General features: G+C 40.0%; 2 protein-coding genes across 2 annotated transcripts; one reads left to right on the top strand and one right to left on the bottom strand.

Annotated features, from left to right (window-relative positions):
• Positions 1 to 40686: 40686 nt before the first annotated feature.
• On the top strand, positions 40687 to 60628 carry LOC139733975 (nischarin-like). The gene is made up of 13 exons (XM_071644786.1): positions 40687 to 40907; positions 45014 to 45277; positions 45903 to 46047; positions 47371 to 47438; positions 48377 to 48472; positions 49336 to 49431; positions 51427 to 51570; positions 53369 to 53623; positions 54284 to 54451; positions 55138 to 55218; positions 56658 to 56742; positions 57697 to 57865; positions 58326 to 60628. The coding sequence occupies exons 1-13, from the start codon at positions 40827 to 40829 to the stop codon at positions 60409 to 60411; spliced, it is 3738 nt and encodes a 1245-aa protein (XP_071500887.1). The 5' UTR covers positions 40687 to 40826; the 3' UTR covers positions 60412 to 60628.
• A 12309-nt stretch (positions 60629 to 72937) lies between these two features.
• Positions 72938 to 279598, bottom strand: LOC139734050 (A disintegrin and metalloproteinase with thrombospondin motifs 9-like). Its single transcript, XM_071644866.1, has 38 exons — positions 279294 to 279598; positions 277983 to 278338; positions 268798 to 268963; positions 215072 to 215162; positions 211803 to 211977; positions 208065 to 208148; positions 206197 to 206321; positions 175065 to 175105; positions 161863 to 161968; positions 146064 to 146216; positions 139965 to 140103; positions 127046 to 127153; positions 125616 to 125822; positions 124801 to 124915; positions 121779 to 121915; positions 120452 to 120569; positions 119247 to 119342; positions 118573 to 118739; positions 117467 to 117599; positions 116228 to 116348; positions 115422 to 115629; positions 114264 to 114428; positions 113360 to 113524; positions 112503 to 112823; positions 111359 to 111523; positions 110173 to 110391; positions 108530 to 108688; positions 107237 to 107413; positions 86143 to 86307; positions 82542 to 82709; positions 81759 to 81953; positions 81119 to 81307; positions 80211 to 80349; positions 76650 to 76836; positions 75912 to 76048; positions 75218 to 75414; positions 74574 to 74677; positions 72938 to 73793 (listed from the first exon to the last, which is right to left on the bottom strand). Exons 1-37 carry the CDS (start codon positions 279385 to 279387, stop codon positions 74579 to 74581), a joined length of 5787 nt encoding a protein of 1928 aa, XP_071500967.1. The 5' UTR covers positions 279388 to 279598; the 3' UTR covers positions 72938 to 73793; positions 74574 to 74578.
• Positions 279599 to 288358: the final 8760 nt, after the last annotated feature.

Raw genomic sequence — 288358 nt, 5'->3', positions numbered from 1 at the left:
CCAAAAAGAGTTTATCAAAATAAGTATATTTTACATTCTTATCCGTGTATTCGTGGACATTCTTTGCTACTTCTTTTATTCACCCTTCGTAAAAAGTTTTTAAAAAATCGTATGCGTCGTGAATAGACCCTTTGAACCGTGGAGGTGCATGATGAATCACTATTACTTTTCAACCAGCACCTTCATGGCCGGAACAATTTTGCAGAAATATCTACAGTGCACGTAGGCCTATATAGGCCTACAATGTATACAGCAGTAGCAGCAACAACAACAAGAACAACAAGTTGTGTGCGCTTCTAAGCAGAAGCCTCATGGGAAGTAGACTTTGGTGCAATGTAGTAGGCGTAGCTTTGATTTCAGTGACGAGGTAATCGGATTGCGTGCTGTGATTGGCGTCACAACGGGTTAGAAAGGCGACACATAAGAACAAAAAAAAAGTCTGGATATATACAGTAATCATGTAAATACCTCTGTTACTTGATTTCGATACTTTCAAGGAACCACTCGGACACCATTTGAATGTGCAATTTTTAAAATTAAAATTCATCTTTGGGCACGTATTCCTTTTCCCATGTGCTTGTAAGATTGGACGTTTTATGGTTTTGTGAGGAAAAATAAATGGTATATTTTCTCAAATAACTGCACAATTTCAGAAGCTCGTGTTATTCAAAACTTTTGTGAATGCGTCTAAGTTTACGATGTACGTAAGGTACGTGTGACTTATTTCAGCTTTCCGAATGGCTGAGTACCATAATATCCATCCCGAAAATGAATCACCTTCATTAACAGCGCTACCTCATGAACTTTTACAATGAATCACTGATTTACACCGTTGGAAAATAGTATTTTATGCTGGTTTTCTTAGTTTTTGACATTTTCCATGTTTTCTGATCTATTAAAAAACGAATGATAGATTTTGGGATGAGACTGTAATGAAAGAAATTGATGAAATTACAGCCCGCAGTAATTTGCCCACCTTATCACATATACATTGGAGATTATGTGCAATATAAAACCCTTTGAATATGAGATACAAGATTGGCTTATACAAAAGGAATTATCAAGATGTTTGAATGCGTGAGCGACGGCGTAAGCTTTTGATCGACTATTTGTATTTCGGCTTTGTCTTCCTATTTCTTCGTTCCATCAAGAAAAAGAAAAGTACTTCAATGATATTGATAGGGAATTGGTGACACGAGTAATGGGGATGTGATATTTTCCAGGTCAATATGAGTGTTCTATTCAGAGAATGCTCTTATATTTCAATTCGCAGGAAATGCATCAAACTACAAAGATCTTCACTAAATAGAAAGGGATCCAATGCCTCAAGTAAGTAATGATTATGAGAAATCTCCTAAACATGTAGAAAAAAGAAAACATCTGAAGTGTTATTGAGAATGTATAATAAGAGGGATTATTCGGAATGAACTCATCCCATTTCTCCCTTCCTCTCTCTCTCTCTCTCTCTCTCTCTCTCTCTGCATCCTTCGTGTGTATGTGCGTGCATCTGTGTGTGTGTGTGTGTGTGTGTGTGTGTGCGTGCGTGTGTGTGTGTTTGTGTTTGTTAATCTGATTATTATAATGAACGTCAATATGACTGTTTCATAACCTTATAGATGACACACGACAAGCTCATCCCTTGGACTCGGGGAAGGAGAGACTTATGCAATCTTGCTGTCTTTCTCTCAGGTGCCCACTTTCTTTTTGTTGGAGCTGCGTGCAACGCATCTACTGCTCATTGTACTTCCGCCGACATAAGATCATAGGGGGCGCTGTGGCATAGTGGATACGACTCCGTGACCTGACTCCCAATCTGAGGACCTGTTGTCGAGTTCGATTTCCGCCCAGTGCTTACTTCCTTGGACAAGATGTTTTTACCCACCGCGTCCCTCTTGATCCAGGTGTATAAATGGGTACCTGGCAACGGTGGGGTAATGATAATGGCAGGGCCCTCTGGTAGAGCAGTGGCAACACTGAAGAGGCTACCGTGGATGAATAAGACATTATCTTTATTATCATTATTATTATTATTATTACTATTATTATTATTATTATTATTGTTATTATTATTATTATTATTATTATTAGTAGTAGTAGTAGTATCATCATCATCACTATTTTATCATTAGTGATTGTGTAACGCAGAAAGCTAAGATTTCCACGAAGATGGGAATGTCTGGTCACTGGATGTGCTCTAATGGACCATCGGATAGTTGTGGAGGTTTCAAAATGAAGGCAACTTGCCATGTGTTTGACAACTTTGTCGTCATCGCGTGTTTGTCGACGTAGTTTGATAGGCTTTGATTGCAGAGCACCTGGTGCCGACACCTGTTGCTTTACCGAAGTGTCTTTACGAATATTGGCTAAGAGCCATACGCAGCTTACGCCCCTTAAAGGGGACCATAAGACGAAGAAAGGCTTTTTTGTTCACCTTTTCTATATATATTGCTTATATAAAATATGTATATAAAATACATGCAGTTGAAATATAACGATTTCTGTATAGAGAAAACTAAGAAATTATTAACGACGTTAAAGCAAATTCATTCACCTTGTTCGTTTCAATGATATGTGTACTACGTTAAAAGGTTATTGATTCTAACTTTCATGTGATGATAATACAAAGTCGAAGTACAGTAGGCAAAGACCTGCTGCCATCCACGCGAGGTTAGAGACTACGTGAATGCAGGGAGCATTGATATTAAGCCCTACATCCACTTACATCCATCGCAGTGAATGATGTACCGTTACAGCGCATTGGCCGGCAAGATATTTCACGAATCATGTTGTCATCTTGTTAAATAATGTTGGGAATCTTTTAGGTAATTACTGTTGTGATATTTACGTGGTTAAGAGTGGTGTATCTGTCATGATGTAGCAAAAACTAAGTCCTTGTGGCGCGATACCCTTTAAACAATGTAGGATAAGCATTCCCAACCACAACAGGTGCTCGCGGGAAACATTCAGACCCATCAGGCCTTGAAAAATAAATACATGCATTAACAGCAGTTCACTTCTGATCATCGGACTTATTTCACTCCTGTCATGAGATGTAGTTCATTTTTTCGTCTTGTTTGTCACAGTCTAGAGACAATTTAGTGTAACTGCTAAGAGTTGGTTCAGTATCTCCCTTTTCGTACATGTCTGATGACGGTCTTCAACATAATTATAATCTCTGGAACGAAAGTGCGCACGTACAGAAACGATGTATAAACTCCAAACACGTTCGCAATATTTATTCAGAGTATCAACTTATTGTGAACCTAGAATGTCATTTCTTTTAAGACAATGACTTCTAAAATAATTGCCAGTGACAAGATATGCGTCTTAATCTTGACAAATGAATTACAAAAGTTGAAAAACCTTCATTCTTTGCTTTCGTTAATCCGAACATTTGTGGCGTTATTCCGAAGATTCGTTAATCCGAGAATGAAATAGGGTTCGTTATTCCGAAGGTTCGTTTATCCGAAAATGAAATAGGGTTCGTTATTCCGAAGGTTCGTTAATCCGAAAATGAAATAGGGTTCGCCATGCCGAAGGTTCGTTGATCCGAAATGAAATAGGATCCGTAACGAACTTTAGGAATAACGAGCTTTGTTTCATTTTCGGATTAACGAACCTTCGGAATAACGTACCTCATTTCATTTTCGGATTGATGAACCTTCGGAATAACAAACCTTATCACATTTTCGGATTAACGACCCTTCGGAATAACGAACCTTCGGAATAACGAACCTTCGGAATAAAGAACTGTTACCCGCCATCAATGATTGGATTAATAACGCATATCGATTATAATGGAGAACGTATTCTTACCGCACCTTTTGTGGAACACCCAAAATGCTGGTCAGTCGTGACCTGCTGTCCGTGCTGACAGAATTTATTAACAGCACAGATTATGTGGGATTAATATTTCTTTTAATTTCTTTTTTGTTAATACATGTATTATGATCAGCTTTACAGGAAGCAATTAACGCTTGTAACCATGAGAGCGATGACCTTAAATAGGTCCCATCCGAACGAAGTGGTTGTTATTTAGGGATGAATATTTATGCTATTGTTCTTGCCTAGATATGTGTAAACACACATTCAAAATCACATTTATTTTATTTTTTTTGTTTTTCCTTGATATTAATTGATTTCATTCAAATCATTCATAAATCAACCCATTCTGGGTGTAACATGAACAAAAATCAGTACAAATGCAATTCAAAACACAAACAAATCCATTTGTCAATTTATACTGCAAATAATCTCTCTTCAACATAAATAACTCGATTATAAGTCAACCCTACTAACAATTTCTTTACTAGAAAGTTTTGACAATTACCAAACCTATATCCCTTGAATATATTGAATCGTGTAACTCCTTCTCACTTACAAGGGCATATACATAAAAAAATCCAAATACATTATACAAATCTAGAATGAAATCATTAGGAAGAAGAAAGAAAAAAGACCAACCATTCCCCTCCCAACCGAAAACAAATCTACATCTATCCTAACTATTAAATCCTACCAATATATATCATGTATATACCATTAACTACCCTTCTTCAAATCACATCCCCATCCCCCACCAACCCCCGATTAACTAAAACCTAAACCACCCCACACCCACATTCACCAACCCACACACAAACACATACACACCCACATAGATACACACATACACACTCACACACACACACACACACATACACACACACACTTTGGAACCTCTAATGATGAAGAAACATGATATAATTTAGATAAAGCGTATGTTTTAAGCAAATATATTTTTCCCACTGCAGTTAAATCTCTTTGTCGCCACCATCCCAAGAGTCTTTTAATTTTATTCAATATCTCTTTATGATCAAATTCTTCTCTGACCTTGATATCCAATGCAAAATACACCCCTAAAATCTTTATTTCAGTTACAACATTTCCCATGGGTAACCTTTCAGATCCTCCCTTTTCCTTCCCTGTCCTCATTACCTTTGTTTTATGAATATTTACCTTTAAACCACTTAATTCATAAAAATCCATAAAGATTTCCTGTACTCTGGTAATTGATGACATATGTCTAACAAATAGGATCATGTCATCAGCATATATAAAACTTGCCGAACCTCAAAATTATCAAACTGAATTCCTCTAATCCCATTGTCCCTTCTCACCGCCTGTGCCAAAATGTCCATTACCAATAAAAACAAATATGGTGAAAGTGGGTCGCCTTGCCTCACCCCTCGCTTTATATCAAAATAGCCCGTCGAAACACCTCCGTTTATAACACAACTACTAATTCCATTATACATAATTTTTACCCAAGAGCAAAACGACTCACCAAACCCAAATTTATACATACACAATAATCACAATACCCCACGCGCATGGACACGCACATCCATTCCTATCTAAGATTAATGGTATACTGTCACATGTACATTCTCTTTAGGTCCTACTTTACCTTTAAAAATTCAATCGTTCAAATTTATGAAATAATTCTTCAGTCGACATATTTTCATCGCACCTGACTGACAAATTGCCCTACATCGACGAAAATAAGAATTAGAACCAACATTTAATAATCGGGCGGAAGCTGGTGCCCGGGCTCGGTGGTCTAGTGGAGAAGACGCCTGTCCGGAGATCAGGAGGTCGTTGGTTAGAATCGTACTCGAGTACGTACACCTACGATTTTTTTGTTTTAATCATGGCTACTACTAAAACACTGATCAATTCAGTGCTTATTTACGTCGATGTAGGGCAATTTGTAAACCAGTTGTAAAGAATCAATCGTCTTTTCTTCTCTTATCTTCAAAGGGCTATTGGCCTATGCAACCCATCACGAAGATGATCTTGTGTGGGAAGGTAGGTGGGCCACTTCACCGGGTTAGCACCTTGCTCTTTGCGATGAACGAATGAATGAAGTGAGGTCCTTCACGTGTTTGGGTTATGACTCTCTCACACGCGGGACCTCCATTTGAATAATGTCCTTTCCGAGGAGCAGTATTTTTTGCCTCTTAGTAGAGGGGACCGTATGATCACACACAACATTTTGTCAACTATATATATATACAGGACTTGGGAATCGAACCCGGGTCCTTTGGATCGGGAGGCAGACGCGCTACCGACTGAGCCAAACTACAGTATTTTAATTTGTTCTTAGGCCACCATCCTATAGTCAAGCTCTGCTTATGATCATGATGATACTAGTAGCAGTCTCCTGCATATTTCCCCTTTTTTTCAGTACATGCTTTTGTTCTGCCAACATACAGTGAATCGTGATGTTGCATAAAATATAAAAAGGTTCTTCCAATGACAAGAATTATGAATCATACAGAGAATTGCTTTATAAGTATTTTTTCACATTAAAGGGATAGTTTTGGTAAAGATGGGGATTCAAGTTTTAACTCTAAGCCACCTATATGAAATATTACAGAGCATTCACATCTAATAGGAATTCGAAGTTGGTTTTTTTTTTAATGAAAAATCGGTTTTGAATTGGCTGAGATATATAAAAACATAGAGGTCCTAATTCATTCATTTAATTTGTTTCATTCTTTCTTTTTTCAGCAAACATAACACGAAATGAATCAGAAGATATAACATAGGCATGTACTCGACTTTACATGGTAGGTAATGGTGAACAGATTAAAGAAATATACATGCATACCCCCAATATACAAGTTTATGTCTGGAGAAAAAAAAAAGAATTGAGAGGTCCACTGAAAAGCATGCTTGTAAATTGTGAACCACTCAAAGGTGGGATTTATTTTTTATTAGGACCACTTTGTTTTAAAACCTAAATTCCCATCTCAACCAAAACTATACTACCCCTTTAATCGGTGTGTCATTTCATTGATATATATGTTCACGTTTTCCGAGAAAAAAAAATTGAAAAAGAAATAAACAAACAGTAAAATAGACCGCTACAGCTAGTAGACCACAGTCGAATCATGCAGTACTGCACATTTTCATAATGTTAATTATGGCCGGACGTAGAGTGACCTTTCAAGTGTTTCCGATCTTGCCTGGCCCAATTATAGTGGTCCTTGACTTCAAAGCTATATGTGTATGTACATGTATTCACACTTACATATTTTCACATTCACAACCACGTGGAATATGCCTATCTATTCCATTGTATCAATTTTGGTCAATGTCGACATGTGGTGCGTGTATTACGCAAACCAGACCCCGCTTGCGCCTTTTGAGCCTTGAACTTTAATTCTATTATCAGCACTCAAATGATGTATTTTTCATTCATGTAAACGATTGGTTAACGCGTTTCAGAAAAAAAAATCGCGAGATAATGTGATATAGATGATAATAAAAAGAATGCTACAATATAAGGGACATGTCACCTTCATATACATGTTGACTGAGTGAATACAGCAACATTAGTGGAACACATCAGTGAAAGTTTAAGGTAAATCAGACAATCCGTTCAAAAGTTCTGAACTTTTAAACTTTCTGCACAGTCATACCTGGATGAGAAAACTCCGGCAGCTTATGGTGTCACATGCGTAGAACGATATGAGGGAAAGCATTAAGAAATTTACAAAAAATTTCATTTCTTTAAAGAAAGTACACTATTATGTAACATTACAAGCTGATATTAGTCTTCGCATCTACGTATATAGCGATTGCGGCACCGAAACTTTAAAAAACTAGAGATTGTAATTTGTCATCACTGACAAATTAAGGTGATCCGATTTTTTTTTAATCAATGATTCAAGTCCTGATCGCAATAGGCATGACCATGACAGGTTTCATCTGTGTTCAGAGACATTGGCCGTGTGATGTTTGGATTCTCATTTAGAAAAGGTCGTCATATCTGCCATCTTTGGTACCAAATCTGTATACACTATAACGAAGATACAGCAACAAGTACATATGACCTTTGACCCCACTTTGCACAACCTAGATGGCATCTGAGCAAAAAATGGTTATTTTGTGACATGATTCTTGTAACATGATCTTTGCGTGTGCAAAATATGGGAAAGATAAGACATGTATTCACCAAGATACAGGATGAAACATATGTGACCTTTGACCCTAATTTACATACCCAAGATATTGTCCGATCAAGTAGTTGTTATTTTATGAAATAATGTACGTGACATGAGCTAAACATGTGCAAAATATGGGGGTGATAGGGGCTGTTTTTCTTGAGTTATTGCAAAGAAAGTTGCAGAAACATAGAAATATCTCAATACATCGAAGATAAGCTTAATTTCAACCAAGTATTTTAACATGATCCCGACATCATATGAAAAAACAAAGGGCACGTAACGATAGCGCAAAGTCTAAGTTACAACATATTAAAATCTGAGAAAAATTCACCGAAGGGTAATTGAGCTAGTGCTCGATAAAGACAATCATGTCAATTTTCACATCTAGAAAAATTCCCTCCCATAGAGATAACACGTCATAACGAAGAAACAGAAAGAAGTACATATGACCTTTTGACCCCACTTTGCACAGACAAGATGACATCTGAGCAAAGAGTGGTTATTTTGTGAAATGATTCTTGTAACATGATCTTTGCGTGTGCAAAATATGGGAGAGATAGGACATGTATTCACTTAGATACAGGATGAACCATTTATGACCTTTGACCCTAATTTACATACCGAAGATTGTGTCCGATCAAGTAATTGTTATTTTATGAAATGATGTACGTAACATGAACTAAACATGTGCGAAATATTGGGTAGATAGGGCTTGTTTTTCTTGAGTTATTGCAAAGAAAGTTGCAAAAGGAAATTAATATGAAAATACATCGAAGATAAGCTTTAATTTCAACCAAGTTTTTGGACGTGATTCCGACACCGTATGAAAAAATGAAGGGCACATTAACGATAGCCCAAAGTCTCAGCTACAACATATCGAAATCTGGGAGAAATTCACCGAAGCATAAGTGAGCTAGTGCTCGAAAAAGATAGTCATGTCAATTTTCACTTCCAGAAAAACTGCTCTCCCATAGAGATAACACGTAAACTGGTCAAATTTTACAAGGATGCTTTCAATCCATTTTTACGAGGTGATGCCGTCATCCAATCAAAAATGTGTTATAACAATTATGACAGAGCATTTAATAAGCTACAACATACTGAAAACTGGGTGAAAATTGGCAAAGGATAAGCGAGATACGCTCGAGTGAACTTGAAATTTGATGGTGTCATTTTGAAAATTTACTTTTTTTACTTTATTAAGAAATTGGATATCTTTTAATCATTTTTTCAGTATCGCCAACCCATGAAATGATATGTACAACTCATCAGCTTTCAAAATATGTAAAGAAAATGGGAGGTCACCGTCCATCCTGACGAGTAAAATCGGATTTAAAATTGGCGGTTTTTTGGCATTGTTGCATTGTATATCGCCATTGACGCGCGCGCGGAATTTCAACTTTGACGGGCCCGTATGACGTCATATTGAGTCGGATTGACTTGAAACTTGGAAGAAATATTCCTTGACATTTCAGGCATATGATAAATGTGGAAAAACGGGAAATTTCTATTCCATATGACTTGTGCGTGCGTATATGTGCGCGCGCGTACGCGTCCGCCCAATTTTTTCAATTTTTCAAAAAATGCTCTAAATGGTCTGAAACGTGTGCAAAAAGATTTTGAGCTCAATTGGAGCATACAAATATTTCAACGCGCGCGTACGCGCACGTTTTAATAATAAATATTAATTTTGATAATATGAGTAAAATGTGCTTGACTTGAGATATATGTGACGTAAATTTCATTGAAAATGTCCATTCCATTAATGAGATATGAATGAAAATGTGTTTTCATATAATGACGTCATAGTGACGTCACGGTCGACTGATCACTATGATTTTACTTGCGCTGTCGTCTTTGCGACATGATACATATATGGTGTAAGTTTGACATTGAGAGGCAATGCACTTTCTGAGCTAACCTCTGCACAACTTTTGAGGAGAAATAAAGAAAGAAACAAAGAAAGAAGAAAGATTCAGTACAGATACAGAAGGTGATCCGAGAGGATACTCGGATCACCTAATCATAACTTTTGAACGGATTGTCCGATTTTCCTCAAACGTTCATTGATGTGTTCTGTTCTGTTGATATTGCTGCATTCTCTTAATTTACATGTACATATGACGGTGAACTTGCCTGTTGTATCATCTCCTCGCTTCTTTCGAAAACCATGAAAATGGCAATGGTGAAGTCAGATCATATAATCAAGATACTAGCTGTTAAGAGTCTACATTAGATGTGTAATCAGTGTGTGCGCCTATTATATGTGACAGTTTATGGATGCACACTTGTTGTGGATCTTCTTCGTACAAGCTGACGCGTTTTGTTCAATTCGGCGTGGACCGAAGCACATTTCTCCTTTCAACCTGTGATTCACTGGCATTTGCTTACTTTAGCTTGTGGAGTTTGAGGGAGAGGAGACTGGATAGAGAATAGGTCCTGTATAAGAAATCATTTCCCTCGAATCAGTTTAACAATGAAGTATCACTTTTAAGGAGGCAGCATCATGGGCAATGCACATCGCAATATACAATGTATCTGCTCTGAAAACAGTAACTATACCATATAGGACGTAAATAATTCTAGAGTGACCTGGCGAGAGAAATAATCCAATTTCAATTTCTTAATTCACTTAAGCATAAACTTAACTAGTTTTTCTGAAGTCATAATTTTAGCGATTTCTTCTATCCTCCTGGACTTTCTTCGTGCATACTTTGTATTCCTCTCGTTGTATCTGACTTGTGCTTTGCTCGGGTGATCACGCCACTCTCTAAAAGTTTTGTGTTGCCGACATTCTTTTCTTTTTCTTTTTATATTCTTCAACGTTGATATTTCCGTACTTCATGAATTGTCATTCCTTTCAATTGTAAGTATCAAGTAATATCTCATATCAGCACCTGGGAATCTACCTTACAAGCAGCTCTTCTATGTATAGATTCCTCATATTTCACATGTTTAATTGCCCTAACTGCTGTATTTGACAATTCACCAATGCATTTTTTTTGGTTATGTTATGGCTTACTTTTAGAAACATGGAATGCGGAACAATAGAAAAACCACACACAAACAACCAATATCAAATACATGTACTCTTCAAAGTCAAACAACAGAACAGTGATCGTGTCTATACCAAGGAGGTACTATGGGCGACTCCTTGTTATACGATGTAAGATACATGCACGATCTTATACTCTCTGAATCCATCTGGTCACTTTTTGATTAACCAGTAATGAGGTGTCTTCTGTTACCGGCTTACACATTGTTGTTAACTCTCACATCTACGATTGATTCGGTGTGGTTTGTTAATTAGTTAGTTAGTTAGTTAGTTAGTTAGTTTTGTTTGTTTGTTTGTTTGTTTATCTATTTGTTTATTCTCCATCTGAGAAGATGGCTGAATAGCCCATATTCAGCTACAATAAGCTGGTCTTCCATGGGGCCCAGTTGGATGTGAGGCGGGACCATACTAAATGAATGAAGCGGGAAGTTTTGCATGCAAGAGTTGTGACTCTCTCACACACGGGACCTCCATTTTATGTCCTATCCGAGGGACAGATTGTTTTGCCTCTTGCCAAATGGGACGATTGTACACTGCTCAGTTCAGTCTCTGGTATCGAACCCGGGTCTCTTGGGTCGCAGACACGCTACCAAATGAGCCAACTCACCGCCGTAAGTGTGGAGTGATAATGACTTCATTCTCCTTCTCCTGTTTACCAGCTTACTGAGTCAATATCCGGTTTCTTATACTTCTGCGTGAAGTAAGTTTCTGTTTCGTAAAGATCTTGGAAAAAAAAATATCTACGACACAATGCATTTCCATTGTTGATAAATTGATGTACATGTAGTAGGAAATAGCTCAAATTACATTTTCTCCGGTCTGCGGAAGCCACGGCCTCGCGAATTCTGCTTATTCTTTACGGGGAAACAGCAATAAGGAAGGAAAGCATCTGTTGAGAAGGATAAATGCTTGAGTTATTCACACTGACAAGAATGGATTTAGGTCATCACATCTATCGAGAATACATGTAAATGCGATATCTGTCGACACTCCTTGCGTTGCCGTTTTGGTGTCATCGTCATCCGCACTGACTCACCGACGGTAGTCATAATCCGGGCCGTGCTTCAGAATGACGAAAACATCCGAAATTGCAGTTAAGCTCCAAAACGGCAAAAAGCTCAAAGGAAGTATCCTGCTATTGCGATAGAACATCCTTGCGCATGTCTAACCAGGTCAAACTAAAACTAAGCATGCATCCAATGGACCAACAGGCCTAACCTTCAAGCATTTCTTTGAAACTTTGTCTGAAATGCGGTTATAGCTTAGCATTAGAGAGGTATAATACTATTTTTTTTTGTGATAGCTGAAGAGTATCGTTTTTCAAATCTCTGTATACGAGAAAAAATGCAGTCATACATAAATAAGCCTACCAGTGCTCAAGGATTATTTTGAGGTTTACATAGAATTCTAAAAAGATACAGTGTACTGTATCCTGTTTACATGTTAGGAATTTCCTTGTATCGTGTAGTAAGCAGGTCAAAGGCCTTTGAGTAGGTCGGACCATATCCTGTTCAAAAAAATCAATGCAAAACAGAAGTCAACATTTAAGAAAGAAAAATGATAGCTTGTCCTTGAAATATAAAGCATTTCTGCTGGCACTCTAGGAAAAGAGAGTTGAATTCGGCAAACAGAAATTGCCTTCAATTAATAACAAAACAAAAACGTATCTATTACAACAGAACACGAAAAAGAAGGAGAGGCTATCATTACACAGGGCAAGCACAGGGTTTAGAAGGGGGGGGGGCTCCACTTTTGCTCATGCACGTGTTTCACCGTCAACTCACGGCAATTACTCATATCCACCCAGAAACAGCGGTTAAAACGTATACAGAAGGCAACAGAGGGTTGTATCTTTTCCCCATGATGCTAGTACTCTGAACCCCGGAATTACAAAGAGCTTTGGCAATCAGTCCCATCGCGAGGCGTTCGGACTAAACTGTGACTGAACTCACGTACTAGGGAAAACCTGAGAGATTCGTTGTAACCGATGCGCGCTCATCCCTCGCCTATGACTGCAGTGATTATGATCGGAACCCATCGGATCACAAGGTCGACATAAATAGAGTCTTCCGAGGGGCCGACTGCAGCTTCGTCAGGATACCACACAAGTCGTGATCCTCTCGCCATTTTCTGTTTATTAAAGAAAAAAAAAGGAAAAGAAGAAGTCAAATTCCGTGAGCTTAAAATCGAGCGGCTCTGCGGCTGGCATTCAGTCCGACTTTGAGGATTTAATAGACGATTTATAAATTCTGTGGCCTCTGGGTCTCGTCCAGCGGTGAGTACAATGGTACTGTCATACTGTAGTATTGCACTGGTATGCATGTTGGGTATCGCGGAGTTTCAAAGTATATCAAATTCGTTGTATCCTATAATAGGTCCCTGATCTAATTAACAGGCAGCCACAGTCAATTGGTACTCGTTGTTTTGGAACTATACCTACGGAGCCAATAGACCTCTCACTGGTATCTGTTCCATCCATGCTTCACGTTGGGGTATATTGCCATGTAATTCCGCAAAACATTCTGAAGTCCACATTCTATTCTCTTTTATGTCTTTTGTTATATCAATGTCTTTAAGTCACAAATTGGATTCTCTCAACCTCACCCTGCAGTCGCGCCTTAATGAGTGCAAATCTAATTAGCGATACTTATGATTCACGCATATCGCATGCTAGTTTACTGTGCTGCTAATTGACGGATTTTTCGGTTTGACTTCAATAAATTTCATTTGATTCTAAAAATGTGTTGAGATAAACTTAGCACGTGTCAATGCTAGGACACAAACCTAATTATGATTTAACCGGCTGGTTGTCAATGATTGTCATAATGATAACTATTAAAATCATCGGCGGCAATCGGTTGATGTGAATGACTGTGAACCTTTAAGGTATTAAGGTCATTCTGTTCACTCTCTCTCTCTCCCCCTCTTTCTCAGATCAGCAAATACCCACAATGATACATAAATGCTTGCCGTAAATATGTCTTATTTCGTTTAGCGATAGTCAGAATACGCAAACATTCGGTTTATTTTCTGCTCTGGTCGCCAAATATGATATCTAGCAGATGACATTTTGATGACAATCAGCGTATATTATGATGAGGATTGGCATTTGATATATGCGGCGCTATCATATCCACTGGAAATGTTTGATTGCGATCAGTTTAACGTGAGAAGAGGCGGTCAGTCTGTGGCTAATGACTCTTTGTCTTGGGATTAGATTGATAACGATCTCTGAAAGAGATTAATCGTGAATAGAGTTAAAGGTGAAGTGAGTATTCGAAAGACAGTTTCGCGTCTGTTGTAAAAATCTTGTCATTCAAGGCGGAAGATCACATAGGAGGCAGCTATGAAAATGATATAATTTTGCTACCGACTAGAAGAGCCGTCAGATCGAGTTACATCTTATTATGATAGACTACTAATGCTGGTGCTTTTACTTTATTATCATGTCTTTCTTCTTTCTGTTTTTTTTTTTTTTTTGGGGGGGGGGGATGATACTATTTGTTACAACATCAACCATCAATAACGTCCTGGTAGAAATCTTAATAGTCCGTCAATGGCGTACTAAACACCAATATTGAATATAAAATGGATCAGGCAAAGCATGTTAAGGGATACATTGTACCATCACATTATTCAGATCACCTTAGATATAGCAGCAATTAATTTCAGTACCTAATGAAATTGCCAAGTGAAACACACACTCACAAGCGCACAAACGCACATATATACACACACAGACAGAAAACACACACTAAGTACATACACGCACACACACGCGCGCGCGCACATACACACATGGATGCTTGCGGAGACTGACCACAGGCGCCGATTTTTTTCCCCACACGATGATGTGATGAGGTAATTATAGTTGATAACCGATAAATGCCAGATTTTGCTACTGGAAGAAAAGAAGACACATACGAGAGGCCATTGCCACTGCCAATCTGAACTTTGGGCCACATTAAAAGTGGAAACGAGCGTGGGTGAACTTCCTGTTCTTATCATGTGAAAGAGAGAAAAAGACTATCGACTTTGCTCATCTTCCTGTATAGGCCTACGGACTTTAAAAAGGTGACAAGGGGAATTCACCAACTGGTCAAGAGGACGCTGATAACAGTAGTCGTCTGAACGTAACTACTAGTTACGTTCAGACGACAAGCCTTAACCTCGAGGTTAGGAAACCTCGAGGTTAAGCTTGTAGTTAGGGACCGTGTAGACGCACTCGTAGTTAGCTAACCTCGAGGTTAGCTCGATGTTAAGAGCCACGAGATATCTCATGGTTAGCGCTCTAACCACGAGCCGCGGGGGGTCCCACTTGTAGTTAAGCACCGTGTGGACACAAAAATCAACGTACTCAAAGGGGTAGGTTAAGATTTGTCGTGTGGACACACGTCGTAGTTAGGGGGCAAGAGCTTAACCTCGAGGTTTCCTAACGTCGAGGTTAGGGCCTGTCGTCTGAAACCAGAGCAGCAAACATTTCATTAAGGTCTAAGAAAAAAAAAATCAGCATAACATGATTATGCAAATAGTAACATCGGTTGCAGTCACGCATGCATGCAAATCAGACAGCACGCTGTCGACATTGATTCATAAATCTGTCACTTGATAATATACATGAAATATACAAATGTATTTTAGTCAATAACTCAACGAATATAGATCCTCTCCTTTATGTCATTAGTGCCAAATCATTACAACCTCTTCAACAGTAATGATGTGAGAAGGCCATACTCGTTTCATAAATTCGTGCAAAAAGAGGTAATCTGGTGAAGATTTGAATGCAGCCCATGCAAACGGGCGCCACGTGAGGCTGTTACGTCACCATACCTCACGTCTAATTTGCATTGATGACTAAGACCGGCACCACCGCTCATGGAAAACTTGTGAGTTGTGAAATCCCGTAACTACTTTAGTTTCTTCGAGTGAAGCCTATCTACATTACTCACCAGTTTGTTTGATTTTACTCTCTTTATCGCAGTAAACTCAGTTGAGTATAAACTGCATTTGCATTTTGATAGATCTCCTTTTGCCAGAAATAATACCCTTCCGCTGCAACAACAACAACAAACACCGTGGGTGCCATGAATATTAACGAGCTAGACAGCATGAGTTATCGTTTTTTTTTTTAAATCTCTTTAATGCTGAGATAAACAATAATCGCTTGCCATGTGTTTTTTTTATTGTGGGCAGCTTTTTTGTCTGTTATTGTTATTGAGAAATTCGGGCCAATGACGACTTTTTCAGTCTATCATTATTTTCGTTTTATTTAGTGTATTGTTTGCTGTGTAATGGGTTTTATTACGTTGGCGTCCTTGCGTAGATTCAAATTTCCTTTCAATGCGGAAATGGTAGCAGAAAACCGCAATATACTGACATTGTTTTTATTTCGGGACTGCATCCGCCATTAAGCGAGATGTTTTCACTGATATGAAAAGCTTGTTTACTACCGAGGGCTTATTCCTTGTTGGTTTTTACAAAGACTAAATTAAATCTTCAACTTAAACTTAGAGTAAAATTTATTTGAATCAATAAACTATTTTAGTCGTTGTTATTGCTGACATAGGGGTATGCTGCATCTTGTACCTTTATGAAAATTGTAATATCACTTATGGTGTCTATCTTAGAATGGACATTATTATAGTGAAAGGACAAGTTCACCTTCATAGACATGTGGGTTGAGTGAATGCAGCCATATTAATAGAACACATCAGTGAGAGTTTGAGCGAAATCGGACAATCCGTTAAAAAGTTATGAATTTTTGAAATTTCTGTTCAGTCACAGCTGGATGAAAAGACTACTATAGCTTTTGATGTCACATGAGTACAACGATATAAAGAAAGAATAAAGAAAATTCAACATATTTCCATTTTTCTCGCATAACAAAAGAACACTCGACTTCTCTCTTTCAAAAGGCAGGGGGAATAATATTACCCTTAACATAGTACGTCAGTAGCAAGTCGAAGAAATGTGCACTTTATTCAAAAAGTAAAGTTTTGTGAAATTCTCTTTTTATTTTCCTTATAGTTGTACACATGTGACATCATACACTGTAGTAGTCTTCTTTTCCAGCAGTGACTGCGCAGATACTTAAAATATTCGTAACTTTTGAACGGATTGTCCAATTTTCCTCAAACTTTCACTGATGTGTGCTACTAATATTGCTGTATTATCTCAATCCTTGTGTATATGAAGGTGGACTTGTCCTTGAAGTAGTCTTCTTTCAAGGGCTACATGCTGTCGAAGTCGTTGGAGGGAGTGGTTTGTCTTATTACATGCAAAACATGCATATGCCACATTTGCAGAAAGAAAAACAAAAAGGTTTTGTCCTTCAGTATGGTATATAGACTACTTTGGGGCAAATCCCCGTTATAAGCCTAGATCTTTTGACCTTTTGAGTTGAACAAATATCGGATATTTTCAATGCTATTGGTTAAAGCAATTCTCAGTTGATATACTAGCCAAAACACTACTTAACAGTTGTGATGCTTATTTACATGTAAAAACACAAAGACACTCACACATACACACACACACATCTGAAAAGCTTGGGGCAATTTGATGTATTTCAAAGTCACTATATGTATAATACTGTCTAAAGATCTGAATATGGTATGAGGACTCAGAAATGATAAAGATATTGAAGAGATTAGCAAAATATTGAAAACAATATCCGAGCAATTATAGTCTCTTTTGTGGAACTTCGATTAAATACCTTGTTAAAGGAATATCAGTCTCGATGTTCGTTATTCGTTGTCATTATAATGTTGTATACTCTCTCTCTCTCTCTCTCTCTCTGTGTGTGTTCGTCCCTCGTTCTCGAGGATGACCAATGACATCAATTGGCTCGATGGGTTCGGAGGTGGCTGATGAGGCCAATCTGGGCAAGAAAGCCTCTCCCACAGGTAGGGCAGAAGTGGGTAGGGGCTATTTACACTGTTGGGGTTGGCTGCTCTAGCTTTTCGCATCTGGCGTTTGTGCTCTGCCTGCTTGACGCGCTGCTCCTCTGCTCTACGGGCCCTTTATACAGCAATAGCGTGGCGCCAGGAAGGGCGATCTGCGGCAAGTGTTTCCCAGGACTCGGTGTTGATGGAGAAGTCTTTTAGGTAGAACTTCATTTGATGTTCTTTGATGTTCGTTATTCGTTGTCATTATATATACTCTCTCTCTATAACATATAGAGAGGCACTGTATATATCATATAAAGTGTGTGTGTGTGTGTGTGTGTGTGTGTGTGCGTGTGTGCAGTGTGCATACTCTGTGCCAAAGATATTGACATCATCTCATTAATAGATTTTAAGATATCAAGTCGCTTAAAATATGAAAGTACATGTAGTTGCTTTCAGGTTAGCCAGTGGTAATGATAATACTTGCTGCGCCATTTAAATTCACATATTATAAGCACAGTAGAGCTTATTTGTGTTTGACTTCAGTGGGATAGAGGGGAGTTAGAAGATATGTGTGTGTGTGTGTGTGTAAAACAATGTATCCAATCTCATGTGTATCATTATACCCTTGAGAGAACTCAGATACTGAACGACTGTTTGGGGTTGATGCACTTTTCATTCCGTCTGTCAGTAGTCTTCCTTACAGCTGTGTGCAAGATGCAGACACGCAAGTCTCAAGGGGGGCCACGTCATCACCCTCCATGCACGTCAAAGACCTGAAGTGAATCAACAATTTCAAATATGAACAAAAGATCCTGCTGATTGTCTCGTCTGGTGTCGAGGAAACGAGAGATTAGTATACAAGATCACATTCACCCTTCTGAAGTTACTGACGTATTGTTATACGCAGTTCACAGAAAAAAAAATGATGAAAACAAAAATCACATGAACATCATACACTGAACATTTTCCCTCTCTTTTCCTCCGTGTACCGAAACACCATCCCTGTAATATTTGTCTTCTTTAACAATAGCGTACAACTTTCTTATTGTGCTTTCTTGGGAAGGGGGGGGGGGTGGTTGTCAAGACATAACCAAGCACTGACGATGACGTCATGTGGATATGCTATCATAGTTTCAACTAAATTATCTTCTTTAATTATCACTTGCGTTCATTTTATGTATTTAGGACCTAGGTCTACATACGCCTAATAATGTATATCATATGATACTGATGATAAAAACAAAAATAACAGTGAAAATGGTAATGAATTCTTGTAATACTTGTATATCGATACAATTATACACGTTACATACAGGTGCTCAAAGAGTAGCGCCATAGATTGCATGTAGTGGCCTTATAGGTCTCTTGCACTTTAAACAACGTTAAATAACATCAGCAGTTTAGTGATGGAACATGCTATACAGATCACTTCTATTCATTTCCACCTCTGAAGGTCGCTTGGAGTTCACAGACTGATTCACTTAAGTTTTATCCTTGTCCCTGATTCATAGGTGTATATAATAAAACGCTACAATTACCTGCTAATGCTATAAGTACGTTTATACCCAATGTACGACTGCTGTTTAAAGCTCTCTAGATCTCGGAAATCGCTCTCAAAATAATATGATGGTAATCATAATCATAATGCAAACAACAATAACAATTGTGATCATTTCCTACATGAAATATCGCATAATGCTAATGTTGCAAGGTAAGAATTAATTTTCACGAATTCACATTCTACAATGCCAAAAATCTGAAAGACTATATTGCTTCCCAGAAAGCAAGGGACAAACTGCAGGCGTCATCTTTTTTCATTATTTTGAATGCTATTGCTATTCAAGGAACTGCATTGCAGAGGCTTTGGTTTTATTTAGCACAGGTCACAAGAAAACTAGAAAAATAAACCCCGAATGAATCAGTACCAGCTTAAATCATACATTTTAATTTCATCACTCCCCCAAATGCAGGAAAGCTCTAAGATTTGAGCTTGTCACACAGCTTCGGAAATGAGAGATCCCGTTTTCGCATAGCGCAGTCAGCGTGTACGGTAGCTGTGTGAGTTATAGCCCGATAATCGTCGCAAATGACGCGACACAATCCTGTTTTAAAAGCTCTTTTATAAATTTCGGAAATCGCGCTCCATGTAAGAGCACAGTAGTCATCGTCTGCTCATGCGCAGATTATTAACTCGAGCTGCTTTGTTGACGTTATTGAAGATGAGTCAAAGGTTGCTCCTGGTTTCCGGAAGCTTGAAGTTATTGAAATATGGATTAGTATGACTCTGCACTTTGGTTTTCTGAGCACTGAAAACATCCTGAATGAGGAATCTTCTTCCTAACATCGTGTTCTTGAAGGCCCAAGGGTTGTCAGCTGTTCACTTCTCCTATCACCTCTAATGATCTGGCACGTACCTCATAGTGACTGGTCTTTCTTTTTGACGCATCCATTGTCAGGGGTGACGTCAACATACGGTGCATCTGAGACAGAAAATACAACAAGAAATTGTAGACTTTCGAAATAAACGTTCGAGAGAGGTAAGCGCGCCAGTAACCACGCGCCAAAGAAGCCTTCAAGCAAGGCCTGAGGATGCTGAGTTTTTGTTGAAGAGACCACGTAGCCCGGCGACGCACTACCGGCAGTACCTAGAACTAGGCCATAAACTTAATGCCCTTATTATTTGTTATCTCAAAGTCTTTAAAAAAAAACAAAACAAAGGAAAACAAATATGGACCACATAAACTAATGTTAATCAAATTCATGCTTGATTCGCAGCTCCATTTCCTGTAGTCTGCCAATGCATCTCTCAACGTCCTGATCACAAACCCAATGTTAGCTAAAAAAAGATCAACAGACATCGTTTTCTTTCAGAATAAGCTTTATTCACCTCATCGCATAGTAAGTTAAATGCTCTCCCGAAATGGGATAGGTCACATAATGATATCATTGTCGAAATCAGTGCATCCCATAGGTTGATTGATAGCTTCGCTGTGGCTTTGATCACGGAAGTCATACCCGGACAAATATCATCGTACGAAAGCCTTGCATCAGCCGGAACCCTTCCCTTTTCCTTTAGTGTTCTCCAGGGTGAAATTCAATACCCTATAACGCTAAAGATTCGAAATGGCGTCGTGTCAGAAACTCATGTGTAAAATCGTAAACACGATATGCAGAAAATGATAGCGTCTGACTTTTTGAGCCCACCCACTTATTTTGCAGGAAATAATTGAGACCCTCTTTATTTATTAGGTGATACGCTATCAGCGTATCACCTATTGTGATTGTCAAAATCTCTCTTTATTTTTAGGTGATACGCTATCAGCGTATCACCTATTGTGATTGTCAAAATCTCTCTTTATTTTTTTTTATTCTTCTTTCTTTCTGGACAATTTTGTGTCGTCAATATCTCAAGAATGACATAACGAAATAACATGACATTTTCAGTCAACATGTCTCATGACAAAATCTAGCCACAATAAGGTTTTCATGACAGTAACATATCTATGACGTCATCTAGGCGCCATTTTGTGATTTTCGGACCTTGTCACATGATCGATCATAACTTCATAACTAGATGTCATTTCTGTATCATTTTCGGTGGACATGAAGTTCAGGTCACGCTCTATCTTACTTTTTAACGCTAGTTACACAGGTCATCATTACGCGCGCGTAAGCGCGCGTCAAAATTTTAAAAGGCTCAAAACGACTTCCCAATGGGAAATCTCGAAGTTTCAGACAATTTTAAGCGTTTCAAACATTTTCTCGCGTGCGCGTCCGTCCGCGCAATTCCGCGCGCAGAGCCCGTAAGCAACATGAAAATGCAATTTTTTTGACTGATTTGGATTCCTGATACTTTGAGTAACAATATCCATTGATTTCCGATCGATTTCGACCTATAACAAAGGAATGCACTGGCGTCAAAGTTGAAATTCCACGTGCGCGTCTTTCTGCAAATATAGTGAAAAAACATGTCTTTGTTTATTTCGCCATGGCTCTTTAAATCGTCCGTTGACCCTATATTTCTATTGCATATTACAAAAGTATATGAATTGTAAATAACATTCCTGGTATCAATATTGCCAGGAAAACGCGATGACGTCATCATATCGTCATTTTAGATGAAAAAAGTGGAATTGATTTTTTTGAGGTACTGTTTCTGACATTCATTTGCTCGTATCTCTGTTGTTTAAGCTCAATATTATCCCAAATTCAGATATGTTGCAGTTTGAACATTTGCCTTTCAAGTCCATGTGATGGTTTTGAAATATGATGACGTCATCACACTAGAAATTGTGATTAAAGGTAAAGACTCAAAATCAGACAAGTTTACGTGTTATGTCTATGGGAGGTGATTTTTTTTTTAAACCATGCATTGACTTGACAACGTTTAAGCACCTTTACCTCATCTGATTTTGCTCCATTTCCTCTGAAACATAAATATGTTGTAGTTTAGACAATAAGCTTTAGTAATCATGCATTTTATGTTTTCAAATCTCCTCATCAGGTTGACAATTTTGCAATTTAAAACTGAAAATGAGAATGCAATCTGTACGGAACGATTCCCAATTTTTCTTTGCAACTGTATATTGATCGAATCCACGCTGCCACTTGTGAGAAATTGAATAGCGCCATCACAAGTCGACACTGTCACAATAGTATTTACATTTAAGTTTTGCACTCGATCTTCAGGACAGCAATGTGGCATAATCTGTTAGCGCGCTGGTTCTTCATAACGCCATACCGGAAGGCGAGAGGTTCGACCCCCGCAGGACTTTTATCCGTTCTTTCTTCTTTTTTTTCTCTCTTTTTTTTTCGGCAGTTCAGCTTTACTCCGATGTCATTTATCGTATTATTTTATCAAGTGTACGTAACCCGTGAACACGGCTGCTCTATTTCCCTTGCTTTGTATTGGAGTTTGGAGATTGGGTTTGCTTCAATAATTTTGTCACACTTAATGTTGTAAATTGCCCCTTGTTACAGTGTCCCGCTTGCCACGATTCGTTTTCTCTTTCCTTTTCTCTTCATTTGTTCTTGTTATACTGTAGCAGGATATTTAGGAACGTGTTCGTTTACATAACTAACATGAATGGGAACTGAATTAATTAACTCTAGTCCAGGTGCATGGCGTCTCGCTTATCTCTTTGGAATTCCAGGTTATTGTTTGACCAAATAACGGAGTTAAAGACAGGCAGGGAAGGAAGTGACTTGATATTGCTTCATAATGAGGAATTTCGGGCAACACCTTTCCAAGTGTAGTGATTATGACGGGGTTCTCTGTCGTTTATTTTCGTCATGGCTGTTTCACTAGTTAGCCATAGGTGATATTATGTTGCTGGCATCTGGGAGAATAGAACAGATCAGTACCAAACTGGAATAGCCCTATAAGCAATGTGGTAAGCGTTCAATTTTTTGCATCATCTTTCTTCTTTAAAGTCAATCACTACTGATCGAAATACGCAATATAATATGACACGTTCCACTGGTAGTTTAGGCAAAGGGAGTTAATGCATGATGCAATGATAAATGTGCTACCATTGATTTTAGAGACGTCATTGTGGTGTGGTACTGGTGATGGTAAGGGAACCATAGATTGCTTTTAAAGTAATGAGACAATCATTGGACCTTTGCATCAAGACCGTATTCCCATCTAGAATATAATGCATGTTCGTGCGGCGTTTTTTTTTTTAATCCTGACGTGGACATTTTTTTTTCTTGTTTTTAATTTAAGAATGTTATATCTAAATTTGTTTCTTTCCCCTAACATTTGTTTTTTGTTGAATATAGAGTTAGACGTTCCGTGATCGAGTAGAAGAGCAGCGATTTAGTTACAGTTTCAATGCATCTTGTTTACCATCTTCTCTGACATTAAATTGATGGTTTTTATATTTGACATTGTCTGTCTATTTGCCAGTTTATGCTCATAAACCACTGCTATAACAACTAATACATTTGCTTCACCTGTCACACGCAATGACATGGATTGCAGTTGTGCATGCAGTTTTCCTTTTGCCACCTCTCGTTTTTCTCTCCCCTTTTCCCTCACTTTGGTTTTGTTATACTGCAGATGGGAATGATTACAATAGCATAACCCAACTTAAAGTAGGAATGAGAACTGAATAAATTAACTCTGGGCCAGGTGTATATAGCGTCTCGCTCATCTCTTTGAAATTTCAGGTTGCCATTGTTCGACCAACGGAGTTGAAGACAGGCTTTATGTTGCTATAGAGGTATCTCGCGCCACATGAATGGAATGCATACGCTGTTTAGTATTAGTAATACACTTTTTCATGCCCATCCCTGCCAATAAAAGTGTGTTTGACGGGGTTCTGTGTCATTCTGCCTACGAGAAAGCAAAGTTTTATTTTCGCCATGGCTGTTTCTCTATGCGTAGCCGTGGGTGATGGGTGTTGTTGGCATCTGGGCAGTAAAGAACCGAGTATCATGCTATAATACCCCCCCCCCCCGTTAGGTTCTAAGCGTTCAATACGGTGATATATCTTTCTTCTTTATTATATCGATCACTGCTGATGGAATTACAGAATTATGTTATGACACGTTTCACTCAAAGCTTAAAAAACAAAGTTTATGCACGATACAAGTAATGGTGCATGAGTCCTATAGGCCATTGATTTTAGATGAAAAATTATGATATGCCTAAAGTAGTGGTGTCATTGATTAGGAATTAATGACACGATTAAGCACTCCTTCCACTTCTAACTGTCCCCTTTGAATGTGTGTCGATCACGTGAGATCGTCATAAATTATCATTCACGTATAAGCTTACGTTCAAAGTGTACTCTTAGTTGGAGGAGACCTATAGTTACATGGTTAAAGGTGATGTTTTGCCCTTTTCTCTTTAATTGAGGTATCACTTTCGTCCAGGATAAATCACATTCTCATGTAAACAGACTCACTTGCTCTATATCCCCTGTTTTGTATCGGAGGCTTCATTGGTTTTACTGCTGGTAAATCTCACAGGCTTGTATATAGTTGTAAGAGCTCTCTGAACTGATCATTGTGATAGCAAGATTAGAGGGAGTCATATTGGTTATGTAAATAATGGTCAAAGGTCATGTTTTAAAAGGCCACTGTTAAAGCCAGGATGGTTATAAACACTTAATTGTCATGTTTTATTTGTACGTGCCGAGGATCACTTGGACCCCGTTTACAGTGCGAGGCTCGGCCGCGTTCGGTGTAAACGCGCAAAAGGCCAAATGCGGGGCCAAAATTGGCCTCGCATTAGGCCACGCTCTGGAGGTGGTCTCGGCCGCGGCCGAGCCGCGGTCGCGCCCGGCCTTTTTCTCAGTGTAAGCGCAAACTGGGCTAAATGCGCGGCCAATTTTAGTCTGGCTTCCAAACCCTCGCCTGTACTATTTCGCTATTCAGGATATTAACTACTTCAACGTCGAAAACTAGTATAGTTTAAGGTGGTTTTGTCCTGCAAAGGATTTTCTCCTTCGACAAAGGCCTTTGCCCGAACGGCGACTTCGTCGCCACGGAATTCAGTTGGCAAAGGATCTGAAAACCAGACAATACCAAATTGCGTTTGTTTAAAAGGGTAGAGCGCCACTACGACAAAATATTGAAAGGTTCGAATCAAAAGCGCGGCCGAGCCCGGCAGTGTAAACGGACTAAATTGCGGGGCTCGGCCTCGCAATTGAGGTTGTCCTTGATTGCAGCTCGGCCGCGGCTCGGCCCAGCCCCGCACCGTAAACGGGGTCTAAGTTTATGCACTGTAAGTACTCAAAAAGTCCGTAAATCGACTTAGTCGCACACGCACAGAATTTCCACTTAGTTTGTGTGACAGAAAAACAAATGTGATCTGAATAATGTAGGCCCAAAAAAGTTCAACTAAGTATCTCATTAGAACTTCAAGGTTCTGTATTACATTCTTTTCTTTGTCGATCACGGATGACCGACATCTGATGACCCCAAGCGTATCACCTAACTCGTCTTCAGTGTGACGAGTTTCACATCTCGTTTTTTATTCTTCTTTCTTTCTGGACAATTTTGTGTCGTCAATATCTCAACAATGACATTACGGAATGACATGAAATTTTCAGTCAACATGTCTCATAACAATATCTAGCCACAATAAGGTTTTCATGACAGTAACATATCTATGACGTCATCTAGGCGCCATTTTGTGATTTTCGGACCTTGTCACATGATCGATCATAACTTCATAACTAGATGTCATTTCTGCATCATTTTCGGTGGACATAAAGTTCAGGTCACGCTCTATCTTACTTTTTAACGCTAGTTACCCAGGTCTTCATTACGCGCGCCTACGCGCGCGTCAAAATTTTAAAAGGCTCAAAACGACTTCCCAATGGGAAATCTCGAAGTTTCAGACAATTTTAAGCGTTTCAAACATTTTCTCGCGTGCGCGTCCGTCCGCGCAATTTCACGCGCAGAGGGCGTAACCAACATGAAAATGCAATTTTTTTGACTGATTTGGATTCCTGATACTTTGAGTAACAATATCCACTGATTTCCGATCGATGTTGACCTATAACAAAGGAATGCACTGGCGTCAAAGTTGAAATTCCGCGCGCGCGTCTTTCTGCAAATATAGTGAAAAAACATGTCTTTGTTTATTTCGCCATAGCTCTTTAAATCGTCCGTTGACCCGATATTTCTATTGCATATTACAAAAGCATATGAATTGTAAATAACATTCCTAGTATCAATATTGCCAGGAAAACGCGATGAAGTGATCATATCGTCATTTTGAATAAAAAAAGTGGAATTGATTTTTTTGAGGTACTGTTTCTGACATTCATTTGCTCGTATCTCTGTTGTTTAAGCTCAATATTATCCCAAATTCACATATGTTGTCCTTTAAACATTTGCCTTTCAAGTCCATGTCATGGTTTTGAAATTTGATGACGTCATCATACTTTAAATTGTGATTAAAAGTAAAGATGCAAAATCGGACAAGTTTACGTGTTATGTCTATGGGAGGTGATTTTTTTTAAAAGCATGCATTGACTTAACAACGTTTAAGCACCTTTATCTCAGCTGATTTTGCTTCATTTCCTCTGAAACTTTAGTATGTTGTAGCTGAGACAATAAGCTGCAGTAATCATGCATTTTATTCTTTGAAATCTCCTCATCAGATTGACAATTTTGCAGTTTAAAACTGAAAATGAAAATGGAATGTGGACAAAACGATTCCTCATGTATCTTTCATATACATAAGTTTACGTTCCCCATATTTTCTCGTCGAGACGTATGGCCGAGTGGTTAAAGGCGCCGTCTCAGAGACGTGAGGTTGCGGGTTCGAACCCCACAAGATCACGAAACAATTTTTTTTTATTTTACTTTTTTTTCTTCAATTTGTATTATATATTCGTCCATGTAGAAATCACGTTCGTATATAAACGCACCTATACACACACACAGACACACACACACGCCATATCCCTCTTTTTTGTGTGTTGGAGACCACATTGCTTCGACTGCAGCAACATTTTGCAGGTTGACTTTGTCAAACCGATCATAGTATGTAATGACGACGACTGAGGTGTTGTACTTTGAACAATTGTCTTTCAAGACGATGTCATTGTTTTGTAATTTGATGACGTCATTACACTGAAAATTGTGATTAAAGGCAAGGTATCAAAACCAGCCGATTATAGGTTTTATGTCTGCGGGACGTATTTTTCCCAAGTTGCCAGAAATGGCATAGCGACCTCAGTCGTTACATGGCCGCTTTTCCGTCTAGCAATGCAATAGATGTTCACACGGCCACGTTAGTTGAGTGGGCATTGACTTTCCCCCTGTTATATCTATACATTGTTTTTTTTTTTTTGTCTTACCATTTCCGTGGATGACCCGTGGCCGAGTGGTTACAGAAACGGTTTCGCATGCACGCTCAATATAACTTCAAGGTGCCTATATCACATTCTTTTCTTTGTCGATCACAGATGACTGTCATCTGATGACCACAAGCGTATCACCTAACTCGTCCTCAATGTGACGAGTTTTCATGTCTCGTCTTTTTTTGGGGGGGCTTGCTTGTCAGCCGATTTTGGAAGAGAAGTGGCAGCTGGGACTGTGAAGACCTTTGTTTTTTATGTTTTTTTTTATTCTTTGTTTCGTTCTTGTTTTTGTTCTTGTTCTTGTTCTAGTTGAGTTTTTTCTTTTTTCATTTTTTGCTTGTCAGTCGATTTCGGTACAGATATGCATGGCAAACGCAATGCCGGCCCCGGAAAATGCCGTCGGTTACAATCGGTGACAGACAAAACGCGTTTTCGAATGGATGTCATCAAGCCACAGCAGTCTATTCCGCTAGAATATAAAATGGAAACGCAATTAAAAGTCAGCAATTTTCACTTCAAACGGCGTCATTAGATATAATATGGCTTATCATCGACTGTGAGGGGACACGATACTGCCACGAGGGGTTGAGTAATAACCGTGCATGTGCCTTGACTGCCGCCTTGGGGACTACTGAGTTCCCCTATATACTAGAAATTCAGTATCATACAGGATATCTATATATTTTCATACACTGCTGTCAAGCAGTGAGTCGGAACTGCAAATTACTCAGCATGACTCATTTTGTAAGCGGCCAACCCCTGTGGGAAAGAAATATGGAGCTAAAAGTAAGGGTGACCTCTAAGTGGAATGGGTATAGATTTCAAACTGTTTTCACTTCGCCAACACAATGGTTTCTCATTATCTTGCACATTTTGTGTCCGCGATTTGAGTCGTTATATCATAATCATACAGTGTAATTGCTTGTACAAAGTGGAACGTTTCCATTGGCAAATCCAGAAATTCCATTAAAAAAAGGGGGGCGCAAAGCAAAGGAGCGACTTCCGGGTTTCATCAACTGACAGGCCAAGAAAATTGAAAAATAAATTTAAAAAAAAAGAAAAGGAAAAGGAAAAAGCTTTAGCGCAATGTCCCCCTATATTGTGCGATTTCACTCATACTTTCATCTACAAAGAAAAATTGATAATAAAGCTAGGCACCCGGTGCGCTTTCATTTTTTTTCTTTTCTTCTTTTATTTCTTTTTTTCAAGCCACATGGTTTCCAAACTATGCTCGAAGGTGTAGGCCTCACCATGTTTCTCACTGCGAACGAAATCAGTGTTTATAACTATCCTTATTCTTATTGACTTGCACAATTGTTTACTATGTTCATTATCATTATTATTTCTCTCCTGATTAGCCAATAATAGGCTGTACAAACTTCACCTCCTTTTGTTCTTTGTTATTCGTAAAATGGTAAGGCAGTAAAATGCATAATTTCAAATGAAATCCAGTATTTTGGGGGCCATATATTGATCATTCAAGAATATTTAAAAACAAATTAAGTAAAATGATGCAAGGTGTCGTTGTGAAACAGTAATATTTCCTGACAGTTCTCGTCTTGATTAGAACGAAGACAATCCTATTGAACTGCTAATTTCTCTGTGTAATTAATGGATGAAACTCTGTTCTGACATGTGAAATACCGTTGCAACTGTAATATTGGCATTGCAGTATCAAGGTTCGTCATTATCATTTTCACTTAATTTTTTTTTGCATACCTGCATATAATGTATTTTCATATTATATTTTCTCATTCTTGTGCTCATTAGATGGTGTGCTGCTTATCATAAAAGAACATGGATATCTCCATCCAATACCGTGTAAAGGATTGTGAATTTGACCCTTTCCCTGACTGTTTAACAAGAGTTGCTGGAGTGGAGATTTTCTTAACAAAATCTCCTTTCATTTCCGCATTCATACAGCTATGCTGTGTAAGACGTATTCGCTTGCTTGCCTGGTTCTCTTGGCTTGTCTGCTCCTGACAGTTCGTGCAGATGACAGCGAAGAGGAAAACGACGAGAGTGAAGAGGATGAAGATGTATCTCAGCCAGGTAGGTGCAAGATGCCATCCCACTTTCTATTTTACCATGGTTACCGGGAGATGGTTGTGGTATTGCGGCTTTGGAGAAAGGATGTTAGAGTTTTATGGCATAGTGGGCAGGAGATGGTTGAGGTATTACGGATTTGAGAGAGGATATCTAATGAGTTTTGTGCCGTGAATGCAGACGAGCAGAAAACTTGGTACAGAATTAGCTTCATCCTTACTCTCGTATCAAGTCCATTCTTTCTGGAGCATTTACGAGACTCTCTGCATCTCCCGCTCTTTACCGGTCTACATGCTATCATGAAACCGCGAATTTCATACCAGCAGTGTTAAGCGTAGAGGACAAGCGTCTCAGCCAGATATGGTGCATGATAGCATCCCACCTGACCACTTTCTGTGTTACCATGGCTACCGGGAGGCGCTACCGGGAGATGGTTGAGGTACAATGTATTACGCATTTGGAGAAAGGATGATAGTGTCAGAAGTTTTTAAGGAGTGAATACAGACAAGCAGAAAAACTGGTCCCAAATTAGCTTCATCCTCGCTATCGTATATATCAAGTCCATTCTTCATAAACCATCTCTTTATACCTCCCTCGCTCTTTCTCGGTCTCAAGTAAGGGATCTCTCCAAGTAATGCTAGCTGTCCTGGAACCGGGCGTGTTATAGAAGGACCAGCAGTGTTGAGCGTAGAGGACAAGAGGGAAACAAGAAGGAAACATTGTGGTGTTCTCTTATCTTTCTTCTTTGAATAAAAATGTTGCTGACGTACACGTTACGAAGATACAAGCATATAGTCGTAATGCCGCTCAGTCTCTCCCTCTCTTTCCAATTAAGTCAGCAGCTTTATGAAATTATACATCTTACAAATTATGATAAAAGGATTAGTATTTTTGATTGGCTACGATATATATAGGTAAGCAACGAGATTTAGCGGCATGGCTGCTTCATAGAGCAGGGGATCTCGTGGGCCGCAGTCCCCTACTGAATTTCAAAGTGTGCATTTTTTTTTTCATCAGAGGAAAACTAAACATTTTATAAGAATAAAACAGAAATGGAATAAATGATATCCCAAATCATTAAAAAAAATTATACCGCAATGTTGATCAAGAAAGGCAAAATTGCGAGATTATTGCTTGAAGAGGAGCATGGGAGTATAGTACCTTTGCTCCTATTTCACAAAATGTCCTCCATTCATGCGTAAGGATTTTGTTTACACCAAGGAGGTTTATGCACAACTCAGTCGTCGATAGCACAGACGGTGCATTTATACCATTGCGTGATGGGCGAAAGGGTGGTTGACCTAATTGTTCAAACCAATTAATATTGTCTGCAGGAATCATTGTAAAGAAGCAGAGGGTAATCGAGTGTCCCAGATGAGTTCGTATCAACTTTGTGGACCAAGTTATTGGGCCTCACCAGGGCAAAATGCACTAGCCCGAGATCCATCATTTTGTCATACCAAAGACACTTAATACACTTCCTGGGAAATCTATCAAAAAATATAAGTCACCGAGCCTGGTATGAACTCGTTAGCTTTTGTTGATAAGGTTGACAAATTTGTAGATGTTATTCAATTATCATTTTCATCATTTTGATAACACTTTCGACTACGGAGACTATTATTTGAACTTAATTGTGAGACCTGACGCGCGCCATTATATACCCTAACATCTGTCGTGGGCTGAATTCAATTCATCATGGCGATTAGATTGGTTTTCATTCCACTCAAGGTAGCTTCTTACCAAATTAAATAACATGAAAGAAAGAAAAAAGAGGAGGTATGATGTCAGAATATATACAACAATGTTCATATATATATGAAATATGTATGAAATGAGGTTCTCCAGGGAGGTTCGTTAATCCAAAGGTCCATAAATTCGAAAATGAAATATAAGGTTCATAATTTCTAAGATTCGTTCATAATTATACGCACCTTCATTTCATTTTCGGTTCAACGAACTTTCACAGGATGACGACCATCACCAATGTGAAAGTAGCAAACATGTTTCCACACCTATGATATCGAGCCAAACCGCTACGTCCTTTTACCAGGACCTACCAGATTGCCCTCTTGCGAAAGAGCAACAACCCTGTGAGACATCAATATTGGCACGGTGAAAACTTCTCACACATAATAATTATAATTGCTGTATGTAGACATCAATACAGACAAACATAAACACGCGCATGCGTGGGCCTACACAAACACGAGCACCCGGAACACACACACACACGCACACCCACTCACCAAGCCAATACTCACCAAGCCAAAAGGGCATCCTACTCTTCAAAATAATTAGACTAGCCATGAAAAAAAAAAGAAGAAATATAGATCATAATCGCCGCAATCATGCGCAGTACTGAGTAATGCCGTATATGCCTGGAACTTCCTTGCTCTCTACAACTGCCATAGATGCTCGTTAATAATACAATGTAGTTTTACTGCTGTTCATAGGTCTTTTGCTCTTCAGCATTCACTGGTGTAAACATCTCAATACTCCACTACCATTAATTCTATGGAGAAAAACAAACCTGCTCGGTCTGGGTGCTGTTTATTATGTGAATATTTATTTCAGCCATACCTGGGGGCTTCAGTATGCCATTATAATTGGTTTCAGTATGCCATTAATTGGTTTATGCCCTGACATAGCAATGCACTTGAGTCAATCCATAACCCATGGAATAATTTCATCTTCTTATGTTGGAAGCCAACCCCCTCCTCCTCCCTCCTCCCTCCTCCCCCCCCCCCCCCCTTACAGCCGACACATAAAGTCACAGTCATTTAAAAAAAGAATAGATCCATAGTACCTTTGCTCGTCGGCAATGGGTGCCTTTGTATACAGTATATTTCGTCACTCAAACAAAAATTAAAGGAATCAGCTATTGATATGATTATGACGTGCTTCATCACTCAATTCATTACTGGCAATCTTTATCATTGTGAAACTCCCCCCACCCTTTCCAACGAAAAAGCACCAAAGACACAGCGTATATAAAATTTTCTATGATGTACCGAACAACAGTTGATAGATCACTGATGATAGTGAGTCAAGAGATGGCGGTAGAGCGTAACAATGTTCGTTGTTCGAGATTTAGTCAGTGTCAATTCAGTGTCCACTGTTATAGTGCAAAAAGAAATTTACATACACTCACACTCTTTTAATTTACTCTTCTATAGCTCTGTTCTTGTAAAAAAAAGTAAAAAGGCACATAATATGTTCATATTCAAATGATTGCGGATGAGCAAAGAGGGAAGGTTTATTCATTTTCACTCTTTCTTCTTCTTTTTTTTTTGCACGCGGATATATTTTCAAACCGATTTTAACGACACAAAAAAAACTATCTCGTTTGCAACATATAGATTCTTTCATCATGTTCGTGAATATTGCTTTTCTATCTATGATCTTATGCAATAATCTACTAAAAAAACATATACATGAATTCACTTCTTGAAACTTAATCTTAACTCTTCCCCCAACAGAATACAAAGTAGCGAATGTGGACACAAAATAGAAATGCTTCACATGGCAAGCAGCCAATCAGATTACAAAGATTCTGAAAAACGATTTTGATCACTGGATGAGCACTTATCTGTAAATTGATTTGGGTTACTTCTAAGTCTTCCACTTTTGGCAATATAGACAATATTATGCATAGACTGCGTTCTGGTTAATCACAGCATCATTGCAAAGATGTAAACCGGGTAGCAGTACTTCTACCCCCCCCCCTTCACCGAACAACCAATTTGAAGTAGAATTAAGAAGAAAAATTATAATTGATATTAGCGAGGCAGCAAAGCAAGCTAAATGCTGAAAACAATACTGCTTAAATAGTTGAAAAGCTCAAATGAAAAATCATGATATTTTTCTATTATGTACTTTATTGTTGGAGAGAAAAAAAAAACATATAAAAATGTTTGCACCACACCCACCATAAAAGTATAAGTGTTTCAACACAGCTTGTCACTGCTCCCTTTGTAACTTTCTCACAGCCCAGAAGAACTGCATCAGATATTGCCGGACCCCGTCACAACAATCCATGGTGTGTGGGACAAACGGCATAACGTTCTGGTCGGCTTGCCATCTGAGGAGATACGCCTGCAATGCGGGCTTAAACGTGAGGATGGCTTACCGGGGGCCCTGCCGGATTCAGCCAAGACCAAGAACGACAAGAAGTAAGACATTCTTATTGCTGGAAATCAGCCTGACGATAGATTGGTGCTATTTTCTCATGATCTAACTTCCAAAAACTATGATATTTTGATAATGATTTAGCACCATGGACTATTTACCAAGACACCCTTCGCGTCCTCTCCAGCTCCAGTGTCTGCATTGTTCACTCAGAGGGCGCTGATACTATCACCCCACCCCCCCCCATTGCCTGTTATACATTAAATGACCAATATCTGATGCTAACAAACTTTTTGTTTTACGCGACATATCTGCGGAGAATCCTGCGCATCTATTGGCCAAACAAGATTTCCAACCGCATCCTCCTCTTACAGTGTTACACTCAGGACCAGGGGGTGTTTCATCAATTTAGTCAGCGCTGACAAGTCGTCTGTCACTGACAATTTCAGCGATATCCTTGATTTTGATTGGCTAAGAAGCTCTGGTCACTGACTGTTACTATGGTGATTGTCGGAGACTGACAACTTGTCAGGGCTGACAACTTTGATGAAACGGTGTCCTGTTCATTTTCACTCTTTTTGGAGTGACCTCAGGGATCACTCCAAAATCTTCTAGTGATCCCTGAGGTCACTCCAAAATGAGTGAAAATGAACATTTTCACTTGAAATTCACTCCAATTTCACTCTAAATTCACTCTTTTTTTTGTATTCACTCCTTCAAGAGTGAATATTTTCACTTGATTTTTTTTAGAGAGTACACACACACAAATTATCATCATCATCATCAGCAGCAATAGAAGACAGAAATTCGCCATTGACGAGTAGACCTATGCTCAGAAATAGCTAAACAACATGCAGAGCTTACTTGACAATTATTTTCAACTGATTAGACAACGTCACTTTTTTATTGTCACTTTACCCAAGGTGGTGCAAGAAAGAGTACAACTCATGGTCATTCTAATCTCTGACCCTGATGATTTATTTATCCGTTATGTGTTTCATAATTTCAGGGCCGGTAACAACACGACCTCCTCCCACAACCACACGGAGAACGACACAAGCGCCGCCGACGACGAGGTTACGCAGTATGACAGCAACACAGCCGCCAATGACCAATCGCCCAATAACAGTTCGACCAGTGATTACCAACCCACCAGCAACGGAGCCCGCTACTTCCGGTCCCGAGTCGACGACACCGCTGCCCTGCCCAACTACCTGCGAACTCATCCTCGATCCCGTCTGCACGACGGTGGGAACGTACCAGAGCGAGTGCGCGTTCAACTCGGTGCGATGTCGGAATATCATATCGCAAGAGGAGATGATCCTTTACAGGGGCTACTGCATGGACAGTACAACTTCAGGACCGTGATCGGATATCACATTACCCGCAGTTTGACGCCCGGTGCTATTATTTATCAAAATGTATTGACCGATTCGGGTTCGTTGAGGGCAGCAGACATTTTACGGCACAGGGCGCAGCCATAGTGGGTGTATCGGTGTGTATCAGCCGACCCCCCCTGCTCTCCCCCACCCCCGGGCAACATGTTTATCACGCACTTGTATCAAAGGTTCGCGCACTAGCAAGCATTCGCGCACTCAGTACGAGACGCCCGTTGGCTAAAGCAGTTTTTCATTCTGCGCGCGTGCTAATGTAGGGAGAGGGGTGGGGGAGTGCGGAGGGGGGGGGGGTCGGATGATACACCCAGTATGGCTGCGCCTATGCTAAAAATACACATAGCGCGTCACAGAATCGGTCAATAGGAATACTCTTAGGACTGTCATGACCAATCGCTGGTAATGGATTTATATACACCTGGCAATTCTTCGATACAAAGACTCGTTAACAAAATGAAGCCAACACTAACAGTGGTTTATACCACTTGATGATGCACAGGACAGAGTGGATCGGTGAAAATTGGATGCGGAATTTAATTTTGAAATAGACTGTTTCCAAAGTTAAATGAGAGCATTCAATTCTCATTGATCCAAGAATTAGGCCTGTGCGTCATTTGTTTTATAAAATGGGCCCGTGAATTCATGAAATTCAACCATTTTCCCAACATGCGTCCGGTACGCCTAATGTTCAAGGCTTGAGCAATGCGTTCGGATTTTTTTCCTGACGCATCGCTCAGCATGGATCAGTAAAAATCAATTCATGATAATTGACCAATTAGATTGCAGGGATTCTAAAGCTCATTCTATAATTCTTGTCTAAGCAAACTTAGAGGATTGCCCTCATAGACAGCTTCTTAAATGTAGAATTTACGCGGCAAGCAGTGGACACAGTTTTAGTAAGAAAATTGCATTGAATTGAGTTCATTCTTTTTCATTAAGCTATAAAATAGTTGATATTTTGCAATCACGCTGCATCTATATGGTAATGATAGAGTACATTATGTTGAACATAGAGTTTTAATGTTCGTGTAGCGTGTATGAACCAATGGAAACATTTGCAGACGCTATCTAGAGTGTTGTCATGTTTATCTCATTCATCTGGACTAAGTATCATCTCTAAATTTGATTTTCATGCATTAAATCGTTGATAGAACGTTCATTCTTTTTATGTCATTGCCACGTTATTCCGTGTGATATCACTCTATTTCTTCTTTCTTCCTCCATGTGTGTTACAATGAATTTTCAATTTGTCACAATTGACTCGTTTCTTTTCGCCTTAATCATGTGTTATAAAAATAAACGTAATTTTCAAGTCATGGGATGTGATAAGGAATAAATTTCTGCAGACTATATATACAAACTTATCTTGTTCTTTTTTTTTCTTAATCTATAAAGATGTTAGCATGGTATGCCATTATGCGGTAACCAACTGATCGGTGTTGGTGTAAATAGGAAGGTAAGATACCAAGTAGTGTGTTTAGAGTTTAGCATTCACGACAGGTATACAAGGAGTACGGCATATTATAAAGACAAGAGAGAAGTCACAAACTGGACATGTAATGAGAAAACAATCCACGCAAATAATAATGATTCCCTTCAATAATTAGATTAATTCCTTTTTTATTTCCATTTCGAAACAATATACATGGATATCACAAGAATGAAACAATGATATATTTCTTTTTATTTATACTATTATATTATGATCAGTAGGAATATCAATACAACATCCATCGGATTTGAATATTATCATTATCAAACTAATCTAGTTAATATCCAGTTAGTTTTTATTACAGGTGATTCGACGAAGAACAGTGAAATATCAGTACCCAAAAGCTCCTAAAGCCGGGCCTCTGGGTCTCCCGACTCCCCTCCTCTCCCTCTCTCCATCTCCCATGTGTACCTTCGCTTCCTCCCTCTGTCTGCATATCTGTTGGTCTGTCCGTCTGTCCCTTTCTCTCTGGAAAGCCCTGCGCCGTGTGTTATAGCTGTTTTGCTATTTTACCTCTGGTGCTGAAGAAATAAAGAAGGACTGGAAACATGTCCCCAATCTGTCTATTTCCTGCTTCAGTTCATTTAAATGGTGGAGTGATGAATCATACACCCTACGATGCAGCACGCGAGTGCAGGAACTCAAATCAAGTAGCCTACACTGTATACACAGTCGCACACACCCCACGTTTCCTTACGATGCCACAATAGACTCGCCATGATTATTACTATAGGTGTTACAAAAAATATTTCCCACTTTTGATCATTTATAGTTCAAAAACTATACATCAGATAACACTTACATTGATATGAGCAATAACTGAATAGTGTACAATTTTGTTGGAGGTAATTTGAAAATGAAAGCATGATTCAGTTTCGTTAAATTCAACATTAATTTTTCAGTTAGGTTTCAGATTTTGCTCTATATTTTCAACCTTCTGTACAAAACTTCAACTTTGCACAGGGGGTTATTGGTGTGTATAGGAGTGTGTTGTTGATACCCAGACAATGGTCCTGGACAATGGCCATGTGGAATTCGAATGCTCTATTACATATTCATGTTCATATTCATGAGGAATTCCACTATCACAGATAGTCTTTATACATTCTGAAATGCGGTGTATGCAGGCACATGGAAACATGTACTCACTTTTTTCATGTGCATGATGCATTTCATCCTGTGTCATGAATTCAGACTAGCAGTGCTCAGGGCAATCCACATAAATAATTAATAAAGCATTCATGTGCCTTGCAGTAGAGCTCTGAACAGGTGGTAGCTACGTCCATTGTTCAGGGTCATTGTAAGCACACACTCACATACACACCATTGGTTCCTGTGTAAAGTTCAAGTTTTGTACAGAGGGTTAAAATTTGCTCAAAATCTGGAACCTAACATTTAAATAAATCATTGATTTCATGAAACTAGTATAGGCTTTCATAATACTTGTATACTCAAATCACCTCCAACTAAATTGTACACTATTCAGCTATTACTCATATCAATGACAGTTTTATCTGATATTAGTTTTTGAACTACTAAGAATCAAAAGTTGGAAACATTTTTTTATAACACCTTACAGCTTGTGGATAAACCCATTGCAAGGTAACACACATAACAGCATACAAAAAAACATATATATGCAACGTAGGCCCTTTACGATATTTGAGTTTGAAATGATAATCGTATACACGTTATAATCTATGGATTCTGACTATAGTTTGTACCTGCACGACTATAAAGCACAAAGTATGCCCAACAATAAGTTTTCTGTACATAGACATCACACGATCGGTTAGTGCACACAATTTTATTGAATCGACAAGACAACGTGAACCAGATTCTGGTGTAAGTCGCTGGCCTGTCTAGCTCTATACATCACAGGCCATATAGATAAGGAGCAAAGACAATACAGTATGACAAATGTTCATATCTTCAGTAGAGAATGTTAGTAATACAAGCACAAGAGCAATATTGTAAAATCTAAAATAACATAGGTATATATATATATATATATATATATATATATATATATATATATATATGTATATTATATACATACATACATATATTTCCAGTGTTACATGATTATCAATCGCGGGAATGGGATAGCCTACATCTATATGTGAATGTGTATATCTAAACACGATTGTAAATACCTGCTATTTGGATGAAACAAAGTGTGCAAGATTGAAAATGACCATTATTAGGACATTCATTCCACTATGAATAATCAAATAACCAGACTTAGAAGACTTTCATCAAGACATCAAACAGATTACGCAATTAAGTTATACAGAATATAAAAGGGCCCCTTGCGGAGCGGGTTGGTAATGCATTTTTGGCCAATGAAGCATGAGCTTATTCAACTCAAATTTTGGGCGTCCTGTACTAAGCAAAACTAAAATATGAATAAACGTATGCATAATTGGCCAAAAATGCATTACCAGTTTGTTTCTTCATTTCTTCGTGGAGCCAATACGTGAAATCTCATCATGTTATATATGTATATGTATATGTATATGTATATGTATATGTATATGTATATGTGTATGTATATGAATATGTATATGTATATGTATATATATATATATATATATATATATATGTATGAAAAGTTTGTTCAAAAAAAGTCCATTTTGAAGATTTTGAAGTACGGTATTGTCATAAAGTACAAGATAATACTTTTTAAATGATATATTGATCACTACATAATTATAAAGGTACATTTTTGAAGTTATGGTCAAAAGAAGCAAAAATTTTCTTACTATTCTCTTTATTTTTCTTGACCTTTAATCGCAAATAGGCTATCTCCATTTGGCAAATATGGACTTATTGGTTTTTTGCGAACAAAATCTTCATATATATATATATATATATATATATATTATGATATTCCCAGGGGCCACACAGCGCTTCCATTTCTGTGGAATCATTCGCTCCATTTCTGATTTTATTCCTCAAAGGGTAGCGTATATAGGTCTTCTCTTTAATACTTGAATAATCATTATCCCCACTATCTTATGGTAAATGAAATGATATGTATAGGCTAAAAGTGTATGCTATGTAGTTCTATGCGGTATTGGAGATATTATTGAATTCCTTTTTAATCTCAGATTTAGCCATCAGAGTCGTCTTTCAACCTATCTCTTTAGATAGACAAAATTACTTCCAATTAGGCCTTCAAACACACAAACACACGCACATACAAAATTTCAACACGTTATCACATATCAGAGGCATGCACTGATATAGGATGTAGATGTTCTGAAGTAACTGGTATCACTACTTTCTACAAAGTGCATATCTTATAAGGTTCCGATCGAGTTGCACTCTTGAATTTGTAAAAGAAATTGCATACTCCCACTGAACCTTTTGATTTTTCATTTAGTTATTCCGTTTTGTATTGGAAGGGTAGCTCTTTTGACCAGCTCGATCGTGCCTTCGAAATAACAAACATAACAAAAATCATGGGTTTGTTGCGTTTTGTGATAAATTCATCATCATCATCATCATCACCACCATCATCATCATCATCATCGTCATCATCGTCATCATCGTCATCATCATCATCATCATCATCGTCATCATCGTCATCATCGTCATCATCGTCATCATCATCATCATCATCATCATCATCATCATCATCATCGTCATCATCATCATCATTTTGTTTTTCTTGACGAGCTAAAACTAAGTGTGACGAATTTGAGGATACCGTAGCAGGTCAGGTGGTGGTTCTTCTGCTTACATTCGATTCCTGTGGGTAGGACTTGTACTGTGGGAGCTGCCGTAGGCGTAGCTGTGCATAACCAGTGTTGGCTAAATGATGACGGTGTTATGTTGCGGCGACCACCAAGGCGAAGTTCCAGTTCTATCATGTCTTTTTCTGACAAAACTGGCTGACGACGGCCTATTTATGCGCTTGATGAATATTTTATAACTTTGTGCTTATCAAGTATATGTTTTGCGTGAGTTAGAAAAAAGCCAAGCAGCGATGAATTCATTCGATGAGCAGGTTTCCTCACCAAAGAGGGAAGTACGTATCGTGTCCACAGCGGAGGTCGAGAAACACACAGTGAGTAAATTTACACAGTAGAAGAAGTCAGAGTTAGAAATACGTGACTGACTGAGCTGAGCGAGTCTGTCGTGGTGAAGCATTATCATCTTAAATTGGCGTAAATTTACGTGCTAGTAGTAATGACAGTGGCAAAGGGGCTAGACCGTAATTTCTGTTGACACCTGGCATGGCTGGGCTTGTGTTGTTGTGAGTTGTGAGTTGTGTATTTTCAACGTGTGAGCAGTACCCAGTAGGCCTAGCCTGACCAGACACTGTGCTGCGCACAGGGTCTGACATGTGTTAGTGTTTCAACGTTGTAAACGACCGTCACTATTGACGGCAAAATCACATAAAATACCTTTTATTTTGTATGATTTTAAGAGTAATATAATTTGCAACACTTACCTACAGCGTATTTTCCTGATGGTTGAGTTGAATTCGGCGTTTTGTTGGTATCCAGACCTTATTGTTGAATTTTTCGGAGTAGATCGTGCGGTGGCATCTTTTCCTTCGAGAGCTTCACAAAAGCAACAAACTACTACGCATGCGCATTCAGAAGTGGTTGCTTTTTACGTACGCCCGTGCGCCCGTGCGTTTCATGTGTTACGTAAAGCTTGTAGTAGATCCGCGCGTGCTGCACCGGCAATGATTTGAACTTTTTTAGTCGGGGTCATCCGACTATCTCATCACTTCCGCCCCGACTACCTACGTTGTAGTATACGAGAGTGAATGCCATTCATATAACACGCAGATGAGGAGTGAAGCAGTAAGGACGTTTACAGACCTGATTTCAGCCATAGATTTCGGTAAGTTTTAGACGTAATTAAACAAAAAATCGCATACCGGTTATTGAATGATGGTCATAGATTACGATAATTCCTTATATTTTAGTTTTCCACGATTAATAAAGATATTCATGAAGGAAACAGTGAACGATAACAACGTCCGCGAAGGAAAAGAGGTGCAGCGCTGTCGCCAGCGCTGCGTGTAGTTACCAGTAGGCCTAGAGTCTATGTATGGTTGGACCTACTACTCATCGACCGCCTAATGTTTATTTGCTTGATAAGAATATTTAATACTGAAATTCACGTAAAAGACTTAACCTACGTGATTGAGAAAATCCAGCTCTATTAAATGCCGTTGACAGTTCCCTTTTCAATTCGAAGTTTCAGTGCAAAAATATCGCCGACCAACTTGCGTGGCCTCGTTTCAGCTCCCCATGAAACGCCCGTTATTAGGATCGACCGCTGTTTTTGCATTGACAATGCACGCAAACCGGGTTGTATTGAACACCGTGTTGTACGAAGCTTTTTAGAAACTTCCATAGACATTACATTACGATTCGGTGAAAATATTCGGCAAATATTGATTCGAAATTTTGTCCTTGATTAAAACCATTAATGAACAGTGAATTTTCGCGTTTTCCCACACCATCCTCATCAACATTCAAAGCCAATCCATTTTTATGTGCTTTGCGCGCAGTGAAGTGCGTATTAAGCGTTCAGTGCGCCAATGAATACACGGTCGGTTTAAAAGATGGTGGTCGATGTAGGGCTATCATACTGTATCTTGGTATGATGGTGCATAGTCATAGTTAGTACAGCCAAGCAAAACTGGTTTGCATTACAGTGAAGAGCTCCCTAGTTAAATCAAGGAGGTTTTATACATGGAGTTCCAACTGGCTGTAATTTATTCAAACAGTTGTCAGATTTCTATTGATGTACAAAAGAATTCCACTGGTGCACTTGTGCCTTTGATGATCGATGTTCAACGCCGCCGTCTTGCTGAGCAATCTGAAGATTCATTTTGAACGTTATCATAATGTTGGCCATATTTTGCTTATCCATTTATTAAATGAAATGAAATTTCACTTAATGATAGAGCATGTAAAACAAAAGTCAATTCTGTTCAGAAATTTGCACAAAAGAGTAAATCAGAGCTGTATTATGTGAAAATGTTTAAAATTGTACCATCCTGGAAAGCTGGTTTTATCACTTTTCGACTTAATTTCCCCAAATGAAACTAACATGTAATAATCTTCAAGTATAATTCTTTATTGATAGATATATCAGATTAGTGCCCGCGCATGCCCAGTCGAGTAATTTTCATTTTCATTTCAGCATTTTTTCCTCAATTTCTGTTTGCGCATCCTTATGCAATGAGACACGAGTCAATTGTCTTCGTATCGGCGCGGCAGATCCTGTTTGGCACATGCTTCAAATATTTTTGAGCGGCGGCTTCGAACATAGATCAAAGGGAATAACTCTGTTGTTACTCCATCTCTTCAACCTCCTTGGTTAAACACTATCCATGCTAACAACTGCGGTCTGTTTACAACTGATTTTTACAACTTACAAGGCAAGGAAGGGGGAATGCCCTGGGGTTAGCAGCTCCCCTGTCATCATTACTCCTACTTGGTCATGTTAATGTAAATTTAGTGGTTAGTTTAAAAATTAATTTACTTTGATAATTGTAGCCCCTTCCGGCTTCCCTAACTGTTTTCAGCACCACCAAACTAATTTACTCCAGATTTGCCGACTATGGTATTGGTATGGTTAATGGAAGCTTGAGGTTAAATTATAATAAAATGCTAAATCTTCCAATTTTGACAGGGTGGGAGGCTCCCTCTGCTCTGAGAAGAAATCCAGGAGACGCTGCCACACTGCATAGATCTAGAATCTAGCAGTACCAAGTAGTAGGAGTGGTAGTGGGTCTACTTCAATCTCTTGGGTTCTTGCAAAGAAGGTTTGCTTGCAGAAAGAAATTTTGTTGAGTAGATTCTACTAGATCTAACGTCAATTACCATTAAGTCGCCACTACCTAAAGTTGGGGGGGGGGGGACAAAACCATTGTTAATGCGAGATTTTTTTTTTTTTAAATTTCGAATGGATTTTAGGTGGCAGATTAACAAAGTTTGTAAATTTATGCATCCTAAATTGAAGTGTGTGTATAGCAGGTAACACATGCGCTAATGTGGTGCGCTATTGGCGGCGAACTAAATCAGTGGCTATCATTAGTTTGCCAACCCGGGAGTGCATAGGAAATATACACAGGTAAATACGGTCATTGACATTAGTTTTAGGCCTAGAGTAGTATCTATGTGTGGAGACCTGACCACATGAGAATTAGGTCATTGCTATCACGGTATAGACATGTCACTTCACAAATGTTCGGTGCTTCTCATCAGAGCCTATTCAGCAACTGGATGAGGGTTTGTGGTGTGGCGCTTCAGACAGTGGATGCCATTTGTGCTTTGCGCTCTTTGAAATGTATATATACAGGTGCTCATCGTAACGTTAACTGTAACGTTACCGGGTTGGTACGTGAAAAGATTGTCTGGCGTGTAGTTGTAGCGCAACCTCCTTTCTTTCTTTCTTTTTTTCATAAAGTAGAGGTTCTACATCCCTCTGAGTAGAACGTAGGGCATATTCGCACAGTCTAGTCTACAGAAAGTACAATCAAGATTAAATAGCTCGTTATTACTGGTCAAAATATTAAATAGTACCAAAAAAAAAAAAGGTTTTCCCGGCCAATTTTATTGTTTTGTCATTCAATTTCATATGATAAGAGAGCATTTGAATATGCTCATGAATGCAGCATGTAGTGAAGCATCATCGTTCAGAATTGTTTATCTTTGTGCAAATTAACTGATGTGGAAACCGATCTGGCAATTGCGCATTCCAATTCATTGAATGTGTGTATATTTTTGGTAATGGTTATTCATCTCATCTCCACCTGATCGTAAGGCTTATGCCAGCCCTTTCTGAATATTCAAATTCTTAAATGGGCAAACACCGTCATTATACACTGTAGGAACATTCAGATTTAATCTGTAAGATGTCCATGAGAAGGACATTATTCATACTGTTTAATTGAATGTTGAAAATATATTTACGTGGATCATACAAGATGATGAAAAATTGATATGTAAAGCGGAGATTATAAACACAATATGATTAAAGTACAAATTAAAGATTACAAAAACAATGTGATGATTATGATGAAAAGATAGATTTATATTAAAGATCAGATAAAATACTGAGCAAAAGAAAGATAAACAGATAAAGATATTATTAGTTTAAACCTGGGAAGAAACAGCCATCATTTTGTTGATCTTCCACCAGGTATACACCATTCAGGTGTCTGTGGAGGACTGTCAGTGGACGGTCCAGCATCGCTACAGCGAGTTCCATGAGCTGCACGAGACCCTGGTGAGCCAGGGGAAAGTTGAAAGGTCGTTGCTGCCCCCAAAGCGGCTGATTGGTAACCTTTCGAAGAGCTTCGTGGAGAAGCGGCAGCGAGACCTCGAGACGTATCTGGCCAAGGTCCTCCAGTCCAACCATATCATGCCTAAGCCACTCATGCTCTTCCTGGAGTTTGATATCTACGTAAGTGTCATCTGCCTGGAAATCGATCAGATCAATGAAAAAAAAAGGAAACATTCTGGGGATAGCAAACTTGCAATATGGTACCCAAAAAGTGTTCCATACAATCAAATTAAAGCAATAATACAGCATCGTATGTGGTGTATACAGGCAGTCTACGTACAGTAATTCTGATGTTGTTTGTGGAGTTTCTTGAAACTACAAAGATTGAAACAACTACAATTGATCAAAGATTGGGAGAAACTTGATATGCACTGAGATTTTAATTTGTACACTGTTATATTTAATTCAGAATTTCTTTCAGCCAGATTGAAGAGTCCTTGCATTTTATGGAGCTGATATAAATCTTGGCAGTTCTTGAATTCTTTACTTACATTGACATATCATATTTGCTGTCGCTGGTTGACGGTGATGATACAAACCATTAAAAATTTGCTCTGCATGATATTGTAACAGACAAACATATTCTGTATTGCATGATAAACTCTTTCACCGGTGGATTGATAAAGTGATAAGTTAGTGATACCACGAAACAAGTTTTGCATGATATGGTTGATTACACAGTGCTTGGCAATCATATGTCTGTATATACCAATACATGGATTTCTGCTTGATGTGTAATTTGTAGGACATCAATGGAGTATCACAAGCCCTGGCTGCTGAGCTCTTCGCAAAGGGAGACCTGATTCTGGCCAGTCAGGATGTGTGTGAAATGACTCCCATGCAGCTCTTTGCCATCACAGAGCGCCTCAAGATGCCTCTGCCTACATGTGGTGAGTCGGATCCTGAGTCAGGCGTGGGGCTTTGTGTGGTCAAGGGGAGTGGTGTTGGTGGTGTTGATGTTGGTGTTGGTGTTGGTGTTGGTTTCTGTGTCAGTGATGGTGTTGGTGATGGTGGTGATGTTGGTGGCGGTGGTGGTAGTCGTAGTGATGGTGGTTGCAGTGTTGATGATGATGTCGGTGATGGTGGTGATGTTGATGGTGATGGTGGTGGTCGGAAATGTGGTAGTGGTTGCGGTGTTGGTGGATGGTAGTGGTACAGTTGTGGTGATGTTGACATGGTGGTGATGTTGTTGCTGTGGTGATGGCAGTTTTGATGGCTGTTGTTGTCATTGTCATAGTCATCATAATTAGCACACATCTATTGTCGACCTTACTTACAAGCAACACCCACTCATCTTCAATAAATGCATGACTTCAGGGATACACTATCCCCTTGTCATGTCAATAATTAAAGAGCTGGTCAGTTATTTTGTCTGCAACATTTGCTTGAAAACACTCTTCCTGTTAATAGGCACTATTCTTGGTCATAGTTTGGTTATTTTGTGTTCTTCAATTCAGCTGGTGTTTGATAAGAGTTTTAAGATTGCCAGGCTAAGTAGAACTTTAATCAGAGTAATACTTTGAAGTTTGAACATTTGAATGGTGAGAATACTTACCGGTACACATTTATTCTATCTTTACTTGGTTGATACATGTACATACTGGCAATGACATGAAGCATACTTTTGGGCTGATCCTAAAAAAAAAAAAATATATATATATATATATATATATATATATATATATATATCTGTAACTCGCGCTGCAGCAGAGCATTCTCAAAGGATTGCAGAAGTCAGGCGTGTTAGCTACGATGTAGTACTGGTAGTAATTAATCTAAATAAGCCAGTTTGTAATTAGCTCATGTATACATTGGTACAAATGACCTTTCTTTTTTCTCAGTTGGTTAGGCACTTCACTCGTTTTCAAAGCGGTACAATGTATAAGCTTGCCCGATGTAACAATTTACGGATTTCATGTTGAAATAAAGAATGAATCTGCGTTTAGACCAGGTGACCAGAATAGTCCCTCAGTTGACATTTTAGCAGGCATCCATTTCATTTTTGTGTTGAATACAATAACAACCCTTTTCTTTTGATATTGCCAAATTTTAGGCTTGCTGTCAGGTGGATGTTTTGGCAGGTACCATTGAAATAAGGATATTACATGCATAATCATAATCATGATCATAATCATAATCATGCATAATTACATGCAAAGTGGAATTACAAACTCGTCTAATGGGTTAGCTGTGACCACTCTTCTTTATTCTAGATTCTGATGATGCCCATAGCGACATTGGACACATTATGGACTTCATGTCTAGACTTAAGTATCTTCGGGTATGTATAATGCTTTCTGTCTGTCTACACTGTGTCATCCACAGGTGTGACAGTGTTTCTAGACCAACCATTTTTGCAGATTTCAAAGCCTCTCATATTTGATTCCTGATGTGTTTTAGTAATTTGTCAAACTGGTGCACATTCTTTGCCAACAATTCTGGCTTATATGGGAGATGAGAATGAACTGTGCACTTTGCTGTCTATGTTCTGTGTGATGAGTGAATGTCAAGTGGTAATAGAGGAAATTGGGCCATCATTCTGTGATATTGACAACGGAAGAATGTGAGCTAGAAAGTTTTGAAACTAATGCATGGGCTTGATGTGACGATTCTGCAGAAAAAAAAAAGACAAGAATTGAAAACAATGGATTTCATAGGTAAACATTGGGAGAATTAAACTGTTTCCTAAGTGTACCAAGGTAATGATAAAAAGAGAGGTTAATTGCCTCCTACGCTGCCAACTGGCAATTTGTTATATTTAGATGTTGAATTAATCATACTCATAAGATACTATTAATAAATCTCATTGTTTTACTTCTAAGGCTAAAATGATGGTACCATATGAGTCATGTGGCATTGGAACAAAAGACTTTGGTTACTATGCTAGTTGTGAATCATTTCCCATCACTCAGGAAATACCTAGGGTACACATGCCATGGTAAGGTCATTTTGTACAAATTTCCTTGTCTTCATGTTCATGTCCCATTTTCTCTTCTTTTTTTTTTTCTAAAAAAGAAAAAGAAAACTCTGATCCCACAATTCTTTTCTCCGTGGATATTTGTGTAGGTTTCCCCCCCCCCCCCCCCCCCCCCCCCGCTTTATAATGTAGTCCTAGGGTATGTGTGAATCAGTACAGGGCCTTTCACTGGTCCATTTTACTTTATCATCTCTTCAGCGATTTCTGTTTGATTCCACTTGCTATTTTTTGACCCCTTGCAGATTGTAGGATCTACTGCCAGGCTTGGTTCCAGCTCCAGAAAAGTAGATGAACTGCCCTATGACCTTTCCTACTTCAAAGCAATCAAACACCTACAGGTACTTCAGTTTCAAGAAAACTTTGCTAACCTTTCTTTAGCAAAAAAAAGAAAAAAAAAGAAAAAAGAGAGAAAAAAAAAGGAAAGATTAATGATCAGTGATAACTACCGGAAGCTGCAGTGCTTAAATTTTATCAGTTGTCCCGTCTGTGTAAATATGTCATGTTTCTGACGTATTCAGGAAGCTTGGTTTTGTTTTTTGTTTTTGTTTTTCACTGAAGATGACATTAGGGAAATATTTTGCAAAGATGCAAAATATTTTAAGTTTGTTTCATCTGTTGACTATCATTGTTGGTATCAGACATTAGCAAGTGGCCAGAGGCATGTATCCAATGCACATTTTAGTTGCCTTCATATAAAGCACTGCCAAAGGATAAATAATGGTCAACAGAAATGATAGCAAATGGACACATGGAAATGATTATGACATGTTAAAAAGAAAATGCAAGACTTGTCGGCAAAATGTTCAGAAAGTCAGTAGGTACTACAGTGTGGTATGTTGCCTTGTTAGATGATTTCTGAATGATTTATGTGATTGTACAATCCTCCTACACTTCCAAGTATTTGTTTCATTTTCTCTTATCTGCAGCTGTTGAATCACTGCATTTGTTTTTTTCAACTCACTAGTCACTTGAGTTTTATTTTCCTGTAGTATAATAAATTCACAGTGGCTATTAGATTTATGGCTACTCGAGACTGATACTATATCTTTGTGGCTTCGTGATTCATGATTAGGTTTTAGAAATTTAAGTCTAAGTTATACATTGAGAACTTGCCATGTTGCTGGCCAAATACACATAGGACTATATTTCACAGTGAAAGTAACGTATGAAACTAACTTGAATGTGCTTTATCTCTTTGTAGATTGATGTCTGTAATGCGAAGCTCATCGCTGGCATAGAGGAAGTGAAACGGCACATTACTTTTCTGGCTGTGAACCGAACACTGTCATCTTTACAAGTGAGTTCTTGCCTGCATTCTGTATTCCTTAAAGTGCAGTGTCTGCTACTGGCATGCATTTGAAAAAAAGGAAACTTCACTCCATGTTTAAGTTACCAAAAACAGTCAAGTCTAAGGCTGCGTTTGAGCGCTCAAAGGCAAACCAAAGCGAACCGATCTAAAGCTACATTCTATTTGTAAATGAGTATCGTATCATACACATGCCAGATTTGAAGCATGCGAACGTTCTGCAGAGAAAGCGTACCTCATGAGTTATTTTATTAAGGGCGTCAGATGTTTTGTAACAACAGGGTCATGTACACAACTGGTGCACTTACACTGCTTACAGGTGTCCCTAACAAAGAAAATTGACTCTTTGCATCATGACGTATAAATGCATGTCATGATCGTTCTTCTCATGCCAGCTTCTGGTATGGTTATGGTATACTGATTGGAGCACATTGGAAAGTGGTCCACTTTTTGCTCGGTATAGTACGGTAAGGTACACTTCTGACACGTTCCAGCGCTCCTGTGGTGCAGGTATATTACAGAATAGTAGGCTTTAGAAGAGCACTTGAACACACCTAGACAAACAAATCAATGAAAGTTTGATTGAAACCAGACAAAGAAGTTGAAGAAAGTTGTGGAGTTTTCAACTTTGAATATAATTAAATTCCTGCAAAATCCTGAAAGGGACTCTGTGATGTTTCCTGGTTAGATGCAGCATTGACATATTACCTTACAGCTCTCCCTCAGGTAACGAATAATACACATCACTAAGGGCATTGATAAGAATTTCTCACACAAGGTACCTTTGGAACAGTCTCAGATACTCGAGGCGATAGCGTAGGGCATTTGAACTGCTTTGGAGGTACCGAGTGTGGGTAATGCCAGAACAAAATGATGTGTCATACTTATTTTATGAAATGATGAAGCAGATCATCAAAAGAATTTCAAGATGTATGTGTTAAAAATCCCACGGCAGCCATTTTTACGAGTGAAGTATTAATGACATTTTGCCTGGTCACCATCACAATGTGAAAGTGCCAATAGCCTATCATTATACTTTCAGTAGTAACGACCGGTCATAAGCAAAATTATGTGATAGGCAATATAAATGCCTAGTCACATACACACTCTCAGCCAGCTCAACCAATCATGTGATGAGGATCTGCTTCATCATTTTATAATGAATAATACTGTTAGTTAAAAATTGAAACAGAAGTATCAGTAATTCAGTTACTAAAGCTCCCACTTTAAAAACAAAAGTCACTGCTGTTCACAGTAACTTGGATGTAAAGATGATATTTTTCTTTTGGTTTGAATTTCTTTGAAGACCAGGAAATTGTGCAGATAAACTTGTAAAAAGTTAAGACTATTTACCCCATCTCATTTGCTTAAGTGTGTTGTGACCAAAAACGTTTGTTCTGCCTGAAACATTTTAGAACTAGAAACTCCATAACTTTTCCTTTTATTTTATTTTATTTTTTTTTGTTGGTCTGATTATGTCGAAACTGTAATTGTTATGAATAAACACTTGAACCTTCATAGGTATTGCTTGCTCCTCAAACATGTCTGCCCTCGTTTATCCCCTGCATGAAGACGTCACCCAACAAGTCCTTGGAGATTTTTGCTGCCAAAACCATCTTCTTGTCATTATATCACCTTTGATACAACCCTGACTTTCACACAAAACCAAAATGAAATTTGCGAAAGTTTACAACTATGAGAGAGAAACAGGAACTCCTTCCTCATTGAATACATTGCCAATGCGAGAATCAATTATAGATGATGCAGTTATGATGCTTTTAGAAATTTTGCGCCTGAAACAGAGGATTGGCTATTAACAATAAAAGGCTATATTTTAAATTGAAAGAGAATTTTCAGCCCCACCTTTATGAAACACTATCATTGAGTGATAGGAATAGTGAATATTGCGCCAAAACCGTGGAAAATGTGGTCTCTGAGATGTGAAGGGTTAATGGAGCATTATTGCTGTCTCATGTCCCTCATCAGGATATTCTTCTCCCGAATGCTGGTCAGTGGGAGGCCCTGGCTGGAGCCAGCGGTCAAGACCTCATGAAGGTGGTGCCGCCCTGGAGTGCAGTGAAGCAGGCTGATTTCAGCCACAACAGCTTGACCAGTATTGACCATTCAGTGGTAAGCATATCCTTCCAATTAGTATGCATTTTAATAGTAGTTACAATCAAATTTTAAAAAAAGAAAAGAGAAAGATATCCAAGCCATGTAGAATGGCTGTCTAATTTTGGTGGAAAAAAATCACAGAACGTAGAAGAAATTGATCTAGCTGTAAGGACACATACAGCAGCAAAATAATCTGCACTTGCAAAGACATGTACCCTTACTGTTGCACATTCCCTGTCTTCAACTCTCACCTCACCCCCTACCTCTACCCCTTTCTCATTTGCCCTCTTCACACTCCCTTTGTCCTCTGTGCCCCCCCCCCCCATATTGTATGTCAATATCCCATACATTGTATCTCACCCTAGGCATTTGAGGGAGGGAGGGATGGTCTTATCACAGAAACCCCACTCTATGTGACAAATGACAATCTTACAACAAAGTACAGTTGAACCTCTCATCTCCGGCCTCCCTTTATCCGGATCTCTCTATTATACGGACGCAATCTCGCCGTGATTTTTTTTTCAAAATAATTACGGGAGGAAAGGGGTATTCCCAACTCCTTGAGAACTCCTACACAAACACACATGAATTACAGATTACTTCCAACATGATTAACATACATTACATCAAATTTCCTTCCAAATTGCTTACCTTCAGACATTTTAACATCCCCAAACATCCCCAAATCAATCGAAGAACATGGACAGATTATGCGCTCGAGTCCTCTCATATCGCATTGCCACATATAGGTCCATACACAGCCGTCGATATGACTAGATAGACATGCATTTTGAAGCGTAGTTTTGTCGACTCAGACTGTTTATTTTCATGATCTACTTGATACATTTCTTAATAATTATTTAGGTAAATCATTCCAAGAATTTATAAAAAGAAAATGATTTCATTCTTGCAAACACGAACCTCTATTTTGGGGTCTGTTACTGAGTGTAACAATGAAAAGGTTGCAGTATACACATTACTACATGTGGTACTACAATGGGCTACATCAGTACATGTGTATGTACATTGTATATGTACATGTATAAAGCATTGAGTCTCCCGTATCCGGCCAAATCCCTTATCCGGATGAACCCCGGTCCCGACTTGTCCGGATACGAGAGGTTCAACTGTACTGTAATTGTTAAAGGCACACGGTCCCTGTGGTGTAGTCAAATGCATATGCGGGCGCACGGCGCAAGTTTCCCATAGAGACCTACCCCATCGACTCCTCTTTAGCGCTTATGCTGTGACCCATTTCCCCGAGTCCGAAGAAGTCCGATCCACTGTAGTCAGTGGTCCAATCACAGTTCGGCTCATGATTCGGCTGAGGGGGATGACAGCTTTAGCAAACTTCTTTTGTGATGTCATAATAAGAAGCACATATGCACGCACCCTGGCATTACTACAGACTGCACGATGCGCAGAGAAGACAACGAAGGCAACGTTACTTAGCAACACCTACGCGCTTTACTCTTGATGACAGCTCAACTTCGGCAATCTTCGTATCAGTGCTAACGGTGATCGGCAGTATCATCAACGGCGCCCTCTACTCTACCGGGACTATGTGCCTTTAATGCATCACAGATTATAAAAGATATGTAATCCTTACGTAGCGACAGTTAGTTTCAGAACAGATGTATGTGCCAATTGATGAAGAAAGACACACATCAGTGGTGCAGGTTGAGATATACAATCCTCTTGATTGGCTGTACGTCTGTGCATTTCATACTATCCCTCTACATCTATTTTCTCTTTTGTCGGATTAATGGCCGCCGTCTCCTTGCTGATCCTCACTCCAACTCTTTCCCCGCAGTGCTTGCTGCCGTACGTACAGCAGCTGAACCTGAGTCACAACCAGCTGAGGGTGGTGGACCATCTCCAGCACCTCCCCGCCATGACCCACCTCAACCTGTCCTACAACCAGCTCTCCTCCCTGGAGAACCTCAACACCCGGCTGGGCAACGTCCACACCTTGCTCCTGACCAAAAATGACCTGTCCAGCCTGCAGGGCCTCTCCAAGCTCTACTCGCTGGTCAAGCTGGACATCCGGTCAAACATAATCGAGCACGTGAGTTTTAGATCGATTATAAGGTTTTAATTGGCAACTTATGATGTTAGGATGTGCCCATATCATATGTACACACTTTAGTTGATGTCCATTGATGAAACAGATTGTTGTAGATTGGTTAGGAAGTGTTTGGATGCAATGTTATGATATGAGAAAAAATAATGATAGGAGAATAGGTAGTGATAGGCAAAAAGGTAACGAAAGGAGAAAAGGTAATGACATTCAATCGAGAGTGTAAAGTAAATATTCGGTACATCTTATCTTTACCTATTTCCTTCATCTTCATGCTCAAAACACATGAGCACACAACCATGCATTTCAAGCTCAACACAATTTCTGAATTACATGTGAATCTTGTGAAAGAGGAGATGGGATATTCATTCTCAAGGATCAAGGCCTTTATAAATGTGTCGTCCATAGAGCTGTCTTGTAATTGCAGCCTCTGTTTGAGCGAGAGAGAGAGAAATGTTGGAGTAGTGCTCAGAAGGATAGATAATGAAATAACTTGAGAGCGAGAAAACCCTTTCACTTTTATGTATCACTGGCAATGTAGCCAACTCCCATAAGGTACATTTTCAGAGTTGCTGAGGACTTGGAGGACAGAAAGCCCACTGACACTACTCCCCTGTTGTCCCCTGGCTTCTTCCTGTTGATTCACAGGTGGTGGAGATCCAGCATGTCTGCAACCTGCCCTGTCTGGAACAGCTCCTCCTCAGCGAGAACCCTGTCACCAACGTGGTGGACTACCGTACCAAGGTCCTAGAGCTCTTTGAGGATCGCTTCATGGAACTCAGTCTAGACGGGCACAAGCCGTCTGAGAAGGAGAAAGTAGGTTTCATTCCCCCACCCCCCACCCCTAAAAAAAGAGAGAAATATTTGCAAGATGTAATCTGTTCTTCTTTTTTTTTATAGTTTCAGAGAGGCAAAACTGTCATGCTTAGTAGTTGTTTAATTATGCAGTGGCAGACATGGGAAGATAAACTCTCTTTCTAAATCCTCCTTAGATGTATTAATGATATAGATAAGTTTTATTGATACAGCGACTCTAGTATTGTCAATGACACATATCCATATGTTGGAAAGAATATGACTTTGAATATTCTCAAAGAAATTTTAAGTTTATACACAAAGGATGAATGTTATGCATCTTTCTTGCCTGCCAACTGTTCTGATCCAGTAGGAAGATTCCTTATTTTCCACTACCAGAGCAGCAGCTGTAAGTCAGAATTTTGCTTGTACTTTATGGGACCATCTGTTCATGCTAAAGGCATTGAAAAGTTATGAAATTCCTGTCTTTACGTATTTTACTCCCATTTTGTCTGATTTGGTGAACTTTAATGTCAGCGGAAATGGTCTTGCTTTGTGTCCTACACCCAAGTATGACACTATGATCCCTGCTGAATAGTTACATAAAGCAGTGCTATATTACTTACACTTAATATTTGAGGCAGGCTGCTTTCAGAAGTTTGTCATTATTACGTTTTTGTTATGAATTGCTACCTCCACGCATGCAGGACACTGTCAACATTCTGAAGGCAATCAAGAAATCCAAAGACTACCGCCCCTTCGTGGGCTCAAAGCACAACTCTCCCAAGGTTTGTACATCAGTTGATCATCCAATACTTCTCCCTGTCCACTGGTACATATCTCTTCTATCTCCAGTCTAGTTTTGTGCAGGCAGAATCTGCAACATTTTACCACAGAGCTAAGTGTGTTTTTTAGACATGCACAAGAGATGTTGCTTTTTAGTGGCATATATTGCAAATGTATTGTTCTCTTTAATTTGATATTTACATTTTGCATATCAAGATAGGATATGATTCAACTTACAGGGATACTATACTTTGTAAACAGCCGTGACTCTAGCAAGCATTGCATGATTCTAAAATGATTTTGTAGTGAAAATATTGACTAACCTGAAGATCAATTTACGTTGAGTGAACCTCCCCACCCCCCCCCCCAAAAAAAAAAAATCATTATCAGTTTCAATATTGCACTAAATCACAAATGAGACTTGGTAGAGCAGTATGTCTCAGTTTCTTACCTGTTGTCATGTATTTGATAGCTGTTGATGCGAGAGTCTTAATTTATAAGACTTTTCTCTTTTTTATTTTGTTTTTGTGTAGGATGTTCATGCAGATCTGAAAAAGGAATGCTACGAATTTCTTGATATACAGTACCACATTATTTGTGTATAATGCATTTCCTTTTGTTGTGCACTTCACAACATTATCTTCATTTCAGTGTGCATCACATCATCGAGGTTTGGAAAAAGTTGTAGACAGATCTCGCCTTCCTAGTTACAATTACTCTCATCAAAATTTCTTGTAACACGATTCCATCACATTTCTTCCGTGCACTTGCTCACTAAAGATCAAGCCAATTCAGAATACTGCACTCTTCTGTTGATCACTTCTTTCTGAGTTCTGTAACTATTTGGTACTTGTAACTTACCCAAACGCTGTCCGGAAAAGAAAAAGAGATGCATTTTTCAGACAGCAATGCACAAAAAGCCACAAGCACAATGAAGATCAAAGATATTCTGCATGATCTCACATGTATCTTTCTAAGCATCAGCTGCAAGTTAGCACATTGTATGCTGTAAGCAAATTCAAGGGAATGTTATGTCTTCTACTTCCATTTGAATTTCTTACAGCCCAGAGGAACAAAATCAAGTCACAGAGGCATGGATGCATCATGCTTCCAAATTTGAGAAATATTGCCTTGAAATGAGTGAGAAAGAAGTGAACTAGGTAGTGTAGGCCTACATGTCTGGGCCTAGCTGGGTCTATATTGTTACATTTCAGAAATCAGTGACATTCTTGTCATGGTACACTTCTACTTTGAGATATAACTGCTCAACTGTGCACTTTAGCAGGTAAACAGCATTTTCTAACATTTGCAAACAATGTTGGTCTCCTTTGATATCAGTTATGCTTTTATTTCACCACCAAAGAATGCACATTTTCCAACAGATTTTCATTTTCTTTTGTTTTGTATTTTGTTTGTTTTGTTTGCTTGGTGCATCCCACAGAAAGTAGTCCACGAGGCAGCGATAGCAGACCCTAGTTCATCCAAGAAAGGCTCTAATATTTCCTCCTTACCTGCTAAGCTCACAGGTGACTTCCAATGTCCAGCTAGTAGAAAAACATTAGGCACTTCACATCAGATTTTTCTCAAGATTTCACTCTGATCTGTACAGACAAGGAAATGCTCGCCTTGCAGATGCATATAAACCCAATTTTTTTACGTGACAAATTTCATTTTGGAAAATGATTTCCAAAAGCCATATTCCTGTTTGTAGTTGAAATAGACAAATAATGACAGAAATCATAACTGGGATGGAACCATTGAGTTTCAATGACTCTACTCAACTGCACATGCCTAAACATTGTGAACATTTAGAATTGATTTTGTGTATTGACAGCACATATGTGATGAGTGTATTCCATTACTTTTAGCAGTATGTTGCCAAAATGTGTATCGAATATATGCTGCTGTCTTTTAACTTTCATATCATAAAACTCAAATACATGTCACTGATACATGAGAGTGCAAGTGCCAAAGCATTGCAATCACAATACTGGTGATTTACAAATTGGCAACTTGTGATATCAGAAATACTCAGACATTTGATTGTAAGTTTGAGTTTATTTTTCAATTTCTATTGCTTGGGCTGTTTATTTCTAGCAATGTATTGAACAGTAAAATCCTGTAGTCTTAATTTATTCCCGTTCACATGGATGTCAAAAAATACAATACAATTGGAAGTTGTGTCCAATGCAGTTTTCTCTGATGTCAAAATATTTTCTTGTACTTTGTCTTGTTATAGTCAAGGCTTTCTTGTGTAAATGTATTGAGATGTTTTCTGTTGTTTGACCAACCAAAGGCTGCAAACATTATGGGTTTACAGTGTAACAAACAAATTTTGTTTCCCTCTGATGAAATACCTGCAAATATAGCTTAGGCAAAGGTAGGATAACCATAACATTGCCTTGTGTAGTATTAGAAGGTGTCTTTCTATGTCCAGTGATATAACTGTCCGTGCTGTGTGCTGTGTGCATGTTTCCCAGGAGACGACCCAGAGTTCAAGGCCAAGGTAGAGTCGCTACGGCAACAGGGGGGCAAGGCGTGGCTCAGCATCTTCAACGAGATGTCTGACCCCAGCGGGAGTGATGTTGACAGCGTCGCGGAAAAGAAGATGGGACAGGAGGGCAGAGGGAAAAAAGACAAATCAAAAAGGTATTAAGCAGTATATATGAGTTTACATTACTCTCTACAACCATTGTTTCCAGTCATAGAAATGAGTGTCACATATCTGTTGGCTTTCTGTGGTTTGTTTTTAAAGTCTCTTCAAAGTGCTTATACAGTGTAGGGCATGGAAATTATTTAGATGGTTCTTTTTTTTTCAGATTTGTTGAAGGACAATTGCAAAAATTTGTAGCATTCCAAAATTTTTATTCTATATGCATAAAATATTCATACTCTCAGCTGCTCTTACTGTTTATGATAAAGGTAGTCTTTAGCTCAAATTGTGTGTATTCTGCATGTAATGTGCTGTTTTTTACATTGGATTCAATAGAAATGTATAGCTTTTCCAAAGTGGATTTATATCAGTCAGAGTGATGTATCTTTTATGATCTCTACAATGTGAGGTTCAAGCTTTAAGAAGTGAAAGATCAAATTTACAAATTTATTTCAGAGCACGATCAAGGTCACGGTCACCCAAGCCCAAGTCTGGGCCGCCCCCGGACCAGCCACGCCCACTCCAGCAGGTCAAGTTGAGTCCCAAGGCCTTTGCATACCACATCCTGGACGAGGTGAGCCGCCACAACCAGGCTGGCATCACATCCATCCCCAACGTCTTCTCCCAGCTCACCGTTTACTTCCAGGGCCCCAAACTCTTCACGTACGGCCCCAGGCACGAGGCCGCCGGCATGCCCCCTCCCGCCGTCAACGGTCCCACCCTGGAGAAGTACCTGAATCTGATGACGGCCCAGGAGCAGGAGGAGTTGGTTGGGGTTATCAGGGGGGTGAAAAGTGGCTCGGTCAAACTTGCTAGTAAGTCCCCCTCAGAGACGGAAGTTACGGAGGTCTTGAGTCATGTTTTGGCACTGCTAGGATGGACCGACAGGATAGAAAAACCAGCAGAAATGTCAGAAGATTCAAACGTTGAATCCAAAGTCGATCAGAGTGAGTCAAACCTAGACATCAATAATTCCCAGGGTAGTACAGTTGAGGATCCTAAGGAGCAGGCATCTGAAACTGTAGACAGCAGTGAGTTACAGGACACTAGTGTGGATACAGTTGCAGAGCAGCTGGAGCACACAGACATTTCAGTTAAGGTCAGTGAGGAAAAGGAGAGTGCTGAGGAGACTGAAGATTTAGATTCATCTCAAACAGATACCACAGTACTAGATATTCCAAGTGTTGAGTTTGGCCATGAGATAACTGCACCTATCATCAAACCTCAAGTGCAGACACACAGACTCCCAGAGTATGAGGAGTCAGTTATGGATCATTTGTCATCTTGCATCCAGAGAAAAGAGCTGGTGATGAGCCCTTCCATGCAGTGCTTAGCTGTTATGTCTGCCAGAGAACTTGTCAAGTACTTCCATGAGAATGTCACGCAGATAGGACTTACTGCCGAATATCTGCTCCACGTACTCTGGACGAACGTGATCACGTATGCGTGTCCAACAGAGGAAGTGATTTCTTGCGTGATGCTCAGTACGAGGGCGCTGTATGTCTTGTCCGATAAGAATGTGAAGTTCCACCGCGAAGCATGGAAAACCCACCGGCGCATGTGCAGTGACTCGGCCGTCAACAAGTCCCGGCTGAGGTCGGGCAGACTCGAAGAGGCTCCCCATGCCAGTGGAGTGATCCTTAATGCCACGGAATCCATGGAAAACAGGGTGCGCTGCCAGCATGTGATGCTGCTCTCAGACTTGGAAGAGGTCGTGGTGGGCCTGTTTGACCAGAAGATCCGACTCACTGGCCAGTCGGCCGAGAACACCATGACCTTGATCACTAGAAGCTTCAAAGAGACGCACAACTTCCAGCAGCAATTGATGCTGGCCCTGCCATGCCCAGTCAGTCCCCGGGAGGCAGACCAGAGGCCGGGGTCACCCATTGATCTCTACCAGGAGGCCATGAAGGCGAGGCAGGAAGCCGTCATCACGGAATACCGGCATCCTGGTGGTGTCAAGTTCACCTATGCAAATGAGGAAACAATCAATGACCTTACTTATCTGGTGGTGGAGAAGGTGAAGAGTCTCACCCACAATGTCCACGATGTTCATCTCTTGATGTACATGCTGCTCCATCAGATTGGGGATGTCATCAACAACAGTGATTATGAACCCCCTGTGATCGAGACTACACCTCGTTACCCGAGATCCCTCATCCTGACCAATACTCACGCTGCCCTGTGCGTGGAGGACCATGTGTGCTATCCCATTCCAAACTTCTCCAAGCTCCTCCCGGATAGCCAGCAGTACTCCGTCAGCGACGTCCAGCCGATCTTCAATCTCAAAAGGCTGGTGGTGAGTGACTTCTCGTCCTGCGACATCACCCTGATCTTTGAGGTCATCAACGTGGAGGTCGACATCAGCCGGGAGTACTTCACGTCCGATGACCTGCAGGGAGGTGAGAGGCACCACACACCGGACGTTGTGTGGACATTGATGCTTCCCTCTCTGGAAGACAGAGAGAGGTTAATGAAGATGTTGTGTGGGCAATGGAGAGACATGCATAATAAAGAACTCTCAATCCAGGTCAGTGCATAACCAATGACAGTTGTCGTCCATCAGCCAAATGAAAAATTTGCAGGGGGACAGTTAAGAGGTAATATGTTGCGTTGTAACCAACTTTTAAAAAAAAAAGTTTAGCACCGTGGAAAAAACTAATTTCAGAGAAAATAAGATTCTATCAAAATATCATGATGCTCAATATAGATAAAAAAGTACTTGAGAAATATTTTTTGTCCCATGTCAAATGATGCCACTGATAAGTTTCATGGTAGTAGGGTGTGAAGTATGCCCTATCTATTTGGAATTAGTAATTTGACTCTTTGAAAGAAAACATCACCATAGTGCACTAATTTCGAAAAGCTGTAGTCTGGGAGGTAAGACCCCACAGGTGGGGCTCATTTGCTCATCCGATTTGTGGTAACTGGTGTTGCAGGCACAGCCTTATTTTCATTTAGTATGGGTGCCTTCACTCCTGCACTGAGCAAATGATGTGCATAGTGGTTCACTGCGTATACCATATAACAATGTCTGACCACTTAATAGTCATGGGCTACACTTGAAATCGGGCATTGGTTTTTAGTACAGGGGAAACTCGGTATAACGAACACTGCTATAACGAGATATCGGTTATAACGAGGACATTTTCTCGGTCCCAAATTTCCTTCCACACAAGTCTATGTAAAATGCTACTCTTATAGCGAGATCGGCTATAACGAAATAACTGCTATAACGAGATAAATTTTGTGACTTCCAAACAAAGAAAAACATAGTAAATCAAACCTGCTATAGCGAGGTAAAGCAAGATGCCTTCGGTAAAGCTTTACTTCGCCTGTGCTATCATCTTCCGAGATTGTAAAGCTTGATGCGCCAAAAACTGTCTTGTATACACATAATCATTTTCTTCAATGCACTCAAGCTAGCACTGCTTGTTGTACGTGTGAAGTGTGTGTGTGCACGCACACTGATACATGCAGAAAATGTGGTGGGACGGCCATATGTATACATGACATCATCATGATGTTTGGCAGGTGTGAGGCAATCTGATGCTGTGATTGGCCTTCTACTTAGGGAATTCCCCGTCTTCACACACACGCAGTCATAATGTACATACAGAATGTGTCACATACACACACAGCATTGTGCAGATCATATTCAAGCTTTCCACACAACACACACCCATACGATAACCATGCACATACCAATCCACAGACGATCTTGATACAATCGCAAGCTATATAAATTTACAAATTCAAACATCTACAATTAATAAGAAACACATTCTTGATATTGGATTTCCTTGGCAAAAACATCTTCTTACCCATCCCATAAAGGTGAGTAATTCCCTCACACACAATATCAAGTTTTCAGTATTGATTGAAATATGATGGGTAGTCCCACATGTGCACATTAATGTCATTATTTTATGCCTTCTTTTATGCCTACTGATATAACGAGATATCGGCTATAACGAGGAAAATGACTCGGTCCCGACCATCTCGTTATATCGAGTTTCCACTGTACTACATAGATGCTTGCAATGTGATGCTCGGGTCGAAGTGTCTCCCCTGTGATGAACAGGTCAAATTTTAGAGTTGCCAATCCTCTTTGATTCTGCAGGACGCTTCTTGATCTAAAACTTCTAATATCTTTCGTGTTTGGAGAAGAAGAATATAAAAATCTCTGTGATTCAGGAATTATATCTTGCCCACTGAGGTGTATGCACCACACGCAAGTATCTCTCTGGTAGCTCTTTGGAATTTCGAACCTCGTTGATATTGATGAGTGAATGCTGGCAGCACTGTGATCGGCCAGTTCTTCTGATGTGCCAAATCTTCAATCAATGGAAGGGAATTCTGTCGCTGGTCTGGCCAGCAGTTTGTACAACTCGCCAACCATCTTCTGCTGGCCAAGCAGTGATGGGAAACCACCATGGAATAAACATGCTGCATCTTACCATGTAAACCGCCATGGTAGTGAGTTTCCAGAGCCCTGACGTGACCATGCCATCTAGATTTGTCCATGAATGCAGCGTAAAGGAGTTAAAACAGGGCGTCATACACAGCCATGAAGCCAGCAACTCACACTCTCAAAAGTAATTCCTGTGATTCGCCTCATCAGGTTCCTACTGCCACTAGTATCACAGCCTTTAAGGTTGATCAGGTGAAGTTAAAAAAAAAAGGGGAGGGGGGAACAAAACAGCAGACAGGTCCATGTTTGAAGGCATGTTTATAAATGCATGTCTTTATCTGTTTGTATGTGTTTGTATGTTTGTATGTATGAGAATGTGCAATTTGAAATATCAACACCTGTAGGCTGTACCCAGCCTTTAATGCCAAATCTAGTCAGCCCCACTTCTTTGATATGCAAAGATTTCAGTTTGGCAAGTGAATACGCACTTTGTTATTCCCTGGATCTGCCACAGTACATACATTTGTAGGCTTGTTGAACAAAGATTTTAGTCATCTCTTCAGAGGGAACTCCTGATTTATAGTAAATAATTTTGGGGTAACATGTATGTCACTCACCTGTTGCTGTTCGGAGTCGACTGTCAATACTCATTTTGTTGATTGAGAGGCAAAACTATGAAATTTCACATAGTTTCATGCAGAGTTAAAAGTCCCTTGACATGAATTCGAAAAATGATGATGTGTATTTTGATACTGGCTATTTCTATTTCCGTTTATAGCAAAATAAAATATTTAAACAATTTGTATATTTCATCAGATTGAGTAAGATCTATAGTTTACAGAAGGAATATATATTATTTTGTACAATCTATCAAGAGTATAAAGGATATCACATTGACATAATACAGTGTATCAACAAAACAGCTTGCCATTTGCAGATGTACAATTTATGCAATTTTATAAGACCATGCTTTGTATAGGTACTACTTTTTATAATGTGACACATTCAACCTCAAACAAATGGTTCCCCAGTTTGTCAAGTACTTGGCTGAATAGAATCTGAGTGCAAGTCCCCACCCATACTCAGAATGATTAATGTTTTACGTACATTTCATTGACGCTTTCAAATTATTTTCTGTCATTCTGGTGGATTCACTTGTATTGTATGTGGGAGCAGGGTATATACCACGTTGTGTATGTTATCTTTATGCCAAATATACAGCATAATGTATAGTAAATGTTGAATAGCCAGAACTGAATAGCCAGAAGGACTAGTAAAAACATGAATCTTCATCAGTCTTGAAGAACTGCAGCCAGTCAAAAATATTTTTAAAGCAATTCGAGAGATTCTAGGGAATGGATGGATAAAAAGCTTGTGGTGTTTGTGATTTCATCTGTGTGTAATAGTGCAGTGAATCGTATCAATTCTTACATGCTGAAAGAGGTTTGGGCATTACTTTGAGCTTGAAATCTACAATTGTTAAAATTGTATTTCCAAAGACTGGTATGACTATCAAAACTTGGTCAAAGGCAAATACAAATGTTAGGGCTTAATGACTTGAATAAGTATATCTGGTTGTTACTATAAGGCATTTTGAAAACTTGTGGAAAATAGATTATGACAGTGCAATCAAACATATATTTTATATGACAGGTAAAAATGTAACACATGTACCCTTCCATGAAGATAATTTTACCTTTGTCAATATTTCTGTATTGTTTTGTACTCTTACGCTTTTATATTCGGAGATGTAGTTTTGACGGAGGAGTATTGTTTTTTTAAAGGCGATGTAAATTTAGTTTTATATGTGTCAATGGCAATTGTGTAATCACACCTAAATATTCTATTCAAATATTACAGATGAATAAAAGAAATAAAGACAGACTCTGAAACTGAAATCTCACAAACTTTCTATTCGTGTCTTCAGTCACATCATTTCTTGGTACATGTATGGCATGCAGTCTTAAGAAATTTGATCTTGCATATGTTGATGATGACATCATGGTTCAAAAAACTGTAAGCACTTCTCATTTTGCCAGGGACCTTTTAATATTATTACAAGGATTATAACAACAGGGACTTTTCTGTGCTTGTTCAGATTGGCAACAAATTAGAAATCAATTTAGAAATGCTTTTATGGCTGAGTGTTGGGTTCTCAGAAAATGCAGTCTTAGATGACAAGTGGCAACTAATATATTATTTGTGTTTACGAATTCAAGAAAGTGTTATGGGTCATCCCAGATAAAGGGAAAGAAGGTTTGCTTTGATAAATACATGTTACAATGAGGGATTTTATGTTTCCTGAAATTTCTCATTATGAAAGCTAGCGTCGCAAGAATATGACAATGTATAGATCAATGTTGTTTTCTGAATTGCCACGAAGGTATTGCAGTGGACTTTCATAATAAGAAGTCCTCAGGACCGGCACTGGGGAGAACACTTTGTAAAGAACATTGACACACACACACACACACACACACCATATGAAAATTATCTTGCAAGTCCGAAAAACTATATCCACCATGTGGCTTTTCTTTTACAAGCAGAGATTGCATTTACAAGTCTACTGATACTGAATTCTATTGGCCAAAGCGAGTGTTATTGCATTCATTCTGGGTTTTTTATTCCTCCAAACCAGCTAGATTCTCTGAAATTGAATATCCATATTTAAACTGCACTGGGTCTTTTGCATAGTGTCCGTTACAACGGTGACTTGGATGTCACTCACATTGTAGAGACATGACATCAAATTATGTTCCTTATGCTATGTACATGTATCATGTATAGTGGCATTTATTTTTAACTGGAATGTTTATACATTGTATGTGAATAAAATGTGTGTGTGTGTGGGGGGGGGGGGGGGGCAAGATGGCAGTTTCATTGAAAGTACAGTGGAACCTCATCACAGAGAAGTCTCATTCATAACAATGTAGTGAGAAACCTGATTTAACAAGGTAATTGTCATAGTTTTAAGGTCCTAGGAATAACAAGTGTATCAAGAGTTTGTTATGTGTAGATTTAAAGATAACAGTTTCGTGAACCACCAGTGCATGTCACAGTAGACTGGGACATATTAGTTGGTCAATTTCTTACACACAGCAGAAATATCCCTGTGTGGAAAAAAAAAAAAAAAATTATACCAGTCTGTCGAACACATCTTCACAATAAACTTTGACAAACCATAACTCTTGAAAAAGAGAAATCACACCAGTGAAGCATCACAAGGAGCTCTTTAAAATATTTTTTTTTTCACATATTTTTATTGAAACTCCTTTTTCCTCCTCCTCCTTTTAAATATGTCAATTCATTTTTTGCAGTGAATTGTACAAAATAATAATAACATACACTTTTGTACCTCCCATGTGGGAGAAACACATACATAAACATGAATAATACAGAGAAGTCGTACAAAAATGGTACCACTCTTGGTTTTGCTGGTTTTTTAGTCATTCTTATGCAGCATGTGTGTCTCAATGGGCAGTGATCGGTTTTGCTTGTGTGCTTCAGTTTTTGTCAATGCCCTGGCATGTGAGAACTTAACAGGTCCATAAATAGGTTAGAAATTCATTTGGTCATGAACATTATTGAAGTCGTACATTGACACAGCATGGGCCACAGCATCAATTTCAGAGACAGAATGAAGAGATCTATGACTTTTCACACACGCTTCAGAGAAATGCAAATTTGTGGCCGCACTTTTCACTTTGTACAATTTGTACTCTCTACAGCAAATGAAAACCAAACTGCAGAGCATTTCTTTTCAAGCTTGGTGTATAATACCACAAACATTGCATAGACTGATAAAGGAATTCATTGCATGTACATACATGTAGTGTGCAAGTTTGTGCAGGACTATATTAAAAGCAAATGAAAAATTTCCTACGAAGCAACATAAAATGAATACACAGAAGATAATGGGTATCATTGATACAAAACTTGTACGCGATTCTTCCCCATTGTTAAATGTAGAGCCACAATAGTTTTATTGCTTTGCATGGAAAGTAGGCCTATTACAACTTGTTTTCAATCTGGTGTTAGTGAAACTGCCTAAATATCAATCCACTCCATTGATTCCCATTCCACTGATTCCCATTCCACTTTTTTTTTTCTCACAATATCATCTTATATCAAGAAAAAAAAATACATTATAAGATTATTCAAAAAGGAATGTCTTTGCCTCATGACAATCAGATCACATTATCCCATTTTGAGAAGACATTTCCAAGAATTGTACACTTAATAACTTGCAGCCATGACATTGGTATTTTGCCCTTTGTCTGCAATAGTGAATGCAACTTTTTCTTGCTGCTTGTAATCAATGTATCGTAGTGCTCTAAAATATGAGAATAAGATCTGGAAAGAATCAAATGGCTTTAAAAACAGATTATCTGATAGACTTGTGATATGGAGTTGTATAGAATGCCAATGCTAACAAGCAACCTGTCCGACAATTATTCCTCCTGAAGTTAAACTGCAGATTTTGTGCAATGGCTTCTTATACATTTTTAGTCCTGCCATGCCCTGTAATACCATCTTATACCCTGCCTTTTGCGAATGAGCTTGCTCACTCAGAGGTATTAGTCATCTGTCCAGTGGAGTTACTTCAGAGCTCACACAACTATTCACCGATGATAAGTTGAAGACAAGACAATAATCACAGTTACCATAGCAACAACTAAAAAATGATGCATTTCAAACAGAGCAACATCAGTTATGTGCGAACTTCCTGTGACTAAATTGCCACAGTGTCGTCAATATCCAGTGGCACTTGAGAAAGTGGAAGTTCTTGTGTTGTGTGCAAGAGCACTTCTTTCATAGCAAAGCAAAATACTCTTCCCCTAAACTGTGCCCTTTTAATATAAATTTTCTACTTCCAACTATCTTGTCTCTGTAAGCATCAGCAATCTGAAAATATACCAGGCCCAAGATATTTAGATGGAGAATGGAATGAAATTCAATGTATGGAAACCAACAAGTATAAGAGAAAACAAACTGGGGGAGAAAATAAAAAATCTTTCAGACCTGGAATACAGCTGGCTGCTGCACTGGCAAATTTGTCAGACATGCACTGCATAATTATACAGTTTCATTTTTAAATATTTGCATGCATATGCAATTTGTTCCACAATACAGAAATATAAAGAGTAATAACTTCTATAAATCAAACATTGCTGCTTCATCTAATGCATACCTACTAGTACGGAGCACCTGATATGGTGTATGGTATTTCTTATTTCTAACATCATCCGAACCTACCGCCCTCGAAACAAATCAGATCGTGACTGCATCTTGGTCAAAAACAAATAAAAAACAAAATACTTGGAAAGCATAGTCATCTTAAAATATAAAGTTAAGAGAAACATTTAAAGGAATAACTTTTTTTTTATAATGACATTGGTCAAATTCTTGGTAATGTCCTATAATTCAAACCTAAAAATCACATATCAAGCACTGTACATCTCATTGACTGAAATAAACCATAAATTCAGCGCCCTACATACAGCACCATCAAAAATCAAAATAAGAGAACAATCATCTAAATAATTAGTCATAGAGCTGGAATAGCACAGAATGGCGATGTGAAAACTTTGGGTCACTTTTCAAAAAAAAAAACACAAACAAACAAACAAACAATATTGATTGGTTTATGAGGGAAATAATCATACTTCTCCCCACTCATTAATGTCTGATTGATAAAGAGTTGTATCATCAGTTTACACAACATACTGCCATATTATCTGGGGGAAAAAAATACAACAACCCAGGAAATACAATTATATGAGCAAGAAAAAGAGTTCTGCTTTCCCTCTGCAGGTGATGCTCATGGCACATGCACTTTTTCTGAATATCAAAAGGTGCATTCATGAAGTGTAGAAAATTGTTGGAATTATCACTGATACGATTTTTGCTTGAAAGCCTCTAGCAATGCCACAGCAAAAAACTGTTGTGTCATAAACAGTCTGTTTTCTGAGGGACAGTGATGTTCTACAGCTGCTGAAAAAGTCTTTTAAAAGAGTGAGAGGTTCTGTGGACAAAATGTCACCACATGAGAGCCAGAAGGGCTTTATCGCAATTTCCTCTCCATCATTGTGGTGCCAATTTGAATTTTTTTTTTTAAATTTTCAGTAAAATGTTAATAATTACAACCACAAGGGTGCTATTTTACCCTTTATTTGAAACAATGGACATAAATCTACCAACTTTTGATTAAATGAACTTTTTATTTCATGAAAATTGTTTCGTTTTTATTTACGCTCCAATCTTTAAACAGCTGACCATGTGATGTTGAGACCCCCCCCCCCCCCCCCCCCGTAACAATAATAAAACATTCATGCTGTTATATTCCTTACAATCTTACAATACTTGGGCAGTGTGCACATTACCCAAAATGCTAACAACGAATCAACTGCTAACATCCTGTGATTTAATGACAAAATAATTTCATGATAGCCATTTACTTTATATTTTCTGTACAATCTTTAAAAAACATGACATATATTTGATTCAGCTGAAAAAATACAAACTTCATATCATTGACACACTTTACTATGTAGGTGTCCTAACATTATTTTCACAATTTCTTTTCTTTTCTTTTCTTTTTTCATTTTCAAAGGGTCAGGGAAACTTTCAATAATGTCACACGAACTCGGAGTTGACTGTACTATAGCTCAATGTTTCTACAAAAGTGCAATACAAATCATATTGCTAAAAAGTATACATAAATATCACATCTACAAGCATAAAGGAAATTTTCATCCTTTTGTTTTGAGGACGGTTGCAATGCTACTATGCTTCTACAAAACATTTTCTGCCCATGTTTGAGCCTGCCTGCCTGTCTTAAACTTCGTCAAAATCGAAGTTTCTACAGCTTTGCTACCTGGCTGGCTCTGTGAACGTCGTTTCACATTGTGAGGTTGAATCGGAAATGCATCGAGAGATGGAACCATAAGAGAGGTGCAGTCATATGATGTAAAAGTGTAAAGATTGCATAGTTCTAGAAATACTGTTTTCAGAAGATTCATCATAATATACACATACATATTATATACACATGTCATGCTATTTAAAATGCGAGTGAATGTGAGGTGTGAGAGAATATGCACAGATTCGCATCAACTTTTTAATGCAGCACCAGTTTGTCACTACCTCCAACTACACAATACTCCTGCAAGAATTTCAAAAGATCCTGCGCTAGCACTGGTCAAATGGGTCTGATCTATGAAAATCCCATGCAGAAAACTAGGAACTCAAATACTACCTCTCTGCACAAAAGAAATCTAAATCAGCATCGACTTTTATTTTTTGACATCCTCCAGAAACAAGAGATTTTGCAAAACGTAGTCATTTGGTCACAGGCAAAGTGTCTTACCATTTACTGCTAGGTAATACATTCATGTAAAAGAGCACATTAAGAACACATCTTCAAACAGACAAAATAATCTAAGAACACATCTTCAAACAAACAAAATAATCTACGGAAAAGAAAGAAAGGAGAAAGAAAGACCCACAAACACTTCTCAATTCACTGGCTGACGACTCATGGTGTGCGATGTACGAGTCTTGGAGTAAGAAATGAACCAATCTAATGGATGCATGATAACAGAATGTGGTCATTGATCAGCTAGCAGATTTCTCCCTGACTTAAAACTCTGGTATACCAACAGATAATGGCAAGATAGATCTGGAATCTTCTCTTGTTTTATCATTTCCAGAAATTGGGGTCTGTGTCTGGCCTGGACACTACCCACATCCAAAAGGGCAATAAAGGAAGGAATTGAAGGGTGCTACTCAAGGTAATATTGCTGCATTTTCAGAAGTAGGTTGAAGCATAACATGCAAATAAATATAAGATTCATGTTATACATCAACTGCAGTAGACCTCTTTCCTAAAAATTACACTAATGACATCTAGTTCAAACAATATTAACTTTTACTGAATCCCTTTTAGATAAAGAAATACTGGAACAAAAACTTTAGAATTTAATAATATGCTAAAAAATTCAAGACATTTCTACAAGAATGTAATAGCTGTATAGAAGATAAGATATTGAAATATAATACAAAAAGAAAAACAAAAAACAAATAATAATTCCAGGATACAGTAAATAAAACATGCAGGCACATTTGACAAAGACATGTCTGGGTCACTCTGTAATACATTCTTGACTGTTGCCTTGGAGGCTTAAGAATTATACTTAACCACAATTTGAAGGCATTTATTCAGCTATTACCAGATATGCTTTTTAACTATCCCATCATGAACTTTACTTTTTCGCACAACTGCCGCAATTGAAGCAATTGAAAAAAAATTTCCTTCAGAATAAATGACTTCAAACAAACAAACACAAGGGCTGAAGTCATTAAGGAAATGACCTCCTACAAGTTTCCCAAAACATGACGCACAGTGAAATGATGCGAAAAAAGGTTAAGAAAAAGTGCATTTCAACATTGTTTACCTAGCAGCACTAACCCTGTTTTCCTATTAAAAAACAGACAATGAAATGTCTACGCTGATTCATGTAGCCCTCTCTGTAGAACTTAAATATACAATACAGTGACAGAGCTAGGAACAACACACAATTCAAGTGATATCTCAGCATTAAGCCTGTTTGACATTCACTTTCAACAACAGCAAGTTGAAATAAAAGTCTTGATGAAACTGCTGTACATCTGAAAATAAATCGCAGTGTAACACCACAGCTCTGTTGCAGATCAAAACAAGAGCCCGACTCTATTGTTACTACCTGACAGTATCTTGAATATGATTAGCACCATGGGTCTAGCAGAACAATACAGTGTCAATACACTCATATGGGCCACGAGGACAGCGAGAGAAGTAAAACCTTTACAAAGAACTTTACTTTACGGAATGACAAAACAACACACACACACGCACATACACACACACACATACAGAGAAACAAACACAGAGCACAACAGACAGCTGTGTCACTGGAAAACTTGACAAGATTTAGGCAAGACAGCATATTTTGTATTTACTACCCTGCTGGAGGAGAGTTTTACTCGTAACACTGAGAGAGAGAGGTACTCTACACACACCTGTATACACACCTACCTCCACTGTGAATCGCATGGGGGCGGAGTGGGGGACGGTGTGTGGAGAAAACTATGCATCATATCCTGAAATGTAGCTGGAAGAGTCTGAGCAAAGTTTGTGCATTGGGAAGATTGATGTATGCTTGCTCACACACACAACTTGTCTGCAGTGAGCTCAGAACACTTATCGTGAAACACTGAACTGATGAGCCAATCACAAAGAAGGAAACATGGATGAAGAAGATACAGACTATTAAAAAAAACACACAAGAAGGAGGTCCATGCAGATTCTTTATCCGCAGGCAGTTATGAAGAGCCCTGAGTAGAAAGATACGAAGTCACATGACCGCTGCAGCATGTGTGAACAGTGTGCATGTAAACTGTACAGAATGTCACACACTGCTCCCATACAGAAAACTCTACCATCATTACTCCTTATCGGTCCATGTAGTAGGTTGTTCAATTTTGCTCATTGAACTTCTAAGTATTTATCTCTATAATTATGTGTACTTTGATGGAATACGTTTTAATTGCAGCTTTCATTCCCTAGCTGGTTATGTGGTATATGTACTTGTAGATGGGGTAAGAGGGAATATCTATGGTTCATATGAATCTTATTTGTGTCACATGCAAAGAGACGATGAATTAAAAATCACGTTTTGATAATCATACTTGCAAAAGTAAGATTACTTATCAACTTCCTCTCATTTTTTTTTTCCTTCTTTGTGGTGTCCAAATGCATAGCCACCCTTTTAATAGAGTGAGATATACATGTAGCCTTCATTATCATTATCATCACGGTAATTATCATCGTTATTATCATTATCATCTTCACTCTGATTACAATAGTCACTATCATTATTGCTTTTATCATCACATAAGTATTTTCAATATTATTATTTTCATAATCACCATCAATGTCATTATCTTCATTATCATAACTTCCATTATCTTTAGGATTTTATTACTATTATTTGTTTTAAAAAACCTGATTTTTATCAATAATCAAGATTTTAATTGATTTTGTTACCTTTGTACCTATGATATATCCATGTATCGTGGTAAGAATTGCTGGAGGGACTAGGAAAGATCTCTTTGAGATATATAGCATACAGAGTAAAAATATTGAGGTATACATTTACCATGCTCAGTTCTCTGTAAAAGGTGTATCAAACTTGTAAATCAACTACTCTGGAAAAAAAACGACAACACAACAACGACAACAACTGGTCTCCTGGTTGAAGTCGAGTGGATCACTCGACTTTTGGATCTCCAGCACGAGCAGTTCGTACTTTGTATATTCAACATCCCACTCACTGACACAATAAATATGTTATCACTCCACGAGTGGAGAAAGCACCATTCAGCAGTATAATTGTATCAAATGCCTGATGTGAACACATCAAATGCAGCTTGCAGTACATCACACATTAGTAAAAATTCACATTTATCACATCACTATTGGTCAATACATCACTACAAAATCTACGTATAAAAACTACCGTTTCGGCATAACCTATGGCCATTGATCCTGCCATTGGCGGCTGAAGTCACTCTGACGGACTGTGTGTGAGATAAAAATTACAAGTCCTGTCTTCCTTTTGTATAAAAACAGAGAACTTGACATTGAAATATAATTGCTACTTGTCTGCACAAGAAACAAGATTTACTGTTAGAATACATGAAAGATTTGTCAACCAAATGCCAAGTACACACGCTTCATATATTCTTGGCAGTGTGAAGTGCCATGACATATTTTGCTGAATCGAATTGAATCCACGTCAAAATTAACGCTCATGATTATGATTGTAAGCTACTTTTTCCTACGTTTTTGAACAGTTCTTTTTTTTTGTATCACAGCATAATTTTTAGAAACAATAAGATATTGAGTTTCACAAGATGTTCACTGAAGACAGCGTATTGTCTCACTGAGATTGCAGCATTTCTTCGTCCGTTTGGAGTTGAGGGGGTACTACGAGAGACTCCAGGGGAGAACACTATGTCCAAGTTTGTGCCTCACGTGTTCACTTCTGACGATACATGTCATGAGTCCAGACGCCCTCGAGTTTCCGGGATGATCAGAGCACATCTCCGTCTCGGCATGACCGTCAAAACGGGTCCAGGCGCTACCATCTAGCCCGGCCAGGTCCTGGGCCTACAATGCGCTCTCGGACTCTACGCAAATACACCACATCTGGTCTTGGGACAGTTGTAAGGTCCAGGTCCCATCACAAATCACCAATTCCTTTCAGTCCCCATGTCTCTCATGAGAGTCTGTCCAAGGTTGTCTAGCTGTCTCCCTCCCACAAAATACATCTCTTAACAATTGTCTCTCACAGCGAAGTGAAGGATATAAAATATAAATTATCTCTCGTTTACTATGGTACAACTTGTGATAAATAATAAAAATGATATTTACAACATTTACAGCATTTGGAATATCTTACAGGTCCCTGTGGAGGTAAGAGGGGAAGAAAAGGAAGACAAAAAGAAAGAGAAAATGATCAATGGAGCTCATTAACAGACTGTAATACAAAATATGACACATGAAATGTGAGTGCTCATGAATGTTTAGAAACAACAGATACAGGCCCCTCTTATAATATAAAATTTTGATTAATTGCACGAGTAGTACAAATAATAAGTCAATAATGAATCATGTATTGTGTATAATTGAACGTTAGTCTTTACACAACAAAACATCCTAGCTGTATTTTACGGAATGTACCACAAGTCAATCCATGACTGGGACATAACAGCCAATCAAAATCATAATGCACATGCTGTTCAATGGTAAGTTTTCAGATGATTAACATATTCATTCATAAACCAATGTGGTGTTATGGGTTCTAGGGAATGAAAATCACATTTTGTCACAAGAATGTATTTGGGGATGAATTTCTCATTCACAACATTTTTTCCTACCAACTGCCGACTGGACATTCAGAACTATTTGGGGGAAAGTCTGATCACAAGATAATTGACTGAGAGACAGACTAGCAGACAAACATAATGAAACATCCAGACAGAAAGTGGGCAGGGACAGGATTTATAACAAAAAAATACCCACTAGTTTGGGGTATGAGGGGAGAGGAGGGGATGGAGGAGGATGAAAGGAGGAGGAGAGAGGAGTTGCCATGGTTACTCTGTGGTGGAGGGGATAGGGGAAGTAGAGTGTGGGGAGTATGAAATCAAATTAATTGGCTGAATTCAATCTCCACCTACTGTCTCACCTGAGTCATGAATGGAATGTTAAAGGTAATAATCTTCCTTGCCCCCTGTCCGGGAAACATTTTCCGCAATAGCCGCCACAGATGCCACTAACTCTGTGATTTAACTGTGAACAAAACGCCGAGAGAGGTCATGTATTAAATAAAGAGTTAACATTGCAAAGTTTCACATCAAAGTAGAAAAAAAAAACAGACAAACAAATGTTGTGATTACCAATCTCCAACTTCCAGATGTGATACCATACTTTATGATGTGTTACATCACTCTCACGCCATTTATATTTCTGGTGCCACAAAAATGATTCCTACCAATGCTGGCTGCCTTTGTCAGAGAGTACTGTGCAAATAAACATGCTTGATAGACCAGAAATTTAAAACTATATGTCAATGCATTAGCAATTGAAACCTGTATCACTAAAATCATGTTTAAATAAAGTGCTGAAATCTTTCTGACAAGTGGTCAGATTTTAATAATGAGTTTTGCAGGGTAAAATTGAGGATTCTCAAGATGACAGGCACTCATGATTTTTTTGTTTTGTTTATGCAGCTGCAGTTTGTTTTTTTACTTAATCATAATGGCAAAATCATACTGAGACTATGCTGAATTTTAACGAAACTTGCTAATGACATGAAGGAGAACTACTCACTGGATCTCTTAATATTCTTCGTGACACCGAGTGGCCCTCGGTGGCCCAGTCTAAGTCTGCCGCCACCAAGAGGCCGGTGCCATTCAGGCTGAGGTGAAACCGTCCCTGAGGACAGCTGACTGCGCTGTAGCAGTCCCCAGCCGTGGCATACGGGATGAAATGGCCGAGATGGACCCGCGAGAAAGTTGCGTCATCAGCTGGACAGAAATGACGGGGAACAAAATTTTTCAAAAATCACAATCAAAATGGTGTTCCTTCTCATCTGTATTTGTCAAAATATAAGAAATGTACAGATTCAACAGATCATTATAATGTGTTGACTGTTCTCTCTACACTGGAGACTAATTTCTGTTCACATGTATTCACTGTTCACACAATTACATAGGTGTACAAAAGACAGTTTTGGAAAGCCCCTTCTAGCGAAAAAGGTGATGATCACTGAGGTCACACTCACAACATTTTCAAATGTAAAAAAAACAAAAACACCCCCCCCCAAAAAAAAAAAACCAAAACAAAACAAAACAAAAACAAAAACAAAAACAAACCAGCATCCCTGATCTATACATTCAGGCGATCAGCTATACACTCAAATTTGGCCAGTCAGGAAAAATGAAAACAAAATAATAGCACATGCCAAAACACAGATGCTCACAAGAAAATAATTTTAGCAATAATAAACAAAACTGGCACTTACTTATGACTTCTAATGATGTCACGTTCAGCCTAACTTTGCTGAATGAGGTAAGACCGGGTTGGCGGTGTCCATACTCTGTACACTCACAGTTGTCATCGCGGGCCCCGTGATTGGGGCACTGGGTGGGATTCAACAGCCTGGATGGGGGAAAAAATAATTAAAAGTCTACCATCAGTATCAGTTCTTAACCTGTCGAGTTAAAACAAGGAGTTAAAGCATAATGATGATAGGGCAGCCAAAGTTTGCCAAAACAAAACAAAACAAAACAAAACAAAACAAAACAAAACAAAAAAAAATTAACTACTGCATACTATGAAAAGGAAAACATATCTTACAGGTTAAAAAAAAAAGGTGGAGTTTGGTTTGAACATGGAGAAATGGTCCAGCTAAAAAAACAGGGATGCTAATATTCACACATCCAAACAAGCAAGGCTCAAAAGAGCTACCACAGAAATATGTGTGTGTTATATGCATCTCAATAAGGTTTGGATGCTCAATGTTTGTATTGGTAAATTATTGTGGCTACAGTCTTCGGCAATTAAAGTTTTCATAAGCACGGTTTCAATTTTGCTACTTTGCACAATTTAGAATAATTATGAATTCACATTATCAACCATTAAAAATAAACTTTAATTGGTATCTCCACAAATGTTTCAACATCACCAAACATCAACAGGCTACAGAACTTACATATCCCCATAATAAGGGAATTTTTGAATGAAAAAAACATTTTCCTACCTCTTGGGATAAATTTCTGAATAATTTTCTGCCTCTCCGGCAGGCAGGGTGAGGTATTCTGCAGGGGCACTGCTGGCCATCCCATGGCAATAGATGGTGAGCAACCTCCCCTGTATCAACATGGTATAGTCCCCATCTTCATGCACGTCTTGTGTCACCTGCAGGTCTCTGCAACTGGTTGGTGGGCCTGGATGAGGTGAGAAATGATGTGTGTTTAGTGGAGGGACTCAAATGATCATTAAAATACATTTAAAAAGAAAAAGAAATGTATCCTGTAAAACAGAGGCCCCTGAACCCTGTAACATTTGCCTATGTATGAAGTCAAACATGACTGGGGTTGAAGCTAATAAGAATGCAGTGATAGGCATTCAAGATAGTTCTTTATTCTAGATTTTGATTCGAAGCAAACACTTTTACACAACAAAGTCAGGCCTTTACATATTTCAAAGATGCAACAATATATTTCAGTCTTATTGTAAAGGAAAGAAACATAATGAATGATATGGATTAAAAAAGAAACCTCAAGGATTCTTTTCAATATTCACACAGCCCAAAAGGGACAAAATGAATATTACATGGTAGAAACACACCATGACATGAATTCATTTCAAGCCACTCTCTATCAAAGCGAAAGTACAAAATATAACACTACCATCTCATCAAAGAGTCATGTAAATTGACATTCAATAGTTATCCAAGTCAGTGCCAGCAGAAGCTTCTCTTATCCTTATGGCAGAATGACTTTCCAGTATGCTGCCTCTTAAAAAGTGTTAAAAAAACCCTGTGTAATGACCCCAAATAACCCCCAATAAATCTTGCTCTATGTAAAGACAATGTTTCTCCTATGAAATGGTGGCTGAAACAATACTGCTTCTATGAAATCCGACCTGTCGGCATCATTCAAGCGCCTCCTGTCGGTATGAATGATCCCTAATTGTTTCACATCTCAATGGAGCCGGCTCTCTGATGCCAGAAATGGTCACCCTGTGCCTACAGCAGCTCTCTGATGCCCTGAACCACACGAATGCAGTGACATCTAACACTCGCTCATTCACACAATAATGATGACTTTAAAAGCAGACATGAGTGAGAAGGGAAGAATCACATAACACAGTTCTGGGTTGGGGGGGGGGGGGTTTCCTGGGGGGGGGGGGTGAGCTCCTTTGAAGAGGAGCAGGGAGAGGGTTAGGGATTGGGGAGGGCTTTGTGAAATTGGGAAGAGGGTGAGGGGAGGGGATGTTTTTGCCACCAGCAGTTTGTTCGTCTGTCTGTTCGCAAAATAACTCAAAAAGTCGTGATTGGATTTGGATGAAATTTACAGGAAAACTTGATAATGACACAAGGAACGGATTACTAAAATTTCATAGTGACCTGGGAATTCTAATGGATTTTTGAAGAAATTTAGTATCTTTTGGCAAACAGGGTCAATGATCTAGGAAGTTCAAGCTGTGCGTATTTGAGGTTTGGATATATTTGGAGGTAAACACTTGAAAGGTCTCTTTATCATTGGGAAATTGGGTGATTTTCAACATGCATGTACAAGTGGAAATGTGCTGCTTGGTAGAGGTCTGCGCTCTCCGAGTGCTTTTCTAGTTCTACAAAGATGTCATTACTGCACAGAAATGCGATATCAACCTAACCCTGTGGACACAACCACAGTGCTAATAGGAGAGGAAAATGGTGGACTGGCCAACTTGAGAGTCACAGGAGGTGAACCTTGCCACAACAAACATGGTAATTATGTGTGCCAACTACCATTTGGAGGAGGAAGAAGAGGAAGCCAGGGGATCCACTGGAGTAAAGGGTGCATGGGATTTGCAAACTTTTACCATGCAATACCAGCAATATCTGCTGAGAGAAGAAGGGGGGGGGGGGGGGGTGGGTAGAGGGGAGGAAAAAAAATCAGCAAAGTACAGAGAATGAAATCTCGGGGGACCAAGAAGGAGGGGAATGATTTAGGGCTTGCTGGCAGGAGGAAAAGCAAATCCCCCCAGGGGTAGCTGGTTAACCCTGGAGCACTGGAGCAACAGTTCCCTTTACCCTCACGTGACCCCAGAGTGCACTCCGGCTAGTGTGGGAATCAGGTTTGCATTTCACACATAGTCTGAAGGAAAATTGTCCCCAGGGGAGGCCCGAGTTAAGGGGCCACTTTCAAATTGCACATTATTCCACTTTTCTCTACAAATAGCTTTCCTACACTTTTTTTTTTCTAACCCTTTCCAAGTGACATACCCTCGAGCTACTGCATGTCACTCATGGATTATGCTCAGTCGCAGATTCGAAAATATTTTCCTTTTCTTTTTGTATGTTATCAGATAAGAAACTGTTCTAGATCTACTGTAAATGTTTCATTAACATTTGCTTCGAATCTAACATCCATAAAACATAACAGTTGCTGGATTCTAGGGTATGGTCCTGATAGTCAATGATAAAGAATACATCCACAACAAAAACAGACAAAGTTTGTGCAAGATTTTACCCTGATTATGATGCACTATTCACAGATCACAAACTTGAGGAACATTTCAGTGGCACAAGAACCGACAAACCTCAAGGTCATTCAGACTCATGGTTTGCAATAATTTGTTGGAGAGCAAGAACTTTCCTTACACCCTATGCATACAAACTTAGCAAAACGATAGATAGGATATCAAGTTCTTGTGAGAACATATCACGCTCGCCGCAGCGGGCTGGAAGAGATATTGCCATTTAGCCTGGGGCGTAAGAGCGTAATGACGCTGTCACACTCTCATTCCCATTCTGTGACCTATAATGTCTCTCTTCATTACACCAACAGCTATGAGTGGGACCACTCGTGGCATTATGCAAGTCTATACACATGTACAGCCACACAATCCCGCACTCGTAGAACGAATCATTGTAGCTATGCAATCACAAACAAATTATACAATCACACACTCACAAAACATACACAAAATCACACTCACAAAACATGTACAATCACACACTAAAAAAAAACAACCCACATACTCACAAAACATATGAAGATTTTTATCGCAAAATAAGCTAAGCACCATTTTTAAACATTTCAAAGTAAGTCCATCATCAGATAGAGCAAGATTAAACCTTTCCAGTGATACCTCATTTGTTACACAACAAGGAAAATAATCTTGAAGTTATGATTAAAAATATCCTGTATTTTCTTATTATTTTCTCCTTTTTTATGCAGCTTTAATCACAAATATCTCAACTTGACAAGAATGAATTTAGCTTGTTTTGCGATAAAACTTCATATATAGGTCCTACATGTACATCACACACTCACAAACACACAATATCACACACACACATATCGCATACAATCACACACTCACAAAACACACATTCGCAAAAATCACAAAATATCTACATTCACACATTCACAAAAACACATACCGTACACTATAGCTCTTCAACAACCTCACACTTGCAACATTCATACAAATTACACATTCTCAAACACATACTACTCCTCAAGACAGCTCTGTATTATAGTGCAGGCTAGTAAGAGATGGGCAAAAATGCAATTTCTCCTGAGCTGTAACAGTAGGAAATACTCACATGGGCGTTGGTTACAGGTCCTCTCTGACATGGGCTTGATAGCTGGGTGTCCACAGAATCGGTCAGGCATGACCTTACCATGGCGGGCCTGGCACTCCACCCTGCGTCCCTGCACACCATCACCACAGGTCTTGGAGCACTGGTGGACATTGGACGGATGAAGAGATGGTCATCATCGTCTAAGATTTACATTCAACTTGATTATAATTTCTCAAATGGAACATGATAAAAATGAACTGCATCTTGAGTGCACACAGCACCACTGACAGCCAATTTATTCTCTGTATCTCCCCATCCCATCCCATATCCCACCACCATATTGGGAGGGGGTGGAGGGAGGGATAAAGAATTAAAGGTTCCCTGATATACATTGGCATACAGCAGATATTCAACTTGTGGTTTAGGAACTGACCCAGTGTCTGCATAATTAATGGCACACCAGGTGATGATATGAAGAGTTTGATCCACAAAACGACTTAACTCCATTCTCATTAAAGTTGAGATATTTGCGAGTAAAACTGCTTAGAAAACCAAGAAAATAATAAGAAAATATGGGATACTTGCAATCATATAACTTCAAGAATATTCTGTGTTATGTAACAAGTGAAGCATCAAACTCTTAATTTCTATTCCATCTTACAACCATGACAGCCTTCTATTGCTTGATTACTAACTTACAGAAATACAACTTTAACATTCCACAGCTGACCTTTCACAATCAAATCATATCTCTAGTAGATTGAAAATGAGAAATTAACGGCAGGACTTATGCAAGACGCATAATAATGGTGAGATGGAAGGTCTCATGCAATGACATGATAATGTATTAAATGCCAGGGGGCTGGAAAATGGAGAAAGGAGGGGCAGAAAGATGAAAGGGGAGGGGGGGGGGGGTAGGGGTATCTCACCTCATTCCATGGGCCTGTATTCCAGTGGACATTGCCCACACACGGTCCCATGTTGCAGCGCCTGGTGTCCGGCGGCCTGGAGACCTGCCGACAGGCTCTGGGGTCGGCCGGGATCCGCCAGCCGTCCGCACTCAGACTTTGGCAGGTGACCTCGCGAGTCTGCTCACCCGCTCCGCAGGTTCTCGTGCACTGGGATCACGAAGGGAGGATCAAAGCATGTGGGCTTTACACACCATTGTGAAATGTGGGACACATGAGCTATTGTTTCTGGATTATTCTGGCCAAAGGGTCATAATGTTCTAAACTGAAGTGAAGAGTGAGTATATTGTAAAAGATTCTCTAAACACTGCTGGGCAGAATACTTGATGCATAATGTGGGATGGTGTTTAGTTTGGAGTGGTGTAGTGAGGCATTTTCTAGTGAGATGTGATGTGGTGAGGTGTTGTGTTTGGTGTGGTATAGTGTGGTATTGATTAGTGAGATGTGCTTGTAGTGTGGGAAAGGTGTTGTGTTTAGTGTGGTGTTGTATTTAGTGTGGTGTAGTGTGGTGTGGTGTAGTAATGTTCGCTGTGAAGTGGTGAATGCTGGTGTCTTTTCTTTAATTGGCAGTGGTAATTATGATGGTAGAAAAAGGCTTTACCTCTGCCCATGTGCCTTCCACCCAGAATGCCCTCTTGTCGAAGATTGGCTGAGGACAAGGGTCCGGGCTGCACTTCTTGGTGGTGCTGGGGCGGGCCCTGGTCTGCCTGCAGTACTCGTCGCTGACCTCCGCACCCCGGTTGTCACGGCACCAGACCTCTCGCTGCTTGACCCCGCCCCCGCAAGACTCCGAGCACTGCAAGACACCAGGCACGCAGAGAATGTGATACAAAGTTCACCAAGAGCTCAGGATGCAAGCGATATCTATTTCAGCTATTCATGAACCCTACTTCCAGGTGATGTTTCCACAACAATAAAAATTTGTTCCAATGTCTGATGGTACATGTATGTTTCACACAAAGACCATTACAATATGTCAAATTCTATGCAGCAAAACATTTCCATGCACATCAACTAAGATCTTTACAGACACGTATGATTATTTAAAGCATTTGCATACCAACAGAGGAATATGTTTTCTAAAAGGCATATTTGTGTTCAAGAGAACTACTTCCATTATAGTTGCCGTAATGAATTGTATGTGAATATGTAGCATCAAACTCAGCACAAAGCTCTACCTTGAAGCAAATACACTCCCAACACATGGCAATACTACTATATAGTTGAAAAACCATGACAATTGCTTATCAGTTACCACAGAAACAAGAAATCATTCCCAAACAAGGCACATCTTCCCAAGGAGTGGGACAAGACTGTGATAAAACTACAAAATTTGACCAAGATGCAACCAGGGAGGACTGGGTGAGACGGGTGAGAAACTGACCTGACTCCAACGCCCCTTCTTCCATCGGTAGGTGGGGCAAGAGGGGCGCCGACACCGCTTGCTTCTCCGCGGCTTCTTCTCCGCACACAGGTTCTCATTGACCACGGTCCCCTCGCTGACGCACAGGACATCTCGCTCCTGGGTGCCCCGCCCACATGTCACCGAGCACTGCAGCAAAGTGGGGGAAAAAAAGGATGACCTTGATTTGACAAGAACCTATAGTGTATCTTACCCTTCATTTGCATATTTCTGCCTCTCATTCTTTATAATCTGCAATAATAAGACTACAAAAACAGTGACATGTCTCACATAGGCATAGATGTAGGGCTTACAAATGAAAATTCATAATAAACTAATCATAAACATTAGATATCACACAGTGGCACTTATGAATAGTAATTGATATGGCTTAAAAGTGACCAAAAAAAATCAGTACAGGCACATGAGCACAGCAAGATGAAGATGCAGCGAAAAATCATGACATTCTCCTTTTTTCATTGTAGTGCAATCAGAAAAATCAGACTCTATTCCTGCACTTTGCAAAGGTAGATAAATAGGTAGATGGATGGAGGGAGAGAAAGAGAGGGGAAAGAGAACAACAGATGGAGAGGAAGGAGAGATTGAGAAGAACACAGACCGAGTGCTGATGGAGAATGAATGGTTTTGTTTGGACATTCATGACATGTTTGGGGGCTATTAGGGGGGCTCCATCACTGGTGTACTCCATCTCATCCCGCCATCACCATCTACCACTCCGGTGGGAGGGCGCATCTTCCTACTCCCATGATAAACAGAATGACCTCTGACCCCTGGAGGGAATGCTGCAATCAGCTATCTTGTCATCACGGCCTAGCCCTGTGGGACACTGCTAGATGGGGAGGCAGGCCTCCATCATTTATCAAAAGGAAGAAAAAAAGTCAGATAAAAACAGAATGTCATCTTTGAATAGCAGCGGGATGGGTCCGTTCAAGAATCGAGTGCCCACAGATTCATCTCGATCACAGCAAGCTGATTCGGAATGACGCTCCCAGCCAAGATGAATCTCGCATCACTAGAAAGGGGCATCCATCTCTGTATTTAAATGAATCATGGTCTTAACAGAAGGGGGCAGTCTTCACAAGAGATGCTTCCATTAGTCCCCGCCCCTTGGTGTGAGACATCAGCAACATCCCTTGACCTCAGTCAAACATGAACTTCAGCACTGGGTGATACACGTACTCCGTTCAGAGTTTTTCAGCATGTATCATCCACATCCTGATCCAAACAACAACGGCAAATAGCTGTCATATCTAGGTGGCTTCAATACGCACGATTACAGCAGTTCATATTACTTCATTATGGTGATAAAATGCTTCGTAAATAATCTTTTATGACCTATTGTATATGAGCTCTTAAAAGAATCATAATTACTATTTGTACACAAATACAACTTAGCGAAGACAGAAACAATGATGTGATAAACCATTGTGTTTAAACAAAGCACTGCAGATGAAAACGAGGACAACCGACCGAAAAGCACCACATACAATGAACTGCAGTTATCAAGTATAAAGCTACAATTGCAAATGATTTCATTGATGGGACAAGGAGGAAAATTAAAAAAAAAACACTGCCAAAGGCATTTTCAGAAGAAATGAGGTTACCCTCTCAGTATGATATGAAGGAGGTCACATAACAGCTTCGGGTGAGAATCTTGCTAGTAATTCTCCATTCCCTCTCACTCTCTCTCCGTTTCCTGCGATCTGTGATGAGAACACACACACACACACGCTCTCTACTTGGGCCATGGTGTTACCATGGAAACCTAATTCAGCATCCCTTGGTGTCCTCCAGCCCCCCTGCCTGCATCCTGTAGGACATCATTACTGCTGCAGGAGCCTCATGCCCCTCCTCTTTCTTATCCAATCAAGCCGTGGAATTTCCAAGCATCCAAAAGTCATTTAAGTGGAAGCTTGTTGCTCCTCTATAAGGTTTGGTCCCGAGTGGGATAGACATGGCTAGGGTTTTGTCAGACTCCGACACATATTTCAAGTAATTATGTTCTTTGCAAAAGTGGCACAAATTGTGTGAGAGGAGCAGACTTAGTACTATTTTTGTCCAGAACGATCATTATATGAAAAACTTGAGGAATTTTAAAGTTTTTTTTGTTATAAAAGTGATGTTGAGTGCAACCAAATAATCGGCAGACCGGTTAGTGTCATCGACTCTCGACTCTCAGCTCTCCCTTTGGTGCATGCATAAAATTACACGCCAAGAAGTCACGTTTCTGGTCAATAACTACTGCTCCTTCCTCCATCCCCCCCCCCCTCATGCTTTTAGGACTGCAAACATTCAAACATCAAAGTTGGACAGATTCCAAGAAGATATGTGCATTTCAATGCCCCCCCCCCCCCCCCCAAAAAAAAAAAAAAAAAAAAAAAATCATTCTAGATCAGGGAGGTCTTCACATTTTGTTGTGAGGACTCGAAAAAAAAAAAAATCTCTTTTCTTCTTTTTTTTTTTCAGGGAAACTCCTGCAGAATTCATGTGAAACCTAGAAATTGGCATAACTCTCTTTTTCTCTTTTCTTCAGGTATAATGTTAATGGAATCTCAACCATTACATACTTGTTTGGGGTTGATTTTCACTCCACTTATAGAACCCAATTTAAGTAAGGTGTGGAATTTAATTGTAACTCTGTTACACATTTCTAAGGACATGACCCATATTATTTCACCTTTACACCAATCTCGTAATAAAAAATCTTTGGCCTTTGAACCCCCCCCCCCCCCCCCCATTATTTCACAGACTAGACAAAGCCGGGTAGGAAAAGTCTTCTCCAAGGTTTTGTTTCTACAGAAGCTCAAGAATGTTCAAACAAACAAACAAAGTGGGAAGAACATCTCCATGTCCATTGTTTCTTTAATCACACCAAAGTTACATCAGATCAGAGGTATGCGATTTGTGATTTTACAGGCTTCATTATTTTGGGTGAGCTCTCATGAAGGAATTAAATCCTATTGTGTTACTGACCATGAAACAGAAACATGTTGAAAGACCTAGCTTCTTCTTTTTTTTTGGCGGGGGGGGGGGGGGATATGGAAGGGGCGGCGGAAGGTCACACATGACAAGTCATGTTCTGGAGCTACACATGTCACGTACTGTCATCTCTGAGACTGAAAACTAGGACAAATTCTTGCGAGTGCCTTCTGAGGTTCTCTTGTTGGAAAGGGCTCAATCTGCCCTAGTTGTTTCATGCAATATGGACATGGTTGAACAAGTACAGAGAATTTCGAGAGACACTAATGGATATTGCAACAGATTGACAAATTGCCCTACATTGATGCAAATGTAGGGCACTTTGTCAATCAGTTGCAAGAAAAACAACTCAAGGCAAGAATTTCATTAAGTTGAATAAATAATAATGGATATATTTTGTAGCTTATCTAACTCTTTCTCTCCCCCTTCCTCACCCCATTCTTTTCTCTCTCTCTCTCACACTAGCTCTGGTCCTCTTGACATTTAACCCATTAGTTCTAAGATACTGTAATTCCCCACAGACTTCACACACGTCATGCCCGGCTCCAGTAAGCGATAGGTTAAACTTTTAGTAAATATTCACCTCTGCCCAATCTCCCATCTTCCACTCGGCGCAGGCCTGTCTCCGGCATCGCCGCTCTGAGGGAGGCTTCCTCACCGTGCACTCGGCATCCGTTGCCAGGCTACCATCCTCGTAGCGACAGACGACCAGGCGAGTCTTCACTCCAAACCCACATGTCGCTGAGCACTGCATAAAAAAAAAACAAGTATCACAGACATCACAAAATCTGTTGTATTTGTATATCAACCTAGCTGAGACATCACAACATGTACTTGTGGTGCAGCAAAGTAACAACTACCGGTACATAAAATGGATAAGAAACAAAATCAAGGAATTACTGTAGTCAGTGCCATGAAACAAAGATAGATTATATAAGAAAAGCTTTATTAAACATAAAAACAAGGGAAACAATGTCAGCATCAACAATCAACTCTTTATTACAGTCTGCACAAGTTTACACGGCGCTACAGAGTGACCGAAATACACAAGCGAGGGCTCTTTCCTCGTACTCTACTCGGGTCATCTCTGATGCATATTACATCTGTAAACAGGAGCTGATTGCTATCAAAGCCTTTGGAGTTGAGGTCAAGGTAGATTCAAGACTACAAGAAAAGAAAACCACTCTCACAACTTGGTATAGGATTCTTAGAATTCTGCATTACAGCCACTATGTTAAGGCAAAGTAGATTATAGGACCCCTGCTTCACAACAGCGAGCACTGTACAGACTGCACCCACAGTTCACCCCGGGGGAAAAAATCCTGTAAACTTACACACTGTAGTAACATTATGTGACTTTTATGTTGTAATAAAATCATCCCCTTTCATAAAGAATCTAATCCAGTTACATGCCTCATATGTTTTCTGAGACATAGCGAGGTATTGTCGTTTCATAGCTTTACAGAAACATAGATGTTTGGCAAATTTTGCCAGAGAAGACAGACAAGCATAGAGATCTGGTAGATAAAGCGGAGTGGAATCCCTTGAGGAACCCTAGCCTGGGGTTTGGACAGACGACAAGGAGGAGAGAAGAAAATTTATTTCATGATCATATCATCTGACACATTTTTGACCCCAATCGCTGACACCCTCAACACATAAAATCCCCTCATGTTTATGAACACTGAGTGTCTATGGGCATAACCTCCACTTGCATGTACATGGAAGAGAGATGGATCGAGCCGGACCCCAGGGGCGCAAATGATAGCCCCTTTCTAATCAGAAATTCCAAAGCCGTTACTGCGAGCTGTTTATTTTCAGTCCATAAACCATCTCTTGACTTGGAAAACAAACACAGATGTATCTAGTGTCTGTCCAGAGCCGCAGCGGCCAAAGCACCAAAACTCCCCAGCCCCAGCATCGTCATGGAAGATGACTGACATCGGGGTATTGAGAAGCTGAAGAGATGGTCACTATGACAACAACTGGTATGGAAAGAAACATGTTTGGTCTAAAAGGCCATGATCTGCATGAAACATGTCCATATTTTTTCCCTCTGTGTAGTTAAGATTTTGGCCTGGGAAGATCTCTTCCAACAAAATTTTCTTCAGTTTTTTTTTTCTCTCTCTTGTTATTGTTCAGCAGGGGGACAAGTGTGGTTGCTTGTTTTTGTTTTTGATTTATTTCTTTTTTACTCCAGATGGAAGAGCAGTATAAAGGGCAGATGTGAGGCAGGGGACTACATATGTTTTCTCATGCAAAAATGCTGCCATCAGTAGGAAATCTTTATATAAGATGAAAGAATAGAGTTTGTACAAGTATGCATCTATCTGACATTAAAGGATGCTCTTGAAGAAATCATGAAAAATGACCTCATCTCTAAAGTTGCATCCTCTGCCTCCTACCTTCTCCCCTTCCTCACAAAAAAAAGTTTTTATTTGTTCTACCATATTCCTTAGTTAACTACCCCCAATGGCAGCCTACCAGCAGTTTCCATGACAACAGGTACATGTATATGAGAATCGTTCATCATTTCAGTAGTTGCCATGGCAACTGCAATCATCACAACTTTCAATGCTTCCACACTTTTTTTTTACTGAAGTGGATGCAAAATTTGATATGGCAATCCAAATCATTTTGGAACTGCCCTCTTTACATGAACATCGCCAAAGAAATGAGGAAGGATGGGATAGGTGATGCAGAGTACCTGTCATAACACTTCATCATCCCTGTTTCTACCAACACATAGTTCATAGGTCACTGCATCATAAAAAATTGTTGTAAATTCACTCTATAGAGAATAGACAGGATTCTTTGGCTTTAAGCTTTCAACACACCCTTGAGACCTTATCACATGCGGAGCACTCACTCTCATACACATACTCTCCTTTATGCCAGAGACAAGAGGCTGACGTGGTATCTCATATCCACTTCTGCTGGTCTTAAAAAAAAAAAGATTTTGATTAAGGGGATGGTTATCTTTATTCAAATGAACCATATTTGAACATGAAGTCAAGCAACTCAGATGATACATCTGGGAACAAGAAACAATTATGAGATGATGATGTAAAGCAAATGGGATGTGCTTGCTTCGTGCAGGATACCAAATAGAAGACAAAGGATGACTAGAAAGATGGAGGAGGGGGTTTGGGAGGAGGTATTAGGAGGACGGCACTGGGGGCATGTTCAAGACTGTGATGTGAATCGATGCTGCAGATGTCTGTGAGCCGCCATGGCGACTTGGGTATCACTGTAGGATCAGAAGGCATTCTTCTGAGATCTAGGCAGGGGATCCTGAACTCCACCAGCCTCCCTAATACCACTTGGCTTAGGGGGGGGGGGGGGGGGGAAGGGGTTAGCTTTGTCTGCTATTCCTTCAACATAACAAGGCATGCACTGACTACTTGGTGTGTGCAACAATCTACTGCAGCCGCATGAAAGTCTGAAGAAAGCATATTCAACACCCTCAATAGCCTCCTGAGAGTGTTTGGGATTGTACCAAACAAACAAACAAACAAACAAACAAACAAATAAACAAACAAACAGAAGGCCAACATCTGGTGGTAAGAGGGAAGTAAGAGAACAATACACATTGCCCCACTTAGCCATACAGTGTATGCCCATAACTTCCATAACTTCACAAAATCACTCCAAATGTATTTTCCTTCCCACCTGGGTAGCACAAATTTGGGATATTCCATTCAACCCTCTATTAAAGAGGGTTTACAAATCACCACTACAGTATACTTGGAGATACCGGTATTACAGTTCTGTGGAGAAATGCTGATGCCAGTGGAAAATGCCAAGTGTGTGGTAGCATAACTGTTACTATGGCAACAGGTGATACCACCATTTCTCCTCCCCCTCCCCTCAGTCATACCGGCTGCCAGACAGCAGCAGGTGACTGGAGGAAACAGCGGCTGCGGCCCACAACCATGGTGAAGGTGAGGTCACCCGTTCCCATGGCAATGCATCTGATTGGGTCTGGCCCCAAGTTCAGTGGCATGTCTGCCAACATCAGCGCCGAGCAGACATTGGATAATGAAGACGGCATGGGTTAAGTAACCCGAGAAATCCCAACATATGGTTCTGTTGCTTTCTCAGTAATCCTACCACAACATAAGAAAACACAACATGTAAATACCGGTGCATACACCCGGAACTGGTGGGCACACGTTGACAGAAGATGTCCCATATTCCAAGACCCAAAAAAAGTCAAACAAAACAAGATGTCTAAACATACTTTTAAAAAGAGAGCAAGTTGCTGCATCTCCCACGATGCCTTATAGCAGTGTTTGAAGTGTCTGTATACCGAAAGAGAAGCCAGGTGGTATTCAAATGGTCCAGTAAAAAGTTAGTCTGAAAAGAAAGGGTAACATTTTACAGACACAACAGCAAAAAAATGATCAATACTGGATTAAAATAAGGAAGTTATGAACTTCTTCAGATTTGCTAATTTTTGTAAAACAGTTCTCTGAGTGATTGAGGATGTCATCACTTCAAAATTTCCTGTTGATCGTGAACAAAACACCAGCTGACCAAATTTTTATCATTCTGCTCTGAAAGTATAAAACATAATGAAATTCCTGGCTAAATAACTTTAACATAAATGTAGATGACCAGTCAGATAATATGGGTATTAGGAGTTCTACTTCTTCCATCTTATAATCTCTCTGGTTCATAAAGTCTATTTTGACCCTTAGCAATGATATTTGCTTACAAGCACTCTTATGGAAAGAAATAACGAAGGTTCAAGGAAATAGCCTTCTATGTTTCACCTGTGCTTTTAACCCATTGAAGACTCGTATTGAGTATACTCTGGCAGGTGTCTATGGGAAATGCGTGTTGCCGCAAAATAAGTCCATCCTCAACAGGTTAATGCTACATTGCTGAATACTGTCAAAAACATGATTTATATTCGCGGCATGAAATTTTCGCGAATTTGGAGCCGACAGCCTTTTTTGTGGCATGAAATTTTCGCGAATTGCCACTGGCGTTCAATGCATGTAGTGTAGACAAAAACTTTCGCGTGCATTTTAATTTCGCGAATTTCGGCGCTCGCGAAATTCGCGAAATTAAAATGCACATGAAAATTCCTCGTTTTACAGTACACTGTTCCCAATAAATCCTTCTCCTGTATTCCTTTTAGAAAGTCTGAATGTCGCAGACTAACTAACGAGACCACAGCATCTCATGATTAATGTCTGTTACTATCAAATTCTTGTCATAAAATCTTTCTGAATGTCTATGATCTACTATGTAGCCACAATGTAAACTGCATCTTGGGATTGGACAAGCAAGATTCTTTAAAGGGATGGTATAGTTTTGGTCGAGATGGGGATTCAAGCTTTAACTCTTTGTGAAATAATTAGAAACCACTTACAGTGTATATGACATATTAAAGAGCATATGATTTTAAGAGGAATTATAAATTCATTTGATGGAAATTAGTTTTGAAATGGCTGAGATATCTAAAAACAAAGCAAAACAAAGTGGTCCTAATCAAGGGTAGGACCCACATTTTATTAAGACCTCTTTGTTTTTGGATATCTCAGCTGTTACAAAATGAATTTTCTTCAAATAAACTTTGAATTCCTCTTAAAATTGTATACTCTATAATATTTCATATTTCAAATCACATCAAAGAGGTTTCTAATCATCTCACAAAGAGTTAAAAACCTGAATCCCCATCTCAATCAAAACTATACCATCCCTTTAAACTCCTCGCTGTAAAAAACTCAGCCTGTGGATCGGATGAGAGGAGAAATGTTTAAGAAGCCAACTTTCAACACTCTCTGGTTTCGTGGGCCTCAAGCCTCCTGAGAAAAGGACTGTGTACACAAGGAGAGTGCTAAATCTGTCAAGTTGTGCATCAGGGAATCAGGTTTTGACACAAATCTTGCTCCAGGGGCCCTATTGCTTATCAATTCTGCACCTAAATCATATAAATCTCACCAAAAAAAAAAATGTAGGCAGCACACAATGTGGAACATGTCAATGCCATATTGTGACTCTTCTCAAAATGAAGTAAACAAAATACAACGAAAACATCAAAACTTCTGCAGCTTTGACTAGTATTTCAATTAAAAAGTTTCCAAGTGGTCAGAGAGCCCATGTTCATATTTTCTTGGATATTCAGAGTCATTGAATTGCCATCAAATTTCCACTGTTTACTTAATAGCATTTCACTCTGTCAAATCATCTGTAGAAGGGGAGATTTATGGAGTGACCATGAAGTTCTTGTCTTTAAAGAGGAAAGAGAGACAGAGAGGGCTGTTTGTAACAGGGTGTTCAGATGCAAGAAAAAAAAATTATACTAGAACGGTATAGCTATACCAAAACAGTAAAGCTATACCAGGGAGGTGTTAGAAAAGGAGAGACAACTCCTGCTCTCCTTTGAAGTCATGCGTGGCACCGCCGAGAAGTTATGCGTTCAACTACAGGTGGAAATCAGGTGCTTTGACAAAAAGGAGCATCAATAATCGGGGCTTGCGCTCTCACATCTAGAAATACTTGCCCCTACTGCATTTCGCTCTCTCTCTCTTTCAATGTGATGGCAACAATGAATTTGTGTACTTTGAATTGGAGCAGCGAATCAAAATGCAGTGTAAAACTGACAATTTTAACAGCAAATAGTTTAAAAGCACGCTGGTGCACGCTTCAGCGGAGTACTTTATTTGAAAGATCAAAATATCCCTGATTAAAGGATAGAAAACTAACATGCGGAAATGTGCGCATTATAGAAAAATATTAGGTTTTTAAGATGGCCTAATTTTCATTTCATTTCAATTTGCGCATTACGAAGAAACTAAAAATACATGTTTATAATATTGAATTCTTTCCTAAACTACTCTTAATCAATTCGAGTATTTCATTCAAAATTTTACGGGGAAATAAAGCTTGTCATTCAACGAAAGGTGAAATGCGTTCTTCGTCTCCGAACTTCGCCTTGCAACTAGAGCGGTACAGAGCATGACTTCAAAGCAAATAGTGGAATGCTAGACATCCCATTGTAACGCTTTGAACCAAAACATGTGTTTGCATGAATTACGAAGAGTTGTCTCTCCTTTTCTAACACCTCCCTGGCTATACAATGAATTCATACATCTGAACGCTAATGAAACGACGTATAACGAAACGAGGGTCAGAGCATCGTTTCGAACTAGAACTCGATAACAAATCAGCACTCCATCGTGTCCATTGTGCGTCTGAATGTATGGCGACCATTGAACAATATAACTGGGCGGGGCTTAATGGGAGCGCGTACAAAAGGTGACCCCATAGCTGTCACTCACGACCATGACAGCATGCGCAGAGGGAAACTGCACATCTATACGTTTTCCAGAATGGTCGAGATTAGCGTCTGAACGGTCTGTCGGTGATACAATGATTCTTTATACATCGTTTCTTTATCGAGTTTTGGCATAAACTGGCTTGCGTCTGAACAGGGGGTAAGACATATGCTGGTACAGTGACACAGCTTTGCAAAAAACCAATTTTACCAATGGTGTGTAGGAAGGAGGTAGAGGGTAGAATTAATGACTGGGGACCTGTCAATGATTCATGCCCTTGGAAAAAAAAAAGACCAGAAAAAAAATTAGCTATAATGAACAGGTTGATGAATATGCAGAAACATATACATTTCTTAAACATAAACACACATGTAAATGTACACACGTATACGCATTTATATATGATAAATCAATAGATAGGAAAATAAGAACCATTACAATGGAATCTATAATTGTAGAGGGTCTGGGATAAAAGCAACTTTATCCAGCGATAACTTCAACAACCAGTTATTGCTTCACAAGGTAGTTTTCAATGGTATCTACAGAAAATTACCATGTGCATCATCTGCAGGTATAAATAATATGTGGGCGAGTATAAGGACGGGGGTGGGGCAGTGGATTGTAAGAGACAGATAGACAGACTGACAGAATGTGACACACAGACAGACAAGCACACATGGTAGTATGGACAGAAATACAGTGAGGCCCAAATGGGAGACGTGGATGGACAGGTGCAAGGAATGAGAGAGGGAGGGGCAAAGATGCAGACACAGAGATACAGACGAACAGACACACATGGATGTAGGATTCAACAGGAAACATAGAAACATATACATAAGAATATATCAATGGATAAATGAATATATAACTAGATAGATAGATAGATAGATAGATAGATAGATAGATAGATAGACAGATAGATAGATAGATAAACAGATAGACAGATAGATAGATAGATTGATAAACAGATAGACAGATAGATACAGTTGAACCTCTCGTATCCGGACAAGTCGGGACCGGGGCTCATCTGGATAAGGGATTTGGCCGGATACGGGAGACTCAATGCTTTATACATGTACATATACATACACATGTACTGATGTAGCCCATTGTAGTACCACATGTAGTAATGTGTATACTGCAACCTTTTCATTGTTACATTTGGGGATGTTTGGGGATGTTAAAATGTCTGAAGGTAAGCAATTTGGAAGGAAATTTGATGTAATGCATGTTAATCATGTTGGAAGCAATATGTAATTCATGTGTGTTTGTGTAGGAGTTCTCAAGGAGTTGGGAATCCCCCTTTCCTCCCATAATTATTTAAAAAAAAATCACGGCGAGATTGCGTCCGTATAATAGAGAGATCCGGATAAAGGGAGGCCGGATAAGAGAGGTTCAACTGTAAATAGATAGATAAACAGATAGATAGAAAGAAAGAAGACAAATGAACAGACATCCTGCGAGAAAGACACGATAGATGGACAGATGACCAGATTGATAGATACAATGCAAGTAGGATGGTGAGAGATAAACTACACATATAGACACATATTCACACAGAAAAAAAAAGAGATTGATATGATAGACCGAGAACGGGAATGAAACAGATGGACAGGTGCATAACAGACAAGAGAGAAACATAGAATATTGACAAGAGTCAGATGGAGAATGCTTGGGAGAGAGATAGCATAGCAGAGTTGGAGGTGAAGTCGTCTTTTGACACGGGGAATGGATGGGAGAGGAATTGAGTGAGACTGGAGTGGAATGCTTGCTTCAATATCTGGGGCAATTGTCCCGGGAGATAAATCTTCCCTCCAAAACTGCAGACAGCTAAACTTCACATCCAATGCACGCCTGATGCCGACGAGATACTCCGCACACCACACACAAACGTGTCTTCACCAAGTTTCAAACGTATCTACCTTCACCCATTGAAGTTGTGGTTAACATGCTCGGAATGGGGGGGGGGAGGAATGTTTCTATCACCCACAGAGACATTGAAAAGTGTAAAAACCAACAACAACAACACCTCCCAAGGAAAAACAAAAGAAAAAGAAAACATGCACAAACACACACAAAACAGGCATGCTGTCAATTTTTACACTTCACCGAGTTATACAGAAGCTGATGCTTGAAACAATTATTCTGAAGCATCCTACAAGAAGTAAAGGTAACAGAAATATGCACCTAGAGGAAAAGTCTCGTGACTTCATTACAAAATTGCCATTTTGGATGTATTTTGTTGCTTAAGATAGCGTAGCCATGGGGAGTTTGAAAAGACTGAAACTTTTCACAGAACTAGAAGATGCTCGAAGTATAAATCAAGTCTGGCCACACAGAAGTGGTTGGCATGGAAACTGCATCCCTATTTCAGACCACGCCCTCCTGTTCAAGGCATGCACCTCTTTCTCAGCCACACTATTGCTCAATGTCAGGGTGAAACATTGGAAACCTTCCCCTTTCACAGTAACAAGGAGCCACAAACACATTACCCTCCAAAATGAAAGAACTAAAATGAATAAAAATGAAATTCTGAAGTTGGCAGAACTCACAGTATCTGTCCATTTCAGATTTTTTTGTTTTAAAAAGACATGATTTCAATCCCAGTAAATGATCATACAAGTGCACCAAAACTAATTCTTGAAGACCATTACAATGCTCAGGACTACAAAAAATCATTATCAATGATCACTGATTCAATATCAACTAAAGAAAAAAAAGAAGAAAAGAACTCGTCTAAAGTTGCACAATGCTGAATCTGAGAGACACTGCTGATTGGCTAGTATTGCTTCCGGTATATCAAAAAAAAAAAAAAAAAAAAAGTCATTTGATACATTTCTGTGAAATTCTGTACCAAACACGACCCCCTCTTCCATGAAATTCTGGAATGTGAGAAGCGATCTTGGGATTCCGATGTGAACAGGGGTGGGGGTGGGGTAATGTCCTGAGTTTCCCACTCATCCTGAGTGCAAATACCGGGCAGACACAAATCAGACAAACGTTGTGATGTCTGGGAATACAAACCATAAATACACAGGGCAAAACGTGATGAGAGCTGCCTCTAATCACAGCCTGTCTCTTTTCACCCTCCCATCTAAAGACATTTGTCTGTCCCCACCCCCTTTAATTTTTTTTTTCTTGAAATCCAGTCCCGTAATGTCTCAGCAAACTTACATGTGCCTGATTGATAACTGACTTATCTGCACACGCTGTAAGACAATATTAACAAATGCTGGCAGTGCCGCTTTCAACGTTCTTGCTTGATCAAGTTTTACAGCAGCACCCTAGCGCAATGTATGGCTGTAATTTAAAAGAATATTTAAGCTTGAGGAAACAAATGAGGAAAATATTGTAGAGTTTCACTGCAACAGATTAAAAGAAAAATTATAGGTTCTATACAATACAAGCTACTGGGAAGGACCAGGCGCATGAATCAATCGAAAACCAAGATGGACGTCAGTTAAATTTCAGTGCATCAAAACTTTTACACAGGCTTCAGTAATGCCAAGTATCTGTCTGGTTTTTATTAGACAGCTTCTCAATTGTGCTTGTGACCACGAGTCACAATGAAATACAAATTTGGTCTCTTGAACTTTTAAGAAGTTGTAATTATGGTCAAAATCAGTTTCCTTTTCAATATCCTTCTTTTTTAAAGGGTATTCTATGGTCGTTTTACTTCATTGACATATCTTAATTGATAAGATGTTACTCCAATCTCAAGACTTCTTGAGTCTTCCATCTTAACCCACTGAGGATGGAGTCATTTTTCGATAGAATAACACGCATTTCCCATTCACCCCAGCTCGAGAATACTGGCGATTAGTCTATGACGGGGTTAAACATGGCATGCGTCATCAACTGGCACCCTATTCAAGTATGCAATTCAACCAGATTCTTATTCTTTCTATTATCTGAAGGACATCTTGGTGATTTTTTCCCCTTGTATCTTTCTTCCTAATTCATACTTTGTCATGTGACATGTTGCTCTGATCCTAACCTTTGACATAAAATCTGCTGGGACAGCAACTCTTGTAGAGCTTTGAATTATACCAGTAACGCTATAAAAGTATCGTGTAAATATCATCATATTTTCCATTCTGTTGCCTTAGGAGCAATTTGACCACTACTTTTTTATCAAATTTCTCCTGCAAACATGAATCACATTGGCAGCTGTCAGAGTGTGCATGCATGGTTTTTGGTTTCACTATGAAGTGACTAGCAAATGCCCCTTCTGACCACCTGAGTGCGAAAATAGAAAGGGCTCGTCACACCTGTTTTTACCCAACTCATAATTTCTATATGTTGTACCATGGAGGATGAATCTCCCTTGCTTGTATCAACTTATAGGGGAGGGGGATACTGCTAACTAAAACAGAGAGAAAGGGGCAGGGAGAATGATTTTAACATAACTTTAGTGAATTCCTATCCAAACTGAAGGAACAATTTCTTCATCGCAGACATCATGCGATCAATGCCCGACTGCCCCTGTCATGTTTGTCTACACTGCCTCTCTCTGACTAGCATGCTTTGATTCTGAGAACCGGTGAACCCATGTGGGTCAAGCTGTCTGCAAAGATGGCCTTTCATTGGGTTCTCTATCGACTTGGACAGGTTTTCACCCGGCCTTTGGAGAGGTCATCTGAAACGACTCGGAACTCGTCAAAGAAATTACCAGCAAGTGGGTTGGACCCTGCATCGGGAATGGTGCAATCTCATATGAGATTAATACAGAGCTACGACATACAGGGACATTTTTTTTATTGTATCAGTAAATGCACATTCATTTAATTCTAATTGAGCTGGCCAAATATATCTTGATGGAGGAACCTTAACTTAATTACAGAGAAAAAAACATCAACATACAGATGCATTTCTCTAGGCTTGATGAAATCACACCATTCAAGGAACGTCTCGAAACATTCCAGGGCAAGAAAAGGACACAAACGGAGGAAGTGTCATACTACGACTGCAGCCGCCCCCAGGCTAGGGCAGGAGCAGAGATGGACTTACCTAAGCAGGCCTCTATATAGGTCCCATCCCATGCTTGTCAAGACATTTTCTGCCATTCAAAGCTGTCTGTCTGATGGTTAGCCTTAATAGGAATCAAGAAAAGTGCGACGGCGATGGACTTAGCCTCACTTTTAAGGTTTGCGCCGAGCTTTTCATCTACGATAGGAGGGTGCTCAGAAAATTGGGTTTCTCCACATGTTCTTCCTAGTTTTCTATTTTCCCTCGTGTGGAACCATGTGTAGGGAGGAAAAGGTATTCTCAGAATAAAACTGAATGAAAAAAAAATTGTCATTAGCATGCATGCATAGTGAATTAGGAGGGTTGAGCCGACTGGTACTGTTGACCAATGATCGACACTGTCTACCCATTGCGATGGCAACCCAGATGACTTGCCCCCAAAGTGGGTGGAGACCTGGGTGGATGCCGACCAATGATTAATTACCATGTAATCTGATAATGCTCTCATTTGCATAGTTCAAAGGTCATCAATTTTGAATTTTAAAAAAGTGGACAGGCTGTGCAGCCCCTGAGCCCGCCAGAGCGGGAGGAGCCACACACGACAGATGCTGTGATTTGACAGTAGGGTTGTTCACGTCATGCCGTCTGCTAGCCACTCAGCCAAGCTAAGGGCTTTGGGGGGGGGGGGGGGAGTGGCTGGTTGTACCCTCGCCACGGTTCCAGGCAAGCCATCAATCAGAGACCATGTCGGTTCCCCCCAGGACCCCCTGGGACGGGGCTCTGATTACAAAAACTACAAGGGCCCCCATGGCTGCGGCAAACTGATCGACTCACTTACTACCCCGCACCACCACAAACGTCTCTCTCCCTTTACAGCCCTGAACTTGCCGCTGGCTTTGGCCTGTGCCGACCAGGGTCTTTTCAAGGGCTACAGCACAGCTGGACTCTTGCCATAACTTTTTCTTTTTCTTTTTGTTTGCTTGGTTGTTTTTGCTCTTGTCTTTTTCTATTCAAACAATATGTGGCTACCTCACACTTGCTGGCACAACATTTATACTGGCCAAGGTTCATGAGTTAGTCTTACAAGACAGAATCTGGCAGCAATTTTGTAATATATCAGGATTGTACAATACAAGAAGTTAGGATCACATCTATGAGGGAGCTCTGCTAAGAAAACTACTTTTGCAAGATGCCTTTGTAGCAAATCCCCCACCACTGCCAATTGCCATTGTCATGATTATACAACATATAGCTTGAGATAAGACTACACAACCAATTCCAACTTATACCAACAGACTCAAGACTGCTCTACTCATTTGCCACAGTATCTACAATAATATCATATCACCATTGCCATTGTTTCAGGATATATACACAGTCTGGTGGAATACATGTCATATTTCTAGTCTGAAAACCTCGAATTACAAGCCACTGTCTTTCATAACATACAAAATATCTTCAGCTCCTATCATGGTGCATAATAATTGTCTCATAATGCCTTCATATCTCCTCAAATAAATAACAACAATTAAAAAGCTTAAGTCTATGTATTTACATCTGTACACCACTAGTTCATAACAAATGGAAGCACAATACCAATGTACATAATCTATCGATGCATAAGTGCAACATACAGTGTGGCACAAGTATAATACAAATGAGGAAATTCAAGTTAAATGCAGCCACCAAAACATCTCTACTGTCTCTACAGTGGCATTATAATGATAAAAACAACATTGTGGTATTACACACAAAAAAAAATCTGATAAATATATTCTTCATAGCATATTAATCATTCTAGTTAGTGAGAGCACAAATTCTTTTCTGCTACTGCTATCAGAATTAGGGTCAAAATCAGGGTCAAAAGTATAGGGCATATATCTAAGACATTGCATTTTCACTACCTGTGTACATAAACCTATGAATTGATCACTATCATCATAGTATGCATTGATCAGAACATAATTACTATTCAAGTTCAACCATGATTTTTTTTCACACTGGAGGATAATCAATGAGAAATGTATTACAAAAAGGCACCAACAAGGCTTTACCTACATTGTGTGTGCTGCTTTTGCTGTATGTCTTCAATATAAATCACACAGTTCTCTCAGTTTTCTTCCCAAGTCCACTATTAATCGGGAGAAGAAAGAATGCAGACTCTATCCTCGAAATGCTAACAGGGAAAGTTTGGCGAAACTATTCCACAAAATAATTTTGTATTATTCAATTTCTTGTGTCAGTTCTCATAGATCGTTAACACAAAGCGTCGCCCATTTCAGGCAAGCCTTAGTAATTTATTGGCCTTAGAAATTTTGACCAAGTACCAGCACATCTAGTGAGCAGGAATCCATACTAACTAGTGTCATTGGCACTCCGCTGAGTCCGGTAATATTTCTGGGGCATTTCTCTGAGCTTGCACAATATGTCACATTGTGCATTTCACCTTATTTCTCTGTCCACTTCGACCCATATATCCAAGCTGCCTTGGTAAGATTAATTTCTGATTTGTAAGTCAAGAAACTAACCCATGCCTACTGGAAAACTATAAATAACAGTCTAGCCTTTCTAAAGGCCCGGAAAATACAATCCCGCTAAGTTCCTACTCCTAATCAGTCACAATATTTCCCTCTCTGCAGTTCAGTGAACCCTGATGTCAAAAAGAAGAAGAAGAAGAAAAAAATAAGACTAGCCTTTTATGTATGTGTGTTTGTGCACAAGTAAGCTTTTCCATGTGGTCAACAAGATCTTATCAGTGGATAGCAATCACACACCTCATCAGGCATATATCACATTTCATTGAAGTCTATGTTCCTAGTTTGACGATAAGAAATGAAACCAAATGTAAATCAGATTTTCTTTCATCTTCTTTCAAGGCTTCAATCATCACCAAGACACCTCGACAAGATTCTAATTTTCATGGTTCAAAATGATCACAGACTGGGACAAGATTCTTTAGTGTTGTGACACTCATGACAAACAAATTTCCATTTTTGTAGCAATAAGCTCATAATTTCTTCTCTTCTTTAAAAAAAATACAACAACAAAACTCTCAAATGATGATTTGCACATTTTGGGTAGGTTCAAGTTGATTTAGCCAGTGAAATTTAAGTCTGGATTGGCATACATTTGATGCTGTTCCATCACTAAGTCATTGCTGGGTGCATTGTGTATCTTGGTAACCATGGCTACCATAGTCTGCTGCAATTTAAGCCTTTAGGACACAGGGAACCTCATTCCATTGATACATTCACCACATACTTCTGGAGGAGTTGGATTTCTTCCGTGCCTTCTCATCTTACCGCCATCATCAATGATGCGAGATACAGACATTGAGCTGACGTCATACAAGGTTTTAGTTTTGTTTTGTTTGTTTGGGCTTTTTTTTTTTTGGGGGGGGGGAGCAGAATTTAGGAGTGAAAAAGATGAACTCTGATTCGACCAGTGGCAATCACCAATAACAAGGCCCTCCCTTTACAAGAGTAGTGCATATTAACACAAATTTATATATCACCAATTTATGGAAGAACAAGGAATGATCCATATTGAGGGCTTTTTCAGACTTCAAAAGATTTTGAATAGTCCACTCTTGTCAGTAAGTACAAGGGAATATGCATGCTGCTAGTATACAAGGCTCTTAAATTCCCTTCCCCCCCCCCGCCATTTTTTTTTTTTTATTTTCTTTGCACAGTTTTCTTCCCCCTTTAGAATAACTCCAGTAAGCTCTTTCCACACCTGTAACTGAGAACTTTTAGCTGTAGTCTTTGTGTGTGTGTTTTTCCTTTTATGTGGGGGGGGGGGGGGAGGGTGGGATTGGCAGTGGTATGTCACTTTAAAAGTTCATATGATTCAAAAACTACATCTACTGAGGAGGCAAAAGTAATTGGACAGTATATCATTATTGAAGGGGTAAATGCATTCTACATTGGCTAACTTAAATATGCCTGTTTTTAAGAAACTATCAGTAAGTACTAAAACAATAATATACATTCTTAATTGTCCTAGAAAATTTGATCCAACATTACAACTCCAAGCAAAGTATTTACAAGTAAAAGAGTGAATAAATCATCTACCAAATTGATTGCAACTCCTAATCCCACATAGTGACCACATATACAAACATTTGTACTGAGCAGCGCAAACTGTGAACCGACATTCAAAGCTATCAAAATATCCAAAGGTAGGAAATTCATGCGCTGTATTATACTGGAGACTCATTTATGCTTTATCCCGCTTGGATTTACAATATTTTGAAAGAGGTGGGGGTGAACTGTTGCAAATTAACAAACTTCCTCTACTAATAAAGGGTGAGTGCAGAAAATCCAGCACACTGTTAAACAAGGAGGGTATATAAAGGTGGACTTATACACTAGTATATAACAGGTTTGATAATACTGGTACCTGTGTGAGTGAAATATTGCTCTCAAATGAGAATACACTAATACTGGTCTGGTCCTTGCATAGATTGGAGGTTTAAAAAATCTAAGATATAAAATGCATATGAATATGATCACTCTACTCTTCCTTTGATATTGTTCTATCTAAAATATGGTAAAAACATGACATACTGTAACTCTGAATACATAATTAATCTTGAATACTTATTTCAAGGTAATAAATGTCTCACCTCGTGAATACAGTCTACTCTCTCTTTTGGTCAAAGTTCATACATTTAATAACATCAATGCTCCTGTAAAAACCTGCTCTCTACCTCCATTCTCTTTCTTGAAACTACATCTCACAAAAAACAACAACATCATTTGGTAAACACTCTGACTTTTACAGTATACTTTACAACATGCTTATAGATTATCTATCATCTCTCTCCCTCTTTTTTTTTTTTTTTTGCAATATAATTTATTTAAGATGTTAGCCACTTAGCATGCAAATTTACCACAATGGCACCTCCACTAACAAGAGTGATTTCCTATTGTATGCTTGTAGGTATATTTCATGGGCAGCAATGTTGTAACATGTTAGCACCACAAAGTCTCATCTAAACATGCAGAGAATTTCACTCTAACTTCACTAAACTGTCAAAACTGCTGCCAACAGAAGAAAATTCTGAAAAAAAAAAAAAATCTGTGACTATTAATTTGTAATGTGCCTATATAATTCATGTTTCATTTCCATTCTGATACTCAAAAGCCAATTACATTCAATATAACATCCAGCATCTGCAACTAAAACACAGACATATTGGCTGGGATAGCATGCACTCGTCATTTGTGGTCAATAGATGGCGCTATTCCTCTTCAGTCCCATCAAAACACTGCAGGACACAGTGTGGTAAAGAAACCTATTTGCAAACCTCTAGGATTCTAAGCATACCATCATTGCTACAAAACAAACAGAACTGGTTATTAAAAAAAGAGAAAATCAGTCCATTAATTTGAAAAAAAAATGCCTTTACCTAGTTTACATAGTTTTTATATTGTCATCCATTCAATTCACAAGCACTAGGCATACAATATGAATGTATTCCATTGTACTTCATCGTTTGTCCTGGTGTGCAATATAGTAGATATGACTATGAGAGAGGTAGAAATCTTCAGTGAACATACAGTTATTCCATGCAGCATAAGCACTTAAAGAAGATGATTGACCAAGAAAGATGAATACATTGTACATAACTTAAAACTTACATTCTCACACACACGCATAATGCAACAGAACTAAGACTCACAGTGAAGTTCCGTTCGACCAAGCAAGAATTTTCTCATCAGCCTGTTGACTGCCTAGTCATTCAAATTGTCAGAAACATTTTCTCAAACACATGTCCTTACCATGTTTCGATATCTACGAAAACAGAACTTTGCCCAACACACCTTCCATTACTTGTCAAAATTCAACCCTCTACGGACAGAACTACGATACATGTCATGATAACGGATAAATAAGAATTGTCTTCAGCTTCGAGATAGTAGTCCATTCACCTTCACGAACCACTCAGCCAACAGTGTACAACGATGCTTGTGTAAAACCCTCCTGTGCTGTTGGAAGTATAAGCCAGTTCGGGGTTCCACTTTGAGCATGAGCAGAAAAAGGTCACCTGTACCAGCAGAGCATGTTGGTTGTTAAATTCACTGAGATAAGCATCTGCAATGTAATGATTATTCAAGTGATCCTTATAAGTGGTGCTTGCCAGCACATCCACCTGACAGCAAAAGCGGTATTTAACACTATCAACAGAAAAAGATTGTTAATACATAATGTACATTCATTGCAAACTAATGAAATGGATGCTTTCCAGAGTGCTAATTATTGCGGATCAGTCTGGTCACCTGTTCTTCACAACTTCATCCTTTGTTTGAACCTGACTGCATGATGAATTCCATAAATTGTTACATTGGGCAAGCTTATGCCTTCTGTCGCTTGAAACTAATGGAGTGCCTGGCAAACTGAGAAAGAATAAAGGTCATGTGTACCCATGTGCCCATGAGCTAACCCCGAACTGGCTTATTTTCAAGTCAAGATATACTTCTAGTTGAAAAAAAGAAGAAGGAAAAACAAGTATGCTTGTTTAAAGTGAGACTAGCAAAAAGTGCTCAGAACCCAAGTTTTATCCAAAAATGACCTGAATATCGAATAGCCAATGCATACTTGTGCCTTCTTTCTTCCAACACTACAAAGGTATTTTTCATATCACATGCTTTGGCATCTTTACCTTGATACAACAGGAAGAGCATAGTTTCAAACTCAAACCATAACCACTACACCAATGCCTGCGACTTTCTCGTGAGTGATTTGAAAGCACACTACTCGTAAAAGGTCTGAGTGGGTTTGAAAGTGCCTTGAACACACATACACAGTGAAGTTTTTATGTTTCACAACAAGGCTGCATTTCGCAGTTGTCTAAATACAGGAGGTACGAAGTTGATGATGTCGAGCTATTCATGCTATTTTCTTTTGCACATTGCACTTTTCACAAAGAGAAACACATACAAGTCTGGTAAAGATGACTCTCATCTCTTTCATTTTTCTGTATTCCCCTCTGGTTGAACATGGAAACTTGATTTGAAGAGAATCACGCAAAGGCCTACACAAATTGTGCATGGCCATTTCTAGTCAATGACAATGCAGCCTAGAGAATTTCACCTGACCAAGAAAAAAAAAAAGATGCTTGGTGGTGTAAACAGAATGAAAATTGAGCAAAGTGTGAGGTGTGAAGAATGTCAGCATAGTGAATCTAGTGTATCATGAGGTATCAAAATGAGACGGTTCCTGAAAGATTCAGTCAAATGCACACAAATGAAATATCACTTAAAACATTACATTGAAGCAAAAGTGCTCAAGAATAGTGCTGAAAAACATCAAGCTTGCTCTGGCGGTCACCTCCAAACCATTTTGGAGGAAAAATGCAGAAGCATGCATTGACAGAAATGACCTGTTTCCACGGTGACATGCGACATCTGATTACAGTAAGCTAAACAGCAGAGAAGACAACGTCCATTCAATAGACAAATATCAGGTAACTGAGTGTAAAGTCATGTGACAGCCATTCATAGCATCTGAGGTATTGTCAGTACAACCACATCAGTGCATCATAAGAACATATGGAACATATCACGAATATACTCTGGTAAATTCTTGTTCGGTTTTACCAAATTGAGATACAGTGAATAGGTTAACAATAACACAAAATGTCGACGGTGTGCACCTTTGCAACCGAATCTCAACGGCTAAATTATTGGTGGTAGCATCACTTGAAGCAGTGTCTCTTTCATCTCTGAAAGTTGCCATGGAAACCATTCTCTCCCACATCCACGTTGCATCCCATGAGACGAAGACGCACTCGAGCCTCCTGGTAGTTGTTGCATTGACTGAACAGTAAAGAGATCAGTAATGTTCTCCTCCTGCGGACGGCATTTAAGATTGTGCATTATATTGTGTCTGTTTAGATGTCTCCTCTGTCGGAGCAAGAACAGCATGCGATGTAACTTCCTTGTCTTTGTCGAAGATACACATCCAGAACAATATTGCCAGTTGCTGCAAAAAGAGAAGCACTATATCCAGTAGGAGGTGGTTGTACACATGCATGATGTGCATGGTATTCCTGTTCAAAGCTGTCGAAAGTGTTGCTTTGAAGTAATTGGCTCATTTCCCATAGACGTATGCAATCCTACAGCGCACTATCCCTCAATGCTGCCTTGATATCAATGAATTCTTTGTGCACATCCTCTGTGTTCTGTTCGTCATGCTCACAAAAGATCACAATAATGTACTTCCTACGTTTCTGTCATCTGCCTAGCTTCCACGATGCAGTCGGGTGCCGGGTTGTTGATCTCTGGTCGTTTCATCACCACTTTTTGTCTGTATATCTACATCCCTTGTCTACAAATGGGGAACTCCGGAGTAGTTGATCCACTCTTCCGCATCATGGCAGCCATGTGCAATCAATGATACCTAGATCTCTGGAAGGGAAAATTGCATCTTTAGCACACCAGCAGTACAGTGGATACATGTTACGAAAAGGTCCTTGTTGATGGGACTGGTAAATCTTGTTTAAAGTATTTTGTTATTAAAGTCACCAGCACAATAGGAATTTATGTCACTGGGAATAAAGTCAATTGTTCTGTCTATCAGATATCTTTAAGAGCAAGTTTGCACTGTACTACTCAATTAGCAACTGCACATCTTTGATACAAACAAACACACAAATCCACATACAGACACACCCTAACACACACGCACAACAACAACAACAACAACAAATCCTCGATGACTAAATTGCACGCTAGTGTAACATCTGGATAAAAACAGTATTAAAAAAAAAGAAGAAAATCCAAATCTTTATCATGCATGGACTTTTTTGCTGTGATTGAAAATATACTGAAGCTGCACAATAGAAATAAATCTATGTGACAAAGACATTTTTATTTATGAATGTCCATTGTATGTCGGTGTACAAGAAGGAAAAAACTGGAAATTAGCCTACAAAAACCTTGCTTGACACTCTTCTGACTCTTAAATGGCTACAAACCTTAATCATTATCTGTCACAGAGACATCCTTTGAGAGGCCAGTTTCAAAGTAAACATTAAGTAAATAAAAACTGAAGAACTTTCAAATAACTCTTTGGCTGTCTTTCATTGTCTTGTTATCTTTTTGTGTTCCAAATAATAAAGAGAAAATCAATACTCTACGTTTAAAAAAAAAGAGAAAATTTCATAACCTATTTTACATGAAGTTAAGCCCCCCTATTTTGTTCCTTAATGCTAAACCTCAACCTAAAGAAGAGCAAACAAGCAACAAAAAAGTGTCAACCTTTGAAGGACAGATGTCACAGCTACATACACATAAGCACACAGCACAGTGCAAGGAAAAAGACCACCTCCACAAAGAATAAAATGAGATATGAGAGAAAGAAAAATGAAGATAGGGTGAGAGCAAAAAATGAATACAAGTCTCATTTTACCGTTGACCATTCTCCTTTCATCCAGAAGGTTGGCCTGGGGCATGCCCTCTCGTTGCACCCCGTGGTGTCTGCCGGCTTGGCGTTGATGTCACAGCTGCTATCCGATAACGTCACCCCGTTTCGCTGCCTGCACTTTACCACCCGCGACTTGGTCCCACCTCCGCACGACACAGAGCACTGTCCAGCAAGATAAGACACGATAAAAACATAAGGACAGATGTAAGTCAACGGTGCCCTGATCAGTTTGTCTCCTGGATTTCAAGATTTAATGGAATGACGCCATACCCTATTATGACATCACACACATCTTTTAACTCGATGCTTACAGCAACTAGATATTTCCTGTGTAAACTCGATTGGAATTACTTTATCTAAGAGGCAAAGCATTAATCAACACGGCTGATTACTTCTGCGTCTACTCCTTATCAGAGCTCGGCATACTTGGTGAGCCAGATTTGTTTGATGGGGGGCTGCTATCTTAGAACTGGAGTACAGTAGTGCAATCCCAGAGTCTGAACCCAACACCAATGTCACCCAAAGTCAGTTCAAACTTGTCCTGTTCAAGAGGTCTCTGCAGAGCTGTGGAATAGACTACCTGATCAATCTTGGAGATGGCAGGAATGGGTTGCCTGAGTCAAGTCACTGTTGGAAACGGAACTATTTGGATAATGGATAATGACCAGTGACAACATGCCCATTCATGACTTCTGTCTGCGCCCCTTTGAATTCATAGTAATTGTTAGTTGTAGAAGTCACTGTACTTTCCTTCAACAACAGAGCACATCGACAAGTACCGTATACAATTTTTTCATTCATTATTTTAAAAATCATCACAATTTTCATCATCATAATGATATCACTACTATGATCATTACTCTACTGAACAACATCATCATAATCTTTATCCACATTCAAAACGCTGTCAAGGAAGTAGCCATTGTGAACTTGGGGTGATTGCAAAATTACATATTATTGTTACTACATCATGAAGAAGTTGCAGCAACCTAAAAGAGTTGCAAATGGAAGTAATGAAATCATATAAAATCGAATGAAATATTTGAAATTGTAAAAAAAAACATGAGACAACAGCAACAACAAAAAAGCTCAGATACAGAAAGTACACATGTACGGGTACATTCCATCAAAACTGAAGTCAATTTTGGTACAGTGCTTCCTTCCATGCCAACTCGATCATCCCAGATTTTTTTTTCCAGTCTTCTCTCTTCCCTAGGGGAAAGTTCTGGGACATGTAGCTATCCAGAAGTTGGTGTTAGATTGTGATGGTATACTCACTTGGCCCCACTCCCCGTAGTCCCACGACGGGCACGGAGACAGGTCGCACGGCTCCGTGTTGGCAGGCCTGGAGGTCCTCCCGCAGGACGGCGTGGAAGAGTGGTCGTCATGGCATTCCACCCTCCTCCGCCTCACCCCTTGTCCGCATGTTGCGCTGCACTGTGGATTGGCAGAGAATTGGGAGAGGAGAATCGTCACCATGACTGGACGATTTTTTTCAAATTCTTGCATTTCAGACGTAAATTCTTCTCATTCATCCAGTCAAAGTACAAAATCGATAATTAGTTGAATAAAAAAAAAAACAACTGAAATTAAAGGGACTGTACAGTACTGGTTGAGGTGGGGATTCATGTTTTGAACATTCCTAAGTGAGATAATGAGAAACCTCTTATGAAATATGAAAGAGCATGTAATTTTAAGAAGGATTCAACGTTTATTTGATGAAAATTGGTTTTCAAATGGCTGAGATATCCAAAAAAGTAATAATAATAAAAGGCGACAGGCCACGCCTTTTATTAGGATCTCTTTGTTTCACCTTGTATTGGGATATCTCAGCCATTTCAAAAGAAATTTTCATCAAATAAATTTTTGATACCCCTCAGAATTGCATGCTCTTTGACATCTCATAGAGTGGTTTCTGAATATCTCGCAAAACGTTAAAAGCTAAATCATCACCTCAACCAGAACTGTACACAACCTTTAAACTCCTTTGTTGCGACATTTCACCATTATCAGTTGGCTTCTTAAGGGAGAATGACGCTCCAGTTGATGGAACAGCCCTTATTATATTTTTCACTCTTTCAACACCAAGGAGGTGATCATACTGGATAGAGAATCCAAATGGTTTGAAAGGGGCGTTAAGGAAGCCATCTGGTAACGAGTGGAAAGACCCGCATTCAACAAGAAAGGAGGCCTCTGCTTCAATTTGTCAGACACGTGGGACCAGGCCATTCGCAAGATTCTAAGCCATCTTTTGCACGCTGGACAAGGTCCAGTGCGCTCTAGCTTTGCACAATTTCGCACTATACATAGGCCATCCAATCAACAGAAGCTTCATTCACCCGAAGAAGCCAATTGATAATTGGCAAAACGTCGCACCGAGTGAGTTTAATTCCAGATTTTTTATTCAATTAACTATCGATGTTGCACTTCACTTTGCAATATGGCAGTCATTGCAAAATTATTGGATAATTGATAAAATGATATCGAGTCTTTCATTTGCAAACTGGCAAAGCATATCCTTTTTTTGCACAGAGTGAGAATGTTTTCTGAAATTTAACATTCAAATTAATATTTTTGTCTGAAAAAAAGAAAATGTTAATAATTTAGAGACAAGAAATCTAAATAATGATAACGACAAAGATAATCCAAGTGCTCTTCATTCTTGTGAAGCAGTGTGCTTCACCCGCTGAAGACTAGTCCCGAGTATTCTTGGGCTGGGGTGAATGGGATATGCATATTATAGGAAAATTAGTCTGTCTTGAACGGGTTAATACAAGAGTGCTCTAGTACATGTACACACACACACTGACCACACATATTACTAATTGCTAATAGACTCGAAATGCTCATTATACAAGATGTGGGAGACACATACTGAAAAACAAGTGCAAATCATTCTCCTCACAACAATCTATACTTACAGGGCTCCAACTCCCGGTGCGCCAGTAGCCAGTGTTCAAACGATTACTCTGATCTATATAGCCAGTGCGTCCTCTTGGTGGACATCTTTCGGTGTTGCATGTGTGCTCTATGCTCGGTTTCAAATTGGAGTCGCACTCCGCATTAGAAGTCAGGGTGTCATCAGGGTAGATGCATGCCACGTATCTTGTTGTCACACCCCCTCCACACGTGACAGGGCACTGTCAGTTGGAACACAAAATAAACGCTTATAGTTATGATATATACGCCCTATCAAGATTTCGAATTCATGTTCAGTGTAAGATTTGCCTTAAATACATTATGACACACACACAAAAATATATATATATTTCTTATCTTTATTCACACTGCTGGCTTCTATACATTTGTTCATGCACTTATTCTTTCAAGCAAAGAAAATGGATTCAGGCAGAATATGGGATATTGATACAAACAAACTTGCAAGAATTGCTTGACTTCTAATCATAAAGACAACACAGTCATGTATTTCACAGATACCAGGTTATTGACAAGGACGATTACTTTTACATAATTGAAGGAAAATATGTTTCATGGCATATTGGCTTCTGCAAGACATCTAATGAATATTCCACATTTGACCCATACTATTTCTGAAGTGGATACTACTAAGAATCAAATAGAAATTATTTGAAATACACCTGTATAAGCATGCATTCTTTATCTAGAGAAGCACTTTAAGAGCACAGACCTCCACCAAATGGCTCATTTCTACCATTGATCATGATCTCTCAATGAGATCAGGGTTTTTCACTCGTACACACAATGCATGCTGAAAATCGCCTGATTTCCCAATATAGAAGCCTTTTATGTCATCAGCTTCCAGCTGCATGGCACCTCGCCTGAGCAGAGCACGTACTTTAGTCTGCCAAAATATCGAAATACTTCCAGAAATCCATAAAAATTCCTGGATCAATACCAAATTTCAAAAGTCTTTTCCTTGTGTCATTCTCAACCTTTCCTGTAAGTTTCATCCAAATCTGTTCACAACTTTTTGAGTTATTTTGCACACAGACAAACAAACAAACTAACAAACAAATGCCGATGAAAACTTACATGTAATCTCATTCCTTGGTGGAAGTAATAAACAAGTTTTAGAAAGGCAAGATAATGAATCAAATCTATAATAATAAAAAAAAAAAAGCCCACCTCTCTCCAGTCTCCTGTTCTCCAATGTGGGCATGCCTTTCGCTCGCACATTTCAATGGACGGAGGTCGAAGGTCGGGGTCACAGTCTGTCATGTTGATGTACTCGTTCTCATCACGGCAACTCACGTATCTCTCTCGAGTGCCAAGGCCACATGTAGTAGAACACTAAAGGGTTGAACAAAGAGAAAATTTACATCTTTAAAACAAAATGTCGCTTGTTTTTTTCACTATCTGACTAAATTTCTAGTGACCCATGACGTACGAGAGGAACTGTTGCAGTCTGTTCTACTCTGAATGTTCGCATTCAAGAAACTCGTCCGTATCTTGATTGTAAATAGTTTTCACATTTGTTGTCTCAGAAGCTTCGAGAACAGTACCTCAAAGATTCTCAGTTTAGTTTATCAGAGCTGTAAAGGGCTGTAAAATTCCAACTTGAGTGATTTTAACAACAACAACAACAAAAAAAAAAAAGTTTTATCCTTCTTTTGGTGAAACATTACTTTAGTTTTATACACATCAAACACAAATGCCCATTTTGTGAGATGTATCCACATGCTTGGATTTCTTCATCACAATGTAAAGCAGAATCTTTGACATTATTTAATACCAATGTCGTTTTTAACCTCCTATGGAGAAGGTGTCGCGGTTCAGTGGATAAGACAGCAGACTGCAAATCTAAGGTCCCTGATTCAAGTCCCCTTGCTGCGGTGGTTGTGCCCCCAGGCAAGGCACTTTACCCACATTTCCTAGTCCTTTCGAGGGGACTTAAAACTGTCGGTCCCCTAATTGCGTGTTTTCAAGGATTCAACGCTTTCTTTATATCAGCCATAAAAACAAGTCCTAATACAGAATACAAACATAGAAGTTTCAGGACGCAAGTTCACTGTCGTCATGAGGCATCGTACCATACATAGGGCTCAATATCGGTGGTGCATCAGTGGGTGGTCCAGTGCCCCGGGGCCCCCACTAAAAATTGATGCCAAGATTCAATACTGACTGTAATGTTTCCCTATACTTCAGGGCATTTCTAATACATTTCTCTTTCAAACTACGAAAATTTCTGATTTACAGATTTTAGAGGCCCAATGGGCCACACAAACGAAAGAGTAGGCCTAGTGTTGAGCCCTGCAAACATGATACTCACTGTTGTCCATGCCCCTGTCCTCCATTGACTGGTGTATATTCTCTTCTGCGTCTGAGGGGCGACGGTATTCCTCAGAATAATCTGGGCAATCTGGGACCTCTCGTCACTGCTGGGGAGCGGCCTGGTGGTCGTGGGGGCCATGGTGGTGGTGGTTGTAGGAGGGGGCGTGGTGGTGGGTTCCGGACACGCCTCCCTCTCACACACCTGCTGGTCGATCGGCTTCGATCCGGCGCTGCATTCTTCATCGCCAAGGGACAGGCCATTGTACTCCCGACACTGCACAGCACGAAGCTGGTAGCCAATGCCACATGTGACTGAGCACTGTATCAGATGAAGAGAATTGCAGATTATCAAGTTAGATCATATTACTTTTAAACTTTGTTTCTCCAAATGTGACAACCCCATTATCAAGAATGTATGAGAATTACCCATGCAACCTCTAAAAATACACTTTCTCCTGTTTTTCCCCACAAATAAAACTAAAGCTGTATCATCATCAGTTGAAAGAGACCCAACAGACAAGGACTTATCACACTTGTGAATGAAAGCTAGCTGCTTCATTGTACAGATATGTTACTTCATTGCACAGATATGTTACTTCATTGCCTTATAGTACATTGTATATTCTACTCTCCTCAATATTGATTTCCTAAATCACTGAATATGATACCATTTGCTGGTTTTTAGTGTGTTTTTTTTTTCTTTTCATTAAGCTACATTGGTATTGCACATGGGACAGCAATCGTGATACATGAAATACATGAAATAATTTCATACATACAATGCCTGCAATTTAAAAAAAACAGCCAGGAAGCTACATTACACACGTATGAAGGGTTAAAATGACTCTGTCATACCTGACTCCACTGCCCAGTGGCCCAGTAGGGGCAGTTCTGGAGTGCACAGGGGCGTGTCACCCCTGGCTGGGTGGATGCATCACACACGGCCCTGTCCACTTGCTCATCGCCTTGGTAACAGAAGATAACACGGTGCTCCTGTCCCTCACCACACGTCACAGAGCACTACATGATGGGAAAAAAAAATGCAATTTTCTGTTGCTGTTGGCTCCAAATTCCAAACATATCCAGGAATATATGCAGCCTATATCTTTTCTGATGGTGAATTCATGGGATTAGAGGACACATGATAATATGAGAGCTCTGCTATTTCACTGCAGTACATCTCAAGAAAATGCACGTCAGTGAATACACATCAGTAGTTAACATTATCATCAGCTCACTATAGAGATAGAAGATGAAATTATATTCACCATCAAAATCAGTACAAACAATTGCTATTTGAGATTGTACAAAAGCCCCATCACAGAACTCATGTGTTTGTTTTCTTGTGACAGTTCACAGAATTTAATGGTCCATCATACACTGTATCTACACTGTAGACAGTTAGAGGGAATAACTCTCAGGCAGAGAGATAGATACATACATGGATCCCTTAGTCAATTAGCATGATACTGTGGATAGATGGATGAATGGAAAAATGTGTGGACAGACTGAGAGACTGATGGACAGATCTGATTACAATGAATTTTCTAGAGATGGACAGATGGACAGACACACAGATAAACAGACAGCCTTCATTGATTACAAGACTGGAACTGTGGATGAATAGAAGGTAGAGTCTCAGTGGATAAGGACTTGGAAGGAGAGAAAATAGGTGAGAGAAACAGAAATAGGCGAGAGAGAAAAAAAAGAGAGAGGCAAGGGAGAAGGAATGTGAAGGCAAAGGTATCAGGTGACTTACTGCACTCCAATCCGAAGTCTTCCACTCTGGACACGGCTGGTCATTGCAAGCCTCCTCTACATGACGGAGCGACTGGTCACAGTACTGGTCAGCGACCACATAGCCTTGTCCGTACCGACAGGTGCTGCTTCGGGATCGAAAACCACCGTTGCATGAAACAGAACACTGTGGGCAAAAGAATGGTATGTCAGTAAAAGATTTTGTAGAAGAACAAATTTTAACAAGTTTATGCCAAAAGAAAAAGAAATGGTAGCATACTTTCGAACTTCTTGAACCTCACTTGGTTTACACTATATTATGCCCTTCATGGAGTTACAATGTATTACTTATCCTACATCCATCAGGTCATCTTTACATTGTTGTGACATAATACGTATGACAAGAATTTCAAACCTCTCACTAGCTCTTCTGACTGTGGACCTGTAGTAGACCTGTAGACCTGTGAATGCTTGTTCTGGGCCAATGGAAATATTGTATAGAGAGTACCAAACCTCATGAATGTGGAAATCATATATTTATCCACTGTAGTGAAAGCCATCAAGAAATATCCCCCATAGAAATGATTTAGGTGAAGATGATGATAGGTATGATCACAGGTGTTCAAAAGAATATGAAACAGACAAAACTAGAAATGCACTCCGAGAGCGCAGACCTCCGCCAAGCAGTTACTTTCCATCGATGATCTTGCTCTTCCATATGGAGATCAGTGATTTCCACCCACTGAAAAATTGCCCGATTTTCCCAATATAGAAGCCTTTGTTACGTCATAAACCCTCAGACGTGCGGCGCGCCTCGCCCAGCAGAAACTAGGGCACGCACTTTAGTGCGCGCATGCAAACCTCAAATACGCCCAGCCTGAACTCCCAAGTTCATTGACCCTACCTGCCAAAATATCAAAATTCCTTCATAAATTCCCCCAAAATTCTCGGATCACTACCAAAAGTTTATCGTTTGGTACTTGTGTCATTCTAAACCTTTCCTGCAAGTTTCATCCCAATCCGTTAACTGCTTTTAGAGTTATTTTGCGCACGGACAAATGAACGAACGAACGAACAAACCAACGGTAACGAAAACATAACCTCCTCCCTTGGCGGAGGTAAAAAGAATATGAAACAGACAATATGAACAAACAAACAAACAAACACAAGATTTGTTCACCTGGGACCAGTCAGAGTATACCCAGCGATAGTTCCTGCACTCCACCTCACACCCCACTGTCTCCGCCGGCCGCTGCTTGGAGTAGCAGTAGTGGTCACTGATGCGGACATACTCCCCCCTCTTCTTCCTCTTCATACACTGAAAAGACCGTTGCTGGTACCCCTGACCACACGTCACTGAGCACTCTGACATCCGGTTGATCTGCCACCTGAAAATGATATCATATTTTGATGCAAAGCTCACAAAAAATTTAACCCGTCGAGGACAGACACTAGATAGGCACCTGCCAAAGTATTCTCAAGACTCATCGTCAACGGGTTAAGGGGGGGGGGGGGAGGGGGTCTTCTTTGCATGGTATAGGCTACACATTGGTCTGACGAGAAAACCATATACCCTATGTCATTATGACACACTGAATTTGAAATGACGGGATATAATTTCCATCTCTGTCCAACATTTATACTCATTTCATTTTTTTTAAATTCTGCAGTTACATACATACTGTATATTTGAACCAGAATAAGGTTCATCCTTGGTAGTTTGAAGTGGCAAATATCAGTGACCTCAGGGTTATTGCGACTGTGTATGTAAACTACCAAGAGGTCACAACCTAGGTCACGCATAATTCTGTTTCTAACATTGGCTAAACTGAGCACAAAACATGTGCTGCCACCACACAACGAATACCAATTATTATGTAAGTACTGGGGATCAGAGGCTTGTCAGACACGTATGTGTTACTGGCATACCGTACACTCAGGTGTGTCAGGTTTGCATCAAATCTCAGACATGGAGGGAATACTCACGCCACTTCGCAGCGGGTGTTACAGGGCTCCCTCACGGGGTCGGGCCTTGGTTCGGTGCACAGCCTGTCGTCCACTGGCAGACTGTTGGCATCCACGCAGCGGATGGCGCGCTGCTTGTAACCTGACAGTGGTGAATAGCAACGCACAGGAAAAAGACGATAACATTGACTTGCATTGGCGGCATAATGCATACCATGTCACGAGGATTTGACTCTCATTTGCACGATTACTAGGGTGAGAGGGGTCTACTGGAGGAAACAATTTTGTGTGATGTTAGTTTGAATATGGAGACCTAAATACAAGTTACCGGTACTGCACGAAGAACTGCAACTTGTGGTTACAATGCAACAACAAAAATGTATAACTTTAACCTCTTTTTTCTTTAACTCAACTTGAAGACACCTTAAAAGAAACACAAACTGAAATTCAAGAACTGCATTCGTGACTAAACCTGTTAACATCAAACACTGTGCACAATTTGCATTGATGTTTGACACATACAGCTGAAATATTCTGAATGCCAAGTGCAAGCTAAAGTGTGATATGGCAGAAATTGAGGTTTGCACGAATGACATAAAACAGTGTACATATGATAGAGTTCATTCCATAATTTGCATTCGTAGCATTTGTTTGTCTCCATACTGCCTAACACATCGAAGACACCTCTTATGTTCCCGCAAAGTTTTGAATAGACTGTAACATAACATTGCAACAATAATCTTTTCCACAGATGGGTGGGTAAATTTTGTACTAGTTTTGTATTTTGCACACCAGAGGTATAATTTGTCTACAGAAATCATGCAATCTTAAAATGACAATCATACCATCTTTCCCACCAATCTTTGATATCTTTGTTTTTTCAATTTTGCCCAGCCAATGCTTTACAAAACATATTGTGAGAGTTTCCTTGAATGATGAGTATAATTACTTGATGCACTACACATTCTGATTCAGTGATGAGTACATAAATTGTACTACAGGCAACTGCAATACTTCACAGTTTTGGAAACCGATCAATTTCATACTCTACAACACCGGTGCAATCACAAGAATGTGCTATTGGTTTCTTTACTTTGTTTCATTAATTTTACTGACACATGAATTCATACTATTATTTGTCAAGTATTCAGTCAGTGAAAGTGAAAAATGTGAATTTTATCTCGCTAGATCAGGTGCCAGAAATTTCTCACAGAAACAGTAAATACTGTTTGTTAAACATAAACACAGCGGGAATCTTACCGTCGCAGTCACTGTCGCAGGCACCCCAGGGCCCTGTGACATCCCAGGTGGTTACTGCAGCTGGAGGGGGCTCCCTGGGTACGTTGAAAGAATAGGTGACGTTGGGAGGATACAACCTCCCAACGGATAGGATCTAATGGGAACATGGAGGGTGAAAATAGGAAAGGAAGGCAAAGATGAGTACAATGAAACCCGACAGAAACCAATTGCAATTTGGAAAATTAAACACGCATCCATGGTCTCTTTAACTCTGTATTTAGCCTATCATTTGAAGTAAAATAGGATATCAAATTGAATTTCAGTATTCAACAAACAGACTACAGATGAAAAAGACAAAAAAAAAAACCTCAAGAAATACAACTGTACAAGGGAGCAAATATCTATGAGAACAAGAAGGGGAGCTAAAGGATCTGTTTTGGGCTATCTTTGAAAAGTGGAAAATCTCTACTAGAATTAGAAAGTGGCTAACAAAATCAGATACTGTAAAACAAGGAATGTTCACATGCATTTTAATTTCGCGAGTGCCGCGAGTGCCAAGATTCGCGAAATTAAAAGGCACGCGAAAGTTCTTGTCTACACTATATGTATTGAATGCCAGTGGCGTTTCGAGAAAATTTCATGCCGCAAAAAAAGGCCTTCAGCTCCAATTCGCGAAAAATTCATGCCGCGAATATATCATGTTTTACAGTATCCTATGAAGGTCTCTCATGCTTAAGACTGACTAAAGTGGCTTTAACCCTGCACACAACTACAAGATAAGAACACTTTAAAAAAAAAAACATTTCTTGGCCATATGAATGATTGTTTACAACATACTGTCTTCAACAATGTTACAAACATTGTATGGCAAGACATTCTGGGTCAAAAGAATGATTGCTTGCCATAATATGCTGCCTTCAAACAGCATCTGACAAAACGTTCTATTTACATTCTTTGAAAGCTAAACTTAGCATTATACATGATGTACCTTAAAAGATGAAAAGGAATGTGTTTTGCAAAACAAGAATTCATTTACACTGAGGACTGATCTGTACAGCACATAAGCATTTGCTGTGACTAGTTTTTATGTCAGTAAAACATGACGACCATGACAGAGCTAGACTTACATATAGGTTTACTGCCCTGGGCAGTCTATCCTCTCCAATGATGGACTCCACCGTGGTGTTTGAGCCACTATACTCCAACACACTCTTGTTGATGTAGATCTCCTTGGAATACATACTGACCACAAAGTTGCCATTTAGGATGAATTCGTTGGCGTCGTTGGACAAAGCTGCGAGAGAAATTGACCGATTCACATATATACATAAGAGTAGGGACAGGAAATAAACAAGGCACAGACAGCTAGAAGACATAAAGACGATAAATCTTGTTGATGCATATTTAAAATGGAACACAAAATCTTTGCAATAAAAATAATGGGGATACAGGGGTATGGATGTGGCTTTCAATCACTCCACATCACTTGCAAGGCTAAAGCTTCCTACTAGAAGTTTCAAGAGAAAAATGCAATGTATGTACTTTCTACTTACACCTAAGGTTTTTCTTTTCTATATCTTTACAGAGGAAACATAGTCTTGCAGCCATGAATACCAAAGAACATTAAGAGATAGAATTAATAATGAAAGTAAGGATATGAAAATTTGCACAGGAAGATTTTGGCTTGTTTTTAAAAGTTTAGCGATCAAGCAGCTACCAAAAAAAAAAAAAGTTCCTTAACATATCTTTAATGTCACTTGCAGGGAAGTTTCTCTGTGTTCCTTCAGATCTTCTCACTCACCAAGATAATTGTCGTCGTCCACCTTGCCATTGTATGAGTACTGTCTAATGTTAATCTTATTTGCACCTGCAGGTATGGTTACAATCAGTGTGTATCCTGTTGATAGAGAGAGAACATAAAATCATTTAAGAAATGCAAAATGAATGTCTTTAAAGGTGGCATGGCATGAAAGGCAGATAATCTAAATTGTCGGTGCTGGGAAATGCAGAAAAACTTTCAACTTTCATGCTTGATATTGCACAGATACCATCTTTAGAATTTCATGAATAAAAATCAATTTAGTGATATCTATAAAATTGTTTGTACACAAGAAATGTTCCCTTTAAATTCCATTCAATCTCCAGTCTTCAGGAAATAAATGTAATTTGATCCAAGATTACCTCAAAAAGGCAAATATACAAATGCCCCAAGAAGAGAAGTAATTCATACTTTTAAAAACAGCATATCAAACTTATGAAGGAATGTTTTCTTGGATTTCAAAGATGCCACAAATTGTTCTATAGGGGCAATTTAGACAAACAGCTCGGTTTTATGTGCAATTAAGGTAAGGGACGTTCATCATCAGGGAGTATGTGCATCATGGTGAACATTTGCACCAACAAATCAGTGGGTGTTATGACAACATTCCTATAATTCTTCACATTTTTGATAAGCCCCATTAACGTTTCAGGACTTTTGCGCTTTTATTAGTATGGACTCCATAATCTGTCTTAATGTGTTCCCCCCATTCAATAGCTACCTCCCCTTAAAGGAAAACAAGTATTGTATGAGAAAAGGGAAAAAATGCACTCTTTCAGTGTTACAGACCCTGATGAGTGCAAGCAACCCATTCAGCTGTTGTGACCAACTGCCCACAGTGGATTCTTGATTTTTGTTTTTTTTGTGGGACTAGTTTTGTTTGTTAGTGTTTTTGTTTTTGGTTCTTGCTATGTCCCATATATGGCCATTACATAACAAACTTTCCTTTAATTACCCCTCTCAACAATATGTGTATTTGTCACACAGAACAAAACTGGCAGATGTGCAAAAAATAGGGAAGATTTTTTTCTTTTGCTTGCTTTACTTCTTCAATAGCTTTGCATTGTTAAAAGGAATACAATTTGAAAAGTCTGTACAGACTTGTTAGTAAAAATTGTCCCTTTTTTACCTTGATTTACTTTAGTTACATTACATAAGTTAGAAAAAAATGACAGAGAAATGGTTACCGTGACGAGCCTGGTTGTAGGTGTTTTTCTCCTTCCGACACGAGGTGTTATCGCCGCCACACACCCCACACTCATCTTTCTTTGTGTTGGAGCTCAGTATATGGTCACACCCAGCTTGCTGGAATCAAAGGGATGGTAGAGCAGTGATTGCAACAGTAATGGCAAAATCTGATACGTGTTCAAATACCACAGGGATATATCAACTTCTCACAAAAGGATACACCGTTGCAACAATCACATCGGGGAAGTTTGCCCATCTACAACTTTAATATGTCACTGTCTTTTCTTTGCATCAGGCAGATTTGATTGCATTTACATCTTTTTCTCCTTTTGGTCGCTATGGAAGATACATGTATGAAATGATTATGATTGACCAAAACGAGGACAAACAACTTGAATTCAATCTGAGACTTGCATGATGCACTCAAGGAATAATGATATTCTACACAGATTTTAAAAAGAAAAACAGTTTTTTATGAGAGCATATACCAACAGAAATGCTCCAAGTCTTCGTCTGCAAATTTAATCAATGTTGTTACTTGTAATACACGTAACTCCTTGTAAACAACCAAATATGGGCATTGACAGTTGAACTACAAGGAGGAACCAAATGCTTGCACCCACATACCCTGACTAGACAAATATAAACTTGATTGGAAGGTGTAGGCACATTAAGGTTGTTTCAGGCCGTTATTATTCACCTCAAGATTTATATGATACAAGCTTGTTTACATTGTGGTATATGCACTGGGCGAGTGGGAGAATTTTTGCTACACGCCCCTCACATGCCTGAATGCACCTCTACCTCAATAATGTTCTTTCTCTTCATATATAGCTGAGAAAAAAAAATCCCCTTCACCACTGCCCCCCCCCCCCCCCCCCCCCCCCCCACCAAATAAAAGGGCAGACATTTTAGTCTTGGACCCTTTGCACACTAAATTCTTTGTACACATTATGGAACACTCTGCCATCCCACATCTGTGATATCTGGTCTTTAATCACATTCAAATCTGCACTTAAGACACATTTATTTAGTTACGCTTTTGATACTTGGTAATTTTCAGGTGTAGTGATATAATTTTGTCTGTCAATGTTGTTTGTTTTTGTTTGCTGTTTTTTTTCTAAAGAGTGCTTTAAAATGTTATATAGAGCACTACAAATTATAGATAAATGTTATTATTGTTATCATTACAACTTGAATTTGCTTTGTTGCTTCAGAAGGACAAGCACAATGCTATTCTGCTCGCCTTAATGAGACATTTCACCAGTAAATATCATTTGGCAGGAAACAAACAATATACAACTCCTTTTTTTTTCCCCCACTCACTCTGCACTGTCCTTGCACACAAATATCATCCGTGTCTGGTCCACACTTTGTTCCATCCACAACCTTGCGACTCATCTCGTAGTAGGCGTTAGAACCAGCCACCCTGCAGTACAACTTACATCGGTCCTGCACTTGGACTGAGGAAAAAAACAAACAAAAAAACAAAAAAACAAACATAAAATATATGTAAACAACATTAGAGTCAACACCAGAGGGCAGTCTTTACTTCCTGTCATTTCATCTCACATGGAGTGAAAGTTCCAGCTGCTCAAATCGACACCATGTATTTTGAATCAAGAGTGAAATAATAACATACCTCATGTGCAAAGCACAAGTATAACCTCATAATGAAGACTAGTTCTGATAAAGTCAATAGGTTTTAGCATCCATGTGCAAATAAAAGCAAATACTGTAATGAACTGACATGTGTGTGGATGATATGCTTTACTCATGGTTGAGGGAAGAACAGGTTTGGTTTTGACTTGGATATAGCTCTGTTGTTGTTGTTGTTGTTGTGGTTGCCTATTGCACAAATTTCTCTCTCTGCCAAGGTCATGGCTTATAATGGGGATGCCATCACCTGCCAAACACAGGACTAATTCCTCAAAACACTTGTTCCCTGGCTGCAAGGTTACGCCCACCCATATACCGGGCTGTAAACAATCCGGCTAGCCAGCCATATTTGACTGTAAACAATCGCTAGCCAGCCCACGTTAGATTGGCCTACTTTCCGAGGGAGACCTCTGCCACCGTTGTGGCCCGCTACACGCACCACACCTGTCACACCAGTCTGGAAGTGGTAGGCGTCAACGGTCCACTTCACACCGGCTCTTTAAGCCCCACACCTCAGGAATAGTAACATCAAGAAGATTTATATACATGTATGCCCACAAGAAGGGCAGTAGGGATGCTAATAAACTCTACACGAAGCCCCCTGAGATTTTTTTTTTATTTCATTTTTTTTTGAACTCGCAACTAAAAAGGTAGAGCTCTGTCGTTTTCATTTTGCTTCTTTGTTTATTCTGGTCAGTCACAAGTTGTCCTCCATAACAGCATGGTGTAATCATCCCTAGATACATAAGCGTGGAAAGACACCAAGGGCAGAAAGATAGAAAGCAAAGATATTATATTAATACTGAATCATGGAGCTCACTGGTAGGTATTGTGATAACTCTCACCCCCCCTCTCTCAATTCTTCCCTTAATCTCTCCCTAGAAGTAGATTCAAATCTTGCAAATGGTCTCTTTAACACCCCCTTCCCACACTCTTACTAACGTTTAAGTTTTGTCATTGCACATACAAGTGAGAAGGAAAAAAAATGAGACTTGTGACCTACAATGTGTGTTTATGTCATTGCCACAATTCCTCTAGGGACTTCAAAGGTTAATACTCAGAAGGAAATAAAAGTCACTCAAATGTTTGAAACCGTTGATACCAAAGGGCAACATTGGATTTTCTCCACTCAAAACAGGAAATTGGCATTCATGCATGTGCAATTTAGGCTAAGCCGTATCACGGCAAACATACGCAATGTAACAAGATTGACGCAGTGTTGGCACAGGCTGACAAGACTCTGGAAATCATTCCTCACGAACTTGACACAAACATTAATGTCTGGTAACTCATAACTGTCTCCAGATATAGTATCTATAGTAAAGGGGATCACTTGTCTCAAGCCTTTGGCTTTCTTTGTGAACTCCCCGACACATTTTACTCTGTATACATTTCCATTTTTATGATTATCAATAAAGTGAATTGAATTGAATAGTCACTCAAAAGAAAAAAGAGTACTTGTACAATATGGTTGTATTTCTCATTAGAAGTCTTGTGGCTACATTCTTAATCAAATGCGGACAGATTCATTGGCTTGGCACAAATTGCGTCACATCTGTTCTGATCAGCTTACAGAATCTACATTTTTGGGGTCAGCAGAAGGCTCTCCCAGCACCAATTCTTGGGTATGTATCATACATACATCCCCATGATGTATCAAACCATCTCCAAGAAGCTTTGTTAACACCTCAAAAATCATGCCACAAAGACACACAGGAGACAGCACTGGTGTGAAAGTACCCTCAAGACTAGAAACCCATTTGTCGTCTGCACTCCGCAAATACCTCCCCGGGGAGTGTTCCGGAGTAAATTCGGCTGACAAAATGCAGCCTGAATCTTTGCGCAGAAATATCCGCAGTCTTTAATACTGCCCCTTTTATTCTTGTGGATTTATTCTGTTCTCTCTCTTCTGCTGCTCACGCTGTTTTGTTGGTACTCTTAAACACATCTCTTGTCCTCTCTTTTTTTTTTGGGGGGGGGGGGCTTAAGCACACACGTCTCTTTTTAAAAATCACATTATGTTATAGATGTCAACAGTAGTGAAGTAAGTTGCATTTTAGACTGGGCCACGCTCTGGGGCGAGCGGAAGGATTTAATTCTCTAAAATGTGATTGCAGTTTTCATCCCCGTGGAAACTCGCTCTGCTTCATGGTTTGGCTGTGAGAGATGCTTATCTCAGCAGGTCACAGTGATCTTAACATAACAAAGAGAGAGGGAGACAAGAGGGAGAAAAAGAGATGTACTCTGCATCCGGTGTCCAGATATTTAACAGATTTGTGAATCAAATGGGGTTGTATGAGTTAATCAAGATATATACTGACTTATGTTTTGCTATGCAAAGGCATTTGAAAATAAAAATAAAATGAAGATACAGTTGTATATGACTTCACTATAATATGAAGCATAGGTATTCCACTGAAAAAACTATGTTTCAGCCCCCCCCCCCAAAAAAAGGTAAAAATGGTTGCATCTGGAAAATTGCATACCCTTGCAGAAGCACAGTGGAGCTCATGAATAAGCCACCGAGTATTCTCCTGATTTGGGGCAAATGCACGGTGGGATAGCTTCAACTTCATCCACTTCTGAGAGGGCTTAGAGAAATACTCCTGATGACATCATTTGATATCTATTTCTCATTGTGGGCAAAAAGACCTTAAAGGCTACTTTTTCTTAAATACTGGCCACACACCTCCAGCGTACTTGGGCACGAATCGGGTGTTTGGAGATATGCCTCGGATAAACTGTGTCCGCTGGGACTCGGCACACTGCTTCTCCCGAAAGTCCAGTGACCCCTCCGGACAGGGCTGATGGGGGGAAGAAAAAAATCAGTGAAAGTTAGGAATGTCCCTCTGGCACGGAGTTACTAGCCTCTTAATTTCAAGTCACCATGGGGTTGGGGTGGGGGGGGGGGGGTGTCTAAAAATGAGACAGGATTTGTTTACACATCCAATGCCACTTCATGTCATGTTGCAAATTTATCAGTACAAAAAAAAAAATATATATATATATACAAAAATTCCAAGGTCACAATGTCATACTCTGCTGCAAACATAAAGAGAAAAGAAGAAGATTTATAAGGAGTGTCTTCACAAACTGCTTCTGAAATTCAATTTGTTGTTGAAATGACTCCTTTAACTAATGAATGAATACATGATTACTAATTTTGAAAGTTACTCTTCATTAAACAAGAATTTAGAAAATGTTTTTCACATACATGGTTCCAAAATTCAGAGCCTTTATCCATTAAAATCAATTCACTGAACAAGGCAAAAAAATTTTCTCTGACTTTTTAAAAATCTCAAACAATCTTGACCTTACTCTGCACTGGGACAAATTGTATTGTGTTAATTCAGCCATGGACTATCTAAAACTCACAGAGTCAAGACTCAGATAGTGTGATTAAGGTTTATCTGCACCACGAAAAACCGACTCTAGTTATCTGCCTACCAGGGGTGCTCTTGGGGTGCAATGCTCCAGGGGTGTGGTCCCTGAGCCTCCACTCACCTGTGTGTTGCATGATTTGAAGCGCAGCCGCCGCCCGATGCAGTACTTGCCCCCATTCTCTGGGGTGGGGTTGTCGCACAGCCGCTGGGCCTCCTTGACCCCGCCCCCACAGGTCCGGGAGCACTCCCCGTACTCGCCCCACTTGCCCCACTCTCCATCCACCACCTCCATTCGGTTCCTCGGCCGGCACTCGCCCCGAAAACACCACTGGATTTTTTTTTTTCAAGACAAAAAAGGAGACATGGGAATCTACACATGTATCACACATGGTACCTGCATTCCCGACCAATTGCATTTGGTGAACACTGAAAAAAAAGGAATAAATGGCAACTTCTTAACCTATTACTTCCAAATAAAGGCACTTAGAGCTGAACAGATACTACAAGTGGCACATTCATTTCCCTCCTGTTCTTTTCAGGATTGGCATGTCAACTCATTGAGCAGAGAATAACAGCCAAGACTCCTGTCTTTATCATGAACAAATCAATTGACTGTGGGACAATGTTCTTCCCTCTACTGACTGAAAGTGCAGGTGTACTTTTGGAGGCTAAATCTGCGCCATGAGATGACCACATTTCTCTTATCGCAAACTACATCACGTAGATCTTGTGAAGCAGCTAGCTACGACACTTGGGACAGCCACCACTTGAAAGTTCTTGATTTTTATCCTGCGCATCGTAGGAATGAATGTCAGTGACCTGAATGAACCAAGCAAACTCTACGCTGATCATAAAACTGATGAATTATCTCAAACAGATGATTCATTTCCACTATTTACATCTGTTTTTTCTTCTCTCTTCTGCCATCACTTTCAACTAGTCTTTGAAAGTATCAGAGGATAGGTAAATACTAGATTCAGTGCCGCAAGTCGGGTCTTATGAAAACATGCGTAAATCAAGAAGAGAAGACCCAAAGGGATAGTATACAATCTTCCAGACAAGATAGAAGAAAAGAGGAGATAACCTAATCATCCCCATAATGTTGGGTGGGAGACTACGATTCACTCACAGAAAGTGACTGGATCAGTGCACATTGTCCTCCCTTGATCCAACTCTCAAAATGCTTCCTAAATATTGAAAAGAAGAAAATCTTTCCCTCTCCACTGCAGCGTGGAGACTGCTATGTACTTTAAAAGATTCATTGGCATATCTATTACCCTGGGGGCGATGGTTTTAACATACTAGCCCCCCAAACACTTCTAACATACTGATCCAACCTCTCTCTGCACTTTGTCAAATTGCTCATGCGCGACAGGAGAGCATTGTTTCCCCAATTGTCATGAGGGACTTAGAAATACTCTGAGCAGTAATAGCCCCCAAGCCAAATAGTTTTTCCATCGCATGCGCTACATTAAAGGCAGATTCCTCGCAAAGCCTGGCCACCGATGGAAGATGCATGTCTGCTAAAAGTTGATTGCCATGGCAACTCACACTGTGGCTGTCGCACGGCGTTCCATCGGCCCATGGCATGTGTTGAGTGCGGCATCCTGTCTGACTGCCTTTAGATGAGCCCGTGCACCATAACCTTTTGCAGGATTTCTACGATAAGAAAGAAAGAAGAACAAGAACAAAAAGAATGAAGAAACAAAACATGCAAAAAAAAGAAAACTAGAAATGTCGCTATGGCGACTGGTATGCCTCCACCATAATGCATGATTCTCCTAATAGGTCTATAGTACATGTGGACAATGTGTGATTACATTTTCACAAAATTGGCAAAATATTAAAATGACATGTTTGTCACAAATGTATTGAATGTTTACCTTCCTTGACCTATGTTTAATTGGATGAATAGGAGAGCATGTATTTGGGGATTTAAGAACTTTAACTTGACTTTGACCATTTCATATAAAGTTTATGCACTGAGTAATTTTCAAGGTATGGAGAAAAAGCGCAATTTCTGTATTGAACAGTAAATTGTTATCATTTTCATCTGGCCTTTGATTTATAAGAGAAGCACTGTCAGGCAGAACATACATAAATTCAGCATGTACTAAGTTTCAAGATAACTTGAGCCACTTCCGAGATATGGAGAAAAAAGTAAGTTCAGCACTTTCACTTGATCTTTGACCCTTGACCTTCTTGGCAAAAAAAAAAAAATCCCAGAGAATCTCTATTGGGTTAGACATGCATACATCAAGTTTAAAAAAAAAAAAAATATCCTGCTGGCATTGCATAAATATAAGAAAAATAGTAAGATTTTGAAGTATTGCCCTTGACCTTTGACCCCTGACCTTTGACCCCATGAACCCTAAATTCCCTAGATAACCAATGCCAGTCAGTAGATGCATATACACTATGTTCCATGAAGATACCTTGAACAATTTCCAAGATACAGAGAAAAAAGTGAAATTTTAACATTTTACTTGACCTTTTGACCTTTGACCTTTTGACCTCATGACCCCAAACTTTCACCAGAGAATCTTAATTGGGTAGTACATGTATACACTAAGTTTCAAGAAAATATCTTCTGGCATTGCATAGATATGGGGGAAATAGTAAAATTTTAAGCATTTGACCTTGACCTTTTGACCTTTGACCTTAAGCATGTGCACCCAAAAGTTGATAGGCACAACTTCACCCCCTAATACACATACATGCCAAGTTTCATTAGGATACCTCAAAAGGTTTTGGTAGTTACCCTGTCCACAAAATTCATTACGGACGGACGGAAGGACGGACGGACGGACGGAAGGACGGACGGACGGACGGAAGGACGGACGGACGGACGGACGGACGGACGGACAACCCGAAAACATAATGCCTCCGGCACCACTTCGTGGCGGAGGCATAAGAAAACATAATGCCTCCGGCACCACTTCGTGGCGGAGGCATAAAAAAGAAGTGTAATCCCGGTGGTAACCATTCCCCTCTTATCAATTGTGGAAAGATACATGCTGGTCCCGAGAGTTTGTTGAGTTCTAAATCATGACACATTTTACTGACACAGTTTTTACTTTTCTAATTATTTCTCCCCATTTGTTATGAAGCAAAAAGATAATATCAGTTGCCATAATATACTGTGAGTGATGACCGTTCACTTTTCCCTATCATCATAACAGCTCCACCCCAAGCCAAAATGTCCATGACTACGAAACTGAACTCATAAAATCACGATAAATTTGAGAATTTGTACGACCTTCACACAACTGACATTCTGACTTCAACAACAAGAGAAAAAAATGTCTAGCTGGTTGGCACAACACAGAAGAAGAAACAGTGCTGAATCATAGTGAGTTTGAGTCTAATTCACTATGCTGGATGCGTTCTCGGGTCTCACATTGTTTCGGTTGCCCTTGACTGATACTTATCAAACCCCGTGAATTATGGGGCTGCCGAGTGCAATAATCACTCCTACACCCCTCCAATTGCGGCCAATTTGGGGTGAAATTGTCCAGTTTTGTCTCCACCCAATCACGGGGAGGAGAGCCACCATCATTACTGTCATCTCCGGTTTTGGGATCTCAGACTTGATGCAAGCCACATCTCAAAACCTGGAGCAAACCACCTCTCCTCTTTCTTCTTCTTTTCCTCCTCCTCCTCAGCCTCCTCCCTCTCTACCTTTCCCTTGTCTGCCTGAGAGAAAACTTCTCATGGAGGGGGTACTGCAGGGCCAGAGTTCTGCCTCTCCTGCCGCTGGGCATAGCTTGTGATTAATGAAGCGTTTGCTTTGCTGTAATTTGGAAACCCCAGCTAGATGCCGGAGATTGCGAGTGTCAAAAGGTCATTGACCTTAAGCCAATCAGTTCCCTGTTGGATTGTGGGTAGGTCATGCCGGGGTCAGCTAATCACCGGCAAGCCGCACTCCCCTTGAGACAGTGGAATGGTGTATCTTGTTTCTCAACAGTCTTGTTACTTTTTGCCACTAGAATACAGCCTAATGACTGCCTGTTTGAAGAAGTTTCGATAGACTCTAAATTCTCGCAGTGATCAAATTTGGAGTTTTCATATGGCAGTAAAATTCACACTGAGATAAAGAAAGACGTCAGAAATCACAATCAATCAAAATTCCTCACTTCTGACTAGTGAAGTTTTTCTTTTCTTTAAAAGTCAGAAACAGGCATAAGTTCATCATGTTGGTTTATACCATTGCTTTCATTCTAAGAGAAAAATTGTTTGTTTGTTTGTTTGTTTTTCCTAAGCTAGTAAGTCTATAACAATCATATGGCAGAAGAATCTCTTCAAATAAAGGATACTTTACCAATGGCACTAATCATACTGGATATTTCAAATGTATGTACTATCTAAATTCAGTGTAAATGTTAATCTTGAGATCATCAAAATGAAACAAACCATGGGGAAGTCATAACTAGAACATATTCAGCAGACTAAAATAAGTGTCAACAGCTATATGACGTTTGAGGAAAACATCCAGTCAATATCTTACAGAAATGGGCACAAAGTGATACCTGTACTCAATACTCTCAAATTTGTGATTCTTGATGCCTGAGTATTTGGCCTATTGCTTGTGCACCAACAAAACACACAACTTTAAAGGCATTATTTACAATTTGCAGAAGAAACAAAAACCCAGCTTTAGTGCTTCAAAGTAGTTCTTAAATGTGTATTAGGAATAGAAACAACCAATGTAAAAATGTTAATCAGTATAATCAACGTTAAATATTGTTAAATATCCAAAATGTAAACAATGGTTATAATAAAATTGTTTCTCAAATAAACCATCTACAGTTAAGATTTATTTAGAAAAGATAGTGATATCTCCTTATATTCCTAGGTTTTATTGCAATTTTTTTTTATATGGTAGGATGTTTTGTGATACAACTGACCTACACATAGTATGCATCAAATGTGATAACTCAAACATTCTTGAAATCACTGCTACCAATGGTAAACACATCTTTAAGACATCCCAAAGCAATTGCACACTCATGACAAGATGTAGGCCTATGTTTACAAGAGACTTTGCTGGCTTTCTACAATTTTGCTTTTCCGCAGGAAGAAAGATAAAAATGCTGATCAGAAAACCGGCAATCGTTCTGCCAACTCTTCCCAGAGGCAGCATCAGTAACATGAATGTAGTGACATGAATGAGTCTTGTCGTGTCCTCAATTTCCATCAAGCGGGAAAAGCTGGGAGGAGGAGGCGGCTGTAACAGCCAATCAGACACCTGGCCTGGTGATGAATGCATCTCCATCAGAAAGACTCAACCTCGGGGTATGGTTTCCATGGGAACCGCAAAATGATGGATAAGCATCTCAACCGACTGAGTGGCAGGTTTGGAGTGGGAACAAGGCAGACCGTACAGGAAGACGATGATCCCGCAAATGTAAACCGACTGCAGAGGTATTGTTGACTTTGTCACCGACATACCGTAAGTCAGTTTCTGAGAAAGGGGACATTTTGTGGTCATGTTCTCTCAACACAATAAGCTGATAGGAACATCTATCAAAAGCATTCAACCTCAACTGTATGCATACAAAAGCTGGCACATAAGAATATCAACAATTCCAAATGATCATACTGAACAAACCTCAGTCTGGTCAAAATATCTGTCTCCTGCATCCTCTTCACAGCAGAAAGTATCATATCACTTTTACAGAAATGTGGTTTAAGTTACATTTGAGAACTTACGGGCAATAGTAATTAAAATACTAGAATGTTTATTCAAACGAACTAACAAATATCAGGCGAAGTGAATAGCATACTATAAAACACAATATTTTCGCGGCATGAAATTTTCGCGAATTGGAGCCGATGGCCTTTTTCGCGGCATGATATTTTTGCGTGTTGCCTCTAACGTCCAATGCATATAGTGCAGACAAGAACTTTTGCGTGCATTTTAATTTCGCAAATCTTGGCTCACGCGAAATTCGCAAAATTAAAATGCACGCGAACATTCCTCATTTTACAGTTCACCCTTTGCATGTTATGTGAACAGTCATCAATGGGTAGCCTGCCTTTAACCCTTTAACCTTTTAACCCAACAATATTGTACACAGTGTCCAAAAATGACTGGCGTAGATAGGGTTAAAGGGAAAATCCCTTCTGTGTTCAAGTCGACTTTAAAGAGGAGTGAAGTCACAGAGGAAAGCAAAAATTATATCAAAATCTTGAAATGATGAATTCATGATAACAAATTTTTACTCTAAATCCAGGCAACATTAGGATGCAGTCACACACAGTGAGACCACAAGTGTCATCCCATCACTCCAGGTTTGAAGTCTTGTACACAAACGTCTACAAGACAAGCTCTTTTTTTCTCTCTCTGAGGCAGGTTATCTCTCCATCTCTCTCACAGATTTCTAGCCTGCGATAGGGCAAGGTTACTTATTTTCTCTCTGGGTGTGGGATGGACCAGATCTCATTCCCCCCCCCCCCCCCCCGTCATTTAAAAGCCATCCATCACTGGCTGAATAGTGCCCCTCCCCTGCCGTCGCCCGGCAACCAATGTATCACCAGTCCCACCATCACACGGGGATGGCATCTCTGCCCATCCTTGGAGGAGATTCAACTACATCAATCACTCTCCTTCCCCTCACCTCAAAAATTCTGCAGACAAGAATTCAAGAATGATGTATTTGGTTTGTTTGTTTGTTTGTTTGTTTGTTTGCAGGTTTGCTTGTGTATTTGTTTCTGATAGCTTGTTGCTCTTTTCTAATGGCTACACTTCTCATAGTCAAACAAAATTTACAAATACAGTACGACAGCTCTTCTTTCACGCAGATGCTTTGAACTTTAAAGGGAAATGTGCTCCATATACAAGTTGACTGCATACAGAGAGTAATGTTGCATAAACATGTTTGTGAAGTGAACACTTCATCAACATCTGACTGCAAAAATAAGATAGATAGGGAAGATTTAAAATGTTTTTGGTTTTATGAAACAGTGACAATTGGTCACAATATGCAAATCAGTTGAGTTGATGATGCCTGTACCTCACAGCTTACTAATTGATATGTACAGAAATTAAAAAAAAAAGAATATGTCAAACACCCATCATCAATGATTTTTTTTATGCAACTTTAACTTAGAAAACATTTCATCGGAGCAATTCAGCTATCACTTGTAATTGGCCTGGAAGCCTTTACTCTTGTTACCTACTCATCACACTGTAATACAGTCTTGGCAAGGTGTAGATGAAAATCTTCAACCTTGACTTCAGAACTTGAGAACTGACCTTTAATGGACTTCAATGAATGAACTGAATATTTCTGTAGTTATATACAGTTATTCCATATCAAATCATAGTCCTCCAGGATTTTCCAGAATTCATTTCATGGCTGCTGCAAGGTGCCCTCTACTTTTTCAAAATTGTGCAACAACAACAACAACAAAAGATTAAAAAACAGGTAGCATTTTCAGATATACATCAAAAATTAGGAGCTAAGAGAATGGCCATCAGTCTAATATTCTACTAAAGTCACATTCTAATTATCTCCAGGTGGCTTTATGATTTTGTCTTTTTGAATTGTGCAGCAAATTCTCAGATGGGTTCTGAGATAAACTTCATGCTGGAAAGGTGCGAGTCCCTGTCTCAAGCGCTGTTCCTTAACCCTCCAGGCACTGACTTGGGTAATTGCTCCAAAACCAACAATGCCACTCCTTAATTCAAAGCGCACTATCAAAGAAGAAACGCCTCCCTGCTGGAGGCTTGTTTCAACAAGCCTGGGATTAAAGTTTATCATCAAACACTTCCTGAACATGTTGTTGAACTGAGGGTTTATCCCTTCCCTCCCCCCCCCCCCTTAAAAAAAAAACTGACTAGACTAAAAGTGAAAAACTAGAATTAATCTTGTGAATGAAGCCTTAGTTTTCATTTCTTGTGAAGGAATGCACGGCTTAAGAACAAGGGATGCCCTTAACATGACTTCCAAGAAGCATCCCCGAGGGAAGTCAAAAAAAAAAAGAAGAACTCTCTTTCCATCTGTTGCTTCCTCTTTCCACAGTCTCCTCACCTTGCTCGTTCCTTCGGCATTTCTGCGTTTCTAGCGGAGAGGGCAAAGACCCCTTCCCTAGTCCACACGGGGCTTTGATGCTAACCCAATTCTACCACTTAAGTCAATATTTGGATGCATGCAGAACCTGTCCTCATCCCTTTTCCTGCAGATTTTTCTGTTGTGTCATTCATTCTCCGGGCACTGAAACACTTCCACACATTGTGCATGCCGGCTCCGACTGAATCCACATTGGCGGGGGAAATGGCTGGGGATTTGGCCGTTTATCTGGGCAGACTCATTCCTAGGCTTTTCTCAGCAAAGTAATGAAAGCATATTTTTTTCTTATTATGTGTCTTGGGACTTGCTCACCTTTCCAGCAGTCTGTCTGAAAATCATGCTCAAACCATCTCTCCAACAGCTCTCAGCAGTAAAAATGTTGTCTGCAACCAATCACGAGCACAGATTTTACACATACCAACAATGCCATACCCCATCTCTTTTCTTCATTTGTCGTCTTCGTCCCACTAAAAGACAAAACATATACCTTGCTATACATCTTTGCTCATGTCTAATCCCCTGTTCATTTGTTTTTCTTTAAATCTATTTCTCTTTTGTGGGATCATAGTATCAAACAACAAACATCTCCCCCAACAAAAAAGCAAAATAAAACAATATTACCTGAAGGGGTATTTGAGGAATAATCTGAAAATTTATCAGAATATGTGACATTGACAAAAGATTCTGAATAACGCAGAGATTGAGAGAAGAAGAACATGTTTGATTGATGGAGTGAAGGAAGGGGGGATAAAAGGAAGAGGATGAGAAAGAAGAGAGATAGAGAGATGGGTGGCAATAGGGTTTGGAAGAGAAAGATGGACAAGATTCCTCTACCGCATCGATAAATTACCGTCGATGTTGGGTGCTAAACAAATGTTTCTGACCACGTGGGGAATGTTTGGCTAGCACCATGGCAAGTTTGGGGGCACCGGCAGGAGACACAATAAAAATGTGATATTGTCTGATCTGCCTCCTCAACAGTTGTCTCCCGTTCACACATGGCTGTGTGTTTTACAAGCTACGTGGCCCCCCTGTGTGGGGGGTACTGTAAGATGACAAATTAAAAGAGGTGGCCTTTCCCCCTCTGCTGTCAGTGAAGATATTATTCAAACTTAAAGCACTTATTGTCTTTCTCTATTGTGTCTCCACTATCCCTCATCCTTCCCCTGTGACACATTGCCCACTTCAGAGTAGACCTCCCCATATGATCGTATGATCCATTATCTCAATTTGTCGTGAAAAAGCAATTTATTTTTCTTAAATCCACATCCTTTTGACTTTCTGAACCTCCCTCCCCCATCCCCCACCCAAGGTTACCCCAATTCCTCAAGTCGTCATGCATCTTAAGCTCTGCTGCACTGCTCAGCGATTCTGACTCATTCAATGAGACATTTCACCTTTTTTTTTGCACAATTCCTCCCTTTCACATTACAAATCCAAATGTAGAGATTTTCTGATGGAATGCATTGAACAACTTTTATTGTGCTAAGATCACAATGTGGTGGAGGGTCTAGAAAAAGATACCACAAAAAGAAAGAGACAGCTCTCATTCAGTGTACCACAGACATATCGAATACTGGTAATTGAATCCAACAGGCCTACACAGAGAGATGGTTAAGAAGACTGTTAAAGTCTAACTACTGTAAAACATGATATATTCACGGCATGAAATATTCACGAATTGGAGCGGATGGCCCTATTCGTGGCATGAAATTTTCGCGAAATGCCACTGGCGTTCAATGTATACAGTGTAGACAAGAACTTTCGCGTACATTTCAATTTCGTAAAGCTTGGAGCTCGCGAAATTCATAGAATTAAAATGCACGCGAACGTTCCTCGTTTTACAGTATGCTAATATGAACAAATAAAAAACAACAAAGATAACAGCAGGAACAGAGATATCTCTTTTACAAAGATTGAAAAAGAAAGAGTTAAGATATACCAAAAAAAAAAAAAAGTCGTCACCATCCTACTTGGGCATTAGGACATGAGTATTTATTACAGACTGATTTATTGAGTGTGTGGTTCTGGAATCTGAGGGTGTGTAGCTACTTGAGCTTGAACTACAATGCGTAAGGTGGAGCTCTGTATCAATGGCCTTATGACATCACTATCTTGGAAACTTTAAGAACGTTTGATGTCATTCAAAAATTAATCATACCTGTGCAATTCTCTCACACGGTGAAAATTCCCTGAATTCTATGCTTACCAATCCACAATTCCTGTTAGCCGTTTCCCCCGCAAACACCTTTCCTTCTTCATTCTTAACCTTTTAATGTATCACTTTGCATATGCCCCAGTGTTCAAATTCTTTTCCCCCCTTCCTCCCTACTCCAAGGCCATAAAACCATTTGATGGATGTATCTGCCTTATAACACACATGATAACAGTGATTTACGGCCAGACTCTTGACATGAATGTTTCAAACAAACCATGCATTCTTTTTGTGCTTGCCTTCGCCTCTTGCCCCAGCTTTGTTTAAACAGTTCGTCAGTCATTGGATTCCACTTGTGCAAATTGATAGTTTTGACATTCTCTAATTGGCCAAACACAGTAGAGACGGGGTTTATTCACTGGCTCCAGCAGTAACAGTAAGTCAAATGTTCAAGTTCAACAAGTTAAAGGGACATACCACCCCTTTTGCACGCAAACACAGACAATTCACTTCGTACGTAACTATGCTGATTGTCACAAGTTTAGAAATAATTGTCAGCAGACGATGCACAAACATAACGTTTGGTGTGCACGTAGGACCTACACTGTATGTGTCTTCTTTGAGGGATATATTTCCTATTTTCACGTAATGCAATGTGTTCATCATCGTATCGATGTGAGCGCATTTCTACGGCTTGCAAAACAGAATACTGCAAAAGCTGTTATTTTCACGTGATTTTAATTCCTGCGAATTTCACGAATCACCGTTGAGGCACGAATTTAACAACACACGAAAATATCTGATGCCTCAGCGAATGAACGAACAGGCATTAGTGCACTTTATGATAGTCTCGGTGTAAAATCATGGAGACAACATCTCACGAAAATGTCTGTGACCTCTTCTCAATCGCGAATATGTCTGTATGCGAAAATAACAGCTCTTACAGTATTGCCTACTGTGTCTCATCAAAGAACCAGCAGTCAAAGACAATCCCTGATGCATGAGTGCACAAAAGTGCTTTGAACTTCTCATTCTGTATGCGGACTTGCTCTGCAAACTGGCTAATCTGAAACAAAATAAAGGACAGAAATACATGTACAGTACATGTTAAATCATCAGCTTTCGATTATCCCCCCTAAATGCTGTCACTGGCAAAGGATGGAACAATGGACCAAATGGACTACAGCTGCAAGTGCAAACAAGCAAAATAAATCTCATAGTGCCCTTCTCTCTCTCTTCCCCGTGACTGACAGTGCACTACGAGTGCACCGAGCAGGTGCCGAAACAAGGTTGCCCCAGTGTGAGTCACTCTGTGACAGGGTCTTGTGGCCAAAGACTAATCCTCCTCTAATCCTGGTGTGGCTGGTACACTTGCCTCTCCTGAGACAACTCGAAGGGAATCTCACTCTTTGATCTGCAATTTCTATCTTTACTTCTCTAATGAAAAACAAAACAATACAAAACAAAACAAAACAAAACAAACTAAAGTAAAACAGACCGAAAGAAATTAATTGGACGCAACTCAGGTCAAACGTTGATATGGAGAATATCGACTGTAGTCAAGACTACCTCATCTGTACCATTCACAGTTCATGGGGTGCAAATCTAACGAGCAGGAACCAGCATCTTCTGTAGTAATGATTTTCATTTGTACACCTCCTTGATCTCCCGCAGCTTAGAAGGGATTCCAGAGTGTGTGCTTAAATACAGAATGGGAAAAGACGTGTGTGAAATCTCCTCGTGAGTGTCACTTTGACTGAATAAAGTGCTCCTATCAGTCTACCCAACACAAAAATAATATGCACATTTATCTGATCTTGGGGTGAAGAAAAGAGGGCTCCAGAATTGATTCACAACACATTGGTATCTGACGAGTCTTGAATGACGTGTCAAATACTGGCTCACATCGTATCGCTCATAGACAGACATATCCCGCTGAAATGGGACTGCAGCAATGAAAAATGATCAGCACTGATCAATGTTTATTCTGTGACTCACAACAAAACGCTTTCTTTGCTCTCGTGTTTGTTTGCTTAGTTTTGTTTGTGTGTTTACTTTTTCATCCCTATTTCATTCATAGTACCTCCTAGAGCTGAATGCCACTGGCAACTCTGTTCACCTTCCCTATCAAGTCCCGCAATCAGCCATAAATGTCCCACTGTGCTGCAAATGAATGATTACATGTAGGTAGGTAGGATGAGAAGTTATTATGATTTTTGTTACCCCCCCAAAAAAAAAAAAAGAAAATGTCCCCCTCATCATCCTACTTTACTCCCAGTATTCTTCCTTTAACCCCCAGCCGAGCTAACAGTGGGTCACCACTCACTGAGCTTGTATTTATTTTGCCTTCTGACGCTAGATTCACTGGATGCTTGCTGGCCGTGCTGGAACTCTGCCGGAATGAACGCCGACTGCCATAAATCTCCACAATCAGGCTCTGAACTCTGCCAGCGGGGACTGAGGGAGTCCTCTGCACCCCTCCCCGACCTCCTCCCATCCCTCTCACCGTGAATGTCAGGTGGTCAAAAAGAGGTGAAGCCAATGAAAGTGGGCGAACGTCAGAGAGATGCCTTCTTGGGCGACACTGGTAGACTCACTGCACACTGCATCTCTGGTAGAACAGTACTCCTTCCTTACTTGTACACAAGGGATCCTCTTCTTAACCCCTCCTCTCAAGCTACCCATTACCAGAAGTAGAATGTGAGGGCTAGATCACATCATCCCTCTCCCCTTTTCCTGGCTCCCATTTTAATAATCTACATTTCGTATCACAATTCAAATATCATGTTACAGAATGCAAGTGTTGAAACTGACTTCATCACCACATGAAATGCGGTACACTTATGCATATTTACAATAGTGCACAATGAGCAGCTGAGTACATGTTACCAACAATGTGAATATCCGAGAGTGTGCTGCACCTCCTTTAAAGGACAAGTTCACCTTCATAGACATGTGGGTTGAGTGAATGCAGCAATAGTAGAACACATCAGTGAGAGTTTGAGCAAAATCGGACAATCCGTTCAAAAGTTATGAATTTTTTAAGTTTCTGCTCAGCCATGGCTGGATGAAAAGACTACTATGGTTTGTGATGTCACATGAGTACAACGATATAAAGAAAGAATAAAGAAAATTCGACATATTTCCATTTTTCTCACATAACAAAAGAACACTTGACTTCTCTCTTTCAGAAGGCAGGGGGAATAATATTACCCTTAACATAAGTCAGTAGCAAGTCGAAGAAATGTGCATTTTATTCAAAAAGTAAAGTTTTGTGAAATTCTCTTTTTATTTTCCTTATATAGTTGTACGCATGTGACATCATACACTGTAGTAGTCTTCTCTTCCAGCAGTGACTGCGCAGATACTTAAAATATTCATAACTTTTGAACGGATTGTCCAATTTTCCTCAAACTTTCACTGATGTGTTCTACTAATACTACTGCATTCTCTCAATCCTGATGTATATGAAGGTGGACTTGTCCTTTAACATCATGAACTTTCCAACTGTGCATTATTTGTTTTATAAACTAGATCTATGAACTGTTTTGTAATACAATGGAGTTGCTCATCATTTAGCAGTGCAGTAGACAACCGTTTGAATCAAAGCAATTGTTTGGGTAAGTGTAACGCGCACAGTGATTGGTACTCCGCCACAGGTAACACACATTTTTGATGAACATGTTTTAGACTGACTCCCTTTCAATAGCGAGAAAATAAAAAGAGCTCTTTCTTTTTCTCTTTTCTTTTTTCAGCATTTCTGATTGGCTACATTTTTAACCCAACTCATGACCACAAATGACATTTCAAGCCACAGCTGAGTCACAATCTCCATAGCCTATCAATCAAATATGCAACTCTTATTACACATACACGCAAGAGGATGTATGTATAAGGTGCTCACCATGGCAGAGGTGAATACAAAGTCAAGTACAATGTACGTCTCAAACTTTTTAATCAATTGTGTGTTAGAGATTTAAACTGCTGAGTTTTCACAGGAGTGCCTGGCATCAGGCAGAACTTGATCAAAAAACACACTGGGACCGCAAATCGGTCACTGTCAGACCTGATTTACGGAAGGGACTCAAGTTTCCTTTTAAAAAGAAAAAAAAGAAAGGAAACTTACATTTCTGAGCACATTTACAAATGGGTTTTCTTGTCAATGTGAAACCTTTCAATGTCATATCTTCACTTCAGCTCACTGAATGTCACGGTAACACCATTCAGATCCACAACTCACCCTGTAGGAGCACACAGTTGAACCCTGGCCAAAGACGAGGTCACACTGCTTGCTAATATTGTACACTTCACCAGGCTGGAAGCTGGGAAGTGGGCGGGGATCCGTTGGCCTGTCCAATAGGCATTCAGCATTGTTTAGGCTGCAGAGAGAGACAGCAAGGAAGATATATATATATATTTTTTAATGAATGAACAAATGAAAGAATGAATGAATGAATGAATGAATGAATGAATGGAAGCAAGCTCTGGTGAATTCAAGCTGATTTAGACATACACTTACAGTGTAGGCCTACATCTTCAGATAGTAGCACACGTATTATTGCCATCCTTGTTTCCAATATTGAAGCATGTCCATAAAATGCTAAAAATTCTCATCATCTCTTGCTACTGCATCAGCAAATTTCAACTGATGGTACAAAAAAAGCATTTGTATAGATTATATGTCATGTTCAGATAGCCATAAATATTTGTTCTCAAATGGTGCTATAAAGCTCAAGTAAACATCATTAAAATGAATGGAATTGAACAAAATAAGATCAAACCTAATTAATCGAAACTAAACTAAATAAAACAAAGTACTAAATAAACAAAAATTAAATATAATAAAACAAAACACAATAAAACAAAATGAAATAACATAAAATAACATACAATAAAAATTATAACTACATAAAATAGAAAACTTATCTGCATATTCAAATAACATCACATCCCTACAAAGCAGTGACATTATTCCCCTGGAGTGTTTTCTTTGAGAGAGGTTAGTCAGACCCCCCCCCCTTTTTTTCACACCCATCTCATCCAGACACAGCGTCATCTTGGAGAAAAGAGGTCACTATCAGTCACAAAGACCTAGATCTCTGGTGAAATCAGCCCCTAAAGCTGATTCCTATCTTCAAAACAACGCAAATCAGATTAAGAAGATGTGGGGGGGGGGAACAACTTAATGGAAGAGCCAGAGGAAAGTAAAATCTCACATGAACATTAAACAAGGGGCTTACATAATGTATCATCTAGACTTGAATATGCAATTAATGCACGCTCCTTGTGCACATTCATAAATTCCTGGGACCCACGGGACATGAGAAAAAAAAGTTCAATGCAAATCGGATTTCCTGCAACATCGGCCACTTGCCTGCCATTAATGGGCTCGCACACTCCCGAACAGGGTTTACTACAATGGACCCCTGTGCTCCCGTATGCCTTGACTGATGGCCTACTATGTTCTGGCAGGGTCACAGAGCTCTGGTGGGAACAATTACTCACAATGGGGGCAGCCTCCAAACAAATTGACTTTGTATTTGAAATTAACAAGGGCACAGGAGTCCCAGGGCGATTAACATTGCCAACAGATAAATGCATTCGCTGAGTTATGTGAGACATGAATCAACGATTTGATGTTCTCCCGTCAGTCAGACTGACAAAGATCGGATTTGTTCTGCTGTTGTTTTGAGAACACCTATGCTTTGTGCTAGCTTTTAATCACCCCAAACAACAGACAATTGTTTAATTTCATATTTGTTTTAATCACACGGCTGCTTGGAGTCTCTCAGTGATTCACTAAAATTGGCATATTTACATCTAAAATTGCACATGTATCATGGTGCAATTAGAGTTACATCTCCTTTTTTCTCTTGTTCTCCCCTTTCTCTCTCTCTCAAAAAAAGGGGAGGGGTTAGACATAAGAAAGGAACTTTAAACAGATGTAAAAGAAAAATGCCCCATCATTGGACTCCACACAATTATGCAATGTTAGACAGTCTAGCTAGCAAGCTTGTTTTCAATGCACCGATAAGAAGGTCTTACAAGCAGATGCGGGTGTTACACCATCCGCACATTCTATTCGTGAGGTGGGCAATTCTCTTAGTCCCATTCGATGGATAGTCAATGTCATGTCAAATAGTTTGAACATCACCTGTGACATGCGATCCTCTTCTCAGCTGCATCGGATAGAGCTGAATGTTGTGATTGCTATCAAACAGACGATGTGGAAGACACAATTTCTCCCCCTCCCCCTCCCTAAAAAAAAACAACACACACACACACACACACACACACACACACACACACGCACAGAAAAACTTCCCTCAATACACAATATGAACACAGCCACCATTCTATGTGGACAAGGCAGGATCAGGCAGGAGATCAACGTACAATCTCACCTCCTAAACTCCCCGTGTCTAGCTGTCTGCCCACCCATATAGACCAGTCAGAAATGAATTTCTGGTTTTGATTTTCAAGCCAGGGGTGAAGAATGTAAGAGAGATTCTTCCTATTCAGTCTTCTAGGCCCCTAGGGATGGCAAGTACTAGAAAACATGTTTGGTTACCTCGGCCTGCCACTTAACTCTTACACTACCAGAAGGAGTAACACACACAGTTCTCTGCCTACAATATGCATTTACAAACCCCTCTCCTTCCAACTAACAGTTGAATTCTTGCATATTGTGAAAAAAACAACAACATTCTGCTTAGATTGATTTCAAAGATTATATATCTTTGCTCCATGCCATTACAACCTAAATAAATACTGGGGAACACTACTGAGAGAGAATCAAATAAAAACAACAACAACAAAATGCATTCGAACTCACTGTGAGATCATACAAATGACTACATAGCAATTATTTGGTAAACTCTGGAGAATAGGGCAATTCCTGGCACCAACTACAGCATAAAAAATAAGATTGAAAAGTATGTTTGCAAGGCATAAGCAGGGACGAACGAGTGTCAGGCTGCACAGCTAATGGTACAAATTGGAGCAGGTAGAATGAAGGGTAATGTGATGGGGAGTACAGGCTTACACTGAGGCCGCTGGTTTGTGGGCAAGACAAAGTCAAGAGTTGTGGTACCTTCTTTCACTAAGCACACGTCAAGGTCACTGTCACATTCTTGGCTAGAACTGGGTCATTGATGGAGAGATTGGGCCTATGGGAGGGAAACGCTACAATGCCCATCACTATGTTTATGGCTACAAAAATTGACTCCAGTAACCGGCAGACATTGTGTCACAATATCCTCCACAGATTGGTCTTATATTTCAAGGAAGGTTGGGCCAAAAGAGGGAAAGAAGGCAGAAAGAAAGGGAAAAAAGATGGAGACATAGATGATGCAGCAAGGGTGCAACCTCGTGCAACGCTCTTTTTTTTTTACGGTGAAGCAACCCTTGCCAACCAATACCAGTGTCCTTTAGAGTCAAAATACCCGACACTAGATGTAAGGATGTGGGGAAAACAAGCTGGGCTTGTAGTATCCATAAGTGATTCAAAAATTACAGTGTGTCTTGTTGGTTGCCACAGCGTAATTTGAACCATAAGTTGTATGGGCGTAGAATACAGTACAGAGGGGCAAAGGGATACAGGGGGGGGGGGGGGAGGGGTTGGGGGGACAAGATTTATCCATGCTATTGTTATCGTCAAACACCAGGCGACACAATTTCATGTCTGCTGGAAGTTTCCATTTCTCTATCTTTCTCTTTCTATTTCTGCCCTCTATCTTCTGCACACTTCCACACCAGTCTCCGGGGTGAATCTCCTTCGATGACATGAAACATAAGCCGGTGGGATCCATTCAAATTTTCACCAGCAAAACATTAGACGGTGGGGTGACGCACCAGTGGATTTTACAACTCGGTGTTTCCGCTCACGCTCGGTGCTAATCATCACAGAGCGAGTGCCTAGGAGTAAATCTAATACGCACTGAAAATGAAGCAGAAACAAAACAAGCTAGCACTCCTCCGCAGAACTTCACCAGAGATAATAAAACGATAGTAGATCCTGTGAGACATAATCACTCATCTCTTTTGTTTTTCTCTGCTCTCTGTCAAACCAAACCACATGTGAGTCAGAAAACAGGTGAGTGGGAGAAATCTCTTTGAAATCACATCCTTCCCCTTCTATTCTCCATCCGGCCCCCATCCATTTATATCAATGCACTGGTCTATGCAGGCACGTCAAGCCCCCAACATTTTTAAATGCATGTGAAAATCTGTCAATTACGAAAATCTCTCACAAGAGTGTCTGCAGATTCCCACATACACATGTAAAGCCTATGTATATTCATATCTTACGTATCTCATATATCTCATATATACATACACAGACACAGTACGCATATATGTCTTTCCATCTATTTAATGTTATTGTGTGTATATCTGCATTTGTATATACTCATGATATAATACATATATAAATGTATATACAAATATCAAAATATATATATATATCAAATATATATATATATATATATACATATACGTATGTATGTATGTATACAAATACAAACATACATGCACATAAACATGAGATAAATGGAAAGATATACACTGAAGTGGGCAAAACACATGCAAGGTCTTGCCCACTATTTGATGAAAACTTGCTTCAAGTAGCCTCCATCAATGCTAGGAAATGATTTTCCTCTCATCAGGTAGCGCTTGTTTCATCGTCACGGCCCGCAGCTCGGGCTAACTGCCACGGTGGGGGCGAGCTCAGAAGCAGTTGCGAGACCTTCTGAAAAGGTCTAGCCGCACTTGGATTGCTTTTCAACCAACAATCAACATTACCCCGAGTAGCACTAATAGTGACAATGAGTGTTTGACTTGGCCTGGTGCCATAGACAACACACACGAGTAACACCTACTTCATATTTCCTCTTTTTCTCTCCTCTGCTCTCTCTATCTATATATATATTCCTCTCTTCCTCTTTCTTATCCTCTTTCCATATATTTCTTCTTCTTTTCTGTCTATCTATCTCTCCTACTTTGTTTCTCTCTATGCCATTCTATTCTTTTCATGTCTATTTTCTTTCCTCTTCTTTTCTGCTTCAGCATGAAAAACTTTGTTCAACATTACGAGAGCAGGCACAGTTTGTCGAGGGATTACAACCGAACCCCAGGCATGCCCCAGTGCCTATCCATAATTCTATTTGCTGAAAGCAGCTGGCATGAAAAATAGGAATATATGGGTTACGTTGTATTCACACCGGATGGGAATAATCATGCCCTCATTGGTCATCAAAGACTCAAATTTGTTCGCCATCAAACTGTTATACAAATATTATTGTCTGTAGGCGGAGAAAGCAATATCCCCATATAAGTTGCACTGCTCTGAAGCTTGGCAACAAAAAGTATAACTAGTAATGGTTGTTACCAAAGGTATTAAGCTCCATGAGGGCACATCTTTTTTCTTTTTCTTTTTGCCATGGAACACAAATCATTAAGACTATTTTTCCCCAGACTATTTTTTCTCCCACACCACATACTAAATTTGTTCTTGCCATGATACTATGTCAGGTTTTGACATTGTTTCCAGTGGAATTAATGTACCATCAGAAGATCTACTGAAAACAGAGTCGGCAAACTTTACAGTAAGAAGTAGGGCAAGAACTGAATATATCCTATACAGTGAGCATTGTCTATCTACTCTTATCTGTCCTTATAGAATTGCCAAACTAAAAGGGGAGGAAAGCTCTGAAATATATCCCCACAATATTTTGTAGAGATGTAAGAGACAAACAGGTAGATAAATAACCCACAAAACAAAAACAAAAAAGGATAAATGAAAAACTGACTAACTCGATATATGAGTGAGTAAATTGATTAATGTAAAGCAAGAAATACGCATGTTACTAATCTAATGTAAATATCAATAATGAATTCTTGCATATCTAAACTAGGGAAAAGGCAAATTACATTGTAAGCTAACTATGCAGATATATAGCTAGATATCTGTATAGATGTACCGGTATATAAATGGACAAACATTGCCCACATACCATTGCACATTGCCATACATTCCTTTTCAGAGCATATCACAAAAGTCAAGATACAGTGACTGTCAACATATGGGTCTGAAACAGGCTCGTGACATAAACCTGTTTTGAAATTTGAGCTCAATCTCAATTCAACCATGGAAGGCCTGCACTTGTTACTTCGCCAAAGCTAAAAGTCAACATATCCTTTTTATAAATTTCTGCTGTTTGCATGAGATCACTGGATGTCGGCCAGGAAAAACATCCTACCCGAAGAAAACGATTACACACAAATTGCGTTACAGGTTACAAACACTGGGCTATTTGTGTCACAGAGAACGTCATCTTACTCCAAGAATTCCGTGAGCTGGTTGCGACTGCACTTGGACCACTGCCACGGCGTAGTGTAGTAGTTGAGGGTCGGCGCCATCACGGCATAATTTCTTGCACGCGTGTCTTCAAAATCTTGGCATTTAAAGTTGCTATCATGCAGCATGTTGAATCTGAGGACGGGGAAGAAGGAAAATGAAAAAGTTGTGAGAAATCAGAATGATTTGAACATCACAAATGAAGGTTATCAAATGTAACTAAGCAGTGTTATTAAGGTTTGTTTGTCTGTTTGTTCATTTCCATCTGAGAAGATGGCTGGATAGCCCATATTCAGCTACGTTAAGCTGGTCTTCCATGGGGTCCAGTTGGATGTGAGGTGGGACCACTTCACCGGGTTAAACATCCTGCTCTTTGTGATGAATGAATGAAGCGGGATCTTTTATGTGCATGAGTTGTTACTCTCTCATACACGGGACCTCCATTTTATGTCCTATCCGAGGGACAGAGTGTTTTGTCTCTTGCTAGATGGAACGGTATGCTTACACACAACATTGCTCAGTCCAGACTCGGGTTTGAACCCGAGCCGAGTAATCGTGAGGCAGACGCACTACCAACTGAGCCAACTCACCCTTTCACTCACTCATTGTTTCATGTTTCATAAAACAATGTGAGAATACATATATGGCTTGGAACATGAAGTGTTGGAGAAATACAAATGTAAGTGAGGACATCCCTAAGACATGTTGACATCTTTATACATCCAAACTAAATCCAACTTTGAGATTACCACTATGCAAATCCACTCTCAACACTGTTAGCTTGATGGGATTATGGATGCCTAATTAGTGGTTCATGACTGCTACTGTTGGTGAAAAGTCAAAGAACTCTGGTAAGGGGAGACCCCAGAGTGGGAATCACATGGTAACATATTATTAATGTGGACAGCTCTTCTCTCCCACGTTACGAGACCAGCGTCACTGAAACATCTTGGTGCAATTCTTGCCCCCCTCAACGATCCCCCACCCCTCTTTTCACCCCATTGATCTCATCTTTCATTAGGCAGATTCCCCTTACCATTGCATCGCCAGCGATCTGCTCTGTGCAGTCTGAGTCAGCATGGAGCTAATGCTGTTCGGTGTCGCCTAACATGAAATCTGATCTGAACAACCTCCTCGTAATGAATGATTAAGATGTAGTTATGGGGGGCAAGAAAGAAACGGCCTCAGTTTCTTTCATCTTGGGAAGACAATGTCACTTTCATGACTCCATCCTGGCTTTCCCTTTTTCCATTTTAACAGGAAAACAATCACATTTAAAGGGATAGTACAGTATTGGTGGAGATGAAAATTTGGCTTTTAGATTTTTGCAAGATACCAAGAAAACACTTATGATATAGTGCAGAGCATACCATTTTTAATAAGAGGAATTCAAAGTTTATTTGATGGAATTTGATGGAATGACTGAAACATCCAAAAACAAAGTAAAACAAAGCAATCGTGATAAAGTGTGGGTCCCACACTTTATTAGAATTACTCTATTTTGGATATCTCAACCATTTCAAAACCAATTTTCATCAAATAAATGTTGAATTCCTCGTAGAATTACATGCTCTTTCATATTTTATTAGAGGTTTCTCATTATCTCACCAAAAAATGTTAGAAACCTGAAATTAGGTCTCAACCAAAACTATACAATCCCTTTAATGTCCTTTTTTGTGTGTTTTAATCACACTTTGCCCATAGTCTGACTGTAGCATATGTTACCTATAAAGTTAGGCACAGTTTCTAGAACTTCTGCAAAAGGTAACTTCCGCGACTTTTCCATTACTTGTCACTAGTAAGATTTTTGAAGATCATGACCTTTTTTTTTCCAGTGGTGTCATATAAACTTGGGAGTGCAGAATTAAAAAAAAATATAAAGACTATATGATTCATGTGAAAATATGCAAACTTAACATTTGAGAATGAAACTGAACAAAAATCAGGGTTCATGATATTTTTTAAATGTTTCTCTTTCCATGATTTTTCTGTATCAGGTAAAAATGTTATTAAAGTTCCATGGTTTTTCAATGTTTTCCACAGGTACACTGTTTTATACTAGTGGGAATGTAGCAAAAAGAAGATTGCATTACTACATAAGACATAACAGAATTAACAAATTCTAACGGCAGAAATAAACGAAGAGATGAGCCATGCAGTCTACCAAACAAAATATTAACCCTACCCCATCTAAAAAAAATAATAATAATAATAATCCAATGAAAATACCACTCTTCATCCAAATAGCTGATGCGTATCACATGGTGTAGTAAAGAAATATGTCAATTTGGACTCACAGAAACTTGCAGCACTAAATTACCACATATATCATGGAAGTCTGTCTAACTCTACACTTTTTAACTCTCAATGTATGAATCCTTCTGGTGGCGTTAATTTTTTAAATCCTGTTTAAGGTATGATAACAAATGTTATCGGGAAGGAAGGGGGGCAAAAACTGTCACAGATAGAGAATAACTGCCACTTTAGTACATACATTCCAAGGCAAAACAAAAAACAAAAAAAAAAAACCCAAAAAAACTGGCAAGTAGAAATGACAAGTGGTTTCAACATGGCTGTAGTTATTTTCTGTTTTAGCAGTTGCTGAGTGCTGGTAAAGTCTAAACAAACAACAAACGCTCATCAGTCTGACTCTAGATGCACTCTCCCTATCAAAACTGTCCGGGAGGATTCAGAAGTTTCAAAAGTCAGATATTTACGAGGCCAACAAACCCATTAACAGCCCCGGAGTCTGGACTTAACAGCCAGTTAGGTCCTGTACAAAATAGGCATGCACTTGACCTAGGGTGATTGAAACCAAATTTACTGGCACATGATACCAATACCATTCTCTGGTTTGGGCTTTTATTCTACACTTCCCTCCTCCATAGTGTCAACTCAGGCATTCAGGGCAGCATGCCTGCTGTTGCTCAATTAAACCTGTGACTTCCAAATATTTAGGTGTAGCAGATTAGCACAGATATATGTGACCTGCTGACTCAAACATACATACAGTAGCTTAGCACTAGCAGCAACATTGCACCTGCTAATTGTACAATTTATAGTTTACTTCCTTTCCACGAAACAACAACACACACTCTCAAGAAAAGAAGAATCCAACTAAGAAGTGTAATAATTCAAATCCTATTCCTGAATGAAAGACAATAATGACCACTTATGCACAGGAAGTCATTTACTGGACACAGCAAATATTTCACGAGGTTTTGATTTTTGCAAATTTCACGAGTAAAGTGCTATTTGCAAATTTAAAATCACACAAAAATGTTAACTCTGATCCCAACATGACTGTGACATGCATGCATACATTTCTCCATTCAGTACTGTACTCCACAATCGTGAATTTAAAGACGATATAAAGTTTTGGTACCTCAAAAGTTTCCCTGAGTTTCCTTGTCTTAGTTTGTGTTTCAGGTTAAAGATTTACTTTTAATAGTAATCATGCAATAATGGTTTCATACAATACGTGTATATTGATTGTCGCGGTACCGCGTAGAGTCAAACTAACGGCTCGTTCAAATTTTTCAGAGCCCGCTCTGCTCTGGTACGAAACTATTATTGCATGATTACTAAGACATGAGAGCACTTTGGGGCGAGTAAGTCTCACAGTGTTAGTTATATGAAAGGGACTTTAACCTGAAACACAAACTAAGACAAGGAAACTCAGGGGAACTTTTGAGGTACCAAAACTTTATATTATCTTTAACCACTCACGAAACTGCTAGGAAGTCTCAATTTGCAATAAAAAAAGATAGACTTGCAAAATATACGGTGTATATACAATATGCATGACTCCCCCATCTGGGAGTGGCCATACCCTTGTTCTGCATAAGGAAGAATTAGAGAAGTCTTTTAACTTCAGCTCTCTGCATGTGGATGGTAACAACAATCGCTACCATCTCTTCTTATTGGTCTCTTCCACTCTGTATTTGACCTGACTGGAGCCCAAGGTTATACCAACATGATCCTGACTACATCTCTCACTCATGGTCAATCAAAACATTGCTATTTTGGCAACAAAGGAAAAAAAAGTTGACAAACAGCATAAATATTGAAAGGAGATACTTGTGTGTTTTGCCATCCCCGCCACCCCTCCCCTTCTCCAGGAGCCGGAACGTGTCCAACGCCCCGTCAGGAGCACATTTTCGGCACATATATCTATCGAAGCTGTCCCCGTTGTAACTGTAGAACGGACCCATTGACTTTCCTGTGTTTTCATGTTTAAATTGGGTTGCCATAGCAACCACACATATCTGAAAAGGTCACAATTATCAACTGCAACTGTATTTGAAGAAGACAGAAACAAAGAATGGGTCTGCAGATATCTTTCTCTTTTGTTCATCGTATCTAGCTTCAGTACAGAGCTGAGCCACAGGGAACCAGGGTTGACTTTATGGGGGAGGGGGAGGGGGTGGAGAGGAGGAAAGGAAACAGCTCTTTTGTCGTACAAAAATAAGTTTTTACAGGATGTCAGAGACATCATTCATTTCCTCCCATTACCATCTTAACAGAATTTTGAATGCTTTCTCAAAGCCTCCCATAAAGGGTGAAATTCAAATAAAAACAAAGTAGAGGCACTTCCTACGACATTTAATTTTGGTTCTCTGAGAATGGATGGCACCATCAAGTTACAATCTGGTGCCGCAATTTTCTCGAGCCGAAATCTGCTAAGACCTGTAGCCAAAGTCAGGCCTGAATGACTTACAGACGAGTGAAGGGGTGGGGGGGGGGGGGGGGGGGGGAGGAGAGGGGAGGGAAGAACCAGCGAGATAGAGAGCTATGGGGTGATAATTGAAGTCACTTACACCCATAAATTGATGCCACATTTTCAGGATTTCTTCGTTACAGAATAGTTTCAGGATGACGTTTGCGACACTTGGGTGTCCCGCTCCTCACCTCTCCGCGCTCTCGCTCGCCAGCCAATCTCCGAGTGGCGAGAGAGCTTCAAAAATACAATTACCCATACAAAGTGATAATACCTGGGGTTGTGAGCAAGGCGGGAAAAAAAGTTTTTTTCAAAATCCTCATACACGGACAATTTTTTCTTGATCAAGTCTCTGAGTAAAAGAGTCTTAAGCTAGGTTAGATGCATGTGGATGTCATCTTCAAGATAAGAACCAGCAAGTTGTTTCTTAAGTCATATAAAGGCTTTTACAGAAGTTTTGCTTTACTAATCTGTAATACTTTCTACTCTGTATACAGCAGTAGTCTATGTCAAGGGACAAAGACACTTCTCATATAAAATGTTGATGTCTTTAAAAAAATCAAATATATTGACCTAGTTAGTATTTGAAAGATTATTCTCTATATAACATGACTACCATGTCTGTGCAACATCTCATAACTCTGATGCCTAGATCTTGGGTGGATTCACTACTGTTACATTGACGAAATTCTGTGTGGTACAAATAAAACTGCAGACTGCAAAATATGGCCCCAGTCAATGTTCTTCAACACTGTTCCCAAACACAGAGGGTTGGAAATTTGAATACTGCACTATCCCCCTCCCCCAACATACACACACATACATACACATACACATACACATACACACACACACACATACATACACACACACACACACACACACACACACACACACACACACACACACACACACACACACACACCAATAGCAAAATATATATCGAAGAATGAATATTGTTGCACTCCATCAAGATAATGATCATATTTATTTTTTCCAAACGCATTTCTTTCAATAGTAAAGCTAGGGATGGAATGTTCCATTGTCAGTAAAACGGTAGCTCCAATATCAAATGCACAGAGGCTGAAAAGCACAGTTGCCTATTCAGAGATAGCAATCACAAAAGGGTGGTGGTGGGGGGGGGGGTTCTTTCTACAAGACCAAACATTCTCCAAGATGACTGACGGCAATTTGTGACCCAAATTTGTCGCGCAGATTACCACGCAAGATTACATTCACATAAATGATATTAGTAGAATGTTTCATTTGTCATTAACAGAGCAAACAACAGGGTCATAAATCTGGGGTGATAAGCAAGGTTTTGATCAAAACTGCTATACACTGATTGCTTCACGGATATGGAATGACATTGACAAAGGATATCTACATGCATCTTTGTATGGTAAAAGAAATATAGCAATGTACCACTAATTTCTGAACATTGCTTGAAAGCCTGTTACTTACAGTATGGCCATGAATATCCAAATGCTTTCTCATTTAGACCTAAAAGGAACATCCTGATCCCTACTACCCTCTAACGGAAAACCAAAGACAAAAATGAGCAAAAAAACAACAACAATGGAACAAAAGGAAAGACTAGTGCAGGGTAGAGGCCAACAGGTGAAACGATTCAGGATATGATATTCTGTAATAAGTTTGATACTTGACAGCAGCTAAAACAGTCCCCGGTAAGCATTTTTCAAAGAGTCTCATAATGTCATTAGCACTGACAATCAGAAGCAGAGGGCTAGAGACCCAAGGGAAATGACCCTCTCCCCTCCCCCCTCCCCCTCCCCCCTCCCCCAGAGAGCCAAAGCCAAGTGTGTAGGTGTGAGGACCTTTTGAAATCAGTGACTGGTAATTCATGACTGATTAATGAAGATTAATGCATATATAGATACCATTCCTACCAAATGATTCAGCCACAAAATACCATTTTTAGTCACTTTGACAAATGAAATCGCTCAATTTGCCCCATCAGCCATCATCACAAAACATCTATGCATGAGCATCTTCAGATTGCACTCTGCTGACTGTTTGTGATTTTACTACCAAATGCTAATAGCAAAACATGGCAATTCATAGGTGTAAGGAAATCTTGACCCTCTCGCTGGGTCTTGGCACTTGCCAGTGGTTTGATTAGTCATGCATGATGACCCTCTGCTTGCTCCACTTGCAATCAATACAGAGGTATGTAGGGCCTTTGACAGAGGGTAATAAAAGAATGACCCCCATGAAGAGGAGACCAAGAGGTGACCAAGAGGTGATCAAGAAGTAACCAAGATGTGACCAAGATGTGACCAAGATGTGACCAAGATGTGACCAAGATGAGACCAAGCATCTCTGGCTGTGCAAACTCTCTCCAATGACTCCCCTACCTTTTCCCCATTTCATTTCATCCCCCCCCCCCTTTCATCAGCCAACTGCGATGTCTATGATGCACTAGACCAAGAACCGGGTCAGGCAAAGGTCGTGTGTTGGACAGGATGAAGGGGATGGGGGTGATGTATCCCATCATGCCCCTAATTCCTTATGTTCCCATGAAATAAACAGTTCGACCACCGAAGTCAGAGGTCACTGCCCGCAAAACTGACGGCAAATAACAAATGACAAAGAAGAAACAACACATATATGCTCCCAAAGTATAGTATCGATTTGATTAAAAAAAAAATAATAATAACCTTCCTCTGTGCCTCCAGGTTTCTTTGGAGCAAAAAGAGGGGAACATAGCTGCTGCTAAGGGTTTATTCATATTCTTGAGAACGGGCATCTTTTTGGTGATTTGAAAAATTGAAAAGAAATCTGTTATTTACATAAATGATTTATCTGATTCTTACTCATTTATGGCAGGTCTTGGGAAAAAGTAAGCTAATAACACTTTCAGCGACAAGAGAAATTGTACGATATGTCAGAATTTTCAAAGTTGCTGCAAATTCAAATTTTCATACAATCCTGAACCATACATTTTATCCTTAGATAATATACATATGTATATCATGGCAAAACTTAGAATAGGCCTGAATACAGAATCAGACATAAAATGAAAAATGCAGGAGGCAAAATGAATTAAAATCTATTGCTCTGCTCACTTTTATTTTCTAATCTAAATCCATGTTACCACTGATTACAAAAATAAATATGTATTATCACAGACTTGACTTGAGGCAGACTTAATATGTTTTCCAAATCAAAATATCTGTAGTCTCCTCTTTTAAGCATTGAGTAAAAAAAGAAAAAAGTCCTGCATCCCCATTGAACCTAGTAAGTTTAAAATTAGATAATTTCTCATTTTTTCTTTGACAAATATGAGGGGGGACACCTAAGTGATCTCGGGAGAATGGAACGGATTCCCTCTGGGACACAGTGTTTGCAAAACATCTCATTTGCATTCTTTTCCTGTTGTCAGTGACAACACGAAGAGGAAACAATGGTGGTAACCGAGGGCTTCCTGAATGCCGCGGCCGGCCAGACTGTCGAGGGACAGAAGGTGTGCGGTGTGTGCTCCACACAGGGTCTAGACACGGCGACCCTGGGAGTTGCAGGAGGACACTGCTGGCTGGCCCGTCGGCCGGGGACTCTCCACTTCCCACTCCCATAATTCTTTACTTCCAGACCGATTACGGCTCAATTGTCATAACTTGTCTCATCAGTCAAACACGTCAAATCTGACAAGATATAATATTAATGCAACTCCTCATATTCACTGTTTTTGTCCATTGAACTTTGAGAGGCTCAGTATGTTTCGGAGACAAAAAGTAAGGAAACCTAACATGTTCTCTACCTTCTAGCAGTTTTATGCATTCAAACCATTTGGGAGTTTATACCATGCTACAAGGTGCATGACCCTTGTGTGACCTAAGACTGCAGCTCAAGTGAATTCGGAAATTTAACACAGTTGGTTTGAAAAAAAGAAAGAATTTCCAAGAAATCACATGAATAGACTGCATTTCATGACTCTCAGGTTCCACTTTTCCCAGAGCTAGGATATATAGTGCAACTCAGTGAAGGAAAAGGGCAAGGAGCTGTTCACAGCATCAAGGTATTAAATTAATCTATTACATTGACCCGCTGAGGACGAGTCCCGAGTATACTTGGGCAGATGTCTATGGCTGCGTTCATGCGAAACTAGAACTGCGTTTCTAAACACGTTTAGTCGCTAAACGTGTTTAGTTGCGTTGCGTTCATGCGATTTTTCCATTTAAACGCGTTTCAAAACGCCGATCTGAAACGCGGAAAAAAGGGCGTTTTGAATCATGATTCTGCCAGAATCACGATCGCAGAAACCGCATGAACGCAACCGTGATTTCAATCATGATTCTATGACGTCATTGTGCGCTGTGCGCATGCGTGTCTCGTGGGGTATCCCATGCACAGCTTCTAGTTCTGTTCGCGCGCTTGTGTACGTCTTATGAATCGTGTGTTTTGGTACCATACTTGCACTTGTTTGTTTACATCAACGCCATACACCGATTTTATGCTAGTATCTAACGTTAACTGTATAATATAATAATACATGTAATATACTCTCCGATTGAGTTGATAAAAGTAATAGCTGCAGCGCTGTGTCTACCAAGGGAAACAATTGGAGAGACGAAGAATTAGGATTATTCCTCGATCTGTTCCTCGATCTGTGGGCAGAGCCTGAATGCCACAGCTTATCGGAAAGTATTCACCGAAATAAAAACGTAAAGGCCTGTACAGCTGAAATAAGGAGGTCTGGCTCGAGTTGCAGAGACAAGATCAAACTGCGCAGTGCGCTGCGCAATGGCAAAGGATGAGCTGAGCCAGAATCAGCATTGCGAAAGCCCGCATGAACGCTCTTCCGCTGAGACCGTGATTTGAAACGCCGTTTTGAATCATGATTCATGTTTGTGATTCTGGCTACGAAATTCGCATGAACGCGGCCTTAGAGAATTAAATGCGTGTTGTAGCAAAATCAGCCCATCCTCAACAGGTTAATATCAATTATTGGAAATCGTGTTTTGTGCTAAATTGATTGATCAATACTGTCTTGTAATGTACACAATTCCTTATTTGGATGTTTCAGGGTCTGTTGATCTTTGTTTTGCCATCTAATACGTGGAATATCATCAGATCATAATTAGACCGATAGTAAGTCCGCTCTGCACTCCAATTTCAACACACAGCTGTTCAGAATGAAAGAAGACCTAATGCTTGCAACTTCCAAGCCACATCAACACATCCAGTCTACAGCCCCATCCCGGTTCATCGATGACTGCATCCTCGCGAGCCCCAGCCAATCTCGTCTCCTAGCTCTCCCACGATTCTTTCTCCCAACTTCCAGATGATGCTGATGCACTGGGGCCCCTCTTAATAGCAAAGAAAACTCCAGCTCAGCGGAGGATTTGAAAGCTTAAACCAAGTCTAACTCTCCCCTTCAAGTGGAAATCGGGACCGGTCTCGCTGTCCTCATGTTGACTCACATTAAGGGCAAAAATACCCTGGGGTGGTGCGCTCCTTCGGAGGTCTGCTGGGAAGAAGAGGGATCTTTTATCGCCTCACAGCGGAGGGGTGGATGGCCATTCCTATCGGACGCAATGCGAACAGGTAATGCAATGCGGACAGAATGTTTGGACTGCCGTAACAGCATCCCCCCGAAATTACTTCCCCAAATTTCTCCCTAATTGCAGTTTTGGGTTCCTATTCCGCTGGATTGGTTACAAAATTGCCCTGCTGAAAATTGTGCCGAGGACTTTTTGATAAGTGCACAGGCTTAATGATCGGCCAAGAACGTGACAACCCAACCCTCTGTCATGGGGTAAAACAGAGTTATCATCTTTAGCATCAATTTGTGCTTGAAACATTTAGCAGAGTACTAGTCACATGATCTTTGTCATTGCCAAAAGATGTTTATCAGAGTCTTTCATACTTCAAGCAAGAGAGCTACAAATAGAGCAAAGATGAAGATTTTTCTAGTTGTGTAATGTTGATATATATTCACTTCAAGCTGATGTTAATCACGTGATCAAACTCAAGAGGCATGAGCCTTTGCCAGAAGTCTGTCATCCTCTAACAATGAGGTCACAAGAAGATGATATTTATGCTTGGGGTGCTAATGACTGGACGAAGCTAGTCACCCTTTCTGAATCCAATCCCTGATGAGTGTCTGTTGACGCAATGAGCTCTGACATCTTCTCCTCACAAATCAGGTGACACTTCATTACGCTCGTCTGGATGCACTTCCACCATCAACCCCCATGGTAGAACCATGCAGTAAACAAACACACACATCACTGTCAAATTTAGTTTTGCAGGAACAAAACAAGACTGATTTGGGCCAAGTTTCGGAGTTCAAAGTCATGCACCCATCAGGGTCATCACTTGGCAGAATTACGGGTGGACTAACCACGACAGGACCCCTGACCATGTCCCACTAGGTTTGCCTCTGTGGTCTGAAAAAGTGCTACTGGACATGACCAAAGTGATACAGGTCACTCAGAGTTAACAGACAGTGCAACCACAGATAGTTATTAAAAATGGCTGCCTTCCTACCTCACCCAGGGCCAAATTCACTGAGATGATATAATGTCCCGTCTGAGGCATACTATTAATAACTCTTAACGACAATACAAGGAGTGCAGTACACTTTCATTGGCTAAATAAGGTACTGGCATATATTTGGCCTCATGTTCACTGCCATAGCCTGCCTACTTACTGAGCAAATGTAAGAACAGCAAAATTTCTCCTTGTTCTTCTCCCTTTTTCTACATCTTAACAGAGACTCCAACCCCAAGCACCTTCTGAGCTGGAGATTCTCCCGCCTGCAACCCCTACCAAACGGGAGACTCCAACTTGATGTGCCAAAAGCGCACATCACGAGCGCGAAGTTCCTTGCGGCCGGGTTTAGGGTCTAGGGTTCTAGATGCTCTCTCGTGCTATCTAAGGCTTATTTTGCAACATATGATGACACTAAGTAAGAAATCATTTCAAGCGGGAGACACAGAGCCAGGGTGGGAGAAATTAGATCTCAAGCGGGAGAACCGGAGATTTTGCAAAAATGGGCTTTTGGCGGGAGATCTTCCGTCGAAAACAGGAGAGTTGGAGTCTCTGTTTTAATTTCTTTTTTTTTTCCTATTCGCCCCCCCCCAACCTTCTATCATACATCTTTATAAAAACAGTAGCTTTATAAAGCAGATTAGCTCTAGTGTTGAAGTTGGCATCATGACAAAACACTTTTTTTTCTCCTTCCTTGTCTCATTAATAGCGTACTAACAAGAGCCAAATTAGCTCAATAACAATCCTGGGATTGTACTGGACTTCTGGCACGTATGCACCCTTGGATGAGGAGAAATGTTTGACCTCACGAGGATTAGCACTTAGGCAAAAACACTGAAGTAAGATGTGCTTTTTTCTCTCTCTCTCTTTCTTTATACTAATCCTTGTCATCACTCAATAGCATGATTTTTAACACCTCCTGTTGGATGGGGGATGACATCAAAGTGGAATGGTATCAAGGATGGAGCGAGGAGGGCATTATACTGGTGTGTGGATGCTCGGTGGCCCCAGGAGAGCTCAGGATGAGGCTGTTGGTTGGCACGTGCTGGCAGAGCCTTGACTGGTAATGTAACAGTGTCCTTTATAGGCATGCCCGACCTGTCTGTCTGCCTGAAAGTCTGTGGTCTATGGAAACTAGTTCAGGTAAAATCGGAAGAGTCGGGGGAGCGTGTACGATGCCAGCACGTACCGTAACAATGGCATCAAAACACATTAAGCCTAAATTATGTTTACCAACTTCCCACTTAGATCTGTTTGGTGTTTTGTCTTTGTTTTTGGTCCTATTTCTTTCTGGATGACTCATATTAAAATCTAAATTGCTGGGAAGATTACTGTCATATCAAAGTGACGAAGCGGCAACATTTTTTTTCTCCTTCCATGACAGGTATTGTGAGACCCTCAACAGGCAAATGTAGTGACACAGTTGATGGCTCAAGTTTTCTTCAGTCTGTTCTGTATTCATCATTTCTTCCAATCTGCAAACAGCCAATCATAAGTTTCAGACCTTTACTTCCAGATTTCATCTTCTCCTCCCCCCCCCCCACTCTTTCTTACAATACCAAACACTGACTCACTGATATTGGTTGTGAGAGATGCGATAGTGGTCATAAAAAGTCAATAAACAGTTCAGTAGTCGCAAGAAAATGGTTATTTTGGTGAGTTTCAATGAATGGCCTTGTATCTCAGCTCTGTAAACAAAAGGACAAATACATGAGTCACTAGCCGCTAAATACAGTACCCAAACACCCATTCCCTGTCTGTGCGGTTTCCTGAAGCCACCAGACATAGTTTAAACTATTTAAATTACCATTTACAATAATCAACCTGTTCACGTAAAATGCAAAGGAAGCGATCATTCAGTTACGTTTTTCTCCCTATAACTTATCATTGGTAGCACAAAAGTGTTTCAGTACAGTGGTTGGCATAAAAATATGTCATATGTTTTCATATGTGATGTTCTTTTGTCATTGCTGTCACCTGCCAATGCAATCAGGCAACTACACACAAACTCCCCACTCAAAAAAAGAAAAGAAAAAAAAAAGTATGTTAACCTTGAAAATTGCTTCTAATTATAGCCTCTGGGTTAGATTGCGGCACATTGTCATCCAACCTTGTTTAACGCTCCAGGCCCAAAGCCCGAGCGAGATTTTATCACAAAGCAAACCATAAGTCGGCCAAGCGTCCTATCTAGAACATGCTGCAATATTTGAACAGTCTTCACTGTTCGTGTCAGACATGATAACATTCATGTCATCACAATACTGAGAACAAAGTCACGATGAGTCTTGAGCAAAACTACTGAAATATTGTGGAGGTTTATTGTTTTTGTTTTGTTTTTTCTTTTAATCTTCTCTCGTTGCCCTTTGAAAAATTAAACTACATACAGTCCGACCTCTCCTATCCGGACATGTCGGGACCGGCACTCATCCGGTTAACGGATTTGGCCGGATATGGGAGATTCAGTGTTTAATATACGCAGGTGCCTACCCAATGGTAGGTATGTACATTGTACATGTACATGTATCAATTTTGCGTAAACATGTCATGTCCTTGTCAGCCGGTCTGTGTTCTGAATACCATGCCCTAATTTAATGAAAAGTTTTCTGTCCATGTTCTTGCAATGATTTGTGGGTAGTGAATGTCTGAATGCATGTTATTTGGATGAAAATTTGATGTGAATGAATGTTATTTATGTTGGGACTAATATGGAAATCATGTGAGTTTGAGTGTGAATTTAGGTTGAGTTTTAAATTCCCCTTTTTCCCTGAATTATTAGATTGAAAGAAAAAAAAATAATGCTCAGATCGCATCCGGATAATAGAGAGATCCGGATAAAGGAGATATAGGAGAGGTCGGATTGTACCAGAATCGCAAGCGTCTCAATAGCTCAGTTGCCCTTGTACAGCTACTATGCCTCACTCATGTGGGCAAATGCAGTATATTTGGGTCACGCTGCAGTTTGACACAAAAACAGGTCACTCTTCGTTACAGCATACTTGTTTTAGATTATCAGGATCAAGTCAGTGGGTCTGAGCTTCTGTACACAAATCTACATGAACTTACGGCCTTCTATGGTCTTGGTACACGGCATACTGTCTTGACTTTTAGAAAAATTTTCCCCTTGTTTTTCCCTCATTTTTCCCCTCTTATTTGAGAAGTCCCTATGGCCCAACAGCTGGACTAACTATGTAAACCAGAGTTTTTGCAGGGTTCCTTAAATATACACCACAAAACACGAGGCATCTGGACCGACAGGGCAGGCTGCAGACCTGAGACCCCTTGACCTACTTCACAGCTCCCTGTTGTCCAGGCAGTGGTCACAGTGGTTCATACTGGACATGAATTCCCCCTCAAATTTTATTCTTTTGATCTACTCTTCTTTTTGTTTTCTTGTCAGTTTCCAAACCGAAACCGTAATAGGTAGGATCAGTGAAAACCCTCCTGTCTGCCTCAAGAGATGACTGATTAGTGGGATCAGCGCAACTAAACTTGACAATTTCCAACAAATCCCTGCCCAATGGGCATGCCAAATCCTCGCTGAAACTTGCAGAGCCGCCCAAGGAAATAGCCATGTCAGGGTCCTAATCTGGACGTCGCCTATCGAAGGTTCGTTGCTAAGTTTGCGGCAAGTTTGTGGCGGCACCACACGGCACAGGTTGGGCCCCTGATGTCCCAACACATCACAACCCCCCATATCCCCCCCCCCCCAAAAAAAAAAAAAATGATTAATGGAGCAGCATTAAGGAGAACAAGCTACAGGTTAACCTTGCCTCATTTTTCAGTAGATCTTTTGTGCTAGAAACGTCCGACTTCGAAAGCATCAGAAAAGATGGAAGTGCAGATCTTAGAAATCCAAGAAACCATATACTCTTCAAGAAAAATACTGGAAAATGACAGCTGATAGAATCCTAAATGACCTATAGTGAAAAAAGAGAATTTTCTTGATCGCAATCATTGCTACCAAAGCAACAAGCCCACGGGTTACTGGTTGGCGCTATGGAAGCTGCAACTATATCATGTTTCTGAATCCATGTCTTGGGGAAATATCTCAAAGAATGCATGGTGGAAGAGGGAATTATTTGTTCCCCTTGAAACCCAGGCAGAGACAGTTTGGGAGAATCTTCCCTAAAACCAACTTCTCAAAAGTTTCCTTTTAAATCGTTGGATCAAAACAACATACCGGTACAATGTGCACGACACAGACGTACAAGATCTGACACAAACACTTGCTAAGTACCATTGTTTAATCATGCTACGGTTGCAGGTAACATAAGTCAAGATATGTTGTCCCACATACCTATATCCGTTGGAAGTTTTAATGAGTGTATGATCTTGATCAGGTTTCTGTACTAAAGTGCATTGCACATGGCTGCATAACTGAATAACACATGCAGGAATTTACAAACACATGCTCAATCAAGCATTGGCAATTTCTCTCGAAAGACATCTGCCTTAACAAGTCTACACACTGGGGTTTGGAGGTGCAGGCTGGTCCTATTCCTGCCAATTTTTTTTTTACGGAATTGAAGACCGAACTCTACTTACACGTGTCCCAGCTCATGAGCCATGGTGAAGGCTGCGCTGAGACCATTGTCCTCCACAATAGAGCAGCTCCTGAGAGGGTCGCACACTGTGCCTAACTCTGCTAGACCTGGACAGGGGGAGGAACAGAAGGTGAGACAAGGATGTGAGTGACATTATTAGACCAGAAAGATTGATGCCTGGTAATTACAGCACAAGCAGAACTACCAGGTACATTTTAGTAATTTGAGCAGTAATCAAGGCTCCACAGCTAAACAGGCATTGCTAGGCTAACTCAACATTTCTTACAGCAAATCAACTAATAATACATGTGAGAATCAATCAGTGATCATGACAATAAATCATTATGCAATCTTAATACCATATATTGCTAGGCATAGACATGATTAAAACATGATCACTAATTTAGCAAGTGTCTATATAAAAGTTCAGGAAGGCATACGTTCAGTTAAAAGACACACAAAAAAGACACACATTTTCCATGAATCATCAAATTGAACTTTATGAATTTGTTCCAGTCGTTAACGGTTCACCGAGAATGAGACTGAAACGTCTGCGTGTGGAGAGCATCAGACAAAGTGTGGTGTGACTTGGGATTTGTTTGGGGGAAGGAAACAATTAAATGTAAAGCTCCTGAGAAGTCATATTTGGAAAGCAAACATGAAATTAGCTCAGAAGAAACAGACTACTACCTAACTAACACTGGTAATGTTGTGCATGGGAAAAAAAACAACACAAAGAGAGAAGAAAAAAAACTAGGTTACTGGATCACCAGTAAACTTTGACGACACTACGAGAATGAACTGTGTCAGGAATAAGTCCATTACCAGGTAGCACAGATAAGAAGGCGGTCATCAGTGCAACATTTCCTTCGCTGACTTTGATTTTGAAGCCACCATCCTTGATCTTGGAGCAGATTTTCCTGCTCCTTTCAATCAGGGCAGACATACATCATGGACAGATTAGTTTATTCCTGAAGTTTGAGTGCATGCCCGATTTCCAAATGCTATTAATATCACAAATATGCTCTCACACACAATACAACACACACAGACACACACACACATGCACACACGCACATGCATGCACACACACGCATACATACATACAGACAAACACACACAGGAAGAAGATGATAGAAGAGACAAATCTGTGATCACAACCAGCTGGGCGAGAGTGCTAGAAACAGATGACACAATCTCTTGTGGATCTTGCATTTTGCCCCTATCACCACGAGTATGCTTGTTATCTGGGAAGCTCATGTTCCATCATGTTTGCAATGATAGCTGACACTGGGCTCGAGATCAAGTTGGGTCATTCGGCTTGGGAGGGTCAGGTCATGTTGTGTCTCCTGCCTAGACAGGAAAAAGATGAAAGCCTAAATTTGGACATCACCAGCAGGAGAAGAAGGGCATAAGGAGATGGGAGGAGGTGGTGAGGGGAGATGAAAAATGAATATGTACAGGAAAAGAAGTAAGGGTACAGGAAGAGGAGGAGGAAGAGGAAGACACAAATTAGGAAGAAGAAGAAAAAAAGGTGGTAGAGAGGAAGGAAGGTTATGGAGGAGGAGGCAGAGGTGGAGGGAGAAGAAAGAAAGAAAAGAAGGAAGGAAAAGAGGAGATGGAGGATGAAGAGAAGGAGTAGAAAGAGGACAAGGAGGAGGAAGAAGAGGAAAGGAAAGAGGAAAAGGAAGAAAAGGAGGAGGAAGAGAAGAAGAGGGGAGGAGGAGGGTTGTTGGAGGAGGTTAAAGGATGAGAAAGAAGAGATGAAGGAAGACGGGAAGGAGGAAGACGAAGAGAGGATGGAGAAAAAGTGGAAGAGAAGAAAGAGGAAGAGATAATGCGCAAAGACAGAGTAGGGAGAGACAGGCAAGGAAGAAAAAAAAGACGTAAAGGAAAGTGATAGAAAGGAAGAGGAGGAGGAGGAGAAGCAACAGACAAGTTAGTCAGTTTGAACTCAAGTCTATGACAAATAAGGGATAAGAACTTGTGGGGTAATGTGCTCCAAAAGAAACACAACACTAATGCCTAACATGTGTGCTCTAAATTGCGGGCAGTACACCACCGAAGGCATCTTCCATAAAATGAAAAAGTTTGTGATGAATGGCCCACTTAATCTTGTGGGGGACCCCAGAAACTTTTTGCTGGGAAAGATTTGATACAGCATAATGGCAAAAAGTTTCGATGTGGTTTTTTTTTTTTGCCCACTAAAGAGGATAGTTGATGAATCACAATTAATGCACTGTCGCAAAGGTTTTGTAGCTGAAGCCTAACGAGCTAAAAACAGAAAAGAAAAGAAAAAAATAAACCTGCAACACCCACACATCCAAAAGTAGGGGATTTAATCTGTGTTTATATCTCCGAGACTCTTTCGGCAGTCTCAATCTTTGTGGTCCCTGAGAACATAGGGGGTTTCCTTGGCGTCTATCCACCATGCATGGTAAACCTGAATACCTTGAAGTCTGAAAGCAATTGTGTCCTCCTACCACACATGAAAACATTGGCTTAAAGTTCCACTGCACTAAACCAGCTTATATACATGCATAGTTGAAAATAAGCTTAGAACTGACCCCCCCCCCCTGAAAATAATCAGTTCTTAATGACTAATCTTTATATTGTAAAATGCTAACAAATGACTGTATCAGCCTTCAAACTTTCACAAGACAACATCGTATGTGGGTGTGGGGTGTGTGTGTGTGTGTGTGTGTGTGTGTGTGTGTGTGTGTGTGTGAGTGTATGTGTGTGTGTGTGTGTGTGTCAGAAAGACAGAAGGAGAGAGAGAGAGAGATTTTGCAGGGTCATGACATATTTCAGACAAGTGTATTAAAATCAATTAGTGCTCAGATTTTCTTCTCTTTTTTTCAAGTACACCTGCTATGATATTTCTGCATTTCAATAATTTTCTGCATTTCAATAATCCCTATCAGCAGCAAGTAAAGGTGTACTGTGGCATGGCAAAGTTGCAAAGGAGTTTACTGATGTATCCAGACAAAAACAGTGGAAGCCCCCAAATCTACTACACTTTAAGGGGTTGGGAGAGATCCCCCACCTTGCGGTTGAATTGATGACTCACAAGGTATATATGTCACCACAGTCTGTTCATTGTCTGAATGCAATACTCAGTTCAGAAAGATTGCATTTTGGTAGTCTGGGAACACAATCTCGTGGAAACTATGAAAAAAAAAATAGTATGTTTACCTATACTCCTCAATCTCCCTCTAAACCTGTTACTAGCCTATGAGAAAATTCTGCACACGGTGTCCATTCTGACAACAAAGGCCATGAGGCCTCCATCCATTTCAAGCTTAGTCGCTTATGATGGTGGTCTCCTGCATTCAATGATCTCTGTTGTTTACTGAAAAATACTGTATATTTTATTTTATGTTTCTGTGTATCTACATTGCTCAATGCAATCACCGATGTGTATCTATTTATGTACTGTTATCGATTTATTTCACTGCACTTGTTATTCTTTGTCTTTGTACTTTTTGAAGTTTGCATTCAAATTGCATCTGATTGAATGCAGAAATAAAAGCAAACAAACAAACAAACAAACAACAAAGGCCATCTCCAGACAAGATTTGGTAGAATTTGTTAGGGCTAGTCCTGACCCCAGCGACAGGACCACTGCTTCAAATTATCCTTATTGTTGTTGTAGCACCTGGTAGTAGAAGCTACAGCAGCAGCAGCAGTACCAATATATTATTATTATTATTATTATTATTATTATTAGTAGTAGTAGTAGTAGTAGTAGTAGTAGTAGTAGTAGTAGTAGTAGTAGTAGTAGTAATAGAAGTAGAAGTAGAAGTAGAAGAAGTAGTAATGGTAGTAGTAATTATCATGATGTTTATGATATTAATACTACTAGTAATTATAGTGGTGTACTATAATTACTACAATTATCATCATTATTACGATTATTACCTCCGCCAAGGGGGGAGGTTATGTTTTCGTTACCATTGGTTTGTTTGTTAGTTGGTTCGTTCGTTCATTCATTTGTCCGTGTGCAAAATAACTCAAAAAGTAGTGAACGGATTGCGATGAAACTTGTAGGAAAGGTTGAGAATGACACAAGTAACAAACAATTAACTTTTGGTAGTGATCCGAGAATTTTTGGGAAATTTATGAAGGATTTTTGATATTTTGGCAGGTAGGGTCAATGAACTAGGGAGTTCAGGCTGCGCTAATTTGAGGTTTGCATGCGCGCACTAAAGCGCGTGCTCTAGTTTCTGCTAGGGCGAGGCGCGCTGTGCAGCTGAGGGTTTATGACGTAACAAAGGCTTCTATATTGGGAAATCAGGCGGCTTTCAGCACACAATGCAGTACGTATGGGTGGAAATCACTGATCTCAAACAAGATCAGTGCGGGTGGAAATGGGCTGCATGCTTGGCGGAGGTCTGCACTCTCAGAGTGCTTTTCTAGTTACTACTGTCATTATCATGATTATGATCTTGATCACGATCACCATCATTATCTAACATCATTACAAAAAATGGAAAAGATACACTACAATTCCATCTTATCCAAAATTGTTACTGTAAGACATGATATTCTAGCAGTATGAAATTTTGGTGAATTTGAGCTGACAGCCATTTTTCCAGCACGAAATTTTTACGAGTTGTCTCAAACATTCAATGCATATAATATAGACAGGAAATTTCATTTTGCATTTTAATATCACGAATCATGGCTCTCACAAAATTCGTGAAATTAAATTCAACGTGAATATTCCTGGTTTTACATTACCATAGAGATACATAAGCTGTGACACTCCAATTGTGCTTTTTTTTTTGGGGGGGGGGGAGGGGGTGGGTGGGACCATTTGCATACAAAGCTACCAAGTGAAACTTCCCACTCTCTGTTCCTCCTTAAAAAAAAAAGGGGGGGGGGGGGTTACAATCCTTTCTCAGTTAAAAAGGGAAAAAAAAAATCTCTGAACAGTCACTATGAGTCATGAAACAGTTGGCCAACTGGAGCGCAACAACATTCTGACACTACATTGTGTATGTGCAAGTGAGTGTGTATGAGTGTATACATGTAGGAATGTTTTCTGGTGTGTTTCTGTGTCAACTTATACTGACATCCAAAACAATATACTTCCATAAAGAACATTTTATGTTTTTGAACAGAAGTTTCACAATAAGCATTTCTTCGAGACTAAGTTAGATTAAATGAATCCACTGTGTATGATCATGGTTGTTCATTGTAACAATTCACACACACAGAAAAAAAAGAAACACCTGCAATTTGAATATTCCTGCACACAATCCTTATCTTTCTCTTGAAAAGAGACCTCCATACAAAGACAAATTTTATTCACTGCTAACCACATGGGGGCTTCCTCGAAATGACATAAAAACCTCACCAGGGAATCTTGGTGGTCATGATAAGATGCCCTGTCTTTGTCCAGATTCAAATCTCGAACCAAAGTTCAAGTGAGTGACCACTTGACAAATGTTTAGAAAATCGCAGAGTTGGAATGCTGGCAATAAAAATGCGCAAAGTGATTTTCTCTCTTTCGCATTGTCACGTCGGCAATCTGAAAGGTGTCCACCAAAGCACATATATTTACTCCAAATGGATCGCAAAGTTAAAGGAATGGCAATCCTTCCAATGTGCTGTTACTTTCCACATGGTGTCCTAAAAATATGTAGTGTGGAAAACAGACAATGTGATGTTATTGTACTCAATCACTAGTTGGAGACAAGTGAAAAGGTTAATCTAACTTATTTTGGCAACTTCAGAGTCACAAGACCTTTTTGTGAAAATTAATTTGTTTTTCATCTAAATTTCTTCCCACATTAAGACATCTTCCCTATTTACACACTTCAAGCCCTACGATAACCTTGACTTTACAGTCAGTTATGTTGTTTCGGTATGTGAACAATATGAGCTGTTGGTTGAAGCTAAAATGAGCCATTAACATCTTAGACCAAAATAAATATCTGTCATACTGATATTCCACGAAGTTTCATGCATCCCTGGTTTTAAATAACAAGACCATATAATTTTAGAGAGAATCCTATTCTTATTTTGTTTGTTTACAGTGGATAACAGTAAAAAAAAATGAATTAACATTCCATTCTTAGTTGAATTAATCACGTATGACTGTGTACTCATTCATACAAGAACAGATTTTTTTTTCTTTTTTTGCCAAGCAGCATTACTGGCAGGCATATGATTTCACAGGCTCAACCACTTTGATCTTCGTATGAAGTCTATTATCAACTTTAAGGCATCATTTGAATGATCCCAAACAAGTCTACATCACGAAGATCTAAGATTCTATGAATGAGAAAAACTAGATATTGTATCGTTTGTTCACAATCATCATCCCAATATGCTTCCTCACAAAGCATAGAATTAAAATTTCCAATGCCAATCGAATACCACGAAATCATAGTCATTGCTTCATCTTCACCTGGAAATTCAGCATTTAAATGTTATGGTGACTGGGTGATGCTTGAACCATGGAGAGAATTTTATTTGAAATGCAAACGTTTATCTGGCAGGAGGTACTACTCAAATCTGAAGTCATGATATTCATAACACATATGCCATCTTTAAAATAACAGCATGCGGCAAATGTACAAGTTTGCAAAGCAGGTGTGCAACTTTAAAACTTACACACATGTGCTACTTTGTTTGTCTCCTTCTGAGTTGACTCTGCTACCTCACTTTAGAGTGCTGTGCTACCCAACCGAAACCAAACAGTCTGAGAACCAGAAAACCACAGGTATGTGAAGGGAAGCAACTACATCATTCTGTAGTCTGTACCACCCATTCCTCCCACACAGATAACAATGTTCTGCTTTGTTTCATTGGCAGGACATAAATGTTTTAGAGTATTGAGTTGTGGGAGAGGATAGAAAAACAAAATGCATGTAATCTCCCTCCCCTCTTGTTGATGTTGACCTAGCCATTTTCAAGGGAGACTAGCTGGTTGGGAGACAGCAAGGTTTATACCGTCACATATCAATTAATATGGTTTATATCAATCATGGTCCCTCATGTTCTGCATAGAACTAACCACATAATGTATACATGTTCACCACACCTAACGCGGTAATGTTGGTGTATAAAAATTGTAGTTAAGGTCAGCTTACAGCTGCCCTTTAATGCATTCAATATTTTTAAACTTGAGCGAAAACATCTGTCATTATCATGTAACAGAGACTCCAACTCTCCCGCTTTCGACGGGAGATCTCCCGCCGAAACCCCATTTTTCTCCCGCCCAGGCTCTGTGTCTCCCGCTTGAAATTCTTTCTGACTTATTACCACCATATGTTGAAAAATAAGCCTTAGATAGCATGAGAGAGCATCTAGAACCCTAGAGCTTCCAGGGCCCTTAAGCGGACCCTGGACCCGGGCCGCAAGGAAATTCGCGCTTCGCGCTAGTGATGTGCGCTTCGTGCACATCAAGTTGAAGTCTCCTGCTTGCTACGGGTTTCAGGCGGGAGAATCTCCAGATCAGAAGGTGCTTGGGGTTGGAGTCTCTGATGTAAATGGTCCTAATGCATACCCTGAAAGACAATTTGAAATTTGCTTGAAATTACAGCTTATTTCATTCAATCCAGGGCTACATGCATGAATATGATATTAAACAAAAACAGAGAAAAAATAAGAAAATCACTGGGCATACTCAAGTCCTCAATTGGGCAGTATTTCCTTTTCTGTTATGGATATAAACAGACTTGGACAAATCAACTTTTATTTGATATCCTAAATACAAATCAATGCATGCCACATGAATACTTCCCCTTCAGTTTTTTGAACAATGTTACATGTGAAGGACAATCTATGCAATCGATACCATCACATATCGAAAGCACAATCAAATGTCACATAAAATGGCTCTATATTTGGAAACTTGTATATGACAGGAGAGCCAACAGGGGGTATATTATTTGGAGCTTACTAGTCATGCACATTGCGGAGTGTATCCAAGAAATATCAAGTTACATGCAACTATGACCAATGCAAGGGAGTTGGAATGGACATTCATGTTCTCTGATCTTGGAAGCCCCCCCTCTCCCTTGGTCCAAAAATGTCGCCTTCCATTCAGTTGGTGATCAATACTCAAAGGCATTGGTCGGGACGATCAAACGAGCGGGAGGGGCAAAAGTTGTTTCACTTTTTATGGTCTGGCTTACTAGAGGACCTCCTCAAGCTCATTCATGTCATTCATTTATCAATCCAAAGCCATCATCCTTAGCTATAACTCTCCCGCTCTGTACACTAGAGGGGACTGGGAGCCCGATCGCATCACGTCTGGTCCACGGGTGCCTCAAACTGACAGCACCTTTGCGGTTTTAGGACCGACTGAACTGTATGAAAGTCGGCCTGAAGATCCAGGGCTGAGTTGCCAGCAGCGTGCAGAGGTGACATCACTCACAATATTCAACTGTAATCAAATCTCCTCTGTGACAGGATCTACGCTACCCTGCAGTGGCATTTCTTCAACTCGGGAGCTAGCCGTGTTTGTTGTGAGGATTGGTAATGTAATTGGTACTAAGTTTCCCTTTACTGTCATCTCCAGAATTTGGACTCCCTGGTCTTGGTGTTGGCTAGCTGTTCCTCCAGTTAAAGGATGTGTACAGTTCCGGTCGAGGTGAAAATTTAGCCTTAAACATTTTGCAAGATATTTAGAAACCAGTCTATGAGATGTCAGAGAGCATGCAATTCTAAGGGGTAGCAAAAGTGTACTTGATGAAAATCGGTTTTGAAATGGCTGAAATATCCAAAAACAAAATGAAACAAAGAGATCCTAATAAAAGTGTGGCCTGTCGCCTTTTATTATTATCACTTTTTGGATTATCTCAGCTATTTGGCTGAGAGCAAATTTGTCATAGAAATGTGACAGTTGTCACTGATGACAAGTTTTATGAAACTGGCCCCAGGTCAACATATCAATATATGTTAAAGAAAAGACTTTCCTCTCGAAGACACTGAATTAAGAGATAAATTGTAGGAATTTTTCCTCTTAAGACTATAAGACTATCAGCTTGGATGTATGATTGATTCTCTGAATGATATCTACATTGGCATTGATGATAAAGAGGGTAGTCCTAGGACAACATCCTAGGTGCATCATAAAGCTACGGGGGCAAATGAAGGTTATCATTTCATCTTTGGTGCTGGACATTTAAAATTCTGGCAGAACATAATGGGACAAGGCAGGACCTGGTATAGGCAGGGGCATCACCATGAAGCTAGCTACCAATGTAGAGGAGGGTCACCTCCTATCACCACACACATTTATTCCCAGTCCCTGCCAACTGCTCACAGGGGTTCTAAAGGGGACAGAATGCGTGTGTGTCGGCACATAAAGGGATCACGTCACGCCTGTTTGTGTATCTGTCTGTCTGTCTGTCTGTCTGTCTGTCTGTATCACTGAGTAGTGCAGGTTCTGTCATCATCCAGGCTCCGGTACGGATGACAAGTTTTGTGGTAGCGGCGATGAAATGTGACATGAGGGGGAGGTAAGTGTGAGAGCGTAGGCCTATTGAGTAGACTTGTTCAGGTCTGGGGGTAGTTCACGTCAAGTACAAAGTGATATTGAAATCCTTTATTCATCTACGTTTGCGGTGTGGGCACTCTGTATTAAAACAAAAAGTCGTATGGGTCGCCCAGGGAAAAACATCAGCTTCAACATTGGATTGTTCACAGTTGCAATGAGAATTGAGCAGGGCCTACTGTGTATTGTCTCAGTATCCCTTGCTGCATCAAGCGACTGACAAAACAAGTATCCTGCATTATGGCTTTCAGCATTAATAAACCATGATTTTCATGTGCATGAAATTTTCACGTACATAGAGCAAAATTTCAATTTTTAACAGCAAATGAAGCCTGATCATCACTGCATTAATTCAAAATACATCATAATGGCTTTGACCAAAGACACTTACTGCTTAAATGGAAGTGCTGTGCTCCATATAACGAGCACAGCATGTGCTCTCAAAAGAGTCTCACAATCTTTGTACAGTTCCATACAGATAAGTGCTTGTATCATCGTGTGCACGGCGGCCATTTTTGACAATCATTCCGATTGCAACTAAAGCAACCTTTTTGAACTGAGACTTGACCGACAACAGTGTGAAGAAATGTCATCTACACCGTGCAGAGAAGTGTGAATTCACTGTGCATACAATATTTCATTCTTCGTTTTCGGTAAGTTGCAAATTGTGTATGTCAATATCAATAACACCCACAAAAGCTAAAGTGATCAAGATAGTAAATATATGCATTTGTAGGTCTGAGTAACAAACATGATGTGATGAATTTAATATTTATATTGTCGGTCAGAGTATGGTGATCTTTCAGGTCTCAACTGGTACAGCCCTGTCATGATTTCTGTACAGCGACACGGCAGTGTATAGTTAAATCCACCACTGGTGATCAGGGATGACAATGAGTAAAGAAGCTTTCTGTCTATCTACTTCCTACCCTTTATCTCATCATGACGACTTCCAGTTAAGTAACAGAACAAATATCACGCTTCTATTCTGTCCTTGTCTGTTATTCTAAAGTATCAGAGTGATTTATTTTGTCATCAACTGAACAGTAAAGCTCTTCAACTACATAAAGGCTTGCCATACAGTGTTACTGCAAATATTTGCCAATTTGTATCAGTGATGGATAGAAAAAATAACGATAGAAGCTTCTATCCATTGACTTGTAGGTCAGACCTTAGCATGGTTGCATAAAAAAACAAAATGTATAGTACCACATGATTACCTCCTTGCGTATTCTCATAAGCCTGACTCATTAACAACAAAACATCTTAAGGCTTACCCTTAACTAATTTGTACACTCTTATTTTGTATAAAAGCACATTATTATTCTATGTATAAGTAAACTATTTCATAAGAAAATTGTATGTGATATTGATATCATGTTGTGTCGCTGTGTAAACTACAGCTGTACCTCAACATGAAGCTTCATCACAAGTTTTTTTAAACCTCAACGGATCCATCATCTGAAAATTGCACATTATGGTATAAGCATAGCAGGGACCATGTTTCGCTTCCTGTTTCTTGTTTTCTTTCTTTTTTTTTAACCAAGGATCACACACAAACATCTTGAAAAATGTCACCACTTTCTTTTGATATCTCTTATATTATAGAATTGTTCATGACATTGCCTGTTTGATAGGTGAGAAAGAGAGTAAAGATCACTGGGTAAATGATAACAATGGCCACAAGGAGAATGTTAGTGACACAGTAACATCAGGAGTTGTCATATTAGGTTACGCGACCCCCCACAGAGTTGGCAACGGACCGGCGATGCTTACTACGCTTGCTGCTTCAGACTTGTCATACATGAAGCGTAAGCTGGTGAGTAGTGGCCCGCGGAGCCGTGACACGCCTTCCCCGATGACAGCCGTGTGTGAAGATGTGCGACAGCTTGCGACCTATCATTCCAGCACAGCATCCAAAACTTTATCGCTATTAAAGGGACTGTACAGTACTGGTTAAGGTGAGGATTCAGGTTTATAACATTCCTAAGTGAGATAATGAGAAACCTCTTATGATATATGAAAGAGCAAGGATTCAATGTCTACCGTATAATTGGTCTTCAAATGGCTGAGATATCAAAAAAAAAAGTGATAATACTAAAAGGCGACAAGCCACGTCTTTTATTAGGATCTCTTTGTTTCACCTTGTTTTCGGATATCTCAGCCATTTCAAAACCGATTCTCATCAAATAAACTTTTGATACCCCTTAGAATTGCATGCCCTTTCACATCTCATAGAGTAGTTTCTGAATATCTCGCAAAACGTTAAAAGCTAAATCCTCACCTCAACCAGAACTGTACACACCCTTTAATCAACAAGCCGAGGCGGGCTAATGCGATGCCCACGGGACATCGATGGTTAAATGTACACAACATAACTCCTGGTCTTCTTACTAATCATGACCTTGTTCTGACATTCAGCACTCTCCACTGATGAGATATCATCGGTAGTGCATATCTAGTTATAATCATGTCATGTATGGCCTCATCACTCTTACCATACATTTCTACATCATGATATCCTATTAAAAGAGTGAACACAGAGAATCTGAAGAAAATCGATGCATTAAAGTTATTAGTGTAAAAAGTCTAACCCATAAACAGAACTTATTCCAGAGGTAGTTCCTAGAATAGGGAATGCCTAAAATAAATCTCTGCATTACAAAAAAAAAAGTTGTGCAAAATCAACTTTTTTCATAGACTTGTACTAAAAACAGACCTGCATGTGATGTGCAGAACACACAACTAAAAGTATACTGGAATAGGATTCTCAAAGTATCTGTTTTAATCATCATTTTGTTGTCAAATGCTTAAACAATCACTCTTTATGCATTTTGGTTCCCTTTTGCACAATTATACGGCACAAGTGGAACTTTGCCAAAAATATTCTGATGGTTGGGTTTAAAATAAAATTGAAGCTTTAAAGAAACTTTATTTACTTCATGACAAAGTCAAACTATGGCTCTTCTCAGCTGTAGTACATTGCATCCTTAGAGTCTTCTAAACCACTTTACTAAAGAAAAGAAATGTAAATGCATACACAAGCAAATGTAGCCTCCATTTCAAACTCAAGGACATGATTATTATGCTTTGATCTCATTTCCCGTTCTCCCCTTAACAACCAGGGCCCCGTTGCATAAAAGTTATTATTGTGGTAACTTTGCCATCCAATGGTAACTACCATAGTAACAATACTCAACAGCCAATCAAAATCAAGAATTCCATGGAAGTTACCATTGGATGGCAAAGTTACAATAATAGTATCTTTCATGCAACGGGCCCCTGGTCTAAAGAGCAAAGTGCTTTTTGACACCTTCTTCCCCCCCCCCCCCCCACCCCTAAGTAGAGATCAAGGATGGAACAAGTTTACATCTACTGTAGATAACAGGCCTGCCACATGGCGCCTTTCTAATGACTGAAAAGAATACAAGATAGGCTAATCGCAGTACATACACCACTCCTGATTATTCCACTTGCTTCACACCCATGCCTCATGCTATGAGCATGAGTTACACAACACACAGTATCAAACTGATATTACTGAGTCAGAAAGGCATTGATTCCACACATGTTGCATATATGGAAAAAAAAATGGCCTCCTCATTTTCAAAACCATCCTCATCCAGATATTCCACATTCATTCACTCCTTCCTCTCTCTCTTAAAGGGATGAGTAGCTCGAGATCTTACCTAAAGTGTCACATTCGGGGCCAGACCGACATATATCTTCCCTGCAAGTGATAAGAAGACAAGAGGGAAGAGAGAAGAGACAAAGGCACATTAAATCAAGTTGATATTGGTCCTTTCTACCATGAGAGCATCTCAATGAGATTTCATACACACTACACCTCGTATCACAGTGAATTCAAATGTCATTTGCAACTTGAATTCTATGCATCATTAATCAAACAAAGTTGTTAAAGAAAATGTTGCTGAAGTTAAATATTTTTTTAATGCATACTTTAAATGGGGTATTCTAAAACTCAACAAAGTTGAAGAATGCATTTTTTTAAAAATAATACAACATATATCATCTCTGAGACCGTAAGACATATGTATGAGTGAATAAATACACGACGACATCATCTAGCCAACATTCCGTTCATTCATCTATAGCACATGAATTACTGCCGACACCGCAGTAGTGATTTATGTACGGCATCTCAGGGCACCGTCAAGATTCATAGCAAGTCTTATGAGACCTGCTGAATGAACAATCCAAGGAATTGCTCAGTCTCCCTCCCTTCCACCTTCCTAACTCCCTCCACCATCCCTCTGATAACACCGCCACGGATGATGCGCTCCGAAATCTGCGGTGGTGACATGACTACTGCCTTTCTGGGTCAGACCGGTGGGGCTAAAATCCTGCCACATTCCTCCCGACGGCCGACAGAATTCAAAGGGACCCCCAAAGTTTATTTTGTTTGCCTCCTAAATCATACGTCACGCAGAAACCAGTGGTAGCACGATTTGCTTGCTTGTCCGATCTGCGAGGTATTTAAAGGGCATCACCGATACAACATCTCTAGAAGAAAGGGTTGAGTTCGAGTTACCTAGATGCCAGTAATCTTGGACAGATTTGGACGCTCGACTTCATTTCTTACACCAGAAAATCAATGAGTCAGAACTGCTGGCATGAGTGAGAAAATGTCTCTATTTCACATCTGGATGCATTATAACATGCTTTACAAGTGGCCATCGATCAAGCCAAAGTTCTTCACAATCTTATGAAGATAGTCATGCATCTGAACACATCCTGTGATTATGCTGGGCTGCCATCAGTGGAATAAGAAGGACATCACACTTTCTTAAATCACATATGTGATAGGACAAAAGCAATGGATGATACATAACACTGGACAATTTTCATTCTGGAATAGCACAAATGTGCACAGCAGGAAGCCACAATGCAGTCAATAAGGCTTAAATGCTTTTGCTCTTAATGTTGATGAGTTTTACGCACACTCTATCAAATACTCTTGCTTAAATTTGAGGCACCTTAGAAATGCCAAATTGATTGTGAAATTACAAACAATGTCAAGTTCATCCTATTTCTTCTAGATAACCCTATGATATAGGTAAAGTTGTCCTTTTAGCATGGCAGTGCTCTGGAAACTCTGCATTTTACTTGTCAAAAGACAAGAGAATGGGAAAGAAGAGGCTAGAGACACACAAGAAAGTGGTGTGACTGAATACGAAAGCAGAATATCTTCAAAGTGAAAGTAATACTTAACACTGTTCTCTCTTTCTCACACACACATCTGCATTCTATCTCTATGCAATGGCAACATTTATTGACAATAATGCATATAACATTTTGTGCCATACCTGCACACTCTGTGTTCATTACTCATGACATGGACCCGGCCCAGTTGCACAGGGGAAATGTGATTTGCAATCTTCCCCCCATTCACATGAGAAATTTAATAAGTTCCTCTGAGCCAGCAATGTTGAAGTTTATATACTCAGCAGTGGCAAAAGGCAGCACCACTGTCACAGACCTATCCTGCTGAGAGCCTACCAGCTGCTGTACACAATTTAACTTGCAGGAATGCAGGGGTGATGTAGTCCCACATATAGCTCCTCATGTTGGTGATATACAAAAGTGTAGTCATCGTCAGCATGACCTCAGGAGGTGCCAAATTACATGCTGTGAAAGTTGCATGTGCCATGACAAGTGCATTGCTATCCATCATTCAACCTTTCTCCTGCACAGTGCCAGCACTGCCATCAACAAAGAGTCATGATTCTTTACATATGAAACAGAATTTAGTAACTGGTTTACTGCCATAATGCTCCAGCTTTCCATGGAAGAATTCACAAGGATTTAGGAAATACTTTCCATCAAAGAGAATTTCACACAAACATTTCATCAAGAGCATGAATGTTCGAATTCCTGATGTGGCTTTCAATACATGAATGAAACTCACAGTAATGAAAATTATGGCCATTGTGGACATATCAAAATATCAATTGTGCCGGTACATCATTTATGATTAACAGTTCACTTGTATTGATACCTACGCACAAATCAGAAAGCTTAGCTTTCAGTACACACACCATATGATGAATGATAAACAGGATATTGTTATTAAGACCCTGTAGGGGCAATAGAAATGAATTCATTAAAGAAGAAAAATGACTTCATGCCTACAGCACTAAAGCGTATCAACCATGTGCCATGATGCGAGAATGAGTGTAATTGTTTATGTAGGTGGGTTCATCAAAGTTCACGCCTGTCACTTTAATTGGCCAGACGTTGCAGCCCCAGCTCTGGCAGCCGCCAAGATGGCTTCGGCGGATGCCACATCTGGATAATTGAGACCTTGTCACAAATTACACCTCTCGAGGAGGCCGCATTGACATCTTATCTGCCTTGCTATGCACAGACAGACACACAAATTGCAGTCTAAATCCTTCCTTTGAAGTAGACCCATGATGGATCATGTATATTACACCTAAACATGTGTATCAAATGTTGCATCAACTGGGGAAAGACATTCAATGAGCTGGTTACATTCACATCAACATAAAATCTATCTCGATGGATGAAGCTGTATATGGTACCAGAATATACAGTGGAGGGCAATGTATAAACTCTATCTCTTGTTTCCATTGTTTATCCTAGCAACAACCTCATATAAAATCAGAAATTAAGTCTGCTGAGAAAAGTCAAATACTAAATTAAAGCAGAAAAATCCACTGTCTTAACAAAAAATAATATTACTTTTTTTCTTTTTCTAATATATGCGTGTCTACATATCCATTAAACCTTGATAATATGTATTTTACACTTATATTCAAATAAATATCACACAATCAATGCAGTTCTGTGCTCTACAGAATCCCACAAACACGAAATATCCAATTCAATGTTATTCAGGTTAAAAAGCAATAATTTTTGGCTTCTCATTTACTCCCTCTATCTCTCATTATTTTGTAAGAATGTTAGGCTCTCACAATCAAGCTCTAGCTGAAACAGGATCAAGCTACCCTTGAGTCGAAATTTGGTATCACCATAACCTAAAATATCTTTAGCATCAAATTCAGCCATTATCATATTTCTGATAGTCAGATATACATTATATATTCAATTTTGAAAAAAAAAAGAGCAACATGTGAAATGTTTCTCCATAGCAACTTGTACGAGATAGCAGATTTAGACCAGACCAAATGCTGGGACTACAAATAAAGAACTTGTAAAACTGCGTGGGATGCAGCCACGGATCTTGCATTGCAGCACGCACATTACGCCTCGCAATGCACTAAGAATTGCCGCACTTCGAAAATATATATCGGAAGGGGGGCTCCTGCAAAAGCTATCAGCTGGGGAATTAATTGATTGACATCCTACACCAGAATTCCAACCGGTATGAAGTCTGTACTGGGCATCCCACCATCTGCCTGTACTTGGGACAATTTCTCTGTTAGCTCCCACAGCTTCAGACTCCATGGCTTTATACACCATACTATCCATCATGTCATCTGTTCTGTATTCCCTCATGTACACAACTACAGGCTGACATCTCGTTTTTGTTGTTGTTGTTGTTGATCTTCTTCTCGTACTTGTTCCAAAGTTTGTCATAGAACAAACTTTTGTCAGCCTAAGTCACTTCTCTGTACATCAGAGTAGTTCATCACTTTAACACACAATCTTCTTGCATGTTTGCTGTACAAGATATTCCCAGTGAATTTTTGTGCGACAGTTTAACAATGAGAGAGAGAGTGCTGAAGTGAACTGTAACATTCTGAGAAACTTCAGCAGCTATTCTGTCTGTCATGGTGTTAATTTCAGCTCAAATGTGTATTAATACTGCTGAAAGAAGTAGTTTCGCAGCTCAGCAAACTCTTTATCCAAGTTGGAAAAACAACAACAACAAACAAAAACTACAGAAAAGCTAAATACACCAAAGCACCCAATTTCTTTCAACTTTTTTTTTTCAGTTTCATCTTACAGCACCTTGGAAAGGATCTAGTTGGATTTGGGCCTTTTATTTGGCAGCACACATCTGTAACAGTGCAGAAGTGATTCAAACATGTTTCTTTTCCATCTACACGCTGTTTGTGCGCTGTCAATTACACCAGATCCCGAACAGGAAACTTTTCCTCCCCTGCACTGCTCCTGGTTGATCGGCAGCAAAAGAGAAAGAGTTGGGGGGGGGGGGATGGGGGAGTAAGGGAGAGAGTCTATTTCATGAGCCAGCTGACTAATAAGATTTGATAATTGGTAAAAGCTGGGGGTGATTGCACAGCTCCAATGGCTGGTGGCAATCTCCCTGCACTTCCCCACCATGTATTGAAGCAGGGAGCACCTCCCTGATTGAAGTAAGCCCAACTTTCCTCATTCTGCTGCTACCACAAGGAGTCCACTTACTGGTGATGAACAAGTTGGGGCAGCTAACTTCTAATAGCAGCTCACTGGCTACCCCCCTTATTGCAAGTCACCTTCTGACTTCTCGTGCACACTCGTCAGAGTTGAGAGAGCAAAAAAGACAGAGGCAGCATTTAAGGTGAATCAGTTCTAGTTTACATCAATTTCAATGAAGTATGATAAAACAAGCAGAAGAATGTTCCATATTTTCATTGTCATCTGCCACATCGGAAGAGAGGGTTTTATTTTTATTTGCATTTCTATTTTTTCTTTCTGAAAGACAACTTGAACAATGGGTTGAATCCCTGTTTAAGTACAACAATCACTTTTTGCGAGTGTCTCGAATCGTAACATGCAACTCTAGTATCACAAAATGGGCATCAATTATTGGCTCTTACTACCAAAAAGCTTCAATAACATTGAGACATAGCTGCACTCCCTAATAGATGTCTCTCCCTTTAGTCTTTGCACCTGACTGATGCCCTTAAATCAAGTTATCCACTATCAACACGGTAAGTGATTCAATATTGACACTACAATGCTTTCTGTTCATTAGCTTTGCAAGATTGTTCTTTTCTCCACTTAACTCACAATGGTCCTGTAACTCAAACTGATGTCACGACCTCAAGTGCACTCAAATTACAGCTATGTTTCTCTAAAGACATTGGAAGGCCATATATGTGAAATGAATGAGTGACTCATACACAGCTCAAACCGATGAAATAACATGAGCCCACTCACAGCCAAAGGTACTAGGAACATACCGTGCAAGAGATATGGAATTTTCAAGCTGAGGTCCTTGGAAGGTTAAGCATAAACACAGAAACTACAGAAACAAATCATTCACCAAGTTTATAAACACCCCCAGTTTATAAACATCCCCATTGTTTGCATCATGAATCTTTATGATGATCATGAAAATCATGAAAATGATCATTCCTGAATCATTTCAATTCCTCTTCAGAAAGTAACAAAGACCTTCTGGTCATGACACCTCAATTTAGACGGCAGAATTTCACCACGCCCAGGTGTCCAGATAGAAGTAGTGCCGATGACCCAAATTTCCTCCTCAAGATCACATTCGGTTCATCGGAAATTGTGCATTACATGCATGGATATCTTGCAAGAGCTGGTGGTGTGAAATCTGTAAGCTGAGCGCAAGGTGTTTTACACCCCACTCAATGAGAGTTATTTGTAGGTCCTTGCTGTCTAATTATCTATAAAGACTATGTGACCCTCAACTCAACACACTATTTGAGATGGACGATCTTGTCTTTTTCCTCCAGAATCTCCTCCAGAATCCCCTCCCCCCCCCCCTCCCACCCTCCCCCTTCTATAGAGCCATGATGATACTATAGCAAATTGCTGGTGACAAGATCATTGGATTTGGGACAGATTTACAAGGGGTTAGCCTTCTCCCAAATGACGTCTATTCTCTTCCTTGGCTTCACAAAGGCATGCGGTCGAGAAGTCACGTCGGGCCCCGCACGGAGCACTCCGGACGCTGTGAGGGTGACAAATACAATATCCATGTCATTCCTCCCTGATTTTTAAAAATCAATTCCTTTTTCTTATCTCTCTGCTGTATGAATTCATCATATTCAAGATGCCCATCAAACGTAAATGCACACAGTGTATGTTCAGCATACAGGTAAAAAAATGAGAAGCGAGACTTTGTGAAGAAAGCTGTTGAGATGCTGAAAGAGCAAAGCATGTGCTGTCATGTCTGTTACTGCATGAAATCAAAACTGAGACCCATAGGATGAATTGTTCAAAACCAGCACGATAGATCTTCGAACAAGAGAAAATCATGTTTGCTACGCAGCAGAATAAATAACATCCGATGAAGATTAAAATTTTGATGAATTCTAGCATTCAGAAGGAAAATTGGAAGTCTGTATTCAATCTTTCATGTCTCCTTGCAGAAACATGATTCTTTGACCAAATACTCAAAGATTAACTTAATCCAACAATCTCTCTTTAGAAGCTCATGAGCCCTTTGGCTCCAGAGATTAGCAGATCTGTACCCATGATGATCATTACTGAAGTCTATCTCACGATATCCTGGGAAAAAGAAATGTTTAACATGTGGATTTTCTCTTTCTTTAATGAACACATGGCATTCCATAAAATCTGAGAAATTAAATTTGAAAAATTAAACACAAATTTAGTTCAGCACTCTCAGATTTTATCGTCCTTTTTTTCATTTGCTTGAATTAAGGTTGCTTTGGGATTGATTGGTTTTTGTTTTTTTTAAGTGGTCAGATATTCTTGTAAATGTATGTGCACTTCAATTGCTGCTACATTATGTTAGGCATTATGTTAATGATTTCTAGACTGCCAAAACACTGCCAAGACCACAGTCCTCAATGTGCACTATCAACTGTCTTTTTGTCATTTTTGGTTGTCCTTTTTTTTTCATCTCAAGAGACTTGCATATGGTTCCAAAAGTGAACTGAAACTGCAGTTTGAGAACATGACAATTTTGTACAAATTTCCACCAGTTTCGGGGCTTTTTCTTCCCTTTGAATGAACGTGTGAAACCCTCCGATTGGCATCTGATTTCTGAAAAGTGGAGCGCAGGATAATGGCACTCAGACTATATAAGGACCGTAACACAAACCCTGGTGATCGATTACCAAACCCCAAATAAATGCACTAGTTTCCATACATGTATGTATGCATACCTCCAACGCACAGAGCAATGCTGAAGTTTAAAAAAAACAAACAACAGAATTCAAGTTCTCATTCCAACGATATATGACACAATCACATTTTTTTTTTAATCAGATGTTCGGTGGTGCTTGTCCACTTAAACCAATATAATTTGCCTATTGATATATCATGAATGATTGCAATGATGAATAGAAATCAACTATAAGCTGAGTTTGTGTTTCATTGTTATCCTCATAGGTCAATATGGGCCACACATACGACAAGGGTCAGTGAGTCTGCCTATATGGACAAGAATTAACCATCTGCAGTAGATATCATAGCTGACAAAATGCAAAATGCACAAAAAAGAGCACCCAAATCCCATTCTTGCAAAGATTATCATGTCATCATCTCTAGGGCTACACTTTCCTTTCACAAACTTTCAATGCTTCCCTTATACTTGTAGTCTACACTCAGGGATTAGAATGGAGTCCATGTAAGGAAGCCAATGGCTAAACTATAGATGTAACTAGCATCGCAACAATGATATGCTTGAAAATGAGATTATCTTCGTTACATTTGTATATCTCTGGTGTATAATGAGCTGAACATCCTTCAGGGTTACTACGAAGTCAATTCATTCCCTTTTACTGCTCAGTTGTCCTGATATCCAGAGGACCTAAAATCGTTATATTATGCTCTGTCAACATTCTGCTGAAATCCAAAAATTACCCTCTCCTCCTCCTCCCCCCCCCCCCCCTTCCATCCCCAAACAAAGACAGGACTGTCGGCCTGGTCACTAACCTCTGAGCATGGTGCTACATGTACATGTACTACTACTAGCTCCATGCTCCCAGCCAAGAAGGAAAACATGGAGCTCCCTAATACACACTGCTGATATTGTGTCACCACAATCTACACCCCCTATCAAACAGAAGGCATGTGTCTGACTGTAAAGAAGAAAGAAGAAGCTAGGGTTAATGATAATATTCATCGTAAGATGATAAGTGTTAAAAGGAGAAGAGAAATGTAGATACATTTACTTGCAGGCCTACAAGCACATGACATAATATGTAAATATGTGTGTATTTTTTCATAAGCAAACTGACAGAAAGGCAGACAGGTAGATAGATAGATAGATAGATAGATAGATAGATAGATAGATAGATAGATAGATAGATAGATAGATAGATAGATAGATAGATGTTACATACTATATTCATACATTTAGAGTTCTGTCACAGTGTTTAAGAGCCACAAATCATTGCCATCACAAACACACTGGTTGAAACAATTGTCACATGCAGGGTGTTCAGACGCAAAAAAAAAAAAAAATCATTTCCAAAACATTATAACTATACCAAAACGGTATAACTATACCAAAACGGTATAACTATACGATGAATTTATATGCCTGACCACTAACGAAACAACACAGGCCTATAACGAAATGACATATAATGAAACAATGGTCAGAGCATCGTTTCGTACCAGAACTCGTTAACGAATCACCATTCCATATGCGTCTGAGCGTACGGCGACCATAGAACAGTATAATGGGGCGCGGCTTTATGTAAGCATATGCTAAAGGTGGCTAAAAGAAGGCCAGGCTGGAGCTAGTGGTGATGTCAAGACCATAACAACATGCAAAGTGGGAAACTGCCCATCTGTACCACATTTTTTCCAGAAAGGCTGAGGTTATGCGTCTGAGCAGTCTGTCAGCTATACGATGATTATTTATACGTCATCTCTTTATCTAGTTTTGGTACAAACTAGTTTGTGTCTGAATAGAGGGGTGGTCTCACCCTCAAAACAGAGAGTTTGATCCTCAAGCTTTGCACCTTGGGAGGGGGGCTTTACAGAAAGGGGTTATTAGTAGTTGGCTGCCACAAGTGTTGATGTCATGGATAAGTTGTATAAGTAGATAACATGCCTACTGACATTCAGTCACAATTTATCAGGAAAGAGAAAGGAAAATGAAGGAAATCTACAAAGGTAAGGATAATTAACCTAAATTGGATCTTTTTAAATGTATCTGGGTCTCATCTGTACCTTTTTGAAGAGCTTTACTGTCAGATCTTCTTCCGAACTGACCAATCAAACACACCAATTTTACTGGATAAAAACATGAATTATCACCATTAAACAACTTCAGAAGATGACTAATAAGAATCTAATAATTAAATCAACATGTAAAGTCAGTTTGTCACAAAAACTGCCAAACTTCACTCATGGGAAATGCACTCCTTTGTCATGAATTATCCCCATTAAACAACTTCAGGAGAAGATGACTAATAAGAATCTAATATTGAATCAAAAATAAAAAGTAAGTTTGCAAGGAAGCTTGCCAAACTTTGTCACATGTTCACATTATGTTCTTTCTCCCTGAACACAATCCGTGAGTTCACAATGCTTGAAATTACTGATTATCAGGTTACAAACAAGGCCAGCATTTAAGTATGAATCATGACCATGCACTATTGCAAACAGATTGGATCCATATATCACAAAGGAGAGCAAAAAGCATGAGGAAATACAATCACAGCTAATTGGTAAGATGGTCATGAATCCCCCCAAACAACTGTTTGAATATTCTGTGAATACTTTGGACAGATTTATATAAACAGGAAGTGGAGGTAACAATGGAAATCATCTGTCATGCAAGAGTTATGTATCACTGCAAATGTTCTTTTTATCTGAGGGATGATTGGGATGTGAATTAATCATGACAGAATAAGGGAAAACTTCTGCGATGACACATCTCAAATCAACAAGGAAAATAAATGACATCCCTCCACGGACTACATGCCAACACGCAAGGACAGAAAGAAAACATAGGCGATTACAACAAAGCAAACTAATCAAAACACAACCACCACAGACGAATGCACAGACCTGATTGGGATACTGCTGAAGAAACAAATACTCAAGAAAAATGTGCAGATCATAAAAATATATATGAAGATATCTATGAAAAATATTACGTGCAAGTGAAATGTAATGTATTCATGGGTACATCTTCATGTGAGAAAAAAAAGACTAAATAACAAGGTTAATCACTGATGGTTACAACATATGTTATCATATGTGACAATTTGGAAGATGGCCAGGATTGCGAAGAAAACAGAGAGAAAAACACCTAGTCTCTCTGTCTGTTACTCAGGTGGAAGCGTGTCCGAGTCTGCTTTCTTTTACTCTATGACTTGGAAGTCCCTGCATCTTGGGGTGGGCATTTATTAATATAACTAGAAATGTCGCTATGGCGACTGGTATGCCTCCGCCATAATGCATGATTCTCCTAATAGGTCTATAGTACATGTGGACAATGTGTGATTACATTTTCACAAAATTGGCAAAATATTAAAATGACATGATTGTCACAAATGTATTGAATGTTTACCTTCCTTGACCTATGTTTAATTGGATGAATAGGAGAGCATGTATTTGGGGATTTAAGAACTTTAACTTTACATTGACCATTTCATAAGTTTATGCACTGAGTAATTTTCAAGGTATGGAGAAAAAGCGCAATTTCTGTATTGAACAGTAAATTGTTATCATTTTCATCTGGCCTTTGATTTATAAGAGAATCACTGTCAGGCAGAACATACATAAATTCAGCATGTACTAGGTTTCAAGATAACTTGAGCCACTTCCGAGATATGGAGAAAGAAGTAAGTTCAGCACTTTCACTTGATCTTTGACCTTTTGACCTTTGACGTTCTTGGCAAAAAAAAAAATCCCAGAGAATCTCTATTGGGTTATACATGCATACATTGAGTTAAAAAAAAAAATCCTGCTGGCATTGCATAAATATAAGGAAAATAGTAAAATTTTGAAGTATTGCCCTTGACCTTTGACCCCTGACCTTTGACCCCATGAACCCTAAATTCCCTAGATAACCACTGCCAGTCAGTAGATGCATATATACTATGTTCCATGAAGATACCTTGAACAATTTCCAAGATACAGAGAAAAAAGTGAAATTTTAACATTTTGCTTGACCTTTTGACCTCTGACCTTTTGACCTCATGACCCCAAACTTTCACCAGAGAATCTTAATTGGGTAGTACATGTATACACTAAGTTTCAAGAAAATATCTTCAGGCATTGCATAGATATGGGGGAAATAGTAAAATTTTAAGCATTTGACCTTGACCTTTTGACCTTTGACCTTGAGCATGTGCACCCAAAAGTTGATAGGCACAACTTCACCCCCTAATACACATACATGCCAAGTTTCATTAGGATACCTCAAAAGGTTTTGGTAGTTACCCTGTCCACAAAATTCATTACGGACGGACGGAAGGACGGACGGACGGACGGAAGGACGGACGGACGGACGGAAGGACGGACGGACGGACGGAAAGACGGACGGACGGACGGACAACCCGAAAACATAATGCCTCCGGCACCACTTCGTGGCGGAGGCATAAAAAGAGCTCCTAGTTACTTCAAACTGCCCATTCATTAGATAAGACGCACCGATGGCCCGAGGCTCGGAGGCCCCTGACCGCAGGAATTGCGCCAAACGTCGTCGTCGTCGTCACACCAGATGCTGGCGAAGCTGAAGAAGCTAGAGGAGCACATAGAGTGCGTGCCAGAAATTCCGATCATTGTAATGGTGTCACTACCTAGCCATATCGCCACATTTCTGCCCCCTCTTGCTCCTTCAAGAGAGGATGAGTGCGAGGAGGATGATATGGATGCAGCAAGGGGTCAAAGAGAGGAGGAGGAGGAGGAGATCCTAAAGAGAGGCAAGGGCACTGTGCCAGTTGGTGGCTGGCTGGTGGAGACTCCAGACCTTATGTTAAGACCTGTGTCATGGGTTCAACATGGGGGCATGTTATGACTGCAGTAATTAAAGCCAAGTGAATGGCATGGGTGGGGACAGGGAGGGATTTGGGTGGGGTTGGTTGGGAGAGGAGAATGGAGGGGGGGGGGGGGCTCATGGAAGACTGGGAACTGGTGTGGGGTGCTGCATCAGTGTGGAACCTGGGCTTGGTATTCAGTCATGGAGCAAAATAAGCCTTGAACTGTTCCATTTACTATGAGGCACCTGATGCTTGATATTCAGATAATCAGATATTGTGATTGTATTTGTAACCACAAATCAGGACTCCCACAGACTTTAATTTTGATACTAGAAGGGATGCCCTGTACAATCATATTCCTGACTGGATGACGGTTGAAATGAAATTCAAACTGGGCACATCCTCTGGTCACACTAGCTACCAGAATGGGCCAGGTACTTGTTGGCTACAGGTGCACTCTGATTCATGTAAATGCATAGGATGAGACTTGAACCATACATGAAGTGCTGACACCTTCCACCCAGATGGGATGCCAGCATGTAACAAGGCAGCCATTTTGGAATTCCAAGGGAAGAAGTAGGTATGCAATGTAGCATCACACCTAACCTATCACTCATGGGACCCTAGTGGGTTTTGTATATAGGATTTTAAAAATCTTGTGGAGCATGAGTAATCCATCCATCCTACACATTGAGTATACTATTACTAAATACCAGGACATGTACAACAAAATCCCATTTAAATGCTTCTTTGATGTGCTCAGATCTACGTTTATGTCATGTTTCTTCGAATCAAGATATCAGTGAGACCACCAAACAGTTTAACCCATTGAGGATGGACTGATTTCGCTACAACACGCATTTCCCATAGACACCTGCCCGAGTATACTCAGGACTCATCCTCAACAGGTTAAAATGGTTTGTATTTTGAACTTCATCACTAAACAGGTATCGCTAGTATCCTCAAAATGGTATAATTCCTCCCTAAAAGTTTAAACCTTTCACTGAGCACAATTTTTCTCTGCTTTTTCTTCTTTCCTCTAATTTCTCTTTCAAGATTCCAGCGTCTAGACAGACGCATCTGGGAAACCCTGCATGCCTGGTCAGTGTGTCACATCTTATGTTTCCTCCCAGTTTGTAATTTCAATCTATGCCACTTTAGAAAGCACTCTAAGAGGAGAAAAAAATAACTTTCTAATAAAGATGTAATTTGAGGTCTAATAGCGTTCTTTCCACCGCCGACTCTGCGTTTCAGAATCTCTAAGGGGGGGGGGGGGGGGGGAGTAAGGACTGTTGGGTCCCCTGTTGAACAATCCTACTTTCTTTGTGGCAGTGGGAGATTGTGTATAAAAGAGAAGCAGAGTATGACTGTAGCAGTAAGCCTGATTGGACTCTTTGTTTGGGGCCCATATCACTTACACTCCTCCTCCTTCTCCATCCCCCCTCCCCCCCCCCCACCCCCCCCCCCAAAAAAAAAAATTACAATAATAAGTGAAGGACTGATGCAAGCTAACAAGCTTTTGGCAAACATGCATGTGACTTTAATGGGCAAAAGGGCAAATGAGATTCATACAATTGGTGGTTGTGAGGGTAAAGAGCGCGTAGTTCGAGTAACTTTTCGGAGCCATTGCGATGCAACAGGAACAATACCCCCCATCCAACCCCCCCCCCTAAAAAAAAAAATACAAAATCTCTCTGGAGGATTCTGATTTATTTACTTTTTCCTCTTCCTTCCTTATCACCCTCTTTTATTGGCCCACCATGGCTCTCTCCCTCCCCAATGCGGAAGAGAGTTATTTCGAGCCGTCTTTGAATTTCAGCACTTTGTTGCTCCGTCACAGCATCAGGGAAGAAAAAAGAAGTTAAAGAAAAAAACGCCTGGCAGACTGTAAACATAAACACAGACCCTATTGATGGCCTGACTGGGCACCATCATTCCTATGGGTGAGTCATCGGTCAATGAATGACAACTGTAGACCAAGATGTAAGGTGCTAGATTCATTCCATATTCTACCTTACACACTAAACCACAAGCTTCTTTATCATATCTTATCCCAGTTTATAAGTCAAATACTAGGACCAAAACTCTTCTTAATCACCACTGGCGTAGGTGAGCTTCCATTTATATGCTCCAGTGGGGATTGCCTTGAAAACCACAGGGTCTATTCATCTATACTGTTCTCTTCAATATTACTCCACTCCAGTCCAGCAGCCCACCCCCGTGCACAGACACAAATAAAAGAGCTATGATGAAAAAGAGAAAAATAACATTTAGTCATCAAGCAGGTACATTCCTAAGAGGATTACAAGCATCAATCACACAGTAAAAAAAAATGTTATCAGAAATCAATTTGATCACACCTGGATTAACCTTTAGAAATAATTTGGCAGCAGATATTGTGTGTGTGCGCCTGTGTGTGTGTGTGTATGTGTGTGTGTGTGTGTGTGTGTGTGTGACATTAGACAATTATCACAACTAAAATTGTATATCAAGAATTTTTGTGTAAAATCTACAAGAACCTTGGCTTCTTCTTGATTACCTGTTCAACATATGGAAACTATCTATCACAATTTTAACTTGACTGTCATAAATTTAAAAAAAAAAGGAACACAAATCTCTATTTCGTGCTAATACAATCATCATACTGTGAAGGGTGGGGATATAAAGAGTAAATTATATTTAGAAAAAAAAAACCTTTGTGGGAAATAATAAAGTGAGGCTCAACTTCTATTACTCCAGTGAGGCTCATTGCTCCTGTATACATGATGGATCGGGAGAAAATGAATGTGCCCAAAACTCGGCTGTAACTTGATCATCAGGCAGTCATTACACGGCCATTAACTCCATAAAAATCGCCCGCCAGAAATTGCTCACAATAACTTTGGGTGTTCAGGGGGACAGGATTGATGTATGAGTTTAGGTCAGGCTTTGGAAGCCATTCCACCTTTGCTCTGACCATCAACTTCAAATTTATAAGAGTTTTCCACTGCTGCTGCCCTACCATCTATAGAGTTAGGCAGAGAGAGAGAGGAAGACGGGTACTCCATCCAGCAGCCCGATATTTGAGCCACTTTAATCCATTTTTAGAGAGTCACAGCAAAAAATAGGTCACTGTTGGATTTTTTTTTTTTTACACTACCTTCATGTGCATTGAAGAATCCACCTTTCTCACTGTTGTAATTTACCCCTGAGAAACTGCATGAAGCAGTCACGTTCCATTACCTGAACAAAATCTACCTGTGTGCAGCATTCACAATATATATGTTAAGACATTAATATTTCTTCTTATGGTGTGATCCTACACATCCCCTACTTGCACTGCTCTGCATTTATTCTGAGCCATAAATGATGTTAACTGGCACTAGGAACACAAGGCTCAAAATTATGGCCATTGGAAATTCAGGCACAACATACTAGTTTATAATTATCATACTGAGCACAAGACTATTTTAAAATGGCTTCAGACGTAGTTCAAGAAACTGATTCTTGCCCCATGTAAACGGGGTGCGGGCAGACGGGCAGGAAACTGGACTGACCTCCATGCAGGGTTCCCTTGTGCCACTGGAAGGAAGCGTTCAGACAAACACAGCTCTCAGCAACTGACAGGGTCAGGAGCCAGAACGTCTCTAGCGACATCATCTATCTCACAACCTCATACTATATTTGGCAATGATATTTTTTTTTTTTTTTGGGGGGGGGGGGGGTGGTGAGCTCTCAAGTCTGATCATTTACCTACTTAAATTCAACACACACTTTTCATTCCATTCGCACAGGTTGCGATGAACTATGAAAAACTATCCACAACTTCTTCATGTGGCATTACAGGTGAGGCACACAGGACATCACGAAAAGACCTTGCGGAATGCTTGGAAGTTCTTTGTGCTTTGAGCTACCACGATCACTTTCATCTCCATAAAAGTCCCCACTCTGTGCTGCCTCTTCACATTTGCCTTGCCAATCTGTTAGCAATTGCTTTTAAAGAAAATAATGACATGTGAATTATCCATTGGAAGGTCAACAATCTATTTATTTTGATTTAGTCTGATTTTCCTCCAGAGCCAATTGACTTGTCACTTCCTTTTCACTGCTCTTCTCTCTTTGAGATATGTTCTTCTCCATCGGTACCCCCTCATCATTCAGCCTCATCATTAGTGAGACCATTGCAAACACTCATCACCATCATTACTTCTACTACTACACGAAAGTGAATAGCATGGGACTGTTGATAACATGCAATCTCCTGCTGCAGATTTACGTTTTGACAACAAATAAAAATTGATTATCTTTGAGTGCAAAATCTTTTCATAAGAAAAAGTGTAAATGCCTCTGCACGAGTAACTAACATCTTGCAGCCATTGAGTTCTGGGATACCTAGAAGGACAGTCTAGCCATAATCTGTCACAATATTGGTCCCCTGATACCCCAGGAGGACCAGGCCCAACGAGTTCATTTATCACAGGACTTATTCACGAACAGACCAGCAGGGCAATGCCATATTTACAACCTGAAGCATGATGATTAGATTTCTTTCTGTCCCCCCACAATCATTCCCTTGAGGAAAATCTGCCATTTATATTGGTGTCTGAATGGGTATCAAACAGACAAAACCCCTGGGCATGCTTGGCACAAATACAAAGAGCCTCATGATATAAACCTGACCCAAATTGTGTTTTCCTTCAACAGACTATCCTCATTTTGCCTTTTTATCAAATTTCTATACCAGCATATGGCAAAGGGATTAATTCCATTCATAAATATTTGAGCAGTATTGCTTTGAATACAAGAGGGAGAAAATGCAATGAATGGACCTATGAAATCATATCACCTATTTTAATCCCTGTAATATTGTGAGGGGTTTGTAATTGAAGGCTAAGCCTCTTTGGGGCGCAAGCTGTCAAGGTTATAATATGGTTGTACGCCCAGCAAAAAAAAAAAGAACAAAACTCATCTATTATCAGTTTCATTCATTCATTCAAACCCTCAGATTTCCTGCTACAAGCGTCAGGCATACTTTTCCTCTTTTTTTGTGGGTTATAATCAGAATAGCTGCTTCACTCCAGTCGCTTGAGCCTAAGTAAAACTGGATCACGCCACTGGAGCACAGAGGCATTGCTACTTTTAGTCATTAATGCAGTGATTGAACCACAGAAATAAGTGGGGCACAAACAAAACTAATCCAAAACGTGGCTGCAATCTGCTGGATGTATCCAAGGAACAACAACAAAAACAGTGGGTATTTCTTTTTCTGGCTACGGCACAGGTCCTTCTCTTGGTCAGCAGGGGGCAGCACAGACAGATTTTGGACAGAGGAAACTGGTGTGTGACCAGGCAACCAGCCAGCCAGATGTAGTAATTCTGGCAGTCATGTTGTTTAAAAAGAGAGAGAAAATGGCCAAGACCTGACCCTGAGCGTTGGGAAGTAAAGGGGTGCAGTCCCGTCCCCCTCCCCTATCACTCTGCCACTTTCACACACAATAACTATTAGTTGCATTTACACGGGCATAACGGCGGGTTAACGATCACGTTCCAAATACCATCGGTACTGAAATATTTTGCACCCATTTGACGAACACAAATACAAATCGTAGGCCTACATGTATCCCACTAATTGCTATGCGCAATAATTTGTTGACCAAACTGCGCATGCCCGAAATCTACCAGAATGGTAACCTTTGCCCTTGTATTTGTGCACTGTCCTTATATGCATTTTTGAATGACGGGACAAAAAAATCGCGAAATTTTCCGATGCTCCAGTGTTCAAACGCTCACCATGGCAAATTATTGTGCTATTTCTCAAATTACTATGATCATTCCAAAATAATTGCAAGATTTCTTGGAATTTGAATTGCGATGCTGATGGCACTGTTTACGAGTTTTATCATCTACACAGGCAAAAACCTCCAGATTTGGATTGTGATGTAAATTTCACGATTTGTATCATGCTAACTTGAGTCAGTGTGAATCCCACGAATAGTCAATATGAGCAAAGAGCTCTAGCCTGCCCATTCCCTACCTCATCCAAAATGTTCAGGAATTGCTCTGTGAAGTTTCAGCTTGGAGCATGCACCAATGAGTTTCATCAGCTGCATACTATAATTCTATTTATGTTCACTCTTCTACTCCCCATGTAAGTAAATCAAATTTGGGGGAAATGAAATGGATGACATTGGTATAGAAAACAGTGGTAGGCTACACTGCTAGAGTGCGTGGATGTGAGTGCAATCACAATCAATACACAGTTTACCTGTATACTTTGTTCAAACATTTTCAACTGTACAATTATGTCAGGGAGACTGATGCATAAAACATGCACTAACATGACAGGGCATACACTATGTATAACACTAGAACTACGAGACTGATCGACTCTGCAAGCTCTCACTTCTCATGTTTTCTTCTCTGCTGTATAATGCTGCTGGCGATCATCATAGAAACATTCTCAACATAATTCATGTAAGTTAATATTTCAGGACGCCATGGAGGCATCCCGTCACCATGCCGACGTGCAGTGACGATGCAAAACCACACTTGTTCATTCCATACAAATCTACCTCACCGCTCCTACCCGTGTATTTCACACGTGGCAAACTTGTTTGAAACATCCACCCGGCAGGACCAAAACGGAATGGAAAATACTTGACCAATGTTTGAACTTTGTGCAAACTCGCACGGCAGCCAGCACATGTTACCGAGCAGGACTTACGGGAAAGATGATGAGATGCAAAGATGTGGTACCACATGGCTTTGTTGCACCACCCTGGGAATGATCGTATCCCAGGGGCTTTGCAATCACTCTCCTTTGATCACAAAACAGTACAGATGGAGAGATGCAGATTGCATGTGTACCAACATGAGATTTTTACAGGAAGACATCTTTATTTCCATGGCAATGGCAGAGGACTACAGTGGAACTCAATTTGTTTGTCCAACAATGATGATGTGTGCCATTGCCCCATCTGGCTTTTCAAGCAGTTCACTACTTCACTCAGAAAGCCAGGCCACTTTGTCGGTCGAGTAAGGAAAGGAGCTTCCAGACATTGATAATACACTTCCTTCCCATTCCCATGATGTTGAAACTACGTTGTTCCCATGGCAACCAAAGTAGTTTTGTTCAAAGAGGGTTGAGATACCTAAATCATTTCAATAAAGTACAAAGTAACTACACAGCATGATGTATTCTAACAGGGCAATTCATGGAACAGATGTAATCGTCTTAGTAAACTGTATCAACCTTTGCCAACTAGCCCTAATAATTAACATGGCTCAGCCTAAAGGCTCATTAGAGGATGGGGGGGGGGGGAGGGGGGAGAGGTAGCAAATAGGAGGAGAGGGGAAGGGGAAAAGAGCGTGTTTCCTGTGAACAAATTGGGTAGGGTGAGTGGGTATATGCTGTGATTGCAGTGAGTCTTTTAACACAACTACAAGAAATAACGGGTTCGTTATTCTTGAGGGTTTTTTTTTTTTTTTCATTCCATTTTTTCTTAAGGGCTTGAATAAATTGTTAGTAGTTTGATGGGATTAATGGCTGGTAGTTTATGACTGAGGTCACCTTTCACAGATGGTTTATAGCCCTCTGATGGTATTTTTTCCCCTCCAGTTCTAGGTTAGTCTATGGGCTCACTCTCGATTTGCCACAATCATCTCGGCACTGCTTAACTCTTCCAGTTTCGGGTTTTTCCACATTGCAATTATCAGCGGGAGTAGGAGGGTTAATGCCCTTCTCTCATTTACGGAGTAATTCCTACTTACAGGTCTGTTCCTGTCACTCAGGAGGGAAGAAATCCCTGAGAAACTGATTTTCTCTTCTGAAAAAAGAAGAAGAAGTAGAAAAAAGGAGCCCTCCCCTAGACTCTTGCTGCACAGAAAGAGTGACAATCTAAGCACTAGTCTTGCTGGTCAGACTTTCTTCTTTGTCATTGATGACTCGAAATAAATAAGAGCTCATTGAGGGGCATGTTGACCAAATGACGGGGCAGAACTCAATTTCCAACACCAACAAGGCCCTGAATTGAACTTTGTTATTGACCTACATTTATCCATTGAAAAAGTGTTATTTTTAATATCCCCGAAACCTTCCTCAGCTAATGCCAGTGCATGAACGGTCAATCAATCTTTCCAACGAGGCCAAAGTTGTTTGCCGATCTGCTGCTTGCCGATGACTCACGATAAGTTATAATGTTTGCAATTATTTTGCCATGGCAAACAGCTCATGACACCATTCGCAAAATAAGCCCCCATTCATTCAAACTTTGATGAAATACCTTTGGAATGTCCAACATCATACTAGATATTTTCAGCATCAGACAATGGTGACGTTTTCTCTTTCTTCCTTTCCCAAGCCATTACATTCACCTTGCTGACGAGGCTTCACCCCCATCCCCCCCCCCTTAATTTCGTTGGGGAAATTAAATTGAGTTGGGTGGATCTACAGACCCTTTCTATATATTTACATTCAATCTATAATTGCTGGGCACATCACAATCAAATGTGATTTCATCATCTGTCATTAAAACCTTCATAGCAACTTCACTTGACAGAAAATATGAAGAACAGGGAGAAATTAGAAGAGCAACATTAGCTCAAACAAAGAGCAGATCGAAAACTGGAACACAAAGAAGATGGGTGTGAAAATGAGAAAGAGAGGGATTAAAGTCAACAAGGAATAGACAAATGATGAAAAAGATGCACTGAGTTCAGAATATGAACAGTAAAATGTGGAGTTTAAATGACATGTGTGTACCCTCATGTTGTGGACAGAAGATGGTGTGTGTAAAGAAAAAAGGGGGAGGGTATAAAACCCAATTTTCAGCACACATACATGCACAAATGCAGCTGACACCTCCAATATCTGTCAAAATATTAGTGGGATCCGATGCTATGTTTCTTTAACCCAGGAAGTGCATTACCTTTGGCTTTCCTCGCAACATTCAGGGTGGACCAGCTAAAGTGGGATATGACACTTGTTGCGCATTTGAATGAGATACAGGTGCCAGTGGTGCTGAAAGATGTAGTGGTAGCGAACTGTGAGAGATGTGCTACATTTATAGATCACATACAACATCAGAAATGCAGTCACAAGACTGTCATCAGCCACAATCAAGCTACTGTTCATTTCACACCTGGTCTCCTGCTACTGTGCGCATCCAAGGGTTGGCTCTCCAAAACACTCCATTAACCCGTTGAGGACAGGCTGATTTTGCTACAACACGCATTTCCCTTACACCCCTGCCCGAGTATACTCGGGACTCGTCCTCAATGGGTTAACATTCTCATCACCTCCTGAGATGTGGTTACTGCTCATAGATTCCGCACATGTGGCATCTTGTTCCTATGAACATGGGGTGAAGATGAGCCTCCCTTCTTGTGCCTTATCAACTTTTTCTTCACACAAACATTGTTGATTTGGCAAATCCCATCACCTCCCCCTCCCCCCACCCAACATGTGAAAATGTGAATATAACCCATTTCAGCATGCAACCTGTTCCTAAATAAATTTACAACAAAGCATTTTTGCTAATTGGAAAGAGTTCCCTTTGCTTTCTATTAGATCTTATCCTGCTAGATGAAGGTTTTAAATCAGCCTGCTCTCAAAGTGATAATCATGCAATACTTGGTCATTGACATAAGATAAGAGGAGAAATAGGAGAAACACACTGGATATTTGTCAATTTTCACTCCCTTTCTTTAGAAAGTACAAAGGTTGATACTTGGAAAAGTGTCTTCATTATTGGAAGACAGCCACAAAGTCTTCCCCATGATAGTAAAATAATTCCTAGGACCTAGTCTCTGTAAAATCACAGGGAATAATGATTAACTGTGCTCATGAATGACAATTCATTTAAATACAAAGGAGGGAAGGTCAATGGACCACTTTCCACCCAAATTTCTTCTTAACACTCATAATTCTAAACTTTAAATGTGTGAGTAACTGTTCCGACTCAATGCCTTTGAATGCAAGATTAGACAATAATACACTGTGCTAGTACAGCCCCTTTCTCATTCTGCTTATATGTGGATCAGTGGTTATCACACAGGATTTCTGCTTCAACTCCTGCTACAGTTTCCAATACTTGTATGCAACTGGTCAAGCAAGAAAGGAACAATGGTCTTACTGGGAAAATCCGTAAAACCCTTGCAAACCAAAAATCTTAATTCTTTAACACTGAAACAAAAAAAAAAAAAAAATGGGGGGGGGGGGGGGGGGAGAAAATCAACCCCATACAATCGGTCTGGGTGGTGATGTACCCCCCCCCCCCCCATTACAATGGGAAACATTGGTCACAAAAATGATAGAACAATAATCAAGTACACAAGAATTGATAATTAGGATCTATTTCACAAAGAGACTGTTAGTTGAATCAACTGTATATAATGAATCTTTCCTTTTCCTATTCCTATTATCCATCTAAGTAAACAGAGAAATAGTGAGAGAATAAAACATTGCTTAATATCAACAATATCTTTTGTGAAGTGCAGTCTCTTTGAATTTCAGCTCCAAACATCTGCACACTTACCACAGCTAGACTGAGGGCATTTAGTTGATTTTTCTACCTGAATTCTTCAGGTCTTTTGGGGGCATATACTCCTGTCCTCGAATAAAAAGAGGCCACTTTTTTCAGGTAAACAACAGATTAGGATCATTACGTGGAAAGTTCTGATATGTTTGCAATGAAAAGGGTCTCATTCAGGCTATCAATAGGCTTATTTATCCCCCCCCCCCCCCCCCCCCCCCCAATTTGGCTAATGATGGTTATTGCCCCCTGATGAGATTACTCATTACATCTTTAGGTTGACTATGGCTGAATCCTGATGGCCCATTGACATATCACTCTGCTTAGGGGCATTTCATTGGCAGCCTAATAGTATTAAAAGGGGGATCAATGGAACCGATCATTGGTCCAAAGTCACCTATAAACAGGGATTATCGCTACCGCTGGCAAACCCTCCACAGAATCGGACTCTTTCAACAGCAAACAGCAAAAATCTGGTGCACTTAAAAATCATGAACAAATAGTCTCGGTGAAAGAACTCATCTGCGCACTTTTTTTGCTAGCACTGAAGAAATAACAAATATTACAGCATTTCAATGTAGTTTACTCTAATCATATTATAAGTACTTTAATACTGTGGTAAGACATGTTAATAGATTATCAATATCATCCACAATTCTTCATGAAATGCAAGGACCATTTTGGCAAAGACATCTGAGACCAAAGAATGGATAATGAGAAGCAAATTCAAACAATATTTGTCAGGTGGTGGTACACTTACATTGCCTAAAGCAATTGGTCCAATTTTTCAACTGTTGTATATTGGAAGATCTTTTAAAAAAAGGCATTATCATATTATCAGTCACTATTAAGTCATTACAGGTAAGTTTTTGTTTGCATTTCACTTCCTGTAATGTTGGGCAGGAGCTTCACATGAGGGGGTGGATAGTTCGGGACTTGGGGTACGTTGACACCTCGTGGTGAATTTCTTTGTCCAGGCCACTCAGAGTGCAATGTTCTCAAGAGCTTTGCACTTTCATGGGCATTTAATAGTTGTCACTTGTTTTGTGCTCATTGACCATATATGACATCCTTTTACTCTTGACACATATCCACATACTATCTCCCTCTCTTTATCTCTCCCTCCCTCTCTTTCCCCTTTTCCTCACTATAAGTGAAATGTTGACGGTGAATGCCCTCACACTTTCAATTCTCAGTTGTTAGGCTTTCTTTTAACCCCCTTTTTTTGTTTGTACAAACTCTTTCTGTAAGATGAGCATTCTTCAAAGAAACAGGTACATAGAAGGCATCAGACTGGATTAGCATAAAGTAAAGTAAGACCAAAGTTTTGCTTGTTACCTATCTGGAAAGTATTTTGACTATGTCTCCTGATTTGCCATTCTTCAGGTATAGGTTCAAAGGTACATTTGAACACAGATTTGTGTGTAGATGTTTCAACATACAACATGACATGGGTTTTAAAGTAGTTCTACCACATATATTGTATTCACTCTGATCCTCACTTTTATAACTTTTTTGCTCCCTGTTTTGTCAAAGCATTTTCTATCTGCTTAAAACTGTAAACTTGCCATTTTTCAATTGCTGGAGTTAATCAATCAATTAAAATAAAAGAAAGAAAGAGAAACAGCTCTGGTACCATTTGGGGAACATGCATGAAAATCTGAAGGATTAAAAACCAACTGCAAGATATTTGAAATAGAAATAAAAGTTGTAGATAGGATCACACACACATTTGGAAAACACTCAACTGAAGAGTATCAAAATGGGAGACACCATTTTTACGTTAAGACCTGCACACATATGGAATTCAAATACCACTCGACTAAACAAGCAATTGAATCACAATTCTAAACACCTTGATTTCTCTATCTTTCATACATCAAACAGGGGAATGTGTTTGAAGTTTTGCCTCTATTTTCATTCAAAATATTATTGATTCCGCTCCATGTTTGAGCAAAAAACAACCTGCTACATAACCAGAGTGACAATTTTGATAGCTGATGGTGACATTTTGAAACAGGGGGGGGGGGGGGGGGATATCATCGTGTCTAACAGAACCGGTGGCCCAGTCTTCATAGAAAAGGGAGGGAAGAGAAAAACTACGTGGTTGGTTAATAGGTACAAGATGTTCTGTGTGTTGTCAGAGAAAACATCCTAGGGGTGACGGCAGACAAAGCGGGCGGCTTCCATGGCCAATGAACACGGTTCCTGGGCACGGCTATAACCTCACCCTGGTCGGGTCCTTGTGAGGAGAGTCAATCACCAAATCAAAGGGACGACTGTTCGGGGGCGCTAATTTTGAAGCCATAAATGGGCGTCCTCACTCTCTGTCACTCTCCCCGTGCCCTCCTCCGCTCCAAAACAAACTGCACCGCATCAAGGTGTTGGCTTTGTGTCTTGTTCTTTGGGACAATTTAACTCTTATGTCCTTGCTCCCGAGAGCACTCTTTTTTTTTTTAAATGGGACTGGGAGAGATACATTTGACCTACACGCTTGGAGACAATTATGAGACATTGATGTCAGTTAAATGGCCTGACAGATAATTGAGCTTGTCAAATAGCCTTCAAATTCTTCTACCATGGTCAAGATGGGGGGGGGGGGGGGGTCATGTGGAATCACACCTCTCAAGCACGAACCTTTTAAAAGACAAATATCCAAATATACGAGTACAAGCCAATCAAAAACAAATTTGAACTGTGCAAAGCTTTTAACAATACATAAATATTTCCATCTTTTGATCTATCAACGGAACTGTAATTGATTGGTTAATCAATTCTCAATGGATTGGAAAATTACCAAACAACACCCTTTCCCTTTCATGCATCAGAAGCTGGCATTCACAAGATTACAACCACAAGGAGCGACCTATGACCTTCCGATGTAATGAGTGCCAATTATTTTCAGATATATCACACAACAGACAGCTTTAAAATGGGGGGGGGGGGGGAGCAAAAAGGAGATGTTACATCTTGATGACCTTGCCTAACCCCACCCATCATGGTCTCGCCTTCATTGGTACTCCTCCTCCTCCCTGCACCCAAAAGAGAAAGAGCTTATATAGATCATGAACTCTGGCAGACAAGAGGAATGCGTGAGTGAACCGTTGCCCTTTTCCGCTCATTTGGATTTTAAGGACCATTGACAACTTCAGGGGGTTAAATGTAATGCCCCCGGCCACTCCCGATTTCATCCACACGAGATGCACTGTGCGTCCCTTTTCCCCTACCCCTCCACAAAGACCCTCTGTGTGCAGTAGTTCTTTAGTCTCACAATGCAGGGACATCACAAGATAAAGTGTCCCGAAAATGCAAACCAGCAACTGTAAGGACCCCAGTGAAAAGGATCATTCTGCCAGAGTTGTAACAATCACAAAACCCAGAGGACACCCCCCCCCCCCGACAATCGCATTGTGTCCTGCACCCAGAACACACTGTTATCTTTTATCTTTCTTCTCCTTTTCCTGCTACAAGGGAGGACAATTACAAAGATCAATCACAGACTTGCATTAATAAGCGTAAAGAGCGAACGCTTCAGACTGGCTTCAAGCGGCAGTGATGAATTATGCACTTCTGACACCGAGATATTCACCAGAACATTTCGAGTGAAAAATACTCCCTTTATGTTCATCAAACAGTCATCGATTCGAGTCTCATGCCTCCACACTAGAGAAGATCAACTAAAGGACTAGACAACTTCAAGAATAATTCAAACACATACTAGTAGTGCTTAGGCCTATTCCTCTAACAAGCACAGAAGACCTTGTTCACTGGGTAACTCACCAATGCCCATTTCACTAAAACCCCATTTCTGTGTGAAGATTTTGAAACTATCTCTGTGATTTTTCATAAAGCAGGAATATTACAGCTAAAAAAGCATAGCAGCCAGGAGGAAAAACTGTCAGATATATATTCAGTAATTTCAGAGCAAAGACACGTCAAATTTCAACCATTAATATATTCAACATTTTACAATCTACAAGAGAGTCTGACGAGAATGGAATGGTTACCCTACATCTATTAGAAATGAATGGTTCTAGTCCTGGAACATCAACATTTTACATGTGGATAAACCTTTAAAAGATGTCTACATTATCCCTGAGTCTTAAGAAAACAACAATCCCTTTAGTTTTTCTCTTTTTCTTTTGCGAAAAAGGGATTTTTTTTGTTCTCTGCTCAATATTGCCACTTTAACAATGAGGATGATAACATCAAACAGAACAGGAGGACATTTATTAGCCCTCTTCCCCCCCCCCCCACTAATAACATGGAATTCTCCTGGACAGCAGTGTCCTACATCCTAGGGGCAGTGATCCCTTTCCCCGTCACTGTAGCACTCGTGATCCACAACACACACATCATGCAGTGCTCAAACTAGGCCATCGGTCAGGTGGCCAGGGTAGGCGAACCTGTTTACTGCAGAGTTTTGGGGCAGAAGGCAGGGAGGGAAGGAGGATGTGCAGTCGCCATGGATACTGCCAAAAGCCCGGGGAGGAAGAGTTATTTGGGAGCACCAGTTTGGGGTGAGACTGGTACCGTCGTCGGACATAAACAAATCTTCCGCTGGAAAAAGGAGATGGGAGGCCAAAGCCATGAAAAGGAAGGCTGGATATATTTTCAGATGTTCCCGAATGCAAGGTTGAGAGCAGTTTCATAAACCGCACATCTTGACATATAAACTGCCTTCAAGTCTGGAGACAGTATTGGTAAAACACACGGGCAAAATTTTTTTTTAAATGCAAACATTTTCTTTCTCACTATGGAGTCCTCTAAATACTGATCACACTGAAGAGATTCTCTTGACTATAAGCCTACCCCGTATGAAATGTCTGGGTTCTGATATGTCATGCAGAGCTCACTATAACCTGTTGAGGACGGGCTGATTTTGCTACAACATGTATTTCCCAGAGACACCTGCCAAAATATACTCAGGACTCGTCTTCAGCAAGTTAATGCATGAAACCCTATGGCATGTGAACCCCAGTTACAAAACTTCACAAGGCATGGTCACAGAAAAAAAAAAAAAAATCAAGCTTAACTCCCTGAATTTACGACTGACATGCCAAGTTTGATGGGTCCTAGTTTCCAGTGTGTGGGGGGTTGGAGAATGAATATTAACCTCTCCTGGTTCGGAAGTAACAGGAGTCCTTCCCAGCATGCATCTCTGCGCAGGGCAGATTACTGAGCAGCAAATGTGGGTCAGGGGTCAGTGGCAGGGTGCCAGACGTAGGTGACCAGTAAGGCAGTGAAGAGGAAAATGTTTTAAAAGTGGGGTGTATGCTTACTGGCGCCAACACCACACTCTCAAACTGCGAGATGATATTCTCAAGCTGCCATGGTTCATTCCTATATGTATTTTTTGGACATAGATGGAGTTTTGAAAGAACTGTGGATCGGAAAGAGATCACCTCATGTGTAAGACAATGCTATAGTGATCGGCAAATCTATCTCCAGTCTGGGTTTAGGCCTATATAAAAGCATCCAGTTTAATCAACCATCAAAAGACATTCCTGTGACTGTGGAACTCGATAATGCACAATGATTAATGGACTAGAACTCCACTGTGTCTCCCCCTATTTACACCGTTTTATCTGTCACTATCCGGTGAGATCTGTGTGCACACTCCATTAATTCCCGTGCGGTCCTGCATTATCTGTTGATTCACACCAAAGCCAACACATTAATCAAGCCCGGTATCTCCCGACCACTGGAGGGGAGGGCTGGGATTCCATCAGAGTGAGAGGCAGTACCGCTCTCCCATTCCAAAGGCTGGGATACACACAGAAACCAGCAAGAGCAGACGACATCAGGCAAATCTTCACGAGATGGGGGGGGGGGGGGGGGGGGGAATCGACGGAGAAACTCAATCAGAGCCATCCAAAGCTTGTCACAGTCTGTCCTGTTACCCGGGCTGACTCGAGAGCCATTGTTCACAAGATAATGCAATTATGACTCCTGGACGATGCGCCATGATACATTTTCGAGGCACTGTCTAATGACTTGTCAGTTGGTCACATGCGCCCGTTGCATGACAGGTGAAACTGAATGAAACATGACAACATAACACACAGACATGTCAGGACAGTCAAATTCAATAACGCCCATCCATGGCTCATCATACGATCTGCGATTCACGCGAATTAGATGGGACCGTTAAGTGCTCATTCTTCTGGGCCTATCATAATCAAGTACAACTATCTTTTTTTTTCCCTTTCTTTTTGAAAGGGATAACAAAATGGCATTTGTGCATCCTAATATATATCCAAGTTTCAACCTACTTCTTTTTTACCATGCTTCTGAGCCACACCCAAATTGTACTTGTCATGGCAAGTTTCCTTTAACATCAATCAATTTTCTCTTCGTACATTTTTGTTGTGTTGTTTGCTTGTTGTCTGCATTCTGTTTTTTGTTTGTTTGGTTTTCAGTGCTTAACATGCCTGAGGCTTTTGACCCATAAGAAAGGGACCAACACACCTTCCAACACCTTCATTCATCGTGAATGGCTGGAGTAGAGGTGGCAACTCTTTAATATGCGTATTTACTTAAAGTAGGGTGTGTTGGTTGTTCAAGTGAATCCACTGGACAAGATACTCACATTCACATCTGTGACGAATTCTCATGTTGTAACACAACCCAAGAAGTTTGAAATTTGCAGGTCTATCACTTACCGATCATACATTTGAGGTGAACTCCTTTACATATCAACTTGGAAACTTGCAAGAATGGTGTATTGAAAGAGCACTATGACAATCAGGCAGCAAGAAATTCAGTCCTACATGTATCTTTTGCACACAATACACAGTGTATAATATCTTATTACAATAACAACAACAACAACAACAATAAAATAGCGTTATCTGAAACAAAGTTGCGACTGTCTAACAAGCAACATTCTACAAGGGCACACTTTTTCCCCTTAGCATGACCCGATTTATTGTGGCTCCACCATGCCTCCAGAGCTGTTGCAGATTGCAGACAACTGTCACAAAATCTTCATCACAGGCTTTTTCAACAGCCGCAACGAGTACAGAGAGATGATTCATGCCCATGTGGATTGTTCAACACAGCTTAAACATGATCACCACACTTCTGAGCCATGCTGTGAAAAATAAACATAGTTTTCTTCCTTTTTTTTTCTTTCTTTCCTTTAATCTTCACGGGGTTTATCACCTTGGAATGTGGTAGACTCGATCAATTGATCAATTACGTGTGCCTGGTGCAGAACTCTGTCATTAATCCAGGTGCTCCTAGTAGACAATGCAGGCTGGATAGATAATGTGCTAATGTGACAAGTGGCACCAACCCTAGTGTTGTCACTGACACCCTCCCTAGGCTCCCCGGCACATTAGGCCGATGTGACTCACCTGTTCAGCAAACTCCTTGTGCAAACCTTCCCTAGCAACCTCACGCCCAGGCACACAGCTTGTGCAGCCATCACCCTAACAGGTTTCTTGGCAACCTCTCAAGGTCTTTGAGTAGCGCTAAAGGGGCGGGAGACAACCCTATCGATCAGCTAATAATCATGATACAAATCACACTGCCAAAGCCACCTCTTTGGCTCACCTTCAACCACCTCAAAGCCAATTTTTACTTGTTGCACAGCACCTAGTCGGCCTTCCATCCGTCCAAAAATAAACCTACAACATGGTTTGTACATCTAAGGGGAATTGAAATCTAGTGAAAGATGGGAAGGATACTCTGACACTAGTAACAGAAAACTGTTTGACTCGAAAATGCCAAGAGTTACACAAGTAACTAACTGTCTTTGCTCTGTAGATTCATCTACACTACAACTCCAGGATCACCGCTCACTGGTCAGTATGGATGGCCTATTGAATCACCTGAATAGGGACAGAAAGACATTCTCCTATTTGCACGCAATACTAGTTACAATATTCACTCAACACTACACTTGACAGGAAACCTCAAATCAGGAGGCATTATGGAATTAGATGATTGATTTTCCAAACGGTAAGGACAGCAGTCACAGAATGCAGACTATGACAGATGTGGAAGACGTTTGTATTGTGAGCTCAGTCACCTCGCCATGACATGCACTTTCTACAATGCAGTGCACTTGCTTCAGGAAACACAGCACGATGGTTTTATTACTTTAGCCAAGATTTTTTTTTTGTCTGTACAAATGACAAAGCTCCTTTGAACCTGCTGATCAAGGAACCTGCAGAGGTGTAAATCCACTGCACACAGATTTTTAAGCATTAATTATGAAGGCAAAGAAAATCAAAGTAATATCCAAAATGAGCCTGGAATTCAAGAGCAAGCAGTCAGAAATAAAAGGAGGAATAAATTCCAAGACTATGCCACACTGTACTATCTTAGGGAGGAGTCTTCTTCTTTTGTTTTGTTTTTTTTTTTCCTCCTCTCACAGAGCTTGTTCTAATTTTTTCAATGTTTCCTTATTTGCTGCAAAGGAGGGAATCATTACTGTTCTTTGTATTCTTCCAAGGACCTACCTTGTTATGAGGACGGCAGTGTCGTAGTGGTGGGGGTGCCTGTCATCTGGTTGGTTTTGCTGCTGCTGCCAAATACAGAAATTCCTCAGCGTCCTGGGGGCGTCGGACGTTATCTCAGGACCATCCTGTGAGGAGCAAGAATAGAGAGGATCTGTAAAAATGCACCTTGCTAAAACTCACTTATGGGCCTTCTTTAGGAGAAGTTCAGATAGTAGCTTCTTGACACTCCCCAAGTGGCATTCATAATGAGAAAAGAGTTTGTTAAAATTTGCTCTGTTAGATCTCTCGATGTGATGGTTTCATCCCAAATTGTAGCTAGTAAGATCCATCTTCAGACCATGAGGGATTTACACATTATTATACGGTAACTCTCTCACACAACCACAGAACCCGAAGAATGAAGATTTGTTGTTCTTATTGTTGTTGTAGATTGCAAATCACGAAGACATATCTTTGGTTTATTTGTGTTGCATAGTCTTGTTCTACACTGTGTTGGTAGCATTTCCTTTGGGAAATACCACAGGAAGTACTTGAAACCTACTTCCACATTTTCATGTATCCTTTTTTTTAGGATATTTTCTCATTGAATAAAAATGGTTTTGGCACAACTTAAACACCATCCTCCTCTTTCTAATCCACTACATACAGAGTGTACATTGGAGACAGAGATTTTGTATCATTCCGTCTGCTTTCCCCCGTCCCCACTGTTCAAACAAAAATGTGCACTTTCTGTCACCTCAGACTATTTGCAGACGTTCGTGCAAAACAAACTGGCACTTTGCCACGGTACTTGGAATAATTGGTCGCCACCGTAGTCTAGCACCTGTTGAGTAGCTGGCAATGACGATGTTTGCAAGGGGAGCTCCGGGGCAAGGGGGCTTGAATCTTTGTGCTCAGTTCTCTGGCTTTATGTTTTATTTTCCTTGATTCTGATGACTAACTGCATTTCTATTTTTATATTTATTTTCCCTTGACCACCCCTCTGCATCTTCCCTTCATGCCGGTGCATGACCTTTGGGTTGATTCTCGCCACGACAGATATGTCTAAATGTGACAATTAATACCTTCCTTGTGTCTGGCTGGTCGGCCAATTCAGGAGCGGGTGTCCCCCGCACTTATCAAAAGTTGTGTCACTTCCTGAATGATACCGCCGTGATGCAACCACCTCCCCCCACGTCAGATCATCTTTTTTACACTTCCGTGCACAGAATTGCATTAACTCCAATTCACATTCACCAACAGCTATGGACGGCACATCACCATACCAGACAACCCGTGTTTGGCATTCGGAAGTGTGACTACCGTGTATTTATAGCTGCTGCCCCTTGTAAGGATTCTGGTAGGTCTGCAGTTTGTAGGTTCAAATCCCTCACCAAAAGAAATGTTCCTTTCTTTTTACATAAACGAGAAATACAAAGAATTGCAAGAGAGAAGTCAATTATTTCCAGATATTTCTGCTATCAAATGAATACATTTCCAAGTGTTAGAGATATGTAAAATGGCTGTCAAAATTCTTCTTTATTGTCAGTAACACACCACATACAATAAGTTTATGTAGATAGTAATGTGATTAGGCAAGTGCCCTAAAAAAAAAGGCAAATGACAAAGAGTAGTTGAACCCCCAGCTGACCAGCATTACCTAATCCAAAAGACCATTATCTCTTTCTCCTTATGCAAGAAGAAGCAACACTCATTAGAATATACAACTAGGACTGACGAATACAACAAGAACATACGTGTCAGGCAATGCAAAATATTATATCATCAAGGTAAGACTTGATACCAGCCTAGAATGATTTAAAAGGAGGTATAGGCCTATAAGTATCATCATGGACCTAGTGATTACATAGCGAGAAGTCCATACGTACCGACTCATTCATCAATACTTTCAGCTCCACAAGTGTCACGTTGATTGCATTGCCAATACTTGGATCCCGGAATATCCTATTCACCTGTAAAGAGACACAGAAATGAGAGATCACACGGTGCATTTCATGTACCTCATCAAAAATAACTAAAAACATTAATAAAAATTTACATCCATATCCTTGGCATCCCTAAGGAAGGTGAAAACATCCACTAACTCCTTGACAGTAACAGTACTGCAATGTTGCTGCAAGCATATGGCAGAAGTACGTAACAACATGTGTGGCATGGGGAGAGTTAAAGCCGATTACAGCAAGGAAAAAAAAAAAAGATAGTTGAAGATGATATCAACTTCTTAGACAGTACTAACTTTGAGGACGAATGTATGCCGTTGATTGGAATGGAAGTACAACTGTTATGTGGACACCAGGGATGGTATGTCATGTAAAACATAAGAGGAAGAAACAAGAGAGGGAGGAATGTTCAAATCTAATGTCTTTTCATTGATGGCATTTAATAAGTGAGACAGGATACTGGAGATAGCATGACCGAGGTTCATTTGAACTCAAACTGGCCATGCGAGACAACAAATGACGGATGACAATGACAACACTTGTTCACCCAGATCCATTATCTTCACGCCTGCCAGCGTGGATTATTTGCCAGAACGCTTCCTAACTTCGCTGACTTCATTCACCCGTGTTTTGGATTTAATTCTTTCAATGGATAAATTGTTGAGTAGTTTCTGCTCATGGTGGGAAAATTCAAGAGTACTTTAAAAAAATAAAAAAATAAATAAACATATGTATGTATATATATATATATATATATATATATATATATATATATATATATATATATGTATGTATATACATACATATTTTTAAAAATATATACAAGATCAGAAAAGAGAATAACATAAAACAGAGAGCTTAAGTGACTTATTCCTGTGAACCATATGACATCACAGTATGCATGAGTACAGTACATAACAAAATATTCCTGTGAACCAGTATGACATCACAGCACGTTAGTACAGTATGTAATTACCATAAGGTAGGTATAGTAAACAGGAGGAATTCTGCCCTAGCATAGACTTTCTGTACGAGGCCATCATATTGATTGGAGCTCCCGTTAATAAGAACATATGGAAAGTCTGTATATGCAAGACACAGAACCTGTACCATCCTTATTCTTGTACACACACAAAAAAATCCAACAACAAGGTATGAATGGAGAGTTCTTCAAAAATGTTTTATGCTGATCATAATCCAACATTTTTTAAAAATAAAATCCAATGATTTATGAGAGTACACTACATTACAATTAGGTCCACTTAAAAAAAAAAATAATATAGGCTTATACATTCAACTGAGCTTTGATTGAAAAACTCTAAGCAACAAGGACACAATACTTATATCAAATGAGAGTTTCCCAACAAAATCTTATGTTGTTCATAAGTGAATTATTTTAGAGAGTACATCCCCATTTTCACTAAGAAGTCAATGAGCCTCAAAGTATAACATCAATGCCATAAACGGAGCCTTTAATTGAAGTTTCCTTCGGTTAGTCCAATTTTGGCACATTTTGATTAAGCCAAAGTGGCTGCCTGTTCAACTCATTCTACAATGACCTTCAGTTTCCTCTCCTAAAATCCTGAGCACATAATTATGAAATGTGGGAAATTGCTATGAATTTTACCTTGGGCAATGACATTTCTCAATCAACCCTAGTACTACTACTTCCTGTATTGAAACTGTTCTCACTGAATCCTCTTAATTACATCACTACACTTATACTAGGGGAGAAGGACACATTTGTAGGCCTACATGGTACAGATATACTACACACTCATCAAATTGTATGTATCATTTGTTCCAGAAGATCTAGAGTAATAGATTTTAAAATATATATATATGTATATATATATATTCTTGTTTCCATTCACAGCAGACTTGATACCTGTCTCCTAAGAAAAAAAAAGTCTGGGACTAGGAGATACTAAGCTTCAAATGTTCACAACGCCCCCCCCCCCCCCCAAAAAAAAAAAAAAAAAAAAAAAAAAAACTGAATCGTCAGCCTTGTCTACAGTCACCAAGAAAAAAAAAACACAGAAATGTTTTCACCCACTATAATGCACCTGTGACTGCTTCTGGTTGTATGTACCAGGGGTGCCCCGTGCCCGCACAGGAGGGCAAGTTATGGATACTCCGGCATGTAATGGGAGAAATCTGCCACAGACAATTGGAAGTTTAGGTAAGGAGGGCAGGAGAAAAAGGAGGAGGAGGAGGAGTGGTAGGAATGGTTCCACTTAGGTGTGATTTGGTTTCTGGGTCATGAAAGCTCCATGTGTGGCAAGCCAAAGATGTGAGGTTACACACAAACTATGTCATCCCCTGTTTTCCTACATCTCAATAATGTGTGACACTACCCTTATGGCTGGATGAAGCACTGCAGAGATAACGAGGCAAGCCGACCAGATTTGCTGCGGCACACAGCAGATCATCAAATCCCTAAATTTGTTCTACATGCCAGGTGTGCCTGGGAGGTCATCTCAAGTTCTGGCACATCTCATCACAATCAATTCCCAGCCTGTAAGTGTTTCAAATGGCAGCAGATCTAGCTGGTTCCACTTTCAAAACCACTGGGCCCTATCTAGTAGCTTGGGCACACAAATGCAGACTTCAAGACTGAACCATTGTTAGCACACTCTGACAATGCATTACACCTATCATAACAAGCAGGTCATACATCATCGGTCATGCCCTCGCGAGGTGTATGCCAATCCACCTGACGATCACAATTGTATTTCCCATCATCATCTCTGAAAGCATTGTTAATTGCCTGTCCTGCATGTGTGTCGACAATCAAAATGCAGGGGAGCATGTCTGCAAAATCAATCCAGTGTGCAACTGCTTGAAGTGAGTGGCAAGCTGCAGTGTTAATCGATGAGTTGTGCAAAGTTGTGCAAAGAGGCTACGAAGACATCCAAATTTGTCTCTTTTGAGAGACCCTTTGAGAGACCCTTTGACTCACCCCCCCCCCACACCCCATGCCAACAGAAAGATTCTTTCTCAACAGAGGGACAAGGAAGGGTCCTACAGCCCCCCCCCCCCCCCCCTTGACCCCACTTGAAGCATCTCTAGGCAAACCTTGAAATTCAGATCTATTCTTGACCCTGGGGTCTATGTTCTTGCCACCATACACGATTCACAAAAATCAGAGCCAGATTTTTGTGCTGCACCCAGATAGGTGTACAAATAATGGTTTTCCCTACCCCCACCACAAAACCCTTGGTGTTTAATCATTCCTTGTTGTCCTAAATTGTTTGGCAAAGGGGCAATGCTCTCAAATATCTGTGATACAAAGCATTTCTAAAAGCAACCTCCTGTTTTGATGACTTCATAGATGACCAAGTCATTAAGGTTAAGAACTTTATCAAGTGTTATCCAGACTATACACAATAAAGGCCATTGACCCATGGATGGATATAACTGTCCCAATCTTTACTCTGTATCTACCACAATGAGCTAAGAGAGCTTCCCACTTCCACATTTGTGTTTGTGACTCAGTTAAAACAAGCAAAAGAAAACACCAACCCAGTAGAGCACTCTTGATGCAAAATGCGTGCAAGCCACCGATCCCGCAAGGGCTAGCCACAGTGGCAACCTTTGTTTGAACCCTCCTTTTGTCTATGTAAATACCCCCTCTTTAACGAAGGGGTGGGGCAATGGACTTACCACGGCAACCAGTGTCAAGACGTAATGGCTGACTTCGGCTCCATGTTTCTCCACCATCTTGTGGTCTGCCACAATCATGAGCTCGAGGAAGCGCTCGTAAGATATAAACCTCTTCCCTCGATGGTGCCTCCTGCTGGAGTCTTCCTCATCATAGGACTCCTCCTTGGCCTTTAGACTGCAAGGAGAACAAAGAACATGGATGACACTTCACACAATGAACTTAAATTTATGAAAATATGACATAATGCTCTCTCTCTCTCTCCCTATCCACATATAATATATGTAAACAAGATAGACAGGCAATATATAATTGTCATGCGCATGGCAGAATGTTCTTAACCCAATCAAACTCCCACAGCCTAGCGACAATCTGCCATGCACAGGGAAGCGCATTAACGACAATCTGCCATGCACACAACGATATATATTTAAATGCTGAATATATTTGTTTCCTCAATATCAGCACAGTAATGCATTTATGGAGTGGACACCTTCTTCTCATAAATACAGTCTCCAACTTATTGTGACTGAAAAATACAAATTCATTTCATTCCTGAATGCATTCAAACCCCAATTTTCATAGAGAGCTACCTTTCCGTATAATTATCAGCGGCATATCAAAGGTTAGACTAGCTGACTCTATTGCACGCCAACAAATATTACAGGCCTCATAAAATGGACCACAATAGGGACCACATATTTCAGCTGAATGCAAATATTTAGGAAAGAAAATATCTGCCACCACCGAAAAGGTGAAAGAGGCAGCTCCCCCTTATGGTGGAATTTTGAATGGTTCCAGAGGCAGTTGTCACTTTTTGCTTCAGGAGGTGCAAAAATCAAATATTGGAGTTTTGTTGCCAAAACATTCCTGCTCGGGGATGACACCTTCCACTGCCTCACAACCACTGACGACTGCCCAGGAACTCTCGAGTGTGCAGTCAAAACAAACCCTCCCTGGTAATGTCATAATGTCTGTTTGCTGGGCTATCAAACAGAAAAACAAAAAGTTATATATTATATCCATCCAGCGCCACTGTATGGAGAGTGAAACATAATGGGAGTGGTTAAATGAGAAGGGTATGACAAAGAAAAACTAAAAAAACTCAATGCTATATTCAACTTTCTTGCATTACACCAAAATCGCAAGGGCAATCAAGCATAAGAGATGAAAGACGACCTCCCGTTGAGATCAAAAAATCCCTGGACTGCTAGCTTGCGTCCTTGGTCAACATCACAAGTTTACATAGGAGCCAACGCAATGTATAATAAAAGGCACAAGTAAGTTTTCACTCAGCTGATTGGTACTAGATTCTGAAAACCCAAATACTTTACTGACCAGAGACCACCAGGCTCCCATATTTAATAGGTTAATATACACTTTCTCATCATTGTGTAATGGGCGGGTACAGCTGCATGTATTTAAACCCCTCAGGGCGTAGAACACATGTAATGATTTGAATCTTACATTGCATGAGGTGGTACTATAGGAAATGTTTAATCAATCTATATCTGGTGGCTAGATGAAATTTGTTTGGAATGATTATACGCTGAAAAATTAGCCAGGAATTTGACAGTGTTTGTGGTGTAAGTTTATACTACACTAGGAATATGACTTGAATCTTTAAATTAGGGTCAAAAATATCTTTTTTTTTGTGGTGCCACATACATTTTGTTGGTACATAATCTTCTAATTTTACAATGAACAATCCAAAGTCACAAGAATTGAGAGTTTTTTATTCAGGGTTGAGGATTCAAATTTCATACATTGAAACTCAACACACCTCATCACATTTCATGATACATCATCCAAATAATGTTTCTTTTTGTTCCATGAAACAATAAAAGACAATTTTGTGAGAGGACTGTAACGCTCGCAAATTTTACTATAAAATGTAATTTAGTGAGTATGTTCCTCTTTTTCTTCACTCTTCAAACAGTCTGTATGCACTGCATTTCATTTTGATGTATTTTTGTCTGCTACATCCAAAGAATTCATTTTCTCACCTCCGCCACACCATTTCCAAGAGTCAAATACAAGGGTGCGACAGACGAAACAAAAACGTCCTTTATCTATCAAAATTGCATTCATCATGCAAGCCACAAAATTGTATTATTTCACCCCACAAAGTTATTCTAACATCGGCCAGCGACCATTCAATCATTCTGTGATCGTTACATCGCAGATTTTTTTTCCATTTCTTTTTCGGTTGGAGAACTACCAGGAGGGTTTCTGCCTCGTCAAAAGTCATAACACAGTCATCACCTCATGCTTTCTTTATTTTGATTTGTCTGATCTGCCCCTGGAGGTTCCCTTTGTAACAAACAGACAGCCACGTGACCTTGGCAAGAACTATTTAGACTGGTCCACCCGAAGTGTGTACTTTGCCATCTCTACCAGCCATTCATAATGTTATTCCAAGCCCCGGTGATCCCTAGCCACAGAAACTATACTGGAAGGAACATTAACGACATGTCAAAATATTCTCCATGTGCCAGGGGAGAGCCTGATTTCAAGTTGATGAAAAGTAGAAAGAGAAAAAAAAAATGAAAAGAAAATGACAGTAAGAGAAAGAGGAAGAAAGCGGAAGAGAGTGAGAGAGCAAAGCACATTTCTCCATTTCAGTGATGGAGAACAAGCGATCCTATCAGCGATATGATCGCAAGATTGCAAAAATTGCAAACAGTTTGTGGTTCAAGTCTCAAATTGGAACAAGGCATAACAGAAGCCTGAATCTGACATTCAATTATAATCTGACACATCCTCTGAACATACGAATAGTTATCATGATCATCAATAGACAAAAAAAAAATTGAAGTTTAGGAAGTCTGTTTCATGATAGATGTATCTACAAAGAATGCTTAAATGGAATTCCATGATATTAACAAGATTTCAACAGTAATGTCCAAAATAGGAACTAACTGAAAACAGCAAAATGAAAGAAATGTTTGTTTTTTTATAGGAGTACTATGCTATGTGGGAGTTTAAATCAAAGACTAATTTGTGTAGATGTGAAAATGTGTCACTGATCATCGACATACACACAACAACACTTTGAATATATTGTATGGCCTCCCAAGTGCCGAACTCAATTAAACACAACTCCTCAAACTTTATGAGACGGTGTCTAATTTCGTTCTTTGGGTATATATCTGATCGGAAATAAATTAACAGTATCAATGATGGCTGGAGGCAAGGAGGTGACATGAAGAGGAAACATTTTTCTCACATGGATGGGATGTGAAAAGGAAAATTTGCGATCATGACTTACCTATTTTGAACACTTTGAACAAGACCATAGATTTGGTTTACTAGACCCCCTGACTTCGGAACAGATGAATTACTTTCTTCCGTATCTTTATCTGCATTGTGAGAGAGAAACAAAATGATATTGGAAATATTAATTTACAGCTCTAATCTGCAGGCAAGTATGTAGCAAGCTGGTCTGTACAGGTATCGTAACAGTCTAGTCCATGGACTTGCCCCAGAATTCAACAAATACACACTTAGAAACTATCACCAGTTATACATAATATCATTAATCACATTTCAATCATCTTAATCTATCATATCTCATTTGGTTTTATGTTATGTTTAAAAAAAATAACTTACAATAACCGCGACAACTTGTATTATTGTACAATACACACAACAGCTACATTATTTCATCATCTCACCTACAACCAATCAGCAATGAAACTTTTTTACAGGTGTTGCAGCAACTGCTACCACAACAGCAACTCAGCAACAATAAACTACCAGCCCATGCACACACATACTGAAATCACTGCTAGTATCATTCCTGAAACTTGCAAGAGTTGGTTTCAAAACAAAAATCTTATTGACTGGGAGCAGAAGACAAGAATGATACCCCGCAGGATTGCACACAAACCTCAAACATAGCAAACAGATGGAAGAAATCTAACTTCATACCGGTACTCAGTAAACTATAATTTTAGTTAGCAGTTTTTTATTTTGAGGTTGATCCATTTCATCCCATACAACAAAATGAGAGTAGAACCTGCAAGGTAAACCTGACCTTACTTTGTTTGAGCCCAACAGGCTCAGGTGGGAATTTTCTCTGGATTTTCCTTTATTATCTCTAGATCATTAACCCATCGAAGATGAGTCCCAAGTATACTCGGGCAGGTGTCTATGGGAAACGCGTGTTATAGCAAAATCAGCCTGTCCTCAATGGGTTAATCTATCCTGGTTGCATCTGAACACAAACGTAAGTACCTCAATGTGAGTGTCGGCACAGGGTGTAGTGAGAAACTCATTTGTCCCACAGGTGTGATTTAAACACAGTTTCCTTCATTGGTGAGTGGAACTTCCTCTCAATACTAGCAGCCCCTAATTTGCAATTATCAAAGGAGGTGTCAAGCAAGGAAAAGAGGATCTAAAGGACAACTCTACGAGATACTTGAACAAAATCTAATATCAGATCCACAGTCAGAATATACAATGCAGAATCATATACACCTACAAGCTTAGACTTTTGCCAGAGCCTTGCACAATCAAAGCAAATATGAACATATTCCCAGTTTGGGTAGCTGCTTAGTGATAATTCAAGTCGAACTTTGTGTATAGGCATATTAATCCTTGTGCCAAATAACCTAACAGGCATCAGATGTATGAGGCAGAGCATGTTAATCCATTGAGGACTAGTCCCCAAGTACACTAGTACTCGAGCAAGTACCTATGGGAAATGTGTGTTATACATAGCAAAACCAGCTCGTCATCTACGGGTTTAAGGAAGCTGGAACTAGCGCTACCCTTCAATTTCTGCCCAATGATACTCGCACCATTCTGACCCTGAGGGTGGAAGCGAGCCATCACAGATGCTCGTCTCCACCTGTTACTAGCAACAAACGTCTGATGACTCTTCATTAGTGCATCCTTCTTGCTCATCACTTCATTTGCTTTTTTTTTTTTTTTGGTTTAAAAGAAATAGAAAAGTTTGAAACAATCCAGAGCACAGTGTTTGACCAACCTTGTTTGTTCAGTTGCCATGTAATAGTTCCCTTTCCCATCCTCCCCCCTCCCCCTCCCCTCCCTCTCAGCCCATCCCTACCCCAAGTCCAACGCTTATTAGCACCCACAAGTTGTTATAAATTCCTTCTGGTAAAGGCATGAAACTGATCACAATATTATGTCTTTTTATTACTCTTGATGCTATGTTTACGCTGCATCCATGCCAGTACATCCTTCACAGACTCTCTTGCCTCCGCTAATATCTTGCTGTAATTTTCTCTACTGAAAATGCCATATCTGGGCCCCTTTGCATAAAACTATGATAACTTCACAATTGATGGTGACCCTGCAATCAATGGTAACCATCAGTGATTTCTTGGTTTTGACTGACTACAGAATAGTGCTGCTGTGGTAGTTACCAATGATTATGGAGTTACCATCTATTGCAAAGTTAAAATAATATTATGAAACAGGGCCCTAGCATGCACAAAGCAATAAGTAATCTGCAGCTTTCCCTTGTCCCATCCCTTTGAAAAGGAGAAGAGATAAAACATGTAATGCTTATATGCATCTGCTCCTACTGAGTAGAATGAACTATAAAATGTAGGGCAAAGAAGCCTGGAACCTAGACTAGCATTTGGTCAGCTACCCTAGATCAGAGCCGAGCTGAGAGAATAATTGGAGATTTCAAAGCTAAACCCAGATAGAAAGTTCACTTCCACAGAAATAATGGTATGCGACCATGGACTTTACTACAGGTCAGTCTGCACACCTGTACGTTGTATCAAAACCTAAATCAGACCTATCAAAGTTAGATCCAACCGAAACCAAACAAATAATCGTTTATCCAGACTGATCAGGGAATCATCAATCATAAGCTACAACACTTATATATCTGGAAATGAAAATGTCTCAAAAGGACAAATTACACACATATTTCATTATACAGATAATGACCCAATGTGCATACACACACACACACACACCAAAAAAAATCCTGCACAAAAATGAGTGATACAATAACCGAAATAATTGGTAAGGAAAATGATAAGGAGGAATACTACTGGGTTTTATCTATATTCTTCTTGTGACATGGGCGGTGCAAACATATTTTTTCTTCAAACATTGACAAGAATATTCATTATAGCTAATAGAGGCAAACTTTGAGAAGTTTCCTGAATTTATGGGCACATGCAGGGATCTCCCTGGTTCATGTAGGCTGAATGATTAAAGAACAGTGACAGGCAAGTTTACAGGACCAAGTTAGATCAACAGAACTGCAGAAAGGAAGCAAGGTGCTAAAAATCAGAACCACATTCTGATTTTCCTCAGTAACAGGAAGGATACTAAAAGAGAGGTCTTCAAACAAAGAGAGGGAAGGATGATTGAACAGGTGACAAGGGGTTGTGGGATATTCACGTGGAAATAGTAAACATTAAAAAAAAAAAGATTTTATTCATGGCATTAGATTTTGTTGCTTGATGGACACCACAGACTCTTGACTCTCACTACTGGGACAATCACAATGTGTGTATAAATAAAGTGTGGCTGTGTGGTAATAGTGCATGAATGGATCAATGCAAACCACGCACTGGAATTGACACAGTCGCGCACCAGAAGCTCTCCCGTTCCAACTGAATGATTGGCTGATCACCGAGGGTCAGGAACTGGTCACAATTTACTCGTCACTCAGAGAAGCGTGGCTAGACTACAGGCCCCTCACAGTGTGTAAACAAAAGGTTTAAAATGCACAATATCAATTGGTTCTTCAACACTTACATGAATTAGGACTTTAGACATCTTGAGGTCAAAACACATCTTAAATGATTCTGTTCTTCTATCGACCACAATTAGTTTTACAAAACAAAACAAAAGTAAGTTGCACTGAAGTTGTACACACAGTCTCCCCTCAGGAATGATATCCATACATAGATGAATGTCCCAATGCACGTGGCAACAAGTTAAAATTAAGATGTGATTGGATGCTTAACCCGTTGAGGACGAGTCCCGAGCATATTCAGGCAAGCATCTATGGGAAATGTGTGTTGTAGCAAAATCAAACCATCCTCAATGGGTTAACCAATGTTACAGGCTTAAAACCTACAAGAACATGGACTCTTCTAGCAGGATAGGTATCTGGTATCTAATCCAACTGCCATGAATGGTTTTAGTTAGTAACAGCTTGTTGAAATATCTGAGCTCATCAATGCACATCATATCATTCAGAACTTCTGTTGGAACTTTTCACCTCAGTAGTCTTGAGTTCCCCAGACACTTTTGTTCATCTCATCCAAATCCCAATTTTCAGACAGACTGAATATACTCAATGATTGACAGCAAGTCTTCTGATTCAGCACCAACTAGTAAAGCTGTTTTTTCTTTCACATGGGAAGCCATATCACTCCCTGCTAGTTCCGATTTCGGAATACAATTAATCGAAGGTCAGGAACAAAGACTACCAAGCTAATTTGCATGGCCTTGCCTGTAATTGCAATTTGATTGGCAAAGGCAGGCAGGCATTAAGGGAGGGGAGAGGTCTTAACAGCGAAATTTCTTTGGGATGTGACCTCGGAAGTGTTTCCTTGGTGGTGAGGACAGTGACTCATCAAGAGATTGTCCAGCACAAGTTTGCTCTTGTTCCTCAGTGAGAAAAAATAACGGATACCAGAAAAAAAGAATGTTTAAAAAGAAAGAAAAACCCCGCATCATCATCATCATTGCCATCCATTTGACAATGGTCCAGCCTCTTTAAAGTTCTTTCTTTCATCAAAGGACAAGTTCGCCTTCATAGACATGAGGGTTGAGTGAATGCAGCAATATTAGTAGAACACATCAGTGAAAGTTTGGGAAAAATCCAACAATCTGTTCAAAAGTTATGAATTTTTAAAGTGTCTGCGCAATCACTGCTGGATGAGAAGACTAGTACAGCATATGATGTCAGATGCGTACAACGATATAAGGAAAATAAAAAGAGAATTTCACAAAACTTTACTTTTTGAAGAAAGTGCACATTTCTTCAACTTGTTACTGACGTATATTAAGGTTAATACTATTACCCCTGCCTTCTAAAAGAGAAAGTCAAATGACCTTTTGTTATGCGAGAAAAGTTAAAATATGTTGAATTTTTCTTTATACTTTCTTTATATCGTTGTACACATGTGACATCACAAGCTATGGTAGTCTTCTCATCCAGCCGTGACTGAGCAGAAACTTTTAAAAATCGTAACATTTGAACGGATTGTCCGATTTTCCTCAAACTCTCACTGACGCGTTCTACTAATATTGCTGCATTCACTTAACCCTCATGTCTATGAAGGTGAACTTGTCCTCTAACTCTACTGGAAAAAAAAATGCTGACTGCCCGATGATGAGTTAATAACACACAACTGCTCTTGTTCCTGACCATCTCATCCGGGGAAAGGCAGACAGTCATTGCAACACTTGCAACAGACATCATCATTAAACAGAGAGATATTTGATAGAAACCAAAGTACAGATTTAGGTGACATATTCTGCTAGTATGTTATCTTTCAGTAATACATCCCAGCACATCATTACATCAAAACCATACGTGATTTTGAATGTGGTACGAATACAAGCTTTACGAGCCATGACTGATAGCTGCTCTTTACAGTAACCAAGCATCCTCCTGGTACCAGTCAGTCACCGACACTAGGCGACAGGTCTTCGATTCGCCTGTCATCATGTTAAGAAATATCTTGGTTTCCCTAGTGGATTCAAAGACCACTGCAAAATCTGCAAGTTGGCCATTAACTTCCATCAGACAAGATCAGGTAGAAGTGGGTCATGAAATGCTACACACATTTTCTTCTACTTCTTCCATTACCTGCACCACAAGTATGCACGGCAGATGTCTCCCTTCAAAAATCTCCTCGTCACATACCAAACGTTCTCTCTGGGGCTGCTGCTGGCAAGAAGAGGGCAAGGTTTTATGGTCCTGGGGACAAGCATAAAACCTGGGCCAGGGGAATCTCTCAGGTTGCTATACCTTGCCTGTCAGGCTGCTCCTGTTTCAAGACCACAAAAATCCACTGGCTGCACTTTGGACCAAACAAGCTCTTAAACAGCATCTTAGGATAAAACACAAAACCTTCACAGTCCAGAATTCTCCTGCGGTTCCATAAAGGCATGCCGAGAGAGGAGGTGAGGTTGTTGGCTCCAAGCCCCCCTCCTTGCTCCTATGGGCCAAAGACTTGCTAAACTTTCCTTGGTCCTCTTTTGGAGCAACCCAGGGCCACTGCAGGTTGCAAATTGCAGCGACCTTGCTCTAACCTCCCATTTCACCTTCAAGACTGTCACATGATCTTGCATATTTTTTTTTCTTTTTTTGGAGGAGGGTGCAGTATAAAAGCTATCTTCAAAGTTACTCAACTAGCCTCATCACTATACAGGAGTATTCACTGTGTGCTGCATAATACCACAGTGAAATGAGATTCAGAAAAACATAAGGCCCTAACTGCTAAATTTCTGTGAGGTTAATAAAAAAAGCAACAACAAAAAAATGATTTTCATGAGTCTGTGATTCAGGAGTACCTCTTGGGTAATACTAAATATATGATAAAGCACAATCAAAGCCTTGTAAGTTATAAGGTCCTTACAATTTGTGACATCTTCCTCTTCTGGACCATATTCCAGCAAGACAATTTTTCCTGCAAGTGATACAAATTCCCTCAAAGAAATCATTTAAATAGGAAAAGGTTACCAACTGTGGGATCTAGCAGTAAATTTCCCCAAAACTAGGAAGCGTTCTTTGGTTTAAACAATGCTTGAAAATCAGACTTCCCAACACTGTAAAGTATCAATCAGTGTAATGTTTTGCGCATGCCAATCAAGACAGACTGCAAGGGTGAAAACACGAAAAAGATTAAAGCCCATCTGGTTGTGCATTTGTAACAGGCAGCCGCTGCTGCGATGAGTCACTGTCCTCATCCAGCTTTTCATCGACTCCACTATCCTGGCATTCCCTGTTGGTTGGAGGCAAGCTGGTCCAAACACCTGTAAGGTATAATCCCTCCAGGTCACAGGTAAGATTATTTCTACATCACATCTCCTCTGCTAGTCTTTCATTCCCATTCTGCAGACCTTGACTATCCCTGACTCACTGCAAGCTGCACCTGTCGACTTGCACATTAAAGACCCAATAGTGCGAGGATTCACTGGTGGAGGATTGAATCGCTCTTCATTCGCTGCCCACCGGAGTACACTTGAAAACCACAAGTAGCACCCATCAGCGAATATGCACATCAAAGCGTACACTCACTGGGGCAACGGTTGACTCCAGTCACAATTCTTTGTTGGCTGTAGGTGTACTTTAGAGATCAGTGATAAAGCTATACACAATTCATTACAGGGATTCCCGAATGTATCTGAGCCTGGCCAGCATTCCCACTCTCTGGTATCCCCATGTTAGACCCACTAGCATTGGGGAACATTGGGACTTTTACTAATGAGCGTATGTTTCCATTCATAAATTCACTCACCGGTGCGATTCATGGCTTTCGAATGTGCCCCAGCCAGCAGCGAATGAATCGCGCCACCTATGAATCGCCATGCTGCTGGGTCTTTAACTCACAGCCCATGCCATGCTTCAATCCTGGTAGGAGAGCTACCCTGTGATGAAGCACGTGTCAGGTGGTGGGAATTATATGGAAATATAACATCCTGGACTCTTTGCTATCACACCGGTGTGGATCTCTAGGCTAAGAGCTACTGCATGGTGACGAGATACAACGCGACTGGTACTGGTTGCTGAACCTGACCTGCCGTTCATGTGTTTGCCATCATCATGTACATGGGTCACACCTAGACGGGGTCTGCATGGTTTTACTGCTTATATGTCGGGATGTATCTATCACAATGACTTGCTCTGGCCCACTCATACCCCATCCTTGTTTATCAAGAGCTACAACTTGTTTGGTTTCATTTTACAAAATGTGTGATAAAACTCATTGAGTCATTCACACATATGTTTCCTATTTTTATCCTTTCATAGGATCCACACTACCATTGACTGATAATCTATAATGGCAAATCTTGAGCCCAAAATGATGAAACAGAAATCACCAAGCAAACAAACTGAAAGTTTTCTGTAACTTCACACAAGTCTGAAAGAACACATTGCAGAACCTTCTAAAACTAGTCCCATGCAAGAGCTATAAAAAATCAAAATGCTCTTTGACTGCAATTCTGAAGCTGGTCTGAAAATAATGCAACAAGATCTGTTAAGTTTATAAAAACTGGAAAAAAAACAACCAAGTTATTCAGTTAGAATTATATTTGATTTCTGCTTTTCTCACAGTGCATAGGCCTACCTATTTCCAGTACAAAACAGAGATGGCAAGCAGGTAGTTTTGCAAATCAGTGGGTCAGACACCCATTTGAACCCATGTGTTAGGGTGTGTTTATGCTCAATTTACGAAGGCAGAATCAGCGTTTTGAAATGCTGATTCAAAACGCTGATTCAAAACGCTGTTCACGGGAGCACTGTTTATGCTCACTTTCTTCGAGCCTTGTAAAGAGCATTTGCGATTGCTTTGCTGACCTCAGCAGAGGCAGGTCAAATTGGGGCGCACGCTGCAATCGGTGGCCGGCCTGGGAGAGCAGCTGGGAAAGACATGCGTATGCACAGTACATGGGAAAACTGCACAGGCAAGGGTAGCTGGCTGGCGTTTAGATGACGTCACTCCAAACGCGTTTAGAAACGCTGTTGCGTTTATGCTTCCCCGTCAAACGTGATTAGTCAGAAATGCCAATCGTAAATGCACCTTTTTGTGCGTTTTTGATCGGCATTTTGAATCATCGTTTCTATCGAAGTGAGCATGAACACAACGGCGTTTTGCACTAATCACATTTCAAAACGCTGATTCTGGCCCGAAAAAGGGAACCATAAACACGGCCTTAGTCATCACAGCAGTAGCAGTGAGTTACAGATGATTCTTCTTCAAATGGAACATTTCATAAATTCACCCACTCATCCATAATATCAAAATAAGTGAAGCACCAGGGGGTGTCAAATCAAATGTTCACACGTCTGAGAAAAATCTGTGCATGCTTGGACATTGAAAGGTGTGCTGGCGGATCCTGCCAGTCTTTGCTTGTATTTCTGCAGAAAGAACACAATCATAACCAAGTTTGCCTTTGTGGACATAATGTAAGGAACATGCTCAACGTGACTAGAAGAAAGGAGGCTTTCCCTTCGTCTATGGTATATTTGTTGTATGAATGTTTTTTCCCCACATTAAGACTCAGACTCACATTATTTGCATTTCAGTGGACCTTTGTCTCTCTTTTTACAGCATTCATGGGATTCTTTTTTTTTTTCTAATGCTTAACTCTTTCTATGTATACTTTGATTGTATTTGCTTTAGGCCTAACCTTCACAGGGCAACTAAACTAAAATTCTTTTATCTTTGTATATTAACATGCTGCTGATGCCTGACTGGTCTGAAAGAGTGAAAAGCATTATTGACTTTACTAGCAACACTACTCCCCTTCTCATGTCTCTCTCTCTCTCTATCTATCTATCTCTCTCTATCTATCTCTATCTCTCTCTTTTTCCATTTAATATCTAAGTCCTAACCCTGTCCACTGCCAAGAGCAATCGTCATATTTCTGGTCTTTCGCTCACCACTATTACGAGATTGTAACCGCATTTCGGCCAAAATGGAACAGTGAGCCGTGTAATTCAAATAATTCGCTTAGCCTGATTAATCCTGACACAAAATAAGGCGATGTCACAAGGTGACAGAGTCAACTTCCTCCAGCGATTTGGCCATGAACAGGTTCTCTTGCCGATAATTTTCTACCCTATTAGTCACTCACTTACACTCTTAATTCCTTATTATGATGTCAAGGCGTTATGCTCTGAAATTATACAATGTTCCCCTTGTAACAGCACAGGGGCATTTTTTTTTTAATGGGGGGGTGGGATGGTGAGGGACTATGGAGAGGGTTGCTCCACTTTTTTTTTCTGGGTAATTTCTGTTCATTTTAGACTGTCTGCACCACTCTCAGAGGGCAAGTCGCTGAGGAAAAGTGAAGTGTGTAATACAGTCAAACTCAATTGGGTCCAACAAGACTTGACAGCTTTCTCTCATGCTCCTCCCTCTCAACTTTACTCCATCTCTCTCTCTCCCTCACTTTCTCCTTTCCACTTGGTATTTTACGTCTGCCACATTGGCCCGCATTGGATTACACTTGTACTTTAGCAATTGTGGGAGCACAGGGGCCGGGGACATGGTGAAAAAATGATTGAGGTGACGTTTCATGTGCCTGAAAGAAAGTAGGACTTTTTCCAGCCCCCATCGACTGATGTATTTTACAAATTAACTTTTTTTGGAGGAGTATGAATTGGCATAGGGATCGACAGGGCTCATGGCTGCATTTCTCTAGGTTAGGAGCCCTACTTTGCATTCATGGCCTTTCTGTTTGTGACTGAAATCCCTCAAAGACAGAAGCAGCCACGTTCCTGCCTGTCTCCTTCGTTACCCCAGCAGCTGCGCAGGAGTTCAAGTCTCGGACTAGTGGGAAAACAAGGTGAAAGAAATCAAACAAAAATGTTGCCTCATATTTCCAAATTTATGAACCCTCCAGTGAAAACATTGACCTTTCCAGTGTCTCTGCAGCTATCATTTTTAGAGGGTAGCTACACAGTAGTAGATTCAGCCACACAGAGAAGAGGAAGGGGGAGGGGAGGGGGGAGGGAGATGTTAAGAACCCTCAGGGTTCACAGATGCAGACTTGAAGCCAAAACCACAAACCATCATTCATAATTAATACATCCCTCCTCCTCCATTCAATTCAAGATGAACAGTGGAGGTATTCTGGTCTTTACAAGCACTGAGAGGTGCTTCCGTCATGCACAACCCTCTGTGACCTCCAACTTTCCCTCCACCCAGTTTGTAGTTACCAAGTAACCCTGCACTGATTTTAACATCTTTATATCAATATCACACCTTTTTGGGGACTACAATACACATAATGACTTTCTTTAAATTGAAAATTTGGGGGATTGAGTACAGTTTAACTGATAATTAGAGAGGATCATCAGATTACAGATGTAATCCTCATAGATAGGCTTCTTTGGTTTTCAAACCAGCAAATCGGCTATTGTAGCAATAATAATGCTTCCAACAACCCTTTTTAAGGCACAGGAAAAAAAAAGAGGAGATGATCACTACTGGTATTTGTTTGTTTACTTTCTTTTGTGGTTCTATTGCTTTTTATTGGGGGAGAGGGATATAAACCACTTCTTTCAAAATTATTTCATCCGCCAGAAAATAAATCCTGAGATATAGGCCTACATACAATATACAAGCTGGTACTGTTGATCCACTGAAGTGGAATTAAATATGCATTGCAGTATATTCCCCTCACAGATGGAGATTTGCAAGAATACATTTCCCACTAGCATGAACCATGAAAGTGATCGAAATTTTCAGATTTTCAGTCCTAAAAATGTCCACATAACAGCCCATCTATCAACCACCTAATTCAAGCATCATCCCAACACAAGCACGTACACTTGCTATATTACATTTTAAGCCTGACCAAAAAAAAAAGCCCATTTCAACCCCAAAGAGATTTAGATATCACACTTTTATGAGGAATTTAATTGCAGTTCAGTGACAGTATCCATGCAGTTTGGATTATTGCCAACTTAATAGTCTTGTTTACTCGCACTACTTTTATATCTGCTCCAGATATAAAGTGACCTCCAACATGACGGCAATATGAAAGCTCTGCGGTCGGGGTTTTCTTTTGAAATATTTGTCCTCATCGATTTACCATTTTGAGAGAATGGACATACTTGAAAAGCATCAAAAAGTAATAATTTGTTACGATTCGGCTTGCATTTTGGCAAGCAAAACTGGCAACAATGACACCTAAATTGGTGGATTTTTTTTGCATTTCCGTCGTGCCCTCCAGCAGTCACCAAAAAGAATTGACTCGCCAAGGCAGAGATAAGCCAACCAGTCACACAGGGCACAAAGGAAAAACTCTGGCTGAATTCTCTGCCGGGGGAAGGAGAGAAGCTGCAAGTGGGGCACCGCAAAAAGTCCGCAACTTTACGTTCTCACTCTTTTACCTCTCCATTCAGCATGTTTGGTTACTCAAGCAAGCAAGTCATGTAACCTTCTCAAGTACCTGTGAAACCCACGGTAACCACACCGCCTGCTAACTACCAAGGCATGGGCGCTTTCTGGAGCATAAGGCCCCCATGACAGCCTGTATCAATATTTGTTATATCTCTTCCTGCCACAATGGAAGTGGAGCAGGACTCTTCAGCAGGAGATGAAAAAAAAAAATCTGTGAACCCTTCTCTTCCCCTTTCCTATTCTATTCTCTTTCTACTAACAATCTTGCGATAGTTTACTTTGAAAACCTCTTGACACCAAAATGACACTTCATTTTTTTTTTCTTTCCTGAATAGATAGTTACCTCTTTAACTACGTCCCTATCCACCCATCTTTTTGTCCCTTTGCCTATCAGACCTTGCTAGGATCTGGCCCACTGCTGGGGCTGAGCTGACTTGGAGGTGAACTTTCTGACACAGTGATTCCTGTCCTGGCTGGGTAAACTTTACACAACCAATCAAATGTTTACAATAAGTGTTAACATGGGCAGAGTCAACCCACCTGTGGAGCCACTTCTCCTCCCCCTCCCCCCCACATCTCTCTCTTTCTTCTCTGTTTGTAACAAAGCGGTCATTTAACGCCATCTTGTCCACATAGTGACATCAGCTTCCCTTCAAACCTTACAGGCAAACCCATGATCTTACAGTTGCTACAAATGGAAAGATTACATTGATCAAATGCTCCTTGTCAATTCAGTCTCAACTAGTATTTCTGCGATACAGGAAGTCTATTGATCAACGTGTAATGAAAAGTGGAAAGGGCATTGGATTACGGATAGGTTTCCCAGTTTTGTTAAAACGACAGATAAGACTATCTTTCACTAACTTTCGTTAACTGCAATGATAACTGCATGGTAGCAGCATCATCACTTGCGATCTGCCAGAAACTGAATCAGCTGTGTGATGTATCAAATTGCTAGACTAAAATGTGTCAACATCCTCACGCCTAGTATAATCACATTATTCAGGCTGGATGTAGGCACAGCCAGAACTATGTCACTACTTTTCCTCCTGAACACTTGATGTTTGAGTGAAAATACTGTACCATGAGATGTTTCTTACCACCCCGTTTGTGAAAATTGCATTAAGACAAACGACTCATAACACGGCATCGGTATGTTGAGGCATAAAGCTCACCAAGCTCACTTTGCATATTAAATCTATCTTTATGCTGATTGACACATACAAGAAGCAGGCTCACAACAAGAGGCTATGCACACATGAAGCTTCACGCTAAACTAGCCACTAGAAGACCTCTCGTTCCTCCTTTAACTTCTGAAGTACAAAAGAAGAGCTCAGAAACCTGTTCAGCAAGGCGGTAAGAGGCAAAGTTGGAAATTAAACATTGGCTCAATATGTTCGTCAAACATTACCCGAGCAAACCTTAGCTGAACATCTTTTTTTTTTCAGCAAGATGTCAGTTAAAGTGGCTCAATTTCATCCCTAAACTTTGAACACACTGTCAACAGGCAAAGGAAAAATAGTTATTTCGAAAGTTTGAACAGGTTGACCTCTTGTACAGGGCGTGTTGGGTCTGTCTACTCATGGAGCTACATTGTACATGTAACTCCGTGATTTGCTATCCAATTGAGTTGTTGCGCACAGAAATGTTAGGAGGTAGTGAATACTGATTTACAAAGTAGTTACTGATTGCTGATTAGAGGTCACTAGAAGTTCCACTTTTAATCCATGAACTTACAAAGCAATGACTGCTCCAAAAATGACGAAGACTGCACCAAAATTTGCAGCAACTACAGAGGGGTGTGAGTGGTCACGATCTGATATTTGACACACACTCTGTGTTGATGGTAGTATTAAAGCCACTCATCAGGCAAAGGGAAAATTTTCCCTCTCTCTCCACCTGACCAACTCTTCTCCCATTTCTTTTGACCAGAGGACAATATTCGATCCGCCACATGATCCCTGCTGCAGGACTGGTCTCAACGTTTGTCAGATTGTGAGTTTGGCACTCTTACCACACCAAAATGGGGAAACCTTCTGCCAAAGCTCAAGACGGACTACTCAGAGCTAATGGAAGGCGAGAGCCAGCGATGTATAAACCGCACAATGAGGCCCAGATTTCGGAAGGACAGAACGAGAGAGAGAGAAGAGGCGCTCAGTGAACAGGATTCCCCAGCGAAAAATCTCTTCACACTTTCGTGCTGCTCTCTTTTTCTTCTACCATAAATGGACTTATTCAGATGTGACTTGTCACTCTTTCGACATAATTGGTGTGGGCTATCGGGTGTAACATTCACTGCAATCTTGGAAAATCAAGACAGAAAAGAGAGGGAAAAAGAGGCGAAAGAAATGTAAATCCTTCTAAATGTCTTGCCTCTCTTCTTTCTTCACTTTCCCCAGTATCAAACTCGATCGGGCCAAGAGAAAGCACACACCGTGCAAGGGGCTACAGTCCTCTTTCCCAAAGATTCTGAGGAGAAAGGCGAAGCCAGCCCAGTAACATGAGCAATCTCCCTGGCGACCAATGTAGTTTCACACACATAATTACCCATGTTTCATCAGAATGCCACGCATGAGGCCAGCTTTCTTCTCAATCTCCTTCTCTTCCTTATTTATCCCTCTCTCTCTCTCTCCCTTTCCCTTGCGGGGTCAGTAAGTGCACCCATATGGAATTTATTGCTGAGTTCAGGGCCCACCGGACTACATGAGATGAAGGGTCATACACACTGCTGGCTGGCTCACAGCACTGGAGCCAAAAAAACCCTCGCAACGCCCGATTCCTTTCTCGCACAGATTACAAATTCACATTCTAAAAAAGCTGTATTACTAAGCATACCGGTTCATTTCAGAATAATACAAGCATATGCTCATCAGTAGTACAAACAGGTCACTCTTTTATGGACAATACAGATTCCATATTGAAAGGGAAAATAAAAACTGACATGTCATAAAATCAGGTGATACTGTCAAATTTCAGGTATGAGCCACTCACAATTAGAGTTTTATGAAAATAGAATAGAATATTTCACGAGGTTTTCAATTTCGTGTGTCAGGTGCTTTTCGCTAATTTAAAAACACATGAAGATATTGATTCTCATCCCGATATGAAAAAATGTGATGTGCACACCAAATATTTCTCCGTTCAGTACTGTACTCCACAATTGTGACATTTAACCACTCGAGAAATTGTCGAGAAGTCCCCTTTTCACGAAAAATTACACTCGCTAAATATATGGCGTATGTACAGTATTACAACAGTACTGTAAAACGAGGAATGTTTGCGTGCATTTTAATTTCGCGAATTTCACAATAGCCAAGATTCACAAAAGTTTGCATCTACACTATAGGCCCTATGTGTTGACTGCTGGTGACAATTCGTGAAAATTTCATGCTGCGAAAAAGGCTGTCGGTTCCAATTTGTGAAAATTTCATGTCACGAAAATATCTTGCTTTACAATAAGTAGGCCTTATCATGACTACACAGGTCTGTCATGATATCATCTGTACAGTTCAGGCAGCTGTAGTGACAGTGAAAATGTAGAAAACAAGTACTACAGCCATTATAGGTGTGTTATCACGTGGATCTCTTATGTTCCATTACATACAGCAGGCTAGACATAAAGGCCCGAATTCACGAAGGTGGTACAAATGAAACCATGGTTTAAACCATGGACAAAAACCATGGAGCGCCAAGTGTTGCATGGAATATTTCGTTACGAAAGCAGTCATTTCGTCGATGAAATTATTATTTTGTAACGAAATGACAGCATTTTGTAACTAAATGAACATTTCGTCCACGAAATGATAATTTGGTTAACGAAACGGTCATCTTGTCGACGAAATTACCAATTTCGTAACGAAATAGTCCGTGCGACACTTGGCGCTCCATGCTTTTTGTCCATGGTTTAAACCATGGTTTCATTTGTACCACCTTCGTGAATTCAGGCCAAAGAGATGTAGCATTCAACACAGAGAAATGGTCAAGAATTCATACTATATTACTGTACTCTGTAAGTTCACATCATGTCTGCTGACCAGGCATATCACAATTTACTATACTTTGGCAAGAATCCTCCATATCCTTCCCCCCCCCCCTCCATTTTATTTCATCTTTATTTTCTTTCTGGAAGATGCACATGCAGAGTGATTCTCTTCCCATGGTTTATGACAGAGACCGGCGCAAAGAGAAAGAGCGTCGCGGAATTCCGCTGGCCCCATCATGTCACGAGTTCATGAGTTTGTCTGTTCATTAGCCCACAACAATCAATCTTCTCTCCCCAGCTTCAGGAGGGTGAATGCCCATACCAAATGCTGCGGTGTCACTCCCCTGCCCATCCCTCATCAAGCAACATGTTTGGCTGCGGCTTGGCTTGGCTGGCTGGCTCACACTGCCCTAAAGACCAGGCTGGCTGGCTCACCTCGCCCCACAGACCGTAGACTGCTCACTGCTAGAAAAGTGAGAGATGGGTTGGGGGGGGGGGGGGGGGGTTGAAGAGGGCAAAGTGGTCCACTGAGCAGTATCGTTTGGATGTCGTATCGCACCACATGTACAGTACATTAGGAATGGCAACGGAGAAGGAAGGCAATATTTGCTATTTACCTCCACTGACACAGCCAAGGTAGCTGCTATCCCAAATAGAGGCATGGAGGTTGCCATAGCAACAAAAACAAGAAGGAAGAAGAGCGTATAAAAACCTAGTTGGATAGATGAAAGACTGAAAACTGTACAGTATACCTGGGATAATTGCAACACATTACCAGGAGGTAAAAAGTTCAGTACAACTAGATAGCTCTCCTATTATGGGTTGCTGTAAGAAGCTGTGACAGTGAGCCATGATTAAGATATTCTCCCCATCATAAACTGTACAGTCATTAGCATTCTCATTACTTTGAGCACTCAAAGAAGCATAATCATGTACCTTGGCACCCGGTCTGAGTATATCTCAGCTTCCTACATCTCAACATAGGTCAGCAAGAATAAGTACAACAGATAGTAGGAAAATGTAATCAAAAATTTACTTGATTTAAAGAACAAAAAAAAAATACTAATAGGCCTATAGAGAGGGGATTGATTCAACCCTGTTCCACTCACGCAAGCTTTTGACAATACAAGTGTTGTGAGATCCTACTGATTCAGTGTTTCTTACACAAACCACTCAATGCTCTTGAATAATCCCTTTCAAAGAAATCAGGAATTGTACCACCATGAAGTGCAAGTTTAGCATCATTCACACCATAAGTGACTTTGGAAGTCCAAGATATACAAGGACAAATGTTATGCCATATGAACTATCTAAAATCCTAGCTCAAAGACAAACATTTTGTCTTTCCAAGATTTGCAGCTTTTACCACAGAACATCATAGCACACATCTGCAGCACTTAGTTGTTTCACAGTACAAGCGTAGGCCTACTTCATATTTTCTTTCCGATTTATGCAGGGTAATATCTTTGCAGGGTAATATCTTTCCAGACTGTGTATCTTTGCTTGCTTCCTTGCTGACACAGGGCAGATTAAATCCAGCAGCTCGAAAGAAAGGTTTAAGACATACACAGAGGGGACCTGTGCAGGGCAATGCTGAGACATATGAATGACAGGACGGAATCCTTGAGACATCATGAGGACATTCAGAGACCCTAATCAGCTCAGGCCCACCAGTACATCCGAGGAACTGACGCCTCCGGGATTCCGTCTTGGCGGTTAGAGACCATTCAAAGCAAGGCGTCCGGTGTAGATTAGCCGGACATCTCTATTCCTACTTATGGACATTAGGTTAAACAGCTTAATGGATTATCAGCACTTCATAAATCTCTTTGTGCGTATGTTCTGGCGGCTGAACTTTCTTTCAGTTCGAGCCTCTTGTTCATCACTCTCCACTGAATGTAGGCCTATGTATTTTGATATCTGCAATCTCTATAAATAATACAACAAAACCACCGAGGGAAAAAAATCTGGCAGGATTCATCACATGATTATGTAGAAGGTGATCAATGTATGCATACAACTTTGAAATCTGACAAATGAATGCACCACAATTCTCGACAGTGGGTTGCATATGTGCAGAACTCGAAGAACATCACACTTTCCTCTGACAATTTTTGCCTCTTCTTTTTTTCTTTTTTTCTTTTTTTGAGGGGGGAGGGGAGGTTGGGGGTATGAGAGAAGACAAGTTTCCCAAAGTCTTGTTAGTGTGTCATCCTCACATACATCCTACAAAGGTCCTGAAGATGAGCCAGATTATCACAAAAAGATGTCATGTCACAGACAGTGATGCCAATCATCAGTACCAATTACTGTTCAAACCTTTTTTGCCATATTCACTTTTCTATCTGGCACTGTTGCATACAACATTGCTTTGGCATTGTCAGGTTATGATTCCCCAAGTAAAACTGCCATACAGCAGGTACACATAAAAGTCTTGGCAACCAACATTCCCAGTTTTACAAAAATAATTTCATTTGCTAACAATGTCTGGTCCACCTTTCCAAAGAACTTGCCCTGTTCCTCAAACTCCTGTGGCATTTTTAGTGTGACTCCCGCCATCCCTCGATCTCTCATTCCCCATTCGGTGCCCAAGAATTGAGAAAAATTACCCCACAAATGTGAAAAATGTCAGGTGAAAGTGAAGCCGGTGTTAGCTGGGTGGGAAACATGGAACATGGCAGACTGCCAAACACCCCTGACCTGTAGAGGTGAGCGGTGGGTCAGCTGGAGGTGAAGGTGGATCAGCTCTCAGACGGGGAGAATGGGGATGGGAGAGGTTTGGATGACGGCAGCAGCGGAGCTAACCAGCGGATGAGGGATGTGGAGGGAAGGAGCGACCCTCTGATGAAAGGTAGAGGAAATGCTCAAAACCAAACACAGAAAAGTCATCTTTAATGACCAAAACATTCAAACCAAACACAGAACAGTCATCTTTTATATCAAAAATACTCCAAACCAAACACAGAACAGTTATCTTCAGAAAGAAAACAAAGAACAACCAACATAAAAAAAAGTCTACCAGTAAAGACATGAATCAACTGACCAGAGGCAGTTAATAAGTAAAACACTTCATGGACGAGAAGAATTTTACATGTTGCATAACTGAAATATCCAAGTTTTGTACTTAAATGTTTGAAGCTGTAGATATCTACATGGTGAATTCATTTGTACAGCAAAGTTAGAGTGAAGGGCAGTGATAAAGGAGAAACTATTCAGATATTGAAGATATTGATTAGGGATGCTGATATGGATAAATGGAGGGCACAACAATTTGTTTCCATATTTGCGTGGAAGCAGAATGTCAGAGAAACATTTGGAGGGGTTGAAGCAATGCTAGAGACATCCACTGCTGGAAGACGAGAGAGAAATAATGCCATGGGAGGTATAGGAAGATGTGGAGATGAAAAAACAACTACATCCAAAGAGACAAGAAGAGAACAGCTCGATTAATGCAGCTACAGCTGACCACAATGAGGGTGAGATGAGGGTGAGCTGCACATTAATGCGCACTATAAGAAGAGGCATCCCTTTTAGAGCTTCCGCGTTATGGAAGACTTAGCACCTAATCGCTCCTGGAAGAGGGAGATATGGTGTTGGGGGGGGGGGGGGGGGAGGAATCCCTTCCAATGTTGGTAAAAGATGCTGTGACCCATCCATCCTTGGTGTGGATTATGTCCGGAGGGGAGGGGGGATGCCCTAGCATCCAGACTCCTGAAGCTGGGGATAAACATTGTAGGCCTATAGCATATTGTTGTCTCTGAAGAAGAACTTTCTTGTCTTGGGCCAACTTTTCTCCTACCACTCTTAAATCATTCACCCCTTGAATGTTTTCACAGCCCATTAAGACAGAGAGTAGAGACATTTTTTCCGGTTCCATTGATATTCTATTGACAGATACTATCACCTCAAAGGTTGCATCCTACATTTAAGCTAAGTGGATTAAGGCAGTTTGCCAGGAAAAAAGGTATAAGAAAAAAAAATCCTGTGTTAGGTTTTGTCATGATGACCTTCGAAGAGAAAAGGCATTGTTGGGTAATGAATGGGTAGATGAGTATACACAGTTAACCACAATGATTAAAACCTTGGTCTGGAGAGAGAAATAGCTTTCTACAATCTGTGGGAGAGAGACACAATAAAGTTGAGCCTTTTGAGCTAAATAGCATGTAACAACTGATGTGCACCACAAATGAAACTTGAGGCTTCATTTTAAAATACAATATACTCATTTATGCATTCTCATTGAAATAGCCACACCTTTCCAAGTAAGTTAATGGCACATGCATGCTTACACACATAAATAAACACTCACACACACACACACACACATATATATATAAACACAAACATATCCATCCATACATACATAAACAAAACAACCACGTAATAAAAGACAGTGGAGTTTCTAGAGAAGATAGCCTACAGTGTGCCTTACGTTGTATGAATGATGATATAGGTCCTATGCATTCTTTATCAAGCACATCAGGGAATGTCAAATGCAAAGTTATTACTAGATCTAACAAACGTTCTATTTGGCACATTCAAAGAAGTCACTTTTAAGCCTTCTCAGAGGCTCGATAGGATGCCACATCAAGTGATCTGCAGACATTAGGTGTTCCAATTATCATAGATATTTTTATAATCTTGCTCATATTTTTATTGATCCATTGATCCTTCTGCTGAACCATTTTCTGTTTTTATCAAAAACTCCTTTTACAAGGTATCACAGCTACTCACCATGTTTCTTGATATCACTGGAATCAAAACTTCACTTGGATGCACTATCTCCAAGGGTATGATAATATCATAATGAAGTATCCAGATATAGGCCTACAACAAAAGTATCCAAAATCATATATTTGTGTACCTGTATCTTATGCATTGATCTTGTTTTTGCTGTTGTTGGTTTTTTTTTCTTCATATTTTTGTATATTTTGCTTCGTACATATAGGTCATATGGTCAGTTAATGCACACATTAAAAAAAAAATCAGAAGCAATATCTGCATCTTGTGCACTGATCTTAATTCAAATATTTCCTCTTCATTACACATCCATTTTTGTGAAAACAAACACAAATTTTATTCTCTAGTGATGTATCTTTGTTAATGGTTTTTTCCAACAACAGGATGGTACAATAGAAAAATTAAGTTTGACAGAGAGAAAAACTGAATTTACAAGAGTACGGCATTTGTCTGATCTGAACAGAAGGAACTGAGAAGATTCTCAGGAACTCCATCCCAAGAATGCATTTGTTGCATGCACAGTCACAGTGAAAGATAATCCTGGAGTAGTGAGCAGAGTTCATGCAATGAGTTCAGGCTACACACCAGAAGGTCAATGACCTCACCTGGAGTATTCAGTGTAATGGAGCACACAATGTTTCCAACACTGCCACTACATTTGGTAAAATGAATGGAGGGGGATGAGTGTTCACATTGGTTCTGAAATACCCCCCCCCCCCAACACACACACACACACACACACACAGAAACACACATACACTCATACACAAAAACAAAAAAGCCACCACCTGAAGCAAAAGTTGAGTCCCCCAAACTCTGTGGATCTGTTGCTACCTTTTACTGGGCTGGTCTTGATCTGCCCCTTCTTTAGTGAATAGTGGGTCTTCATCACATCAAGTTTGCAACACAGTCCCACAGTTTCGCCTGACTGAATGGGGGCTATTTCAATATCTTTCTACCTGAGTCAACCTCTTGTGTCTGACAGCTTTGTGCTGCCCGCACGAAAATTGTTCCAAAGGCTTCCGTGAAATTGATCCATCTAATTGGACTCACACGCCGCTCCCTTGAACAAGAGTTCTCAGCAAGTCTGCAGTCTTAATGAACAGTGCTCCTTAAAATTACTTGATAGTCTTCACATAGCTCATGGTACATAATCTGATTAGACCAGCAGTCAGCTCGGGTCAATGGTAATTCCAAAATGACATTGAAACTCTCATTATTTGTGACCCTGTCCTTAGTAATGGATTATTGGTAAACAGAGATCAGGATTAGCTTTTGAACCTAGGATTAATCTTATCCTCTTAGCCCAGTCTTTGCATGAACATCACCTTCCTCTGCTACATAACAAAGACATGAACTACAAAGAGATCGCATTGATTCATCTCCCTGGGTTCCAGACCAATATGAACTCTGCTGAAGATTATAACCCAACTAAGCAATTAGTGTGGCTTATGTGACCCTGATGGCCAACTTCCTCCTACTGGTCCCATCTGAGTGCTTGGATGCCTTCCATTGTTACTCTCCTTGACAACGATGTTGCACAGGTCTTTCTGAGAAAGGGGAGCTAATGAGATCCCAGTGCTCACACTAGTCTTGTGAGGACTGGTCTTGTGAGGTAAACTTCCCTTCACCTTCATTCTCGGCTCCCCTGCCCTCCCTTGGCAGGTGACGTGCAGGTTGGCTGGTCATCCATCCATTGGCTCACTCTCATCCCATCCCACCCCACCCCCTTAGATTCATTCATTCATTCATTCATTCAATACAATTGTTCTTTCAGTCACTCATCTGTTTAGTCATCCATCCCTAGATTAACAATATTGTACTTCCCGCCCGAACAATATCAACTGGCAACCCCCTCCAATAGTCATCCACCCCTCCCCCCCCCCCCCCAACCTCCTTCCATGGCTTTTCACCAATTATCCATGACCTAAGCATGTCCAGTGCTAGCTATACTTCCCCTCCCACTGTCCCATTGTGGAGGGGTTGATTGGTTGAACATGACCCCATCATGGCCTTGGCAAACAGAGATCAGAACAGGTCCCTCTGGCTCACTGACATCCTACACCTCACGATCATCAATGAACACCAGTAGCACCGCTGCCATACAGCACCAGCAGTGACAGGGTTGGTTACATTCCAACACAGGCTCCTGTCACCTGTACACCTGTACATTCAACTGATCACTGGCACAAATTCTGTTCTTTCTCAGTCCCGGCCATCTCTACCAACCAGTGGTCCCAGGTGTAAAGCAAGTCAACTAAAAAGCAAGGCTTACAAGTGGGGGCAAAAAAGGGAATAGTCCAATCAGAACTATAAATAGAGCTGAGGCCAGTTCAAATCCATGTGTCATAAAACTTTGACCTCAAGTCAAACTCATGCAAAGTCTCAAAGGGATTCTCATGTGGGAACACTGTTCACTGCACTTTCACAATGACATGTTATCAAAATACAGCACTACATTCAATTCTGTGACCATGATATCATATCTCAATGTAACACAGATAAAACGAGTCTTTCTTCTTTTGTTGATACAACAATGACACCATTATATCACATCCATGAATGAAAAAAAGAACACAGACACACAGATGAAGACTTGTTCTTTTTTTCAATGAACTAGTCAGAAATGTCTGTCATTGTGTGTCATGCTTTACCATAAACTGAAACACAAACATACATTCTCTAGATGAGCTTACAAGGTCAATCTTTATCAAATCTCTAAACTCAATAAGAATCAATGTGAACAGGTTTCTGTATTTACAACAAAAGAAAAGGAGTGACAGAAAAGAACAACAAAATCACGCAAACACAATAAAATTAGCTAAACTGGCGTCTGTAACAGTCCTGACGCCTACTCATCGAGCGGCTTCGTCGGCATTTAATGAACTTGTTTGCGTCCTTGGTAATGGTTTTGGGAGTTAGAGGTAATTAGATCACTGACTAGTCAGGCGCCTAGGAGCTAACTTTGGAGAGGCACCGGGACATTTTTATCGAGCAGGTTTTAATTCACCTTAAAAGTTCACACCCTCTTAACAGGGCTGGGCCTTGGGGCAGCCCAAAGAGTTCATTCTTCGCAGAGCCACTCAACAGCTTTCGATACAGCCATAAATCTACAAATAGGATGTAGGGCCTACAGACTGTATAACCCCAATGGCTAGGGACAACAACTTAACAACTTCCTACATGTACATTGTATACAAAAGTTTATGATTTCATTGTTGAATACTCTCATTAATACAATATATCTATTTCTATTGTATCAGGGATGGAATTATAGCCTCATAACCAACTAACAACAAAACTTCCTCCCCCTCAAAATGAAAATGAAAAAGAAAATGAAAATTAGAGTTTCAGGTCTTTGTCTCATGTCTTGCAATCTCTGTCATTTTCAACAATTTCACATTCTCATGAACGCTATCATCAAGAGCATCATCTACCCACATGCTGCCCTTTGGCACCAAGCAAGGCTATCTCTCCAGATCTGATGAGGGATGAGAAAGTTTCCGTTCTTGAATCACGGGTGGAGAGAACATTTCTTCACACATAAAGGGCGAGGCACGGCATTGGTGACCTTTCATCTCATATATACCCTTGCCCTCAGAATGACATCCTCATTTTAATCGCATCCATTAAAGGGGAGGGAGGGTCATAGCTCTTAAAGCACTGTCCTATAATCTAGTTTATCAACACCATGACTATTGTTGTTTTCAACATCATTCAAGATGAGCACAGCTGCAGCCAACATCAGTGCAGACTTAAGTGTAAGAGAATAATACAATCATCGAAAATGGTCCATCACCAAAATCCATGACTCAGTAGCCCCCCCCCCTTGTTTTACGGCAGGGACCATTCATCGGAGGTGACGATGATGACGCAGACGGCCTCAAGTAGTCTAAGCTGATTATCAATTGCACACTCAATCAAAGGAACTCCCCCCTTCTCGGTCCACCTTTGACTGAGCCGGGCCAGGCCTTGCATCAAAGTCCTCTCACCTCCTTTCACTAGGGTGTTATCTCACGTGTGGTCTTCCTCCTATAATACCCCTACCTACAATGCTCCCGTACCCTCTTCACTCATCTCAAATCATTGTTCTTCTCCCTCACTGGGGATCCTTTCAAGGGTTTTATCCAACCCTGGACCAAAGGAACTGTACAGCCCCTCTCCTCTCTGACCTAATCACATGGCTGTCTTAGGACCTTAACACTATGTATTTTCAGCCGAGCAGCGGAACATTGAGTCAAGAGAAGCAGTATAGACACCTCTAAAGCTGTCTTATCCCACTGTCCTCGCTTGGACAAAGTTTCAACTTCCGCACACATTCAATGTATCCTTGCAGATTCTCTCGACAAAGATGTGAATCTTTTACCTATGTGTTGGTCGTATGTTTACATAAATAAAGGCTATTGGAGAGCAGGATATACATACATCAACATTAGTGGCTATTGTTACAGTACATGGCAGCCAGACCTGATAACAGACAGAGTATCTCTCAGGCTGAGTAAAAGAGTATCGGTGCACTTTCAGTCACACAACTCTTTCATTGGACTTCTTGACAGGGCACTTCTTACATCGGCCACAAAAATTCAAGATTTTCCTCAGATCTTCTCACACCAACAAGGAATGCATGAACTGCTGCAGTCATATGGTACCAAAGCTCTGAAGGATCATCCTGTCTCAATCAATCAAAAAAGAAATGAAGAAGAAGAAAGAAATGGCTATATCTCCAGGGGGGGGGGGGGGGTTGGTGACCATTCTCAACCAATACCGGAGATTAAAGATGCTGCTAATTTGATGCGAAATCCTCACCATTTTTGTCCCGATTATTACACACCAGGCCCTTTCAAAATAGCACACAACGTTGATCAGGAAGCCGCTCCACCGATCAAGCAGCAAATCCAGCATCTGCTTCAGAGTTTGAAATAATTTCGAGACTCAAATCTGGTGGAGGTGTCCTTTTCAAATGATCACAGTCATTATACCGTGTTAGGGTATCACAAGACCTGTTGATGAGAATCTTGCACTCTCTGATCATAGTTCTCTTGGTACCATACCTACATGGCAATCTGATCCTGTTCATTCTAGTGTACTCTATCAATCTGTCCCATAGAGTGGTATGTTCTATGTGTGTGAAAGGAAGGCAGACGTACAATCTAACAATGTATCTTCATCCTTCTTGTCTGCAAGCAGTTACCTCTTTTGTATTTTACATTCTCAAACTCCTAGTTTCTGGAATCTTTAAAGGTGTACTTACAGGTATCTGTATTATCCTTCCCTTTACATACCTCACCGTATGCATTTTAATCTATTTCCATCTCTCCTCTCACCTGATACTCTATGATATTAAAACCTTTCTTCAACATTGTTTTATTATTTTGTGTGTGTGTGTGTGTGTGTGTGTGTGTGTGTGTGTGTGTGTTTTCTTCATTTCTCTCAAATGTCAAAGCTATGTTTTGTATCGTAATTCTGTCATCCAGCCTCTGTATCATTGTGGTGGTTCCTACACTATATTTCTTCTTGCCTCATTTTCTGTCAGTGGTAGTATATGTGTCATCCACTCCTCAATGTCCACTCTGTTGGCTCACTCCTCCATGTGTAGCCTGAAAGTCTGCTTATGTGTATTTATCTCTCTGTCTGTCAAGCATTAATCTATCACTTGTATGCACACCTACTTACATGTCTATTCCAGATCTCTGAGACTGCATTCAGAATCAATTTACAGAGCGCATCAAACCACGAGACCGGCTGTGGGGAACGGTCGTCTCTCATCACAGCCCATGTCACTACTATCCATTCACAGACGAGTCCCTTGTTCCTGGAGGAACGGTAAAGTAAATCATGCATTTGATATCCCTCTGTGACAGGATGTAATGTGAAAACATGGACATGGCTAAAAAGCTGTTGAGTGCTGGGTGTCTATGGTGGGCGTTTCTGGGAGTACACTTTGGCGCCGTATACGTGTCTTGTGTCTACATATTCGTGCAGCAGTCACCTCTACATTGTCATTTCATAGCACACACACATATCATATCCCAAATTATCCATTTTTCTTTAACATTTCTCTTTTCCATTCAGAGGGTGACAGAAAGATATGCTTGCAATTATCTATCTGTCTGTCTGCATGTCTGTCTGTCTGTCTGTCTCTATATCTTTATCTTCCTATCAATTCTTATTCTTCTTCTTTTTTCTCTCACACAGAGTTCCTACACATCTCCAGCTACTCTGCCTCTCATGGTCACAGTGGATTAAACCCATATCTAGGCTTCTGCATCTTTTCCTCTATCCATGTCTACATCCACACAAAGTCCCATTCTTTACCCTGGATGGGGGGAAACCCTCCAGGCACACAATTGGGGTTACAGCGGATTGAGCCGGCCACTTTTCTCCTTCTTCCTATTCACTCTCACTTTGTGACGCCAATGTTTCGCTCTGGTTTCATCCCTTTTGTTCCATCATTGTCTATCGTTCCTTGCCTCCTACAATATGTCTGGCTATCTGTCCATCCTATCAGCCTGTATGTACCAGAATTGCTTATTAAGGTAAAATGTGAATCTTGTTGGATCCAAAAGCAAATATATACTAAAATGATACATTTTCTGTGATTAACAACGACTAAAAGTAGCTTTTTGCCTGTCTTCATGGGAGTGATTCATGCCAAATATTAAACTGAGCTTGATGTATTACCACATACCACACAGAATTACTCATTAATTCATTTTCATCTTTGACAGTCATTTCAAGTAAATGGAACTGGTAAATTCAGGCAACTGTAACAATCAATATCATAACAAACAAAAAAGCAGTCACATATTTATGAAGAAGTGGCTGAATCACTTTACTCAGAAAACCTGTACACTACTTTAAACTCATGTATACATTTGCTGCTACACTTTGTGCACTTTTTATCACTGAGATGAAAGATAACATCCTCCATGTGTCTTTGAATAGTATGACAGCCCCCCCCCCCCCCCCCCCCCCCCCCCCCCCCCGGTTCACAGACACTCAAACCTGATGAATCAACAGTAATCTATGCCCTTTACTTTATGTCTCCACACAAATGTTCAAATAAAGTTTGTGAATACATCCCTGCCTGTAGAATACTAATAATGGTTATTTGAAAACTTGATGTTGTGCCAAGTGAGTCTCTCAATTTCTCTGCAAATACTTCTCTTCATGAACCAACATGAGAATAAGTAAAATAAACTTTACAATTTTTGGTTCATCTTTAAGGTAAAAGCGATATGAAGTGGTTATTATTGGGGAAAATTATTATTATGTGATGAATGGCGTGCAACATTAACCTACCAAAATCACATGGGATAATAATGATTAATAATGCAGTCATCTCCTTAATAGTAGGGAAAACAAGAACTCCGGTTGCCTTCATAGAGAAGAATAAAAAAAAAATGAAAAGTCTGAAGCCAGACTACCATGCCTTGTCTACAGTGATGTATGGCTAGTTTGAAGGGACCAGAGAATCGGACTGAAATGGGTGTGTGCAGGTGGCATAAATCATATCATTGGTGTTGACAGGGGACAAGCTATTACCACCAAACTTGACCCAGCCCAAGCAACAAAGCACACTTTTCATCGCCTGTGCTTGTTAACAGCCAGTGTACACTGCTTTCTCTGGAAGAGAGAGAGAGAGGAGAAGCCTTTCCTTTTTTTTTTTTCTAAGCCTGCACAAGAATTGCAACTTGGCCTGATTGCCCAGGAGAATTGAGCCTCTGATGGTCTTATAGTCAGTCCTCCTCCTCCGCCTGCCTTGAGCTAGCTAGTATCTGAGAGTTGAGTCAATGCAATGCGGCTTCAACAGTATCAATTCAAAGCTGGATGTTAGCCTTGTATACCAGATATGGTATATTTCAAATAAATGAATAGATATCTCTTCCTACCCCACCTCCACAGGATATCCCCCTTCCCCCACCCCGAATGTCATGGCAAGTTGAATACGCAAGGTTTGCCACAGGTAAAATCAGATCACTGCCCCCTATATGATACACTTTGCATCTTTGTGAAAATAAAACTGAAACTTCACTAGTACGATGTGAGGGAAGTGAAGGTCCATATGCATTAAAAGTTACCTTTTTACTATTTTGATGGTCTGACATTGTCATCTCACATTTAAAGTGTAAGTCAACAATCATGTTAAAGGTAGCCTTTAAAAAAAGGAGATAAAAAGGAATTCACTAATATGGCACCGAACAGAAGCTCGCCAAATCAAAGTTTCAAGTCTTCACAAACTGGAAGAAGTGAGTACATACGCAAAGTAAATGAGGTACTGATGGCCTAATAACCACAAACCTTTAAAAAATTTCTTTTGGGGGGGAAATGAAAACAAACAGAAAAAAAATGATGCATTGTAGTTGTGCTGCACTAATCTATCTACACTGACTTGGAAAGAAAAATAGCTACAGTTCATAAATTATTAACCAATAACAAAATTTCTGTGAGACATCTGTGCACAAATGAGGGGGAAAATTTAAAAAGAAAACCTCGCGTCCTGGGGAAAACGACAACAGTTCTCGGCCAAAATAGCATCCGGTCGCGATAGTGTGCACGATTGAGCAGCCAGCCAGTCAGCGATCTTGTCGCTACGGCTCCGTCCCCACAGAAAAGCAAAACTGCCTAGAAATGCCTGGGGACGGGAGTGTGAGCGCGGGTATCATCACAGCTGATTGCTTCCGCGTCCTCTTGTCGTGTAGCGAAAGTTCCCTATTGACAATCTGAGGCAGCATATTACCCCCCCCCCCCCATCTCTTCTCCTCCTTCTCTGGCACAATGATTACCCTCACTGTCCTGCCAGACTTTCACCTGACATTCCAGGTCCATTAGAGCCCTCCCAGGATGGCAAGATGACCCTAAAAGCGGTCAGAACGACCAAACCTGACCCCCGCCAGGAAGGTTAGCTAAACTCTCGCTCCCCGAGCTGCCACTGATACAGAGCCCCTCTGAGCTGTCAGCTCGGGAGAATCCACTCTTATCACTACTGGGAACTGTTCACTAAATTTCTCTTTAGCATATCCATACTGATGTGTGTTGTCAGAGTCTGTAATGACCTGTAGGTACAACGGAACAAAATTTTGCTGTGCTACATCAATCCTCAGATGATTTTCAGACTGCACATCTTTTTAACTTTTAGATCACCACTTTTTAATACATCAATGTAATGTGAAATTCAGTTTTTATTCTTGGCTTACCTTACGTACCGTAGTTTTCTAGTATAGATTAGATATTTGTTTTTTTACCAAGCAGCACATTTCTTACATGAAGTAAAACAGAAGAGTTGTTAAAAGCCCCTGTGCTCATATAGTGATAAAAATCTGCATAATTTTGTTTCAAGTAAAACTTTACACCAAGTCCAATATATCATAATTCATGTGGACCCCCCCCCATAAACCCACACACACACAGACATCACACAAACAAACAATTAACATAATTCTCATTTGCACACTAGATATAAAAAAAAAAATCAGTAGCATTCAAATATTTTCACAAACCTACTCAAACATATGGTAGAATTTGATTATTATGAGCATGACCAACTGTATTCAGTAATCCTATCTATGCGCATCAAGACAAAAATTTACGGTGGTTCTTGTTACAGTTGTTAAGACAAACCCTACAAAAATGTTTTGAAAAAAAAAATCAGACAAACTTTATGCCTAAAGAGAATGAAACCTCTGGAGACAAAAAGAGCTCCTACGAGAGGTAATAAATGCTTCATCACAACCATAATACTGGGTCAATGACCCTGAATCTTTTTAAAGTTTGCTGGACAAATAAGCGTTTGTGGCGGCCACATAAGGGCTCGCAGGTGGTTATGCTGTGTGCCAATGAAGAAAAAAAAAAAACCCCACACACACACATTTAATAACTTGCAAACAGAATCGCTTTAAACAAGCAAACTGCTGGTTAATATTTAGGGGAACAGTTAACCTACCCGGCTTTTACCTCTGGAATATCTCATTCACGCAAATGCTCTGGTGGAATTAAAAATTTTGGCTCAGTTTCTCAATCATGCCATCTGTTTGTTGTTTTGTGTCCTTTTGTGTTGTTTTGGGGGGTTTCAGGGTGGTTCACCCTCTTTGTCTACCTCTTCCTGCTGCACAAAATGCATCTAACAAAAAAAAAGTATTTTACTTTCAAAAACTATTGGAAATTCAATCTGGATGGAATGAATCAACCACACACGATGAAGCCTCAGAACTAGATTTCAGTGTCATATACAACTGAATGTTACACATCATGTACGTTTTGCATTGGGTAGCACACTACACAAGCCTCTAACAATAAATAAATCCCAGAGCCAATGCAAATTAAAAGTTCTAAGTAATCTTCTTCATAGGGTTTATCTCAAATGCAGCTAAACCTTTTATTTTAACCTGTCAATACTGGCATAAATCAAGAATCTTCCATGGTCAATTTTTCTTTCTGTATCAATCTTTTTGTCAATTAGGCCTATGCTGACAATATAAATTTTGCACTAAAAGTTTTGATTTTTACCTATTTCAAAGATACCTTCGTCATTCATCAGAGGTCATCATCAAGGTCATCTCCTCAGCATCCATACCCTCAACAAAAATGGTACTATATTTCAGATGATCATCTTTGTGTATAGGATTGTTTGTAGCCACCCAGAAACTTGACATTAATTTGCCAAGCTCTTTCAGAGGCATGCATGTAAATTCTCACTGCCTTCTTCTCTACCCCTCCATCTTACAAAAGAAACCTTACTAACAAACAAACAAACAAACACACAATATTCTTGAGACATTAATTACCTCCCAAAATCACATGTGTATCAATATGACAGTCCCAAATCATATTGTGATACACTACGGACTATTACAAGTGAATAATCTTTATTCACTAGTGAATGATTTTTATTCATTGACAGATCATTTGGGAAAGTACCTGTGCTGACTGACTTACAGGGCATGCTAGTATAGATAAGGAGTGAGGATGATTCTTCAATGTACCATAAAGCTTTAAAAAGACACTGGTTTAATATTAAGGCAGCTCAACTTCAGAAATTTTCAACATTTCCTGACTGAGCTATACGTTGATTTTCACATAAATGACATAAAAAACACTCCAGCATACAACAGTTTTGAAAATTGCTGTCAGTGTCAAGAGATCTATAACAAATATAACTGTGCTAACAAACTGTTTTCTAATGAGTTTATTCTAGCACTGCTGTCCATGGGAAATACTGAGTGTGGTATATTTGATCACTCATAGAGTTTTCCTATTTTAGAAGTATTCAGCTCTTATTTCAAATCCTATCTTTATCATAGTTCTATATTTACACAACATTGCAGACTCTGTTAGCATGTAGGCCTACACGTATCACAACACAACAGGGCTCAGATTTCTAAAACTGGGAATGCTGTTACACAGTGCCATTGAGCAGAAAAGATAGGACCAGTATGAATGGGGGTGGGGCGGTAAGGAGTGCCACACCCATCACTGGGAAGACTGCTGGGGCAGGAATGGGAGAAGACAAGAATCACGCTGATCAGAAGCAAACAAGATCAAGTGGCGAGACAAACACTCACCTTTCTCAAATAGTGCTGGCAAGGCACAACTACACATTACGTTCAGAGTCGTCAGCTCGAGGAACTATCTTTAGGCCAATGCCTCAGGTTTCTTTCTTCATTTTGTAGTTTTTAAATGCCCACTTTTCATCATATCAAGATGCATAGTCTCTGCCGCTTGTTTGTTGTTTCCCCATGGTCACAGCACATGAAGTGATAAAAATGGATGGTTTACCAAATTTTCCACACTGCAGAATATATATCACACCATATCTGCTTCTGCTTTTTAGCCATCTATTATAAACATGTTTGATAACTTTTCACATTCACATTCAGGATCATTGCCCTATAAAACTGTAATATATCAAATACGTCAACACAGCTGTCAACCTGGAAATTGTTTTAAAGTCTATCGGACTTTTATTGGCTGATATTTTTCCTCATTACCCATTATCATACATTGCTCTGACACAGGACAAACATAACTTGAACACATACTTAATTTACAGAACAGACTGTTCACACATCAGATAATCTGCAGGACAGCCATGTTTCGACAAACAATGATTGGTCTGTGAGGAGACCACATGACTGAGTAACTAAATTTGAAAGGAATGTTTCCTTCTCCCAAGTAGAAATACCATGAGAACATCTTGATCTGGTTGGTGGAAGGCATGCAAAGACTTTTAGCAGATCTATAAGGCATGTGTGCCTAACCTCAAAGGGAAAACAGTGATGGAAAGAATCCAGATGAACTCTGACTAAACCTGGGTGCAGGAATGAAATAGCAATCTCTGTGAAACACCCAAACAGTTGCAAACTGTAAACAACTTAAAGCAATAAACAGTTGGCACTATGGCAGAGAGATGGCCCTTCCGATACCATATGCTGGAAGCGACCAGTTAAAGAATGTGCGCATCTTCCTCCACGGAGACACGGCCATCTCCTACGATGCTTGATGCATTCATCGACTGGCTTTAAGTGAAAAACCTACTGGTACTCATCTCACTCTAAAGCGCATGGTGTAGGCGGGTCTCACCTGTCCTACTCAAAGGGATTGATTGACTGTATGTCACCAGGGTTGTTTGAACCCTAGAAATGGCCACTGCAACAAATACATCAGGACAGGTAAGCTAGGTAGGTAAGGTAGAATTGTACGTGAGTGAGGTACCATAACATAGGTCATGTGCATAGGGAACATAAGGATGGTTAAGGTAGCACCAAAGCACATTTTCCTCAGATGCAACAGTGATGTGTGCATGGGAGAAAGAAATGTCAGGTTATCAAACCATTAGAATTTGAAAGTGATCAAGACCACAAAATCATGCAAGGGCATGTGTTGTTACGAGAAATGTAAATTTGGTCATCACTCAGCTGCAATTCTAAGGATGTCATAAAGTATATCGAAATGCCATGAAAGTTCAAGATGAGGGCTGCAGCAAAATGCAGCCAAACATTACAGCAGGGCAGTGAATATGACCTTCTCCTCGTCAAATACTCCAGGGTGACAAATGCATTTGTTAAAAAGATAATTATTTTTCGTTGGTTTTCATGCATTAGTCTGTACGCCCAAGACTACCCAATGCTCCTGTCAAAAGCACAACAGGTGAGTTTTCAATCGAACAAATTTTCAACATTTTTATACCTGACAAATACCTTTTTCACACAATTCATAACCAAAAATGCAGGTACGCAGAGGAACCAAAGAATGGCATTTGATTCTTGCATTTTCGGCTTCATATCACACAACAAGCCGGTGTCAAAACATTTCTAGCAGGATTTTTCATGTACATGAACTTTTAGAATTCATCCCAACAAATGGAACACACAATGGCATCTCTTTCGCAAGGCAAACAAGCCCAGAGGGCTAGGCCCTACTTCTATACCGCATGCTCTCTTTTGGACGGGAATGTAGGAGAAATACCGCTTGCACAAAAGATGAAAAATTGGACCATAAAAGATGGGGCACTGTGAAGCTATAGTCAAGATTGATGGTCGGACAGGGGAGAAACGTGGTAGATCAGGAATAAACATAATCTCACCAGGAATGTAGAGGGCAATGTTGCTCATCTGAGCTCCCCCCCCCCCCCCCCAGCTATTATGCAGGGAGATGTATGCCTGAATGAGACGGAACTGTAACCCCTCAGCATATCTTTCCAAATTACCCGACGACCCTGCCATTCACTGATGATCAGAGATCCTTAGTGGCATATTATGGGCCTCAATGGGCTTAATCTATCACTTAGGCATGAATGTGATGACACATTGCATAGGAAAATGCATGATATTGCAGAAGGCAGCCTTCCTCTTCATGCCAACAGCATTGCCATAGTGAAGAATGCACCTCTCTCTCTAAGTATAGAAGTTGATCTCCAGTCACACCACTTTGATGGGATGACAAGTGAATTACATCGCATGGTCACAATCAAGTTCACTGAGACTGCATATATTATGACCACACTAGCCTGCAGGTGCTTGTGAGGATAAAGTTTTGCATCTTAATTAACCCTTTCCTGTCAGAGAAATAAACTATTGTAGGCTGACTTGGTGAAGCGAGTATAGAGAGATGTCCACTAGTTGCCATTTCAGCATAAGATGACGTTGTCACCACGACCACCACTGATTCCCCTACCACCGTAGTCTACCAAAGTCCCGTCCACAATTTAGTCCAGAGCCTGTCTCTAAGCAGGTGATAATTGGGATGGAAGTGATGTACTCTGTACATCTTTTTTTTTTTCCTTTAACACCCCTGGTATGCCAAATACCACTCTCTACAGGGGTCTGGACATAATAGAATTAAGTCTTGTTTATTACCCCTGGGACACCCCAATGAGAACACATTTCAATGAGTATGAGATTGGTTTCTTTGTTGGCATTATTATATAGTTTCCTGTCCTCTGTCAGTCTGCAGTTATATTGAAATAAAGTTAGCCCAATACAGGGGTGCAAATAAAAGTGACAAGCTTCTTGAAACCCTCTATTCCTTGCCCAAAACTTCCCTACTCATGAACAAAAAATGTTTTCACTACCAGGAAAACAGCACATACAAAGAGAATCTCAGATTCCATTAGTTAAAAGTGGATTGAAAACTTTCACTCCAGGTACAAAAGAGAGCCCCAGTATTGGTCCCTAGTGACAACACCACACAAGAATTCCCAGATTACTACCAGATTGTAACAAGCATGAGATATATGACCTATTCACGCGGCTGATAAACACGAAAATTCGTAGTGCGGGTGTGAAAGGATTTGCCCCAAAACTCCCATCATAACAGACCCAAACTCATTGTGAACACATGAAAAGGATGGAGGGGGAAAAAAGGCTTGTCAGTGGTCTTTCTGCTCAAGCAAGAAATTGAGCTGTTTATGTGCCACGTTTTACATTTCCTGCATCTTGAGCAAATAATTGGAGGCTAGACTGACAAGAGGGATGAGAATGATGAGACAGCAGAGAAATATGTTGTTTGTGCGAAATTGGAGTTGAAAACGACTTCACTGCTCTCCCAAGCCAGACAAAATTTGGGGAAATAAGAATCAGAAAATATAAATGGGTGCAGAAAATTGAGCATAGTGGTATCATCAGCATATATATATATAACTCTGTCTCTTAGATTTCTTTTTTTTTAGCCCAGCCAACAAACTGAAATAATGTTTGAGAATTCTTTGATTTCTCAGGGCATGACAGTATTATATACATCACCTGCTAGTGCTACATTTATTCAAATTTGTATCTATCAAGAGGCCTAATAAAAAACAGTACAAACTTCAGTAGGCAGAACATGCATTGAATGTGTGTGATATGACATGATATCTCTTCTATTGCAATTTTGTAGAGATGGCTGGATGTCTCAGTTCATAATCTGAGTCATTAGTGATCATAATATTTCCCAGAATGATCATAGCTTGACATTTACCAATCTGTCAATCAGTCAATCAATCAATATCTTTCAACCGTTTCATGGTTACTTCTCCCTGAACAAAATGCCCAACGGAAGAAACAAGCACGCCCCGTCGGCCACAACACACAACGCTTTTCTCTGCATATGCAGCCAACGAAACAAAGCCAAGTCGAGAACAAACCCTTGGGACTTCTGTGGCATTCAAAGCCATGCCATTCATTGCAGGTGAGAGAGGAAGTTTTGAAATGGGCATGTGTGCGTTTATTTGATCTTCATTGTCAGGTTATTGGAGGGGAGGCCCTGGTGTACCTTGGCAAACCGTCTACACACAAATCCAGGGGGAAATTCCGACAACCACCTCACTCAGTCAACACCGCGGTGAGTCTCAACTCTTGAACTCTCGCCCTAAATATACACACACACCACACACTGCCGTCCCCTCAAGATTCAGTTATGTTTCACTTCACCGGTGGCGTGACCACTGCGAACAGCTAGGGCGTATTTTGCCTCTGTAGCACCTTGGCAGTGACGTAGGATTAATCCCAGAGCTCAGGGCAGGAGATGGCCAAGCTGTCTCCTACAGATAAATGCCTGTGAGGAAGTCTGCCTGAAAAGTTTACCTTTACACGGGTACACGAACAGAGAACCTAGCATCTCTGTCTACCTACCTGGGATTTAAAGAAAAAAAATATACAAATGTTAACAGGACCTGGTCAAGAGAATGGCAGAACCTAATTCTGGCAACTCATGAAGAAATTGATTTGTTTCTCATGGAATACATCTGTTTAACAAAATATCAGTAAACACATAATATGTCACATCATAATAAAATCCTCTTAATGCATTCCTTGATATGACCAACATTGTCAGGTGTATAGCAGCAACATTTTCTTTTATTATACCTTCATTCAAAATGAAAAATTGGATGCAGGCAATGAAAGTGGAAGATCAAACAATCTGCACACCAACTGCCAATCACCTGCTGAAAATCTTGAAAAATATGAGTGAATACACTCCCTAACCACTGAAAGCTGATGGGGGAAAAAAAAGCAGTTGGCAATATGTGACCAACCTTGCAAACATCAATATCTGCATATCTTTGAGGAAAGAACTTCTCCTGTAAAATATCAATACCAGTAAAGTTGTTTTTTTTTCAAGCAGTGCAGGAAAAACCTCTACATCTAACAGACCTGAATGCATGAACAACTCCTCACTTAACACACACATACACACCCACACACTAAGAAAGACTTATACAAAATCTGGGGAAAATTTCACCACCTCTCCTGACAATCAACTACCGACCAGTGATTGCGGGAAGGTCTGCAATTGGTCTCAGCTCAGGTGTGACTGGTCCTAATCAAATCCGTATCAATTGTGACCCTCGTCTCACCCCTGACAGTTTAAACTGTTTCCTATCTACACGTGATTGGTCACCAAAGTCCCCCTGAATGGTTTCAGAGATGATGACATTCCCACAGCCTTGTCTCTCAAATGAAATTGTCACCAGTGTGGCGTTGAGTGTCTCAAGTTGATACAATGAGTACACCTGAAGGGTATCAATCATGATGATTGGCAAGTATCCCATCAACACAACACCACATAATCCTCTCATTACTTATTGAGAATTAAGTGGAAAAGTGCTGCATTAGCTCCCTTGCTTTGTATGACACATCTCAACACTGAAGGTTACATCATGAGGCAGTCAGCGTTCAGCATGGATGTTTTCCTTGCAGAGAAAATAGGATAACATCTCATGTGGCAAACCAAGTGATAAAGATAGCTAATAACTCTCCCCCCCCCCCCACCCAACAAAGGCTGATGCCTGAGGTTGTTCATGGTGTATATTTACACACCCTATAAATGTTTGTCTTAAAATGACATTCCTGACAAAGGGATAACACCCATGCCTAACTTACAGCATACAATGAGAGAGTCAGTATAATGCCAAGCCTATGATAGAGTGACTTATCACACTGCTCTAAAAACTTGGGGTCACATCTGAGATTTATGCACCATCACTGCCTTGCGACCTAAACACCAGGAGTAGTTATCAGCACCTGGGCAATGACCTCTTCTAATGAGAGCAACCTCAGTCCCAGGATACCTGCACTCCCCTAATAATCCTCTGCCCAGAGCACTGGACGATCAGAGAGGATTTAAGTCACCATGACACAGATTAAAGGTCCCACTAATGCTCGTATTGGCCGTCTTATCCTTGGGAGTAAGCCTAGGATTGCCTACGTGCAGTGCTTGCAGCCAGGCAAGGCTTATCACTTCCCTACCCCCTCCACTGAACTTCTGTACAAATTGATTAATCCCCTACATTGACCATGGGACAATTGCTAGTTCATTCAACCTGTGAAAGCACACTAAAGAGCATGTGATAGCTGGCAATGCTACCACTAGACACTCCTTGTCTTAAAATTAGCCACAGGTTGATGATATCTGCTTCTGCAACAGGTACACTCCATAGCAAAAGGAAGTTAGTGAAGGATTATCGGTCAAAGTTGGTTTAAACCTCTGTAACACTGTCTTATATGTATATCTAAATGGACACCATGATCTATTGTATCGCTCTGTTGGTTGAAATATGATTTTCTTTGTTTTTCTCTTCTTTTCTAATGTAATACTCATTGACATCTTTTTAAAATGCCTTCTTTGGTAAATCATTGCAAGGATCTCAAACAGAAACAAAATGAGCTAGTTTGAAAGCGGTTTATTTTAAAAACCAATTCCATACAATACATGTATATATCTTGATATCAAATATGTGGTCATATACAGCATTCCGATTGTGTCTTTTGACCTTTGATCCTATTGCACACAGTTGCTTTAACCCTTCACAGACGATGTGACAAAATTTAAAGAGATGCTTGAATCATTCCAGTACAATCTGAGGATAGTTCTAGGTAAGATCTGGCATATAAATGCAATTCAAATCATATCTTTAGGTACCTTTTAGGGAATGGTAGTGGGGAGGAAGGAGAGAGAGTGAGAGGGGCTAGGGACATGGGAGAGAACTGCCACCACTTCGCAAAACATTCAAAATACAAAGCATAACATCGAGATCGCACAAATTTCATGTCACTTGGACTTATCCACTACCGGCACTTCTTGATGAGGTATGTGAACAGAGACAGAATATTCCTTCAGAGATTCTGCTGGTCTCATAAGACTATGATGATATCACAATAGATTTTAGCCAAGATTAAGAAGCACATGCAGTGCATCAAGAGCTTCATTAACTTGTGAATATCCAATTGATTTGTTCTGGATCTTTGCCAGAGTATAAAGCTATATAGAAATCACAACAAGGCAGTGCTCACTGCTGCCAAAATAGTTTATTTCAAGCCATAAGATCAGCATCTGTTCTGTATGACATCTATTTCACCTCTTCAAGAAACAAATGGAAGAGGAGCCTGAAAGCAAATCAATGTACATCCACAAAGTTAATGCCTAACAATCCCCATTGCTCTCTGCAATTGCAAATCCATGTTTGAGAGGATTTCAGCAATTTATTTCCAATCTACTTAGCGCAGAGTTTGCAACAAGTTGTAAGACTGCACACAATCACGTGGAGTCCGTCCGGACAGAAGCACTCAAAGTGGGGCTGGACGGGGCCCAGCATCAGCCCCTTTTGTTCATCCGCCAAAGAACAGGTCTGAAGCAAGAAGGAGAAGGATGCCACTTGGAAGTCAAGTGCCTCCCAGCTATGACCGCATCACAGCAAAGCCGCTTAGACCTTAATAAGAGTTCCATCCCTCCCTTCTGAGGCTTCCTCTGATGGGGTCCTCTCCAGAGAACATCATGGTGGTCTGAGGATGACCATAAAGACCTCTCGAACCCGAAAAACCGCTCAAGGATTGCATTCTTTTCAACTACAAGTACAAGGAAGGGTCTGGGAGTAGAGACCCTACCACTCCTATATTCCAAATTCCCACCCCAACGGTCTTTGCTAAAAGTATGAGGCTTGGGAAGACGAGGCTACTTTTCTTGTCCCACTGTTAGATATGGGAATGGCCAGTAATCTGTGTGGCTATCTCCAGAAATGATGCTAGAGTATAACCTGTCACATCTACATGGCAAAACTTGGGTGTACAAAACGTTTCATTGAATTGAAATCGTAAAAGAGTCTCTCTGTGATGCTTCAGGGTTAATTCCAAGAAGCGTATGAAGTTCTATTTCCATGTAAAAATGTCTGCTGCACCTTCAACACATGTATGAATGTAAAAAAAGCTACTTGGCTGAAGTTTATAGTCACAGCTTAAAATCCCAGGTCCAGGGGCCTTCTGACATTTATGGTGTATGCACCATACACCTATTTGTGCTACTACAGCTAGACCCACATCAAACTCTGCAAGGAATTTTAGCCGTTGACATTACAATGGCCACAACTTTCACTATTTGTCCATTTTTGATAAGATTTTCATTCAATCATTTAATTGCTATTGCTTTTACTCTAAGACATCAGTGGGGAAACCATGCAACAGCTGTGCCACAATATTTAAATATGCATGTACACAAAGTGGAAGTAAACTGAACAACAGCTGACAGACAGAACACGCTTCGTGGATGCATGTCAAAGAATCTTCATTGCTGCTCTCACAAATGTTGACACAATAGTTGTATCAGTTACCATACACATGCATCTCTTCCTAGTAAATTATTCCTGGGTCTATAAGTCCCCCTTCCTCCCATTCCTCCTCCTCCTCCTCCTTACTGATGCTACCACCCTGTTGTCATGGAGATAATGGGGCAGAGGTAAACAGAGACCCTGGATGATAATGGCTAGTGAGATAGGATGGGAATGTTATCAGGAGCAGACCCTTCCCACTGGACAATCTCCACCGGCATCCGGCCGCTCATCCACTGAATTCATATGTGTAGAGTTTACTGGAAATACTGAGCAAAGACTTTCACAATCACACTGAACTGATTGGACATTCGGAAATAAATTCTTTCATGGTCAGTAATGGTCACTTCAACCGTAGGCCTAATTGAAACTGAAAGGGCACCATATCAAAATGTCAATTCTGCAAATGAATGATACCAGTACCAGTTTCTTATGTAAAATATGAGGCACTAAACTAAACTATATGGATGGAGTAACACCCTCACCTATGCTGTACTGGATAAGCCTCCACCTGACATTGACTCTTCATATCCATTCATATCCTCTCAGGGCCACACCCATTTCATGTCATTGACTTAGTACAGAATGCAGTCAATAATAGTCAGGATAGAGTTAAACTTTACTAGTCACAGTGGGGTTGGGATTTTCCTGTCATTTCTTCCCTCCGTGAAAACATGGAAGCAAACAATTCCAAGCAGAGTAAGCCCTGAGAACAACTTCCGTAAACAGCGCCTTCAACCCCCTTCCACAGTGCACATCAAACATCCACTCTGGCTACCAGAAGTACATGGCAGCCAAAGATTGGTATGCCTGATCACAGTGGAACCCGAGCATGGAGCACCTTCCATTTCAACGACATTCATTTACTGCAGCCATTAACGATTGCTCAACAGTTTTGGCAATTGCATGAGAGAGGTATCTGAATGGGGGAGCGGTAGAGGCGGATGATGGAATTTGGAAAGGGAATGTCAAAAGCAGTGAAGTGCCTTGGTTCTTTGCTTCACCTTGTAAATATACATAATTTGCCCTCTTTCATAAACATGGACATTACATCTATATCACCTCACCAGGAAGCATTTAAGAATCCCCCCCCCCCAACTTGTAAAGTGGAAGTTCAAGCAATCAGTACTTCTTCTTTTTTTTTAAAACAGGAAAAACTGTTTTGTAAAGAAACTTCAAGGTACTATTATCACACAAAACCCTGTGGATGAAGCTGGCTTCCAACACAATATATACTTTGCCTTAATCTCAGGTGCATTGAAAACTTGGTTCTGTCAAACAGTCAACATTTGTCCAGTCAACATGCCATTGGCTGGTAGATAAAGTGCTGTGAAGGTGCGCTGCCCACTCAATGTGAAGTGCACCTCCCAGAGACATGAACTACTGGCTGTACTTGGCATATCACTTCAGAGCTGAAAAATAATCCGGCACAGTAAAGCAACCCACTCTCCATTGCTACTGACTGTGTGACGGTCGATTATATGCCCCAGTGACCCCTTCTGACCAGCTTTGCTTAGTTTGTTGTTTGCGTTGTTGTTGTTGAAAGTCTCTATTTCCTTCTTCTCTCTCTTGCGAGCTGCCACAGAATTCCAGGCCTGAGTGGCCGCATTCAGGCGCCCTAGCCCACCCTTTGAGAGCATTGTGAGGGGTGCACCGGAAACCATGGAGGGCCCACTGTGACTAATTTAGCCATTGTGTTGGCCTGAAATTCTGTCACTTGTCCGGTAAACGCTGCAATTTGTCTTGAATTCATTTTCGGCAACAATTCCCGCCCAAGCTATGTACAGTGGGCAGGGAGACTAATTGGTTTGCCAATCAAACAGAGGTTCTAGGCAGGAGCACCTTGCAGGGTTTATTGAAACTACTGAAGCAGTTCCCTTATCGGTCAAATCTAGCTAGATATGAAGCATCAAAATGTCTAACACACAATTTGTGCACAAACAGACGTGTACAGCCGTAACATTAGTGTGCAAGCAAGTTTGCTTGACATGGACTACATTATTGTGTCTGTGTACATTTTTATATAATACATGTCAGATATCAAACCCATTCAAAGATTTATTAGTATTCAGATCACATTGCAGAATTCAATACTCTTTTTTTCCCCATTAGTCACACATACTAAAAAGAAAAATAATACAACAATAACAGAGACTCCAACTCTCCTGTTTTCGACAGGAGATCTCCCGCCGAAAGCCCATTTTTTCAAAATCTCCCGTTCTCCCACTTGAGATTTAATTTCTCCCGCTTGAAATGATTTCTTACTTAATTTCATTGTATGTTGAAAAATAAGCCTTAAATAGCACGAGAGAGCATCTAGAACCCTAGACCGCAAGGGACTTTGCGCTCGTGATGTGCGCTTCGCGCACATCAAGTTGGAGTCTCCCGTTTGCTGGGGGTTTCAGGCGGGAGAATCTCCAGATCAGAAGGTGCTTGTGGTTGGAGTCTCTGCAATAATGCTCATTCAGGTACAGGTATAGCACTTTAAAATCTCTAAAGAGTGCATTCCTAAACAATGACAAGAGCGTAGCCCCAGATAGCCTCATCCTGGACCTTGTGGGGCAAGTTGCATCACAGGACGAAAAAAAAAAACACACACAAAATACAAAAATACAAAAATGTGCATATGTGTGCCATTCATGCACAATGAGAAAGGTAAATTATTGATTTTAGGGGTCTCCTATAGGTACATTTGTACATGAAATTAAGCTGGACAGGTTTTTGCATTGCAATGAACACAATAATGAGTGATTTGTGTGTGTGTGTGTGCATCCACACACAAGGATTATCTGTTTTCATTATTTGTTATCATCACATTGCAAAAATCAGTTTTTTGAAAATGGTTAATTTTGTCCTACAGAAGGGCCATGCTTCTTACACAACACAGGAACAAGGTTGAGATACAGGATAATCTCACAGGAGTATTGCATTCACATCTGTGAGTTTGCACACACCAAACTAACTAAAACTAAGGAATTGACGAATGAAAACACTACATGAATGAAATACTACATATAGCAGTAACAGAAAGTCACTAAAACAAAAACTGTACAAACTCAGCAGCTTATCTTAATGATATTTTGAATTCCATTCCAGAGCATGAGTAAGATACCAAGATGAACACCTGGGATGTGGTGACTCTTAATATACCGGTAATTGGCAAAATTAGCTATTGATGCCATTTATTGCTGGGATTACGCTCCTTGATCAAACTGATGAGCCTGCGGTTTTCCTGCCTCAATTCAGTTATCTCACATCTGAGGCAATAAGATAGATACCTGGTACTGAAGGGAGGGAAGGGGGGGGGGGGCCTTACACTGCACACATCTCTACAAATCCACCTGTGCACCTGTGTAATGCACAGAATACAGATGCAGGTGTGAAGTCTCTTGTCTTTATATGGCCAAACTCTGTTTGTCAACATAATATGTGGAAGTGCCTGGTAGGAAACAGTGACCACAGGAGATAAATCTTGGAAACTGACCAGCAAAGGCAACAACAACATCAAAATAAAGACATGTGGGGGGGGGGGGTAGGAGGATTGAGGTGGCAAGTACTAATGCACACACGATTTGTTTGAAATTGCTTTAGTGGACTGCTACGTCCTAATAACCTGGCCTTTGCACCCCTACTTAGCACTTCCTGAATATGAATCAAGGACCCTGCATGTGGAGGTGATTACACTTAACTCTGAAATGCACTGGTACACACCCTGGACACTGTTTGTACTTTACAAAGGTGGACCATATTCTGTCATTCCCACCCTTTCCACAATATAAGTCAATCCATTTTTATTAAAAAGACCTTACAAATATGTCTATCGACATTTATTAATGGGACATAACATTTACTACATGAGAGGAATCTTTCTCCCGTGGGTACCTATCCTAAAATGAAAAGATGCAGTCCCCAGGAACAAACGGTTAAATGACTCTGAATTCTACAATCACACACTTGAACCCCTCAAGTACCCTATCTTGAACTTTCTTGGAAATATGAAATGACCAACACTACATGGGCACAGGGCATTGTAAGTCACAAGAATGACATCTTCTCAAGATTAACTCTGAGGTGGAAGAGGAGGATGAGGAGTTGAATGAACTGCCTGATGAGTTCCTGTGGTCAGATTTGGGTCACTGGTAGATACAACTACCCCAACAAAACTCCTTTCCATTACCCAGGTCTGAGGCTCTTCAGGGCTCTACACAATCTTTATTCTGTGTTTGCCACAGCTATCCAACTGGTGATGCGATGAGTCAAAATTGAAAATATGCCCAATTTTCAGGCAGAAATATGTGGATCAAATATTTACTGAGTTCATTCACAGTGGAGACAGCATACCAGAAGGCCTACTCATTTGAGGCTGAAGCAAAATGCAGGAGTGCCAATATAAATGCAGCACTTTTCAAGAGTTTGAACAATGAGACTCTGATATATTGTAAAAACTCATTGATTTACAGATTGAAATTGAAGCCATTAATACAATGTGACCAAACCATTCACCCCAAATCTTAAGATGAGAAGAGTAGGTCCTCACAAAACCAGAAAGTGTATTTTACTTTTCAAAAAAAGAGGGGAAGCTTACTCCGTATGCGAAGTGCAATATATACAGTGTTACCTCTATTCAACTTAAGCAAACTTTGTTATCTTGTGATCATTTCTTTTTTCAAGTTTCTGGAGGACAAGATTCTTTGAATAAGAGATTAAGTACATTTGATCACTTCAGCAAAAACATAAAGGAATTTAGAGATAACTTTTTAGTAGTACAAAACATTAGGAAGACTAAGGGTGTGTTTATGCTCAATTTGCGAAGGCAGAATCAGCGTTTTGAAACGCTGATTCAAAACGCCGTCCACGGGAGCACTGTTTATGCTCACTTTCTTCGAGCCTTGGAAATGGAAAGAGCGTTTGCGATTGCTTCGCTGACCTCAGCAGAGGCAGGTCAAATTGGGGCGCGCGCTGCGATCAGTGGCCTGGCCTGGGAGAGCAGCTGGGAAAGACATGCGTATGCACAGTACGTGGGAAAATTGCACAGGCCATGGTAGCTGGCTTGCCGGGCGCGCGCTTTTTCACATGAAATGGAAAGGCGTTTAGATGACGTCACTCTAAATGCGTATAGAAACGCTGTTGCATTTATGCTTCCCCGCCAAATGTGATTAGTCAGAAACGCTGATCGTAAATGCAACTTTTTGTGCGTTTTGGATCGGCATTTTGAATCAGCGTTTCTATCGAAATGAGCATGAACGCAACGGCGTTTTGCACTAATCACGTTTCAAAAGCCTGATTTTGGCCCCCAAAATGGAAGCATAAATGCACCCTAATTACTACCCTGCTTTCTATTTGGTCTGGTAAAATTAGGCTGAGAAAACAACAACAACAACAATCCATCCATACATTCAGTTTGCAAAGCTAGTCAGAGAGGAATCCCTGGTCCATGCTGTAATTCTGAAAATCTGCTGACCAGTCTCTGGTGATATAGCAACCTTGACCTAAAGCCAGTCAGTGTCATGCCTCCATATCTCTCCACCCCCCCCCCCCCACTCTCTTTCTCTCTCTCTCTTTCATATCTGCATGAGCACACAAAAACACCTTGTTCTCACACACACACACACACACACACACACAAACACACAAACACACACACTTTTTCTCTACCATAATACAACAGAGTTCTACAGATAAAACCTCCCTTCTCCTCTCAGTCTCGGCTGAACTCTATGTATGAGAACTCAATCTAAAATCTAAACATTCTCACAGCTACTGTACATGCTGTTATTTTCAGATATATTACAGATATTTTCGCGAATGAGGAGGTCATAGATATTTTCATGAGATGCTGTTTTCATAAATTCATGCCGATGGTAACGTAAATGCACTATTACCAGAGCGTAAGGAGACATTTTCGCGATGAAACTGTGATTCGCCAAATTCGCGAAAATTAAACCCTCGCAAAAATAACAGCTTATACAGTAAGCATGCAATATTCATGAGCTCCACCCTTTTAAATTCCACCAATATCATCATCCTAGGTTTCTTTCATTGGGTTGTCATGACAACATGAACATCCTCTAGCAAAGCTACCACCACTGCCATGAAACCAGAGTTGCCATGCCCCCCCCCCCCCCCCACAACATGTCCGATGATTTGGTGCCTATTAGGATCAAGACAGGACTGTATCATCAGGAAGAGGAGTAAATCTGAATTAAAAAAAAACCTGGCACTGATGATGTACCCAATACAATTTCATCAGGATATTGTGACATTCCTCAGTCATAACAATCCACCAGCATATCCAAGGGGAGAACTAAAAATATCTACAGTAAGCAACAACTTTTCAAGAGTACAAAGACTAAAATGGGACTAGTATGGGGAAAGCATACACCCCAATGTCTATATTCTTCTGCAAGTTCTGGGGTACATGGAAGGGCTCCAATATAGAGATTGTGAGTTATATTTTCATAGTAGGTAGAAAGAAGAGAGGGGAAAAAATGGATTGTATGGCTTGATGTCAACAAATAGGCCTTTGATGGTGAAATCCCATCTCCGTCATGACAGATGAGTAACCTAGCCCCAGTTTTTTTGCCAAACGTTTTGACGGGAAAAGAAGGCATAGGCTAAATACCAACTTGAACCCAGAGTGGGCCGGGCCTTGCAAGCAGAGAACTGTAGTGATGACATCTCCTCCTTAGCCGGCTTCCAGAGGAAGCGCTTATGTTTTCTTTCCGAGTTTCATCTCGTCTCTTAGCCCAGTAGTGTCTGCTCCTAATAAAATGAGTGCTTTCTTTAGCTTTCTGGGGATGTAATGCCATGTTCTCAAAATACCTACCACAGGGTGGAGCAAAAATATCTATATGGCATCAATCCCAGATTCATGAGCAATATTGATAGTGGAAATGGCAGGATTCTAGAGAGATGAAAGTCTGTGCTCCATCAAAAGTTTTCATATCATGCCTTGAAAGAGCTGATCCAGTAGAAATTCCCTCAAGGTACATGAATCCCTGTATGATTATAATCACAGACCTTTACAAAAAAAGAACAAGAACAAGAAAAGAAATGGCTCCAAAACAGGGGGAAAAGAAAAGAAAAAGTTCCTGTTGTGCTCGATTCCGGTTTGGTCTGCACACAAAGAAATTTGCCACGAAAACATTGTCATTAATGGTCATGGCCTTTTTGAAGCATTGTGCATTGAGACCAACATCTGAAAAGCATTAGCAATTCTATTGACTTGCTTTCACATTAAGTATGATTGTCATCAGATGTTTGACAGTGTTCTGTATTTGGTTGGAAGTCCTGATTTAGGATGGAGAACAAGCACTTTTATCTTTGGATTGATAAAAACATGGTATTTTCTATAATTTTTATTTAAAAAATTCAAAAAATTCATATCAATCTTGGTGATATGTAACCCAATATCTGAGCTTTTTGTATCCAAGGAGCCTACAATACACTCTTATCTGACAAGGCTGCCTGATTCAGTCTACTTCTGCACACGAGGGTATGCCGTTCCCTCTGAACACCGCTCTTGTTCCCATGCTGTAGCCTCAATACAACTCATCACCCTTCTTGCAAGCATTTCTTAATTTCATGGTTCATTTCAGCTTTCTTTCTTCCCTGTGGCCAGACGGGCCTTTCGTCTCTGTAGAATTACGTTGAGAGGAAGAAGTTAAGGAGATAAACGGTATCCACTTTACCATGACCCTCTTCAACTCACCCCAATCAGCTTTCCCATGGCATAAAACTCTCCATACATCCAATCTTATAACATACAGAAGTACTGCAACAATCATGATTCTTGACCCTCCCATTCACACTGCAGTGGCAAAGCACAATGTTATCCATTTTGAGAAAAATCACTAGTTTTTACCAGCACTTTCACTCAATATTTCTGATGACACAATATTGGACAGTCTGTGTGAATGTGGACTAACAGAAGTAGCAGTATTCAGGGAAGAGGTTTCCACTTCCCTGGTAGCAAGGGGTCCCTTTTTATGTACATAAAGCTCAATCAAGACAGTGCATGTGAATGTGTATTCTGGCTGCAAATTTACAGTTCATGTACATGATAATGCCTCAACTCACTGCTAGAAAGGAATGGGGAACACGGGGAGGAAGTCTAGAACATACACTGCCTTTACCCCAAGGTGTTATACCGGTGGTTTGCTCAAAGAGTTTACAACTGTCAAGTTACTTGTATTTTGCTTCTCCCTTCCCCCCGTCCCCCTTTCTTTCCTTTGCCTGAATGGAGACCAGCCATCAAAGCGGATGCATTTCTTGTTTCCTCTCAGTTCTGCTATTGTGGAAGTGTTGAGCTTGCTTTGTAAGCCTCACGAACTGCATGACAATGCTGCCGGTTGTACGAGGCTCCCACCACAGGGGTACAATTTTTCTGGCCTGGGGTAAAGGGCGGGGATATATAGCCCATATTTCCAAGATCTGTGGTCTCGACATCTGAGCAGGATAGGATATCATTACATATATGGGTGAGTTCCATGGGAAAAAAGCACCTTCCTCAAGCCTTTAAGCAAGTATACCGCAGGATATGGTGCATTGGTTTTTATATCTAGAGGGGGAAGGGGATTTTAATGATACAGCCATGGGGTTATTTCAGAAGCGCATCACTTTGCAATTGTGTGGGAGAGGGAAATGAGGAGCATTTCCTGTCCTGTGTGAAAGGCTGTTTGTAAAGCTATTCTATCACTAACAAAGGAACTTTGAAGCCCTCATAAACCACGGATCCATAGCCCCCTTCCCCTCCCCTCCACCCCCCCCCCCCTCCCCCAGTAATTAGTTCTACCCTTCCTGCACAAACTCCATTTATCTTTCCATCCTTAATCTCTCCTTTAAAAGACACTGAAGAGAAGGAAGACGGTAAATAAAGTGTTGCCAGCCTACAACAATACCGATCTTTCCTCTTCCCATTATACCCTGACAAAATGGCTCTCCCAATAGAAGACTACTTATTTGCCAATGCTGTACTAACTAATTTCACGTAATTACGGCATAATAGCAAAAATCACGAAAACCACAATCAGGGGTACGTCATCATCCATCATCACCAAAGACTTGAAACCAAACCAAACCTCAAAGATTGCATCGAATGATTTATGATTCGAAAGAGACTTTATCTCGCCGATCACTCCTTTTTTTTTTCTTTTTTTTTCTTTTTTTGTTGATGTCGTTGTTGTTTTTATGAAAGCTATTGGACAGAAGCACCAAAGCAGTGAAAACCTGACCAGAATTTGATTAATTTATATCCAAAAAAAAAAAAAATCAAGCACAATACAGAACATGACCCTTACGTTACATTTATTCAACAAAAAAAGAAAGAAACATAGGTACCCTAGTATGTGGCTTTTTTGCAGTACTGTTTGCGTCATGCACATAATGGCCGAAGAAATGATTCCCCATGAATTCATCCCAAGATGCAGTGTGTGAGACAAAAATGTTTTTACTCATCTTCATCAGGAGGACTCATATGGAAGAAAAATGTGTCCTTGGAATCAATGTCAGCGTAGTCACAATCTATTTACAAACAAATGCACAGTCCCCTACACCAGTGACAGCAAATAAAATCATTGCATGGGCTATTTCGAAAAACCCATGGGAAAGTTTATTGAAATGCAAACAGCCATAACATTTGAAAAGCGCAATCAACGTGGGTGGTTACAGTGTCCTGCCAGGCTGACATGTGAGAATCTTCTGCCTTGGAGCTTGGCATTCAGCAAACAATTGCCAACAACATAATTAGTGCTCGGAGGCAAGGTCCTTCATCAGAGACGAATATCCTGGATCGCTCACTTCTGAGGGTATTTCATTGTCAAATTGCTATTGATCCAACTTAAATGTTGTCACAAATATCAAGTCGGCATTTTGTCAGTAATTATCTCCCCTTAGTCTCGACTCCTTTGACTCACCCGCGACGCCAGTGCAGGGTCTAGGGGAAGAGAATGACGTACCTGCACCCCCCAATCAAAGGACCTTCCCCCCCTCGGACCCTCAAAGGAGCTCCTCTTGCTAATCAATGCTGCGCGGTGTCTCTCGGCCGCGGACAATTTGTTGGGTCAACTTCACCTATAGATGTATTCAATTCGCTGCAATTGAGCAAGAGATCAGCCTATCACAACAAGGGCCCACTCTCCATTCTCAGTACCTCAGCAAATCAATGGTATTGACTCATCTCAAGCCACTTGTTCAGCTTTTGGGCATTAAGAGTCTTTTTTTTAATATATGTATGTGTGTGCGGTATTTCTTCTTCTTCTTTTTTTTTTGGGGGGGGGGGAGTAGAAGTTATTCAGCAAAGATTGTTCAACTTGTTGTAAATGCCTTGACATACACCCATCCTGACATCCACCTCCTGATGATATTTTGCACTTTAAACTTTCTCCCCCTCCTCAATTCAACATCTCCTCCACGAGGACCCTTGATTTCAGAGCAAAGTTGACTCGTACTCCTGGTACACCACCAAACATATGCCCACAATTTCATCGCTAGACCTTGTCTGTTCGCCATGTCAAGGGCATAGAGATTTTCTTCAAATTCACAGGATTTATAGAAAAAATGCCTTTCCAAGGGTCTCTCCACAGGGTGCAAAAGGCACTAGGCATAATTTCTGACGACAGAGCAAATGGATTCATAAACTGATGAGTTTTGGATACCATAAAATGCTGAATTCAGCATGTTTGAAAACTAAAACATCTGTTTTTCCTACTAAGATCATTTATAATGATGCTATTGTAAAGAGCTGGATTTTTTTTATAATTTGATATTCATAGCATAGCAGGACTGACCAATGTAGTTTTGAACATATCATTTACTAGGATGCAGGTACATGTACATAGGAGAGATAAAACTGGAAACTAAACAAAAGGAAGGATAATCATCATGATAGGTAGGATTTAGTTTCAATCTTTGGCTGATTGGCTTGATTGAGTAACATTTGTATCCACTCACTCTACGGCATAATAACAGCTTTGTTGGAGCGGTTTGCTCATCATCACAATCCATTTCATGAATGGTATTAATGCGATTAGACTCCTCCTGCAACCATGGCGATGCAAAAAAAACCCGATGCAGTCTGCTGCCACTCTGGTCGCAGCATGGTTTCTCCAAACAAACAAAAAATGCAAACATTACGACCCGACAAGTCAACCAGCTTACTAAGTTTTTATATTACAAGCCAAAGAAGACTGTCAGATTTTGTCTTTTCCAATCTCATTTGTCGCACACCACGACACACAAACACACATGGGTATTTCTCTTGCCGTTTCAATGAGCCAAATGAACCGTAAGTCTAAAGGAGTTGGGCAAAAGGTGGAGCTGAGCCAAACTTCTTTTTTTTACACATATACATTGTATCAGGATCCATTTATAAAGCGCTCGACAGCAGTACGTGAATCCTAGCCAGTAAACGGATTTACAACTAAGTCTGCCTTTGACAATATTTTAATGAGCTTTACTGAAATGAGACACTGAGCATGGCCGATCCATCCAGCAAGTACCCACCCCACCCCTAACACATAGCGACAGCCATACTTCTTGCCATACAGAGACTAGCTCAAGCCTGTCTATGTGCTACAAGCTCTATAGTTATTCTTCTGCAAAAAAAAGCAAAGAAACAATAACAACAATACTCGACTCATCCGCTCTCATTCATCGGATCTTGAGAGTCACTAACCGTCTACAGAAGGTCTCTGCGAAGCCCTTCATGTTTCTCTACCAGAGTTTATACTCCCTGATACGAAATATAAACTGCCTGCATTACAGAGGCTTTTTTTTTCTTCTTTCTCATATTATTGTCTTTCTTCTCTCGTTTCCCCCCACCACAGATAGCAGTCAGCCTTTTTGTTTGGCGCAGGGGAAAGATTCGCCAGAATCCAGCAAGCCACCAAAAGCCACCTCACAGAGACACAGGGGAGATTATCCCCAGTCTTCGGTGAAAGAATGGGGACTAAATTTATCCTCAAGGCGATGAGATCTCAAGATGATCCCAACTCATTCAGACTTCACTTGATGACTCATGAGGTGTGAAAGGGGAGTAAGTGACAGGCGACAGAATATGTCCTCTCTACACAGTTGACTTGCGCAGAGACAACAGGGGAGGCACTCATTTGGCTCATGTTTTGGGGGCCAGTTTTCTACTACAGGTCTGTCACTGGTTGTCACTGGTCAGAGGAAACACTATCCACTACTTTTTTTTTTCTTTCTTTTTCCAATCTGGTTTAAGCTTAGATCATGTAAGGACAACATCGCTGGTTTCCCAAGACCATAAAATGTATGGGTTTGGTGGCACCTCAAAATTACAATGTGCTGGGGGGAGGGGGATTAAATATGCATATATATATCTAAGATCAGGTTTTAAGCGTTGAAATATTGCTCAATCATGGCACGGAATATTTAAGGCCAGTGGGATTAAACTATAAAACTAACAGCAGAGCCAAAATATGTTGTAAACATCAAAAGCAAACATCTCTTCAACAGCAAAAATCACAAACTCAGAAGCATGCTTGAAGCCTTTGCTTAATAAAGAGGAAATGCACCCCAAAAATAAACTTCAAAAGAAAGACAAAAATATTCCCAACAAAACAATACAAAAATGACCACAAAAAAAAAAACGGCTAAGAAATAAGAAAGATATGACATTTCGATGCACATATTCACTGACCAGTGATATTGATGTGGTTTCTGAATGTAGCGTGATGGGTAGCAAATGAATCGCATCCATGAACTCATGCTACTGGTTTTTTAACAGGAAAGTGTACAGGAGGGCATCTCCTTCTCACACATCTGATGAAATAGGACACAACTGACAGTCACAAGAATCTCTCTGTCAACATTCATGAGCTTCTAAACCTGTTCTCCTTCAGCATACACACACAATATATATATTGTATCACTACAGGGGAACTTCCACATTGTACAATCATGATTCCCATTCGTATCCATTACCTCATACACAAAGCAGACAAACCTGAACACTCGTCAAACACATCATACATCCTCATGATTTGTAGACAGATTTTTTTAGTAAAGCCGATCTTCCTTTTGACCAAATGTGAGACATTTGGACTGTGCTTGCATAGAGAAAACAGGAAAAAAATAAAAACACCTACCTGACACGCCGCATCCACCTGTTGTGTTGCGTAGATGGGTGTCTGATGGGGGCGCACTTGTGTAGATGACATGGGGTTTAGTGTCCGTATCCACCCCATGACTATTCGTGCCCCCCTGGGGTTCAATGTAGAACTGTGTGCCATTGTGTGTGTGGAACAAACCAAACTATGTGGGAAAAGAGACAAAAAAGAGGAACGTTGTAAAATCAAAATATGCAATGCCTTGAATTGAAGATCATGATACATTTTTTAACTGTTTAGTACGCCATTGTTGCATCTGCAAATATACACTCATCTAACAAATTATAATAGAATCAAAGATACAATAATCATATTCTGATATGATCGATGTGTTTGCATCGTAACCAAGATGCCAAATACTTCATTTTACAAACGCTATCAAAAAGTACTTTGACACACAGCTTCTAAGATATATAAAAGGAATTAGAATAGATGTCATTTTGCTGTCAGTCAATCATTAGAAAAGTATCAACTTAAAATTGACATAACACCAGTCTGATGTGAACAGATTTATCTACAAATGTAATTTACTGACACTTAAAGAGGGTTTGCACAGGTTAGTCATAATAACCGCACTCCCACCTCCCTCATTTGTTTTTCAGTGCGCCAAGTCATGCTCATCAAAACATAGCCGTCAAAATCCTCTCCAAACTTTGGAGTTCCATCACCATCGTGAACTCTTCACACCAATACCCGCCATGCGGAAACCCAAGAGTTGGAAATGGATCTCTCTCAAGAATAGCTGTGTTCAAACAAAGGCAGGATTCGGCTTCGTTCACACCGCAGGTTGCGATTCGATGGCACGATTCACAAGTGGCCAGCCAAGTGTGCTGGAGCCGAACTCCTGCCACCCTGATTCCTGCCAATTTGCTACGATCATACCGCTGCCATACAATGGTATCACATATCGCACATCATCAATGTTGCTCGAGGGTCCATAAACAACGCTCCTATTGTACAGCGCTGAGAAGCCGGAGAACACAGCATGCGTCAGTGGAAATATCTCCAGACTTTCAACTTGTACACTCAGACTGCATTTTACACACAAGACAATTTGTCAACAACATCTGGTCATGTATAGTTTGGTCATATAGCAATGAGCTCTTTTTTTTCAGATAAGAATTCAACTTCTGACATACCTTAACACTCCTGGGTTCATCAAAATGTGAACCAGGCCCAGAGGCTACCTGTAACACCTGCCCCGGTCTCCTAATGATAATTTTCACAGCATCTTCAAAACAGAATCAAAAGTAAAGGGGGGGGGGGGGCAAACTTTGGGCAATTTTTCAACAACAAATTGTTGCACCTGTGTTTTATTAGTTGGCCAGTTCAGAGATACAATGTGTACCAGGGCAGTGGAGTGCATGGTAGCACCACAGTCAGCCCGAGCCCCAAACTATAAAGATTCGAAAAGGGAGGAAACCTGAGCTGTGCCACCCAGCCTCCATCATACCTGACCTTTGACCTGCATTGAAAGTTATCCTAAAAGATTCTCTTCCTGTCACTGTCTTCATTCCTCCAAAGTATATATACAAGACTAGCATGTAGACAACCTGTCTGCACCCCTACAGAATGGGTTTTTCCAAGTCACCGTTCAGAAATATTAAAGTTTAAAGACAGAGAAAAAAAGTCTTGAAAACAAGGCATGTATTGTTGAGAAATCCTCTGGAATATTAATCTTTTTATACATTGATGATCATGGAAAGAGAATCCATATGTCAAGCATACAAATCAAATGTTACCCTCAATGGGATAGAATGTACGTTGTAGGTCTAACCTTTGTTATAACAATGTGAAAAAAACAACAATAAATTAAATATCATGACAGAGCATGAAGCATAGCTATCATGTAACATATCGAAAATGGTTCATAGAGACCTCAAAATCATTACAATCAGAATTGTTTGACATCCCTGGTAGTGGTAAAAGCCGACACATTTTTTTTTCAATATCACATCTGAGGATAAAGTAAATAATCCATACTGGGATAGACGATTCTTTTTGGTTTTCACTGGGTTGTATGAATGAAAAAATTATGTGTGTAGTACCATATAGGGCCTATGTATGTTCAATGATATTGCTAAGGGAAAAAGGAATGGAAAATGACATGCCATACACAGAATAAATAAATCAAATCAAATCAAATATTCAAAGTGGAAAGACATATTGCAATAACGCAGGACAGAAAATGATGGCTGCTATCGGTGGCAAACAGACAGGTAAAAAACACATGTTTGGTTTCAATGCCATTATGACAAAAATTATGAAAAGTCATTCATGAGGTATGCAGATGCTTTTACAATACCTGGATGATTGCAGCAGCAAATGTAAAAGAAAAACTTCTTTCATTGTATGTACTGACTTGATACATGCCAAAAGTAACATTTTGTTGAATTATTCAAAAACGACTGATCTAACAGTCAAGGAAGATGTCATTCCAAGGGGAGGGGATGATTGCCGAATGCCCCGCCCTGTGACTGAGGTTGCATCAAACTGGGCTTCCTGAACAGATGTTGGCAGAAAGAAGCCCACAATAACCAGTCTTTGGCCATGAGCCTGTCCAAATAAGGACAATTTTCTCTGGATTTAAATCAGAAGACAGAGTCCTCCTCTAAGCCAGCAATCTGTGCAGCCTAGTAACTCTTGCTGAAGGTTTAATCCCTTGCCTGAGAAAGAAGGAAAGGTAATATGCCCAAAGCTCCTAGCTCTGGCTGCAGCTGACCCACTCCTACTCAACAGGAGGCTAAATACAGGTTTCTGGGAAGAGAGCCAAAAAGGAGCATGTTCCTATCACAGAGGATTTCAACCATTCCTGACTGAGTGAGAACCAAAAGGGCATTCACTGTGCACAAGCCACTGTGTTGAGAGATCAAGCAACTTCTTGAAACTTGCCTCTGAGGTGCCTTGTTTAGGACAAGAAGGCAACTTGTCAAACTACCTGAGGCACCTTGCCTGGAACAAAGAAGGCGAGGTAAAGAAGGCAAGGTGAAGAAGGTGACTTGTTGGAAGTTGCCTTCTAACCTTATCCTACACAAGATGCCTTAGCAAGTTTCAGCAAGTCTCCTTCTCATCACACATCTCAACATTAGTATCTGTGATAACATATTTGAGTGCAATGGAGTTCATCTTCCTGGTTGAGAACCATAATAGCATAAATACTCCATGATATCTAATGCCCTTTGGCTCTTACACTGAACAGCATATTATGTTACATACATCAGTCGTGGAGAAACTTTGGGAGCCTATGAATTGTTGAGCTAGATGTATATACAAGTGTATATATACACCCGTAGGCTAATACAGCTGTACATTTCTCAGCTAAACATATTGTACAGATGGCAATCCCCAAAGACTGCAAAATCTCGATTTCTACCTTCCCAGTCATTCTATGACAATCAATTATGGTGAATAGTATAATCTTCCATCAAAGAAGAACTTAACGTCATTTTCAATGTTTGTTTGGGATCTATTTAGTATTCCTTACACACAGGCTTGTCAGTGGTATAAGGGGAATCCCTCTTTGTTCTTGTTGTTGTTTACATTCCTTTTCTTCCCTTCCTTCTCTCTCCTCCACAATTCTTTGTCACGCCCTCATTCAACCTTCCTTTCATTGTCCCTCCCACAAACAAACATTTTCATTCAACAAATTCCATGTTTATTTCACAGTGTAAATACAAATATTTCTGACGTGACTGATTTCGCAAACATGCAGTGCCTGGGCAGTGCTTGAGTTATTTTTGTCAATATTCTGAGTCACAAGGACTTCTCTTTGTTCAATTTTAAATGTTTGTTTGTTATGGGCTTTTTTTTTGTATGTAATGAACAGTTATTCACAGATAAAGCGGGTGACATAGAAAGGGCTAGAAGCCTATAAAGAAGGTATTTTAAATGCAAGCAGCTGACCCTGTCAGGAAGTACTCTGTAGCCAAAGTCAAATATGACAGCAATTGACATCCGACAGTGTACTTCTCACTTCCTTCCATTGCAGTCTGACTGGGACCACACGCACCTTTGAGTCTCATTTTCATCTTCAAAGTGTATCACTACCTTGAAAGTCAACTTTGCGGCATGGAAGAAGCACTGTTCTAATAATGTTTTCTGACAAAATGTGAGCATGAAGCTCTCAACAAGTAGTAACAAAGTTAATCTTCAGGGTATTGATATTTCTGAATTATTTTTTCACTTCACTCTTTCTTTGCCTTTAGAAACAAATTCCTCCTGCTTGTTTCCGTTGGTTCATGCCCCCTTTTTTTCTCTCCCTCAGTGTCTTACCCAATCTGTCACTAAAATTATGTGATGTCTACAAAGGATGAACTTGTATGCAAAACTTAGTTCCTGTGAATGAAAAGTTAAAATAACTATCTTTCCTTTTTTCATCTACACGACTGTATCATTTGAATTATATGTTTTGTAGTATTTGATTAATCTATGAGCCTACATGTACTTATCTGCCTCTGTGTCCATACTTTTACCCCTACTGCTCTAGGCCTATATGTTAAATGCACACTCCTATAGTCAGCCATTTTCATGATTTTTTATTTTTTTTGCATTGTAGTCATGTAAATAAATCTATTGATTCACATGTACCTTTGGTACATTGTTTATTTCTTGATTGTAAAGTTGTATCAGACTTTCCTTGATATAGTATTAAAACAATTATATCAGCACCATAGTGTCACAGTCTCACATTCTACAAATCTTCTATCCATCTCTCCGACTTTATGTTCCACCTGCCAAAGACAATCCATCCCCCTTTCCAACCCCCACTCATCTCGTTGCTTCTACCATGGAGATATAGGAAAGAGACTCTCCTCCTGCTTCTACCACCTTCTCAGGCTCCACGATGTCACACCATCTCCCAGGCATGACTCACACCTTGTATCATACTTTGACCCCAACCCAACATTTGACCCCTGACTCCAGAGGAGCAAGGAACCCTGGGGTTTGCCCCCCAACACTTGGTGCCTAGACATCACCAATAATCTGACCTCTAAGCTCCAAGACTGGGCTCACCATCAAGGACTCCTCGCTTCACTTCTTGCTGGCCTTTCTCCCAGGCCTTCAAAGTGTTTTCACCACATGTATGCATGGAACTAACTCTAGCTGTACCAAATCATTCACTCAAGACTTCAGCAAGAGTGGAACTAACTCTTGCTGAAGTCTTGAATGGAGTAAATTTGGTACAGTGCTTTTGGAAATGAAATGAAATGAAATGAGATTAGGTTTTTCTTATTCCTCTTGCCATAAAACAAAACTGCCATGTTATTTGAATACTTTCTGTTTTTTCCCCTTGTGCTGGGCCAATTGCACAGACCTTTGTTTGTTTATAATTTTGCAGATGAGAGCATTTGTCAAATGGGTTGATCGATACCTACTTTTTTATGTCTGCAGCAGTTGAAACTTTAATGGGGTGCAGATTCCACAAAAGTGTCTACACTGAGTATTATTCCACATTTATGACACATAACATGTGCCCTTGATATTAGACGATAGACTACAATGTTTATCGATCAATATAAAGATCTGTTGTTGCAGTAAAATTAGTTCAATGTTGAAAAAACTGTGTCTAGAATTGTTATAAATTACTTTGCTGGAACACACAGTTGCTGATTTGTTGCACTCCCAAAATTTTGCATTCAAACCAACCTCTTCTTTAAGGGTGATTAATTTCCCTGAAGGGGTCAATCATTCTAAATATTAAAAGTCAGAACTTCCAAAACTGACTTCACCATAGGGCCAGCTACATCAAAAAGTTTCACCTTGATAACAATGCTACTTCCAATCTGAATGCCAAATCTTCCAGGAAACATCATTTCCAGTGTGGTACAGATTCAACATACAGATCAGCAAAATAATACCTCGAAGTATTTGATTGTTTAGAAAGCCCCAGCTCTGTACTAACTCCCTCAAGAACGATCTTCCCACATATTTGCCTTCTAACTGGATTTGTGGTTGTTGTTTTTGTCTATTTTTTATAATATGCAATGTTTTGCATGAGTAAGTAACAATCACCAAAAAAAAAAAAAGGATACATGCATGCTCGAAACAAACAAGGAAAACAGAAGCCATAAGGGTGACGCACAATGATTAGCATGAAAAATAAACAGATCAAGCGACATTGTCTCTACATGAAATGCATCTCCCCCCCAACCCATGATGTAACACACCCCCAACCATCCACCCCCACACATCAATCTCCATTCAATAATTCCCTGCGTCATACTAGTACCAGCTCCTGGAAGACGTTTGGCTTCCGTCCGACTCCCAAAGACCTCATCTTGGGTCACGCTCGGGCGAAATCCTTCATGGAGTATCTCGGTAATTCCAAAACAAAGGCTATTTCCCCCTGGAGAGATAGATTGGCAGATTTTTGCAGAAAAGCTTTTCACCAAAGGTGTTGGAAAATCATTGGGGGTCATCAATTGTCACCTTCTTTTTGTTTGTAGTTACTAATCTCGCATAAGAGTGGTTCATGGGAAAATGTGCAATGTAATCTGCAATCAATGAAAAGGTGTTGTTCGTGGAATACACCCTTGAAGTACATGGCTGCTACAGGGATTAACAGTCATGGCAGGTCAGGAGAACTTTTCATTATGCTTGAGTAAAGTCCTGATATCAAGTTTGGTGGCAGGAAAAAAATATAAACTATACACAGCAACTGAAATTTGTTCTGAAATTGGAGGAATTCCCACATGGCATTGCAAGGTGATATTCTGCACTGTCATATTATAGTTCAACCTAACAAGATATTATGGTACTCAATATCTATCTACACACACACACACACACACACACACACACACAAGAGAGTATTACAAACCAATACCCCACCTGACTGAAGCAAAGAAATCTACATCAGTCTTCATGTAGAGCATGTATGGTATGAGGTTCTTTCCTTGCAACGCAAGGGAAGAAAACAGTCATCAGAATTAGTCCTTCAGTGTGAGGGCCAGAGGTGAAAAATAGTCCATCCAGTTTGAGTATGCAGTGGCCACTGGGATTGGATGGAGGCAGTCCGTAGGTCACATCTGGACACCACTTGCTAACTTCTACCATGACAGTCTCACGATTACACCACTAAGGATGAGTCAGCTGGGGAGGGTGTCCTTTTGTGAACCAGTTTGTGGTTGTCCTATTCTCATTGTGTTCATTCACTGCCTAAATTTCTCCATCCTACCAGAACTTCGTGTTGTATTTCAAAGAATATTCCAGATTAGCATAATCTCCACAATCTCAAAACTTTTTATGAGGCATGGTGCTTATTTTAGAATAAATGTCTTTTCAGTATAAGTTCACAGTGTATAATGGGTAATTCATACAAATGAGCAATTCATGCTTCAGAACCACATTCTCTTCAGAAGGTTTTAATATCACCACCAATATAACCAGAAAAGACAGCTATCCTGACTGAGCAGTCATCAATATATGCATAGAATTCAAATTACACCTTTGAAAGGACTAGAGTTTTCACTCAACGGGAGGTTGGAAAATCATGGAGTTGGATAAATCCCTTGTTAAATATATTCTATTAAAAGTGTGAATATGAAAAATTCCATGTTACTTACACACACACGTGCAGGGTACATACAAAAGTCAGTGTTAACAGGTGAAGTGTGACAAAACCCTTGATGAGGTGCATTTCTACAGTGTATTACCCGGTAAATTTACCTGTTGAGGACCTGCTGATTTTGTTACAACACACATTTTATATTAGTCTTTGACTCTTTGCTCATTCGAGTCGCGGTTCTAATTGCTCGACTCATACGTCAGCAATGTTGACAATCTGCAGAAGGTATATAAACAACAGAAAAGTAACACTATAACATATATACAAGTTCCTCTACATTTCCCATAGACACTTGTCCGGGTATACTCGGGACTTGTCCTCAATGGGTTAACAAGTGCTGCATAATTTGCAATTATAAATCTTGAACATTTTACTATTGGTATGTGCATCACAAACACTGGAATGTTTCATTCAATGTTGTGCCTTTTAAAGAGAGTATAATTAATTGAAATAATGAGCTACATTGGAAAAAAAATCCTAGCAATGTACAGCACTGAGTGGATTACAATACTTGCTGGCTATACAGCCCTGGATCTCTCGCCCTCTCTCTCTCTCTCCCTCACTCCCGCTGTTCCAGTGATTCCCTCACACTGTGGGCATTCATACAAGTCCTTTCTGACAGGAAGTAGGCAGGTTGAATCAATTCTACTAACCGAGGAAAAAAAAAAAAATACGGGGGGGGGGGGGGGGGGGGGGGTAAGAAAAGAAGGGGAAAAGGAGAGAGAGAATGGGAGAAGCTCCCCTCGCTGGTCAATGGGGAAGCCAGCTTACCTGTAGGGTGCTTTTAACATCTATTTGAACTGTGCATGGAGGTATGTCAACGCATCGTGCCTAGTCTGGTATTGTATACCACTGATGCCTAGCATCTATACGATGTGCAGCCCAGACCTGTCTTTGTAACTCGTTACAATACGAAGAACCGTTGCACTTTAATGTCTCAACTGACTGAGTAAAGATGTCAGCATTCACCAGACACTCATGCCTATTACAGCTGTAAACAAATGTAAACAAATGTAACTCCCTGCAAAAGCAGGGAGGTGTTGTTTGCTTTGGTTAGTTGACTACACTTTTGAGATCTAACAGTATCGCATTTGATGTAGGCCTGTAGTATCTGATGACAGGGGGTCTAAAATAAGACTATGAACTATCCAAGGTGTGTTCCAGGGCACTGCCGGTAGAACTGCAATAAAGTAAACTGATGTCCCACTATCCAGAAATCGCAGTCTCGACCAACTCTGGCAACTTTGGTAGGGTCTCTGTTTGGGAAGATGATCAAATTCAATATCTTTCCCAGTATGGAGACAACAACGTGGGTACTATTAAAGAGGGTATAAATAGCGATGATATTACAAGTACAAACTTCACTTCAAGCTAACCACCATATCATCTTAATAACAAGACAAAATCATACACAAAATTACTAAAAGCCTGGTGACAGTGATGTGCAAATCAATTCATTTTTGCAAATCTGATTATTCTCGTTGCTCTGTTTGTTTTTCTTCTCTTCTTTCTTTTTGTGTTTTTGCGGGAGTTGTACTGAAACACCACTATCTTAATTACATGTGGTGTGGATGAATCGTATGTATCATGCACTCACCATTCCACCACACAAGCTGACTACCACATTCGATTCCGGATGTCCATTCACATTTCCAGCGTAAAAACAATGAGTGCTACTATCCACATCATGAATATCCATCCCGTCTCCCGTCCCGGACACGTGGAGATTGAACGATGGCGCTATAAAGGATGCATCCCGATCCAGACTTAGATAGAATTTCTCCCCGAAGGCCTCCACAAGGTACTGGGGCGAGTGGGGCTTTCTGCTGTCTTCCCGCTCAGAAAATGACAGGCTTCTCTTCTGAAAATGGTGTTGTCCTCTATGCACGTTGCCCCTCTCCAACAGCACAGGTGAGACCACTTCGTACGATGTCCATTCTGGCCTATGTAAACCTGTCGTTATGCAAAGAAGACAATCGTAATTTACTGGACAATGCTTGCCTATTAACATTTATAAACAGCTTTGAGCTAGAGACCATGACACCCTTTGCAAGAAATATGCTGATACCTTTTAAAAGTCATTCAGTGAATATTCAAGCATCCTATTCAAATCTGAAGACCTTTCCTTCATAACACTCTTAACAACAAATTGACAAAATAAAATGTAAATGTAAATATCGAAGCACTCACATTTACCACCACCTCTCCTATTAATGTCAGTTGTAGTGACAAAGTATGAAATCCTCTCTCATCAAAATATGCATCACTATCTAGAGCATAAAAATGGGGGTAGGGATTGAAGTTAATGTTAATATTGACAATGCCAGCACTATTGACAAAGCAAATAATCACTATGAGAGCTATTGAACTCTGTTATCAACAAAGCATTATGAGATTAGTGTATTAGAGGAATCGTGAGAAATGCATTTTGACAAGTTACGCTGGTGCATTCCAGTACCTTTGGTACTGTAAAACATGAGAAGAAATAGGCTTTCAATAATCTTTCATCTATTTGACATTCATTAATTAATACTCAATAACAGTCACTGAATGGGGGGGGGGGGATGCTGTCTAAAGATTCATGCAGAAAAAATAATAATTCTAGCAAATTAATTTTAAAAAAAATGACTGTTAAAATACAATTGTTAATTTTACATGGCAGTCAATGTAAACTTACCAAATCCAGATCGACCACAAGGTATGTTCATGGATATTACTGTTTTTAATGTCACCCATTATTGGCAATACACAATCCCTAGTCTAGTTCATTAGTTGACAAGAAATGGGATCCTACTCCTAGTCCTAGGATTAGTAGGAATGACACAGTTGCACGCAAAATCACCAAGAATGTTTGCTTGACCTAGTACAAGTATACAAATCAAAATAGCGATTCCTATGTCAAACTTACCATCAAATTTACCGCTTGATTCCGATACATGTAGAAAAAGAACGTATCCACAGCAAAAAATAATCCAACACCACGTAAACTGTATTCCTTTCATGATTACACCAATTGTTTTCCGCACTGCATACTACACTACAAATTCGCCCATTCATAAACAATCTGCCAAAAGGGCCCTGCCTGGTTCACAATTACTATTACCGTCGTGCACAACTAGCACCCTGACCCTACTGATCGCTAGCTAGTCACACCGGTGTGGTACCATGCTGCCGCTTCTGGTCCAGGGGAAGGTATTCCGACGAAAATGCACCCACCATGCACGGACGACTTGCTCATCAGTACGTGTACCCATACACGACAATACATGCATGCCCGAATTTCGCCGGGTACAACCTGAGTACTTGGTTACACATAAGCTAACAGGGAGCACGTATTCACGAACATGCTATCACCGGCCTACTAGTATCTGAACACGGGCCACAAGTGCGATCCCTGGAGGGGCGTGGCCACCAGATAGGCTCCGCCTTTATCACTTGAACAGCCAATCAGCACATGAGAAAAAGAAAACTTCGAAGTGACTTGACAAAAGTTTTGACAGTCAATTCATTTGCAAAGTGCTACCAGAAATCGATAGAACACATCATACCCAACCATACTTCCATGTGGCAGTGCATGGTGAAGTGATATCTCATGTATCAATATTATTTTATCATAAGCTAATTAATATCGAAGAATACATTTTTCTGACTGGTGGAAATCATTTGTAAAAATATAGTTGCAGATAAACTTTTCAATGCACCTTATTCTATGCTCTTTGTCCAACTATTGTCTTCTCTTCAAATTAACCCTTACTTCATTCTTTCACTTCATGGCTACAAGCTTTATTTTCTATCAGCTTCCCTATCTTACCTACTGTTTGATTTCTTGCTACCATTTTCTTGAATCTCTACTGTAACACATACATCAATCGGTCTCTTACATCCCCGTTCCTTCTACTTTTTTTTTTTGGTTGTTTCATTCATTGAAATATACCAATCATATATTCCTTGATGGCAGCTGCATAGATCTAGGAACTATAGAATGCAAATGCATTTTAACTTATGTTAATCATGATGCCCTCAACATCACTTACTTGGCCGAATGAATGTCTGAATTTGTGCCATATATTTCATAATGATTTTTCTACTATTTTTCTTCAGATTACTTGGATACACTCACCCACCCCCCCCCCCAAAAAAGCAAACAAACAAACTTCCAAACCAATATTCTGCCAGTGGCATTATCTGTCAAACATGCCTTCATAACTAATATGATTCATTTATCTATTTATTTTCAATGATTTATTGATTTATTTTTATCTATTATTTATTGTTTATTTATTAGGCTTGTTTTCACAGGGTGGATCTATCAGTGAGTTGAACACTGTTGATTAACAAAGACAGTGGAATCTACCTTCCCCTAAAAACGAAGCATAACTGGCAAGTTTCCCAGCAATATCTTTTGTTAATCATATTATTTCAACATGCAAACATGCAAGTTACACACACACACACAAACGCACACACACACACACACACACACACACACATATATATATATATATATATATATATATATATATATGATATATATACATATATCACATATATACATTATTTTGAGAAAGACAGTCTAAATATATTCTAGCTGAAGCACAATATGATTGCTATTGTTGCCCAAGAGCAGGAAAAAAAATATACAGATTTGAACAAGCACAGCCAAAATTGCTGCCAGTGGTATGGAAGAAGAACAATGATCAAAATGTGATGTTGACATCAACTGGTTCTTGATAACTTGTAAGTGTATACAGCGTAATGATTTTATCTTGAACAGAAACCCGGAATATTCACCGCATAACATAAGTAGCCGATAGTAAAAAAACAAACAAACAAACAAACAAACAAACAAACAGAAAACAAAAAAAACAGCAACAAAAGCGTAACGGTTTTGCAACGTTTTGCTTGTTGCTTGAGATTGACACGGTTTTGCAAGCTGTAACGTCTGTGCTTCCCCCTGATTCATCATTGACTTTGCTCGGTATAAGAGATCGGGAGAGGAAATTTGGCCGACTGGGGGAATAAAGGTGAACGGTTCACAGATCATTTCCCCCCGAGGATTCCCAGCCAAGAGCCTCGCCTCGACCCCTTTTCATCACGTCTCTATAGGCAGTGATGGGAGAAGGGGATGGTGGGAAGTGATGGTAATTAACTCCCAGAAGACGAAATCATTTGATTAGCAGTTCGTTTCGTCCAAACCCAACCCACTTTCCGTCCCGTTTATCCACATCAGTGTCATATAAAATCTGGTTCACATGGTCACGTGAGGATCTCGGAATGTTATTATTAAGTTGATTTGATCTCCATAGTAAATGATAAAAGTCTCTTTAAAGACGGGCTTTGTTCTCTATAGTTCAGGCCAACCGATGTAATTATTGCCCGATAAAGAGACGAGGAAGTAATAAATGCAGGTGTCTAAAGACTGCAGAGATGAGCTGTGGTTTATGATCTGTAAAAAACGATGGTTGTTCAACACGTTTCCCATAGAAGCATCAGGAGGATTACATTTATTGCAATTGATCCATTGCAATAACCAGAAAAGTAGGTGTTTTTCATATCTTTAAAAAATAGAACACAAACAACACAATGTAAATTGTACACCTCGTAGTTAGTAGCTGGAATCATAAATAATCGCACTTCCTTATAGGGACCAATATAAATGAATACATCCAAATCGAAGAGGGTGGTATATCATATTCATCAATACAAATTTTCACAACAAACACTAAACTTAATCAAGTTTGAAATAGCAATACAACGCTTTAAGTGCATGGTCCAGTATAAGAAGGAATATCACACGAGCAAATCAATAGTGATTTGGAGAATAACCGGATAAGAAATTAAGAGATAAAAAACAAGAAAATAAAATAAAGAAATGAAACATAAAGAGTTCATGAGTGACGAGTATTTCCTTTTTTTTTCTACAAAGCTGATGGCATAAAGGCGATTCCTTACGCCGACACACTTCACACGAGTGGAGTCAATGGTTCAAGAATTGCGGGGGGCGGGGGGAGATGTATCCTAGTAGATCAGTGAATGCTGGACTCCACTTTATATTAATATAACTTGAAACAAAGTAAAAGGTCAAACAAGCAGAGCAGTGAGAACGTCATTCGAATTCGTCGAAGACAAAGTAACTAAATTTTTAACTAATAGATAATGTCCGTGTGTACAAGCACCATACGCAATCTAAATGAAGTGATGATGTATTTGCCCTCTAATTTTCTTACTGGTTTGTACACAACGTAGATAAAGATAAGATGCTCTTTGTCAATGATTTTACAACAGTTACCATAACACAATATACCCATTCAAAAGCCAGTTATAAATCACGACAAGAGTTTGTTGTGAACGATCCTCTGTCTTCCTTTTGTGCCTTTGAGTGGTTTTAAGTGAGGCAATTCAGTGGAGATTTTTGTCGAGACCCGGAGGAGATATGTGAGGAGATGATGACATCATCGCCTGCGTGTAAGATTTCAATCCATGTCAATTTGTTTTTTTGCATCTTTATGTGAAGCTCATTAAAAAATTCTTTCATACTTTTGGTCCCCGTTGCATATCACTTTCATTGTTCTGGTTTCGTGTTTTTGGAGTTGTTTGTTTGTTTGTTTTTGTTTTATTCTTTGTTTTGCATTATTTATCAAAGTAATCTTGAACGTGCAGTCATTTCACTTATTTATTCATTCATTTAATTGTTCGTGTGAACTAGCAAGCTGCCGGCATGCAGGGACGTAGATAACATTGACAAGATGACGAATAAAAAAGACAATTTTAGCGACTAAACAACAGCAAGAGAAAGAAGAAAACAACCAATCACATGTACCGGTATATTACCAATCATCTCATACATAATGATATAACCCTCATTAAGTTAATATGGTACGAGACATCTGATTGATATAATTATGCATTCGGTTAAGTCTACCATTACCTATATACGGGAACCGTTCCCCTCTCTCTGTTGATTTGTCATGCACGCACACACGCACGCACGCAACACACACGCACACATACACTTTTTTTTAATGATATTCTTTATATGAATTCAATTCAATATCAGGCTCATTTTCACAATGAAATTAGTAAGAACAAAACTAAGCAGCTGCTTTCTTCTCACTTGTGCTGATGAATCACACTTTTTCCTTTAATCATACCATGTTTACAAACGTGAAGTAAAATCAATCACACGCACACACACACACACACATCACTATTTGAATCTTTGTATATAAGTTTGTAATTATAATAGTAAAAACGACTGCTCGCACACTTATGCCATCTCAATTATAACATGGAGGAGAATTGCCGAATCATGACCTTGTTTGGGAATGCAACCAACAAGTACAATTTTGTATGTCTTTAAAACAGTGCTGAAGTGATGTACCATCAGTACCCTGCTGCATGCCCATCTTACAATATACACACGCACACAGGCGCATAAGAGAAGGCCTATGTCACACTCTAACTTGCAGATCAGAGTAATGTCATGAAATATAATCATGTTCTATGATACTTAGTGAAAATATATAATGAAAATAATCACGATTACAAATATGATACGATACATGTAGTGATGATGTCAAGAGAGATGAAGAAATAAAGAAAGAGAGGGGCTGGGAGGGAGCGGAAGAGATTTGAGGGTGTGTAACGAGAAGGCAATAGAGGGCGCTTGGCAATACGAAAGTACGGTCATTATTCCCTGCTCTATCAGCACATAGAGCTGTATGTAAATACAGCTCTATGGTCAGCACACACTCTACTATAGGGCCCACACGGGATTTTTTCCTCATATCGGGGAGACGTGTGTTAAAATTCAAAAATTCAAAAATTCTGTAAAATAGCTGGGAGAAATGAAGTCTTTCATCTTCACTAATCTGGTTAAGTGAGATATACGCTTTCATCCATCAAATTTCCAAGGCGGTTTCTGCTGCTCAAACTCTGTCCAGGGGTCCGCAAAGCCAGACTATACGAGTTCCTTTCACTCAAAAAAGCACCTATTTTCTTTGCATGCACCCGTTGAAATTATAGTCCCTTCAAATTCCATGAGAAAAGCTTTCATCTTCCAACCAAAATGCAGTTTGCAGAGGAATTCATACTCAATATCTACAGCTATTCAGTTTTTTTGCCAAACTGCATTTCTGATTTTATTCAATTTTTTTCTTCATTTATTTTGGTATCTTTGGTACGATTTTGTGAAGCGGTCAGGGACATTCCATTTTAGTTACAGGTGTGAGCTCTATAGCATTACGCTCATTAGTAGCTGGATCAATGCCGGGCATGCGTACACAGACATTGTACTTTTTCGATTGTCTTCATCCGACACAGATTGATATTATTATACTTTGTAGTGGTATTTCAATCAGAAGAGCATCTGGCATCTTGTGTGTGTGTGTGTGTGTGTGTGTGTGTGTGTGTGTGTGTGTGTGTGTGTGTGTGTGTGTGTGTGTGTGTGTGTGGGGTGGGTGTCTTTCCAGTATAAAGATGCGTAAAACATATTTGGATGTATTTGAATTATTTTAGAGAAAAGGGGAGGTCGAGTTTCAACATGAAACGAAATGCGAATGTGATATGTTATCATAAGAGGACAAATACATCTCTTTTGTGTTGGAAAGAAAATTATGACTTTATTTTAAAGAGAATGGATTAAGTAATTTTTACTAGTGAATGGATTACATGCCTGTCTTTTTCTCTTTTCTGGGTCTAGGGCAATTACCCCAAATGGGTAATTACCCCGGACCCATACCCTGGCCCTTATCCAAATCATTATCCTGGGCCCCGTCTTATAAAGACTTGTGATTGATTCAAATCAATCACAACTTTACGATTGAATGCAAATCCATCTTATAAAAAAGTTATGATTGAAATTAAGACGGAGAACTGCAATCAATCAATCACAGGTTGCGATTGATTGCAGCTTTCAAGAGATTTGTGATCGATTGATTTCTATCACAAGTTTTATAAGACAGGGCCCTGAACCCATAAATCCTAACCCTAACCCAAACTCCTAACCCTAAATCTAACCCTAACCCTAATCTTTACTCTAACCTTGCCACTAACCAGTATTTAGCCGGGGGGATAATATTGCCCTTTATTGGGGGTAATTGCCCGGTTACGCCCTTTTCTGTATGCCTACATGTTCATGCTGATCCAGCTAAATCTCCATCAGGAGTATTTGGGAGGGGAAACTACTACGATATTAAATCTTTTAAGTTATGAGTTGATACATAATTTTTATGATGTGAATTGATAAGATGCAGTCCATAAAATGTTTGACCTCTGATAGGCTAAGGGTCTGTGTTATCTCTTTACATCTGTTGCATTTTTACTGCCTTTATGCTGTTTTTCTATTCTCTAGATTAAGCTAGCAGTCCTTGGTACTATTCGTGTTTCGTATTGCTTGTAGAAATACTTAGTTTTTCAATTCAATTCAATCCAAATAAAATTTCATTTCCAATAACACATGCTTGTTATCGATACAGATTCGAAAAAACAACACGTACAATGTAATAAAAAAAAATATCCTGCTCGAGTATGTACGCCCATGATTTGTTATCATGGCTACTACTAAAACACTGATCAATTCAGTGCTTATTTACGTCGATGAAGGGCAATTTGTCAATCAGTTGCAAAGAATATATGCATATATGGAACTAATTTTGAGGTCATGTAACACCTATTAGAAATGTCTAGGGGTAATAGAATGTGGTGTATCAGAGTGTAGAAATAAAGAGACTTTTTTTTTCTGTGAAGTGACAGCAATGTATGTTTAAAGTTCAAAGGTCAGTACCAGTAATTGCTTGAGCATAGAATTTGCAGTGATGATGAAAGTTGGTAGACAGTATAAAAATAGATTGTTAATTACTTAATACATTGATAAAGTAGTGGTGAAAGGTCAGCATTCCATGTCAAAGGTCATTCTGCTTTGGTTTAAAAATGTCATTTTTTAGCCATTACTTCAGCTCAGAATGTCCATGGCAATATTATCTGTTTAGAAGGAGAGAAATTAAAGAACAATTAATAGCCGGAATAATTGATGAAAGGTCTCAGTGAAAGGCCACCAAAATGTAGTTAAAAACAAATTTCTGGACAAAATTGTCATATGGTTTATATCCAATATTTGAAAATATACTAAAATTTGAAAATATTTACTGAATGCAGAGAGGGAAGTAAGTCAATCCTCTGGTCAGTGTTTGAGATCAATTAATTTTAAAATGTGACTGAAGTGCCACATTCTTACGGCAGATAGGGCCTATAGTGATTGTGTGAGAAACACTGTTATATCAGTCGAATATGCGCAACAGTCGAGTTGCTTTAGTTTGTCATAAAATACTTCTATTTTTCACACCAAGTTATCATTGTACTGTAGTGAACTTACTATGGTGACTTCCTGTTGGTTCAAAGCACATCGTTATGCCCAAGTATGATGGTTACCTAATAGTTAAGTCAAGTTTGGAATCATTATCTGAAAAAAACAAACAAAAAAAAAAACATGGTACGTCAAAGGTATAAGTGCCAACTGGGACATAAAGGGTTACAATACCAGGAAAACGGATGGTACAAACCAATAGACAAACCAAGACTAGCTGCAGTGCATGGTATTAAAAAAGAAGAATATATATATATATGTATATACGTATATACTATCAGAACATTTCCACGATATCTTCCTCCATGCAGGCGATTCGTTCGGGTTTCCTGCACGACGGCGTTTACTCCTGTGACGGGGACAGCAGCGGCCCGCTGGAGTGCGAGAAGGACGCACTGGAAGATGGTTGGTGTGACAAGCTGTTGATGGAGCTATGGATGCGCCTAGCCCAATGCTCCCGCCGTCGATGCGCCGAGGTGACGCAGTTCCTCCCATGGATCAACGAGAAAAGGCAGGGCCGGCGGATCCGGGGGGGGGGGGGGGGGGGGGGGTTACACCATACAAAGGAATACATAAGGCAGGGCTCGACACTAACGGTGGCCCGGTGGCCCGGGGCCACCAAAATTGAAAGTCGGGCCACCAAATTTTAAAAAAGGGCAAATTTGGTGGCCCGCCTCGGGCCACAAAAATTTTTTGAAAAGTACGTCAATTAATTCGTAACTTTTTGCGCCGGAAATTAGCAGTTATATTTGTTTAAAGGATGGATGAAAAGGACTGAATGAGTGCCTGAGAGTGAGTGTTGCGAGTTTGTTGAGGTTTATTTATGAGTAGATGTATGTCCAACTTCCAATTCTTACTATGACAAAAAAAAAAAAGTTAGTGTCGAGCCCTGCATAAGGTGTCACCTCTTTGCCCCCCCCCCCCCCACTTTTTTCCCCAGAAGTACTTAAGTGGCATTAGAATGAAGACCTTTTTTTTTTTTTTTTTTTTTTTTGCTTGTCAGCTGAAGAAATTAACCCGGAAGTGGAATGAGAAAGATGAGCGTTAGCTCATGAAACCCGGAAGTGCCCCCCCCCCCCCCACTTTTGGAAACGTGGCGCCGGCGGTGAAAGGAGCACAAGAACCTGCACGTGATCACAATATTGTTTGACTGATTTCGTCTTGCCACCACCAATGACCAAGCATAGTAGCCTGTTTTGTTTATATGTGTGTGTGTATGTGTGTGTGTGTTTATGTTTCTGTTCTTTCCGTTTTTGCTTGCTTTGAGAGGGTCAGTGCACTTTGACATCATACTTTGATGCTACAATGATAGAACCCAAATCCTGATTGAAATTACAAACAGCCCCAGTCGAATCACTTTAAGATGTACTGTGTCTCTACAGGTATTTGGTATGGTAATAATAGTATTATCATAATGAGGAGCTTTTTGTAGCTCAGTGGTTAGAACCACAGACCATCAGTCTTACGGTCCCTGGTTCGTGCTCCTTGGCTGCAATGATTTTTACCCCCTGGACAGGCACTTCAGCCTTATTTCATATAGTCCTTTTGGAAGAGATGTCAAGCTGTTGGTCCCGCAGCTGCTATAGCTAACAAGCATCTATTGCTTCCTT

This window comes from Diadema antillarum, unplaced genomic scaffold (assembly GCF_040938485.1).
Source record: "Diadema antillarum isolate AM-2024a unplaced genomic scaffold, OU_Dant_1.0 seq00000507_RagTag, whole genome shotgun sequence".
Classification (NCBI taxonomy): Eukaryota; Metazoa; Echinodermata; class Echinoidea; order Diadematoida; family Diadematidae; genus Diadema; species Diadema antillarum.
The sequence above is the reverse complement of the archived record's forward strand: the minus strand, read 5'-3'. Positions and strand labels throughout refer to the sequence as shown.

Excerpts from the sequence above, each read along its gene's own strand:
- LOC139733975 (XM_071644786.1), top strand. The coding sequence starts at position 40,827 with ATGAATTCATTCGATGAGCAGGTTTCCTCACCAAAGAGGGAAGTACGT. Across the intron at positions 51,571-53,368 it reads CCAGTATTGACCATTCAGTG|TGCTTGCTGCCGTACGTACA; the intron begins GTAAGCATATCC and ends CTTTCCCCGCAG. Across the intron at positions 53,624-54,283 it reads GGTCAAACATAATCGAGCAC|GTGGTGGAGATCCAGCATGT; the intron begins GTGAGTTTTAGA and ends GTTGATTCACAG.
- LOC139734050 (XM_071644866.1), bottom strand. The coding sequence starts at position 279,387 with ATGAAAGGAATACAGTTTACGTGGTGTTGGATTATTTTTTGCTGTGGA. Across the intron at positions 208,149-211,802 it reads TCTTGACACTGGTTGCCGTG|GTGAATAGGATATTCCGGGA; the intron begins GTAAGTCCATTG and ends GTCTCTTTACAG. Across the intron at positions 82,710-86,142 it reads AGATGGGAGATTGGGCAGAG|TGCTCGGTGACATGTGGGCG; the intron begins GTGAATATTTAC and ends ACTTTGCTGCAG.